The 285,445-nt window shown below is 48.4% G+C and overlaps 7 protein-coding genes across 28 annotated transcripts in view; 3 read left to right on the top strand and 4 right to left on the bottom strand.

Annotated features, from left to right (window-relative positions):
- FAM171A2 (family with sequence similarity 171 member A2) overlaps positions 1-2,084 on the bottom strand; it is a 7,686-nt gene extending 5,602 nt beyond the window's left edge. Inside the window, 2 exon segments of the mRNA XM_080565515.1 lie at positions 1-74; positions 1,926-2,084. The exon segment at positions 1-74 is cut by the window's left edge and continues 154 nt beyond it. Of these exon segments, the coding sequence (XP_080421641.1) occupies positions 1-74; positions 1,926-2,010 (159 nt within the window). The 5' untranslated portion in view covers positions 2,011-2,084.
- A 4-nt stretch (positions 2,085-2,088) lies between these two features.
- On the bottom strand, positions 2,089-11,082 carry ITGA2B (integrin subunit alpha 2b). 11 transcript variants are annotated; one of them, XM_080565502.1, is made up of 30 exons: positions 9,770-11,082; positions 9,562-9,692; positions 9,389-9,486; positions 9,154-9,319; positions 9,040-9,089; positions 8,742-8,787; positions 8,473-8,601; positions 8,349-8,396; positions 8,140-8,183; positions 7,962-8,021; positions 7,644-7,696; positions 7,336-7,544; positions 6,875-7,057; positions 6,750-6,795; positions 6,568-6,672; positions 6,411-6,466; positions 6,166-6,317; positions 5,919-6,044; positions 5,347-5,417; positions 5,102-5,249; positions 4,887-4,979; positions 4,723-4,802; positions 4,534-4,608; positions 4,356-4,458; positions 4,131-4,283; positions 3,946-4,056; positions 3,745-3,858; positions 3,423-3,530; positions 3,218-3,340; positions 2,090-2,984 (listed from the first exon to the last, which is right to left on the bottom strand). In XM_080565502.1, the coding sequence occupies exons 1-30, from the start codon at positions 9,934-9,936 to the stop codon at positions 2,895-2,897; spliced, it is 3,138 nt and encodes a 1,045-aa protein (XP_080421628.1). In that variant the 5' UTR covers positions 9,937-11,082; the 3' UTR covers positions 2,090-2,894. The 11 variants fall into 11 exon arrangements, with proteins under 11 accessions (XP_080421634.1, XP_080421635.1, XP_080421629.1 ...); XM_080565510.1 differs by having other exon boundaries at positions 9,154-9,692; XM_080565508.1 differs by having other exon boundaries at positions 2,089-2,984; positions 6,166-6,466; positions 9,154-9,692.
- Positions 11,083-12,304: 1,222 nt separating this feature from the next.
- Positions 12,305-67,354, bottom strand: GPATCH8 (G-patch domain containing 8). 6 transcript variants are annotated; one of them, XM_080565496.1, is made up of 10 exons: positions 67,208-67,262; positions 52,254-52,328; positions 46,303-46,320; positions 44,145-44,217; positions 34,004-34,048; positions 31,851-31,918; positions 31,307-31,393; positions 27,192-27,335; positions 17,871-18,001; positions 12,305-17,509 (listed from the first exon to the last, which is right to left on the bottom strand). In XM_080565496.1, exons 6-10 carry the CDS (start codon positions 31,875-31,877, stop codon positions 13,660-13,662), a joined length of 4,239 nt encoding a protein of 1,412 aa, XP_080421622.1. In that variant the 5' UTR covers positions 31,878-31,918; positions 34,004-34,048; positions 44,145-44,217; positions 46,303-46,320; positions 52,254-52,328; positions 67,208-67,262; the 3' UTR covers positions 12,305-13,659. The 6 variants fall into 6 exon arrangements, with proteins under 6 accessions (XP_080421622.1, XP_080421621.1, XP_080421620.1 ...); XM_080565495.1 differs by lacking the exon at positions 34,004-34,048; XM_080565494.1 differs by lacking the exons at positions 34,004-34,048; positions 46,303-46,320 and having other exon boundaries at positions 67,208-67,354.
- A 9,530-nt stretch (positions 67,355-76,884) lies between these two features.
- On the top strand, positions 76,885-79,336 carry FZD2 (frizzled class receptor 2). The gene has a single exon (XM_080565126.1). The coding sequence runs from the start codon at positions 76,921-76,923 to the stop codon at positions 78,592-78,594; it is 1,674 nt and encodes a 557-aa protein (XP_080421252.1). The 5' UTR covers positions 76,885-76,920; the 3' UTR covers positions 78,595-79,336.
- Positions 79,337-89,746: 10,410 nt separating this feature from the next.
- PSMD11 (proteasome 26S subunit, non-ATPase 11) lies at positions 89,747-110,905 on the top strand. Its single transcript, XM_080565095.1, has 14 exons — positions 89,747-89,904; positions 91,718-91,819; positions 97,027-97,151; positions 100,080-100,151; positions 100,531-100,588; positions 102,484-102,678; positions 103,329-103,473; positions 103,735-103,795; positions 105,396-105,458; positions 106,314-106,439; positions 107,022-107,057; positions 108,178-108,229; positions 109,212-109,354; positions 109,485-110,905. Exons 1-13 carry the CDS (start codon positions 89,814-89,816, stop codon positions 109,352-109,354), a joined length of 1,269 nt encoding a protein of 422 aa, XP_080421221.1. The 5' UTR covers positions 89,747-89,813; the 3' UTR covers positions 109,485-110,905.
- Positions 110,906-113,546: 2,641 nt separating this feature from the next.
- On the top strand, positions 113,547-116,067 carry CDK5R1 (cyclin dependent kinase 5 regulatory subunit 1). The gene has a single exon (XM_080565096.1). The coding sequence runs from the start codon at positions 113,634-113,636 to the stop codon at positions 114,525-114,527; it is 894 nt and encodes a 297-aa protein (XP_080421222.1). The 5' UTR covers positions 113,547-113,633; the 3' UTR covers positions 114,528-116,067.
- A 496-nt stretch (positions 116,068-116,563) lies between these two features.
- On the bottom strand, positions 116,564-274,755 carry MYO1D (myosin ID). 7 transcript variants are annotated; one of them, XR_013941524.1, is made up of 23 exons: positions 274,544-274,755; positions 238,774-238,982; positions 237,850-237,943; positions 236,930-237,095; positions 235,375-235,428; positions 234,358-234,453; positions 233,245-233,361; positions 231,847-232,050; positions 230,535-230,680; positions 230,329-230,443; positions 229,463-229,633; positions 224,651-224,721; positions 222,808-222,882; positions 221,093-221,225; positions 212,101-212,267; positions 207,594-207,801; positions 191,797-192,020; positions 190,467-190,611; positions 189,752-189,856; positions 179,097-179,210; positions 173,700-173,854; positions 143,985-168,449; positions 121,949-143,383 (listed from the first exon to the last, which is right to left on the bottom strand). XR_013941524.1 is itself a non-coding variant. In XM_080565089.1 (22 exons), exons 1-22 carry the CDS (start codon positions 274,636-274,638, stop codon positions 118,961-118,963), a joined length of 3,021 nt encoding a protein of 1,006 aa, XP_080421215.1. In that variant the 5' UTR covers positions 274,639-274,754; the 3' UTR covers positions 116,564-118,960. The 7 variants fall into 7 exon arrangements, 6 of the variants coding, with proteins under 6 accessions (XP_080421215.1, XP_080421216.1, XP_080421218.1 ...); XM_080565089.1 differs by lacking the exons at positions 121,949-143,383; positions 143,985-168,449 and adding an exon at positions 116,564-119,117 and having other exon boundaries at positions 274,544-274,754; XM_080565090.1 differs by lacking the exon at positions 121,949-143,383 and having other exon boundaries at positions 143,922-168,449.
- Between the last annotated feature and the right edge of the window lie 10,690 nt (positions 274,756-285,445).

The raw sequence follows: 285,445 nt of genomic DNA, 5'->3' as shown, positions 1-285,445 counted from the left end.
AAAAACCTCCAGGGTGGCCTGGGCCAGCGGGGCCAGAGCCCCGCTCTCATACACCTGCACCTTCAGCAGCACCTCTGTGGGGACACGCGGGGCGGGGGGGGGACGGGGACAGGACGTGGTGGGTGCAGGCACGACCCTGCCGGCGTGGCACGGGGTGGGGTGGCATCCTGGTGGGTGGTGGGCGGCGTCCTGCTTGGGGTGGTGGGAGCCACCCCAGTAAGGTCGCAGGTACCACCCCATGGGGTCAGGGGCACCACCCCAGCAGGGTGCTAGGACCCAGCCCAGCAAGGTGCTGGTGGACCCATCCCAGCAGGTCGTGGGCACCCTCCTGGCAGGGTGGTGAAACCCATCTCAGCCAGGTGCTTGACCCATCCCAAAGGGGCTCATGGGCAGCACCCCACGTGGGTGGTGGCCACCATCCCAGTAAGGCCACGGCTACCACCCCAGCAAGGTGCTGGCCACCATCCCGGCAGGTCCCCGGGCCCACTGATGTGGGGTGGCAGCCACCAACCCCGCAGGTCCCGGCCACCACAGGGTGACGGCCACCACCCCCTGCCCATTTCCGTGCCCACCCGATGCAGACAGCGGGGGGGTCTATTGCCCCTGCCACCGCGCTCCAGGGTCCCCAGGTGGCACGGGTGCGGGGCAGGGTGGGCACAGCCGGGGGGGGACCCGCTCTCCACGCCCCCCCCCCCCCCGTGCCGCCGGCCGCCTGCGCATGAGCCCGCAGCCCTTGGCAGCCCGCCCGGCTCGGGCGCTGTCGCCCAGGCAACGACCTCGTTCATCCCGCCCGCCCCGGGCGCTTTCGGGACCCCGTGTGCCCCCCCGGCAGCATCCTGCCCCCCGAAAGCCCCCGCGGCAGGGGGCAGCCGCCCCGCGCCCAGATGTTGCCCAGATGTGGGCGAGGGGAGGAATTCGCAGCAGCTGCTCCGGCGATGCGCCTGATGGAGTGTGGGGGGGGGGGGAATAAGCATGGGGGTCCAGCGGGGGGGTGCACAAATACCAGGGACAGCCGGCACCCGCGGGGCAGCAGGAATGTCCCCGCGGCCACGTGCCGGCCACCCGCAGCTGCCGGGGGACAGCTGGCACCAACGGCGTCCTCGGGAGCGGGGGGCCCACGTGTCCCCCCCAGCCGTGAGCATGGCAGCGTTGCCCACCCATGAAGGGGCCCCACCGGGTGGCACGGCCACACTGGTGCCCCCCCCCCCATTCCTCCCAGTATGGCCCCGCAGCCCCCAGCGCTCTCCCCACGCCAGTGCCAGGCCCCGTGCCCCCATCACCTCCCAGCCGGGGTGGCACGGGGATGGGCGCGGGTGATGCCGGCTGGGGGGGGGTCCGGGACACCACATCCTTCCCCCCAACCCCAACCCTTGCCAACCGTCTCAGCCCCACGGGCACCCCTCACCCTGGTGGGTGGGTTTGGGGTGCGGGGAGGGGTCACGGGGGGCCGCAGGGACCCCACGGTGGCACCCAGCGCCCCCAGCCCCACCCTGCCTACCGGAGGTGCCCGCTACGGGGCTCACCCCAACCCCTACCAAAAATACCCCCCCCCGCCCCTGGGACCCCCCCCCCACCATCACACACCCCCAGCACCGCCCAGAGCCACCCCCCCACCCCCCCCACCCCCACGGGTGCTACCAGCCCCCCCACCCCAACACTGCGCCCCCCCCCCCATGCACCCGGGGGGGTGCTCCCCCCCCCCCCCAAACACCCCACGACACCCCCGCAGGTGGGATGGGCGGACAGATGGGGGGGGGGGGCGGACAGACGGCCGGTGAGGAACGGACAGACGGACGAGGAGGGGGATGCTGGGGGGGGGGGGGGGGGGCAGGATGCTGGGGGGCGTGGGGGGAGGATAACGGGGGGGTGGGGGGGGGGGGGGCTGGCCCCGGCCCCGCCGCCGCGCACACAAAGGCCGCACTCACCGAGCGCCCCCGGCTCCGCCGCGCCCCGCGCCCCGCGGCCGGCCAGCAGCAGCAGCAGCAGCGGCAGGAGGCGGGGGGGCCGCATGGTGCCTCCGCGCCCTCACCCCGCCATGCCCGGCCCGGCACGGCCCGGCCCGGCCCGCCCCGCCCAGCCCGGCTCGGCTCGGCTCGGCTCGGCTCGGCTCAGCCGCGGGGACCGGGCTCCACCTGCCGGTGCCGCCGGGCACCGCCGCCCGCCCGCACCGGGTGGAGATGGGGAGGGGGAGACGGGCACGGGAGGGCGGCGGTGACTCGGGGCTGAAGAGAGAGGGGCCGGCTGCGACCCCCGGCACTGCCCCGAGCCCTAGTCCCGGACCCCGGGACCGCCACCGACCCCCGGTCCCGGCACCGACCCCCGGTCCCGGCACCGACCCCTAGTCCCGGTCCCCAGGACCGGCAGCGAGCCCCGGTCCCGGCACCGACCCCTAGTCCCATTCCCCAGGACCGGCAGCGAGCCCCGGTCCCGGCACGGCCCCCTGGTACCGGCACCAACCCCTGGTCCTGGCACCGAACCCCGTTACCGGCACCGGCCCCTAGTCCCACTCCCCGCGTCCCAGCACCGACCCCCGGTTCTGCACCAGCCCCTGGTCCCGACCCCCGTTACCGGCACCACTGCCCAGTCCCAGCAGCAGCATCCCAACCCTCTCCCAACCCCGGCACCCCCCAGTGACACCCATCCGCGCCACCCTTGGGCACCCCGGCACCCGCTGGGCGCCCCCTGTCCCCGTGCATGCCCACCGAGTGTCCCGTGTCCCCCCCAACGCCGCTGTGGCACCCCACGTCACCCCACGGGTGCTAGGATTTATTGTCCAGGGGCAGCGGGGTGGGGGTGACAAGCACCATGGGCACCCATGGGTGCTGAGGACATCGGGGCAGGGCCAGGGCTGTGGGGTGGGGGTGCAGAGGGTGCAGGGGACCCTGGGGTCCCCCCTAGCTCTGGGTGCCCCCCGTCTCCTGGGCCTGTCCCGGCTCCTGCGTGTCCTCCTCCATGGGTGGCCGGGTCCTCTTGAAAAAGCCAATCTGGAAGAGGGACATGGTGACACCCCCACCCTCGGGGACCCGCTCCCAGCATCGCCCCCACCCCATGCCCACAGCCCCCTCCCCAGGGCTCCCCATTTCTCCGGTCCCTTCTGTTGCCATTGGGGTCCCACCGCAATGGCGGGGTGTCACCGGGCCACCACCCTCCCCAGCTGTCCCCAGGGGTGCCCGGCAGCGCTGTGACGTGTGCCCCCCACACACACACACACGCTCACCTTCCACATGAGGAGGATGAGGAGGGTGAGGAGCAGGAGCCCCGCGAGGACGCCCAGCACCACCCACCACACCGGCACTTCCCGCTTGCCGTCGGGGCTGGCGCGCATCACCTCGGTGGCAGCCTGCAGAGGGACAGCGGGGTGCCACCACCGGGGCCACCGCTGGCACTGGCCGTCACTCCCCCCTTGACCGTGACAGCCGTACCTCGGCCTTGCCGGTGGGCAGGGCATGGGGCCGGACGCGGTAGGGCATGGCCGAGGTGTTGAAGAAGCCCCGTGACTGGATGAGGAATTGCTTCAAGAGGTGCTCCCGCTGGGGACAGACATGGGGACACACGGGGACGCATGGGGACACAGCAAGAGAGGTGCCAGTAGCCAAAGGGGCACCTGCGTCCCCACGCCTGGTGTCCCCATGGGTGCTTTCCACAGGTCCCTGGGATGTATGGGGACGCGGCACGGCTCCACGGGGACACCAGGGGGGCACGGTGCCACCCCAGCATGTCCTTGTCCCCCGCGGGTGCCACTACCTGCTGCAAGGTGTCCATCCAGAGCAGGGCGCGGACGCTCACCAGCACCCGCTGGTCCTTGGCCAGGCTGGGCGCCCAGCACATCACCTCCACACAGGTGGCATTGCCGCAGTCCTGCGGGCACAGCGGGTGTCACCCCTGCCCCTACGCTGTCCCCAAGGCCCCTGCGGGGCTGCAGTCCCACAGGGAGCACCCGCTCACCACGGGGATGGGCTTCTCCAGCGCCGTGGCCACCGGCTCGCCCGCCTCCCTGCGCTCCCGCCGGTGGGTGCCGTTGCGGGGTCCCACGCCTGTGGGTTGGGGCGTTTCCAGCTGGAAGGAGAAGGGGACACCCTCAGCCCCCCCAGCACCCACCAGATGGGTGCTGTCCCCCCCTTGTGTCCCACCTGCTTGGGATTGAGGTCGGGCGGCTGGGCGCAGCTGATGCCACCCTCGGTGCCCAGCTCCAGCAGGTAGAACAGGATGCGGCCATCGATCTCAGTGGGGACGTCGAGGCGCAGGGTGACGTTGGTGACGGTGGCCGGGCCCTTATTGTGGAGCTGGGGGAGGACAGTGAGGTGGCAGTGGGTGACACGTGGCCTCAGGTGGCACCCTTGGGTGCTGCGCCCTACCTGGTAGACGTGCTCCACGCGGATGCCATGGTCCTCCAGCCGGCGGCTGCCCTCCGCCCCATGCCAGCTCGTGGGCAGCACCATGGTGGTGGGCAGGGATTTCCTGGTGGCATTAGCAGGGTCAGTGTCACCCCCCCGGCACCCTGGTGTCCCCCTGCCATGTCCCACAGACCCTCACCCTCGCAGCTCCATGGCCGCCTGCGCCTCCACGGGCACCGCCACCGTCACCACCGCGCTGGTGGGGCTGTTCTTGCTGCGGGGACACGGGGGTGAGAGTGGGCAGGGTGACACTGCCCCCCCGACTGCCCCCCCCCAAGGTTTGGGGATGCGCTGAGCATGGGCACAAGCAGCCTGGCCACAGTGTCACCTCCTGAGCTGGAGCTGGAAGGTGATGGCATCGCCCACGTCCTCCAGCCCGGTCACGCTCAGCTCCATGTCCACAGTGATCTGCGGGGCAGGGAGGGTGACAGTGAGTGACGGTGGGTGGCAGTGGGTGGCAGTGGGTGGCAGCGGGTGACCCACAGCCCACACCTGGGCGCCTGCCTTCATGGGGTTGCCCAACTCGCAGAGCACCACGCGGCTCCCATTCTCCTTCCTGGGGATGCAGCTCAGCTTCTCCTGCCCCTGCGGTGGCACAGGGAGGAGCAACACGGCGGGGACATGGCACAGACCCTGCTGCAGGTGCCCCCCCTGCACCAAGGGCAGGGCTTGTCCGTGTCCCCCCCCCCCCCCCCCACGGCACCCACCTGGATGTTACTGAGGGCTTTCTGGTAGTAGGTGTCCTCTGGGAGCTGCACCCGCAGCTCGGCCTCGAAGGCACCTTCACCCGCGTTGGTGGCACGGGCGCGCAGGCACACCACGTTCTCGGCCCCGATCAGCAGGCGGGTGTCTGGCCTGGGGACCCGGCAGGGCTCAGCACCGGGGTAGGGGGGGGGACAGGGGTCAGGGGCTTGAACCCCCCCCCCCCATGGTGGCCCCGGCGTGTGCTCACGTGTGGGCGGCGAGGCTGAGGTCGGGGACGCAGACGTTGTCCTCCCCGCAGTCCTCCAGCACGATGTGGGTCTGGGCCGGGGCAGGGGGAGGTGGGGGCGGCGGCGGGGGGAGGTGGGGAGGGAGTGGGGACAGAGGGGGACAGCCCAGGGAGGGAGAGGGGACAATGGGGTGGGCATGGCGTATGTCCTAGGAAGGGAGCGGGGACAGCAGGGAGGAACAAGGAGGGGGGGGCATCCCAGGGAGGGAGTGGGGACAGGGTGGGGACAGGGGGGGACAACCTCAGGTTGGAGCAGGGACAGTGGGAGGGACAGAGGGCACATCCTGGGCAGGGACTGGCGACCACAAGGGGGACAGGGAGGACATCTCAGGGAGGCACTGGGGACAGCAGGGGTGACAGTGGGGACATCCCAGGGAGGTGCTGAGGACAGGGCCATGTCCCAGAGACAGACACAGGGAAAGGGTGGGGGCCGTGGGGCCGGAGCATAGCACAGCCCCAGCCTGACACCGGGGCTGTGCGCGCCCCGGGGGCTGCTGGTGGCTGTCCCCAGCGGTGTCCCCACCGGGCCCTACCTGCGCCTGCACCAGGGTGTCCCCGTACAGCACCAGCCCCAGCCCCTGGGCACCCGGTGACGAGGCCAGTGCCAGGCTGAGGCTGGTGACGATGGGGCTCAGCTTGTCCTTGAAGTCAGCCTTGTCCTGGGGACACCACCGTGCGATGGCACCCCAGGCACGGGGCAGGTGGTCCCCAACCCTCTTGGCCCAGGGTGCCGCTGTCCCCCTCCCCACGTGTGCCAGCCCAGTGGCACCGTCCCCATACCCGCAGGTAGGCGGTGAGGTTGTGGCAGAGCGGGGACGTCCCCATGGCCAGCACCAGCGTCCGGTGCCAGGATGCTTGGTGGCCCTGCAGCAGGAGCACCCTCCTGGACAGCTTTGGCTTCAGCCGGTCCAGCTGCAGCTCGGCATCAAGGCCTGGCGGAGGTGACAGCGGGTGACGGTGACACCGTGGAGGTGCCCGGTGCCACCCCCGGGGAGGGGGATGCCAGCCCTGTGCCGGGCACTTACGGATGCTCTGGGGGATGTTCTGGCCCATCACGCTGACACACAGCACCACGGGGAAGCTGCAAGGCGACAGCACCCATGGGTGCTCAGAGACCTGTCGCCATGGCGGTGTCCCTCATGGTGGTGTCCCCACTGGCGGTGTCCCCACCATGCTGCTCACCAGCTGACGTGGGTGTCGGAATCGGGCATGACACACGCCATCTTCTCAGGGTTCAGCCCACTGGGGACGCTCAGCTGTGCCCGGGCCACCACCACGGGCTGTCCCCTGCGGCGCCGGTGACAGCAGAGCTCAGGTGTCAAGGGACAGAGCCAGCAGCACCCAGCCCCGCACTGGGGACTCACCGGTACATGGCCACCTTGGCGGCTCCAAAAGCCCCAACCAGCAGATCTGTGGGCACAAGCGGGCTGTCGGTGGCAGGGTGGGTGGCACCACGGTGGCACGCGGGGGACACACGGTGACGCCGTACCCATGTAGCCGTTGCCGTCCAAGTCCGTGGCACCGCGCAGGGCGAAGCCGAAGGCAGCGGGGCCAGGGAAGGGGCTGTCGAGGCGCTGGGTGGGCACTGGCTCGAGCCCTTCCCTCTGCCCGCGGAAGATGAGGACCTGCCCACTGCCGCTGTCACCCCCAAACGGGGCGCCCACCGCCACATCTGTGGATGCAGGGGGCGTAAGCAGCCACTGGGTGCCACCGGGTGCGGGGAGTGTTGGGGTGTTGTGGGGTGGGGGCCAGGGGGCTGCAGGATGGCAGACAAGGGTGGGGTGGCACCGAGGTGGCACTGGAAGGGGGGTGCAGGGTGGCACCGGGAGCACTAGGACAGAGCGGGTGCTCCTGCCTCAGTGCCCCCAGCATCAAGGCGGGCACCAGGGGTGGCACACGTGTGTCCCCCCCCACCACCACACCTGTCCCCTGCCACCATCCCGCGCTTACCGCCGTAGCCGTCCTTGTCCAGGTCCCCCAGGCTGGCGATGGCGGAGGCGAAGCGGCCGTAGGGGTGGGTGCCCGTCAGGGTCTGGGGGGGCTTGGCAAAGGACCACTGCCCCCGCTGCAGGTACAGGTAGAGGCGGCCAACCTCGGAGAGCTTGCCCTCGGGACGCCGCTCCATGTAGAGCGGGGCGCCCACCAGAATGTCGTCCCGCCTGCACCCAGCACCAGGTCAGGATGCAGCCCCGTATGTCCCCCCCCTCCTCCCCACCTCACCCCCAATGGTTGGGGTGTTGCGCCCACAGGGGCCTCACCCATCCCCGTTGATGTCGGCCACGGCCACCGTGTGCCCGAAGTACGAAGCCACCTGGGAAAGGGGTGGGAGGGGATGGTACCTGGGTTGTGGGGTGCAGGTGGCCCCCTGACCAGTAGGGCAGAGCGGGGAGCATGGGGTGCTATGGGGTGGGTGGTTCAGGGGTGTTACTGGGGGCAGATGGAGGCTTTGGGGTGAGGGGAGCAAGTAGGGCAGGTGATGGGGTGATGGTGCAATGGAGCCGGGTGCAGCTATAGGGTGGTGGTGCCATGCAGCAGGGTGCAGCAGGTGCTATAGGGTGGTGGTGCAGTGGGGGTACCTGCTCGCTGGCGATGCCCTGCATCCGGCGCAGGCTCATCCCCTCACTGAAGATCTCCACCTGCTCAGAGCAGCATCAGGCCCCATCGCTGTCCCCATCCCTGGTGTCCCCCCGGGTGCCCAGTGCCCCACCGCAGGACATCCCTGTCCCCATGCAGCTGGGCACCAGCACTGCTCACCTCGCCTGTCGTGTTGCTTTTGTTGGGGACCCCCACCACGTACTCTGCAGGGGGAAGAACCCTGAGTGCCCCCACCGTGGAGAGACCCCTGGCACAGGCAGGGACATGGGGATGGACAGGGCTCTGGAGCTGGACCCGTGTCCCAAAGCAGCAGAGGGCACCCCGAGCACAGGGTGCACAGAACCCCAGTGCCGGTGGCCCTGCCTTACCTTTGGTTTTGGGATTGCCGTCGAACTCGCCCACGGCCACCGAGTACCCTGCGGGGAGATGGGCACCGGTGATCCCACCGTCTCCAGGATGAGTCGGGCAGGGCTGTCCCCACCCACTGCTTACCCCGGTACGCGTCCTCGTAGTCCACAGATGTCTGCTCTACCGTGGGGCGGCTGGGGCCCTCTATCCAAACCAGGGACTTGCCATGGAAGCGGGCGAGGATGGAATCCAAGTTGCCCAAATAGAGGAGCCCTGGGGACACCAGTGATGGGGGCGTCACTCTGCTCCCCAGCCCCCAAGCACAGCAGGTGGCACCTATAGGGGTGTCCCCATCCCGCCGTGCCCACCCAGGGGTGCTGGGGCAGGCTCACCCCCGGACAGGCAGCACTCACCCTTGAAGTAGTACCCGCCGGGGGCACCCAGCGCCAGCATGCCATCCTGCAGGAAGAGCCAGCTTCAGCACCCCCCTGGGACACCCCCAGCCCAGCATCCCTACACCCCCCTGCACAGGGGCTCCATCCTGCTCACAGCCTCCTGTGTCCCAGGAGCATCCCCCGAGAGCATTCTGAGAGGCGTCCCCACGAGCACCCCCAGGACCACCCCCAGGAGCATCCTTGGGAGCATCCCTGGGCACATCCCCACGAGCATCCCCGGTACCATCCCCGTGGCGCCCTGGGCTCCCCCTCTCACCGAGGTGACAGCCGCGCTGAAGCCCAACTCGCAGTAGCGCTGGTCAAGGACTGCGGGCACAGGGCAGCGTCAGGCCGGCCGGGGGGGCCCCTGCCGCCCCCTGCCCGCACTCACTGTATTCGTTCTCCTTGTAGACGGAGGCCATTTGGGTGCTGCGGCAGGGCGAGTACCAGACGAAGCGGCGCAGCCCCGCGGCTCCCATGAAGCAGGCACCCACTGGGGTGCGGAAAGCCTCGAGGTCCTCCTGGATGGCGTTCCAGTGCTGCAGCGGGGCGCAGGCCTGGGGATGGGGACAGGTGGGCGCCCGCCCCGCCAGCACCCACGGGTGCCCGCCCGCACGTGCACCCACCACCAGTGTGCCATGCCAGCTGGTCACGGAGGCCCCCAGCCACTGGTTGGACTTGTAGACATGGAGCCTCATGGAGCTACTGGTCTCTGTCTCATCCCCTGGAAGAACGGGCATGCCAGGATGGGCCCCGCGGTGGTGGCAGCACCCAGCATCGTCCCGCGGTGTGCACGCACCCGCAGTGTCAAACGGGACGGGGTCACACGGGGGGTCTTCAGGCGGCCAGGAGCAGAGGAAGACAGCGCCGGGCTCGACCACTCCGGGCTGCGAGGTGTTGGCGCGGGGAGCCCCCACCGCCACGCTCGTCCTGGGGCACACAGAGGAGCGGGTGTCAGGGCTCAGGGGCGAGCGGGGTCCATGCCCAGCTCCATACCCTCTCCCTACCTGTCCTTGGTCACGTAGAAATCCAGGGAGAAGCCAAAGTAGCTGCCAGGGGGCCCCTCGTACACTGTGGGCTGGGGGTGGAGCAGCTCCGGGCCAGAAGCCCAGCACAGCCCCCAGAGCAGCAGCAGGGCCCCCAGCGGGGCAGGAGCGCAGCAGGCAGCACCCATCGCCTCCTTGGCTCGCCCCAAAATGTGCCTGGTGCAGCCCAGAGCTTCCCTATCTGGAATTCCCCATCCCTGTTCTTATCTGGGGGGACGCAGCAGGAAGGGCCACCCCGCAGCTGGGCAGTTGGGACGGGGCTGGCCCTCCTTTGGGGCAGCGGCATCCGCCCGTCCCCGCTATCTCGGGGCTCAGGCGGCTGCGGAGGAAGCGCAGCGCCCACATCCTTCGGCCCCGAGCCCCCTCGGCCCCACACTTAACGCCTCCACAGCCGGATGGAGCAGAGATGGAGCAGGGGACACAGATGCCAGCAAAGCATCTCCCCTTGCCCAGCACCCAAAATGTCCCCGTGCCGCCCCAGGAGGGAAGCGCAGCCCGGATTTTTCCAGGGAGAGGGCTCCCGGGGATGGTGCCAGAGGGAGCCACGATGGGGGCTCTGTGCAGCTCCAGCCAGCAGCTGTGGGATTTTCACTGCTTTAACCCACCTGGTCTCCCCTGGCCCCCAACGGAGGCTGCTCCACACCGGGGGATGCTGCCCAGGCCGGCTGCAGTCAGCACCCAGAGCCAGGAGAAAGCCCCGCAGGATTGCTCCAAGGCAACTGCAGTTCTCTCCCCCAAAGTGCTTAATTTCCCCTTTCTTGCAACATTTGGGTGCTGTCGTTCGTCCAGGCCCCCAGCTCCAGGGGCAAGCAAGGAGGGAGGGACAAGGCAAGGGCAGCTCGCAGCCCTGGTGCAACCACCAGCAACGCCGGGGGCTTGGGGCAGGGGAAAGGGGAGCACCCCTCTCTTCTCTTCAGCCGAATCAGGACCTAGCAAGTTTCTGACACTCGGGCTTGCAAAGCCAGGGCAGAGCCACAAAAGCAGCAAGCCCCAGGGCTGGTCTTTGTGCTCTGCCACCAGCGCACCGAGTGGCGAGTACGGCACAGAGCCCCCAGCACAAAGACGGGCCCGTGGCAAGCTGCCACTCCAGCCCCAAAAGCACAAACCCCAGTCCCATCCCTGCCCCGCTGGGAGCAGGGGGGAGGCTCACAGCAGAAGGGGAGCGTGGAGCACCTGGGGGGTTGGGGGCTCCAATCCAAAATAACGGCCTTGGAGCAGCGCTAGGCAGGCAGAACCCAAGCACAGCAGGAGCACACGCTTGCAGCCAGGCTCGCCGTACCCTGCCCAGGGTGTCCCAGCGGCACGAGCTTTGCTCCAGGGGAAGATGAAGCAAGCAGCTAACGCTGGCATTGCACAACAACAGCCCCGTGCTACACTGTGAGCAGCAGCTTCAGGACATTTCACACGTTTTTCCACAAATCATTGGTTTATTAGAAAGGTTTTTTTCCCCTCATTTTACAGCATATATATATATTTATATATATCTTATGTGACAAAGTTAAATACAGTCTGTTTATGCTCGTTAAGTAATGATAGGTTAATTATTTTTAGCACTATTCCGGAAGTCAAAAACAAAAAAAACAAAAAACCCTGACTGCAGTGTGAAGGGTGCCAGAACACGCATATTGAATCTAGAAGCTAATGAAGCTCAGCACTGAAACATTAATACTGTATTCTGTTAATTATTTACAGAGAAATTGAGTCCCTTTTCTGACCGTTGTGATTCAGTCCAACCTGTCCAAACGCAAAGGCTCTTGTTTAAATAACGAGGAAGCTCAGAGTTTTCGATCCTTTCAGTCTGCCCCTGGGTCTCAGTTCTGTGCTTCTGGAGAGGAGGGAAGGAAGGAGCGGCACCGAGCAGCACCCGCTGCCGCCTGCTCCGAAACCGGGCCGCCAAAACCAACCACGGGGGCAGGGCCTGGAAGTGGAACCGGTTCACAGGCGTGCCCCAAACCTGCACTAACACCAGGAGAACCCAAACCCAAAATACCCAACCCAGGTCCCGGGGCCAGCAGCGCTTCGTGTTGGCCTCAGAGCCCCCGTGGTTGGTGTTACCCAGCGCCAGGGAGCGATGCAGGAAGGAACAGAAATCCCTCACGCCCCACCGGAGAGGTGTGGGCACGACAGATTAGTCACAAACCAAAGCACCTGGCCCTGTGCGTACAGTGGCGAACGGAGGTGGTTGAAAGGTTCTTCTGTCAGCAGAAGACGGTACGGATTGCACACCCGGTACAAACCTGGGGGGTAAGAAAAAAAAGGGGGGGGGGGGGGGGGAATTCTGCACTCTGTGGGAGACAACCCAAATTCCTGACACTCCTGAGACAGCCTCCAGTGTCAATTCCTATAAGTAGCTGCTTAGTAAGGACCAGGAGCATGCAGCAAGCCCCCGCTGCTTCCCCGAGTACACCGTTCCCAAAGCCAGCACCTTCCACGCGGCGCCGTTCATTAGCTGTTAGAGTCACCGGTGTCATCCACGCACCTCATGTATTCCGAGTCGCACGTTTTTCTTCTGCAAAACGCTAAATGAAGGTGGATTTTTTTTGTTGTTTTTTTTTTCTTTTTACATCTTATAGTACATAAAAACTTCAAAAATACATGAGCTTGATAAAATATACATGCTTAGTTCGTTTTGCATCTAGCTGAAACTATAAAGTTGAACCTTTACAAGTGTCTTATTTCACCTACGGCAAACATATTTACACAAAAGCCACCAGAACAAGTACCACTAAAAGAACTGGCTGTAAAAAATATTATTGCGGTATACTACAAATGTAACCTTTTTATATGAGCTACAAAAAGCAGCATCTTTGTTTACAGAGTTCAGTGCAATTCTTTACATTAAAAAAAATCCTATAAATTAATAAGGAAACCATCAGTATTACAGAGGAAAGAATACACTTTACATACTCCCATCACTCTCCCCAGTCCTCTGTATTGCTTCAATTCCTAAAGGGATTTTTCTTCTCTCTCAGCTGAGAGCCTCTTTTGCAACACCTCTAAAGATGGAAGTCAGAGCAGATTATTTTTTCCTTTCTTTCTCAGGAGAAGAGTGGTCAAAGCCTAGATTGAAATCACAAACTACCAATCTGAGAACCTCTCTCCAGTTCACAATGTACAGAAGGTGTCAAGGTGCAGTCCTCACACAGGAGAATGTTAATGCAGGATGGAGAAGGGTCAGAGCTCGGAGCACACACGCAGCTCCTCTGTTCGCTTCTGCTTCAAAATTAGATCTTATTTCCACCTTTGCTGCTTACACTAAGAAAAAAGAAACCTAAGTACGCAGCAGTAGGATGCCAGGAAACCTCCTGCAATGCCTGAAAACTGGTACTGGCCCAGACAAAACAAGAGGGGTGCTGCCCTTCCATCAGTCTCCTTGCCAGGATCTACAGCTGTCAGTTACTGAGTGTTTCATTGCTGATTACAAGCAGGATTCAATCATGCTGACTATTTTAATTAGATGACCTCATTAAAAGGATTTTAGAGACCTATTAGTGTGCACGAAATATCACTTATCACATACACAGCGGCAGGAGGATGACTAAGTGTAAGAATCCAGGGAAAAAAGCCTTTCCGAGTGCCTCGCCTGTCTGCGCTCGAGAAGACTCCTCCGGCAGAGCGCTGCAATGAACACGGTGGCGGCGGGGCCGCGACAGCCCCTGGCAGTGGCTGCACACAACGCTTGCGGACTGACCTGCCGCCCGCTGCTACCCAGCCCTCCAGCCACGCCTGGCTTCTTTGGCTGCTAAAGAGTGAAAGGAAATTCTCAGGCCTCACCTGCCAGCTAGATCAGCTTCAACCCCTTCCCAAAATGCAAAATATTCTCCTTCCTCCAAGGTTACTTCGCTCGTCCTTCATGTGCCGTGACTCGGGGGGTGCTGCAAGTCCTGACCTGAGAAAATGGGGTGCAGCAAGGGGTGAAGATGTAACGCTGTAGCGGCCGCAGCAGCGGCGGGTCTTGGGGCAAGAAGGGTCGGGTAAAGAGCGTGAGGAACCGGGTGAAAAGTAAAGGGGCCCGGATGGATGGCTGATGCCGGAATGATGTGGATGGGGTGGCTGGCTAGAAACGTAGCGGGGTGCCCCGGAATAATCGAGTGGGTCAGGTGGGATAACGAGATGGGTGTCAAGTGGGGCTGGGGTATATGATGAACCTGAGCAAGAGGCTGGGGATGGGGGTGGGGGTGGATGCCGATGGCGGCGGCAGCCGCGGCGGCGTGGTGCTGCAGGATGGCGTGCTGCACGGTGGTGATGGAGGTCGCGGATGCCGCCGCCGGCTGCTGGATGTGGATGGGCTGCAGGGCAGGCGCTGCTGGCGCCAGCGCGGTGGAGGCAGGAAAGGCCTTGACCTGCTTTGCGAGGAGCTGCTGCTGGATGTGCTGCTGAGCGGCCTGCTGCAGTTTGCTGTACTTCTCCATCTCTTCGGGTGTAAAAGTGATGGGCTGGCTCTCGAGTGGTGCCAGAGAGGAGTCTTCTCCTCCTTCTCGGTCTCCTTCGATGCTCGGCTCCCCGCTCTGAGGCACATAGCCGGGAAAATGCTCCACATCAGGGACCAAGGGCATCATACCGGCTTCCACAGGGACGGGCTGACTGCCCCCGTCCATGGGCTCCAAGGCGTCACCATCGCTTGGGTCCGAGAGGAAGTTGTGCTGCATGACCAGGTCCCCAGAACTAAAGCACTCGGGCAGCGCTGGTGCTTCGAGGGGAATGGACGGCATCTCCACAGCAGGTTCATCGCGTTTCTGCTCATCCAGAGGTTTGTCCTGCATAACCATCACCACTTCTTCCAGGAGAGACTGGCCAGCCAGCTGAGTCTCCTCCACGCCTTGGGAAGCATCCTCAGAGTCCGATAGCTCTTGCTCTTCGCCCCTCTCTAAGCCAGACTCTTCGTATCTTTTTGCATTTGGTTTTCGGATGGTTGGCAATTTCCCAATTAAAGGGAGAACTGGTTTGTTGCCTAATGAAGGAGGAAGCTTGGGGCCAAAGTAGCCCTGTGGAGGATCTTTGAGCTTTATGCCCACCTTGTTCGCCCCTGCTAGCATTTCATCAGTAACACAGGGCTTCTTCTCAACCTTCCTGGACTGGATCTTTTCCAGGAGAAGTTTCGCAGTCACGGAGTTTCTCTCTTCTGGACTGCAGTCACCTTCCGAGGCCCTCCCGGTGCCAGAGCTGCTGCTGCTGTTCTGGGAGAGAGAGCCAGACCCTTTGAGATCCTCACCTTTGCCGTCCTCCTTCTTCAAAGCTCCTTCATTTCTGCTTGTTCGGAAGTAGTGAGGAGACTGCGAGCGATAGATTTTGGACCTGATGAAGTCTCTTCTCCCTGACCGCCTCTCTTCAGGGCTCTCATGGCCTCGAGAGCCCTTTCGCGAGAGTGACCTCTGCGAGTGGCTTCTCGTACTGCGGCTGCGATCCCGGCTGTAGCTGCGACTTCGTTTCCAGCTGCGACCCGTCATGCTTCGGCTTCTCCTCTTGCTTCGACTGCGGCTACAGCTGCTGCTTCGTGTCCTGCCCCGACTCCGTGTTCTTGACCTTCCTCGAGGGTGGGTTCGGCTCCTGCTTCGACTCCTTGACCTGCTCCGACTCGAGCTGTAGTCGTCTTCGGAAGAGGAGTACTTGCGCCGCTTTGATCTGTGATTTGAGCTGTTGTAGTCAGAGTCATCCTCCGAGTCGTGGGACCTCTTTGAGTGGCACCTCGACCGGTCGCTGTAGTCGCTGTAGCTGTCATCCGAGTAACTCCTCCGGCGGCTGTACCTGCTCTGGTCTGAAGAAGCATCGGAACTGGTGGAGTAGGACCGTCGAGATGAGTGCCTCCGCCCTGACCTGGAGCGGCTCCTGGAGTGGTCGCTGCCGGAGTCGTAGTCATCGCTGTACTGCGAGGGAGATTTCTGCCGGGAGTGCTTCCTGTGGGAGCCCTCGTCGCTGTCGTAATCCCCGCTGCTCTGCCGGCTCCTGCGGCCGGACCTGCCCAGAGAGGGGCCAGCACACCGCCTCCTGGCAGCCGGCAGCTGCTGCAGGTCAGCCTTGTGTTTCTTGCTGCCATGGTCTTGGCAGGAGTTACCACTGTCCTCTTTCTTACAGCTACTTCCCTCTTCAGCAGACAGAGACTTCCTCTGCAACTCCTGAGAGCACCGCTTTTTCTTCTGGAAATGGCTACAGTCTTCAGACAGCTCAGTTTTCAGTGCCCGTTCCGATTCAGTAGAAAGAGAAGATTTGAGTTTTTTGTGTCTGTGTTTTTTCCGTTTCTTGGGTTTCTCTTCCCCCAGGTCAGTTTTTCGGCTCTTCTCGTCAGGTTCTTCCTTGTGTTTACGTTTGTGTTTGCTGGACTTTTTGTGCTTCTTTTTCTTTTTATGTTTATGGGATTTTCCAGATTTATTCTTACCAGTTACATTTTTACTACTGTCATCTCCCTCTACCTTACTCATGTTTGCCAAGTTAGACTCCTGCTTGCTCTGGGAGCCACAGGCAGACAGAGATTTACTTTCCATTTTCCCAGCAGAACTGTTAGCTATGCTTTCTGCCTCCTTGGGTTTGCTCATCTCTCCAGATTCTGGAGTCTGAACATTTTCTTTACAAAGGCCTCCTGGATCCTTGGATTTCTCTGCCCCTTTGCCTTTAGCATCTTTGTTGCGAGACAGCTTGAAATCAAAATACAGGGGATTACAACTGTATGAAACAGAAGGTTCTGCTTTGGTAAATATGAGCAGCTCTGAAGGCCACTGGAGAGTAGTGCTCTCATCTTTACTCAGAACTGGAAAAAAAGGTCCTGTTGGATGTTTTGGTCCTTCAGTGCCATCTTTACTGCTTGCGACAGGCTGAGTGACTTCCTTAGTAGTGTCTGGCTCTGGGAGATTGCTCTCTGTAAGATGCTTGCCCTCCTGCATACTTGCATTTTCTGGGACTTCTTTTAGCTCCGTTTTGCTCTGCTGAGCAGTAGTTTCAGTAGTACTCTGTTCCTTCTGCTGCACTGTGCTCTCAGCAGCCTTCTCTGCATGCTTGCCGGGTTTGGGTTTTGGAGAATTACCCTTTTTGACTTCATGTGTGGTTTTTTTATTCACATTTTCAGCTTCCATTTGTTCTGTAGACTTCATAAAAAGCAGGAATTGAAAATTAGGCTTTACTTTACAGTGGGCTGGGGGAATATAATGATAGTATTCTGGTTCAACTGCCATTGGTCCATCTTCTCGTCTCATCTTTTTTAGTTTAGATAACGTAGTGGCCAGAGAGCCGCTATCTTTGTCATGCTGGTCATCTTCATCCGTCTTGCCATCAGAATTATTTGTGCTTTCACCCTCACCAGACTTCTGCAGACTTCCTGCATCTGAGGACCCTCTCTCATCAGCTTTTCCTCCATCTGCAGAACTCGATTCTTCCACGTGGTCCTTGAAAACAGAAGCGATGGTCTCAAGCTTCACCGGAGTCTTCTTGGCAAATGAAAATGACACGCCTATCTTTTGCAGTGGAGTTCCCAAAGCGCTCTTAATGCCAAAACTGATTGCTTGTGCTGACTGGAGGGGCATTTGGCCTGGCATAAGGGTGCCACCAACTTGTCCGGTGTTAAGGAAACCTCTGTCCATTGTCATCTCTGAAGCTTGGCCAGACATTGTCTGGACAAAGGAACCGCTGTTGGCTGCAGAATCGTCATCATCTCCACCTTCCTCATCCACAGCCACGGTGGTGGTTCTGAACATGGGTCCGCTTCCAGGAGCGCTGTATGAACAAGGTAAGACAGAGAAAACAGCTGATGGCCATTTGTATACCTCTGCAGGCAGTTTCATACCTCATCTAAAACCTTTTACCCATTTCAAGTACGCTTGCATCCACAGATATGCATTAAAATAGCATTACACACCCGTTTGAAATTTTTAGCATTATCAAATAATGAAAGAAAATTATTGCTGGATAAAGCAATTTGGGAATGCTCTGGAATAGCGGTTCAGTGAATCCTCTTCTAAAAAACACAGCATGAGGCCAAACTTAAGCATGAAGCTTTTCCCTCAAAATTCATGCAGTCCCAAGCAGCACTCCTGCTCACGTGCTCCAGGGGTGCTCAGGGATCCCCCATGCTCACCATTCAGGCTGCCTTCTCTGTTCAGCCAGTTCATGAAGACGTCGGAGGGCTTTCTCCTGCTTCCTTTCATCTTTACGCGATCTCGAGGAGACGTTGCGAGCAAACTCCCTTTGCTTGAGATCTTTCAACCTCTGAGGCAAAAGAAAGCGGGGACGGATTAGATAAACGTGGTCGTGGTAAGTGTCCCAAAGAGTCTCTTTGCTGTAGCCCTGGGCGGTATGCTGTGAAGCCCCTCCCCAGTAACATTCATTGCACTAGGATGGAGTAGCAGCACCTCAGCTCAACAAAACAAATGGAGCACGCTGCCTTCCTCCCAGCAGCTAAATGGAAAGACAACTGTTGAACACTTTTGGCCCTGACTTCGAGTCTGTGTATGCATTTCCAGTCAATGCTACTGGTTTTCTTTAGCACGTACAGTAAAGCTGATTTCAAAGCAACAAGCAAATTCTGGAAGGGAAAAAGAAGACTGTTTACTCTGCTGCTCTTGCAGGGTGCAAATGTACATCACAAACAGTGCATGACAGAAGTCTTAATAGCATAGGCGAGAGAACAGAAAGGGATTAGCTAGTGCAAGAGTTACCTGGGTATTATATCTTACAAAAGCAATGTACAAATTACATTGGAGAAGGTGCCAAAAATCCCATGCAAATGATTCCAGTAAGCAAATAAATAATACAACATACACCACAAACAGTTACTTGCTTTCCTGACAGCAGTTCTGAGACAGCCTCTCAAGAAACAAAACACTCTAGAATGCAGTGAGGTCTTTTTGGGTTTAATACTTTTGAGGGCAGAAACGCTAAGTTCCCCAGAAACCTTATCATATCAGGAAGCAAACCTAAACCCAAGGAATTTCAAACATCGTCATGTCACTGAGGATTTCTAGATATACAATTCTAATAGCAAGTGAACATCATAGTCTTTGGAAAATTTTTGAAGGTCCTTGTCATAAAGCTCTAGGAAAAGGGGCTGCTGTTTTTCTTTTGAATACATGTGAAAATTCATAAAAGCCATTTTTTAGAGTGCTATACAGAAGTTAAAGAAAGCTGCAAAGAAAGACCTATACCATCCTAAGGGATTCAAATACCTTTATCTTTTCGCTTTGATGCACAATTTGAAACTCTTTCAAGAGGCCCAATTTCAGAAGCCATCACGTATCCAGCTTCTGAAGAAGATCCATGATTTTCAGGCATTTCATGAAGGGCCTGAAAGACTAATGGCACTCGAAGCAGTAGTCGCTTCAGAAAAATCATTGTGTAAGGCATGCGAATCACTGGTGAATTCTGAATATATCCTTCTGGCTTGCTGACTCTGCGCCCCTTTAATGGAGCAAAGTCACATACTGGTACACACAAAAGAGTAGATCTGAAAACTAACCCAAAGAGCAAATTGAAGAAATTTAATTGGCCCAATGTAAAGAGAACATTGCTTTGTGAAAAAGGGGAAGATTTTACAAGACAGAGGATTCTCTTACCTAGTCATATTTACTAAATGTGGTTGGGCTTTACCAAAATCAGAGGGGAGGACACACAAAAAATACAGCTATAGACACTAGTAGAAAGAAACTCACTCTTGTGATCTGGACTCCAAAATTAGAAGGGTTTGCTTTCAATACATCAGCTGAAAATGTCACATCACAAAGAAGAAAAGAAAGTAAAAATATAACGAGAGTGGAAGAGAAAAAAATACGAAGCAAGCATTACTACACAGCTCTCAGTGTGTCTGCCAGCTACTCTATGGAGCAGGAGCTGAGCTAGCGAAGCTACAGGACTGATTTTGGGGAGTCTGGAGCAAGAGGAGGGAATGCACGCACACACACACACACAGCAAAGATCCCACCTGGAGCAACGCAGCTACTTTCACCAGGACAAGTAAAGGGCTCAAGGATTTTGTGGTGTATGTTAAGCGTTGAATAGGAAATTTCTTTCCAGAGGGAGAAAAAAAATAACATACTAAGCAATGCTATCAGCTTTTTCATGCCAATTTAAAAAGCATATCTAAAATGCTCCAGGAAGTTAGAATCACCGACAGCTGACAAAACTATGTAACTGGGGTCTGATGCCAAGTCTCTGGATCACTCTTCCATTTGGAAAAAACACAACCCAGCTATTTCCAACAGAAACGAACTGTGACCTTTTGCTTTAAAGAGGAAGGTGCAACAGAGCACTCAGACACACTTCCATCCCCCAGACACAGCCTTAAGCATCTCCCCGCGAACCAAAACAGGCTCCAAGTCCATGGATGATGACGCAGCTGCCCACAGCGCAGTCCTGCCTTCATTCCAACAGATGACTGAAATGAAAGCAGAATTAAATGCCCGTTTCCTTACTTGCTGACCTTTGTGTGCCTCCGCCGGCCCAAGCCTCCCACCCTCTTACTGTGCAACACTTGTAAATCAGAAGTGATGAAGCAAGTGAACTCCAGATGCACTGCAGCTCCAAAATATGCAACATGTGGCAACAACTAGCTGTGCTAACCGACACATGCGACTGAGGATAACGACTAGCCATGTTTTCCAGAGCACTGAGAATTTATTACTCCCAGCTTGAACAAAAAGTTGGTCTGGTTTTAGCAAGCCGAGTTTCCAAAGGAACACGGGATCTCAAGGCTGAGTTTCTTTGTGTAGCACAGGGGCCACAAGGAAGAAGGGTCTTGCTGGGGAACTTCAGGATACAAAATCTCTGTGACCACACCACGCCACCTCCTTTGGACTGCAACGTGTAAGATGCCAAGCTCCGCTAGGCTGCATATCCTTGGCTGACCTCGAGTGGTGGATCTTTCACTAGAAATCATTTCTAAAGCAGAAACAAAGTTTGCAAGGAGCCAAACTCCGGCAAACCTGGCTGGACCGCGTGATGTTACAGAAAAGCGACCTGGGGTGGGGGAACAAGGGAGGACAGAAAAACAGAGGGCTGACCCGCAAAACCAGGTCACGACAGCATCCGTGCAGAAGTCTATGCTCACAGGCAGTGGATGAGCACTCAGCTATTAAAACGGCCAGAACTGTTCAAAATAACCTCACGCAGCAACCCTTACTTCACTAACTGTTCCCAATGCAGGTCTGAAAGCAGCAACGTATCCGTGCAAGGACCAGTGGCGAAGTGACAGCTGTGCTGGCCGTCCCTCCCCAGACATGACCGGGCGGAGCAGCGAGAAGCCTCACAAGCAGCTTCACAGCACCAAGGGGAACGTCGAAGCCATGCAGTGCTTTTCAGCGCACTCCAGCTCTCAGCCTTCTCAGAAAGCTATCTGAACGAAATCGAGGTTTAAGCCAGGCTTACACTAACAAAGTTCCCACCTAATCCTCGGGCAAGCATTCATCAGTCCCCCCAAACAGCCGCATTGTGTTTGGGCTGCCTCAAAGGCAGCTCAAAGGCTATGGGGCCACGAGCCTCGGCTGCCCCGAACACGTGGGCTCTTTTGGAGGAAAAACAACAGCAGCATGGCACTGCCACTCAGCCGACCCTCAGGGAGCTTCTCTCCACGAACTCAAGAGGAGGAACCTGAGAACCTATGTTCTTGGGGTGAAACCAGCCCTTTTAAGCCTTCCCACCGTGCCCAGCAAGACCCTGGTTTCTTCAGCGGGGTCGGGGCCACCAACCTGCCACGTCCTCTCTCAAGCCAAACGGATCCCTTCGTGCTACTACAGGATTTAAAAACTAGCAAGCATTTTTTCCTTGGTAGGCAGTGTGCTCTCTGAGGAAGCAGAATGCTTTTCTAAGCAGCAACGTGTTTTCAAACTGCAGTTTCCAACACGTTTCCAAAGTGACGGTGACCACGGAGCCAGGAGGTATTACTCTGTGACTTTATTACCTCCACTGGAAGAATGGCCACAGCGGGAAGCCCCGCGACCAGCACACGGGGACACAAATCACTAGGTGCTGAAATGAAGTTGATCTGAATTTCTGCACTCAAGGCGCAGCCAGAAGAGCAGAACTTCACTACCTCAAGCCCTCCTTCAGGCTGGTATTGCTCTTTATTAATAGATACCACCCACCCCAGCTTTCTAACAAAGGACGGTATTTTGAGCCTCATTTCTAACAAAAATCACTAAGAAGTCTAAGTTTCAATGGGAGTGCAATCAAGCTCTTAAAGAACAGGTTTTCTATAAAATCTGCAGCTACTTTAGTAATCTAGCACAGACAGCTACAGTAATGGATCATCTCCTGATCGCTGCATAGCTCAGGAGGGGTACAACTGGCATACAACACCATTACCTTACAGTTCTCTTCAAATCAGCTTAGAGAGGCTGCACCCCTGCATCAATTTAAAGCTCTAGAGACAGAGCATCACAGACATGTGAAGGTGGTTAAATAAGAGGGGAAGATCAGGATTCAGAAACTGCTGCAAAAGTAGGACGAGAGTAAAAACTTAGCATGCACTACGGTAATCCTGCCTGAGAATTTGCTCGCGTGAGATCGTACTGAGGCAGGACTTCCCCACTACGGAATTAAAGCGCCTTGCTTTTCAGGTTCACAGCCAACAGCAAATGGATTTTCTCAATTTAATTTCTTTGCATGACAAAGCCAGGCAATTTCACTGAACGGAGAGGCCTATTTAACAGGCGTTCTGTGCCTAAAATTGCAGAGCAGAAGGAGATGAAGCTATTCTCAGAAAAATACAGCACTCAGCTGCTTTACTAGACCTGGAGATCTGGGACTTCCAGGACAAACACCACATGCAAGAGGGGGGCACACCAGATTCACATGCAGTGAGATTCCTGCACTGGCTTGAAACAGGAGGCAGCCCACGTGACAGCGCAATCCCATTACAGAGCCTTCTCCTCCCCAGCTATTGTTCTCAAGTCTCTGCCAATCCCTTTTAAATAAAATAATAATGTACTTTTCATTATATGCCAGCAGATTCTTGGCTTTCTGAACTCTTGATGTATGCTTGATTCTTTGCCACAAAAGCTTCTGGGAGTGAACTACACCATTACTAAACATGAGCTCAAAGGATGGCAACCTTTGTTTCATCATTTCATGCAAGTGATAACACAATGCTTACTTTTGGTAATCAACATTCTTTGCACGATAATAAACGAAGTGAAGAGAGCAGAGGGGAAGTGGCAGGCATCTGCAGCTTTATTTCATCTTAATTTCTTCCCTGACAACTCCTCTCTTCCATTTATGAAAATATACCACAAGTTAATGGAACACAGATAACCCAGTGACACAGATCTGCTCACCCCTCAGGAAGGGAGCAGTGCTTGTAACCATGAAGCCCAAGCCCTGCACGCTGAAAATTTATTTTACTGAACACTCTCCACTTATGCCTAGAGTGCACATCCCCATTTCTTGAGGGCAAAGCATTTCTACAGTATACAGTAGAGAAGTCTCTCATATAACACCAAGTATCTTGGAGACATTCTCAACTCTTCTACATTCACGTTGTGCTTGAAGACACAAGATTTTGGAAAGCACAAGTACAATTCTTCCCAAACCAGAAAGTTCGGGGTTTGGTTTTAGAGTACTCATCAACCACAGCGGTGACTGAGTTGGTAATTTTATTGTGCTTTGACAGGGCTCTCCCCTTTGGCATTAGAAACAAAGATCCAGTTAATTAGGGCAGGAAGAGAACCACAGATCTATAGTTTCACTTCTTAGTTCCACCCCCTTTCTCAAAGAACCTCTTTAGGGAAATATATTCCCTTTGTCCCTTTATAAAGAGAATCTACGAAAGGCAGAGTTAATCATCTACACCTCCAAAATGCCACACATTTAGAAAAAATAAAATTAAAGCTACATAAAAGACTGTATTTCAATACTAGTTAGAGTTCTCACAGTTAACCTGGCAAAAGTTCACACGAACATGTTTTTCGCACTGAATTCAAAAGGTGAATGTCTTTATTCTGTAGGGTCAGTGACTCAGTGAACAGCTCAGCCCTTCATCAGGCATGCTAGCAGCAATAGACGGCTACAGTATAAACCATACATGAGATTCCGGATGTAAGCTCTCAGATGAAGTTAAAAGTAAAAGGAGACTGCAAATGCTACATTAGTTACTGCTAAGACAGTTCCAAGCACAGGAATTTAACAAACTGCTCTCTGCAGTGTGTGATACAGATGAGGTTTATTTGATATTCACTAATGCTGTGCACTACCTGGGTACAAGCCCAGGTAAGGCGACTTTTTTTCTTCTCCACCAAACTCTGGTATGAGGTATCCTATCTTGATGTTAAAACCAAATTAAGGGCCACGTCTGATGTAATGCCATAAAGATGCACTCCCACCAAGTCCAGAGTATTCGAGGACTGTGGAAGCTCTCAAGCACCTGGACATCACATATGCAGATCCACAGGAAAGAAGCGCAAAACCTAAAACGGCTCCATCCTCACTACCCAAGTTCCTTGCTAACTGCAGTTTTCTTTCTACACCTGCCTTCTTCCCACATTTCTCTGTTAATTAAAGGCAGTCACGACTGTGCAGCATCAGAGGCGGGGGTCCTTCGTAAGCTACCACTTAGCTCTAGCTGCCAGGGCTCAAGAGCTTATAGCTAAAAAAAAAAAATACCAATTAAAGATATCAGTAGCTTTCCAGGGCACAAGAAGTTATTACATCTATGGTAACAGCACTTTCCAAATGCTCACTGAACGAACTTTAGAGGTACTGAGGTTTTTTCTTCTTACAGCGCCATCTGTATGAACTTGAGTTGCTTTTAGTCCTCTGGCTTCCCCCTCAGAGTGAATACGTGAACCAGTGAATATGGTTCTTTAAAAACATTTGTACTATTCATTTCAAGAACTAACCTATTAAGAAAAGTCTAGAGAAGAACATTACATACCTCCAACACGACGTTTAAAATACAAGCCGGTGATTAGTGATAACAAATTTAAGATCATTTTTCCAATTAAGGTAATCTAGAAATACTGCCTTTTGGATAGAAACTTGGTGTTGATGTCGACTCAGACATAACGAAATGCCATGAAAACAGTGCAGTCAGGAAGTAAAAATAATAAAGCCTCCCCTTTAATTGTTTGGTGTGAATAAGTTGGTGGTTGGTCCAAAATTTATCCGGTAGGGATCAATACACTTACCTATCATCCCTGTTTCGCAATAATCCTGAGTTCCTTCCTGGAATACAAGACAGCGTCTTTATAACTCGGGAGAAGAAAGGGATCTGAGGATGGAACGTCTATTTACAGAGACAGTCTAATGTTCACTGAGCCACAGAAGGAACAAGGAGACACTTGAATGCCGTGGGTATGTGCAACTAAAAATACTTAAAAAGCAACAACGATCCTGTGGAAATCTCTTCAACAAGAGAAGGCAAACCTGAAGCTCTGACACCTCGAGAATTACTGCTGAGAAGACAAAATGTTGCAGAAGCAATACACACCAAACTGGTTTGCTTAATTGTCTAGGATGCTGTAATGTCTCATCTTTCCAGGAAAACCTACTGACTAGCCTACTTTTAAGAAAACTCTTTTTCTCAAAAAATTGTGTTAGCCTTTATGTAACCTTTCCCTCCTGTCCAAAGAGGCAAAACATGAAACATCAATGTGCAACGTTATGAAAAGATAGCTGTTACTTTGGAGACCACCTCACAATTCGGAATAGACTGTCAGAAATGGGCCTTATCTTGAGCGATAACGAACAACACCAGCAAGATAGTGTTACTTATGCAAATTTGAGATAGTGTTACTTATGCAAATTTACCTTCGTTGTTTCTAGGTAGCTTCAAGTTCACTTACTGAACACTGATCCAACAGGGTTACACACATTTCAGCACTACAAAATCGCTGAGCAAGCATTTTCCCCCCTAATAAAGCACGATTGCTTCTTTGTTTAAACCCCCGTGTAACTAGGAATTAATGCTGTGTGACTTATCAAGATTTTAAAGGCTCATTCTCTCCAAAGCCTGCCAGAAGTCGCTGCAAGGGACACAAAAATTGTCCAAGAGCATCAATTGCTTTACAAATGACCGTCTCTAACAACCTACCCCCAAAGCCCTTTCTATGGATGAGAAGATTATGCTACCCTGTGCAGTACCAAGACTTTTTCTTTCCTGCCATTCTTCTTGCACCCCTTCTGGTGACCATTTAAATAATCCAATCCACGAGGGGTGTCGTTTGTTTCTCTTTCCACGGTATCTGTAGAGGCTAGAACCTTACTAACCTCGTGTCGGTCCCCTAATTAACCACCCAATTGTTATGAGCAGGAGTAGCCATTATCACACTTTATCACCACACTGTAAGAATGTGCCACAAACAGGTCCTTCCACCTCCTAAACAGACGCGTGTAATAGCGGTCAAGTTTCAACAAACAAGTTGACGGAAAAATTTAGACAAAGTACACTGCTATCAGGTATCACAACTGTGCCACCAGCTCGGGCAAGACAGCCTGTTTTCCCCACACAAAGCACATGCTCTTAATCTACTAAACCACAATTCATCACAGGACTCAGACAGAAATTGCCCTACCATGAGATTTCCTATTAAGTCTCCCTCAGCAAATTTACTTTGAACTATCACATCCTGTACTCAACACATAAAAAATTCATATTCTGTAATGTTATATTCTCATTTTAAAAGCTGTTGCTTCACTTCCATTTTGCAAGACCTAGTACTCCGCAGCACATCCTTCAGAAGTTATCAGTGTTTTAATGATCGTATTGTTAGAATTTATAATTAACAATACCAAAAAGTCTCCTTTGAGCAATTTTATCCCTAGATGAGCACAACGTTGCTGTCTGTTTTAAATTTACATCTCATTTAGCAGCTTCAAATGGTCGAATAGATTAGGCTAACACATGAACTTTTATTATTTATTATGCCACACAAAGTATCACATAGATATTGCAGTACATCCTACCTTGGGACAAAAGCCAATTCCACAGATTCTGAATCGATCTTCTCATGAGCATTACAGAATTTGAAAACCGCCCCTCTTTTGCAATTCTTTTGACACAGCCCTTTATTTCCTAGTCTCTTCTCAGTAACTTGACAGAACACAGAATAAAGTTTTTAAAATGTCCACATGGCATATCATCAGACTCTGGAGTTGTATTACTATAAAAGCTGATGCAAACTGGGAGCCATCCATATCCACGTGTATTCTTCCCAGTTTAACAGCAGCCCATTCTTGCTTGAGGGTCATTAAAAACTGGGGCTTCTTGATGTAAACAATGGCTTTGCTGTACAGTGTTGTGGGTTTTTTGTTATGAATGGTGGGCATACGAATCTTAACCAGTGACACAAAACACCTATTCCTGGGGCTATGAGCATAATAAGCACACTGGGGAAATTCAAAGTATTAACCACAAACAAGACCGCTGCAATGAACAGAAAATTAACGAGCCATACTATCAACAACTTTTTACCTGCTTGTGAGCATGATCATAAGAGTTTATGTGGTTGTCAAACTCTTGATGCTTTTGATACTGCTTGTCACATAGTTCACAGTAGAAGTTTGCTCTGAGGTCTTCCAAAGCCTTGGCAATTGCCTTTTCTTTATCAACGTAATCCTGCAAAATTAAGAAAAAACAATTCTGTTAAAATTCCTGTAAAACAACCAGGAAGATTCATTCCTTTAAGGAAAAATAATCCTTACGAAAACCTCAACATACACTGATGATTAAAGTACCTTTTTTAAACCAGTAAGTCTTTAAACGTTAAAAAGTATGAAGAATAACTTGGCTGTGCTATCAACCCAGTCTTCATTCAGTCTCCTGACAGAACATAATCTTATCATTAGCGCAGGTATCTGTAAAAGGAGACTGCTCAAAAAGAGTTAGTACTGAGTACGGCACTAAGACAGTCCTCTTCCACCTGCAAGAAGTGAGCCTCCTGGATTGTCTGAGATTTAAAGGAAAATAAAAGAAGAGGTTCAAAGCCTCAAGCTAACATGTACACAAACTGGCAGCTGCCTGCTCACAAAAGGCAATGAACAAATCCACATCGAACCCATGGAAGATCGCTGCTTTTGGAACAGACTCTTAGAACTTTAACCACTGATAACTTCCTCCATTTTGAGTGCTAACAGACATCTGCTCCATCTCGACTTCTCTGTAATTCAATAGGGATGCACACAGACAGGCGGTTGGGAAAGCACCGCTCAGAAACCATTGACCCTAACTCACTTCAGTGTAATTTTACGGTCATTTTTATGTCAGCGAAATCTTCCCAGGAGCAACACCGTCCATTAAGCTGAGTTCAAACAGCGATTACACCAGGAACGGGCACAGGTAGTTGCCATTTAGGGAGGTCTTCCCCCCCATTTTGTTAAAGGCTGTACACACTACTTATTCCTTATATAATTCAACATGTTTCTAGGCACAAAACTAAACCTCTGAGGAAAAGGTGCCGCGTCTAGATTGGCAACGGTCACATCCTCCTCTTTTGCTATAAAGAGAAGTAGCAGCTTTCAGCTTGGCAGGGTCAAAAAGCTCTGGGACTCGCCCACGCGGCCGCCTGCTCGCTCGGTGCAAACCCCGGGCAAACCCTCAAACCGCTGCCGCGGCTCGAGTCCCGCTGCCTGAAACCCAGCCCCGGCTGCTCCGCGACCCCGTCCCCGCGGGGCAGCTGCACCGATGCAGACCGGGGCCAGCAGCCGGGGGCTCGAACGCACCCGATGCCGGGCGAGACGAACAGCAGGGTGAGCGGCTGCTGCCTCCAGCCGAGGCTCCGTTACAGCCCCGCCAGCAGAGCTAACAAGGCATCCGCACCCCGCACAGGAAGCTGGGGAAGGTTTACAAGTCAGAAGCACTTAACGCTGACTGTACTGAAAAAAGCTACAAGGGTTGTATCACAGAGTATGCTGTACTAACAGCAGCACACCCAGCACAGCTATTTACCTTACCCATTTCAATTGGAATAAAGAGAAGTGAATCAAGAAAAAAAAAAAACAGCCTTACATTTGGGAACAGGCATGTAACAGTTTAAGAGTTTGTCTTCAAAACCAACTTTTTATGGGAAACTTTCTTGCATAAGAAAAAGGAGGTAGTAAGCATTAAAAAAAACACATAGAAAGCATTCCTCTTTTGATTTGATAAGATTTTGTTCACGATAATGCGGTTAATCTCCCAGTTCTCACGTCAAAATTACTTTAATATTGCCAATCATGTTTTCTGTAATGCTAGATTCATGCGAAAAAATTCAGCATCCTGGGGAAAAAAATCTGAGAAATTCTACTGCTAGAAGTTTTTGGTTTTTTTTTCCATTTTAAAGCACTATCCAATCTTTAAATATAAATCTGTTTGAAGTTCCTGCTTCCATCCATTATGGGAGGCCCTTGCTTAGAAGGGAAAAAGGCATCTAGAGATTTGAGCCTGAGGCAGGTCCCCACGAAGACAGGAAAGGAAAACAGAGCAGCATGAGGTTCACAGAACAATGACATTTAAAGTTCTTCTGAAACTCCGAACAAGCTTCCTGCACCATGTGTATTTTTTTCAGAGAGCATCCTGTGGCTAAACAATGAAAACAGCCATTCGAATTATCAGCACCTATACAAGAGAAGGGAATTACAGAACATTTCTTGCTTCTTGGTTGCAGAGTTATCTGAAATTCCTTTGAGACTCACTGAATGGCTAATCACGATGCGGCCACAGTTGGCAATTGCATAACGGACTCCTGCGGAGCAATGAAAAATTTACACTTGCAGAGATTTTCACAGATTAATATGGAAATGCAACAGCCTAACGATGAAGCGCACTAATAAAAATACATCCGAGTTGGGAGAGATTGCTGCTGCTCCACGGAGCTCCTGAAAAAGATTTGTGCTGAATACTGGCAGGAAGGGAAAATGCTCTCAGAGAGCAATGCACATCCAACTGCATTTGGAAAGACAATTGCAAAAACTAAGAACTTTACCATAAATTGCATTGCAGACTTGAGGCAAACATCATTACACGCAATTCACACAAGAGCTCCTAATAACCCTCCGAAATGAAGCAATACTTTTTGCACCCTGCAGCTGCTGCCATCTGAAGGTCCCCAGCGCCGCAGCCAGGGGCTCACTGTGGGACGGGATCAGGCTTTGGGTCCAATGCTGCCCGTGAACGGCTCCGTCAGAACTAAATCTCATGTTGCAGTGGGCGAGCAGTACGCCACCCGGCATGGACAGCATTGAAAACAACAAAAGACGGCACAGCTTCAAGGAGAAAGCGCACCTGGACACGGAGGAACTGTTCAGCGCAGGCTATGTAAGCCCATTTAAGAGCACGCCTGCACTTTTAAAGCATGCCAGAAGATATCATTGATTTCATTCAGCTCCAAACTAATAATTAGTTTTATAAGTAATTACAATGGCTTTTATTTTTAAATGAACAAATATGCCAGCAATTCTCTTTGTAAAGGAGTTCTGCTTTGTAAAAGACACATTAAGGTCTCAACTTAAGGGGGGGGGAGAATCAAGAAGGGAAGAAACAAGTTTTCACAGCTGAATAAACCGCCTGCAGTATTAACTGTTCAACTGGAGAAATGAAATTTTAGATTTGCCATGGTTATGTTTAATTTTAATGGCACCGAAACTACTTTTCCACTATTCCTCGAAGAATTAAAATTTATGCAAAAATGACACTTTATTGTAATGTCTGCGGCTCTTCTTCAGTCCCGCTACTTCTGAAGTCTCAGGACAACTGAAGGAGCAGCCTTTCTCAAGGCTTCATGTACTTTCCAGGCTGCTAAGCGGAAGAGTGGATTAAAGGACTAGCAAAGACCACATCTCCACAGAGCGCCAAGTGCGAACTCAGTTACTGCTGATTCAAGTACGCTCCAACACGCCATGCTCAATGCCACCATGACGGCCCTTTTTTATCATTAAAAAGATAAGTCTTGGGTTTCCTTAAGTCTTACAGGTTTCATAAACCCTACGGAAACATGGAATATACGCGTATATATTTTTTAATGCAGCCTGAGAGGTTCTTCCAAAGAGATACAGCCTATCGATTTCTCAGAACTGGGGCCATGTCCTGTGTTTTCAGAGAACAGCACGTACACAACCACATCATAACATATTATTTGCTGCTTACTCAGTAACAACAGATCTACACCTTGGGTAGATCCTTGTGGGTCCCTCCCAACTCTCATATTCTATGATACCTCAGTTCCAGTTGGTAACTGTCCATCTGAAATTTGTGTCTGCAGACTCTGCACTGACAAAGTGGCATGTTCACCAGGGAACTTTGGCAGGCCTGGGTCTAGGGAAGGACACGTTCTGCTCACCCTAAAACTGTTATTTCCAGAGCAAAGCACACTGACAGAAAGCCTTGCTGCTAACCTGCAGCTCTTTAGCAGCGAAACAAAGACCAAGGTTAATTCTAGGAAGTGAATAACCCATTTGTTAAAATAAAAAGAATCTCAACACCAATAATAAACAAGAATAGGTAAGTCCTATTACTATTACCGCAGCCTAACAGTCAGAGCCGTATCCTACTAGAACAAGTCCCCTCCCACTGAGCCCCTGGGGACTTTGATGTTAGTGCCCCTATTTCAGTACCTTGTATTTCTGCCTCAGCTCCTCGGTGTCTTCTTTCTCCACCTCCAGTACACGCCTCCGCTCAGTGGCATCTTCGGCGTAGTCAAGCTTTAAAAAAAAAAGTAATTTGTCCCATAAATACTTTGCACTACTGAGACTGACAGAATGTGTAATTTAAAAGATGAGGTTTGAAACAGAATCTTTGCATATTGTACTTCTTTTTCCTTGTTTTGTCATCCCACAGTGCAACCCACGTGCAAAGCAGCTCGCTAATCCTTCCGAGCTGGTGGCTCCCAGCAGGCCCATCCACTGCCAGCAGCAGCCTTAGTTTTGCAGAAGTGAAATTCAAAAAGCTGAGGAGTTTAGGGTGCCATCCAGACCTCAGGTAACCAGTGGTAAACAGTGTGCATTTTGAGCAGAAATGTTTGCTTATTGTGTTGATTTAAGAGCAAGTTTTTCCTTCACCTTTGACGCACAAATTCTTACTTTTTAATTTCTTCCCTACAGACTCTCCGAGATCCAGGCAGTCAGTGAGAGGGGCCGTGCCGGAGCCGGGCAAGCTTACCTCCATCTCCATCCGCCCCATGCCCATGACATCGTACTTGACGACAATCGGGATGGGATCCGTCCTCCCTGTAACAGGAACACAGGCGGGTGGTCAGCAGCCGGTCCGTGTCCACAGCTCACTTGACACATTGGGTTTGGGTGGTTAGAGATCTTGCCTTGGAGTGCAGAGACCAGAAAGCTACAGTGAACCAAACACAAGCCATTCTCACAGCTTACAGCCAAACCTGCTTCTCGGCTCCAAACCGGCTCAAGTCTAACACACCTCTAGTCCTGACAAAAGCTATCCTCTGAACATTAACCGGTTGGGTAAAACGTACTCGTGGTTAATGTTCAACCATGGCAAGTCCTAGCACGTGGATGCTAACAGGACTTGAGCAATGAACCTTCTCAGTGCTTCCACACCACGCAATATGTGCTCCTAATCTTCTGATACAAGCAAAAAAAAAGCTATTAAACGTGTTTTGTTGCACTGCCACATCGAGAATTGACCATGACTTCCCTGTGAAAAGCGTGGAAGCCTCCCTCCCACCAGCTTTTGGCACTTCCCAAGAGGGAAGGATGCTAATCTGGCGGAGCGGTGCGTAAGCCAAGCTCCTTTCCCTCAAAAGGAGCGCCGCCAACCCAGGCCAGGTGGTCAGTGCCCTGCTTCCCAGCTCCTGCGGAGAGATGCTCCAGCACCTGCTGTGTCATCTGTAAGCTGTGAAAAGGACTAGTTGCGAAGAAAATTGACTTTGAACTAATCAAACTATGCTGGAGATTTATTGTTGGTTGTTTTTTTTTTTTTTGCTGTTGTTTAAACATATCTTTAATCCACTCATAACCAGCCAAACAAAGCAAAATGGGGCAGACAAGCACTTTACTACCACAGCTTTTTTAATTTGTATTTGTTTATTGAAATTTTACATCACAACTCGCGCTGTTTGTTGTGATGTAAGCCCACTGAAAAAGTACTTACCTTCTCTGGTGCATACCTTGAGTAAAAAAACAGAATGTTTACTTCCCTTAATATTGCTCTTGGTTTGGTGTAAACAACTGTTTTGTTATACACACATACAACATATATTATACCTTTGGGCTAAAAGATCTCCAGGTTTTAATCATGCCAAAAAAGTTACATCGCAATCCACATGCACAAAAGGCTGAAGTCTTTAAAACTGCCTCAGAAAATGCGTATGTGCATCAACTGCTCTCCTCTCAGCATTAGCTTTCTCTAACTTCTGCCAAAGCAGCAATCCATGGATTTCGGACTCCAGAGTCCTCAGCAACCTGCCTTGTCCAGGTTTTTTTTTTGTTTGTTTTTTTTTAAAAAAAACACTCTTAGAGGCACAGAAGTATGTATTTTTCTTTCAGAAAGAAATCCATTTAATGGTTTTATTTTCATTTCCATGCCCATACATTTGACGGCAGGCATATATTCACCAACTCCAAAAGCATTTGTCGAGTTGGTCCAAAATTGTACTTTGGTTTAAGCTTTCATTTGGGTATTTTAACATCGGTTTCCATTTGAAAATGTTTCTCTTATGCCCAATGGTATAATAAAGTAAGCAGTGACTGCAATTTTTAGCAAAAGGACCAAATTAAAGACAGGTTATAAAAATGACTTCCTAAGTGCAATATCACTTTCATAACGTCTCAGCCAGGGATTTACTGGTAAGTGGTAAACCCAAATGGAATGACTGGCAGCAAGTGCCAAGAATTTTTTTTTTCAAGCTTTTTTGTTTGTTTGTTTTAGTTTGGTTTGGTTTCTCCAGCAATAGAGATCTTTTGATGCAGCCTCATTGCCTTGGTAAACCCCTGCGTACAAACAATGCATCAGTACTTTTGCCTTCTAAGGCAGTCAAAGTTTTTCAAAATCTATTTGTAAATTGCAGTAGCAAGTGCTAGTGCCCATCGTGTTGGGGAAAATCAAGTTTGGACAGTATTAGAAATTTACATTTAAACTGATTTTGGCAGTTCTAACACAAACAGAAACATCCCTTTTTAGCAATACCCTTTAATGAACAAGGATCAGACAAGTGTGCATAAAGAAAGGAAAGGAAAGGAAAATGAAAGACCAAGCAGAAGGATGATGGCTACAACAGAGAAAGTAAGCCTAACATATTGGTGCACTGATGACAAAAGGAGTAATTCAGTCTGAAAATAAAAAATTACCACTGCTAAGTTTACCATCACCACAACAAGTCCAGGATCATAACGCTGTAAAAAAGAAACACCATTTGTTAGGCAGAAACCATTAGGGGCAGAAAATAGGCCGTTTGTAGTAGGCAGGTAGGATGGGTTAATATAATACGAGGCTTCTTCCTCACCCCTCCACCCCAGCACCATGCTTTGCCCTGTGGAATCAGGGAGTGGGTACATCTGAGCCGTTGCTGCTCGGTTTCACGGCTGCGTTTGCAACCTGACATTTGCAGGTGTTGGCAGAGGTTGAGCTCCTGGTGATGGCCCAATTTCAAGGATGCACTTTGGCACATTTAAGCAGGCAATTTAAAAAGAACCAAATCAGGACCTTCAGGCGATTACCAATATTTTTTTGTGTGTGGGGGGGGGGGGAAACAAGCTCTGTTTTAAGAGGGGAATATTTAACACAAAAGGCGATGCCTCCATTTTAGTCTTAACCATTATTTCCTTGCGGATGAAATAAGACAGCAGCCAGCCGGAGCCCAGCGTGACATCCAGCTGGCAAGTGCCAAGCTCGAGCACTCCGAGCACGTCTCCAGCACCGAAACAAGGGCTCCACACAGCAGGCCGGGGAAGCAGGACACGCTGCCAGGCACGGCGCTGGGTCACGGGGGCCTGGGGAGCCTCCTGCCGTGCCCTAGGAAAGCCACTGCGGCGGGCAGGAAAAAACACGTCGGTTGCCAAAGAGCCACCCCTAACCCCGCTGAATGCCAAGCAGGCTTGGGCAGAAGATGGAGAACAGCCAAAGGGGAAAATGGGGCTTTTAAGTTAAGCTCTAAGTTCTTCTTTTAAAGAACTCCCTCAAGGAAAAGGATCCAAAGGTTCTCCGCACTACAATGTGAGCTTTACCAGCACATAACCGTGGTTCTCGGAGGTTGCAGGGCTCCTGGCTTTAGGGTTCTCGCTGACCCTTCTCGGGTACACCAGCACTGCGAAGGGGAAAGCTGAGTTTGCAGGAAAGGCCAAGAACTGCAGCACTTCACACCAAACCAGGGCTGTGAGCACTGCCAGCCTGACAACGAACCCCTCCACACGGCAAATCATGCAGCTGTGTCCACACCCCTTCCCCTAAAAACCCCCCAAAAAGCCTCTGAAAAGTTACTTTCGTTCAGAACTAGGGCACAGGCTCTTTCCTTCACAGACTTGTCACGTTACAGTGCCACAACACCCCACCCAAGAGGGGGTTGCTGAATAAATGCTTCCACAAAGGGGAAACACTTCTGGGGGGGACAACAAAGCACAAACCTCAAGAGGGTTGAGAAAAAGCAGCGGCTTACATGAGAGCTGCACCTTAGAAAACAACCTGAGAGTAAAGGAAGCGGACTGCAGGAGCACCTCGCCGAGCTGCAGCAGGGACGGGCTCCTCCGAATCCACTCCTCTTGGATTGCACAAACTTACTGGGTATGAGCAAACAGTTTGCCAGCAGCTACAAACTAACAAGCCTCGGAGAAAGAGTTAATCCTAATGCTGCAGGATTTCAGCAAGAGTACGAGCCACCGAGTCACGCTCTGCTCTGAAGATCAGCATTTCACAGTTGCCAGCTGCAGGGTGCTTGCTCCTGTCTCTGGACACGGCGCGCAGATGCTGCTCCGCGCCTCCGAACAGGACGCTGCGCCAGATGGACCTGCCATCTGAGCCCGTCTCGAAATGTTGGCATTTTCAGTGCTAGCGCATAGTTTATCTTTTTTTTTAAACAGTCAAAACAGAAAACAGTTGTCGGCGATGATTTAGATTCAGAAGGATTCCTCCCTCCAGCAATCCCATGCACCCACAGTGGATATAAGGCCTTTCTGAAGGTCTGTTTAAAACCAGATATAAACGAGGTAATGCTCTGAGGAACAAGGACCCCTAAATTTATGCATGAATGTAATTTAACCTGGTCTATTTCATATTATCATTTACGCATAGCACACAAGTACCAAAAGTAACAGAACAGCCTTAATCCCGCTCCCTACCTTGACATCTGTTAAGGAATTCATCCCAGGTACACGCTCTGTGGGAAACAATCCTAGAGGGCTGACTGCTATCACAGGCTTCATCGGAGGAGAATTTCATGAACTGAGCATCTCGGAAGGACACACCGAGACGGGGTCACGTTGAGCACAGAGGATTTTTACTTATTTGCTATCTTTACGTTACAATTTCATACCGCACCATGACAGGAGACAGCTTTCCAGGAGGTTTTAATTCCTCTTGGAGAGCTGCTACTGCAGCGATGAGAAACGCGGCCGCCTGAAGACTGCATGGGGAAGTTTCAGGATGACACCAACTGGTTCTGATGGATATGGGTTAGCTGGGTTGCTTACCAGCAGTACGGACCCCACCGTGGGCTGTGAAAGGTAAAGAGGTGCCTGGAGCCGTAGCATCACAGAACAGCTGGGGTTGGAAGGGACCCTAAAGATCACCCAGTCCAACCCCACTGAGGTTCTCAGGCACCAACACCCACAGCAAAGCACCCACAGACGCAGGACGTGATCACCATTCAGCTACATTGCCTCTAGGAACATCTGGAACAGCGAGGAGTCATCCTGCTGGTGGATTAGTTTCGTTTTCTAAAACGAGGATTATGCAAACACTATAAACTTTCCTGTGTCTACTGCACATTTAGGTAATCATAGAGCTGTCACGTAAAACACTCAAACTCCTCATTCAGTACAACAAAAGGGAAGGGATGAGGAAATCCACTAATTTTTACTGGTCAACAAGCCCTGGCAGGCTCTGTGGTGCTCCTTGCTGGCTAAAAACAAAGCTACATTCTCAGCCTTATGCCGACTGCTACAAGAAGCAAACAAACAAGAGCAACCTTTTATGCTGGTCTCCTCTGGGAATGTGATATGTGAGCTCATCTTGTTTGTCTCAGATTTCTGGAAGGGGTCACAGACAACCAAGAGATTCAAGCGAAGTCGTCTGCCACCCTCAGCAACAGGGATCAAGTCCCGAGGAGGAGAAGCTGTTTTTCAAGCATGCAAAAACTGCGCTGTGAACTTCATCCTTACTAAGCAGGAGAAAAACAAATGAAAGCCAAGTTGCAAACACCCCAATCGCATCAGAAACTTCAAGTGAGCCCAAAACTTCTTAGACACACAAACCAAGGGTGACCCTTGCAGAAAACCAGGGGTCAGTGATTTCAGAGCTCGCTGAACTTCTGTAAGGGAAGACAGAATCTGGGTCAAAAAGCACCCCCAGTTTCCTAACGCAGTTGATGACTGGTATTAAGGAACAAGATGGACGATGTTACAGCATGAACATCAATCTCGATTGACCCAGAATATAAATCCAAGGCATGAGACGCTGTCTTACCTCATCGCGGTACGTGGAGAGGGCTGAGGAGCCCGTCTGGCCCAAGGGCACGCCGCAGGAGCGGGGACAGGTCGCGCACGGCCTTGGCTACTTGCCTCCCACCAACACATCTTTCGTGGTTTTATTAAAACTGTTCTAACACTGCACAAAGGGCAATAAAGCCTGACACCCTGCCAAGAGAAGGACGTCTCAGCGTCACAGTGACCTTGCGTCATTGACGGAATAACGATTTCATGGCCTACACGCGCTCAAACTACCCAAAACTTACAGCCTATGATTGAAGGAAGGACCTTGCACGTTGGAGAGCGAGCACGGGGGCAACTGCTTCGCGTGGAGCAGAGGGAGCCCTGCAAGCCCTTCCTTTAGGTCTGCGGTCTCGGGCATTTTCACACGGTGATGAAGATCGGCATGATGATAGCAGGCTTTCAAAGCCGCATTACCTATTTTCTGTTTTTTTTTAAAGCTAACTTTACATGAAAATACTCCTCTCTTAAAGCCATTGCAATGATTTATGCTGCAAACATGAGCACGGAAATGTTAGTCTATGCCAGAACTCAGGTTCCTCGTGAGGACACATTAAGATATAAGATAAGGCCATGTTTACATCTTTCTTGCGTAAGACTGCCAAATCATTCAATACTGAATGAATAATGGCACTGTTAAACATTCTTGTCTTTTTCTTCCATATTCTCTTGTATTTTTTACAAAGCTTCAAAACCCAGAAATAAATACAGAATTCCTCATTTCCTCGTGCTGTTTTTCTCGGATGCTCATTGTTCTGTGTTCCCAAAGCCTCACAAACATCTACTCTGTCTGCCTTTGTGAGATCAGAGGATTTAACGAATGGAAAAATACATTAATATATTGGCCATTTGGTGAACTGCTGACAGAGCCAGGATTCAAGACCACTGGAATTCAAGCCCTGAGCTTATTTCCCCAAGCCACAGCTGCCAAGCCATCACACTTGTGACTGATCTCAGCTGCCTGAGTGGTCAGAGCTCCACTTATCGCTCCCCACATGTCCAAAGAAAGCAGCACCCAGAACCAAAGCACGCCTCGCCAGTGGCCACCTAGCACACTGCTGGAAAAGTGACTCTTATCGAGCTTGGTCTCACGCATGAAATTATCACAGAGGCTGCCAGAAAAGGGATAACTCCTGCCTTAACCGCAAGTTCACCTGCGAGCTCCTCCTGCTCTCTGCACATCTTTTAGCATTTTTTAGGCAGATCTGTTCTTTCACTCTTGATGCTAAAAGGAAGGAAAACAAGAGCTTGTCTGAACACATTTAGTGAGAACATGCCAAATAAGAACTGCATTATGGTATAACCGATGGGAGGGGTGATGACTGTATTTATCATCACAGAATTTGCAAGTCATAGAACACAAATCCACTTGGTAGTTTGTTTTCAATGGAAGCCATGCAACAGTAATACAGTCAGGTGGGGAACTGAATTCCAGCACTTTCTAACAAATCTGCCTGACTTTGCTATGTATTTTAATGAATCTCGTTAGAAAATGTGCTCATGAAAGGATAAAACAAACTCAAAAGTTCTGTTATGCACACTTGTAACTGCTGCCTCCTGCACGTCACCAGTACAACGCACCACGAGCTTGCAGCACGCCGTGCCCGACAGGAACGGCACCACCCCGACACCCCGCAGAGGCTTGGTTTCAGAGATCGCTGGGGATCGCAGCTCTCCAGCAGGATTCAGGCAGCCCTTCAGAACAGTCGTGTCAAAAGAATGCCAAAGCTTTGCTAAAAACATAACCAAATTAAGAAGAAAACACTGCTAAATAGGAATCGGGGGTCAGGAGACATTTCTTTCCAGCCGAAGGCTACAGGTAAAGTCACTGCTCCTTCTACAGACCTGCCCCAGGGAGACCTCCCTTTTCCCAATGCACCTGCTGCTCCTGTTCTCTGGAAAACAGAGGTGACAGGCACTAGCGCAAAGCAGCATGCCAGACGCTGTGCCATCCACCTTTCAGCTTACCTTAGTTCACACCGAGTAACGTTTTCATCACAAGCAAGTGACGGACGGGCTGTCCTGGTCCCCCAAAGGCTACCACGAAGCAAACTTAAACAAGACTTCAAGGCTCGATTCTAGTTCTATGGGAACAACTCCGTATCATCCAAATGGTTCGATTCAGCAACAGAAGTACTTAAGAGTAGCTATGCTGTGACAAAAACATGTTATTTGTTGCCATAGCAAAATACTCAATTCTGACTCACCTCTCGGAGACACCACAAAAGACCAGGGTAACCCCGCTCTCTGTAAGAGCGTGAATGAAATCAACGCTCACGTGGATTACAAGCAAAGTAATTGCACACCGTATGCTGCATGCAGAGGAAAATGGTAACTGGAAGCTTAGCTTAACTGCGCCCTGTACAGGTGCTGGAGCAAGGCTGAGCGTCAGGGCTGCAGTCGAGCAAACATCTCCCTAAGAGAGGGCTCCAAAAAAAACCAAACTGAGGAATATGAGGGCTGCCCAGAAGCCGCTCACAGGCACCCAGCTGGGTATGAGCCAGCCGTACCCAGCCAAAGCCGGAGTCCCTCTGTACAGCCAGCACCAGCCAGACGAACCTTCCCAGCTAACGAGCCCTTCACACACCGCCACAACCAACAACAACAGGGGCAGCTGCAGGACGACCGCAGGAAGGGGAGGAGGGCTCTGAATTAACTCGCTGAAGCCAGACCTGGACATTAGCTTTCCATTACAATCTGCCTGCTTGCTCTTAGCCATCCTGGTGACATTTATCAGATATTCCCCCATGCACCCCGACAGCCCCAACCCCACCCCAGACAACCACCTACTTCCTCGGACGTGACTCCTCCGATGAGTTAGTTGAAGGATTCCAGAGAGCCAAATTAAAACACCTGCCAGCCTGAAAGGCTGGGTCGCTTCAGCGGGCACCCGTTATCCTCTCTTTCAGAACACATCAGATAGAGTTGCGTATTCCTGTCCTTCCTGGCAAAGCAAAGTGCCGATGGCCTTTGTCTTCCCTAAGGAGAGCTTTCATCTGCTCTGCTCCGTTTTCCCTAGTGAAATGAGACAACAACTACTTCTCTTGCAGCTATTCCTCCTAGAGGAGTTACCACCTATCAAACACACAATGACCAAGAGAACACAGATGTTTTCAAGCACAAAAAACTTTTTTAAAATACTACAGCAAAAATTTGGAAACAAGGGGAAGATATGAAAATATCTTTATAGGCTTCTCTTCAAAGGCACGATGAAAGTTATACTACTTCTGCATGTCAACCCTCCAATGCTTTTCATAATGCTCCAACTTCATATGAAATACTTATTCCAAGAGAAAGCACCAGAACACCTGAATTCAAGATCTTACTCAGCCCTTCTGACTCTCAGGTCACTTGTGATTTATTTAGCAGGCCCATTTAGCAGGGGGCTGCACACGACAGTCGGGCCCTGTTTTTGACCTACTGCTAGCTTCTTCACCAGGCCACAGATTTCTTGATTATCAATTACACGTCCCCATCCGAGAATGGGAAACGGTCTACAATTACCATCTTCTCATGTCAGAACAAAATCATCATACATCTTTCCCCAGACAAACAACAGCTCCCCAAGCCGCACGTTCCAGATGTAAAGTGATCCCTATCAACTGGCAGCCCCCGTTCTGCTTTCTCATATTCACTAGCCGTCAGCAAGTCGAAGCATCACTTCCAAATACAAGCTGCTGGCAGGGGGGAGAAAAATGCAAAATACATCAGGAGAAGAGATGAGCAGAGGGATGACTGCTGAATTCATTATGAGCCTCTCCAAACCATCATTCTCCCACTCAGAGAGCACTACCCTTGCCCGATATTCCACTCGATACAAATCGAAGATCAAGCAGCACGTTGGCGCGTTCCAGCTGGATCGCAGTCCCCCAGTACGCCAGCTACGTCAATGAGGACGGGGGTTTCTTGCTCTCTGGTCCGAGAGGCTCAGCTCCTCTGCCAGCACCACAAAGGCACCGCTATCACCGTTAGTGAGGGCTGCTGCCTTGAGGTGCTTCTCCTGGAGGTGCAAAACTACCCCGCTTGCTTCTGACATCGCACAGAGAACAAGCCAATCAGCCAGGCATCACCGTACTACAAGAACAGCAAGAGGCACCGCTAGCAACTGGCAAGTGTGAATTTTAGGGTATTCTGGCTACTTCCCAGAGAAGCAGCACCCTCGCTGCTAGATTACGTCCACAGTGGCTAGTTAGCACAAGGGAAGCCATCGCCATGGCACAGCCTGGTGGCACCAGGCCCTTGTTGAACAACTTGAGGGCCTTACAGAATTAGCAGGTATTGGTGGCTGCCCAGCATAACGTACCAGAACTTTCAGATTCACTGAAACTAAGGAGGGAGCCCCAGCACAGACAAACAGCTAGATTTAAAAGCTGCACAACGATGAAAATAAGCACACTGAACTCAACTTCCTGCTTAACTGACGTCAACTACGCGGGGGAAAAAGGTGAAGGTACTCCCAATTCAATACGTGTAAACCAAATGCAGTTTTGAGGGCTTGCTGCAAAGGTTTTCCGCAGCCAGCTACAGGAGGCCAGATAACACATCTGCAGCAAAACTTTACTTGAAGTGGTTCTGCTTCCGCTGTATCAAATCGCCCATGGGCTGTTCATAATTTGAGGCTCAAGCACAGCTCGAAACATGCAGGGTTCACGGCACAGAGGCTCTGCATTTTCTGTTCGCTCTCTTTAGAGATCTCTCTTGGACGTTTCTGAAGAAGGGAAAACCGTTTTGTTTTGTTCTTCTATTCTCAACGCACAACAAGCGACTTCGCTCTTCAAACTCCTAGAACAAGATTAAAATTGGATGCCAACGTTTCCCCCCTTGCACTTTGTATTTGGATTTTGGGACAATGATGTAATTAAGGTCACTGGATAATGAATTAAGCGCTCCCAGAGTGACCATCAGCAACACCAGAGGCTCTGGCTGCTGGCAGCCGAGGGGAGCGCCCTCGACAGCTCTGTGGCATCCAGCGCCCTGCCCTGCCCGAAGGTGAAGGCACCGCACGATCCCTGTACCCTCCGCAAAGCCTCCATCAGGAAAGCCTCAGCACGTGCTCGGGTCAGACTAGGCAGGCTGGTCTTGCTCCCGCGTTTCTCTTAAAATGCAGGAAATGCAGAAAGCCCCTCACGGACTGTACCAACAGCTTGCCTGCAGCTTCCACTCGGTTCAAATCGCGCGAGCTTCGATAATACATGAGACAGGGCACAGATTCAACGCTCCGAAACGCGCAGTGGGAAAAAGTCTTGGGCTGGACAAATATCAAAACGCAAATGCCTGAACCCTGCCATGGGCAGTCTTGGGTCTCAGCCTCGGAACACAGTGCCACCACCTCTCGCCCTGTGCAGTCATCTGCCACTTCCTTCACTAGGTCAGTGCCTGCGACAGGGCTCGCACGGTGCCCTCGGGGCCGTGCTTCCGAATCCGGCTGGGGCTGCGAGAGGGCTTTAGCTTCCTTCAAGCCTCCATGTTTCCACATTGGTGACACACAGAGCAATATGGGGCACCCAAAAGAGAAAACAGACCAAATTACACATCCAGTGAATGCCATGCCAAAGCGGAAGCCTAAGAGGTGATGACTGCAACCACGTCCTGAGCTTTGGCACCAGCACGGGGCAGAGAGGACCGTAAGAATGCCATGCATTAACCGGAGAATTTCACATGAAACCAGGTTAGAGGAAGCGAGAAGCATTAACCACCAGTGCAGTCCTGTCTGAGAAGTTAGAGCGCCTTAGCTCAAGAGATTAATATGCATTTCCAGAGCTCAGAACTCGTTACCTCTCCAACAGTCCTCCACAGCACAGACATTATGTCTCTAATGGGGTCACTGTAGGGGCAGGGAAGTCCAATTACAAGCTCCCAGGTCTTCAGACTAAGGCTATGGGAACAGGAGCAAGTTACTCTGAGGAATTCGGGGCGCGCTGAGGTTCAAACACTTCACAAGGTCTCGACAGGAGCAGCCTGGGCGCACAGTCCCACACCTGCGGTAACGCCGAGCGCCTTCCTGGAGGGGTCACAGGCAGACACACCAAGCACACAGGCAGCTGCTCCGGCGGTAGGAAGCTACCTGGGGCTTTCCTCACGGCAATCCAGCTGAGGGCAGCCCACCCACCCCGGGAACCGGGAGTTATTTGCTCGGTTCAAATCAGGCATCTCTGGTGCCCTAGGAAGAGTTCTGACATGGGGCAGAGCGAGGGCTGGGTGTGTTGGTTCCACTAGCACTACGGCGTCTTAGGGAGGTTTGCTGAGTCCCTAGCAAGGAGCCTGCAGGGTAAGAGAAGTAAGGAGACCCTTGGAAGCCCTCCGGAGGGACCAGAAACGAGCCTCTCCCATCCACGTGAGCCTCTGCCATCACTTTCAGCCGCCAGTGGGCCCTTTGCCTTGCCTTCTAATGGCTTCTGACACCGCTGTGAAACATGCAGACAGATCACTGTAACTGGTTTGTGCTTTTAGTTCTCTTTAATATCACAGCATCCAGCCAGCAGAGTATCACGAAGTTTCAGAAGCTGCACAACTACCTGTTAGTGAGTAGGCAGTTAAGTCACCTCCCTCCAGAAGGGCCCCACGCGGCGACCTTACGGGGACACACCACGCACGCGTCACGTCTAACCTGCACCGGTCGGGGAGGAGGCAGCTTCCGCTCGCAAATTGCTAAACATGAAACTCAACAGTGCATTTGTTTGGACATATTAATACTGGAAAGAAAACCTAATCTAGAAACAAAAAGCAGAAATAATTTTGTTAAAGACTGAAGCCGGTGTTGAATGTTTCAGACAGAAGCTGCTGGACTTACCCTGCAGTGACTTTCCCAATCCCTGGCCCAGCTTCCACCCATGTTTCTGGAGTAAGCGGTGTCCAATATTATCCTGACAGACAGAACAGAGAAAACAAACCAAAAATATTCCAATAATATATTCTTCCCTTCCCGCTGACATTTAAACATGTGATGAGCAAGAGATTTTCTACATATATATGCATGCAAAAAAATGCTACTGAAAAGGCAATATATGCCCAATAAAAGGGAAAGACAAATGTCAAAAATTGCTGGCTAGAATTTTTCCAGGGGGACGGGGTATCGGGGACGGTCACTTTCTGATGGTGTGCTGGGCAACTTTTGTGCATCATGTTTAAAATAAAAAATAATAATAAAAAAAAAAAGCAATGTGGGAGAAAATAAAGTGTACCAATAAAAATTGACAGTAAAAAGCATAAAATCAAGCTATTTATACAATCATATCCATCACCTAGACAGCACCACTTAAGATTTTTTTTTTGTAAAGAAAATCTACAATGTGTTTAGTCATTTTGTTTGTGTGTCAGGCTTTTATAATACTGAGTAAGTTGTAAGTGCAAGACTGCCCCACCACTAGAAACCAAAACACAATCATAGCAAAATCCAGGCTAGACTTGATTGGGTTTTTATATATGTATATATATATATATAAACTAGCATGCAGCCAATATTAAACTGAAAAAACAGTGAGGTTAGTAAAAAAAAAAAAAATAATAAAATCAATTAAATAAAATGAGCTCAAGCACAGACTGGGTGATGCATTTCACATGTAAACTAACAAAAATACTAAGATGTTAGAATGAAACAGGCCTAGCAATAAGTTAACAGCAAGGAACCATTAGTGCATGTAGGGGAAACAATAAGCATAATGTCTCATCTTCCTAAAAAAAAAGGCTATTTCAGAATAAGTTAAGTGGAAAAGTACTGAGGCAGCAATTAAGTGTCAGCTTTTAAATAAGGCTGGACAGGGCTCAGAGTGGCATTCATTATAGGGTGGGTTTTTTTCTTCTGTTTGTTTGGTTTGGTTTTTTGCAAGTTTTCTTCCTCCCAGTGACAAAATCCAGGAGTGCCAATGGCAGCCTCGTAACCCTCAAGCTGAGGGATCCGCTGTTCACTAGCGGTGAGCAACTGGCAACTCCTCACAGATGGGCTCTTGGGTAGGAACGTGCCCACCCTCTAATCTAAAAAAAAAAGGCAAGAAAGAAACCAGATATGTTTGTTGGTTCTTAATTGCCACTACACAAACCACAACTCAGGATGTCACAGAAATACCCCGAATCACAACGGGCTGTGAATCCATAATATTGAGTGGTACATGGAACCGTACAAAAAACGCTGCATGTTTCTGTAATTAAATAACCAAGTCATCAACAGAAATCAGAACAGCAGTGATTCCTTCCATTCAATCCCCACTGAAGAAAATGACCACACAGTTTGCAGAACTTTGGTGAATCAGCTTGAAAGACACAATCTTCCCAAAGATATTGGCTGCATGGAGACATTTTTCCTCAAAAAACATCCTATCGAGTATAAATTTCGTTTTTTTCCAATACACCAGTGAAGTGAGACATTTTGTCTCGCTGTATTTTCCAAGGCACCAGCGTACATCTTTCCTACTCGCCTGGCTCTCCCCCAGGACATAATTAGGGCTACATGAAAAAAAAAAAATCAAACAAGGAGTAAGGGAATGTCTGCTTGTAAAAGCTTAAATCAGTGTACGCAATAAAAGGAAAAACGAACAAACGTGTATTCCAATCACAAAGACCATGGAGATTACCGGGGTGGAAGTGTAGGCAAACTTACCTTGGGCCATACCTGCTGCAGACCGCTATCTAACGGCCCCAGGGACCGCGCGGTCCTTCCTGCAAAGAGGGCCCCAGTTCATAGGGCCTGCGGATAACGCACTAATTGTTCTACCATTAGCACGTCAACTGTAGCTGACAAAGGATTATTGAATCAGATTTTAAAAGCCGATGCTGACAAAAATGGCTGCGTTTTCAAAAAAGGACAAGGAGTACTTTGCGATCTTTTGCTAAGTGGAGATGAGACATTGTGCTGACTGTGTTGTGTTATGAATGCACTAAAATAAACAGACAGATGAAGCAGTATGCTATTTCCAAAAGCAGTGCAAGTGGAGTGAAAGCATTTCCATACGAACCTGGCTTTAAAAACTGGGCTGTCAAAAGAACAGTTAAATGTAACACAAAGTAAGAAACTGTCCAATCACTAATGGTAGTTTTTCTTTTGCTTTGTTTTCAATTCACTGCTTGCAAGTAATGTATTTATTAAAGAAGAGTGAAAGCATAAAATAAATTCAACAAGTCAAGACCAGCTGGGAGATTCAAGAGCGGTGTGTTGTGACTGACACAGTGAAGGGGTAAACAAATGTTAAAGGGAAAAAAGAAAAATTTAGAAGGGTTATACACATTAGCACCACTTTTACAAAACCACTCAAGAGGATGGTCGCAAGTTGTTTGACAAAAATTGGAATTAGGCCTGAACGTTATCGTGCCTCAGTTCCCAGGAAGGGGGCATTTCTCCCCGATCACTTCCATTTGTTTGCTTAAGCAGTGAAACTTGCTAATTTAAAAAAAAAATCACCGAATTTAAATGGAGCGCCTTTGTTTCACTGAACCAAGAGAACAACCCCGAGAGTTTCGTATTAACATTCAAGTTGGGACCTAGCCACTCGTCTGCTCATGACGATTTCTAACCACGTCCTACCTTTTTCCTGCATTTCAAAGCCCTATCACAGACCTCTCACAGCGGGAGGCTGGCAGCAACGCTCTTCAGTGTAAATGCTACCCTAAAAAATTCAATTCTGGAGGGCCAGAATTGCTAGGCTCGCATGTGAGACCTGTTTTGACAGCCTGGCGAGTAACTGGGGATACCAGGACCAAACTCTGACACGGGGCTGCAAGTGCTGCCACCGCTGGTTGCCTTTTTTTTTTTTTCCAATTACATTTTTAAGTGAAAGCTCTGTAAAAGCGTGGACTCTTTCCCATAGGAAAAAACCATCTCTCTTACACCAAGCCTCCTGCTGTTGTCAAGAACTGCCGTGCCTTTTGACTAGCCTAGCCTCGTGCTGCAGCAGTTTTCCTACAGAAAGCTGCCGTGGTTTGCAAAAACGCCCCCAGCTCCAGCAGGAAATCGGAGCAGAGCTGCCAGCCCTTGGTGCCTGCGCGCTCACTTCGGAGCTCATGTGCAGCAGCCGGGTGAACAAAGGAGCTCTTGCTTACTCCAAGCTTACTCCAGCCTTACTCCTGGCTCTCCAGCAGTAGCGCTGCACACCGCTAGCCCCGGATGGCAGGATGCTCAGCGTAAGGCCGAGTGCCTTGGCAGGCTCCCGATGCAACAATTTACACCTCCCTGCACTACTCTCAGCACACTGAAGCTCTTCAGCAGAGGCGATCGCTTCCATTTACAGATGGGGAACCTCGCGTGGCAGATTTAGTGCGACTTTTTCAAAGGCACGTCAGAAACGTGAAGGTCTACGCTTCACCAGACGCTCAGGGGAGTCGGCTAAGCTGCTCTGGAAAATCTTCTGCAAAGTGACCTTCTCAAACAGCTCAAACTGGCTTCCCCAGTTCCCCGTCCTGCGCCCTGACCAGGTGCCCTTGCTCACTTTTCCCAGCTATCAGCAATTCCTGAGCACCATACCCCCAGCACGAGTTTCTGACAAAGGTCCTGGCCAATAGGAAAAAAAAAAATGCGTATGATGAAAAGATGCGTACGAGAACTGAAAGGGTTTGATGATGTTGTATGTGGAGAGAATCTGCAACAGGTGGATCGAGCTGCGTTACGAATAAACCAACACCAGTTGTGCCCAGTACAGATTTTCCGTACGATGCCCACGCCACCCCGCGTGCTGCGTTCGCATTGTTCGGCTCGGCATCGGCAGGAACCATACGTCTCTTGAGTGGGTTGTAAGCTGTGCTGACTGTGTATTGAGGAATCTATAAGCAAGGATTGGATGCTACCGGGTGAACCCATGCAAACAAGAGGTTGAAAAGATTCCCAAAACAAAACCTATAGCTCACTACAGATGACACAATGAAGACTAGAGAGAAAAGCCAAATAGTAATGCTACACCATTCAGCTTCAAGAAGCACATTATTTATAGCGCTGTCCACATATGGCTACTGCTAAATGTCAAATCAGCAGCCTCATCAAATTACACTTTGGAACTAGTGGAGTCCACAGATCCGTACAGATATACAGTGCGACAAAACCCAACTTCAGCTCGTGCAGACGTCTACAACGGCCTGGGATCTTCGAGCGCCTAGCACCTGAAGTCTGAAACCCTGCGCAGGGCAAGGACCTCCTCGTGTGACTGAGCAGAATTAGAGAGAGGGAAAGGACGTTTGTTAGTGATGACGAGGACAAGCTACCAAGCTCCAGGATCAGTGGACGATACGCAGCCTCGCCTCCAACCTGCAACGATGACGGCTTGGTTCGACTCCCTGACACTCTGCATGTGGTCTGCGGGGGAAAGAGCTGCTGTCCTGGGGGGCTCTAAGGGTGTATCGCTATCTCCTACTTGATCTGTACTGCTGGGACAAAGAAAACCGTGAATTCACAGCAAGATTCAGTACACAAGTAAATTAACGTGAAGAAAATCTGGATTCTATGAAAGCTGCAATACTTTGTGACTTCCCGTTTGAAAAACCTGAACTCGGTGCACTTAAAATATTTTTAAACAAACGCATGCAGCTTCTTGAATCAAGGAAAGGCTAAGTGCTCTGATTTTCAAGGACACCAAACACCAGTGGTTCCACTGACATGACCAGCCAGTGTAAGTGCAGCATCTTTCAAGCCAGAAGAACAACAAAAGTTGTTACTTGCGGGGGAAAAATAAATATTCGTCTCTGCAGCTACGAAGAGTTCATTGATAGGAAATACTTTCTTCAATTTCGTAATGGAAAATAGCTGGCTTCTCACTTAGCCTACGTACATCCACTAGCTCGTGTCAGCTCTGTTTTCCATAAATATACTTTGGTTATAGTCGCATGTTTCAGTCCAGACATCTTTGGCCTAAACAAGCTGTACAAAGCAGGATTTCCACAGGAACAAAATCCTAGTGCGCTAATTGAGGACACATTTCAACATTGTAATGATCTGTAGACTCCCAAACCTATTTTTCCAGCCACCTTTGAGTTGCATGCTGTAGCAGTACAGTCAGCACCTCTCAACAGATAATGCTGCAGAGATGGATCTCACTTCAGCGGTGACAGTCAAACAAGTGCTTCCAGCGAAACCCTCTGCCCTGTGGGATTTCCAAATGCAAGCTGCCTTTAGAGAGCTTTCGTATTACTAAAGAGATGCGAGAAGCTGCAAGAAGCACGTTTAAGAGAATATATTTGATCCACTGTGATCTGTGGAGTAACTGAACTTTAAACTTTACCTGGGAAGTGCTTTGATCTGCTATTGTTTTGAACACCCTCCTTCGCACAAAGACATTTGTCATCTGAACTAGTTCCACAATGTGGAACAGGCTCTTACTCATTGCTAAGAGCAGATTCATTCCTTTGTAAAGGTCAGTTGAATTACTAACAGCGAGCTGGTTAAGAATTACGAAACAATTTGTGAATAAATGTTAATATTGCAAGTATTTAGATGTGTGGCATTCGCAGGTTATATACTTGTACTTACTCCTTCCCTCTCAATTTCAGTTCAAGCATGTTATGCACTTTTGGGTGGGCCAACAGCATGAAATACCTGAAGCCAGAAAAAGCAGCGTGAGCACCACTCTCCTAGTGAAAAATCTCGCAGGACAGGTACACCAGACTCTGACAAGGAAACCACTCCTTCTAATGTGTGCAATTTGCCAGTTTCAAAAGCACATGGGTCATTACTAGGGTGGGAGCAAAATTGTTGTCATTGATGGCAGGAAACCTGACAATTATTTGTGCTTCCCAGCGACAGGTTTTCTTTCAAGAATCAACAGTGTACTTAATGAAGATAATGAAGATTTTTAAAGCAACTGGTTTGTTTCTGATGGCACTTTTTAAAAACCAGGCTTGTTTACAAGTCAGGGAAAAAACAAGCCACTGTGCAGCAGTTGCAGCTTTTGAACTCTGGGACTAGCACATGAAGCCAGCTCCAGCACGCTCCAACACAGAGCACAGTGGATGTGACAATGCAGAACACACATTTCATCACTTCTGTGACTTTTTCCTAGAGTTCAGTGTCCCAGGCTAAGGGTTTTTCTCCTCAAATGCTTGTTTCTCTTAATAGATATTAAAAAAAAGGGGGGGGAGGATGTTAAAATAAGAACTTGAGGTTTTAACTTTTTCTTCTCTTAAGGGGTAAATCATTCTCCTCTCCATCAGATGTTTTTCAGATTTAACCATAAGGCTACACTGCGTCTATTAAAACCTACAATGAAGTTGGAGTAACAGTAATAATGCCACAATATTTGGATGGTGATACATGCATGAATGAGATACTAAAGCTGTAATTTAATTTCAGTTCTCTGCCACAGCTCAACATTAATCAAACTGCAACAAAAGATTACATTTGCAGGTGATCCAAGATTCACTGTGAGTCTGTGTGTTCGTTCAGACTTTACAGGCCTCAGTAGGCATCACTTCCTTCAGGATACCATAAAGATTTGATCTATGACCATTTCTATTCCCCTGTTTGAAAAAACATTTAGAAAGCAGATAACCAGGCTAGTCTGTAGGTAGTATTTTAATTATTTTGTAAATGCTAATTTCCAACACAGCACAGAGTAGGTAGGATACCCACAAGTATTTCTCATTATATCTACACAAGAAAACAAGCTTGGCATTTTAATTAAAATCCCCATGTCACAGCATAAGATTAAAGTATTCAGGAAAACATTGAATACAAATTCCCATCTCTGCAGCATTATCTCATGCGTCATCGATTACTGCCATGCCTAAATCTAGCATCATGCCAGCACATTAAGACAGTAGGTACTATATGCAGTGTTCACTGGACCAGAAGAACAGAAATAAGAAGGGGGAAAGGAAACCCTAGAGAAGAAATTAAAAAAGGCAGACCGTGCAATACAAACCAGATCATGGCTGCTTAGCTAATATGGGCCAACTGCTGCGGAAGAAAAATGTCGAACACCCCAAGTTGTGTAAATTTTTGTAAACATCTAAACACGCACACAAACACACACAACACCAACCTACACACGAATGAAAATATATATTCATCTTTTGCTAACACTGAGTTTCTTCTAAGTGCACGCTAACATGAAGAAACTTCAAAATTATTATCTGGGAAAAGAAATATTTGGGAAGTTCTAACTTTAACAAAAAACTAGTCTTAATCAGAACACTGCTGGGCAACCCTCCTTTGTTCCCTACCAGTTTTCCTCCTCTTGTACTGAAACTGCAAATGAATATTTAAATTGAAAGGCAAAAGCTAAGTGCCAAACTCGCGGGTGAAGTTTAGGCTGAACAAGATATCATGCCTGAGACTAGCAGAAGATGCTTTGCAGAGAGAAAAATGTAAAAGCTCCAAAAAGCTTAAAAAGGTGAAACTAAACAAAACTTAATTTTCCCCATCTTTTGACTGTACTCTCCATACCCAATTCAGAGTTGTTTTTTTAAAAAAAATGAAAAATGCTTTAAAGAAACTCACAGCACAGTTTCAGATTGATGGGGAAGGGCTGCTATACTAATGCTAATGCATCCATGTTTCCATACTGCCGGATGTCATCCTAACACTGTTCTTTAACACACTAGTACTAAACCGAAATTAAAAACTATAAAGGATCAAAATACATTTTACTACGGTCTTCCATTAGGTTCACATAAGAATTACACTGATTCTTCAACAAAACGCATAAAGAACAAAATAAGCGTCTACAAGTGAATGTATTATCGTAAATATGTTCTGAAATATCACAATGAACTAAAATTTAAGTTACCTAGAATTTCAGGAGAGCTACTTAAAGATTAAATCCCTGGCCCACTTAATCTTGGCATGCAATTCACCACAACCATTAACCCTGCACTGTCATTTTCAAAAAGGAGCCCGCTCCTAACCAATTTGACTGCATTCACATCAAGTACCATCCGACCACGGCCTAATTTTTGGTGGCTTGATGATGATAAGCATGTATCTTACCGATTCTATAGGCTTGTCTAGAGATGCTTGCTCTATCTCCAGGTGCCCTTCTTCATATTGATCAAAGTGATTGCCCTGTAAGAGAAGGAAACTGTTAGCTCTACAGCAGAACACAGTGCCCGCGGCGTCATTTCAAGATACAGGCTTGTGCTTGTATCTTGTGCATGTTAGATTTTATACTTGTTTTGCTGGCTAAATATAAACTCATTAAATACAGCCTCCATTCAGTATGTAGGCTATAGGAAAAATAAAGTCATTCTGAAACCCAACTGTACCAATTCAATGAGGATCACAAGTTACAGAAGTTGGTAAAATACCAAAAAATTAAGATGCCAACACTTTAGGGGGGCTGTTTATTTTCATTTTGTTTTGTTTTAAAGCCTATGAAACATTGACCACAAGCACCAGTGCTGGCCAAAACCACACAGAACAAGAAGCAGAAGGAACTGACCCCACCAGCTCCAGGAAGGCTTTTTGTGGGGGTGTTTTTTGTTTTGCGTGTTTGTTATTTGGTTCGTTTGGTTGTTGCTGTTCGTTGTGTTTTGTTTATTTGTGTTGTTGGTTTGTTTGGTTTGTTTCTTGCTTGGGATTTTTGGTTGGCTGGTTGTTTTTTAAAGTAAGAGCAAGGCTTTCCTTGCATCAGGAATCCAAACTGCCTGTAGCATATGTGTAACGTCACGCACCTCGAGTCAACCAAAACCCACAGCAGTACCGCAGGAAGCCCTCGCCGCGCCCCGGCACATGGCCATGGTCTGAAGCAGCCCCCTCCCCGCACCCCCAGCCGCACAGCGCCGGGTGAGCCCAAGCGACCGCCAACACCAGGAGCCGCTCGGTTCAGTGCCACGAAGCCAGCCTGCAGGCTGGATGCTTGGTCCAGAAGCACCAGGCGGGAGCATTCTGAGCACGGTACCTAAAGCCGCTACGCAGAAGTGGCAGCGGCCAAACAGATGAACACGTCTGAGGAAAGAGGACCGAGAGATGCACAGCACACTAATAAAGCGTGCAGATGCTCACAGGGCAAAGAAAAGGCTACAGGTAGCGATAAATCCAAGCCCCTCGCTTCTCTACGCTCCTGGATCAACTCCGTAAGATAGCTGCAGCCCGCGAGGTGTCTGCAGTCCTACAGAGTGGCCACGTGGATAGGAAAAGGAAGTAGGATTATTGTTATTGTGTGCCACACCTAGCTCCCACACACGCACACCACATGTGCTTCAGATCGCTGATTTCTGAGCGGGGCCACCCCAGGCCCCATCCTGCCGGGCCACGTGAGCGCAGCACAGCAGCGACGGCAGCCGGAGACCAGTGCCACGCGCCCGCTGCAGGGCAGAACCGAACCCCCCGTCCTTCCGAGGAGTCGAGCAGAGGGGCTCCCGAGCTGGGGAAGCAAATGGCAGCCGGTGTCCTGGAGAGCAGCCACCGGTGCTGGAACACCCTCAGCACAAGTGGCCATTTCAGGAAATCCACGTCTCTGGTGGAGCTTCTCAGAAGCCTCGAATTCCTGAAATCGCTAACGCTGTGAACCAGTTTCGGCCATTCGATACGTTCACGACGCATCACTAACAACCACCACAGCTAACACAGACCTTGGGGGGGGGGGGGGGAAAGAAGTTCCACTTGCTCACTGCGAGCTCGAAAACAAAGCGGAGAGGTGCCTGCTGGAGGGATCAGGCCCAGCAAGGGGCCGCTTCTGCAGCTTCCCAACCTCCCCTGGGCACTGCCCGGTGTCACGGCCCCATGCAGCCCCCGAAGGCTGTCACCGTCCCCTTCCCAGTGCCACCAGAACCCTCAGCCAGTACCAAACACGCGGGGATTTTTACTTGCATCCCAGCTCCGCAATTTCTTTGAGCAGGAACACCTCTCACCGCTGCCAAGAGAAACATGTTGTTGCTCTCCTCCTTTCCACCAACACCAACTTTTCCTTCTGCAAGAATTTTAATGAAAGCCAGCATGAGAAAGAGCAAATTACAGCCGTAATGGACTGCCTCTTGGAAGCTTACAAGCCAGGCAACAGCCTCCAAAAATCATCTGAAACTGGTGTTCCTAGCCAGTGATGCAAATCTGCAAGAGAGCATCCTGACAGAAACCTGCCGCCAAGAAAACGTGCCTTGACACCCGAAATTCTGCCCTATCCATCATCCGCGGGGCACAGACAGCCCACCCAGGCCACGCTCTGCACCCAGCGGTTCTTTCCCACGTCCCCAGAGCAGATTCGGGGTTTCACCTGCAGGCAGCAATCCGCTCCCACCCGACTACTTTTTCGGACAGCCTTTGAGAAGCAAGCTAAAGGCAAACCTACTGTGCACTTGCAGCATTTGAGCCGCGTACGACAAAAATCGGTAGCTTTTGGAGATGGGCACAACACAGCTGTACACAGCATACACGGACGTGTTGTGAAGTCAGCAAGCCCAGCCTCCCCAAAACAGCGCCCAAGAGAACAAAAGCAGTCAAGAGCATGTATGCTGCTGCTGAATTTGTGCTGTCGGCTGCTGCACGTTAGTAAAATTTCATGTACAAAAGCGAAATCCACAAAACATTTAGGTAACGAGCACCTAAAACACTCCCAGCAAAAGCCAAGGCATAGGCTTCTTTTCCCCCGTTGATTTCACGATGTGATTTTGCTGCCTGCAGATAGCTCAGAATATGCCAACTAAATTACCTGGAGCTGGCAAAATATTTCTGCCTACTCACCGTCTCCTTCTGTGCACTGCCTGCCAACACATTTAAATTATTTTTTAAAAAGGCAAGGGTCAATTCCACTCTGAAAGCACACCTTGCTGATTTGGGGCTTTACAACTCTATTTGTCTTCGATTAAAAAAAAAAAGTCTCCTCCCAGAAGCTACGCAGGAGACTGAACAGATCAGAGACAAATGCAAAGAAGCCAAAAAGCAACCAAAGCTGTTCCAAGTCCCAGGGATCTCACTATTATCTACTTTATATACCTGGGGATTTATATTATATATTTGTATACTTCCGGGGCTTTGTTACCGGTAATGGGAGTGGAGCTGGGCTGCCTGCTCTTACAAGTAGCAGCACTACAAACGCCTCGTGTGGAAGCAGGCAGGGTGCTTACCATCGCCCCGAACTCCTGGGTAACGCGAATTCCGTCGGCACACACTGCGCCGAGCCCCGGGGGGTGCCAACACCGCGCTCACTATATTAGGAAGTCGTCTGCTCCACGCCTGGCAATTTAAGCCACCACGGTAACAAAGTGTCCAAACCAAACCAAAAGCAATAGGCATCACGGAGAGCATTCTTTTTCAATACTTAAAGCAAACAAAGGAAAAATTTTCCTTCTGCCATCAAGTAGCTCACCCTGGAAAAAAAGCCAGGAGGTAATCCAGCAGTCGCGCCGAGGTCAAATCTATGAGCGTATTCATCATAACAGTGCCTAAGGAGCAAGCAGAGAAGGGGCTCCCGCTCCTGCTGCCACAATAAACCCTCGCTAAAGCGGTGCTGCCTGCCATCGCGTGATCAGAGGCCTTTCGGAGCCGGGACTCCGTGGGGCTGAGGCAGCACAGTTTGTCCCTTCGCTTCCTCGGCCCTGGAGCTGGCTCCGAAACAAGCTGGGGGGAATTCAATCTGTTGTCTTTGTTTTCCAGTTCCTCAACCTGGCACATCGAACGGATCCATTTCACATTTCTGTGCCGCTGTGTCTTAAGACAATGAATCAGAGGGAGACAAAATACTTTAACATTTAAATCTAACAATTAATTAAAACCTAAATGTTGAATCTGTTGAGAATAAACTACGTTTCTGGCACATGAGAACTGTAAGCACAGACCACATTTTAATATGAATTTAATCTGCATCTTCTGCAGATGTGAGCAATGCTTCTCTCTTCAGAAGAAACCTTTAAGCATAGAGAGTAATTCAATCCCCATCAAATGGACACCGGATCATCAAATAATGGCCACATTAAAAAAAAAAAAGAAAAACCACAGCGCTTGTTCAAAACCTAGTCCCAAATCATCTTTCCCATGTGACTGCCCCAGAGAGATGCTAAATCGTGGCCCTGCCAGCTGACGAGGCCCCTGCCTGCTCCAGCGGCGCGCTCCCCAGGGCTGAGTGCGGCACCCCCAGTTCCAGGGCTGTACCGGGGCCTCCTGGCCCGGGCGCTGTCAAACAAGACGTGCCGCACTGCTTTCGTTGCCTCCTCGCAGCTGCTAGCCCCGTCCTGAAAGAGCAGGGCAAGTAAGACAACGGGCTTCCACTCCAGCATCCTTCTGTGCTACCTGTAGCACTCCATCCCGCAGCGAAGGCTCCAGCCAGGTGCGTCACTACGATCACCCCAAAGTCCAACATATTTCACTGCCGGGATGAGGAGCAAGGGCAAGCCTTTAACGCCCGCGCACTCGCTCCACGCCGCACGCCAGCTGTTGGGCTTGCTGCGTTCGCCTCCGGGAGCCAAGATGCCCGCAGCCTGTGCTTCGTCTGGCGGCATCATCACAGCTCTGCAGCCACCGCCCGGTCGCTCGCAGCCCCGTGCCCTTCCCTTTCCCCTCCTCTCCCCGTTGGATCCGTGCACGAAGCTCTCAGCCAAGCCTTGTGTCTCGGAGCTCTCGCACGCTAAACTATCAAGTCCGGAGCACAGCTTTGGAAAATCAACCAGCAAAAGCTGCCTCTACGTGGGATTTTTGACCCTTATGCTCCCTTACTTGGGCAGCAAATACTTGGGCCTTCCAGCCCAGTAAGTCCCATTTTGTCCAAGACTAAAAGGTCACCGGGTTTTCTGAAACAATTCAAGTGAAATAGCCTGAAGGGAAGAGCACTGCTGCTCGTTTCTTTCCTCCAAGGTCCCAAACATTATACTTGCCAGGTCTGACTGCTACAATTTCAAATTTTAACAATGTAATCACACTTCCAACCCAAAGTATTTAGCGTCAAGAATTGTTGCCAATAAACAGCTCGATACAAGTGAAATTAATTTGGTGTTTTACGCCCACTTGTCAGGGTAAGCTGGGCATCCCCGAATTTACCCTGGCCCCTGTAAGCCAGCAGCTGGTCATCTCCAGGAGGCAGGCTCTCACGAAGGCTGGCAAAGACAAAGCATCTAAGGACACACAGGTCTTCCTAGGAAAGAAACTTCTTCTAAAAGCATCTTCACAGCTACAAGGCGGAAGAAAAACATGCTCTCCCCTCCCTTCTCACCCTGCTTCTGAAGGGTGGATCCAAAACCAGGCCAGACTTCCGAGCACTGCATTTTCTAAGTCACCTACAGCATCACCACCACGAGGAGAGGAGGATGAGTCACTCGGCTGCCTCAAGGCTATTAGACCTCCCTGGATATTAATTATCGGACTGCTCTTTACGATCTGTCCAAACACAGAGGATATTAAGATGTCAGCTTGCAGAGCGCATCCCATGCAGCACACGTTCCTGACGGGAATTAGTGGCTTCTTTTACAAACAGCTGTACGTTACCCATCTAGTAAGCGTGGCAGTCCACAGCTCGGCGGCTAGGCTGAACATTTCAACGCGGCACTCCAGCGGAGAGAGCAGCCGACGACAACAAAAGAGGAGCATAATGGAGATGTGCAAGCAATGGCTTTCTTTCAGAACGCTTTCGTTCAGCTGCCCTTCCAGTTACTGCTCAACAAGAGAGCTCAGTTACACCAACACTATTGCTAATGTAAAAGCAAATGATGCAAGCCACAAAACCCAACAGTAATCAGAGACAAAGAGCCTACGGTGTGAGCACCTGGGGGAAATCCTGCCTGCTCCAGACTCACACAGACAACTGCAAGCAGAGCTACATAGGTGAAGACTCCAGCTCACAACCACGCGTCCGTGCTAAGGGCGCTAACATCAGCGGTGACCAAGGAGGGAACGCGCAGGACGCAGTCGCTGAGATGTCAGAGCCGAAGCGATCTCTGTTTCCACGCTCACCTTCCTCCAGCTCAGGAGGGCGTACAGCAACACGCCCCTGTGACCGTGCACATAATCTAAAGAAAAGAACTTGGCAGAAAAGCCTCACTATACTCATCTTCGTTATTTCTTAAATGCACTGGAAAAGAGCACAGCGTGATCACGATTTTTAACTGCATTCAAAAAGAGCACAGCGTGTTCAAAAATTAAGTTTTCACACTGGTGGAACATCAGAAAGACTCAGAAAACAATATTCATAGTCCATTTGCTTTAGAAAATGGAATTTTAAAACACTAAAGCAAATTAGCACCACCTGTGCATATTCTATTTATCTAAGAATTTTCTCAGTAAACCTTAAATTCTCCAAATACTAAGTCAAACCACCAGAGTGGGTGTCGTTACCCAAAAATGCCACTTTAAAGTACTGAACCAAACACACTCCCACCTTCTGAAAGCTCTTGAGGCATTGTTTTAAAATAGCAGAGGAGACACTAGGAATGGCTAGGAAGAGCCGCTGGCACCCGCTGACAAGGCCATTTCGTAGCGCAGCTAGAGCCGGGGTGGACCGTGTTAGCTAGCTACGAGTCACAGCATTTTTTGCTCCACTCTCCAGGGTCCGCCTGCACAACTGGAAGCGCAGCTGACGTCTCCCGCAGCCGCCCTGGGTCAGGGCAGCGCAGACGGGAGGTTTCGGCAGCCGAGCCGGAGCAGCACCCGAACACGTCTGGGCAAACGCCAGCTCTCCGCTACCCTTGCTGCCTGCCTGCACGCAGCCGGTACCTTCCTGGGTAAAGAAAAAGCCTCAGTGAGCCCAGAAACAGCCATCCCATTACATCTAAAATTCTCACAAGGAGCTGGAACAGTTGGGAGGGGACAGGGCAGCCCAACTTCCAGCACCAGCTTCCAGGGACGGCCGGAGGCCAGCAGGCTGCCCACGTTCTGCCTCTCCGGCTGCGCTGCAGCGAGGCAGGGAATGGTGGAGCCGCGTGAAAGGACCTGACGGAGCAGCACCAGGCACTCTCGCCTAAACCAAAGGCTCCGCCAGCCTCTGTGTCGAGGAAAGCGCAACCTACAGAGGTCTCACATCGCGTTCTGCTTTGCCTCCAGCTCTTTTCTCATAAAAGCCTTCCTGGCCGGGTCGCCTGGTGCGGAGCCACCGACTTCGCGCAGCCCGAGCTCCGTGGGATGGGAGAAACCGACTGCGGGTACAGACGGAAGGAGAAAAGCCACGCGTGCCCAGGTCCGCCTGCACGGCCCTTCAGCCCGTGTGCATGGCTCCAGCACAGGGCAGCCTCCCCGCTGAGCCCAGCCAACGCAGAACTGAGGCGGGAGCTGCGAAAACCAAGTCAGGCACACCGTGGCTAATCAACTGTTTATAGCACGCAATCAAAACTTGATGGGTTTCTAATTTCTCCGCACCATCCATACTGCCGAATGTATGCTGACTGCAAATCTCGGGCGGTAATTCACGCTGCCCTTATAAGCTAAGCGGGACCCAATGACTCCACATGATGGAAAATCTCCAAAACGTAATTGATGCAGACAACCGTGGTGATGTTCAGAAATCCATCCAGAGAACTCAAAAACAACTCCTGCAAAGCGTAGCTTCGAAGTGTTTCTTGAATATTCATTATGCACCGTGAAGATGCATTCTGAAGGCCAATACACGCTTACGAAGACAACTCCATGCAACCCTTCGCTCGCATAGGAAGCTCTCTTGGACACTTCTAAAAGTCAAGCAGTTCCATAAAATTACAAGAAGCAGTGATACAAAAGCAACGTGGTACCTGGAAAGCCTTTGTTAATGTTTCCCAGAACAAAACCATTTTCTTTTCCCCTGTTGTTTCCTGAAGTGACTGCAAAGACTTCAAAAAAACTGAAGTGCTCCTTTTCCAGCAACGCAGAGCTAAAGCACTCACAAACAACAGCTCATGTTTTCACTGCCTTCGGCACATCGTAAGTCATTTCCCTAGTCCCCTTCCTGTAAATAAGCAACCTGAGTGTAGGTACGGACAGTGTACACCTTCACACCCTCAGAAATAGCTTCATATTTGCAGTCAACATCTTGTGAAAGCGGCAGCAAAACCACATTTTAGGCAAACACACAATTATTTTGAGAGTACTTCAAAAGAAAATCCTCTCGAGTCAATACAACAAAAGCAATCACTTACGATTTGGATATGAATTTAAATTGGCAACTTTTGAAAGAAGCACCTTGTAATTACACGTTGAGATGCTGAAGGTGCCTTTTGTTTAGCTACCTAAAAATTAATTTTGATGGCAAAATTCTGCTAAGTCCAAAAACACTGAAAGGACACCCGCCAGAGCACGTTCAGGACTACTGATAGAGCTTTAAGGTCACAGCTTTAAACCACAAAAACGTGCATATAAACACCTCGCTAGAGCGGTCCCATTTCAAGCATGTCCTACAGCTCAGAGATAAACAGCTCGTCCAAGGAGTGGAAGCCAGAGGCAGGTCCCTGCTTCGCTCTGCTTTGCAGACTTTGGCACTAACCAAGAACAAGTTAACGTCTTTCAGATTCCTTCTGCCGCCACCAATGCCAGCTCTAAATCTGCTCCTGCGCGCAAAGGATGCTGTTCGGCTCCTCGACGCTTCCAGCACCCGTACTGGGGAGCATCAGCACTGCTTTAACTCTCCCGGTTTTCTCTTAGCCTCTTCTTAACACAGCGATGCAGAAGGTGCTGCAGCTTCCAGCACCCACATCCTCATCACCATCAAGGACTTTCAAGCAAGAGAAAGGGAAAATGCCCCGATGGGTGCTAGTCATTTACTGTCTAGGGTCCGACTGGTTTACCGCCACGTGCTTGCAAGTATTTCTAGTGGCGTCTTTTAAAACAAAATAAATGGTGTTTGACTTGCTAAAGGACTGTTTCTACACCAGAACATCACAGGACAGCTCGCTCAGGAGCACGTGGGATGGACTCAAGCTCCCTCCACAAGGCTCGCTGCCATTCAGTGTTTTTATCAACGGCCAGCAGGGAAAACAGAGTAACCGTCAACAGAATCCGCAGCTCGTGAAGCCTGCCGAACAGCGAGCGACAACACGGACAACACGTTTGCACAGAGCAAACTGAGCTGCGTGCCAGCGACCTGGGTTGGGACCGAAAGGAACCCGCGCTGCTGGCGCCTGCTCTGCGCAGCGCCAAAAGGACAGAAACGCGACCCAAGGGCGGGTGAAAAGGAACGGCAAATAAAGTAGTAAAAAAGACGGTTATCTCCGCGTGTTACACAGACGGGAAGTGTTCTAGGCGCTGCCACGCAAGTCTTCCAGTCACACAGTGAAGGCTTTGGAAAACGCTGAGACGCAGGAAGCCGTAACAACGCAAAGGGAATAGTAAAATGTCCTGCGGTAACAGGAGTCAGAGATCCGGCTGTGACAGCTCTCAGAGCCTGGGGCTAAGACAGAATTGTTATACATGCCCTCACAGGAGGCATGGCACGAACAAATTTCGGCACAGGAGAGAAAGACGTAACAAGGAACAACAGATAAAAGCTGAAAACGGAAAAATCTGAAGGAAAAACAGAGGCAGGCACACCTCGCTTTGGAGTAACTCCTGGAAGAATCTCCAACGGAAAACATTCGCTGCTAACAGTTGTCTTCACAAGATACTGTAGCCAAGCACTCATTTCTGGACTCAAAATGGGGTCAAATGATGGAAATAGACAGGTAAGCAATACCCAGATACTTAGAGCTGACATCCTAACATCGACTTCTGGCTTTAAAACTCTGAACGGTTAAAATCTCAGAAGCATTAATTACTCCTAGAGCTGCCTGAAGATGGAAAGTACTAAGAATGACTGAGTTTAGAAGAGCACAACAGAAAGAGGCGTACCAACCGCGGCAATCTTGGCCAGGAAGTGCACCTGGGCTTTCTGATCAGGTCATGTCCTAAAGCTTGACGACCCCCATGCAGCAGGCACCTGGAGGCCGCTCAGGAGGGTTTTGCTGTGGGGCAGGGGAAGAGGGGGAGACTCACAAGAAGCTGCGATGGCTTAGACATGGTTCGTCAGGCAGAGAACAAAAGTTTCCTTTCCCACCTAGTTAGCCTTGGCCGCAAACAGAGAACGTCGCTGCACGAGAGAAGAAAAAAAGTGGCAAAAAATGTAGTAGGGAAAGGTGCAACCCAGGAAGCAGCAGGTCTACAGAGAATTAATTCACCCTGCAGCTTCCAAAACTTCATGCCCAAGTTCAGCTTTTCCTGTCATCTTCTAGAACTGGAAGCAATACTATTTGATCTACTTTTTTTTTTTTTACCCATTTTCCCCTCCTTTCCATGCTCACGTAAGCAGACAAAAATCAATTGCGGTCCTGATGCTCCCGCTTTGCCCACCCGAGGGGTCGGCGAGCCCTGCCAAGGGGGTAAGAGCAGAACTCGTCCTGTGCTGTAACGCTGGACATTTAACCATGGCCTAACGATAAATGAGATGAAAGATTAATTCTTAGGACAGAAAGCACGCCGTGGAAGAGGGCTACCTCTTGGCCTGCTCCCAGCTACATTTATCTAAGCCAAATTCGGGCACATGGATCTTGTGTCGCCCCAACTTGGGATATCACCTTCTGCAGTGACCCCGCTCCTATTCGTTCCACCATCCACCCACGTTATGTTTTCTCTCCTCCCAGACAGCACAAGGCGGCAAAAGAAAACGGCCCTATTCGTTTCCCTGCCGCGCAGAGAAAAGCCATTGACCGACTCCGTCCTACAACCCGCGAGCAGCCCCGGCCTGCTGAAGGCTACAAAAACCCAGCAGGTTTGCCTTAGGCAACGCGCGCGAAGCGAAGCTGAAGCTGCTGACAACCCGGAGGATCGCGGGACTCTGTGCTGCCGGCCCAGACGCCGGCGAGCCCAAGGCAAAGCTCAGCCCCGCTTCTCGCGTGCCTGACGGGCTGCCAAGTCGTGAAGCCCACGTCCGACTCGGGCAGCTCTTGGAGAGTTTGAGGAAAAAAACTTGCCTGTCTCCGTGGCGTAAGCGAGAGGAGGGGAACCGAGGTCCAGAGGGGCCACAATTCGAGCCGGGTTGGAGAACTTGGCATTGCTGCTTCACGGAAGCGTTCTGCCATGACACAGACTACACGAGGAACGAAGAAACCCAGAGACAGAACAGCCTGTGTTCCGTCTGGCTAATGATGCAAGGAAGTGCAGTGTACGTAGGAAGAGGAAATTATCGCACACATATACACATATGGCTCGTAATATTTCTGCTTCAACAATGCAAAGGAGAAAGAGATAGCAACAAAACATTTTCTCAACATCTGTGACTAACTGGGAGCTCCACTGGATTTCGGTGCCACACAGACATCCGTGGTATTCAGCCTTGGAGCTCCGTCTAGTTAATCTCCAGAAAAAAAAAACCTGCAATTACACAAAAATAACACTAAAAATATGTTTACTTATTGCAGCTGTCTCGTGTATTTAACGCTGCTTTCGGTAACGCTTTTTAAAACCCCCTGTTAGCACCGTCGACAGCCATCGCTCACAGTTACGGGAGCTACAGAGGTTGGCAAGCTCGGCCCCGCCGGGGGGAAGCCAGCCAGGCACGGAGACCGCGGAAGCTGACCAGTGACAGACCCCCCGCCGCAGGCAGGTCGCGCGACCTCCTAACCGAGGGAGCAAGCCCGGCAGTGACCCACCCAAAAAAACCCTTCGCGTTACAGGGAGGGGAGGGAGGTCGGGATTTGTTCGGGTAAGCCTTCAGACTTCTCTTTAGGCTTGGAAATGGTAAGTTAAGAAAGGAGGACGACGGGTAACATCCTTCCTCCTTCAGTAAATCGTTTCATGGCCTCAAGTCTCCCTAACAAGTTGCTGTGCTGCCCTGGCCAGGGAAAGATCAAGTATTTCTGCAGGGAGCAAAGCTCAGCGCATTTCACCGTGGCTGCCCTCGAGTTCAGCACCTGCAGAACACAGTCAAAGCACTGGGGCTTCCCCTTCGGTTTCTGTAGGGTCTGGGAGCACACAGCAAAAAAGGGAAGAGGATCTGCGCCCTCCGTGCAGCTTCTAAACCTACACAACACAGCCAAAGCAGGACTTGGCTGCCAGGCAGTCCTACCAAAAAAAAAACCAAAAAAAACAATGTACTAAAAAGCAAAGCTCCTAACCACCCCGCTGCAGCGAGATTTTCTGATGCCTCTTCCTGCTCCTTTGGCAATTTCAGCTCTCACACCACGCTCAGCTCTGACGTTCCTCCCACCCTGCCCCAGAGAGGACTCGGTAACTTGGGAGCGCACACTCCTCCTCCCACTCCGCACCACCACCTTTCTCCTTAAGGCTGTCTGACCTTACCCGTGTACTCACTGCTCTTTCCCAGCGTCCCTAACAACCCCTGACAGCGGGGCCATTCCCCCTGCCGCTTTCTTTACAGCCACCCCTATTGAACCCCCCCCCCCCCCCTCCTCCCTGTTTCTCCAATCCTCAGCTGACGCCCCTGCCCTACAGCCCGGCTCCCCTCACCACTCTCGGTGTGCTTCAGACCGTTAACGCCTTCTGCTTCTCCGCCGGTTTAGGCCCTTTCCCTCCCGAAGGGATTTCCCCCAGTGCTGTACGTTTCCATTCCTGCCTTCCCCCTAATCGCGCTGAGCTTCCTTTAGCCAGGCGCGCGGGAGGAAAGAACAGCAATCAGCAGCTCTCTCACCTTTAATCCACTTCTCTCGGCATCTCACAAGTGCAGAAACCTGAATATCACCTCCGCAAGCTCTGCGGTGCTAACCTCATCTCTCCCCTGCCCACATCAATGCTCAGCTCACAGCCTGGCCAAGCCAACCCTCCCAAACCCGGACTCTTCCTAGTTTCTCTGCAGCAAGAAGGCAGACAACATATAAAGAGAAAGCTGAAGCGCTGTTTGTTTCATCCAGCAGCTCTCTTCCTTCAGCCACATCGCTAATCCCAAGGCATCTGTCTTTCTTCCAAACAGCTAAAAGGTTCCTTTGACCCATACGCTTTACTCCCGACCTTTTGTTTCTCTCCCTCTCTCGAGGCTGCACACGTCCTTTTACTTCATCCAGATCACAAGATCACAAGCAGATCGCCCAAGAACGAGATCGGAGGGCCTCCTCTGCAGCCTCCGCCGCCGCCACCCCCCTCGCCATGCTGCAGCGATCCCTGCTCCAAGCCGGGTAATTTTAGAGCACCATCTCCCTTTTGTCGTGCCTGCTTCGGTCCCAGCAGGCGAGCAGTAACACGAGGTCGCGTTCGCAGCCACGCTCTGTCACATCACACAAAGTTCAGCTGCCGAAGCTTAGAATTAAAACTGCTCTAAATGGGGTGACAAAAAGCTTTCTTAACCCTGACAAAAGGTCCTTCAAAGGGAGCCTACGTACAAGTTTATGACTTCACACTAACAGGCAGAGAATCTTATTTGTGAGAGCAGTAATTGGGCATGCTGGTTTTGATCACCTACAAAGGCAGACGTATTTCTTCTTAGGCTTTGCAAGTGCTACGGCGCAGCTTTCACGGCAGGCCTGCAAACACTCAGCATAGCAGGTTATTTCCTTTACTCCACACCAGTGTTATCTCAAGTCACCTCGGTCTAAAAATGGAAAAAAAAGCCAGAAGTCATCTCCAAAAGCGATTTTGATGAAGAAAGAGGAAAAAACTAAGATCCAAAAATCCTTCCTCCGCCAGCATATTTCTGAGAAATGATTAGCCTGACCGAGCATCAGGGTTCCTTGCACAGACACCCGAGCTCCCACAAATCCAGTGCGACCTTGGCCAAGATATGCGGGCCCCCAGCCTCCCATCTGAGCAGCTCTTTTATAACTCATCGCTTTGACGTTCTGTCCTCCGCAAGCCTTAACCGACTCCAAATTGTTCTGTACTTGGTTTCTTCCCAGGGGACCGATTCCCCTTTTCCCTTGGAAGGAGCCTTAATGCACAAAATGTCTTCTCACTTACAAATTTTCAGAGAGAACACAGAAGTTACCCCACGACAAAAACAAACCCTACCTTTTATTTCAGCCTATGGGAAAAGCGTGGAAAGCCTGACATTTGGCGCGGATAGAGCCCTAATTAAAACTAGTGCCCTTTGCTAAAGTCAGAGGAAAACAGGGTTGGGACTGGGTTACTGTCTGCGAGCATGCTCAGCAGCTTTTAAGATTTCGGCATCAAGTAATGGAGCCCTGTTTCCTCCCTGACATCACTGCACGTTCTCCCTGCATGACCAGAGCAACGCAGTGACACAGTAACAGGTTTTGCTGCTACAATTACTTTTCGTGAAGGCAGGTTGACCACAAAGGTACAGAAACAAGAACAAGCAAAAGGCCCCCCCCGTGCACAGGCTGGGCGATACGGGATTACAGAACCTACCCGTTTCTTGGCTATATCCTACAAAGCCCCGCTTGCGTTAGCTTCCCGGGTACTCTCCTCCAAAACCAAACTATTACAAGAAATACGCTTTGAAATCGAAGATCCGGCCCGCTCCGCCTCCTGAAACACGAACTTCGCAGCCTAATCGGGCCATTTCGGTACTGATTATGAGACGTTTCTTTGTTTAACAAAGAAACCGTCCATTCAACCCCGTTTAACGGGAACCGTCCCAGGCTTAGGGCAGCGCCGGGGAGCCACACCGACGCCCCGCGGCCGAGGCGACCCGAGCGGCGCAGCCACTCGCCCCTCGCGCGTCCCCTCACGGCCTGCCCAGGGGAGCGGGCAGCCGAGGCGTCCCGACGGAACAGCGCAGCCGAGCTACCCCCGGACGCCGGGACGGGCTCCAGCCCTGCCTCCCAACGCCGCGGTCCCCACCGCCGCCCCCGCCCGGCGACCCGACCCCCCCTGCCCGGCCCGCGGACAAAAGGCACGGGCCGCCGCTGAGCCCCGCTCGGCGGGCAGCCGGCCCGGCCGCAGATCGGCCCCTTCCTTTTGTTCCCCTCCTAACCCCGCCGCTCCCCGGCCGCTGCCCGAGCGGGCCCCCTCAAGGCCGGGCCGGGGCCGGGGGCGGCCCCGGGGGTCCGGGCTCTGCCCGCCGCCGGCCCCGGGTCACCTTGGGGCGGCCCCCGGCGAGCACAAAGCCTCGACGGGGGGCAGCCGCGGCCCCCCCCCTACCCCCCGGTGTTCCCGGGGCCGCCCCCGCCCGTTACCTGGAAGTCCCGGTCCTCGTTGAAGCGGGAGAACCTGTCCGCCATTTTGCGCCGCCGCCCGCCCCGGCCCGGCCCGGCCCGGCCACCGCCTCCCCTCAGCGCCGCGGCCCTCGCCCCGCCCCCTGAGCGCCCCGCGCACGCGCCCCGCCGCGGGCGGGCACGGACGTCACGGCGCGGCCCCCTCGCGGAGCCGCCCCGCCGCGCCGCGCATGCGCCGCCGTCGCTCCGCCGAAGGCCGCAGGGAGGCTCCCGCCCTGCGCGTGCGCGGAGGCGGCAGACCCAAGGGGAGGGGGGGGGAACGGAGAGAGCGCGAGCCCGCCTTCAGCCTTCCCGCCCTCGCGACACGGGCCAATGGGACTGCGGCAATCTCTTGAGTGATAGCAGTGCGAGCCAATAGGAGCGCGGGCTTGTTTAACCGCTGCTGAGGGTGTCGTTGGATGGGGAGGGGGTGCGCGTGTTCCTTCAGAGGGGCGGCGGGGGGCGACCGCGAGGGGGGCACCGGTGCCCGGGCTGCCCCTGAGGGGTGCGCGGTGCCTGGGGCCGGCCTGAGGCGGCTTCTGGCAGCCAGAGCAAAGTGTGCGGTGCTCCGCGGTGCTGGGAGCCAGCCCTGAGGGGGGCCGCAGCGCCCAGGGCCAGGAGGAGCCGTGCCCCTCCGGCCTTCAGCCCGGCCCGCGGCAGGGAGCCGGGAGCCCAGCCGGCCGGGCTGCCCGGTGTCACGGCACGGGAGCAGCGCCTCGCGGTGCCGGGGGTTGCCAGCTCGCAGCCGAGGCCCCGCTTTTCCATCCCGTGACACAGCTGCGAGCGGCTGGCTGCGGGCATGGTGTGTGTGCCGCCGTGTCTGCAGCCCCCGGCAGCAGGAACGTCGGCTCCCATCTGTCTCCTTTCGTTCCGTTTCTGTCTCTCGCCACGGGTCCTGCCGCCCAGATCCTGCTTGCATGCTGCCCTCTGCTGCCCTGTCACAGAATCACAGAATCATCTAGGTTGGAAGAGACCTCCAGGGTCACCCAGTCCAACCTCTGACCTAACACTAACAAGTCCTCCACTAAACCACATCACTAAGCTCTACATCTAAACGTCTTTTAAAGACCTCCAGGGATGGTGACTCAGCCACTTCCCTGGGCAGCCCATTCCAATGCCTAACAACCCTTTCAGTGAAGAAGTTCTTCCTAATATCCAACCTAAACCTCCCCTGCCACAACTTTCGCCCATTCCCCCTCGACCTGTCACCAGGCACGTGGGAGAACAGACCAACCCCCACCTCCCTACAGCCTCCTTTAAGGTACCTACAGAGAGTGATAAGGTCGCCCCGGAGCCTCCTCTGCTTGTCGAGGAAGGCTGTTCAGAAACGGGCCTCAGCAGGCTGTACCACGCCACGTTACCCGTCCGTGAGGCGAGTGCCCCTGGCGACGAGCCCTGCACAGCGTTCTGCAGGGCCTCACCTGCCGGCCGTGGCTCGGGTGCAGGGGGGTCTGAAGTGGTGGCTGCGTGGGTAGCTCCAAAGTGCTCTGCGCCGGGCTTGTGAGAGAGCTGGCTTCATCTGTTAGTGCCGGGCAGTCCGGGCTGTGCTGCCAGGACTCCCGCCTGGAGCTCCCTCAGACACTTGCCGGGAGGGATGCCATTCTCATCCCCCTGCAGCCACCCTACAGAAATCCCCCCAGGAAATTCTCCGATTCCTGACTCTTCCCCACCTCTGCCAGAGGGTGGGACCAGTCCGCCCCGTGTTTGTGCTGCTGGCAGCAGCGCTGAAGCAGTCTGCTGCCCTGTCTGTAGGCCTTGTGGTCAAGAGCTGGGCCCTCCGCACCGCCTGGTGTCTGTGAGGGCTTTTGCCAATCAGCAGAAAACTTTGGACCCTGTCCCCAGCCATCCCAATTTGTTCTGCCTGGGTGCCGAGCAGGACAGGGCACTGCTGCACAGCTTTGCCCCCCTCATCCTCCTCCCAAAACCCCTTTGGGTACCCTCAGGCGAGTTTCCCAATGCCAGGACCAGCAGCGGCCCTCAGTAAACCCGCGCTCTGCAAACATCACCCCCAAACAGAGGCAGGGACGCAGCCCCTCGGAGCTGGCGCCTTGCGGAGTGACCACACCGCCTGCTGGGGGGGGGCGGAGGGGACTGGGGTGCGAGGTGACAGCAGTGATGCCACGGAAATGGGGCCAGACTAACAAGGCAGGGAGGGGACTTCTAACACCTGTTTTTCTGCTACCCCTGCTGACAAGGCTGGGCCTGACCCTGCCCTCGTGCATTTCTCGTCGCTGTGCGGAAATCCAGCTGAAGCTGTGCCTGTCCGCGCTCTGCTCCCCAAAATGCCGCGGTGCCAGGGCTCACCCCTCTCCTCCTGCATCAGGTCCGTGTCCAGGCCCCTTCCCAGGGAAGCCGCCTGGGCAAATCCCTGCTGCAGCCGTGGCACGTGGCGGCGTGGGCAGATGGAGCTGGGGAAGCTGCTGCGTGCCATCCCTGCAGGCAGGGATTTTTGGAGAGGAGCCTCCAGGCGGCTTTTCTCATCTCCCTCTGGGCGGGGAGCTGCGCCCTGCGTCAGCATCATCCGTGCTGCGTGGGGACAGCATCACGGAACGGCCGGGGCTGGAAGGGACCCCTGGGGATCACCTGGTCCAACCCCCTGCCGAGCAGGATCACCTGGAGCACCTTGCAGAGGATGGCACCCAGGCGGGTTTTGAATAAAGATCTCTTTTGAATATCTCCGGAGAAGGAGACTGCACAACCTCTCTGGGCAGCCTGTCCCAGTGCTCTGTCACTCTCCCAGTAAAGAAATGCCCCCTCATATTGAGCTGGAACCTCCTGTGCTTCGGTTTGTGCCTGTTGCCTCTCGTCCTGTTGCTGGGCACAACAGAAAAGAGACCGGCTCCATCCCCTCAACACCCTCCCCTCAGATATTTATACACGTTGATGAGGTCTCCCCTCAGTCTTCTCTTTTCCAGGCTAAACAGGCCCAGCTCTCTCAGCCTGTCCCCGTACGACAGGTGCTCCACTCCTCTCATCATCTCCGTAGCCCTCCCCTGGACTCGCTCCAGTAGCTCCACGTCCGTCTGGTGCTGGGAAGCCCAGAACTGGGCACAGGACTCCAGGTGTGGCCTCGGCAGGGCCGAGCAGCTGGGCAGCATCACCTCCCTTGAGCTGCTGGCAACACTTCCGAATGCAGCCCAGCATCCCCTCGGCCTTCCTGGCCACGAGGGCACGTTGCTGCCTCCCTGCCCGCCGGCCCGCTGTCCGCCGGGACCGCCAGGTCGCTCTCTGCAGAGCTGCTCTCCGCCGGGTCGCCCCCCCAGCCCGTACCGGTGCCCGGGGCCATTCCTCCCTCGGTTTTGGGGTCATTCCTCCCAGACGCTCTCCGCCCACCGAGGGCCTCCGCCGGTGTCCCCGGGGTGGAGGCGGCGGGGAGCGGCAGGAGGGAGCTGGGAGCTGCCACCCCCGGCACTGTCCCCAGCGGTCCCTGTCCTGCACAGGGCCCCGGCAGCACCCGCCTCACGGCTCCTTGGGTGCTTGCTGCTCCCCCGGCCTCCGGGCGTCACGGCTGCGTTTCGGGGCGGGGGGCTCTGCCTCCCCCTGCCCTTTGGGACCTGACCGGCCCCATCCCACCCGCACCGAGCGGGGCTCGGACACGCGTGTCCCGCGGCCTCCCCACCCGTGGGGCCTTGGAGGGGGGGCTCCCTGCGCCCTGCTCGGCCCCCACGAGAGGGAGCTGCTGCTCCAGGCAGGGCTGCGCCGTGGGCAGCGGGACCCTCGCCGTGGGCCCCCCGCCGCACCGTGGGCCCCCCGGGCCGCTCCCCGGCAGGAGGGGGCCACGCAGAACAGCCCCCCACGCACTTGGGGTCAGGGACGTGCGAGGCCTGGGGAGACGGAGCTCCCACATGCGCCTTTGTGGTCAGGGACGGGCGGCAGCCCCGCAGTTCGGGGCGCAGCGCCGGGGAGACGGGGCCCCACGATCCGGGGTGGCTCTGAGGACCTGGGGGACACGGCTGTGGGGCTGGGTCCCTTCTGGTGGCTTAGTCCCGTGTCAGCGTGCCCCCCCCCTCCCTCTTGCTGGGTTCATGGTTATTTTTGTAAGGCGGGAGGGGGGGGGATACTTGGCCCTGCCTGCTTGGACTTTGGGGTGAGGGGGGATCTGGCACCCCAGGGTGCCCCCACCCAGGGGCTGGGTGCCCTCTGCGACGCTGCTCGAGGCACCAGCCTGGCCCTGGTCCCCCACCGCGTGGGTCAGCAGGGGACACCGGTGGCTCCTGTCCCTCCCCAGCCTGGCCTTTCACCGTGCCTCAGTTTCCCTCAGCGCCAAAGGGTTGGTCAGGGCCCGGCTGCGGCAACGGGGAACTGCGGCAGGGGCTGAGCCCGCCTTGGGGTGCCAGCCCCGGGAGCGCTCCCGTCCCCGGGGGTGAGCTCCCTGCCCATGTGCTCCGCGCACACGCGTGTGTGAGCGCGTGGGGACACGCGAGACACCGCCGGCGCCGCCTTTGCCTGCGTGCCTGGGAGGTGGCAGCGCGCGCGTGCAGCACGCACCTACACGTGTGGGTGCACGTGTGCGTGTGTGGGTGCACGTGTGCGTGTGTGGGTGCACGTGTGCGTGTGTGCGAGCAGGGGGAGGCCGGAGCTGCTGCCTGGGAGCGCGGGAGGCCCCTTCCTGCAGGGCCGGGCCAGGCGCAAGGGGCTGGAGGAGGAGGCCCAACGGAGGCCGCCTGGGCCCCCTCTGCTCTTGTAAAGCAGCTTTGTGCGGGGCTGGGCCCCGAGCTGCCGGCCGGGCAGGGAACAGAGCCCGGGGGGGGCTGGGGAAGAACAGCCCCCCCCCCAGCTGTCCCCCACACCCCGTGCCCAGCGGGGACGTGTCCAGCCGGGATGTGTGCCCCACAGGGATGTGTGTGCCCCATGGGGACGTGTGTGTGTCCCCAGGGACAAATCTGTGGGGTGGTTCAGTATCTTCGCTGGGCACGGGGACAGCTCAGTGTCACGGTCTCCTCCCTGGGGACTCCCCCGACCCGGTGGGGACAGTTGGGGTGGCTGTGAGACGCCAGGGGGCCAGCCTACAGGGTGACTTGGGGTGGTGCTGGCACAGCTGGGGACAGGCAGGGCAGGGGACCCTGAGGGACACCCTTTGCCCATGGCATGTGCTCCTCGTGGCCGCTTGCCCCCCATCTGTCCCTCACTGTCCCCAGGAAGGGGTTTACAGCCCCTGGCACCCCTGGCCCCCGCCGCGGGGTCACAGAGCGTGTAGCTCTGTCAAGGGACAAGTATAAATAGCAGCCAGCACTGTCACCTCCTGTCACATGCCCACTGCTGGCAGGGTCCCCCCCCGGCATCTGCCAGAGGCACAGCTGTTCCCGGGACAAGGAGGGACGGCCACGCCATCGGGGCGCCCCGTCCCCTCCATGCACCCCTGCAGTGGGCACCCCACCCCGGCTGCCACCAGGGCCACCCCCAGGAAGGGACCACGGCATGGGGGGCACACAGCCGGGACATCGCTCGCTGCCTCGGGAATGCAGGGGACACATCCCGACCCAGCCCCGGGCTCCCCATGGGCACCCCATGGGCACGTCTCCCTGCCAGCACCAGGGGCTTCCCTCCTTGGGGGCCAGCAGGACGTTTCTGACCCCAAACCACAGAAAAAAGGGGAAACGTTGGAGTTGGCGGGGAGTTGCAAAGCCTCCCGGCAGCCCCCGCCTCGTGCCGCCCACTTTCACGAGCAAAAATTGTCACCGCTCGACCTGCCGCTCTAAAAATACCACGTCCTGACAGCGACAGCTGCGGGACCAGGCGGCGAATGCCTTGGGGACCCGCCGGGGGTGGCCGCTGCCCACGCGTCCCCATCCCGGCCCGCGTGTCCCCTTCCTCCTCGCGGTGCTCCCGGTGCCCATTTCGGGGGGCCCCGAGCACCCTGCCCCGCCAGGCCCGGCCCGCTGCCCCCTTCTCCCTGCCGGCCCGCGGCACCGTGCCCGCTCTGCCCCGCGTGCCCGTCCTCCGGCACGGAGCCGGCCCCGGCACGCCGCGGCGGCTGTGCCTCGTGCTGCCCCCCCGGCCCTCCCCGAAGCCCCTAATCCATCTCTCGCAGCAGGAGATGCCTAAGCTGCCTTTTCATGCCGGCTCCTCCGCGCGCGAGCTCGCCGCGCTTTCAATACCGGGCGCTGGCAGGAGATGTGTCAGACAAGCTCGAGGGATCCCTCCCCTGCCAGCAAGGTCAAGGTGTGCGTAAGCTAGCTTCCCCGCGCGGCACGGCCCGCGGACGGGGCACGGCGGGGCCAGGGGCCGCAGCGGGGCCGGGGGAGGCCGAGCCCCAGCCCTCCCCGCTCTGCACGGCCACGGTCGGGGGCAGCCGTCGGCCTCCTTGGCCCAGCCCAGGGACCCCACCGAGGCCACGGGGTGCCCAGCGCCCACCGGGCTGTCATGGGGCACCTCGCAGGGGAGCACCCCCCAGCCCCTTGCCAGTGCTGGTCGCAGACCCCACCAGCATGCGGAGACGCTGCAGAGCGTTAGACCAGTGCAAACCAGTGCGGACCAGTGCAAACCAGCCCCCGAGACCCGCTGCCCTCCCTACCACACAAGATAGAGCGGAAGCACGGAGCAGCAAAGCTGCACGGGGGCGTACATCCGTACACGTGTGTGTGCCAACACGCATGCACACAGCCAGAAGCACACGTACATGCATGTGCATGCAGACACACACGTGCTTGGGCATGCAGACACATGCCTGTGCGTGCAGGCACACGTGTGCGTGCAGACACACGCCTGTGCATGCAGACACACACGCGCACGCAGACGCGTGTGCAAACACGCCAGCAGCCGTTTCACACGCGCACCCCCAACGCTCCCACCCCCAGCACCCCTGGAGCCCCCCTGGTCATGCCTCCCCATTCCCACACGCTCTCCCCTCCCACCAGGGCATCACGCGTGTGTGCACGCTTGTACACGCGTGTATGTGCACGTGTGCATGCTTGTACACGCGTGTGTGTGCGCCACTCCCGCAGGGGGTGCGGGCAGCCCCCGGTGCCCATGCTGGGGCCCCCTCTGTTCCCTTGGTGACAGCCCCCGGCCTCCGCTGGCACCTTGAGCCCGCAGCCAGCCAGGCCTTTTGTGGCTGGTTTTAATTAGCGGCTCTTAAGTGTGAAACAAAGCCGAGGGCAGGGGCCGGGGGGGGGGGGGGGGGGGAGCGGTGAGGGGGGGCTTCCTCTGAGCCGTCGGGGACCCCTGGGGCCACCCGCGGCAGGTCCCTGTCCTGCCGTCCCCCAGCATAGCCGCTCCGCGCCCCGCTTTCTGCATCGCCCTCCTCCGTGCCCTTCCCCAGGGCTGGAGGGGGAACCTGGGCTTGGCAGGGTCTGATTCCCCCCCCCCCCCCCCAAAAAAAAAACCAACAACAACAACAACAAGAGTGGGTCTCCCTCGTGGGCTGGGCGCTGCTCGTGGGGCTGCCCGAGCTCCCCGGTGGCTTCCTGCTGTGTCCCCAGTCCGTGGGCCTGCCGGCACCCCGATGTGCTGGGGGTGTCCTGAGGACTGGGGGGGGGGGGGGGGGGCAGGGACTGTGCCAGGCTCCAGCAGGGCCACCAGAGCCACCGGGTGCGGCCTCTCCCAACCTGGTGGCACCCACGGGCCACCCCCTGGGGCCCTCGGGGTGCTGGGGGCAGGGGCAGGCAGCTCTGGGTGCCCCCAGCACCCCCAGCGCTGCACTGGGACGAGGCTGGAGCGGGGCAGCGCGAGTCCCTGCGAGGGGACACGGCGAGCAGGAGGGACCTCCCGCGGTGTTCCCTGGCCTCAGTGTCCCCAGGAGGGCTCAGCACCCTCGCCGTGTCCCCAAGCGTCCCCAGGGCCCAGAGGTGCTGGGAACCCCCCTGTCCTGAGCCACCAGCACGCAGGAGAAGGGGGGACGCCATGGGACAGCCCCCGGCTGGGCGCAGCGTTCCCCCACACACCCCGTCAGAAGCCAAAATCCTGAACTTTTAGGAAGCCAAAATCTGGAACTTGTAGGAAGCCAAAATCCTGAACTTTTAGGAAGCCAAAATCCCGAACTTTTAGGAAGCCAAAATCCTGAACTTTTAGGAAGCCAAAATCCCGAACTTTTAGGAAGCCAAAATCCTGAACTTTTAGGAAGCCAAAATCCCGAACTTTTAGGAAGCCAGGATCCACGTGGCCGCGCAGACAACTCCGCGCCCCCACCGTCCCCCGCCGGGGACGAAGCGTGGCGGTGGGGTACGCCGGGGGTGCCACCACCGGGCCCCATTCCCGTACCTCTGAGGGGAGCCGGGGCCACCCCACAAACCGGGACGGGCCCGAGTGACCCGGCGGGAGGCCAGGATCCGGCTCCGCTCGCGCCCCCCGCAGCCGGCGCCTCGCCAGCCCCCGCAGGACGGGGCCTGGTGCTGGGTGCCCGCCAGGCTCCGGGGGTCCCCGAGCCATCCCCGGGTGCCGGGGGACCCCGAGCCGTTTCGCCCCTCGGTGCCACCGCCACGGCTGGGGACAAGGGGACGTGGGACCCCCGGCAGGACAGACTGGGGGGGGGGGGTCCCTGACACCCCGGCACCCCGCAGCCGGGAGGGAGCCGGGAGGGCTGGCGGGGCGCGCGTCCCCCGCGGCTTTGATTTATTTTATTTTATTTTATTTTATTTGACTTTTTTTTTTTTTTCTGGAGCCCTCCCCCCCCCCCCCGCCCTTCCCCCTCGGCCGGGAGCCGCGCAATGGTTTCAATTACGCTCTGAAAAGCAGTGGGGCCCACTTTTCAAGGCAGCCGGGCTTCTCCTGCTCACAACAAAAGCTTGAGTTACAGGAAAGGGAGAGGGAGGGAGGGAGGCAGGGAGGGAGCGAGACGAGAAAGCCCCGCTCCGGAGGACGGGGACGAGGCCGGCGCTGGGAGGCCGCGGGCCGCCCGCTGGCCCCTGCCGGACCCGGGGGCCGAGACGGCCGGGGGGGGCCTCCCCCCCCCTCCCCCCCACCCCCGCCTGCCCCCCGCCTGCCCCCCGTCCCCCTCCCGCCGCCCCGTTTTGGGGGTGTCCCGTCCCCCCCCGGGGCTCCGCGGGGGCCGAGGGGCCCGATCCTGTCCCGCTGCCCCCCGGGGGGCCCCGAGCGGCGCTCGGTGCGTGCGGGGGGGGGGCTGGGGGGGGGACACACGCGGGGACGGGACACCCCCAGGGAAGGGAAATTCCGCCCCCCCCAAATCCTCTTTGCACCCCCAAAAGGCAGCCCCCCCCCCCCCCCCCCCCCCGCGGGAGGGGGCTCGGGGCTCTGGGGGGGGGGGGGGAAGTTTCGGAGCGCGGAAAAGTTTTGGGCGGGGGGGGGTGGGGTGGGGAGGGGGGGGGCGGGGAGGGGCCCGGTGCCCCCCGGTGCCGGGTGGGGGGGGGTGGGGGGGCGGGGCGAGGGGCGGGGCTTCGGCGGCGTTTGAATGTGATTGGCGGGGCGGGGGGCGGGGCGGGGGGGGCCGCTCCTCCCGGCGGGCCCGCGGCGCTGCCCCGCACAAAGGCGGCGGGAGGGGAGCGGGGAGCGGCCGCTGCGCTCCGCTGCCCCCCCCCGAGCGGCTCCGGGACCCCGGCGGCGGCAGCCCCCCCCTCCCCCCCCCCCCGCCTCGTCCCGTCCCGGGAGCGCCCCTCCGGGACCAGCACACACCGGGCGGGCTCCCCCCCCCCTTCCCCCTCCCCGCCCCGGACCCCCCCCCCCCTTTACCCTTTTACCCTTCCCCTCCCCAGTGCCGGGACCCCCCCCCCCCCCCCCCAGCCCCCCCGATCCCCGGCACCATGCGGGGTCCCCCCGGCACGGCGCTGCCCGCCCTGCTGGGGCTGCTGCTGGGGCTGAGCGCGCCCGGCCGGGGCCAGCTGCACGGCGAGAAGGGCATCTCCATCCCCGACCACGGCTTCTGCCAGCCCATCTCCATCCCGCTCTGCACCGACATCGCCTACAACCAGACCATCATGCCCAACCTGCTGGGCCACACCAACCAGGAGGACGCGGGGCTGGAGGTGCACCAGTTCTACCCGCTGGTCAAGGTGCAGTGCTCGCTGGAGCTCAAGTTCTTCCTCTGCTCCATGTACGCGCCCGTCTGCACGGTGCTGGAGCAGGCCATCCCGCCCTGCCGCTCCATCTGCGAGCGCGCCCGCCAGGGCTGCGAGGCCCTGATGAACAAATTCGGATTCCAGTGGCCTGAGCGGCTGCGCTGCGAGAACTTCCCCCGGCACGGGGCCGAGCAGATCTGCGTGGGGCAGAACCACTCGGAGGACGGCGGCTCACCGGCGCTGCTCACCAGCGCCACGCCGCCGGCCGGCCAGGGCACGCCGGGCGCCCCCCGCTACGCCACCCTCGACCACCCCTTCCACTGCCCGCGGGCGCTGAAGGTGCCCAGCTACCTCAACTACAAGTTCCTGGGCGAGAAGGACTGCGCGGCGCCCTGCGAGCCCGCCCGCCCCGACGGCCACATGTTCTTCAACGAGGACGAGATCCGCTTCGCCCGCATCTGGATCCTCATCTGGTCCGTGCTGTGCTGCGCCTCCACCTTCTTCACCGTCACCACCTACCTGGTGGACATGCAGCGCTTCCGCTACCCCGAGCGGCCCATCATCTTCCTCTCGGGCTGCTACACCATGGTGTCGGTGGCCTACATCGCCGGCTTCGTGCTGGAGGAGCGGGTGGTCTGCAACGAGCGCTTCCAGGAGGACGGCTACCGCACGGTGGTGCAGGGCACCAAGAAGGAGGGCTGCACCATCCTCTTCATGATGCTCTACTTCTTCAGCATGGCCAGCTCCATCTGGTGGGTCATCCTCTCCCTCACCTGGTTCCTGGCCGCCGGCATGAAGTGGGGCCACGAGGCCATCGAGGCCAACTCGCAGTACTTCCACCTGGCCGCCTGGGCCGTGCCGGCCGTCAAGACCATCACCATCCTGGCCATGGGGCAGATCGACGGGGACCTGCTGAGCGGCGTCTGCTTCGTGGGGCTCAACAACATCGACCCGCTGCGGGGCTTCGTGCTGGCCCCGCTCTTCGTCTACCTCTTCATCGGCACCTCCTTCCTGCTGGCTGGCTTCGTCTCCCTCTTCCGCATCCGCACCATCATGAAGCACGGCGGCACCAAAACCGAGAAGCTCGAGCGGCTGATGGTGCGCATCGGCGTCTTCAGCGTCCTCTACACCGTGCCGGCCACCATCGTCATCGCCTGCTACTTCTACGAGCAGGCGTTCCGCGAGCACTGGGAGCGCAGCTGGATCAGCCAGAACTGCAAGAGCCTGGCCATCCCCTGCCCGCTCCACTTCACGCCCCGCATGAGCCCGGACTTCACCGTCTACATGATCAAGTACCTCATGACTCTCATCGTGGGCATCACCTCGGGCTTTTGGATATGGTCGGGCAAAACCCTGCACTCGTGGAGGAAGTTCTACACGCGGCTCACCAACAGCAAGCAGGGCGAGACGACGGTGTGACCGCGGCCCGCCGCTCGCCCGGGGCTCCGTTTTATTGGGGGTATTTTTATTTTTTAGATTTATTAACGTCTAAGGGGTGTCTCTCTCTCTCTTTGATTTTTTTTTTTTGTAATTAAACCTGTAAATAGCATTTGTAAATTTAATTATATATTTCTATTTAAAACACACAAAAAAGAGGAAAAAAGGAGGAAAAACAAAACAGGAAAAAAACAAACAAACAAACAACCGAACTGCCGAGAGCGCGAAGAGGCTGGGCCGGGAGCGGCGCCTCGTCCTCCCTCTCTCCCCCTTCTTTTTGCTACCGAGGGTTTGGGGTTTTTTCCTGCCTTCCCTCCCCTCTCTGCGCCTTGGCAGCGGCCGGGCGGCGGAGCCGCAGCGGCGGATCTGCTGTTTGTCTTGGCCGGGGGCGGCCGCTTGCCGTTGAACTTCCATAAAAGCCTGATCTGTGGCGGCTCTCCCCCGGCGGGGCGAGCTGGGGCGTCGCGGATACGTGGAAAATGGAGTGGGGGCAAAAAAAAAAAAAATCTCGTTTGTTTTTTTTTTTTTTTCACTCGCTGTTTGGAAACTTACCAAGAAAGGTTTGGGGATTTTTTTTTTCAGTTATTTTTTATCCCCCACCTCCCCTCGCTGTTCCCCCCCTCGGCCACCCCCCGCTTCGCCGGGTACAGACGTTTCCTTCCCAACTCCTTTTTAAAGCCGCGTCCTTTGCAAATACAGACGAGTAAAACAATCCGCTGACTTACTCCTAAAGGCTATTTTTTTATTCCCCAAATCAACAGTTGGGGGGTCGCCCATGGGTGCTGCTGGGAGGGGTGGCAGGAGGGTGTAAGGGACCAGGGACCCCCCCAGGGTTGATTTTTGTGCCCTGCGGGTGAAGCAGCATCTCCCTCCAGCTGCAAACAAAGAGCTTTTGCAGAAGAAAAAAAAAAAAAACAAAAAACTATTTCACAAAAACCAGAGGATTTCCCCGCTGCAGGGCACGCTTGCAGCAACGGGCTGGGAGCGCGGTCGGGCGCCTCTCCCCCGAAGGAAATAGCTCACATTTTCTGCAGGATTAGGTTTTTAGGCTGTGCCACGGGGAGCTTGAAAACACGTGGAAAAGTCCACGTCCCGGCACTGCGGCTGGCCCCGGGTCGGTTCCGTGCGATTTGGGCTGAAAAGGCGAAAATGAGGGATTTGGAGTCTTGTCCCGCAGCATCGCTGGCGGCGGCGGGGCACAGAGCGCTCGGATTTACATTAAAAAACAAACCCAACCTTTCCCAAACGGAGAAAGTTTGGTGTTTGGGGGCGTCCCGCGGTCTCCCCCAAACCAGCCCCAGCGCCTTGAGGCGGCTTCGCCCCCCTGCGCCTTCGGGGACACTTCTGGGTCTGCCAAGAAAAGCTTTGCGAGCCAAGTTTCTCTCGCTCCTTCCTCAGAAAAGCATCAGCCCAGGCGCTCTCCGAACACCACAAATCCTGTACACCCCAAATCCCGCGTGCCCCCAAAATTAAAAAACAAAAAACAAAAAAGGAAAAAAAAATCGATTTGGGGCAGCTGCGGGCGAGAGCCGAAAGGGTTAAGGCAGCGCCTCGCGCGTCTCCAGTGCACATTTTGGAAAGGAAAAACTCTTTGGATCCGGTTTAATTTTCCAGCGATGAGCTGGGGGGGAGAGCAGGGGGGAAACGTCTCCAGGTCTTTTTTTTTTTTTTTGAATTATTATTATTTTATTTTTTTCCCCCTCCGCAGTTCGGAGCAGCAGGCTGGGCTGGCCAGGGCCCTCTGGAAATGGGAATTTAAGCGGGGCCGAGTTCTTATTTCCGCGGCTGCGTCGGGGGACAAAACCCCGCAGGGCCGGGCATCCCGTCGCCCCAAACCTCCGCACCCCGTGGGCTCGGGGCTTTTAACACCCCGCGCGTGCGTCCTCGAGGCGGGGGGAAATCACGGGGCGAGGGCTCCTAAAGGGAACCAGATGGGAGCGGGACCCCCCCAGCCCCCCCCGGGGCCGCATCCAGCCCGGGTGCGGCAGCTGGTTCTTGTTATTTGCTCGGAGGAAGGCATCCGAGCCCTGCTCCGACCAAGACGGATCACACCCAGCTCCGCATCCCTTTGTGCTTTTTGGGATTTTTTTTTCTTTTTTTTTTTTTTTCGGAGGCGAAACTGCAGTGCGCGAATCGCCAGGGGACGGAGCGGGGGGAATGTAAACTCTGCGGCCAGGAATGCAGGATCTGGCCTTTCTTAAAGCCTCCCGTGCCCCTGCTCAGCAAAACCCAGCCGGCAGCTCGCAGCCCGCACCGGGGGTGCCCCTGGGAGGTCTGCATCCCTCCCCCCCCGGGGTCCCCCAGCATTTTGGGGGCACTGGGGTTTGAACCAAATGGGGGAGTTTGGCCGTATCCTTCCCCACCTGTGGGGCTGAGCCTGGGGTCTATTAGGGAGCTTTTTTTGGGGGGGGGGGGATTTGGGGAGTGTGAGTGGAGCAGGGAGGGAGCTGGAGGGTGTGAGCAAAGCCCCCTGTATCCCCTCACTGTCCCCTGGTGCATCATCCCGGGTCCAGCCTTGGGGACAGGCCACCCCAAGGACAGATGTCCCTAGGGATGGGTCACCCCGGGTCCAGGACACCCCAGCTCCAGGTCACCCCGGGTCCAGGACCCCAGTGATGGGTCGCCCTAGGGATGGGTCACCCCAGGCCCTCCCAACCCTGGGTCACCGCGGGACGAGCTTGCCCCAGGTGTCCCGGTCACCCTGGGGACAGGTCACCCCTAGGGCTGGGAGACACCCCCCCCCCAGCTGGTGACAAAGCTGGGACATGGGACACTGGGTGCAACCCCTGCCAGCGCCCACGGGGGCCAAGCCCGGGGGTCCCCGCTGGGATTTTGGGGTGCTCGGCCGTGCCGACGCCATCCTCCTCTCCCTCTTCCAAGCAAAGTGAAGAGGCTGGGCCAAGGGGGGGCTTTGATGTCCGCTAATGAGCCCCGCTCTGTTTTCACAGCTGTCCCAGCGCAGCAGAAGTCAATTAAAGCCCCCCCCACCCCCACCCGCTGAGCACCCACCGCTCGTCCCACCGGTGACGTCGTTGTGTAGGTGACACCGGAGCTTTGGTGACCTCCCCAAAGCCTCGCTCAGGTTTTTGGTCCTTGGTGACATGGGGATGGCCCCCACAGCATCCTCCCAGCCCCAGCAAGGAAGAACTGGGGAAAGAACTGGTCGGACTGGGAGATGTGTAGGTCAGGGATGTCCTGGGGGCTGCTGCCCCCTGACCCATGAGGTCCCCTGGCCCACGGGTTCCTCTACCTCGCAGCCGTGAAGTCTCCTGTCCCCGTCCCATGGGCTGTCCCATGCCCAGCCCCATGAGCAACCCTGTCCTCACAGCCTATGTCTCCTCTGTCCCCTGCCCCATGGAAGCCCCCACCCCTTGTCCCTGCCCCATGGCGACCAGTCCCAGCAGCTCAGCCACAGGTGACAGTCCCCTTGGGGCAGGGGGGTCCATCTCCCCCAAACCCCCCGCCCTGCGTCCCGCGTCTCCTGCAGTGATGTGCAGGGGTGGCCGAGGGTCAGGGAGGTGGTGGGGACCAGCAGCTGGTGACAACAAGGGACAGCTTGTCGTGACATGTCACATGTCCCCACCGATCATTCCTATCAGCCCTCGGTGGTGTCCCAGTGCTTTGGTGGGGACACTGGTGGCTGTCATGCACCCCCAGGTATTAGGGACCTCCCTAATGAGGGTTGGGACACCATCCCACAGGGACACCGTCCCCATCCCACTGCCCTGCCTGAACAAAGAGGGACCGGTGGGAGCGCGACCCTAGCTCCTGCAGGGTGTAGGGCAGGAGGGCACGGGGCTGCCTCCACCCCAACACCCTCCTGGAGACCCTGGGATGAGGCGGTGCGACGCATGGTCTCCTTCCCTGCGCCTTGCCTTGAGGACTTGGGACAAACAGACGTGGTGCCCCTTCTCCATCCCAACAGCCCTCCTGAAGAAGGTGGGATGGATGGAAAAGGGATGGATGGACATGGGATAGATGGAACTGGGATGGAGGGACATGGGTTGGGTGGGCATGGGATGGATGGACAGGGGATGGATGGAAACGGGATGGAGGGACATGGGTTAGGTGGATGTGGGGTGGATGGACGTGGGATGGACGGACACAGATGAGTGGACATGGGATGGGCAGACACGACACGGGATGGGTGGACATGGGTGGGTGGATAAGACAGCCAACCTCCACCCCGAACCCCATCTGGAGAACGTGGGATGGATGCACTGGGGTGGGTGAACATGGGATGAGTGTACACGGGATGGGAGGTCATAGGGTGCACGGACACGGGACGGCTGGACACAGGACGGCGGCACAGCACCCCACCTCCCTCCCCACACCCACTGGGGCCGTGCTGCCCCCTCCTGCTCCAGGACCCCCGTCCCCCTCCTCGCCGCCCCCCGGAGCCCCCACCTCCCACTCCCCGGGGTGGCTGCGGCCGCGCGGGCTGTTCCGGCGCAGCTGTCCCGCGGGGAGGAGGGCGCGGGGGCCGGGGCAGGAATTCGGCCTGGCCTGGGCAGCGAGCGGCGGCTCCGGAGACAGAGCCGCCTCTGAATGCGGGGAATGTTTTTGCAGCTGGAGTCGATTAGGGGAGGGCTCCGCGGCTTTATTAATCCCAGCGTTATTGCTCAAGAGGCGCGGGAGGGCGGGTGTGCGGGGGGGGGGGGGGGGGGAGGCGCTTGGGTGTGCGAGGGGGTGTGCAAGGGGGTGCGTGCAAGGGGGAGAGCGTGTGCAAGGACGGGGTGCGAGGGGGCGCGGGTGGGTGGAAAAGAGGGCATGTGTGTGCAGGTGAGTGTGCAAAGGGGAGTGTGCACACAAGGGGAAGGCACTTGGAGGTGCAAGATGGGGTGTGTGCAAAGGGGAGCATGTGTGCAAAGGGTTGTGTGTGCGCGAGAGGGTCATGTGTGTTAAAGGGCATTTGTGCAATGAAGACCACGTGTGTGTGCAAGGGGATCGTGGGTTAAAGGGTGTGTGTGCAATGAAGAGCATGTATGTGTGAGCAGGGCACGTGTGCAACAAAGAGCATGTGTGTTCAAGGGGATCATACATGTTAAAGGGTGTGTGTGCAACGAAGAGCACGTGTGTGTGCAAGGGGGCACACGGAGTGTGTGCCTGAAGGAGAACATGTCCTGCATGCGTGCAGAGTGGTGTGTGCATTCAAAGGAGGATGGGGTGTGTGAGCACACAGATGTGGGGGGGGGAGCACGTGCACACACATGTGCAAGGAGGGGACACGCCACAGACGTGCTTGTGAGCAGGGGTGCAGACGTGTGCTCACCAGAGCAGACGGGGGCCCACACCAGCGAGCAGGCGCCTGGCATGGGGGGTGTGAACAGACCAGTAGGGCCCATACGTGTGCACATATGTACATGCACACTTACGCACGAGCACACACCGTGCACACACACCCCTGAGTGTACACGGACACATTTATGCCCACACGTGCTCAGATGTGCACACGCACATGCATGTACGGCGTGATGCTGCAGGCACGTCTGCGTGCAAGCTTGCATACATGCCTGAACACATCTGTACACACGTGAACAGGCACACACACATGCACGCACACATATGCACGTGTAAGCACACGCACACACGTGGGGGTTGTGCCCGGGAGGGAGGCTCCCCCCATGGAGGTTTCCCCACCATAGAGGCTCCCCCCATGGCGGAGGCTCCCCGCGAGGGAGGCTCCCCCCACGAGGGAGGTCTCTGGCGGTGGCCATTCCTCCACCACGGAGGATTTCCCCACCACGGAGGTTGCCCCGCAGCAGAGGTTCCCCGCAGTGGAGGTTTCCCTGCAGTTGAGGCGCCCCGTGGGGGAGGCCTCCCCTGTGTTGGAGGATTCCCCGGACGGGAGGTGCCCCTATGACAGAGGTTTCCGTGCCCCTATGACAGAGGTTTCCCCCACAGAAGAGGTTTAACTAAAATGGAGGTTCCCCTGATGATGGAGGCTCTCCACAATGAAGCTTTCCCCACAATGAAGGCTCACCCTGTGACGGAGTTTTTCCCCCTGATGGAGGCTTACCTCGTGATGGAGGTTCCCCCTCCGTGGAGGATCCCCCATGACGGAGGATCCCTCTCCGTGGAGGTTCCCCCATGATGGAGGTTTCCCCCATGAGGGTTTCCCCGATGACAGAGCTCCTCCAAAACAATTTCCCCCACAGCGGATGTTCACCCAACCGTGGACTTTTTCCCCGTGATGGAGACTTCCCCACAGCGGAGGCTCCTCACCACGGAGGCTTCCCTGATGACAGAGCTTCTCCCAGATGAAGTTCCCCCCGGTCTGGAGGTCCCCAAACGCCAGCGGTTCCCCAGCACCCTCGGGGCAGGGGTCGAGGCCCGTCAAGCCCTGGCGCAGCGGTGGCCGGCCGCCATCTCACCCGGCCCCGTCCAGCTGCAGCAGGAGGACGCGAGGCTAAAAATACCCGGGGAGCCGCTGCGCCGGGACCGAGCCAAGCCAAGCTAATGAAAGCAGCGTGTCCCCGCGGAGCCGTGGTGCTTCGGCCCCGTCCCCGTCCCCGCGGGTGTCCCCTCGCCCTGACACCCCTGCGGCTGGGGGACGGCCGCGAGGGGTGGGGACGTGGGCATGGGGGGACGGGGGGACTGGGGACGGGGACGTGGCCACGGGGCTGCTCCAGGAGGGGCTCGGGAGGGGCTGGCTGGTGGAGAAGGGGGGTGCGGTGGGATGGCGGCGGGAGGAGGCCCTGGGCTGGAGGCCACCGCGGCCTTCATGGCCTCCCGGGGCCCTGGAGGTGGTGGAGGAGGACGCGCGGAGGCGCAGCCGGACGCTGCTGCGGGCCTGGGTCGGGGCAGGAGCTGCTCGGCCAGGGGTGAAGCTGCGGGCTCTGGGAGGCTTGGGGCAGAAAGCTGGGATTTGGGCAAAAGGGAAACGGCGGGGGGGGATGGGGCGGGGGAGGCTGGGGCAGCTCCTGCCCCCGGCCTGTGCTGGCCTGTGGGGCTGCTCCCTGCTCCTTCTTTTTTCTTTTTCTTTTTCTTTTTCTTTTTCTTTTTCTTTTTCTTTTTTCTTTTTCTTTTTCTTTTTCTTTTTCTTTTCCTTTTCCTTTTCCTTTTCCTTTTCCTTTTCCTTTTCCTTTTCCTTTTCCTTTTCCTTTTCCTTTTCCTTTTCCTTTTCCTTTTCCTTTTCCTTTTCCTTTTCATTTTTCCCTTTCCCTTTCCTTTCCCTTTCCCTTTCCCTTTCCTTTTCCTTTTCCTTTTCCTTTTCCTTTTCCTTTTCCTTTCCTTTTCCTTTTCCTTTTCCTTTTCCTTTTCCTTTTCCTTTTCCTTTTCCTTTTCCTTTTCCTTTTCCTTTTCCTTTTCCTTTTCCTTTTCCTTTTCCTTTTCTTTCTTTTTCTTTTTTTTCTTCTTTTTCTTTCTCTTTCCTTCTTTTTCTTTCTCTTTTTCTCTTTTTTCTCCCTTTTTCTCCCTTTTTCTTTTTGTTTTTCTTCTTTTCCTTTTCCTTTTCCTTTTTTTCCTTTTTCTTTCCTTTTCTTTCTCTTTTTCCTTCTCTGTTTTTCTTTTTTTCTATTTTTCTTCTTTCTTTTCTTTCTCTTTTTTTCTTTTTTTTCTTTTTCCCTTTTCCCTTTTTTCCCTTTTCCCTTTTTTCCCTTTTCCCTTTTTTCCCTTTTCCATTTTTTTCCCTTTTCCCTTCCCTTCCCTTTTCCCTTCCCTTTCCTTTTCCCTTCTCCCTTCCCTTCTCCCTTCCCTTCTCCCTTCTCCCTTCTCCCTTCTCCCTTCTCCCTTCTCCCTTCTCCCTTCCCTTCCCTTCCCTTCCCTTCCCTTCCCTTCCCTTCCCTTCCCTTCCCTTCCCTTCCCTTCCCTTCCCTTCCCTTCCCTTCCCTTCCCTTCCCTTCCCTTCCCTTCCCTTCCCTTCCCTTCCCTTCCCTTCCCTTCCCTTCCCTTCCCTTCCCTTCCCTTCCCTTCCCTTCCCTTCCCTTCCCTTCCCTTCCCTTCCCTTCCCTCCCTCTTTTTTCCCTCTTCCTCCATCTCATTTTTCTTCTTCCTTCTTTTTCCTCCTCCCTCCCCTCTCCCTCCTCCCTCCCTCTCCCTTTGCCCCCCAGCACAGCCCCCAGCCTGCAGCCCCGCAGGCCAGGGGCACGCTGGGGTCAGGACACTCCAGGCCCACACCGCACCGCGCACACTCGTGCACCAATCCACACGTGTGCGCCGCACGTTTCAGCACATTCACTGCACGTGGGCCTGCGCATGCATGTGCAAATCAGACACGTGTGCATGCATACATGCACACACACCATGGTGTGCATTTGCATGCACATGCGCAGCCCCCACGTGCACACCGCCAGCTGCACATGCAAAGCCCACCTGTGTGCATGCACACACCGTGCACACACCGTGCACACATCATGCACACACTCGTGTGCACACACCACACACGTGTGCACACACCACACACGTGTGCACACACCAAACACCGTGTTCCACGTGCACTCACACACACTCCCTCATCCTGGGTGCACCCCAAGGGGGCCAGGGAGCAGGGGCAGGGGGACAAAGGGAGCAGCGGGGACACACACGAGGCCGTGCTGATGGTGTCCCCCGACCAGACCCAGGGGCGTCCCCACAGCACGGCCCTCTCGGGCCTGCGTTCACTCTGGTCCCTACTGACCCACAGGACGCTCTCAGAGTGCATTCACACCGGGGGCTGGTGAGGGAGGAGGGAGAATGTGAGCAGCAGAGAAGGAAAATGCGAGTGTTTACCCTGCAGTTAAATATTTATTTGAGCCAGCAGCTGGCTGGGAGCTCAGGCAGGCACTTCCAAAAACAAAAATTGGGGAAAAAAGGTGAAAAGAACAGAGAAGTTAAGGGGTGGAAGGTGTTAGGGGTGGCAAAGGAGCGGGGCCCCTGCCTGGAGTCCAGCACCCCGAATCACTTATTTGCAGCACCGTAAGGAAGTGGGTGCCTGGGTGCTGCCCACCCCTCCCACCCCCCCCACCCCCCCACAGCTCTGTGTCCCCCCCCACGGCCGTGTCACCCGAGCCACTCCGGAGGCTGGTGTCACCCACACGGCTCACCCCTGGTTGCTGCGTGGCTCTCCCCCTCTTTGCTTTTGCTCAAAAAGCACCCAAACCAAGGCTGCCTGGTGCTTCAGGTTGAACAAAATGTGCCATGAACCCAAAACAGCACTTTTTAAAAGAAATATCATTACTGTTATTACAGAGGTTGAAGCGTGGGGCTGCGGTCGCCTCTCGCAGTGCTCACGGCTCCGTGCCTTTGCCTGCACCACCCTCTGGTGCCGGCAGCCTTGGGCTGGCTGCAGGGTGCTCATCGCAACGGCTGTAGTCCCAAAACCCACGTTTGGGGTTTTTTGGGAGCTACGCCCGCTAATTAAATCCAGGGCGATCCCAGCTGAAGTGCTCCATGTCAGCAATGAAGCAGCAAACCCTTCCCGCGGGTTGCACAAGGACAAAGGGATTTTTTCATATGGTGAGCAAACGGACGGGTCCGTGGCTAGATGGATGCAGATGGGTTTGGGATGCCCGGTGCTCCCGGCCATGGGATGAGATCCCAGAGCTTTGGTGGACTTACAGCATCCCCCAGAACACTGCTGGAGACATCAAGCAGCGGGTGATCAATCAGAATGGGGTTTCCTCTTATGGATTATAGGTTATGAGTTATGGATTATGAGTTATAGGTTATGGGTTATGAGTAATGGGTTACAGGTTATGGGTTATAGGTTACAAGTTGTGGGTTATGAGTTATGGGTTATAGGTTATAAGTTATGGATTATCAGTTATAGGTTATGGGTAATGGGTTATGGGTTACAGGTTATGGGTTATAGGTTACGAGTTGTGGGTTATGAGTTATAGGTTATGAGTTATGGATTATCAGTTATAGGTTATTGGTTGTATGTTATGAGTTGCGGGTTTTAAGTTATGGTTTATGGGTAATGAGCTATACGTTATGGGTTCAGCCCCTTTTTGGGGGTTACAATACAGCAATCCTGGGCTCATTTCACCCCACACCACTCCTGGGTGCTCCCTGGGTCCCCAGAATGGCTGCGGGGTGGGGGCTGCCCATGGTGGGAGTCACTGTCCCTGGGGGGCTCTGTGGGCACCAGGCAGGGCAGCGGATAGGGACAGAGGCAGGGGTGGGGGTGGCCAGTTTTGGGGCCATGCACAACCGATTCGAGGGTGTCGCCAACAGGGCGGCCGTGGTGGGGTCCCCATTGGAAAGTACCCACTTCCCATGCTCTTTAGAGGTGAGAAGTCCCCAGGGGCAGGGTGATGGCCTTCCCCTCACAGCATAGTTTGGGGCAGAAGGGACCTTAAAGGTTCCCTGGGCAGGGACCTCCCCCACCAGCCCAGGCTGCCCCCAGCCCCATCCAGCCTGGCCTTGGGCACCGCCAGGGATGGGGCACCCACAGCTCCTCTGGGCGGCCTCGGCCAGGGCCTCACTGCCCTCAGAGTGAAGAGTTTCTCCCTGATATCTCTTTGCAATCTCCCCTCTTTCATTTTTAAGCCATTCTCCTTCATCCTGTCATGGCACCCCAACGAAGAGTCCCTCCCCAGCTTTCCTGCAGCCCCTTCAGGCCCTGGCAGGCCCCTGTGAGCTCTCCCCGGGGCCTTCCCTTCCCCAGGCCGAACCCCCCCAGCTCTCAGCCCGGCCCCACAGTGGAGCAGCTCCCCCCCTGAGCCCCTGAGCCTCTGAACCCCTGAACCTCTGAGCCCCTGAGCCTCTGAACCCTGAACCCCTGAGCCTCTGGGCCTCTGAACCTTGAACCCCTGAGCCTCTGAGCCCCTGAACCTTGAACCTCTGAGCCCCTGAGCCTCTGAGCCCCTGAGCCTCTGAGCCCCTGAGCCCTGAACCCCTGAACCTTGAACCTCTGAACCCCTGAACCTCTGGGCCCCTGAGCCCTGGAGCCTCTGAACCTTGAACCCCTGAGCCTCTGAGCCCCTGAACCTTGAACCTCTGAGCCCCTGAGCCTCTGAACCCTTGAACCTCTGAGCCCTGAACCCCTGAACCTCTGGGCCCCTGAGCCCTGGAGCCTCTAAGCCTCTGAACCTTGAACCCCTGAGCCCCCGAGCCGCTGGGCCTCCAGCCCCCCCCGCCCCAGCCCCCCTCGCACCCCCTCCCTCCCAGGACTACACCTCCCATCATGCCACGGGGCGGGAAAGGAGGCGGGGGGGAGGCGTGCCCGCGGGGCGGCCGCTTCCGGGCCCGGCGGCGAGGCGCAGTGAGGGAGCCGTAAGATGGCGGCGGCGGCGGTGCTGGAGTTCCAGCGCGCTCAGTCCCTGCTCTCCACCGACCGCGAGGCCTCCATCGGCATCCTGCACTCCATAGGTGAGGCCGCCGCCCGCCGCCGCCTCCTCCCGCCGGCCCCGGCCGCCCTCCGCCGCCCTCCGCCGCCCGCCGCCGCCGCCTGCTGACTCACCGTGCGGCGCCAGGCCCGGCCCCGGCCGCCCCCCGTTGCCCGGAGCCCCCCCCGGGCCTGGAGGCCCCGGCCCCGGCGGGAGGCGCGGCGGGGGGCGGCCGGCCCCGGGGTGCCACCTGTGGAGCCGGCGGGCGGCAAGGGGCGGTGGGGGGGGGGGGGCCGGCACCCCGGGGCGCCGCTGCCCGCCGGGTGTGGGGTCGGGGTGCGGGGGCCGCGGGGGCCGGGAGCCCCGCCGGGGGCGGCTGTGGCCGTTGGTGCCGGTAGGGCTGCCGGAGCGGCGCTTTTAAAGGCGGAAAGTTTGGGGGAGGCTTCGGCCGTGCGGGGCTGGGGCTGTCAGCCGGCGCGGAGGCAGGTGCTGCCCGCGGGGCCGGGCCGGGCCGGGAGCGGTGCTGAGCGGGGCTCCGAGCCGGGAGGGCTCGGGGATGCCTGGAGCAGGGGTGCGAGGGAGCGACCCTCCGCTCGCTTAACGTGCGCGCCGCCAAAAAGGTGCCGTGAGCTGCTGTCACCCTCCTGCGCCCGGCGAGTAAATGGCTCCTAGCGCCCGTGTTAGACCTTGGCGTTCGGAGCGCTCCGCGGCCTCTGAAAGTTGCTCGTCCCTCTCGGTGCTTCTCTGGTTAATTAGTAGGGGGTGCGCTCAGGGCTGTCGGCGTGCCTGCAACTTTCCGTCCGGTCCGGCGCAGCGGGAAGAGCTCGTGGTGCCCGTGGCTGGGAGTCGGAGCTGTCCAGAGAGCGCTGCCTCGAGACGTCCCTGCTTGAGAGACATTTCTTTGCTTTTGGTGCTGCACGTACTGAGTTCCGGGCACGGAAAGCCGTGGTCCCTGCTGGGACAGCGCAGAGGATTTCAGTTCCCTCTGTAGTGCTAGGTGACAGCCGTGTGGCAGCAAAGACTTTAGCTTTATTTGTTCACGTAGAAGCTGAGCTCGTTCACCTGCGCAGGTGATGCTGGAGGTGAACATTTACGCAGCAGCAGACCGCAGAGTATGTTGTGAGCGGGGTGTATTGTTTTGTGGATAAATTATACGAAACTGATGTTGTGCAAATAGAGGCTTGGTGTTGCTGTATCACAGCTGACCCTTTTGTGTACCTCAGAGCCACAGTTACTCACGTTGGCACCCAGCGTCGTTCGGTTTATCAGGGTTTCGTGTGGGAGAGAATATTGACTCTTGCAGTGGGTGGTAAAAGCAGCGATGGTAGCACCTCCCTGCTAGTGAGCAAAGAGGGCAAACGCACTCTGTGGATCCAGAGTTGTTGTTGTGCTGTGTTTCGAGCAAGGGATCCTCACAACTTGATGCATAAAGCGGCAGCATCGTAAATCCTGATACCGGAATACCCCGTTGGAAATCCTGTTAAATTTCTTTTATTTGGTTTTGTGGCTTCAGTGGGAAGAGGGTCTGTTGTGTGGTGGTGTTCTTTTGAAATGAAACTTCAACAGCTGGACGAGCTTAGTGGGACTACTTCAAAACTTAGACAACATTCACATTGGAGAAAGCAGTCGTGTCTATCAGCTGGACTAAAGTCTTGGTGAAGTATAGATCAACTGCTGTTTGTAAGCGCTGCATGTAAGCTTTCCACGTAATCTGCTTTCCAGATCTGGTATCCCAAGCTGAATTCGCTGTTGCCTGTTACAACAGTTACTTTCTTGGTGCCTTTCCAAGAGAAGACCGGCAATGATTATCTTCTAACTGAAACGGCATTAAAGGTAACTTTTCTGCTTTTTTCTAGTGAAGCGCGATGTCCAGGAAAATGATGAAGAAGCGGTGCAAGTCAAAGAGCAGAGCATCCTGGAACTGGGATCACTGTTGGCCAAGACCGGGCAGGCAGAAGGTGAGCCTGAAATAAGTAACTGAGGTATCGGGTGAGAGGAATGTACGTGGAAATGAATGCAGTCCACGCAGGTAACGGGACAGAAGTAAAAGCAGATTTAGGCAGGAGATGTTACGTCTGGTGAGAGGACAGAAACTTAAAAAAAAATAAGTAGATAAACAGCATAAAATATTAATCTCATGCTTCAAGGCCCAGTGTTCTGAAAGATTGCTGATGCATTGGAAAGTTTAGTTCATGACCTTTTGGCATGAGGCCGCTTTAGTATAAGTAGCTAAAGTTTTGTTCAGTTGTCATGTATGCAGCGAGACGTTTCTCTGGATTTGTTTTTAAACATCTCAGAGCCTTGTTCCGAATTGGAAATATTGTCCAAAAAACCTCCTTTCTCACCAGCAGCTTCTTTCTCAATTGATTTATCTGCTGAAACATTACATCAGAAAATGCTTGGCCAGCTCCGCACAAGAGCAAGACTTGACAGTCCTCCTATTGTGACCGCGTGAAAGGACAGAAGTGGAGAAAAGTTCTCTGTTCGGTGACTTTTGAGTAGGACCTCTTCGTGTCTTCTGTGTCCTGGAAAGCTTATGGCGGTGTCTGTGCTACTTGGCACTCAGCAGTTTTATTTTGTTTCTTTTGCTGAGGAATGGTCTTGCCTTTCTGGAGCATCTTTCACCTCAAGTGTTTTAGGAGCTGATACGCCACATCCGTACAAAGAGCGTTCTGTCTACAGCAGACAGTTGGCCATGGTATGGCCCTGCGCTGTTCTAAGTATGCCTGACAATAAATCAGAACGTGAAGTGAAGCGTGCGTGCCTTTAACAAACCGAAACAAACTGGATGGGGAAAACAGGCCAGCAGAACCTTTAACCAAACTGAAATTCAGCTGGGACGCCAAACCTAGTGTTGGAGCGGTTCACAGAAAGCAGTGTAAGGTCTTGGATAACAGCTGGTCAAAGATTGCAGCTTTGTGTTTATTCTGAAACTCACGCTGTGTGTCCTACTCTCCAGTCTTTGTAAACGTATATTTTGACTTGGTCATTTAGCTGATCAACCCACGTCTGCATGTGTTGGAGCATTCTGGACACTGATCCCTGGGTGATCTGCAATTGAACAGCGCTTGGGACAAAGTAGATGATTTGTGCTTAGGGCTGGAAGCAAAGGTGCTGTGTGTCTCACCTGGCTGTAGATGTCCACGTCCGATTTCCTAGTGTGGGCTGCCTTTATAGTCAGTGGAGGAGAGAGAGGCTGTTCCAGCACACAATTCATCTCATCCTGCAGTAAGAATTTAGAACAGGAGAAATGCTGTAGAAGTGCCCATTCCTCTCACTGAATAGTACAGGACCTCAGGTCGCTCAGCTCGAGTGCAGGTGTCCATGCTGTACAGGAGTCCTGTGCACTCTGATGTTTGCTTCTGTAAAGGTAACGAGGCATGGCTTTGCTCCTGCTCCAAGGGAGATGTGTATTCTTGGGCTAAAAAGGGAGGAAATCACCAAAAGAGTGTCTCTAGGTAAATGATCTGATGTGCAGATCATTTTGATGTGCAGAGGTTTGCAGAAGCCTGAGAAAAGTTCTTTTAGGTGCCTGATGGCCTCCTTACTGGGCAGGATTTGGGACATTTTTGAGTTGAAGCTTGACTCTTACACAAGCATGAAGAACTTCATTCCATCCTCAGGGGATGGATAGCCAAAAGATTTTTAAGGGGAAGGCTAAGCGATTGAAAATGACAATGTTAATTTATCAAAACCATTTTTTTTCAGAAGGAAATGGAGTTGGCAGCATTAAGAAGCCAGTTGTGTATACGTAGATCAGCGTGAGATCACCACGTTGTGCTTTCTGGAGCTTTGTGGTGAAGCTGAGGGACAAAGAAAGGAGGTGGCGCAGCAGCGTAGAAGTGTGCTAGACCTGTGGGAAAGACACTGGCACCTTCCCTTCCTGTCTGCTTCCTGGGGTGTAGCGTGCTGGTAGGAGAGACAGGCAGGCAGGGTCAGCAACACCTTCCCCAGGTACAACTGTTCACAAGGATGCTGGCAACAAGCAGGCTCAGATCTTTATGTTGAGCAGGAGTGAATCTGGTGCTGCCTAGCCTAACGAGGGCATTCGTGAGAATGCAGTTTCTGGCACGAATAAAATAGATCTCGTTGTGAATCTCGCTGCCTACGTTTTAGTTTTAGCTGGTGGGATTTCTTTGGTGGGTTCTAGGTATAGCTCGGTGGCTACTTCCAAGTGATAACCAGGAGCCGGACTCGACGATCCTTATGGGTCCCTTCCAACTCGTGATATTCTTTGATTCTATGAACTTCCAGAGGTGAAAGGCTCTGGGAGTTGCAGCCTGTGGAAAAAAATCAGCAGTTTGGTTGGTAGGGTTTGGAAATTGTAACTGCCCTGCCACTGTCTGGCTGAGAGCGTAAAGCAAATCTGTAGTTTTTAGAGGACTAATCTCTGGTGAACTACGGCCTTTGTGTTGTTTTTTTTAAAAAACAACAAATTACCGCCTTTATCTGCTTGATAGAGATTGAGGATTCAACTGAAGGATTAATCGCTTCTTTTAAACAGGTCCAGATTTTATAGCATTGCTTAAAACTGTGGGACTGGAATAACTCTCAGATCAGGAATTGAGGTGCATGGCATGTTAGCTTTGTGGAAGGCTGAAAATCAGAATTCATTTTCCAGGGCTGCTGCTCATCAATTCTCTAGAGCTGTCAATCACACCCCTTTTGCCAACCATTGCGTTCATTTAAAAAAGAAAAATCCTAAAAATAGTTGACAGTTGCATTGTTGGGGAAGAGAAGTTTCTGTGGGAACTTTCAGCTTGCGTGCCTGAATGGGGTCTGCAAAATGTGTGGATTTCCTAGCTGTTGGCTTAGAATCTGTTGTCTAGTGAATTCCCGAGCAGCTGTTGAGAGAGTCAATAGGAAGGTAAGTACTGCAGTATATTTCCTGTGGTTTTCCCTTCTTTTCTTCTGAAGTTCCTTTCCTTTGCCGAAGTGCGTTCAGCACTAAAACGAGCATAATCCCATCGGTCCTGAGACGCTGGCGTGGGGCAGCGGTGCGCAGTGTGGGGAACGGTGCCTCGCCGTAGCTGAGAGTCGATGGACCTCGGGGGGAGCCTGGCTGCCGTGATGGGGAAGACTGAAAAGTTCTTAGTTACGGAGCTAGCGGATAAGGATGCAGTGCTGTGACCGGTTCAGCGCTGTGTTTTCCAGTGCTCGTGGTAGTTGCGCTGGGGAAGAGCACGGGAACCTGCTCCTAGGCAACTCCAGCTCTGGCGCCGCTCCTCTCCCAAGCCCAGCGGGCTGATCGGGAGCCCACCTCTCAGCTCCCAGCAAGAGGAGGGACGTTTGGGAGCAGCTCTGTGCCAAAGCGATGTATTTAGTGTGCTGTGACGTTGGAAGCTGCTGCCTGTTGCTGTCGTGGCAGTTCGTTCACTGTTACATGAAGCAGTTGGTGAAGAATGTTTAACTTTTCTTTGACTTAAAATGATTAGGGTTTACACGCGTGAGTGGTATTGCAGGTTGAATGGCTCGTGGTGTAACGTGTGTCCTCAGGATGAAGTGGGGTGGTTAAAATTACAGCCTGTCATGGGGCAGTAGGTAGAGTGTTCCTTGTTGAGTAAAATCCGAGTGCTGATTAAAACTGTCTGTCAGTGGGACTTAATCTTACCGAAGTAGCAGCACCTTGGTTCTAGAAAAACCTGCCCATTCGTTTTTAAACATAAAGTAAAAAATTTTTATGAAATCTTAGACGTGGCAGTCAGTGTCTTTTTTTGTTTGCTTGTTCTACAAAATGTGATTCATTATAGAAAGGGTCATGATTTCTTACGCTGCTGTTTGGAAAATAAGGCTCATGTGAGAATAGAGAATTATAAGTTTCATTTGTTTTAAAACTGCACTTCCAGGTATGTAAAAACATCAGTACATCCCCATGAGCAACTGGGATGGAACACTGAGTTCCGTCTCTTAACAGGGTAAGAAATGCAATTTTATTAGGTTTGATTAAACTTTTAAATAGTTTGGAAAAATAAAAATTAAAAAAACATTACCGAGATGTTCTTATAGCCTAATTCTTTTGCATTAATGCTAAATAAAATATGAACACCTTATTGTCAGCCATTTTTATTAGAATCTTTCAAAACTGAAATTCTGTTGATGCTCCTCCAATGGCCTAGTTGAAGTAAAATTATGCTAGTCTAGTTTTGATTCTGATACCAATTTGGTATAGGGTATATGGAGGGTTTCTGATGCATTTATTACAAGTTTTGTTTATTTTTTTTTACTATGAAATCTCGTAAAGAATCAGTCTTGACGTCTGGGTGAGACTTGAAATTAGAGGCTGTGATTCCAGCACGCAGCCCCACGACTTCGTGAGTCAGCACTGAACCATGCACTGGCATGGTGCTGCGCTGCTGCAAGTGTCATCTTCCGTGTAAATAGTCATCAGTCTGACCTGTCACGACGGGCCGCGTGGTGTTTATCACAGGAGGAGACTTCCAGCTTGTGCTGTGCAATTCCGACACGTAACTCCCTTCTGCTTCCCGGAGCGCTGCGTCCTGAAACTGCTGTGACACTGACTGCCCCTTCCCTTTGCGCTCTAGGAATGATGTTTTTAGTGTATTTCACCATAAAGAAAGACTTTTCCTTTCTTAGCTTGAGACTAGCTGTATAACTATATGCTGGACTGGAGACTAGGAGAACAGAAAGCTAGTTAAGCCAGCTGAGATCTAATTAGGTAATGTGGGTAGTCAAAGTGTTAACTGTCCTTTTTTCAGCAGTGGAGTGTATCTGACTTGCTAGGGTTCTCTAAGTATGGCAGAGGAAAACTTCAAACTGTGAGTCAATAAAAACATACTTAAACTATAAACTCCATTGCCCATTTTATAGAAAAATCTCAAAGCATTTAACAGGCGCTTACATTTTTAAAACGTGCCTGAGGCACCTACAAATGGTGTTATAATTGGGCGAACTGAAGTAACGGGAAACGTATGCTGTGTGGGTAAGACCAGAACCCAGCGGTCACCCTTGCCAGTCCCCTTGTTTACTGCGGGGCATTCCTTCAGGTGACGTTTATCACTCTTTTCCTGTAAGTGATGTTGAGAGACTGCTATAAAGTGCTTGGTATAATAAATACTGCCGTGTATAGGCATGTCAAGTATTCCAACTGCAGTGTAACTTCTGGCTGTGTGGTTGTATTTCATGACTTGGTTTTTCCTGTTCGCAGAGCTGGGAGGACTTCTGAAGTATGTCCGACCCTTCTTGAACTCCATCAGCAAAGCAAAAGCAGCCCGCTTAGTCCGATCCCTGCTCGATTTGTTCCTTGATATGGAGGCAGCAACGGGACAGGAGGTGAGATTTAAATTTCAGCAATAATCTGTTCCTCAAAAGCCTTCAGCATCATTACCTGACCTACTTTATTTCACACTGAAGAATTATTCATGTCAGGAAACCTTCATTTAATGCATTTGGATATATTCTATTAATAAAACATTAGATAATTCAGTTCACTTATAACCATGCTTGTGTGCAAGCCTTGTCTTGGTGGGGTCTAACTCTCACCCTGAGAATTTTTCAAAAATTTGTGTAGTTTGAAATTAGCTTTACATCTAATAAAGCATTAGTAATATTCTGTAATGGGATTAGTGTTTGGGATGTGAGAGGTGAGATGTGCTATACATGTCCCAGGGAGCTCAGTCTAGTGGAAAACTGGGGCAGTGTGTGATGGCACGGAGCTAGAGAAGGGAGTGTTCAAGGTCTGTTCATGAGTAGGTGGGATTAGAAGATGGCATTACTTAGCATCTTTCAGCTGGAGCCATGAAGTTGCAATGTATGGGGACACAGCGTGGTGGTTGTTTCATTCTACAGAGAGCTTCTGAGGCGTAGGAGTTACTCCTGAAGTGGGAGTGGAAAGCCTTTTGGAGCGACCAAGCGTAAACTACTTCCAGTGAAGGAACTTTTCCACTAGGAAACCCGTGGAGTGTAAGATAGGCCACAGTTAGGATTTACTTCATTCCCTGTAGGTCCCTGGAATTTGTTTTTTTTTCTGTTGTCCAGTTGACTTGTTGGTTAGAGGGAATGGGAGAAGGACAGGAGCAACGTGTAAATGAGGAGGAGCCACTTACAGGTGCTGTTAACCTGCAGTACTGTAGGGCTGTACCGTGGCTGACCCACCAGAGCAGGTAGACGGAAAGGGAGCTAGAAAGGAGGTAAGCAGTGTGTTAAGGACACAGCCCACGTACCACTGTGCACGCAGCGACTGACGGGTTACAGTCTTGAAGAGGATCTGCCGCGTTACGAGGCAGATGGCATTCTTCTAACCATGTCACAGAAGTATCATCCTGGAGTTCAGGTAACACAGCAAATGTTCTTCATAAGCTGCTCAGTTCTTGTGGCTTGTGTGTACTGTAAACAGTGCCTGACAGAATCTTTGCCTCTCTTCTTTAACAGAAAAGGTTAAGGGGGAGCAGTGTAGGATGTGCAGGTAAGGAGAGAACCCCTTAACGGGTTGGGGAAAAATGAGTGGCTTCAGACTTTTTTCTGAAGGTAACTTGAGGTAAATATTTGAATGCAGTCCCAAAAGGTGGCATATTATGGGAGGAGAAGAACTTGGAGTAATAAAGATGGAGACAGTTAGCCAAAACAGTCCCTTTCACACACATTCTGAAGCCAAACCCAAAACCCTAAGGAATTGTAACACCGAACCTGTGAGGTTCTTGCTGTGGTATTCCTGAATACGTTTAATACCTCAGAAATGTTCGGAGGGATATTTGCTTCCCCAGTGTAAAGCATATTAAGAAGACTCCCAAACTCCCAAGAGTCCAGTAAAGCAGTGAAATCAGAGACTTCTACTCCTAATGCTCAAGCAATCACTGTGCAATAAATTGCAATTTCATAATGGCTTTTCATAAGCTGTCCTCATTTAATAAGAAGTGACAAGGAGCTGACAAGTCCTGCAGTGTAGTACAGCTACAGAGCTGCTCCAGAAAGAACTGTGATCCAGAGGCTTTGGAAAAAGGCATTTCTGAACCTGGCACTGCAATATTAATTATTATGTATAATGGCCCAGTACTACATTGGCACCCTCTTCTAGTTAGGGCAGAAAGAAACTGCTTTATGCATGGCAGGAATCTCATCAATCTTAAAAAAGAAGCCAGTAGGTTGCTTTACTCTGCTTTGAAGCAATAGATAAAACATCCAGTGTCACTTACTGACTGATTCCTGGCACCTAACTTGTTTGTAAACAGTGGAGCCCAGGCATCTCTGCTGCTTTATACTACTGAAGGACACCCATGGTCTGACGTATTTAAGCCCTAAAACACATACACTTCATTTTCCTCTTTATTTGTAGAGCAATTGAAAATGCAGTTCTCTTTGTTGTCAAATGAAATAGTGCAAAACAGGACTGGAAAAGACCTCGAAGCCTTTTAGGCCATCCCTTGCCTAAGGCAGAATCAGTTCTCACGTACCCAGATGTTGTTTCGAACAAACCCCCCAGACATTTAAGAAATCCCTCCTAGGATTTCAGCAGCAATTCTAACTGGTGGAACTTGGGAAGCCAAATCTTTATTTTCATATTCCAGTGTGGGAGGGTTGTCCCTGGTGGTCAGAAAAAATTACTGGAAGCGAAATGCATTAGAAAAGCCATGAAAGAAGGTGGTCTGCTGTGTGTTTGTTTGTTACAATTAAAGCTTAGACTAAACCTTAGTTTGCCTTCTGAATTTTACTTTCTCTTGCAGTACTGCTGTAAGTTATATAATACAGTGAACAGAGTTGCAAGGTGCAGGAAGTTAGTCTAGCAAGTAGAATACGAAAATATTTAAAGTAAACTCTAGCCATTCTACCTCATTTTGTGTAACATTTCTGACAGCTTAAATTCTGCTGTTAACACGATGCAGCCTGAGGCTAAAGAATATTGTGTGTGGTTACCAGCGAGTACTTGTTTAATAGAGGTGCTTAGCATTGTGCTACTGAACTGCAGTTCTCGTCAAACTACACCTTACCTGGGTAATACTGAAGGCGTGGTTCATCAAGACACTTGGGGTAGGCATTAGTGATGAAGGCTGTTATCTAATCTCCAGGTTCATTTTAAAATAAAGCTATTTTGAGATTTAGCAATGCTGCTCTTGAGACTGGAATGACTTACTCCCTTAACCTACGTTGTGGAGATTTAGGCTGCGTTGTATTTCTGTGTTGCTTTGTAGGAAATGATTGAGCCATACTGCTGTTTTAAAGAGGGGCAGCAGAAGGCTTGACAAATTTCTTTCTGCTCCCTTTAAGGTTGACCTGTGTTTAGAGTGTATTGAATGGGCCAAATCAGAGAAGAGGACTTTCCTACGCCAGGCTCTGGAGGTATGTTACATTGTGCATCCCAAACGTGTGTAATAGCATTTTCCCTCTTTTTCCCTCTATCAGATTTAATAACAGTAAAAGTAGAGAAATTCTAGCGTGTTGTCCAGATCTTTGTATGTGCAGTAGAAGGCCAATAGTGATTATACTGAATGCTAGTGACTCATCTCAGTATTCAAGTAGACAGGATTTTACCCACCGTATTTAGTTCTAGCCAGTTGTCCAGATGGTAGATCTTGCAGAATTGGATCATGTGATGTAATGAATACAAACTAAGCTAGTGAATTTTGTGCAGATAAGAATATAAAACTTAATTTTACCAAATAAACCTGTACTACCTTTCTCTGGCTTTCCTCACAGCAGTTCCTTTTCTGTTCTCCAGGCGAGGCTGGTCTCTCTGTACTTCGATACCAAGAGGTACCAAGAAGCACTGCAGCTAGGTGAGTTTCCCACTAGGTGGCAGTGGTAGTTCTCTGCTTTGAAATTAGTCTAGAGGCTGTCAAGGGAAAGGACCAATTACGTCATGTTCTTTGATAAGTTTTGTAGGACTCAGACGTTAATTTCCTCAGTGCTGTACCAGGTCTGCCATTTTTCACTATAGTGTGGCAGTAAAAGCTTCAAGACACCTCTTCATTGACATCATATGTTCATTTCAAATAATTCTGGAAGCAAAGGGGAATTGTATCCAGTTGAAGCCATCAGGTTTGTCTCCTGCTGTAACATACGTAGTATAGTGCTGTGGTCAGAAAGCAGCTTTCTTTGGCTCACTCAAAAGCTGCCTCAATAAAAATAGTAGTAATGCCAGGAAATGGCAAACCTCTGAGGATGCAATTAGACAAGTTCTTGTGAAGCAGTGTAAAGGCTTTAAGAATTTGCTTCTACACCACCTGAGATATGGTAATTAACCATGTGAACTCTCCTGCTCTGCTGCAAAGCAGAGTAAAGCAGGTCATCTTACACAGCCCAACTCCCTTTGGTGCTTTACAAATGCTCATTTTGCAAATGACTGCAGTGATGTGAGAAGAGGTTTAAGCTGGCTAAAGGGTATTTGTACAGAGCGCTCTACCAGCTCAGTGTGCGGGTATGAGCAGGGATGAGAGATGACTGCACTGACATGAACAGAAGTGCTCACCTGGGCAGCTGTGATGTTTCATCAGGGACCCATAAGTTCTTAAACAGCGTGGCAGCAAGAGCATGTGTCATGTCCAGAGTCACCCGGGTGGCTTGTATCCGATCAGAATATAAAGCTATCTTAAGTGCTCTGATACATGGAATTCAATATCAAGTTAGAATTAGTTTGCATGTGGATGTGTAATGACCTCAGGTTTAAGCTCATCAGAGTTCACACGCCAAAGCTATGCTTAATTAACTTAATCACTTGAGTGATGGTGGTACAGCTTAGGGAGTTGAGAAGGCCTTTATGTATAGGGCATCCTCTCTGAACACTCCACCAAGATAGCAGTGTTTTGGGCTAGCATTTCTTTGTGGCTGGCCAAGAAGACATGATTATGTCTGCAGCGGAGCGGAGTAGACGCAATAAAGAGCCCCTACATCGTGTTTCTAGAGAGACACTGTTCTTTTCCACCTCGCCGTATGTTTAAGCAATGTTTTTCAGCTTCTAAGTGCAGCAAATGAGGATAAAATTCTTGTCTCTGCTTGCCCTAAGTTGGCTGTTTGGCTTGTAGGGGGAGAAGAAAGGGGGAAACTTTCCTCTAAGGTTAGCTCTTGCTGTCCTCACAAGGCTTTAATGTGACAGTTTATCTAGGTGTTTCTTAGGCTACCCATTCCTACCTCCTTAATTTGATCTGTAGCTGTCTTGTGCTTAAAACATTCCTTCCTCATCCCGTATTCTTAGGATTTGCTTGAAAGTCCCCAGCTCTCACCCTAGGGGAATGATGCAGGAACGGGCAGTACTTCTGGTTTGATTGGAGCTCTGAATGTGAGTGGTAAATCGTACTGTCATCTGGGGAAGGTGTAACAGAGTGACAATTTGAACTGCACAACATGTCCTTGACTTTCTGTTGAGTGTCTGCTGCTGGTGATGAGGTGGCAGAGGCACCCTGTCCACATGCCCAGCTATTCTCACTGCCCTCTTCTACCTCTAGCACAGAACTGGTTCATTCTTCTCCAACACTGGATTGATGCTCAACTGCTATTATTTCCTTTCCTTTGTTTCTTCTTGGAAGAACAGGTTGTGTAAGCCTAACCTCCCTTCCTCAACGCCAGTACTGCCTATGGGGGAAGAAGGGTGTCATCTGGAGGGAGCTGGTTTGTGTAGTCACTGGTAGCAGATGTGAAGCAGCTTACAAAGGTTCTTGTTCTTCCCCACTGCTAGGCTCCCAGCTTCTTCGGGAATTGAAAAAGATGGACGACAAGGCATTGCTGGTAGAAGTGCAGCTGTTAGAAAGCAAGACTTACCATGCCCTGAGCAATCTGCCAAAAGCAAGAGCAGCTTTAACCTCTGCACGGACTACAGCCAACGCAATCTACTGTCCACCTAAACTGCAAGCAGCGTTAGACATGCAGTCAGGTAAAGCCCTTCAGGAGAAGGGGAGAGTCTGGGACTTGTCACGGTGCATCAGTTGACTGATACTTGCTCTCTCCTGAGTGAATCATAGAATGGGACCTCAAGATACTCAGTAGTCTGCCCAGCTGCCTCAAGGCAGGATTAGCTATAATTACATCGTTCCTGACATATGTTTATTCGTCCTGTTCTTGAAAGCTTCCAGTGGTGGAGGGTCCATAAACTCATTAGGCAGTACAGCATCACACCTTGTTAATGTAAGTGTAACATTGTTCCTGGTCACATTTGCAGGCACTTACCTGAAGTGCCCCAGACTTGTCTGTTGTAACTAAAACTCCTTTGTCTGTCAACAATGTCTAGAAAATCAGATAAACAATGGGGGCAAATGAAAGTTCCAAAGGGAAACAATAAGGGGGTGTTGACCATATTTAGCTACATCCACAACTTTGGTGGTGGTTCTTTATGAGTTTGCTACCCACTGTCCTCAAGAGAGGACATGGATGTTCCTACAGAAATGAGGTAAATGGCAGCACAGAAGAGAAAGGCTTCCTTTTACTGAAGTGCCAGATGAAGCACTGGACAAGCAAATCATTCTGTCTTCGTCCAGTTACATTTAGAATTAACTCTGATGCTTGCCTGTTTGTTCCTCTCAACAGGTATTATCCACGCAGCAGAAGAGAAGGACTGGAAAACAGCCTATTCATATTTTTATGAGGCGTTTGAGGGATATGATTCAATTGACAACCCAAAAGCCATCACCGCCCTGAAATACATGTTGCTGTGCAAAATTATGCTTAACATGTACGTGGCAAATGGTTCTGCAAAGAATGCTTCCTACATTTAAATGGGAAAGGCTTTTTGTATATAAGACTACAGTAATGAAAGAACTAAATCAGACAGACTCGGCTGTTTGTCTTTGTTTATAAACTATTCACTGGTTCTGATATAACATTATTTGAACTTTAGTAATTTGTTATGAATTGGGAAACTTTGAGGCACATGGAAATTTAAGCTGGCCATGTTGTTGAACAGATACTCTCTTCCCTTCCTTCCCCTCTGTAGCCCAGAAGATGTGCAGGCATTAGTGAGTGGAAAGCTTGCTCTGCGGTATGCGGGAAGACAGGTAGAGAAACTTAATCCTTTCTATCTTCCTATTGTCTCTGAGAATATTGTGTTACTGTGTCAGATCTTTTCATACCAAAATATCCTACGCTTCTGAGTATCCTGAACAAGATCCAGAACTGATTAAATTACCATAAATCAATTGACTTCAAAGGGAACACAGTGATTTTTCACCACCTGAAAATCTGACCCTCTCACTTCATTTTCTCTGTTTTTCTCCTCCCTGTTTTCTTCATGAAGTTCTAAATGCCTGGTGGTGTACGGTACTCATCTGAACCCTCATCAGCTGCTGCAGCCATGAATCTGATGTATTTAAATACGAGCTGTTCATTGTTTTTACTTGTGTTGTAGCAAGTCCTAAAAATCCATTCATAGCAGTGAGGCTGAGCAGCTTGAGACCTAGATGACTGTAAGGTGGAAGGCAGGCAGCTGGGGAGTTGTTAAATCAACTGTTTATTCTAACGTTAACTTGCCAGCCTGTGAATGCCACCCCCGTATTAAATCCAGGGATGCTTATGTTAAGCACAGGGCCAAGAGCCAGGCGTGCCAGGGTCTGAGCCAAGCTTACGTACTGATGCCCTCAGTGGCTTTGGTCTGCCAGCTATTTGCTTTGACACAGGAGCTAATACCCACCTACCTCACAAAGGATTGGGGAAGCTATTTAGTAGAGGAGGATGAGGTCAGTGAGCATAGGTGCATAGAAAAGAGTCGGAAGTAGGGATATCCCTGTGTTATCCCTGCTGGATCACAAAGGGCAGCTGTGGCCCTGCTTCATCCTCTTCCCCCTGGTGACAGCTGAGTTGGAGGCTTCTTTTCAGAGCACCGAGGGCTCTTCCTCTCCATGGAGGAAATTTCAGCTGTTCCCTGCACCGTCCTCCTGAGACAACAGTGACCACAAGTTTGTGCAGCAGCTGTGGAAGCTGAGCTTAGGGAGCAGAGGAAAAGTGGACAGACAGCCTTGGGGGCAATTCACTGGGAGAGATGATAACAGAAGCGTGGGCCTCATGTACCGCAGCCACTGGGCTGACCTGTTTCTAGTGCGCTTGTGTCTCTCACCACTTGGAAGCTATTGTTCCAGTGGGGTTACTATTCTATTTAATATCAGTATGGTAGGTTGGTTGTGGCCGAGTCTTTTGCTTTGTTTCTGCAAGTGCTGGGTAGACAAGAAACGGTTTTCCAGTGCTGTTGGTGATAGGGTGTTGGTAGCAGAGGCAGTGCTGAAGGGGAGAAACAGCTTAAGGGCTGAAAATGGCCCCATTTGTTAAGCAAGTGTGCAGTTTCCTTAACAATTGTATCGACGTTGCTCTCAACCTGCAACCTGATAGGACCTGCAGCTGGTATTCTCAAACCTTGCAAAACTTGAGTTCTTTGCTGCCATGAAGCTGATTTCATGCTGTGTCCTGCAGCTGTTCTGCAAGTTCTCCTTTTTAGCAGCTGTTCTTACTCTTCCTACGTGGAAGTAAAAGTGACATGGCTTTGTAGCAAAAGGAACATTCCCTCTTTGCTTCTTAAGCACGTCCTCGGTGTACTGCACAGTTGGCCTAATAGCACTGAGAGGAGAGTCTGGAAAAATAACCTTCTCTCATTTTCTTTCTTTGCAGACAGAAGCATTAAAATGTGTGGCACAGGCCAGTAAGAACCGATCGCTGGCAGATTTTGAAAAGGTGAGTCAGGAGAAAGAAAATGGGAAATGGCTAGCCAAAGCATTCAGAAGTAACTGAGTGGAAAGTTGCAGGAGCTGCCACATCCCGCAGCAGGAAGCTGTAACAACAAATGTTTGTAGAAGGCAAATACTTTAGGCAAATATTTTAGGCTAGACATCAGGGAGAGGTTCTTCACCGAGAGGGTGGTTGCACACTGGAACAGGCTCCCCAGTGAAGTAGTCACTGCACCAAGCCTGTCTGAATTTAAGAAGAGATTGGACTGTGCACTTAATCACGTGGTCTAAACTTTTGGGCAGACCTGTGCGGTGCCAGGAGTTGGACTTGATGATCCTTATGGGTCCCTTCCAACTCGGGATATTCTATGATTCTATGATACTCCGTAATACTCAACTGGTTTATTTTTTGCAGCATGGGGAGTAGTCGTCTGCTTGAAACTAGATTTTTCTGGTTTTGAAGAGCCAACTCAGAACCAGTTTCCTGTAGTTCTGGTGCTGTTCACTGGGATGTGTACCTTCCTAAAAGTTTTCCTGGGTGTTCAGCAAGGACATTACAAAGAGAAAGGGGGGGATTCCTATGCCAGGGAATAATCCTATCATGCTGATTCCTGAGTGTCAACCAGAGATTTTTCTGACTTGCTAAGCTCCAGTGGTGTAAAGATGAAAGATGCTTGCTGCAAGGTGCTTGAAAGACTGTTAGGCTGTGGTGATCTCCTGGCCTTCCAGCTAAATTACAGGATTAGATTAGCCACTGATACTGTGCTGGGCAGGGAGGGGAGGCTATTTTATACTCGGAGGATGTGGAGGACAGGAGGCCTGTCACTACCTGAGTGATCTGTTTCCACTGTGTCTTCTTCAGGCTCTGACAGACTATAAGGTGGAGCTCAGGGACGACCCCATCATAAACACTCATTTGGCTAAACTCTATGATAACTTATTGGAACAGAATCTGATCAGAGTCATCGAACCCTTCTCCCGAGTACAGGTAAATGTTTCCATCAAGCACACCAAAATGCTGGCACTTCTGTCCCCTTCTGTTGGCGTTTAACTGGATGAACGACTTGTTTCCATGCAGAATGCTTTTTACTCATTGCTGCTCAGCACATCCACAGCTCAAGAACTCATCAGGTTCAGCTGAAAGATGATGAGGAAAGGGTTGAGGGGAATTTTGGAAACCATATTCCAGAATCGTTGTACTTTCCACCTATTTCATTTATATACGGTGAAATGTGGACCTGCTTTTACCATTGAAGGGAACAGTGTTTGGCTATTAAGGGCTCTTTCAGAGTGTGCGTAAAGCTGCAGTGATCTTGGAGAAGAAATGAGTTATTTCACGTTTCACAGTGAAGTGGCTCTAGGTGTCTGGCTCATAGCTAGTCAATCTTCAGGTGCAATTAGATATGAAATCTGAAGGACATGAAGCTGCAAAACAGAGAAAAACGTTGTAGATTGTAGGCCAGAGCGTTTACAGACCCTTGAACTGTTGTGTAGATAAGCCCCATACCGCAGTGTTGTGTGTCAAAGGTACAGCTAAAGATTTATTTAACTCTATTAATCTCTCTTATAGATTGAACACATATCCAGCCTTATCAAGCTCTCAAAGGTAAGAACATTACTAGAAATCAGTGACATGTCTTAAGAGGGCAAAGGAATTGAGGTCAAATGGCATTTGCCACCAGGAAATAAACATAGGCTATTAAACCCAACAGGTCAGCTCCATAGCAGTTACCTGCAAATATCGCTCTTGGGGATTTAACTTTAATGTGGACAGTTCCCGTGGGTTTCATTCTGTGTGTTACCATTTACTTTTTATTGGAGACAGATCTTCCTCTGCAGTAGTAACAGCTCATGTCATGATCAGCTCAGTCTTCCCAGTTGAACTGCATTTAATCTTCACGAGCATGCCCAGAGGAATGTGTTTAGACCCTTAAGATGTAGGATCCAGCTAATCAGTGATTGAAATTTCATTATACATGCGTATGTCACACTTCCCATTGCAATAACTGCTTTAAAGACAATCCCAGCCAGCTTAAATCTTAGGAAAATCCACTGTAGTCTCCAGCCAGTTGCATCCCAAAGTGCTTTTGTTCTGTAGTATGACTTTTAAGATCAGAGGTCTTAACTGTCGTGAGCTCCAGCCTTCCAGGTTGTTCCATCAGCTGTCTTCCTTTTTCGCCCGTGCAGGTCTTTTCTAGTCTAGCTCTTGGTGTTCAGCGCATGCCTAGTAATGAGAGTAAAAGCTGGACTGCAGCTGGTTCTTAACTACAGCTGTGTGTCCCCTGTCCAAAGAGTGCAAGAGGAAGAGCCGCCTCCTGTGGGGCCATGCCTCGCTCTGAGCAGGAGATTGTCTCAGTACTGAATGGCTTAGCTGAAGCTTGGCCAATACTTGACTAAATATTTGGTGAACCAAGCTAGAATGCCCCTAATGGTAATGCCTGTATGAGGACAGATGCACCGTCTTTAGTGGAACAAAAGGGCAAGACGTCTTGGTGCTCTCACCATTAAAAGCTACTGCTTAATTTCCTATGCCACCTAAAGCATATGGCAGTACCAAAGCAGCGTGCAAGGAGAGATCTGTCCTGACATCACGTTCTGTGGTAAAATAGCTGCTTTCAAACAGTGCTTGTATCCTCCTAGGGATGTTGAGTGTGGACTAGTAAAAATCATATTTCTTTATAAAGTTCTGGGAGACTTTTATTATTTTTTTTTTGCTTCAATTTCAGGCTGATGTAGAAAGGAAACTGTCACAAATGATCTTGGACAAGAAATTTCATGGTGAGTCTCTGCATCCTTCAGTCCTGACTGCCTTGACACCCATGGCCAGGTCACGTATTAAAGCTTTGGGTAGTCTCCTCTTCATCACCGTGCCTTTGAACTTGGAGTGCTCTGCTCTGCTTCTGACAGCAGGCATGCAGGTTAACAGGCACTGTGGGAAGAGTACATACTGGTGGATTCTCTGTTACTCTGTTGTCATTAAGGTTATTCTATTGCTCCTTTCTTCTGCCTTAATTAATCTTGAGGGTTAATTTCTCACAAATCAGAAACCACACTTTAGTCCTTGCTTCCTGCAGCTGCATCCAGGGACAGTTACGAGATCCACTGGTGGGCTGCGTAGCAAATATGCGCTGTTCTGCCTTGGAGCTTACTGGCATATGTGGTCACCTTTCCCCGCTGATGGTTTGGGTTTGTCTGGGACCACAGGGAGCTGCTTTTCCAATTCACCCTCAGGGAAGAAGCTCTGTTCTTGTTTACATTGTCCCTGGTGTTGATTTAGAAAGCCCTCTTGATCTGGCTGAGCAAGATGAATGGGAACTGGCTAAAAGAGGCACATTGCTTAGAGAGAAGCTCAAAAACAGCAGAACTCAGCTGCAGTGCCCATCTGGCACCTGGAAATAGTTTAATTATAAAATGGCTTCTTTGCCTTGCACCAGTGTCTGTCGTGCTGAGGCATCCTGCAGGGCACAAGGGCCTCGAGGAGGAAGGTAGCAGTCAGGGAGCGTGCAGTCCTGAGCATCTCCTCGGTGTGATTTTGGGCCCTTCTCCGGGCTGTTTCTTTCTGGGTAAGCTACCACTAATGCAGTCTGGGCAAAATCGGTCAGCTAATCTAACACAGCACATCAGCCCCTTCCAGACCTGGTGCAGCTGACTGGAAGTCTGTTGGGTAGATCCCTGAATGCCCGTTGTCTGGAAGATGAGATCTGACAAACAACGTGATCCATCGAGCGTTACAGTGGTAACCGCAGCTTTGTGTCCGCAGGCATCCTTGACCAAGGCGAAGGAGTCCTGATCATCTTTGATGAACCCCCAGTAGACAAAACTTATGAAGCTGCCCTCGAGACTATTCAGAATATGAGTAAAGTAGTGGATTCGCTCTACAACAAAGCCAAGAAGCTAACATAGGTGAGTGGGCGCAGGAGCCAGAGGTCGCAGCTGCTCTGGACCTGCCGCTTCTCCTAGGCCAAGGTGCGTTTGTGTCCTCGAGGCTTGTTTTCTTTCCTCCCGATTGACGTGGCTCTGTTTTCTTTTGCAGAGTTGAATTTGCTAGCTGTCATTTGGAGAGTGTGTGTGACAGGAGAGTGAAACCTTTGGGAAAATGTTAGGAGACTTTTTTCTTTGTTCTACTTTTCGCTCGGAAAGTTTTTAAACTTCCTCATCCGGTGCATCTTGTATTCCATACGATGCGTGTTCCAGTTTCCATGTAATCTTTACTGGCCGAACTTTGTATCTGGGGGGGGAATATTGTTTAAACAAAGAGGGTATTCTAAATAAAAGGAAAAAGGCTTACACTACCTAAACATGTGCTTTCCACTTCCTGAGGGATGTCAGAGAGTTAACCAGGGACAAAGTTTTGTTACCGATAGGTGCCCAAAACAGTTTGTTTCATCTCTCCCTCTACTCTGAAACCCGAGACTTACTGACGGTGTATAAGCAGCCAAGTTTATTCCATTTGTACTGAACCAAAAAACCCGAAATGTACAGACTGCTGGTTTATTTTTAAATCTTAAGTAAGGCCTCAGATCCCCTCAAAAGCAGCTCCACAATGATTTTCCTGAAGGCTTTCGCACCTGAGGAACCTGCTTCAGAATTGTCATTGTGCTGTGCTGGCCCAGACTGACCTCGTGCAGCCAAAAACTGAGAAGCTGCTGCCACTGTCGAGACCATTAGGCCAGTTTCTAATAAAGGGAACAGCGCAGGTTTCCCCGGGAGGCCTGCATTGCATGCTCTTGTTTTAAAATAGACTAGATTTTAAATGTTTTAACTCTTCCCCCCACCTGCATTGGTAGGAAGAACAGGTGAGCAGGCGTTCCCCGAGAACGCGCCTCCCCGCGGAGCCGAGCCCAGGCCGGTGTCCAGCGGGTTGGCGAGCCGCTGCCCGGGCGCTGATCGGGCTGGCGATGTTTACCTCTGCTGTGGAGCGTTTCTTTTCAGCATCCAATGTGAGACAGCTTGGCCCTTGTGGAATGACCTAGCGCAGCTCTTGCTGGGGAGCTTCCTCGTTACTGTTCCCAAGTAATATATGTGGGGGGTGGAGCACAGTGTATTCCAGCATGTTTCATTTTATGGTGAGATTACTAGCTAGGTTTTAATGCCATTTGGGCAGTGTAAGCTTCTGCATCTCTGTCCTGCTAATCTTTATTTTTCCTTTCCCCTCTGTCTCCCTTTCTCTTTCCCTTTCCACGTTTTCTTACTAAATTTATATTTTGTAAAAGGATTCTGTTTTATCAGGAAATATTTTGCCTTCACACTGAATCTTAGACTGGCTGATTTTTCTGCTTTCTGTTCACATTTTAATCTCTCCACCATTTTTTTTAAACTTTCCATCTCATCCAGTCAGTCACTGTTTGGGTTTTTGGCACCATCAATATCAAATGTACAAACGGTTCTTGCTAACCAACACCAGGTATATCTGATGTTCAGATGAGTTCCAATAAAATAATTTTTTTTTCAAAATCTGTCTCCTGTCTTCAGCTGTTGAGGCAGATGAAGTGCATGTCTGGTGCAATTGCTCTTTTCGCTTAGGGAAGGGTGGCTTGCAACGCAAGCTGTGCATCTGTCCAGAGCTTATAAAAGCATCTTCAGTGATTTCTGAGACAGAGTGGGACAGGGGCCTGTGTTTTAAGCAGCATCACTAAAGTTTTATGGAATGTTACCTGTTCTTGCAAGTTTGAGTTTTACCAAATGACGTGATTTTTTTTATTACTATTGAGGTGAAAAATCAATTACATCTGACCTCTTGCACCTTGAAAAAGCTCTGATGCTGTGTTATTGGAGAGAGTCAAACTGTGTGTAACAGTGCAGTAGGTTCATGTTAAGGCTAGAGAAGATCTTAAGACTTAGTCGAACTGATACAAAATCCTGGTTTTCACGTGTGAAGCTCGTGCTTCCATCCCTGACACTGCCTGGTGGAATGGATGCAGGTCTGCATCGGCCAGGAAAGAAACCTGGCTTTTACGTGAAGGCCTCAAGTGCTGGGAAGAGTCAGCAAACCACGGGGTGAGCTGGCTGGCAGAGGGTTCAGAGCCACTTTTCCAGTCAGGTGCGTGACGCCCCAGTGCTGGTGCCTGCTCTGTTTTCCTTGGGTTCCAGCACAGGCTCTGTCTGCCTTGTCCGGGGCCCTCCCGGCTCCCTGCTGGTGGCTGCGGTCAGGCTGCCTCGGCCTCTCTCAGGTGAAGGAAGCTGGGTGTCTTCAATTTCTCCCTGTAAAACGTTTTGGAGCCCTTCTTCAGCTCCCACACTTGGGACGGGGCGCTGGCACGCTGCTTTCCCCCCCAGGGGCTCGATGCCAGCTGTGGCCTTGGACCGTGCAGTGTCAGGATGCTCCCCCTGGTCCCACAGCCGACGTGCCTCGTGCTGCAGGACTGGTGCTCCAGGGCAGGAAAACGCAAAGGACCTAACTCCTGTTCTTGCCTAAGGCATGGGGGGAATGCGTTCCTGGATTCCTTGGTAGGTTTTTTTTTTGAACTATAAATATCTCATAAGGTATTTCCCAAAAGCTGCTCTGGCCAGTTCACTGTAATGCCGCTGAAGTGGCGTTTTCCCCTGGGGGTTCTTAGCTGTGGATGTGATTTGCTGATTTAGGTTGCTGATTGTAGGTGAATGAGGGGAAATTCATTCGTGGAGCCTGCGTGTGCGGCGATTACGTGCACAAACAAGGTGCTGAGGTGAAAGAAAGAGCAGGAAAAGGTGGAGATCTTGCATGTGCCCTCAGCGAGGGCGGTGTCCAGCTCTGGCCATCATCTCTTAAAGGGTGAGGGAAGACCAACGAGGTCCTGACCCAGCAGCTAGCGAGCAGCCAGGAGCATGGCAAGGGGCTCAGGGCGTGTGGCTGTGGGGCCGCTGTCCCGATGGCACACTCATCATTCCAGCTCTCCGAGGGAAGCTGGGCGTTGCTAGGCATCTGCACACCTGCCTTCCATGTCCAACCCTATTAAAATGGGGGCCAAATGAGCTCAACAGTTAGGCCTTGGTAAACCCTTTTAGCTTAGCCTTCACAGGCTTAACTTAAAAACCAGGCTTTCACACGAAGGTGTGTTTCGTGCTGCAGGGGTCCGGGTTACATTTTTAACAGCCAGGGGCCTGTCCTGGTAAGAGCGGCGCCCCCGGGGCTGGCCCTGCACAGCCCCTCTCTGCTCGTGCTGCAGGAGGCCTGTGCAGCTGGTTGTGGGGATGAGAGGGCACGAGGCCGCCAAGAGCCGGCAGCAGCAGCGGGGGACGCGTGGCTTTCCCGGTGCGTGGGGCCAGGCCTTTCCTCGTGGATTTCCTCGTGCCAGGGCAGAGGTGGGGTGCGTGGGGCCTGGCTGCAGCCGGGTGGCTCCGTGCAGCGCTCTCCGGGCTGGGGGCTCGCTGCTGGCGCAGCTTTTCGAGCCCTGCCCGGCATTTTGAGCTTCTGCACAGGGATCCCAGGTGTGACCCTTGCGCTGCGAGCTGCGGCCCTCGAGCTCCACGTGCTGGGAAAAACCCACGGCGCTGGGGGCAGGGGGGGGGAGGAGAGCAGCGGGGGTGCTCCGGGCCGTGCTGCGCGTCCGGGCCCCGCTCGCTCGGCAGCACCCAGCAGCGGCGGGGCCGGGGCCTCGACCTCGTGGTTTTTTTTTTCGTGCCCTCAACCCCGGGCGCGGGGCTCGGGGGCCCCTAACCCCGCCCCCGTCCCTCCCGGGGCTGCCCCGCCGGCGGGACCGGGCGGCAGCGCGGTGACAGCGGCTGCGCTGCCCCGGCACCGCCTGCGGGCGTCGCTGCGGGGCCGGGCCCGAGCCGCGCCCGGTGCTGGCGGCGGCGTCACCGGGCTGCCGCTGCCCCGTGCCCGTCCCCCCGGGGCTCCCCCCCCTTATCCCGGGGTCCCCCCGGGGCTCCCACCCCGGTCCCCTCCCGTTCTCCCCCCCCGGCCGCACGTGGCGCGGCGGCGCCGAGGGGGCGTGGCCGGAGGCGTGGCCTCTGGGCGCGGTGGGCGGGGCCTCCCCGCCCCTTTTCCCGCCGGCGCGGCGGGCGCACGTGGCGGCGCGGGCGCGGGGCGGGGCGGCGGGGGCGCGCACTGCGCCGGCGGGAGCGCGCGCGGCGGCGGGGCGGGGCGAGGCGCGGCGCTGAGCGGCGGCGGCGGCGGCGGAGCGGGCAGCGAGCGCGGGGCCGCGCCGGGGCCGGGGCCGGGGCCGGGGCGGGCGGCGGGCCCCGCCGGGCGGCCGGCGCCATGGGCACGGTGCTGTCGCTGTCGCCGAGCTACCGGAAGGCCCCGCTGTTCGAGGAGGGGGCGGCCACGGTGGGGCACTACACGGCGGTGCAGAACAGCAAGAACGCGAAGGAGAAGGGCCTGAAGCGGCACTCGCTCATCTCCGTGCTGCCCTGGAAGCGCATCGCCGCCGTCTCGGCCAAGAAGAAGAGCTCCAAGAAGGTGCAGCCCAACGGCGGCTACCAGAGCAACGTCACCCACCTGAACAACGAGAACCTGAAGAAGTCGCTCTCCTGCGCCAACCTCGCCACCTTCGCCCCGCCGCCCCCCGCCGCCGCCGCCGCCGCCGCCGCCCTCGCCTCGGCGCAGAAAGCCCCCGCGGCCGCGCCCGCCGCCGCCGCCACCCCGCGCCGCGTCGTGGTGCAGGCGTCCACCAGCGAGCTGCTGCGCTGCCTGGGCGAGTTCCTGTGCCGCCGCTGCTACCGGCTGAAGCACCTCTCGCCCACCGACCCCGTGCTCTGGCTGCGCTCCGTGGACCGCTCGCTGCTGCTGCAGGGCTGGCAGGACCAGGGCTTCATCACGCCGGCCAACGTGGTCTTCCTCTACATGCTGTGCCGGGACGTCATCTCGGCCGAGGTGGCCAGCGACCACGAACTGCAGGCAGTGCTGCTCACCTGCCTGTACCTCTCCTACTCCTACATGGGCAACGAGATCTCCTACCCGCTCAAGCCCTTCCTGGTGGAGAGCTGTAAGGAGGCCTTCTGGGACCGCTGCCTCTCCATCATCGACCTCATGAGCCCCAAGATGCTGCAGGTCAACGCCGACCCGCACTTCTTCACGCAGGTCTTCGCCGACCTCAAGAAGGAGAGCGGCGCCGAGGAGAAGGGCCGCCTGCTCATCGGCCTCGACCGGTGAGCGCCGCCGCCGCCTCGCCCCCGGGGCTGCCCCCCCCGACCCTCCCCCGACCCGGGACCGGGGGCCCCCCCCCACCCCGACCTCCTCCCCAGCCCAGCAAAGCGGCGGCGGAGCGGAGACCTCGCCCCCCCCTCCCCTTCTCCATCACCCCCCTCCCCAATATTCCCGTCCTCCGGGGCTGGCTCAGCGCGGCTGCAGCGGAACCGGGCGGGGGAGGGGGGGGAAAAAGGCAAAAGAACGAAAAAAAAAAGGAAAAAAAAAAACCAGCCCTGAGGCTTGCGGCGGGGGGGGCGGGGGGCGCCCGGGGGGAGCGGGGCAGCTCCGGTCTGGCCCGGCCCCGGCGACAGCGCGGCCGAGACAAAGAGCAGGTAGGGGGGGGAAATGGGATTAAAAAAAAAAACACACAAAAAAAAAAAAAAGGAAAAAGGGCAAAAAAAGCGACCCCTGCGGGCCCCGCCGGCTGCGGGGGGGCGGCCGCCAGCGGGAGCCCGGCTCCGGTGCGGGAGCTGCGGGCGCGGATGGGATCGGAACGGATCGAAATGGATCGGATCGGAACGGATCGGATCGGATCCGAAAGGAACGGATCGGAACGGAACGAAGCTGTGAAGGGCCGGGCCGGGCCGAGCTGCCCGGCCCCGGGCTGGCCCCCGCCCCTCCCGCCCCGTTATTTATTTTCTTTGAAAAGACTCGGATTTCTGAGTGGGTCTGGGGTAGGGAAATAACTGCTACTGTATCATTACATCAATGTGAAATGTATTGTTCCCATCGTGCACTGATCATGAGTATTGTGTAAGGATCTACTTGAGTGTGCAAGCAAGGAAAGAAATCTACATGCTGCTATATGAATACTTTTAGAACAAAAATACTAACCTACGGGGGAAAAAAAAGGAGAAACCCTTCTTTATTCTTTCATTGTTGCTTTTACAGTGGTATTGCGCATGCAAACAGAAGCATTTTGTGTCTTCAAAAAAAAAAAAACAAAAGGGAAAAAAAAACACAAAAAAATCAAAAGAAAACCTTACAAGAGATGGCTGTAAAAATTACACCCATGCACAAAGACCCGACACCACCCCGATACCGCAGTCTTGAGCCGGTATTCCCTTATCAGGCCTGGGGACTGATAAGTTTTTTTCTTTTTTTTTTTTTTTCTTCGTGTGCACAGTTCTAGTTTAGTTCTGGTCCATCGGTCGTTAAACATGCAAGCGAGAGGGAGGAATGACGTGCCATTTCTTTTTCTTTTTCACTTGAAACTCTTCATCGCTGTACATTGGAACCTGCTAATTATACATGTGTACGTATGTTTTTTTAGTGCAATCTCTTCTGTAGATCTTTGTTGACCAAATTGGTGGGTATTGTTACTTATTAATTTATATTTGTCTCATTTTGTATGTATGTGTATAGTGCGTTTGTAAGTATGTGTGGTTTATAACCTGACAGACTGTGTCATGGGGCTCAGTGTGCCTGTAATTTAATCCCCTCCCCTTATTTTTATTTATTTTTGTACTGTGCTGATTAAATAAAATGCACTGACCATCCATTACACGGCAGCGTTTCGTGGCGGAGTCTTTTCTGCAGCGACCCGTGCGGGTCAGACGCCTTCCGTGCCCGCGTCGCAGCGCTGGAAAATTGGATTTGCCTTGACGAAGGAGGGGTTTAATGCATCAGCTGCGCCCGCGCCTTAATCGCGTTAATGGCACCGGGGTCACCCCGCCGCCGGTGGCTTCGGTGCGCGGTGCGGGCTGAGCGAGGAGTGGGGCTGTCCCGACGCGGCTGCCAGCAGAGCAGGCGTTCTGGGGGCGAGGGGACAGGCGCAGGACGGTGAGAGGAGACAACGGCGCCGCCGGCAGCAAAACTGGACTGAGCCGGGAGCTGGAAGGTGCCGAAGGTTCCCCATCGCAGCACGGCTGCCCCGCGAAGGTGAACCGCGGGTTCTGAGCGCGCCGAAAGGGGGCCTGGAAACTCCACTGCCCTTCCGTGCGTCAGGAGCATCGTCTTCCCCGCAACGCCTCGCTGGTCAGAAACGGGCACCACAAGAGTGGGATGCAACTAATTGGTCTTTTTATTTATGACAGTGAATTATGTAAACAAAAACCCAGGTCAATGATAGTAGGTTTTTCTGCTTTTTTACACATTAAAATATCAACTACTTTAAAAAAAAAAAGTTCATTGCATTATCGCCCGAGGCTGAAAAATCAAAATTCAATTTAGAAATAGTTAATTTATGGAGAAAAACCAGGAATATATATATTTTATATATTTATATATATATATATAAAACCAGAGCAGGAACAGATAATATATTTTATAAAGACATTTTTCATCTCATACAATATTGCCATCTCATCTCATAGCATCAGAAATTTCCTACACACGCAATTTATTGCTGTCCATCATGATTCAGTACAACCATTTCGTTGGAGGGATAGTGTATAAAAGTGCTGATTAAAACTCCTGCCACTACCTTGCCTACGGATTAGTGTCACTAGGGAGGCTTTGGGACCATTAGATACAAAAAGCGAGAAGTGCAAATAGAAAGGCACAGCAATGGCGAGGACTTTCCTGCTGGTGCTTCCTCGGGATGAGGGCAAGCGCGCTCTCCTCCCGCCCAGGTGTGGGATGGCTTCAGCTGTGGCGCTGCTGCTGCCGTGGGGCACAAACTGGGATTAGGTGGCCAAGGGGCCGTGGGGGGCCCTGGGTGGTCGCACTCGGCAGGGGGCATGGGGCACAGAGCAGGGGGCACAGGGCAGGGGCATGGGGCAGGGTCGGGAGCTGGCACGTCGCCGCCAGCCTCCCAACAGCCGCAGAGCTGTGGGGCAGCCTTTGAAGGGTGCCTGGTGCTTGCCGGCTCCTGGAGGGGCCTCTGGAGGCCACGGGGCAGCCCTCACGTGCGGGGCGCTGCGTCCCCGAGCAGCTCCCCATGAGCAAGCACCAGTGGCTGGGATGTGGCTCTGGGCTTCTGGGCTCTGGTCCCATCAACCTCAGGTCTCTGGCAGTGGTTGGGGAAAAAGGCTGCCCCTGCTCCCCAAGGCCACGGCATGGCTTTTTAAGCATTTTATTTAGGGTTTGTTAGGTGCTTCTGATTCCTAAAATCCCAGAGCTCAGTTGCACCTATGGGGTGTCACCACATGTGCCCCTGGCCATGGTCGCGTCCCACGGGCTGCAAATCCTGACCTGACCAGCAGCGCCAGGACCTGGTCTACGGGATCCCAACAGCCCCACAGCCGCCTCCACTCAAATACCACCTCTGCAGCCTGAGCTACAGCTCGCTGGCCTTAAATAAAAAGCTTGGTGGTGTACCTGGCACAGAGGAGAGCTGGTGAAACCACGGCCCTAGGTAAACACACAACACCAGGAGCGAGGTTAGCCAAGCTCTGTGCATCAGCTAAAGGTGATGCTGGCCGAAAAGCCAAGGTGATGGCAATGGGGCCACTGACACCCAACTGGGAAACCTGTAGGAAGGGTCCAGCCTTGCAGCCGGGTCTGTGCTCCTGCCCTGCCAGAGGCAGTGTCTCCATAGTGCAAAGCGGGGCAGCGCTGGGCTGGGTCCATGGGCCCCTAGGCCCCCGCAGAGACCCGGACAGTGCTTCCTAACAGCCCTCCCCAAAGCTCATCACTGGGGATACTGAAAAGCCATGGGATCATATAAAAACTCTGCAAGGCCGCTGGGTCCAAATGGGAACCCACTTTGGTCACTGGAGAGGGTAATTAAGGCAAAAACAATGCAGATAGATTAAAAAACCCAACACCTCTGCACTGTGAATCCCACTCTCCCGTTGCGCTGGGCTACCCGGCTCCCACCAACTTGCCTCTGTGCTCCTGAACGCCAGCAGGGAAGCTGCGAGCCGCGAGCTGCGTGTCCCCGACCAGCCCGACCCCGTGCGTGCCAGCGGGGCCGGGAGAGCGCGGGGCGGCTCCGCGGCAGGGACGCCGGCCCTCCTCTCCAAAGGGGGCTCCGTCTCCATCAGGATGTGGTGCCCGATCGCCAGACTCCCTTCCTGAGCCGGTTTCTTTGGTTCCTCCGGTGGAGGCTGCACAATATTGCAAAATGACAGACAAACACAGAAGGGAACAGGGGAGAGGGCTGAAGAATCAACGTGGGAAAGGGAGGAAAGGGCTAAGTACCTATAAATGCTTTTTTGGAATAATTCAGATGCACTTTCCTGATATTCTGGCCTGTTTTGTAAGGTGGTTACAGGCCACATCGACTGTTTTAAGCCTTCATTGCATGTGGTAGTAAAACCCTTTCCTGAATGTGGGTTTGCTAAACCTCTAGCTGTAGAGATCTTTTTGGGCGCATGACTGTGTCACAGCTGAGCAGCTCTAAATTATTCCCCTTGAAAGGTCCAAGGCGCAGGGAGGGAGACCAAAGCCCCGGTCTGTCTTTCCTCCGCTCTCTCCCCGGGCTCACTGCGCTGGCGCTGGCGGAGTGGATGCTAATTCCCTGGCACGCAGAGGACGAAACCGGAACGATGCTTGGTGAAATCCGGCTGGGATTGGTTAATCTTCGTTTCCACAGAGACGGTGCATTTCCGCCCGTGCAGGCTGCACTGCACCGGGTTGGTGACGCTGACTTGCAGCGCGCGCTTCTCGCTGCAAGGCAAAGGGAGAGGAAGCGTCAGGGAGGGCCGGGCCGTGTTTTCGGGTCAGGACGCGTCCTGCGGCAAGCAGAGCAGGAAGCGTAAAGCCAAGGAAACCCCCGGCCTCTGGGCCTCGGCCGAGACCCTGCCTGCCCCTCGGCAGAGGGTCCCCCACGAGGGGCTTCCAGCAGCGGGCCCAGCGCCGCCGGGGGGATTCTGCTTCATGGCCGAAGCAAAGGCCGGGCTGCAGAAGGCCTGGGGTCTGCTGCCAGCTCTGCCACCCACTCGCTGAACGACCTTGCGCAAAATCACTCCCGTCTCTAAAATTAGAAAAACGGCAAGGACATCCCTCGTTCTGAGCTTGCAGATTAAAAATACAGCTTAATGTAGCTAAAGGGAGCACAGGTGGTTATTTCTTTTTCTAACGTGCTGAGGGAATTCCTCGACAGACCGACGGACAGACAGACAGACTGACCCGGCAGCCCCTAGGGTCAGAGCGCCCTGCTCAGAGGCAGGGACAGGACTGTGTCACTGCAAACCATTCCCAGTTGTTTTAACCCTTTAACCCAGCTTTGGTACTAAAAATGAATAAAATAAATTATCCCACAGGAAAAAAAAAAAGAAAAGAAAGAAAACAACCCTGGTTCCCCAGACAGGAAACTGGCACAGAGAGGAAGGGTTCGGTGGTAAATCCAAACCCTCCAACCAGCCATGGCTGGCTTGGAGCTGAACTCCCAGTGCTCATATGCAGCTGCGCTGGGGTCACCTCATCCCACTGAGAAGTTTCAGCTCACACAGGACAGGGAAGATGCTCCCGGGTGCAGGGAGAGCTTGTTCCTGCACCAGAACCCTCGCTGGACTCTGGGGAAGGAAACAGGGCTCTGAATGCACATCTGAGAGCCGTCTGCACGTGCTGGGCCACGGAGCCAGCCGTGCCAAGGGATGCTCACGACCAGGCAGACCCTGCAATGCCCATGGAGCTGCCAGGGCCATCAAGGCCACCGCGAGAGCTCCCTCACTGCCTCCAGGCAATTCACCTTCTGCCGCCATCCCCTCTGCACCAGAAGGGAGCAGGTGCCACGGAGCAGGAGAGTGAAGCAGCAGAGAAACACCCACGATGGACCTGTCCCTATGAGCCCCTGCTGGCCTCAGGAAGCAGGAGAAACCCAGGAATTTGGTCTCCAGGAGAGCCTCCTGCAACTTCACCCGTGCTTCAGATCCTGCCGAACTTCCAGCAGCTCCTAGCACAGTATTTAGGGCTCTGAAGACTCAGCAGCATCGACTCCACCGCCTCTTGCCCTGCTCTGCATACAGTACGGAGGATGCGCTGGGTTTCTGTTCTGCGTATCGGCTGCGCTTAGCTCGCAGACACGAGGGCTTGCCTTGCTTTAGCTGCTACAGTATTTTCAGTGATGCAGCGTAAGCCCTTTGTACTGCACAGGCTTCGTTTCCACACCGCTAACGCAGACTGGTCAAGACGCATCACACCCAAAAAGCAGCACTTTTATGCAGTTCACCACTCACAAAAAAACTGAGCGGTTGTTTTGTTTGGAGAGGTGCTGGCAGGGCAGCAGCACACAAAGCCCTCACGTTGTCCCAGGTATTTAATACTTATTTACTCTTGCCGCAGCGAGTTGAGGCTAAAATCCCTACTTAGTTTGCTATTTTTACCATGTCTTAGCAGAACGAGCCATACACACAGGAGGGCCTCTTGGAGATTCCTGCCATCGTGTGCTCGGCAGGCAGGGTTAGCATGAAGCGTCTGTAGCAGGGCTAAGTGCTGAGGACTCCTCTCTCCTCTCCTGCAGCCCTCACCAAACCGCAGGTAAGAAGATGGAGGTTCTGCAGCCATGAATAGTTCCAACTCTGTTGACCCTTCTGCACAGCAATAAGCCAGCCCTTCATGTGAGAACAGGTTTCATCCTCAAAACATTTTGTCGGGGAGCAGAACAGCCCTTGAATGGCACCCAAAGAACCCTTTGCAAGTCCAGCGAAGGATCACAAACCCTGTCCTTGGTCTTCCCCAACAGTGATGCAATGCTGAACCCTGCCACCAGCTCCACAAGCAGCTCAACGTACTGGGACCTTGCGTCCCTTGGATGCTGCTCCTGTGCTTGGTCAATCCCAACAAGGATGAGGTTGGAAGCAATGTCAGCCTGGTTCCCAGTCCATCAGTCACATTCGCATCGCACCTCTTGGTGCAGTGGCAAAAAGAGGAGATGGCAGATGCTGGCTGTCCTGGAGTGAGATGGCTCATAAGTGGCCAAAAGGGAAAGAACAGCTGTCAGCATCAGCCAGTAAACTGGGGTAAAAGACCTCCCAAAGCTCAGTGGCACAACTTGATTTTAGTAGGTAGCACAACTGGGAAGATGCTTCCCAAGTTCCTGCAGAATTTGGGTCACGAAGGGATAGGAAGAGTCTGAGATGGAGGTGGTCCAGTTACAATCCTGAAAGGCCAACGAAGCATTTCGAGGGCAACACATGGTGAAAACACCCTGTGGGGAGCCATCGGCGCTCTGCAGGTCAAACTGAGCAAGAAAGTGATGGCAGCAAAGGCAGAGACAAGTCTCACCTCCGCACAGTTTGGTGAAAGGACTGAGTTCTCACTGCATAATCCTGTCCCACTGTTGTCCTTCGCTCTTCCACCTCTCCACCTCAGTAAGACAAATCACAGTCAGAAAAAGGGGTTGTTACGGTGAAATTAAGGTGGAAGAATGCTTGAACTATTAAATTTCAAGCTTGGAAACACAAAACTGGTCTTTGTCTCACCATCCCTGCTGTAATTCCGTAAGCATTTCCACGGTTGCTCATATTTGAGGAACATTTCCGAATTTACAAATTACATGCGAGTCATCTTATGGCCTTCTGACAATTTAAAGGAACTCCTGGAGTTTGCAATGAAGACGGAATATTTTGCCATCTCCAGGTTGGTGGGCAGAACTGAACGGGGTGTTTATCGCCAGCCCCCCGCTGAAGACACGGTCACCATGCAGGGAGTTAAGTGACAAGCCCACGGTGATGGAACGCAGTGCCAGAGTGAAGAGCTAAACCCAAATCCTCTGACTCTCAAGAGTTGTCTTTTAACCCCACACCCTCTCCAGCCTGTGGAGGAGCACAGGACGCGTGTATGAGCTTTAGCCCTGCGGCCGGTCCCTTCCTGCAGCCTGTGCACACAGATCTACCTGATTCAAAGCTCCTGCCTTGGGGTCAGGCGCGGTTTCTTACCAAGAACAGCTTCAAAGCCAGCCCCCACAACCAACACGCAGCCACTGTTGGGATGCTGTGTTCTCAGTTCAGGAGAAGCCCCCTGACCTCATCCTTCTGCTTCCACCCCCGCCGCTGCCCGTGGAGGTGCTGGTTCTGCCCGCAGCACATCGGCCCTGCAGAGCCCCCCAGGGCTGCCTCCAGCCCCCTCCGCCTGCACAACAGAGGCTGTTCCAGGCATTGGCCTCTATCTTAATAAGTCCTTAATGGGCTTCCAAGATGCTCCTGGCATCTCTCTTGCACAGGCACACATTTAGGAGACCAGGCACACAACGTCAGGGCTAATAGAGTCGTAGATCCCGAGCACAGCCCTGCCTCTGAGCGCAGCCCCATCTGAGCTGGTTTATGGCAGGTTTGGCTGCTCACCAAGCCTGGACGTAACCCGAAAGCTGACGGAAGTAAAGTCAATTAGGACAAAATGATGGATGCTGCTGCTAGGCAGCTTCTGGGAAATAAAATTACTTATTTTTAACAACTATTCCATTAGAAGAGGCAGCGAGATGCAAGTGCTGGCTGAGAGCCTGCTGGGGAAGAAATGTGAGCCCCCCAGCACCCAGGCAAGAAACTGCCTGAGAGGGTGCAAAGTACAAACAGAGAGCGCTTGTGGGAGTCAGGATCTGGCCCAGCAAGGAACCGCGTGGTCATAACAGCTTTAGCACCACGTGAAGGCCTCGGTGGTTTGCGACCACACAGGTCTTTTCGTACAATGGTACTGCTGGGTGGAAGTGGCCTCTCCCGCGACATGCTGCTCTCAGCTCGTTGCACGCAGGGGCCTCGCTCTGCTACGGGGATTTACGGCTCAGCGAGCCCCGCAGGACGCACGACTTCTCTCCCTTCCCCTGCGCCGAACCATCCTCGCACGCAAACTGCCTTTATCAGATTACTGCCTCTTATCTGTGCTCCAGTCCATCGCCCTGCACTTGTTAGAGACGCCGTCGATGAACGGTTGGGGCAGTTGCTGCGTGAGAGCAGGCGCGCGGGTTAAGCACCGCCGGCGTCGCACGGAGAGCCGCGTACGCGAGCAGCCACATCCTGCAGCCAGCGTGGCGTCAGGCGTCCAGTGGGAGCCGGTGAGACACCTGGGCAAACGCCGGCAAAAGGGAAACCAGCAGAGAAGGGATGACTCAGAGTGGAAGCAGACTACTGGCCCATGAAATATGAGAGTTTTGACTGAGCATTTAATCTAGGACCTCAGGGAAAACACAAGCCAAGTAGCGCATAAATGGCCACAGACATCTGTCAACATTGTTGATAATACAAAAGCATCTTGTCTCCAGTAAGTGGTGGGGAGCAAAACGAATGGAGAGAAAGAGTGGAGAAAGATCAGAGGGAGTTTCTGCAAAGACAGCGGGCAGGAAGTTAAATAAATGTATTGTTAAATAAATGTTAAACACACAGGATGCTTAAGAGCAAACACAGATGACTTGGAACATTTTGCAAGAACTGTAATAGGCACGGAAACGGAGCGAAGCAGTAGGCCATGCGATGCCCTTCACTTAGCCGTGAATGCGAGCGGTGCCGGGCCGTCAGCGTGGGGGCCCGGGGGGAAGCGGCAGAAGGGGCAGGCGATACGGCCTGCGGGGGGCACGGAGGCAGCTGGGGCAATCGTGGAGTGTGGAAGAAATTCTTTTTAGGAATCAAAATTTGGGCAGAAGATGGAAAACAGAGTAAAGGGAGCATCCGATTTTCGTGGCAGGCATTTAAATGAGGCGAATGAAGCATGCTGTGCAGTGTGAAATGAGGGCTCGGCAGCAATAAACCGAATGTGATGTATTCCGGAGGGGATTTTTTAAATGGGCAAATCTTTCTGGAACTTAGAGCAAGGCGTCTCCTCTGGAAAGAGTCATCACTGTGACTACTGGGCTAAGGCTTCAAGACAACACGTGGCTGCAAACAAGCTGTTGGGGAGCATTAGGAGCAGGATGGCAAATACTGAGCAGCTGTAACACCTGATGTAAGTCAGCGCTGCAGGCTCATCTGGCTACCGGGTGCAGCGTTTGAGGCGGTCAGAGATGAAGAAATACAAAGGCTCACAGATGAAGGGAGGCTATAAAAAAGTAACCAAAAAAAGCAGCAGCTATATTCTGCATGAAGAAGATATGTAAGAAGCGGTGATTAAAAACTAGAGAGGGCTAAAAAAAAACAGGCAGCTCTCAAGTCTCTGTTTCTACTAAAGTCCCTACTTCCAACAAAAGCCAGAAAGCCAAACAGTATGTTTGATAATTTCGAGGTGGGTTCAAATACATTCCCAGGCAATGTGTTGCTGCTGTGGGTCACAGCAGCTGTGCCACTCACTGCTACTGCGTGGCACAGAGGGGAGAAGAGATGAGCAGGATCTAAAACGAGATTGGACACAACATTTACATATCTGAGTTACAACAGGTGTCATTTGTGGAAAAGATAAGTGTCTTCTGCAGGAGGGCTTATAGCGTGCTGCCTGTGCAGGCTGCGTATCTGGCAGGGAGGGACGGGGTGTATCTCCTCTGAGCACTTGTGGCTTGCTGCAGCTTGCAGGACAATGATACTGGGTATTTGGGCTCGAGGGAGTTGGGTGGTCGGAGAAGCTGTAACACCACAATGGCTTCAACGGTACAAAAATAGGAACAACTGGTCTCGGCACGTACAGACGTGGAACCGGCACCGAGACCAGACGCGTGTTTTGTATCTCCCCCTGTGTTGGCTGAGTCGCCCCGTGCACAGGACCAGCACGGTGGGCACCACGTGCATACAGCCCTGGGGACGTCTCGCTGCAGGGGCAGACACGTCCCACGCAGAGCCTGCGGCGTGCTCTGACACGCTGCGTCCGCTTGCTCCCTCTCGGGGGGGTCGTCAATGTGAAGTGTGCACGGCTTCAAAGCCCCGGGTCCCACTTCCAGAAGAGATTTACACACTCGGAGCATAAATTTCCCTAAGTAAGACTTGGATGATGCTGACAGCATCGGCCCTGTGACTCCTTGGCACGCTTCATCCTTCTGTGCTCTGCTCGAATTCCCACCGCTGGGACCTGCCATCCGAGGCAGAAACACCTTTTCCCATCCAGCTCTCATTAAAATACACTGGCTCACGTAGCTATGGGAGGTTAAAAGCTGTGATTTACTGACTTGTGTACCCGAGAAAATAATTTAATGTCCTCTTTGCCTCCTTACACTGCACGCTGGGCTGTATGAGTGCTGGCAGTGAGAATAAAGGAAATCTCTTCTCCATGCTGCCAAAGGGGCTTGCGGTTTTTGGAGCGCCCCCAGACCAAGTCAGCAGGCTCCACTCTTCATCCCACTGGCTTGGTGCCCCAAGGGGAGAAGCCCAGGGTACGGGGATGAGCTGGGACCCATTTTTGGGTGCGTATCACTCCTCCCTGCTCGGAGCTCAAGAGCAGCCGGAGGAGCGGGGGACACGTGAGCACAGCGGGCAGCGTGCCACCCGTTCGCTGCTCGCCCTGCGTTCCTTGCACGTGCACGGCAGGGCCGTGACAACTGCCTGAACCACAAAGGGTTTTCACAACCTGCCTTGTGAAACAGTCCGAGGTCTCACGCAGTCAGAGCCAAGCATGAGACAGCCAGGGCGCTGTTTTCTCACGTGGGTTCTTGCTTTTAGGGACCCAGCACTGTTTGTGTGGTTGGGCTTTTCTGAGCAAGGTGGCCTTGGCTGGGATTTGACACTGACACAGGTCAAAGCGATGGAGGAGAGAGAATACAGAGAGGACAGACACAAATAAAGGAGATCTCAAGTCAGGATCAAAAGGCAGATTTCCATAGCCAAAGGTCAGAACAAGTCCTGCAGGCATGTTAATGCCACCAAAGGTCAGCTGAGTTAAATGTGGCTCTAGCTGGCCATTTCTCAGTAATTTTTCAAAATTATCTGCAGTCAGATGATACTCGATACCCTGTTTTTTTTTTCAGCCTTCAAAACTAACAAATGTTTGTGGCTTATTTCTAATGCACTTCTGTACCACGTGGTCTGTGTCCAGGCAAATCACATCGGAAGCTGGAAGACGTGCCTTTTCAAAGGCAATTTTTAATCCATGAGAGAATGACCAGGCTCGAAACTGCAGTCCCTACGGTGCCACTGACAGCGCTGTCACTACCCTTGAACAGTGGCTTTAAATCTTCTCTGGCTCAGACTTGCCCATGTGTCATTTTCCTCTGCAGCTCATGCTGACATCTATTTACCAATGTAAACCACAGAGCCACTTGCCTGAAGTTTTGGGAACCGTACAGTACCACATATTACAACATCAGACTTGAATTGCGTCAGCAACTCTATTCTTGCCATTTTAATAAGAAACAAGATTTGTTAATATCTAAAAAAAATGAATATTCTCAAGGGAGAGCGTTACATATGTCCAATGCCACATAGCAAGGCAGAAGCAAAGACTGCTATAAATACTCTGGTCTGCTGGCATCCAACCAGTGCACTGTCTCGTTCCTTTTATTCATGTCTAAACCATAAAAACTGCTCTCCTAAGAAGACAGCAGCTGCCATAACACGGATGTGCTTTTTTCGAGACGCGTCTGTGGCAGATCCAGGTATATTGCTTCCCGTCTGGCTGTCGGTAGTGCCTGAGGAACAAACCTAGTCCATTAAATGATTCACTCTCTCATTCTTAAAATGCATTTATTCCTACTTGAACCCAAGGTCAGGCGGTCCCAGAGCAGCACAGGCGAGCTGCAGTTCGTTCTTTATTTATGTAGTAACTCGGGCATTCATGCATCCATTCCAACTAGCCAGAGAAAGCTTTCCGGAAAGCATCAAGCTGTAAAATATTTCGGTCTCTTCCAGCAAAGCCAGCTGATTCTCCTGCTCCTGGGCAAAGAAGAGTCCCCACGGTGATCGGGGGCTGCTCTCCATGCAGGGCTGCACAATTATGGTCCATGAGCGTGATGTCCCAGCCCAACAGCCAGCCTTACTACCCAGGAGGATGGCACCCAACGTGTACATTTTACATTGGGAAAGCCCCGAAAAGTGTTTTTGAGACAGCACTTTGGCTGCAAGTGGAAGGCACGGTGGGTCCAACCACCTCCTTTTCTTCATCCCTGGAAAATTTGATGAAGCAATGTCAACTTAACTACCCTGTATCAGGTGAAATTCAAGGAAGGGATCGATTCGTGGCAGACTCTGGCTTCATTCAACCAGCAGCATGACTGCTGCGTCCCATGTGAGCGTGGTGATGGGGGAGATGCACGTCAGGAACGTGAGCTCTCCTGCAAACCATGCCCTGACCTTGGCACCTGCTCCTTCTGGTGCTTCCCGAATTCTGCTCCTATCGAAGCTGAAAAATTCACATGTGCACTTCAAAAGGAGAAGGCTCTGTCTTTTTTCTCTTCTTGTGTCTTCAGCATTCAAAGCCCGATGTAATTTATCCCTTACAAAGCATTCGCTAAAGCTGGCCAATGGTTTTCTGGTTGAAAAATGCATTCACTAAGTAGGGTATTTCCTGGGAAATCTCATCAACAAAGCAGCTTTCAAAAAAAAAAAAAAAGCAAGCAGCTCATGCAGTGTGTTAAATATTTTATTTTCTCAAGCAGGCAAAGTGAATGATTTCAGAGCCCTGTGTGGGTGTGGAAAATACCCATTTCCAGTGGGTAATGGAAAAGGTGGCTCCCAGCCACCACGGGATTGCCACCAAAGTGCCCAGCTGCCAGGGGCCATGCACAAAGACAGGGGTTGCTGACCTAGCACCCTAACAGGAGACACCCCAGCATGTTGCACTGCTGCCTTGATCACTCGGGGTCACAAGGACATGCCTGCTCCAAAATCCACAGAGCCCTACTCCTTCTCCCTCGGCCCCTGTGTGCAGTTCAGCACTGCAGGACTTAAATTCACCCCAGAATTCAGTGTATTTTGTGCTCTCTCTGAAGCTAAAAATTATAAATTTTACATGAATTCTCCTGCACGCTAAAGACTGGCAATAAGCTGCTGTGTTGCAAGATAAGGTGAAAGAAAGTAAAAAGAGAGGGGAGAGCTGCTGATACATCTGGGGTCTGCAGCATCCCTCTCGCAGGAGGAAGGTGCCCGAGTCGTCTCCATCTCTCCACATACCCTTGAGTTTGCAGCAGTAACAGGAGTGTCTTTTGGGGCTAATGCATCTGTACCTGCCTTGGTAAGGAGTGGAAACCAGCTCTGGTGCATAATTACGGAATGGGTGTTCTACTTAGGTAGTAAACAACCTTTAGGAGCGCGTTACGTCCTCGCAGCCTCGCTCCTCCCTGCCCACACGCGGCAGGCACAGACGGCTCCGCGTGCTCTGCAGTTCCGGTTATGTTCAGCTTGCCTTTGGATGCACACGGAGCTGAGTTTCCAAGGCTGATGGTTACCTGCGTTACAGTCGGGCTACAACACGAGGATGTCTTTTACCACTTCAGTTCATCTACTCAAACCAGCCCGGTTCTTAAACCCAGCAGCTTTCCCTTGGTGCAGCACAAACGTACCAACTGCAGCTTCTTCTGAAGTCTCCTTTTAGCCACATTTTCTCAGCTATTCTGAGGCCTGGCAAAGCTTTTGAGAGTCAGCTCTCATCCAGCTTTCTACTTTAGTAGCATCAAACCTGGCCACAAGACGCTTGAGCGTTACATATTTTATGAAAAAGCACTGTGCCAAAAATATGATTCAAAGTCCTTGGCTATAGACAGGGTAAAAGCACATCAACTCGTTCACGAGGTTACGCCAAGAATCCTGCATTACAAATGCACCGGCACATAAATAAAAGACGACCACTTAGGAAGATGAACGCAGACCGGCTTCCCGTTTTTGACATCACGGGCCTCGATCTCTGCAAAGGCTGAGAAGCAGCAGAGGCGCTTTGCTCCGTTCTCTTCCCACCGCTGGTCCTCACCACCGCCCAGCCAGCTGCGGGGCTCCTCGGCTCATCACAGAGGCACCCGTTTGCCACGTCCCTCCCAAGAGGAGGCTCTTGGCTGCTTTAGCAGATGCCGATAACATTCTGCAGCCTGATTTTTTGAAGGTTAAGGAACCTATGTGGCTACAGAGAAATTTGGAAAAAAGAGAAAAAAGCTTCAAAGGCGATCTAGCATGTTTCAGTCAGCTGGAATGCATCGGGCACCTCCTGAAAGAATTTGAGGTGAAGGATTTGATGATGAAGATGATAAATGTAGGATTCTTCAGCTGCTTACCACTCAAATTTACAAGGGGACAACGATTTCCTTGTGTCAAACAGCGGTCAAACAGTTGAAGGCAAGCTGAGTGCATTATGTTGGAAAGCCACGCTGCAGCGAAGTGCTGCTGTCGCCCTGTCAGCACAGGCACAACGCACAGCCAGGCCGACGGAGGAGCAGCTCTGCTTCCCCCACCGGCACGTGCAGGGCTGTAATTCAAACAGACGCTTCTGAAATCGGCAGGTAGATGTCTGCAGCCACAAAATAGTGGAAGCTGCCGCTCGGCCTCAAAGAGATCACACACAATTATTGTGAAAAAAAACAAGTGAGGAGGCTTCGGAAGTTCTCTCCTCCTTCTGGGTTTCCTTATTCTTTGGGACCGACCCGTGCAGGTGAGGCTGCTGGGCAGCCACTAAGGTATCGGTGGGCGCTTTGCTTGGGCGAAGCCACCCGTGCAGTTTGCCGGTACCGGCTCCGACTTCACCCCTGTGATGACACTGGAGCCGCTGGCGGGGAGCGGAGCCCTGAATGGGGCCAGGGAGCAGGGCTGCGTCACCGCACCGCGCTGAGCCCGCGGCTGTCACGGTGCGATGCCCCGGCACAGCCGCCCCCGAAGCCCTGGCACCGCTCCTGCCCTGCAGCCCGAGCCACCGCGTGGCCAAATGCAACGGCCCCGTTGTGTCCCGAGCACATCGGGCTCCTCGAAGCTGGGAGTTGGGTGGGAGGTGGGAGGGCCCCGCCGTCCCGGGGAGCACCCACGGCCTTGTGCGGGCAGAGCTCCCACAGCGCCCTTCGGCCGGCGCGTGTGCCGGCACAGAGGGGGTGATGGAGAATGGCTGCTTTTAGCACCACGGCTCCCGGTCGCTATAGCAACCTGGATATTAATCATCCCATCGGATGCTTCGCTCCTGCCAGCCAACCAGGGGCTGGAGCAGAGCACCGAGAGCTGGTTTCATTTACTGCCTCCTGCGACTGCTGCTCCGTGCACCCTATATAACCCCTGCAGAAGCTAATTCTGCATGAATTCCCCTTCCTACGCCGCCCTTTCATGAGGCTGTTTTGAAGTTCCCTGGGGATAGTCCTGCTCGCCCGCAGCTGCCGTGGCAGAAGCTGGTGCAGAGGATGCTTGGGTGTCACCAGGACCCGCCTCGTGCAGGATGAGGGGACAGCACGCTGAGATGCTGGTGGCGTCCTGGGACCACTCTGCCCGGCAGCAAAGCTGAACCAAGGCTAACCCCGAAGGAGATTTCTGACGCTGAAGCCCATACCTTGGCCGTGGGCATAACCTTGCTCCATCAACAAGGGCTGCTTCTCCTCCTCAGCTCCTCTGACCTGGGACAGCTGTGCTCAATCCTGTCTCTCTATTTCCAGATCTGATCTGAAAACCTCAATTGTTCGCCCTTGCTTATATCGCTTAATAGAAAAAAAGAGAAATTAGCTAAAGCTTCAGGGGATACAAGAACGCCACAAAAAAGAGATGTTATTGTGCTGTGCTCTATTGCAGCTTTTCTCCCAAGGAGAAGCAGCATTCCTGTTCACCCTGCCTGTGCGAAGCAAGATTTTATCACATAGCATCTGATGAAAGGTCACAGTTTTACAGCCAACCAGCTCTGCACGAGAACATTTTCCCCAGTGGTTCGGGCAGGCAGCATCACGGCTACTCAGCCCTCAGGTCCTTTCCAAAAGCTCAATGTGAATTTTTATCGAAGGCGAGTGCGCAGGGGTGGGGTGCGCTCAGGTCACCATGCCCGATGTCGGGCAGGCGAGGAAGCCTCCCCTCCCCTCCCCTCCCCGGATCCACAGCGCCACGTCCAGCCGAATCCTTCCTCGCTTAATGACAGGCTTTTAGCCTCTTGTGGAGGAGTCTGGCTGAGGTCTCCCTGCTGTTAAAAATGCCTCTCTGTACAGCCAAAACAAGAAGCATTTAAACATAGTGATTTATTATTATTTTTTTTAGCACTGTCCCCCTTGGGAGCTGTTCGATTGGGACCGGCGCGGCAGCGAGGGCACTGCAGGCAGTGGGGTATTTTCTGCAAACACCCAACCGTGCCAGGTGGCTCCCGAAACAAAGGTGGCTTAAAACCAGTACCAGACCCTGCCAAACAAGGCAGGGAAGAATCATTAGCCAGCAGATGACAGACAGGAAGGGGCAAGGTAAGCAACGAGTCAGAGTGACTCAGGGCACGGACCTCCTGATTGCTCCATCGCATTCGGGTTTTAGTTTTTGCAGCAATTGCAACTTCCCTGCTATTTCCTGGGGGCAACAGCACACCCAGGACCTTTATGAGGAGCCTGAGGAGATAATGCAAGTAGGCACTGCTCAAAAAGGGATTTTAAATACAAGGCAAGCTCAGAAGGTCAGAGTGAAACTCAGGAGCAGATCGTACCAAGGGTGGTGCTACTGAAACAAAAGAAGATGCTACAAGCATGGGGTCCCAGGAACAAGAACGCAGGTGATGGAGCACGTCGGTGCATTCGTCTTTTTGGTTCCCACCTCCCCACATGCTAACAGCAGGGTCCCGGAGGCTGACAGTATTTTAGGGATGATGTTTGATCAGGTTTACAGCCGTCCTTAGGACGTCGGGGGCTGGCGCATCTTGCCTGCACCGAACTTCCCCACTAATGCTACTTTTTAAGTTCTTGAGAAAACTCAGCCCGTTTCTCAGCATGGAAAGGCTAAAAGATGGGGACGGCCGGCCACGACCCAGAGGAGAATTCGGGTTACAGAAAAGAGAGTAACAGGCAATCGTGAGGTGGGCAAGTTGAGGAGGAAGTGGAGGATTTCATCAACATCAGGAAGGAAGAAAGAAGACGGCCTGGCCTCGCACGGACAGTGCCGGGCTGGGAACAGCCCCGGCTTCACCTCCCGCGGCATGGCGGAGGCTGCTTCTGCCAACTCCTGCACCTTTAAAACCGAGCAGCACAAAATTGTCCATGTGGGAAAGCCAGCCACGGCACTGAGATCACCTCTGCACCCACACTGCAGCATCCCACTGAAATATTCTGTGCCCGATCACAATTCAGGCGTGATAAAGTCGTTGCTGTTACAGAGGAAAGCATCGGGGTGAATCAGGTTTTAAGATGTGAAGTCTGGGGAGAGCAAATGATGAGGTTGATTTCGTAAGAAAGATTTTCCTTCGATCATGAAACTTAAAAGTCACAAAACAAAGCCCTTCCAGTAGTGCACACTAGCATGGAGGTATTTAAAAAGAGGAATATAATTTTGGCCTCCTGGTGTCCTCTCCGAGGACCAGCCGCGGTCAGATTAGCCTAAACCAATGTGACAGCCGACCTGCCAGGAGGTTGGTATCAGCCACAGGCACTCCCCAGGAAAAAGCAGCGAGCTGAAAAATGTAACCCTATGACTAATGATTAAAGGCAGCCTACTTCTCTACGTTTCAAGCCAGATGACTCCTAAGAGCAGCAAGCTTTCACCACGTTTCCTTAGTATTATGGATTGGCAATGTCCTGCAAAGCATCAAGAACGCTTCTTAAAACCAGGACTTAAGGTGTACAGGGAAATTGATTTTTGTGATAGCAAAATGACGGGCAGGGTTTTTAAGTGGACCTTGTATTCAGAGAGGTGGGCAGCCAACTCACTTCTATTATTTCAGGAACGTTTGCCAAGATGTTCCAGAGAAGCCTTGGTATCACTTCTGCTGAGTAAAAGGCTCGGAGGCTGCAATCCCAGAATAAAAAAGCTGGCACTTCTGCTCCACTTTGTTCTTTTTTCTTTATTCACTGATACATTAGCACAATTCACATAGGCATGACAAAAAGGTAGCTTGCTGTGAAGAGAGACAACTACGTCTTATTGAAATAACTGACCTATTTCTGCTTTTCCTTTCCCTAACTTATTCAACGAGAAGTTTGGAGTTACAGAAATAGCTGCAATAACTGTTGAATCATGGGAAAATGCTCTTCCTTGTTTTAAAGGAAGCCTTAAAAACAGGTGCATAAGCAAAAAGACTTTTGCTTACAGACATGAAAAGTTCGGAAGGGAACACACACTGCCAGACCGTCTCAGGAAGGGGTGATTCCCACTATATTCAGCATTCACATTTTCATTGCAACACCACCTGTTTTTCATTTCAGGGTGTTACGTGACTCCTCAGGAGGACAACACCTATGCGTGCACAACACAGACATATACACTCAAACGTCTGTCATCGGTTACCCAACCCGGAAACACAGCAAAATCCTGCTGTCTAAAAATCCAGCTTCCTGCTCAGTAGGGCGAGCTCTGTTTTGGAATCACGGTCTGTATCAATTTTACAGCAATATTACTGCCCCATTAGATGATCCTGGGAGCACATCGCACAGCTGATGGGAGGGCGAGGCCCAGGGAAGGTGCAAGGGATGCTTCAGCCCGAAGGAGAGGAGCGCTGTGGAGGGCAGAGAGGGGCTGCAGGAGCGCTCGCGACCAGCCAGCGAAGCCGCCGGCGCGCTCCGTCTCGCTGGAATAAAAACGGGTCTGTTCCAGAGCAGGCTCGGGATGCGAGCTTTAGAGCCGAGACACGTTACTAGGCACAGTAAAATGCTTTTAATTACTGTCTGGCACAGCTCGCGTTCTCAGCTGCAAAAGAATTGATCCTTCTTCCTATCTTTCCATGCAGCGTAGGGTACGGTTTTCACTTAAGTGCTATTTCTGTAGATGTGCCTCTTTCCTTCCCACCCCCGACCTGCTGCTTCTTGCAGATCGGAGCCGATGCCAGGGGCTGCAGTTCCTGGCAGTGCTGTTACACCACCGCCCCGCAGGCAGCCCTCTCCCCGGGCAGGCCCTGCGATGCACCACCATGGTGCAGGAAACCAGACCTGGCGGCCTACGGGGTCTGTGCGGCCTTGGGCTCCGACAGAAATCTCTCTGAGTACAGGCAGGTTTGGCAAAAGGGAGTCGTTCTACGAATAAGACACCATCACATTTCCTTGGCTTTGCAGTCTAACGGGGGATACTAATCACTTCTTGGGCCTATGGCAAGCGTGAAGAATAACTGAAATTCCCATGACAATACTGAATGCTATTTTGGAGGTACCAAACGGTGCTACACTCACCGTGATCACATCCATCATTTAGCAGGCAGAATTATCCGTATTTCATGCCTCAGTATTTCAGAGCCCATGCTAGGAGAAATCGGCAGATTTACACATGGCACTGAAAAATTTGCTACATCAACCAAATGACTGCAAAGCTAAAGCCATTAACAAATCAAGTATCTACAGCTCAAGCATTCAGTATTAATTTACTTTGCTGCAGTCATTCCAGCTGAGCAAAATATCTTCCTCCACCCCAGTTTCTAATCAGCTTCCATCCTCCTCTGGGCTTACCAGAGTTAAATCTCTCACATTGCTCTCTGTGATAAATTGAAAAATTGAGCTGCAAATGGGGAAAAATGAATTGCAAAGCAAATGCTTCCACTAGTAATAGATTAACTCTTTGTTCCAAGGCTATCACATCATTTCAAGAGGCTTCCTATATGTTTTCTCAAGAGCCATTGCAGTGACAAGATAAGATGCCACCACTGTGAAATAATCTCTGGGAAAAGAACCATCCCCCCAGTCTCGAAGGTATGCCTGTGTGTGAGCTGGCTGTAGACCTCAATGGCAGAATTACCAAAATGGCAAATTAACCTCTCATCTTAATATTAAACCTGCACGAGGACCCTCTTGCACTCGTCTTAACCTTTTAAGTACTTTGCACTAACACCACGAACAAGGAATATTCTCCAATGCAATTTAAAACCCGCATCTGAGGATCTTGGTTTTTGCAACAAACTTTTGTTTGCAAGCTACAGAGGTAGCTGATAAGAGTTTAGAGCAAATAAGACAAAAATCATCTTTTTGCGAAATAGATCTGTTCTTGGTCTCGTGAGTCTCTCTTCCTGCCTGCAGCTGAGCAAAGCAGTCTTCTTCCCCTCTGCAGTCCCAGAGCTTCTTCTTTCCAGCTTCAGCAGCCCTAAGCACCAAACACGCTAACAGGAGAACAGCTGACTACATCCAGGCATCCTTTAATTCAGCTTAGGAGCTACAAATATGGAGATAAGTCAGAACAACACGGCGGTTCAGATCTCTTCTTAAACTAGGATGTGGGCACCGGACCACAAAGCGTGGAAACCAAAATCCCAACATGAAAAGCCAGAGGATCAATGGGAGTGAGCACGGGTGGGATCCCTCAGGGAAAAGCGCCAACGCTCTTCCCAACCTTGTCTGTCCTGGCCCAAATGGCTCCTGTACGGCATTCAGCGCATCGCCTGCCTTCATGCTTAGCCGAGGGCTCTGCATCAAACCATTTCTGTATCACTGGGTGTGCTTCCAGAGACTGCGAGTAGGTTGGGCGATCAGAAGAGTCCGCCTGACCTTGAGCTCAACAAAAGCCCTCCTTAAGTCATGCACGTTTCTCTGGGGCTAAAATCCTGCCACAGACGTTGAGAGCCGACAGGCTTATTCGGATCACTCAGAAAGAGAGGTCACAGCAAACCTGCTGCTGCCAAGTTCAGCGTGGCGTTGCATGACGCGTAGCACGAGCTACTTAGTGAGCCAGTCTGCAAAAACCTGCCTGAAAATGACCTGTCAGCTTATAAATCCACTTCTGTGCTTTTGTGATAGCCCTGCTTATACGCAGTGAGGTCAAGCTCCCCGTGCCAAGTAGCAGGTCCTGATGCTGGAAGGAGATAAAGGCTCCTTTCAGACCCGTGTTTCCCAAAGGTGCCATGCACTTGACTCTCTTTCAGGTGTACGCATCTTCACATGACACATATTGAGGGAAAAGCTAGCTACCTTTAAATTGCTGCACATAATTACCTCTGAATTCCTGCAGTACAAGAGAAACAGCTGGAATGACTGGCTGCATGTGTAAACGCTTGTGACCAGGAGAAAGCAAGCCGCTGACAGGTAATTAAATGCTCCTGAGCTGGTGTAAACACCTAGGTCACTAATTGGAGCTGCTTCTTACTCTTTAGCTTTTTGCTTCTTTCCCTCCCACAAGGAACTGAGCTGCTGCCAGCAAAAGGTCAGCTCAACGCAGGCTTATTAGTCTGGAGTTCTGTCCTTAAAAGCAAAACCTTTGCTGTGGTTTTTCAAATCCTCCCTGATCTCCTCTGAGCTCTGGGGACCCGCACCCCCCGAACTGAGAGGTGCTGTGGCAAGCAGGGGAGGCGAGAGGCAGCCCGTGGGACCACACGGCTGGGACAGGGGCAGGACCCAAGTCTCAGGACCCGAAGGTGCTGCCTGGGGACGACCGGGTTCCCAGTAAGCGAGGCTGCAGTCAGCCCCCGACAGCCCACCAGCTTTCAAAGCTGGATTTTTTGGTATGTTATTGAAATTGAAACCAAGTTCTGATTTTGACTTCGTCAAGGCGGTCACTGCTGCATGCAGAGGCTCAAGCTGCCCTCACAGAGGAGTCCTACAAATACGACCCAATCCAGGGCCCTTGCTTTTGTGGAAGTACTTCTGGTGAACACAAGCAGGGGCTATGAAAACCCGCCTGGTGAGCACAATGCCCTGTGACACCAAACCCATCCAACAGTAACAAGCGCTTCAGTATTTTCATGCCAACCAGCCACACATCCAACTGCTGAGAATTATTACGATTAAGCATTTGTAGACGTGTGAGGGAAAAGCTTACCGTGCCGATTTTGCCCTGTTCCTTGGATAACCACTGCCTAATTACCACATTTTCCCTTACACAGACAAACTGTATAACTGAACCCTAAACACTCTAGATCTGCTACAGAGATAACTTCCACTTGAGATAAAGGAGCAAGTGGTACCAGAAGATGATTAACAGCCTAACACGGAAAGTTATCTGGCAACAGCACGACCAGTGACCTACAAATGTCCACTGTACAGGGGCCCAGCAGTCCAAGGCTAGTAGGAACAGCTGCTAACAACCGCATATCGAAGCACATTTAAGAGGTGTATTACATTTCAAAGGCATTCTGGATGAAATTGGGCTGCACAAGCCCCCTTCTGTAACCTCCAGAGATGGCATGATGCTAGCGGCAGCCTGCACGACACAGATAGAAAGCACTCACAGAAACGGGGAGAAGGAAAGGCGAGTTACCTTGGTACCCCAGAGCTCTGGCCAGAAGGTAGGCTCTGAGGCTCCTGAAATCCAGCTGAGTGCATCTGAGTGAGGACCAAAAGGTATTTGAGGGAAGCCTTGTTTCTAGGAATACCTATTACATTTCACTACCTTCCCTTTCCTCTGGTCCTGCTGAGTTGGCACATGGATCGTTTGTGGTGCTTTTGCACTCCGGGCTGGTCACCTTCCACCCTTTATATTCCCCAAAGAAACATTTGACAGCCAGGCACGCAGCTTCTTCCCGCTTCTGCAAAAATACACACCAACAGAAGGCAGGACAAGGAAATATAACTTGTTCAGAGCCACAAACGAACACAAAACCCTTAACATACACCGCAAAAAGAGAAGCCAGATACCTTTTAGAACAGAAAACTTTGGAGCTGGCAGGGTGTTAGTGTGGAGCAGCACAAAGCACTACACCTAAGTTGCAGCAGAGTGCCTGAAGCTGTCACACAGTGCTCTGCTTATACGGACCTTGAGGTCCACTGTAGCTCCCACTGCCCTTTAACAGCATCTCAGAAGTACGGCGAGGATGCAATTAGTTTGTGCTGGCCTCCCAGTCACTATTTTCACTGCTGAAAGCGTCAGCGTGCTCTTCCTGTTACACCGGGAGCCAGCTTTATGCTCTCTCCTCAAAACCCCCACCCTGCCATGCTGACCACGTGCTCCCGGTCGAGTCTGGCAGGACAACCGGAGTCCCACAGACGTTCAACTGGGAACAGCAGGACAAACTGCAGGTCTGCCAGCATCGCCCCTCCACCAGCAAGCAGCTGCTCTGCATCCTCTTTTGCAGAGGAAACCGCAACCCAAACCCAGCTCACTATAGACTCGCATCGCCACATGCTCCGAAGTCAGCTGCCTCTCATCTTTGAAGAATTATGCTACTTGGGTATGTTTTTCCTATGGGGAAAGCCCTACAGAAATGTGATAGTAACACCTGCTACCACTTCTGACTGTATTACGAACAGGTCACTTCTTTCCAGCTTTAGTTTGAGAAGGAAAAGCCAAAGGGCAAGTGACGGGCTGCGGTGTGGCCACAAACGTAACAATGGCTCCAAAGGGGATTTTCCAAAAACTTCCAGTTTAGTTTCTCTATGCAAAGGTCAGAGCAGGAAGGAAAAACCCTCTGGTGATCCTGGACTTGTGACAAACCTGAAACCCTTAACAGCACAGTCCTGCATGGTGTCTGTGCTGCCCTGTTCTCTCAGAGCTGCCAGCAAGCCAGAGACATCTCGCCAGCCCTTTTCATGCATTTTTCATTCACTGGCTACAGGTTATTTTTCCAGCTCAAGAGGACCGAGTGGTTTCTGCCGCCCATCAATACCGTTCAGCTGCCCAGAAACGCTGTTATCGATGTGGCCATGGCTGGATGTGCACATTGCTCCCGCCGCGCCCCCAGCCTCCGGCTGACCCAGAAAGCAGGGGTACAGCAGCCAGCTCTGCTCCCGGGGACCGAGCTCAGCCCGTCGCTGTCTGTTCTTCCAGCACTGGCCCCGGACAAACGGACTCAACAAATAGTTTAGGATGGAGGGGCTCGCTGCAGGTCACCTGCACTGTGCCCCCCATTCAGAGCAGGGCCAACTGGAAAATTAGATCCAACCTCAGGACTAGGCAGCAAGCAAATCCTGCTACAGCTGACAGTTTGGGGAGGATGCTCAGGGCCAACTGCCCACGAACTGCTATGGTCAGCCCTGGCTGAAAGCACCGAGGAAGAGGACACCTTGTGGAAAGAAGCCGTTCTCTAACAGCTGCCACTTCACAACTCTCATGGACAAGATGTTTAGCCTACTACAGATGAATTAAAGATTTTCCTCGAGGCTTCTGAAAAGCCACGTCAACAGCTTACAAGCTCCACAAACGTTAGAGTCAGGATCGGGCAGAAAATCTTTAAAAGCAATATCCCACCCCGCATGGGATAGAGGCGCAGCCAGCTACAGGGAGAGCACCTCCTGCGTCTCCAGACCTGGCACTGGTGAGCAAATAAAAAGCGGCAGCCTGGAAAATGGGAACAGTTGATGGATTCACTGCTGCGAGGAGGCAGCAACCACGATGCTCTCCAGAGACAGGTATGTGCCAGGGTGTGCGTCTCCGGAACAGAGCGCGCAGAGGCAAGGTCACCGTGTGCTTGGCAAAGAGGGACACCCAACCTGGTGAAAAGGGACACCCAACTTGGCAAAAGGGACACCCAACTAGTTCCAGCCCTGGGGACAGAGCCTTCAGCTTCAGAAAGCCTGGAGAAGGACGGATTGCTGGCTTCTCCCCGCCTGTGAAACTCTAGCCCGGGGGCTGATCACTCAAATGGAGACTCCTTCCTTTCCTTCATGCCTTTCTCTCCTCTTTTCATCTGCATGATCCAAAGGAGATGAAAAACAAAGAGGATGAGCTGTCTGCTGCCTGGTTGCGCAAGGACGCAGACAAAAGGGAGAAGAGGGTGCTGTGCTATTTAAAGCTGCCTCCTCCTCAACTCCTAGGGGTGGAATTTTACCTCTCTAGTGTTGGCTGCTTTGTAGGAGGGATTTAAAGACTACTTATACAAAAATGATCATTAAAACCTAAATTAAACCTATGCTTATTCAATATTTTACATTTCAATTGTTCTCAAAATCCAGAAAAACACATCCAATTTGCCACAGAGATTTACTGCCATTTTTCTACCGTTTTACTAAAACAAAATCAAAATGCTGGTTTTTAAAATTATAAGGATGCAAAAAGCTCCTTTGACAATAAGCTTGCAGCACGATTCCTTAACTACACAGCATCTAAAGTGACTTCAAATTAAAAGAATTTTGAAGCACTGTGATTAGTTTGATTACTAAATCAACAACTTGATTTAGTAAAATCACTGGCAGCTCACAAAGTATTAACAAAAACAATTAACAAGTGTTGGCAGTTTTCAAGTTATATTTACAAACTAAATTCAGACTCTAGTAAATGCAGACAGCTGAAATCCCACCTTCTGTAATGCTTTTAACCTTTCAATCTTTAAACTGGTAAAACAGAAAACAGCACTTAAAATAGCCAGCATATACTTTCAAGGTTAATGCTGGTCACCTGGGCCAAACCGCAGAACGCACTGATGAGAGATGGAAAGGAAATCATGAAGTCAGAAATGCTATCACACAGAAGCCAGTCTGTGTTAGGTCCCAAGAGCAGTGCTGCCTTTGCTGAACTCATTGCTTTGCCAGGTGCTTTGGTAAATTGAGTCCAGACAAACACTGTTCAACAAGTTTCCATTTTTTAGGTCAAAAGCGGCTTTTAAGACCCCAAAACAGAGTGTTCCAGCCCATCCCCTTGTGCCATTAGACACGAGCAATGAACACTTGGATGACTAGATTTGAAAACTGAGGGCACAAGCCACAGCAGGGAAACAGCACATCAGAAATTAAGATAGCTTTAACAAAGCACAACTGGTTCAGCACTTGCTCTGGTTAAATTTAATGAGTCATTGGGTCTTGGTAATGTGGAGGCAATACAGCGAGTTCCTCCTTATATAATCTTAAATGTAAACAGATTCTGTGAATAAGCATTTTCAAGTAATAAATGGGCTTCTTGTTAACAAAGTGTCAAGTAAGAAGTTGCTGCAGCAATGGTGATGGATGGTTAATGTCTCCTCTGGCTGCTGAAGGAGGACACAGAGCCATGTCAGCTTTTCCCTTTGTACAATTTTCACCCATCCACTTTGCGAGGCAATCCCAGGTGTGTATTTTTACTGCAGAATTAACGTTGATGCTTTGCACTGGAATCTGCGACAGCTTCGCCCGTCTGTGGGCGCTCGCCACAAAACCACAGCTGTGATACCAGGGGAGATCCTGCAGCCTCCTCGGCGCTCCCAGGGATGCATCCTGTAGCTTTCCTGGGCAGCAGCAAATCTACCTGCCCCACTTCTTTCCTCCTGAGTCGCTGGGGGTCTCGTCCGTGCCTCTGCACACCGGGAGCTGCGAGAAGGCTGTTGGCATGCCGGTGGCTCCGCTTTGTGCGCTGAGCCAGGAGGCTGCCAGCTCGCGTGGCAGCTCGGTTCAGCTCTGCTCGCTGATCAGAGGTGTGCAAAGAGATGGGGGCTGCGGAAGGGGCGATGCCCAAAGCCAAATTAACCTTCCTCGGGTGACAAAAGTGACAGCCAGCTGCGGTGCTACTGCCCCAGCTGGGGCTCCCCACTCATGCTCCCCGCTCAGCGCCGCCGCCTTCAACAGCTGCAGCAGCTGTTTAACCTACGCATAAAGCTATCCTCAAAACCAAGATCTATTCTGAAAAGGGATAATATGGACTATGTGGTTTAACAGCAGCTTGATTTAGTTCAGGTACCTTCCTTACCAAGTTAAAATGAAATAAGGCACGAAGCAAAGTAGGTGTCTGTGCAAGGTTTGGCACTGCTTAGGGTAACCTGTTTTCAAGTTCAGTGACAGGATGCTCACATAAAGATCATCTCTTACAAGAAGAGAGAATGCAGTTGTTGGCTACCCTGCAAAAGGAGCCGAGGGCAGCCAAAAGCCATGAGGGCTTTGGTGGTGGGATGCTGGGGAGGGCGGGCAGGCGCCGCACACTTTGCATCCTCAAAACCACTCACACGCACAAGAGGAAAACCAAAGGACAATTTTTCTGGGTTTTATCCCAGCCATGTGCCCCAGACTTCTCTTTTTTTGCATGCCAAGGCCACCTCCCGACCTGTCCTTCCCAGCACTGCCACAAACACGAACCTGCAGCCGAGCCACGCAGCCACTGCACGCTGGCTGTACGCCCTGCGCCCTCGACAGCCCCAAGGGGCAAGCAGCTTTTGAGACAGCGCCAGTATCGCACACTCCTTTGGAAAGCCAAAAATCTGCTAAACAGTGGATTGATAAGAAAAATATTCGGAAATGTGGATATTGTGATTTAAGGAGAAGTAGACATTTTTGGTGCCTGGATGCTGGCAAATTCTCCTTTCATATGAGATCTGCTGTCCCCTGGAAATGCACACCAGCTAGTTTGTTGGCATTGTCAGGGCCAGGCTTCTTTGTGTTCAGCAGCAGCCAGCATAAAAAACTCATTGTTCGCGAGTGCCACCCTGGTGTCACTAAAACAAGCACTGCTTTGCTCACTCTGCCTTGGCTGGCCCGTTTTTTCCCCACCATCTCCTTTCCCACCAAGTCTGCGGACTGTCAGTGAATTGACAGGGCCCAAGCTGGACCTCAGTCCAAATTCAGATGAATAAACCTTGATCTCTGTCAAAGGGCGTTGGAAATGTAATATTTCCGGGGGAAGTTCCATGTTTCTGACTGTTCTCTTGAACAACGGTCCCACTACTGCACAGTGCCTGTTTGGCCTGACGCAAGGGAAATTTTTTGCTGCTTTTTTACCTTGATGCCAAACTCTTCGTAGAGAGCTGGTGGTGGAGCAGGTGGGAGCAGAGGCTTCTGCTGAGCCCCTTGGAAGAGCCCTGGGCGATGGCAGCTGCAGGCACTGCAGCAGTTAACTGCATAGCGAGGAGACAGCTCTTCAGCTGAAGTGACAGCTCTGATGCCAAGGTTATCTCAGTGGTTTATCAGGAGAGAGAGCAACGGAGCCACAAACATGACAAATATGCAGATTGCTGGTCTCCTGGGACCGGTCCTACCTACAGCCTCTTCCCTGCCTTGGTCTGCTGCTCCGGAGTCAGGCCATCTCCTGAAAGCTTCAAAGATCTTTCCTTTGTCTCCGGCTCTCAGCACACCAACAGGGAGATCTTATCTGAACGACCTGTAAAAGCTCCTTCTGAGGTTTAGCCCCAAGGTTCAACAGGGAGATTATCACCGCTTCAGGTCTGTCTGGCGCGGTCTTCATCTTCCATCTGACCTTTGGGCAGCACAGCACCTGGTGCAGATAGTGACATCAGAAGGTTTTGACACTGAAGGACTGAGAAATGAAACAGAAACATCTAATTTCAGGCATGACCAAGGCTGCTGCTCTTTCTGCAAGACTTAGTGTCAAAGTTTCTACCACGGCCCCCCAAAATTACACCAAATATTACATATACAGAAATGGTTTTGTCAGTATTCAGAGATAATCAAGCCAGCTCTGAAACCTATCTTCTTTAAACCAGTAGAATGACATTATCAAGTGGTAACTGCTGCCTCTTCCTCTGCATTTTAAATCGTTCTTGTAGCCCTTTTGAGAAAACATTTCCGGCATTTCATTTCCTACGTTAAATTACGGACGGCAGCTCTGGGTACCACCACTCTAAGTAACGCCTCATTGCTGCGAGTAAATTCTTGGCGTTAGAAATCCTGCTTGTCATAAATATAAACAATTTCCCTGATTACTGTCAGGAGACTTTTTTTTTTTTCCTTTGCATCCTAAAGTTCTGGGAGCATAATGCAATACAGGTGGATTGGCAGGTCGAGATCACAGACCTAAATGACCTGCCACTGATTTTCTCCCTAAAGGATTACCAGGGACTTCCCAAATCACACACCTTCACAGAACTCTCTCTCTCAGGCTATCAGGCTGGATACTGCCTTTAGCTTCTCCCAGTTTTGTTGGCTGCATCACTTCGGTTGCATGGTGGTGCACAGCATGTCGTTTCAAGCAGCTGGGGTGCAGTTCTGCTTCACCTCCTTTGGCAACCCTGGAGAGCACTTTAGGATTAAAGAGCCCCTGAGAGATTCTCTCTAGGGGCCACAAGCCCAGATTTGAGCAGATTTAAAGTTTCCAAAGAAATCAGCCTTTGAATGAGTCAGGAACCTTTACACGGGTTTCTTAGGGCATTATCTGTGCTTTAGCTTTTGAGGAGTAAAAGCTTCAGTTGAGGAAGTTCATCGAGACCAAGAAAACTGAAAGTTTTCTGCTTGGAAGATGGTAAGCTTTTGGGGATTTTGTTTTCCACTGTGACCTTGGTGTCTGTAGTCTCTGAATCACCTCAGTACCCCGAACGTAACGCCAACCTTAGCTGCGAGACACGAGCAGCGTGCTTCAACCCTATGGCTACGGCAAGCAACACACCCCAGGAGCTGCCTTTCTGTTTTCTTCCATTTTTCTGTAGAGAAGAAATCTGATTTAAAAAATAAAAATAAAAATAAAAAAAATCAACACTTCCAAGGAAAGGAATTCAGCTTAAAATCAGTATTGTGAAAGCTCAGTCCTGAAGCAGCCCAGGAGTCCGCAGCAGCAACTCTGGAGGAAAGGTGTCTGGAGAGGATTTATTGACATGCAGCTTCACGGCCAAGCTTACAGCAAGCATTTCTCCAACACGGACGTTTCGCAGGTGGCCCCAACACATTCCTTTTTTCAGGGACAGGACACCGAAGGAATAACTCACAGAAGAAACACCAAAAGTCTAATATTGAAGTATTAGCATATACCTTGAAAAAGCAGCAGCAAAAAGAACAGAAAGTCCCCAAACCCCACGCTATTCATGGCAGCAGTTTTCTTTTCCTCTTTACTCCTGGTTTTCTGGGAAGTTTCTGAACCACAAAAGCTGCACTGACTGCGCTGTCAGGAACAGCACGCCGAGCTCACAGCTCTACCTGGAAGCCTTGCTCTATTTTGATTCATATTATCCCAGAGATATCACTTGGTTATCTGAGAAATTGGAACATACAAAGACTCAGGAGAGAATGAACCACTTCCTAGATATGCCTTTCCTAACAGTAGAGGATTATAAAAGGGAATTCTACGTTATCCCACATTTTTGCTTGGGTTACACCAATTTTGATGCTGACAATTAATGTTTATCGTATTAAATGCAGAGAAGCTAATGCCATGTTATGCTTCAGTTCAAACAACTGGCTCAAATTTCGGGAGCCAAGGTTGTTCTATCAGTGTCAACCACGTCGGCTGCAGCTCCCTGGGGAATTACCATGAGGCTATCAGCAATCGCCAACATGGGTTTATGTTTCACAACGGAAAGGGAAAAGAAAACATCAGACCTTGATCCAAGCTATGGGCAAAGCTGACACTGCCAAATCAAATTCAACTTGGGTATCCTGCATGTACTTTTACATGAAACGTGAAACACAGCTTGTTTTTCTTTCCAGCAGAAATTAAAAAACAACAGTATAAAATAAATATCAGTCTTTTCCTACCTGTTTGACTGAAATTAGCTCGGAGCACCATACTTCCTGAAGCCCTACATGTAGGATTTTGGGGAAGGGGAGGGTATTAACACACTGCCTTAGGGAAGTTCCAGATCCTCTGTTTTGACCAGCTGGCCTTGAGTTGACATGGACAAATGGGCACCCAGTCATTCGCACATATTCTTGCAAGATATTGCTAAGCAAATGCCTAAATGCCCAAGGTAAAATAATCTACTTTGCATTCTTAATCTCTACTCTACTTAAAACAGCCCTTGGCAGGCAACCAAACAGATTTTGGCCATCACTAATAACAACCTTGATCAAATCTTGGGGGTTTACTCTGAGGTGCCACTTTGTGCTAAAATGGGATGACTCACATTTTTTTCAGGCATGGGGTAAGCCCCTGCAGCTCATCCCATGTCGCGTACCTCTTCCACGCCAGGAAGGATGCTCTCTAAACCAGCTGGAATGCACAGGTGCAGTCCTACCAAAATGCCTACCAAAATCTTTTCTTTTTTTTTTTTTTTTTTTGAAAACCATCCAACGCCTGGCACAACAATTATACGGAGAGAACACAGTGAGGGGGCAGAGGAGAACTTGACCACTGTCCAAAAAAAGGAGGGTGGAAAAAGAAAAAGAAAAAAGTGAATGTAGCATAAGCTCAGGCAGCACAGGAGACTTCGCTGGGGAAGCAGCGTCCAACCAAGACCTTCCAGAAAGGCTGCTGTGGCTATTGCTTTAGGCAGCCCCGTCCGACCGGCGCTACCTGTACTGTGCCCTGCCACCATGACACGTGACGGGCTCGGGCTTGCAACTGCAAGTGTTTCAAAGCAGAGTCATGATGCATCTGAAGTGCATCACTTCTCTTCTGACAAACACGCCACCTGCTTTCATCTCAGCACGTAGTTTTACTTGCCCGTCAAATCAAACACGCTACGTTAATTGCAGGGACAGAGACAAGCATCTAGGAAAAACACGGTCCTTTGCCAGGCTGGGAGAACATAGGTGTATGTGTCGTTGGACGGAAAATCATGCAGGCAGACATGGTAACACGAGCAGTAGGAAAAAAATGACAGGACAATAAAAACATGATAGGGACTATATTAAAATATAGTTCAGTTTACACCAAAGCAGCAACTTCCCCTTAGCTGATGCATTAACTGAACATAAATGCGAACAGAGCTCACATTTATTTCTCATCTCAAGCTTCCAGTGATGCGATACAAAGGAAGCCAGTGAACACTCTGTTTTTCCACACAAGATTATTACAAAGAATGAGATGCAACGGAGGCAACACAGGAAATAAAACACTTCCACCGCACAGCCTATAATACAGGCAATAAAAGGAGGAATACTCCCGTTGCAGGCTGCTGCTCCCAGTGCTGCTGTGTGCCACGGTGCTGCAGGGGGCTGCTACAAGCCCACCCCGCGGTGACACGTCATTAAAGCCCTCTGACATTCAACAAGCAGGCACATTCAAACGTGCAGAAGCTAAACTTTTTGAATGAAATTCTTTTTAGTCTTAGGCCTGAGATTGAGTTCTGAAGTGAAATAACTCAATTAAATAGACTTCAAAGTATTTATCCTGTCTTAGCCTAAATCACTGCTTTAATAATAGGTTTGTTTGCCAAGACTTTAATAGCTTCAGCAAAAATATCTAAAATGTACAAGATGATATATGTTCTTGTACAAGCCTTAAAAAATCCAACCCACCTTCTAATAATAAACTGTTTCAGGCTTTCATTTGCTAAATTGTATGTGTACTTTGGAGAGAGGTTGTCTTGAACCTGCTGCATAATGAAAGATTTCAATAAATCTTGTCAAACCAGACAAACAAAACAAAATTTTAATTTTACTTTTAAATTGCAGTTGAGAGCTCCAGTAGACGTATTTTTTGGTGACTGCCACACAACTAAGGTGGGGGAGTTTGCTTATTTTTAACAAGACAGTGGCATTGCCTCCATGTGTTAAAGCATTCAGTTGTGAGGTGCGCTGTAAAAATTTAACCTTTATATACGCAGGAAGAGATTTGTCTCCTCTGCTTTAGCTCTGGTCAGTAGGGGAGAGAAAATATTACAGGAGGGAAAGGGAGAGAACTATTACAGTAATTGGAAATGACACCTTAACCCCTCTGGTAAGGCTCTGCAGGGAGAATCATTCTGTGCATGCTGTATCGTGGTGCTGAGCAGTCGTACAGCCGAGGCTAAAGCTTGGCAATACCGTCTGCGAAGCAAGATGACTTTGGTTTTTATATCACTCTCTATGAAAGAAACATCCAAATTAATTCACGGTATTTCTGAGAAATAGGCTTTTTGGTGCTATTCCTCCATTTCTGTATGGTCTGAAGAGCCTCCACCAACTTGCCGCAGCTGCATATGATGAGGGGGAGTTTTTGGAGCACTGAGTAATTTTCATGTTAAGGGTTTCTCTTCAGCACGCCGTGCTGAAACACACTGTGCTAAAAATAAAAGAAGATGCCCTCCCTGCCAGCCCACGAGAAGGCAGGCGGGCACCTCCGCAGCCCTCCTCCTCCTCCTTCTCCTCCTTTTTCTCCTCCTCCCGAACAAGCTGCAGGAAGCCTGATGGCAGTCTCTGTGCCGCGAGAGGGGCTGCAGCCACCCCCCGGCTGCCTCCCACCACCAACCGGGGCTTCGTCAGCCCCCCGCCACTGTGCAGCCGTTCCCATATTATTATGATTATGATTATTTTTAGGACGCAGAACCGAACTCCTCAAGTCCCCATCGCGGTGCCGGCCACAGAGATGCTGCTGTAGCTATGGCAACGTCCCCCGCTCCGGGGACCGCCGGCCCCATACGCGCTGTCACCCCAAGTCGAGCGGGGCCAGCCCGTGCTGCCACACAAAGAAATGCCATTTTCCCCCCAAACTGGGGGGCCCGTGGGCACATCTGTACTCCTCGCCACTGCTTTCCCCCTGCCCGTCCCTCCCTGCTGGCTCTGGTCCAGCTGTTTCCTAGAAAGGCCAGATCGCAAGCCGGCCCCGGCTGTGCGGCGGGGACACCTCGCAAGGCATGGCCTCTCCTCGGCCTCTCCCCATCCCAGAGGCCGTGCAGACGATGCAGGAGGATGCTGCCTCCTGCACAAGGGAGATTCAGAGGGCACCAAAGGCGTGCAGCAGCCGCCCGACCCCGCCGGCTGTTTGGAATACTGTATTCACTTCTGAGGTTTAACCCGCATCATCTGAGCTCTCGTGTTTGCAGATTAAATGAGGCTGGTTACAGCATCGTTCTACGACACGGAGATAAAAAGAAAAAACACAGCTTGGATTTGTGTTTACACTTAAGGGTACCTTAATTCATAATCATCTAAATTAAACCGAGTGCGCTGATGACTGCAGTAGAATGCATTGGACATACCAACGCGACACCGCAGACAGGGCTCAGGCAGCAAGGACGAGCGCTGTTGCAATGCTCATGCTGAGCAGGAGGCAGAGGCAGAGGCAGGCTGCTCGCAGGGCTGCACCAGCTCCTTCCCGAGCACCGGCACAGCCGAGCTGCTGCCTCCACGCTGAGCTGAGTCAAGGCTGCGAAAGATAATTCAATCCAAAATATTAAGAGCAAATCCCATATGTAAGTTCTGATAACCGGTTGTAATAGGCTGCACCGTTACAAAGACAAGATGTAACTAATATTATGCGGCTTTGCAGATAAAGATCTTTGTCAGTTAAGATTATTAATAGTGTTCAAGTAAATGCTAGCATCTTGTTGACTAGATCTTAAGAGTTTGTGATAGTATCATCTCCGGTGTTGGGATCAGTTAAGTTACCGATGCCATATGAGGAGGAAGTGAAACATTTGCATAAACTAAAATTTTTTATACTTTAATGTGCAAGGATATGAAACTGCAGCACGCCCCCACCGTCACCTTCCTTACCAAGGAAACATCCTCTGTGCTGTATCATTTCTATTTGTGCTCTAAATCACCATGCCTGAGTCATGGCAGAACAGAACAGCCTTTCTTTGCAAAAATATATTTTCCCAACACATGCAGTTACAGAATGTGCTCTGCTCCACAAGCTCCCGGAGTATTTTTAATGATGCTAAAAAAAATTAAGAGTTACAATTAAGATGCCCGCAATCATAACTCTTACTTTCTGTGCTACAGTCAGACCTTGACCTCTAATTCCTGCTCTCTAGAGCTAAGCTGACAACATGTAGCAAAACCAAACACAGGATGTGGACACTGTCAGCAGCCTGAAATGAAAACAACACACCACAAGTTTGTCAGATATTTCTCTTTAAAAGCGAATTTGAAAATCTGACACGGCGCAGCTTCAACATGCTGCTTTTCACATGCTGGTGAAAGCCCTTTCCAAGGCAAACACGGGAGCTGAAAGGCAGCCTGTCAGCAAGGGCAGCGTGTCTCACGCTGACAAACAGCCCCGGCTCCCTGGCTTGTTCTGCACGCAGCTTTTTTTGGCACTCCTTCACTAAACACTCATGGGGCCAACCTTGCAGCAAAGCATTGCTCCCAGCGTCTGCAGAAACGCTGCAGGCCGTTATGCTGGAGAATGCTGGCTGCTGTCCTGAAACTCCCCAATATATTTGTGCCTCTCTTCCAGAGGCAGAGGATGCTCTTAAAATGAATATTTAAACATCTTGAAAGCAAGTGTTTGGTTCTTGGGTCAGTCTGTACTACCTTGCTTGCTGTTCCAGCAACAGATGGAGAGAGCATCCTTTTTCTGATCCAGAGGCCTAATGCCATCAGCCACACGATGCAATAGCACACAAACGGCAGTACTTGAGAGCAGCTCCTTTTTCTAGCCTTATTTATTTTGATATTGCTTTCCTGATCTTGCTCTTTAGGACAGAAGCAGCATCTTGCCTGTGCCCCAGTTCAGGATCTCACTCGGTCGCGTGAAACCCAAGGCTGCCAAATTCAATTCCTTGATTTAGCTGTCCTTCTGAGAGGCTTTCCTGAGCTGCTGCTCCTCTGACAGGCTGTGCTGCTGACTCTTTTCCAAGCTTGCTGAAGAACCTGAGGATTTTAGGATATTAGGGTTTCTCTCCATATCTACTTTGTTTCCTCAGATAAAAGGTTTTCCACTAATTTTGTCTCCCCTCCCTACTCTCATTCATACAGTTTCTTGCTTTATATGAAGACCACATAACACAAAAGAAAAGGAATAAATTTAGCTTGTAAGGTTGCCATATTTTTTTCTATGTTTATCACTGCTGTATTTAATTGCCTGCATCACAAGGATCAAAGACAGATGAAGTGGGAAATTCAGTAGGTAGCAAACAAGCGCCAATATAATTTGATGGCTGACTTTCTGCTTGCTGCTTTACGCTCATTAACCCAATTCCTTTGAACTCAAGTAGGAGATGCAGTTAACACATCATTGGCAACCAACCTCCAGGGATGCTGAGAGGGATAAGAATCCCAGGCGAATTGGAGAGAGACGAGCTGGTGATGTCAGAATTTCCCAGCCTACACTCAGGTGAGCAAAGCAAAAATTCGTGAACGTTGACCGATACCTGTCTGCCGACAAGGCTGTCGACACAGGGAGCCATGCACGAGCCCTGTGTCCCAGGCACTTTCCCTCCTGTCTCTTCTTTCCTTAGAAATGAGCTTGCGAATTTAATTAATGGATTTACTGATATTCCATCTCATTAGCTATATAGGGTAAGATCAGCACCATCTCGTTCAGAAATATTTTAAGAACTTAAGTGGCCTTACTGCTCCACATATCAGATTGAACACAGAGAGCCACGGCCAGGCACAGCACGCTGTGGTTGTGAATAAAATTCCTCCTATAGCGCTGTCCTCAAGCACGCCCGATGTGAATGGGGTGAGTAACAGTGCACATAGATGAACCAAGCTGATGGTAAAACTGTCCTGCATCTTAGCAACAGAAATGGAATCAGATGGTGATCTTTACGTTCAAGACAGGCAAGTATCTGTCTTGTTACTTCCCCCAGTGTCACAGGATGAAAGCTGATTGCAGCTCACTTGATAAGATGAGCGGTCTCAGGGATGCCAGGGGCGAAGGGGCACCTAGGGAGCATGTGGCTGGAAAAGCCTTTCGTCTTTCAACCGTTCTGCAGTAAAAGCTCTTATTGCCCTTTTTGAAATTCATTGCTTGGAAAATCAGCAGACACTACTATGCATAATCACACGTTCATACCTGCGGTCTGAAAACAACCAAATCTCTTCCAAGTCATTGTTACCATCAACAGCAACAACACCCGCTGACACCAGCATGCAGAAGGTGTTTCAGCTGACACAGCCAAAGCAATCAAATTCATTAGCAGCAAGGATGCCTCAGAAGCTGCAGAAAGGGCAGCTACACATCAGGGATCTAATTTGCTTCTTTCCTCACCTTCATTTCATCACCTACCACCACTTCATTGGCTTGTTACCTTTGTTTAATAATTTATATAGCCCCTGCTTAAACATTCTGGTGTGCTCTGCTTATGGGAATCTGTGAATACGTGACTTGGGACTTTATGCATATTTAGGGATATTCCAGCTGGGCAAGCACCTTGAAAAAGCAGTTCTGAGGCTGCTGGAAAGGAAACAAGAGGATGACAGCTTCAGATGAAACAACGAAACAAAGCCCATTAGCCCTCTTTCAACAGCGTCTGGGTAAAAAGCACGGCACGCCTCAAATGAGATGGGGCGGATGCGTCATCCCAGGTAGAGCTATGGTTGAAGATCCTTCACCGGCTGGTGACACGATGAAACCCACCTGCATTCACAACCTGTCTAGACACAAAGGAACTCCATTTTAATTAAAGCTATTTAACTAACCCCGTGCAAACCCCGCAGAGGCATTCAGTTCAGCAAGGCTCAGACTAAATACAAACTTTCCCAGGAATAGCTGTCAGCCTGAGCTGGGAAGATGCATGAAGTGACTGACACAGCACTGAAAGAATTATTTTTGTATACACACAGCTGTACTGACACAGCTTTTTTGGCATGGGGGAGTGAAATGAGATGTTCAAGACAGTTGTCCTTATAGATAAAGGACCCAGAGCACTCAGAGCTGGTCGCTGTCCCCCTTCACCACGGCATGCAAATCCTTCACTGAACAGACTCTAGCCTTTCCTCTCCCCTGACATTCATACCTGCTTCCTCTCAGCCATCTAAAATCCTAGCCTGGGTGCCCAGGTCCCCAGCTCAGGTCAGACCACGTGCTCCGTGAAACGGAGACGAGCACGCTGTGAGTGAGGGTATGTACGAAGGAGACACAAAAACAGGCAGCAACCCAAAGCCTCATCGCCCAGAATTCAGTTTGACCCAGCCCAATTCACCGTGAGGTCACCCAGGTAAGAGCGAAGGAAGAAGGGCTCGCAGGGCTCGCTCAGGCAGCTACAATTAGGCTGGTAGACGATGAGGCTGGAAGCGGTGCTTTGGGGCAGAGATTCTGCTTGGGAGGAAGCTGACATTTTTTAAGTGTGGAGGAAAGTAAAGGACTTTCCCCTGAAAGTTTACAGTTAAAAAAACCCCTCTTGGTAAAAATTACAAAGCTGTTGTATACTTAACCTTTTCCTTTCCAAACTCATCTCTGCTGACGTTTGATATTTGAGAGTGAAAGAGGAAATACAGTTCTGTTTTTTCAAAAGCAGCGCACATCTCAGCCCGGTTACCTCCGCTGGCACAATCACGCCGCCTGTCCATCTGTCAGTCCCCACTCTGCCCCAAGGCTGACAGACAGAAGACTAATACACAAGCTAAGTGAAAAATTAACTGCCAGAGATATCCAAAATAAATACCTCGCTGATGGAAAGGCAAGCCAAACTCAGCCTTTCCACATCCCTTTTGCTGGCTGCAGTCAAGTGAGCGCCTGCAGCTCTCTGGCACTTGCCCTGGCGATGCTGTGGGAGGACAGACAAAGAGGAGGAAGCAGCTGATGTGCCAGCAGTGGTGGTACTTCAGACAAAGAGGATCTGGTCCTTGGGCAACCTCGTTTTATCTGCTCCACTGCTGCTAGAGAGGCCACTGAGAGCGATGGGTGCTTCTGTTAAAAAGCACAGCTTCCAGAGGGAAAACACTAATGCAACGTTAACTTGTAATGTGCCTTTTTCAGGCTTATGTCCTATAAATCCTTCTCTCCTTACTGTTCACAAACGACCTCTGCCCCAGGACTGAAGCTGGTTTGGTTCTGGGTTAATAAGCTCAAAGGTTAGAAGTTAATCCAAGACCAAGCATCCACCAGTGCTCCCAGCATGACTGAGCACCCCAGTCTACCTCCTGGCTCACTCGGCTGGCTGCTGGGGTTCAGCATATCCCCATCTGGGGGCTGTCCCAGAGCAGCTCGGTAACCTCCCCTCCCCTGCAAAAACAACAAGGTAAAACATGGACAGATCAAAGTGCAGAAATTGTGCAAGAGCAGTCAATGATCTTGGGTTTTGCGGCAGGAGCTCTTGCGCCCAGGCTAGGCAAGTGCAAGCGTTCAGACCCTGGTGCCAACTACCTTAGTAAGCTATGCGACTTCCACAAATACTTTTACATTCCTCCTTGGACAAAGGCTTGAAGCTGATTTGCACACACAGGAAGAAAAATGCTGGTTGCACTCTAACACTGCACTGGACAGAGCATTGCTGACCAGTATTTCTTAAGAATTTCTTTCCAATCTGCAATAAAATTTACATCAAGCTAAATTTGGCTGAATTCTTTAACCAAACCCAAAGCTTATCAGGGAACAATCTCCTGCAAACAGAGCATCCCTTAGAAGCTAGGTTGAGAGACAGACAGCTTTTATCTCCAAGTCTTCCAAAATAGAAACCGTCCTAAAAAACAGGTCAGTGCTGGCCATCCTGCCGTCTCAGCCACTGTATTTAGCAATACAAGCATACAACAAAGTGAACACACTGCTATTAGCTATACTACAAGATGCGTGATCGTAACTGACATGCAGTTTGCATGAGCAGCCAACCCTCCAGAAGGAATCCGGAGTCCCAGGGAGTTTACGAACACTGAGCGATCAGCACCAACTCCCTGTGGGTTCGGTACCAGTCACTAATTTTGCTATCTTTCTCAATACAAATAGGATCAAAGCACACCTCTAATCCCAGGGACAGGATCAATGGTCCAAATGCAAGCCCAGCAGCAAAGCCCCCTGGCTTTCAGGTGCACCCACTGACCACCAGCAGCTCAAGCACCTGCATTTACAGCTACCTGGCCCTGAAGAGGAAATGCTGGAGGCATACAGGAACACCCGGCATCAAAACATCTTCAAGGCCACACATCTCTGGCCGCTTTACAAGTGGCTCCATCCCCCATCCTCCCTCTGGTACACATTGTTGTGCTAAAGTACTGCACGCTGAGCAAAGACCAGCAAGGTCGCTAAGAGAAGCAGACCTGGTGTTTGTAACGTGCTCATGGAGAAAAAACGGCTCAGGCCTGGCAGTCACAGCTGAAAGAGGTGGTAATAGAATTTTGGGTGTAACCTCAAAGTAATTAATCACACTGGATACTTCACATTTTATAAAAACACATGCCTCTGCACGTCCCTAAGCTGGCACTTCAGCACATCCTGCTCCTGCACACATGGGGGCTTCACAGTGCCCTTCAATCCCCACCTCTCCCTGCCCCAGTTCCCCCACAGGTCCCAGTGGCTGGGTGCTGCTGGCAGCCCGTGGAGTGGATTTTCCTGCTGGGTTGCGACCAGCAGCAGACTGCCGGGGTGGCAGCTTCCACGCAAGCACCTCTTTTCAGTTTCATACACATGTGAAAAGCAAAGCTGAAGCCCCCAGTACAGAGAGGAGTCATCAGCACTGATCACTCCATCATTTGCAGTGCAATTACTCAGCCACTCAACCCACAGCTGCAGGAGCTGTCTTCACACCGGTGGGAGATCCTGACACGTTATTCCCTGTCAGGCATGACGTGACACATCCCCAGCATCCACTGTTTGCAATAGCGTATGCTAGCGCAGCGTGCGGTGAGGCTGAGCACTTCAGGCCCACTAAGGTATCAGGACTGGACTCGCCAAAGCTTTCTGCTCAGCGAACTCCCTCCAAGCTGATTTTTCTGCCGTGGTCTGAGCTCAGCCACATACACCCTCCTCCTTTGTCTTACCATTCATGGTTTCTCCTAGCTGATTTGCAAGATACAGTACCAGTGGAACTGCAGGCAAGGCACAAGAAGACTCTTAACATTCAAAAGTCTTCATGTAAATCCTGATTGTAAAGCAAATTAATTCCAGTCTGAGCCAAACTCAACCCCGACCAGCAGCTGGGCAAACACATATGCCTCCAAACTGCAAGCATACAACTTAAGCAAATGTAGCTGATGAATGCTTTGGGTAATCGCGTCCTTACCCCATTTCCCCCAAAGTAGTATCAGTTAAAACCAGTGGAGACATTTCCTGCTCAGATTTCAAGATGAATGGTGGAGTTAATTTCCTAGCACAGACACCTACTGCTACTTCAGAGACCTTGGGGTACATCCCTTGCCCCAAGGTGCCACTGCAGAAAAGCAGAAGTCTAAGGTCCTGTGTCCGACCACCAACTCCGTGCAGGTTCCTGACACACCGCCAGGCATTCAAAGACAGCACTGAACACCTGTGCTTGGGCAAATGAATTCCACTCCCGTCTACTAGTTCAATCTACTTCAAAGCCCCATTTAATGCTTGAGTCAAGGCACGAAAACACGTGCTGCGGTGATCTCCACCTTATGTTGGCTAATTCCGGAAAATGTAAGATCCTTTCTTGTATCACCCCCAAACTGACACTCTCAGCAAAGCACAACGGAACACCTGCTGGCTGTTGATGTGACATATCTATGATGATTAAGTGTTTTACTCACCAGTGTTTCCCTCTTCAAAAGTTCCTGGGATGAAGTGTGACTGTGTGGATTTGGATGCTAACACCAAGCCCCCCAGTGCCAGGGTGCCTAACCCGCATGTGGCCAGCAAGTTAGCAAGTCCAGGGCCACTGGGTTCAGGCACTAAAGATACTTCTGTTGCCCTTTCCTACGTTAAAAAAAAAAAAAAAATCCATTCAGATGCTGTAATGTCCTGTACATGGCTCTAGGGCACCCTGAAAGCATCTTTTGCGCTTTCATTGAGACCGTGAAGTATGAGTGCAGGAATGCACTACAGCCTGCTCTCCTAAATAAATACTCCTAAATAAACCCTGTCCCTGCCTCTCGCACCCAGATTTGCATTTCCGTGCTTCCCCTCACCACACCGTGAAACTTCTTTTTCCTGTTGGGCTGAGCAAGCAGCAAGGCAGCAGCTCCCACCAGGATGGAGGGCAGCCGAAACATCTCTGCGCAGCAAAAGGCAGGAGATCAGAGTTTGTCTCTTTAATCAAAATGAGTGATCGTCATGAAACTTACAGAGAATGATCTTTGCTACCTCTCTTCCTCACTGTCAAATCTGAGGATGCAGCAGCCACATAAAACCATGTTTCCCTGGGAAACCAAGCTAAAAATAGCCGGGCTGGCTGGCTCTGGAGACTGGTCTGGAGTTTTTAAAATTGCAGTTAGAACAAGATATTACCCTGGGTTCAGTATCCGGATTACTGATGCGGAATGCTAAAGATCCCAGCGTGAAGCCTTGCTGTCCCACCTAACACGGGGTCACGCTGAAGAAGGCCGACCTTCTTCCTGAGCACGGTGAGGAGCTCGCTCGGCCTTCGCGGGGCCGTGGGGGAACCAGGCCTGTGGCAGGCGGCCTCTGGTCTGGGCTCCCTGGTTTGGAAATACCTTCAGCCTGGGCTCAGCTTCCAGCACACAGACAGCACAGAAGTGAAAGCTGAAGCCAGCCACAAGCCCCCTAACCCGGCCCAAATCCACAGTGACCGAGCGCAGCTCCGGGGGCATCAGCTGAGGTCCTGTGGGATCCACCTTGGCTGGTGTGACCATCCTCTGGCCAGCACCTTCACGAGATCGTGGTGATTGTGGTCTGTGGGACAGGGGTTGGGGGCTGCTGGGGGCCGAGGAGTATGACGGGAGGCTTGAGTGCTTCTGGCTGCTCTGTGCTTTTCCATCACAAAGATGCCAATGAAACATCGCACGCTGTCAAAGTGATCTATGCAAACGTGAATACGACGTATTTCTGTTAGAAGGAACGGTCCCCCCGAGGCCCAACTGCAAACCAAGGATTTCTGGAAGGGAGATGACACCCAGCAGGGCACAGGGCAAGGATGAAGCCATCTCTACAAATCATCCCTGGCCTGCCCCAAGAGAGCGCCCCGCAGCTATCCAGATGGGGTGCCAGAGAAGGAAGAACACTTTTCTCTTTGCCAGTATCAGCTCGTCATCTGAGTTCACACAAGGAAAAGCAAGAAGGGGAAAAACAATCCTTTGTGCATTTAATTCAGAATCTAATTACCTTGTATAAATTAGTTAGCCAAGGTTTCCACCTAAGATTTAACATGTAATAGCCTATGAATCACATCTCTGTTACATGATATATTGTGCCATTTATATGTAAAAATGCTTTATGCAAGGCACCCTGTGGACTAGGGATATTAATTTATACCACAGGCTCTGGAAGATTAAGTGAAATTAAAGAAGATAAGGAGATAAGACACTTCTGCTGATCAATGCGTCTTAATGAGGAACATGCTCTATGTGCATTTTAAGGTGAAATCAGCCATCAGAGTCTGTACAGCCGTAAGGTCAGTTGTCCTATATGAAGGCGGTATACATTAAAAGCTCACTGATTGCAACAAAGATTTTCCTATCAACAACATTGAAGCTGTTTCCCTCTGCATGTTTTGTCTGCTGCTCGTACTATATGCTTTTAAATACTCTGTTTAATCTGCCCAGATTAACTCCTGTGGACACAGACCCAGGCAAACACTATCCCTCTCTCTGCAGTCTTGATTTTCCTTCTCCCAGTGAGCCACGTCTCGTGGCAAGAACTTTTCCGGCGGCTATTCCGCTCAATCCCTATTTAGTTCCTGCCAGTTTACGAGCGCCACATATAAGAGTGACAAGGATCATCACGCCGTGCCTGAAAACAGGCACATGCACCCCAATTTCCCTAACGAGGCAGTGGCACCCACTCCAAAGGCTTTTAGCTCACTTTATAAAGAGCACTAATCACGCAGAAGTTATTCCACCCAAAGGACAGTGCACAACAGCCACAGGCAGGGGCTGACTAAGAAGTTGCACTGAGGGATGAGGTTCCTCCTCCTGAATCAGCAGTCTGCATCTCCAACAGCATGAAACTGTTTTCGTGTTTATGCTGTCCCTACCAGCTCCTCCTCACTACTTAAAAGAGAACAAAACATTACTTACAGTCTAATTTTAAGCTAGTGCCCTGGAGCCAGAAACTGAATTAATTTCCATAGATACTGAGTGGTTTTACCAGTATAGTGGAGCTAATTACCTCCTCTCCCCCCATCTCCATTATTACTGTCACCTCCTGTAGGGACAGCACAGAAGCAACGTCCTAGCCGTATGAATGCAGCACGCAGCAGTGACCCAGAACTGTCTGGGAGAAGATGGTAAATGCTCCCTTAGCATCTCATACATGCCAGACATGAAAACACATGAAAATAAACCCTAATGGAAAAGACTCTCAAACTTCTGGACTCAAGAAGTTGGAGAAAACAAACTTCTTGCAGTCCAAATAATTCTTATTTTATTGTGTGTGCCTAAAGACAACGCGGCTTAGCTCCAATAATGCAAAGGTGCCAGGTGCCAACAAATGCAGAAGCCACCCAGTGGTAACTTCACGTTGTGTTTTTATGCATCTGCTTAGAAATTCCCTTTTGATTAGAGATAAGGGAATTTAGACTGGCATGAAAACATGACATGCCAGTTATAAAAACTGAACTCACTAGAAAGGAGTGCTTTAGGTGGGATTCCTTGTACACGTGTTTCAATAGATGTCCGTATCATCCTGTTGATATCCTTTGTAATGGTAGGATCAATTTATCCATAGCATGTATGCATTCAATTGCGAGCATCCAAAAAAGACAGTTTAATCACAGTATCCACACAGACATGAGCACACGCTAAGGTAACTGTGTTCCTTCTAGCAACACTGGCCTGATGTGTGGGTGAGCAAATACCCAGAAGCATGCAAGCCTTCCTCTAAAAGAATGTGTACAGAGGAACAACTAGGAAAAAGAAAACTTGAGAGGTGCAGTATGCACCATGCTGGTGTCATTTCAACTTTCTACCCTGGACTGCAAACCTGAATACAATAGCCCCATGAAATACACCGGAGTGAATATAAAGCATTTAGTGAACAATCACCTCTGTTGGATCATTTTCACCAGAAAAAATGATGCTCAACACAGGCCTTTAACAGCACTGCTTAGACTCTCCAGGATAGAAGCTAGAAGCCTAATTTTCCTCAAAAATGAAAAGATTAAGGCATCCTGTGATTTAATGGCATCTCTTCAAACAACAACACTGCCTGCAATCAGAACACAAAGGCTTCTGAGCAGGGAGACCAAAGATGGGAACAATACATCACAAGTAAAAAAAAAAAAATCTAAATGATGCAACAAAAACATTTCTTTTCATAAACTACTGTTAAACAAATGAGGGCCCATATTTCGCATTCATTATCATTCTGCTAGCAATTCCTTGGAGATTGCAAGCTAGCCAGCATTTTAGTGCACACACTAAAAGAGATGAGGAAAGAGGATTTTAAGTAGGTCAGCAGTAAATATGATCAAGATGGATCTTTTTTTGTTGGTTTTGTTTGCTGTCAGCCACTGGAGTCCTTATTTGAGAGAAACGCTAGTGCTGGGAGTAAACAGTTCTCAGAGGAGCAAGATGGGCATCACGTTTAGAAGAAAATGTGTGCCTGTTACCTTTCTGAAACCAACTTTTTACCTCTGCCATGGGCAAAGCTTGTGACATGAGCTTGCTAGCAGAGCTGTATGCAGAGCATCGCTAGGACTCGCCAGGCACAGCAGCTGCTTGCTCTGCCTTGTGGAAATGGGTATGTAGAGGTCTACTGATGAGGAATATGGGAAAATGTAGCTTGGGATTCTATGCCAAGGGGATTTTAATGTAATTGCAGCATTATCTTCTTCTCTTTCTAATTCCCTTTCCCACCCTTGGATTTCTTGAGCTAGGGAAATCAACCTCAAAACACCCCCCCTGCCTTGCTGAATAGTGTGTTTGGAGAAAAACAAAACAAAACAAAACAATGAGGAAGGTTTGGGAAGAAAAGAAAACCAAATGGTCCCTTTGTTCCACGAGGTCTGGGGATCACTGTGTGCTTGCGTAAGGGTGGGACAGAGGAGGGATGGGACAAGGAGAGGCAGGATGCCCGGGAGAGCAGCTGCCTCCTACCATGCCTCTCTGCTGCTGCGCTGGGAAGCCAAGGCCAGCCGCAAATGGAGGGATGTGCCAAGCCCAGAAGAATAGCTTCACCGTGTGGATAGAGGCCCAAACTGCAGCGGATGCTCAAACCCCAGAAGAAGGACGACAAGCCATCATCTGCCATTTCCTGAAAGCCTTCATGGCAGAGGGCTCTGTGCTGCTCTCGCGCTGGAATCCAGGTGCAGCGCACTGGCTCCAAGATATTTTTCTCCTGCTGTGTGCGGCACAGGACCCCGCTGGTTTCAGAGCAGGAACAGCCCCGCAAGCTGCTCAGGTCCTGTGTTTGTGCAGCGCTTTCCCCTCTGGCACTGAGCACTGCCAGTCTGCAGGGGCTGAGTGGCACTGGTGCCATTCAGCAGGAGAGGGAGCTTGGAGAGGGCAGAGAAAAGGAAAAATACGACTAACAGCTTACACCAGTGCAAGACGCTCCCAAATATTCAATAAAAACTGGATTGTGGTTGCATGAACAGGAAGAAGAGACTAGTTTGGTTTCATTTTCAGATGCGCAGGAGACATGTAATGCTATTTCAAATTGCAGTTTACATCCCACTCAGCTCTGCCTTAACAAAACAAACTAGCACGTTGTTTCTAAAGCTTAATTGTTTAGTAGTGTGAGAGCAGACGGTGCTAGCTTTCTCAAGGTCCTCAGGGATGTGAGCAGAGATGGACATTGCAGAAAATGACTCTCCAATATAGTGGCTTAGAAAGTTTTGGCATTTCAGGAGTTTCCTGGTCCTGGCTGAGTACCTGGCTGTTCACCATGCCCATTGCGCACTTGTAGCAACTTCCACCTCATCTTTCCTCATCAGTGGAAAAAAAAAAAAAAAAGCCAATGAAAACAGAAACCTGTCCACCTTAGAGGCAGAGTGCAACATCAGATGCGATCAGAAGGTGGAAGCAGTAGGTGCTGTTTGGGCTTTCCCCGATTTGTTTTTGTCTCATTTACCTTTCGGCACTGAAGCAGCCAAATGAAGTCCCTGACGAAAACCAGCCGTAACAGAAGAGTGTACGCACCCCCTTCATCCCCAGCTAAAGCTGCAGACTGCAGAGAGGGCAGGTCTTTGGAAGCAAAACCTCTCCTCCTGCCTAGCGGTACGCGGGCACACAGGTAACGAGCCCATCATATCAAGTGCATTTTGCCAACTATTTATCAAACCACTGAGTGTCATTTGAAGAAAACGGCTCACTGTTTTTCTCTCCGTAATAGCTGTCCACTGAAGGCTGCGGAGATGCCAAAGGCATGTATAATCGCAGCCGCTCCCATTTAGCTCCCAGGAAAAGGCAGGTTGAGCCGAAGCACCCGAAGGACACTGCGGAGCCTCGTCAGCAGGCAGCTACGGCGCGATTTGGCTCTAGCAGGGCAGCAGGGTAAGCACTGGAGCCCCTGACCGAAGCTTTAAATAACGGAATGGTTACGGCAGACATTCCTTGCAGCAGTTCAAACACCACCATTTGGGTTTGAACTCATTTAGTTCTTCCAAAGAAAAGCAGCTGTTGTGCTGTGATCATCTGCAGTCTCTCCCCACATACATCTCTCAGAGTACTTGATGTTCTGCCTCAAAAAAAAAAACCAACAGGTTTTAAGGCAAAACAGTGTATCACTTTGATCATTTCCAGGCTTCAGAGCTCTAACTATGATGTGCCCCATTAGTCTGGTGCCAGCAGCACATTTTAAGGCTAGATTCTTTAAGGTGACATTTTATAACGTGGATTTTGTTTCAAGCATCCCTAAGTGCTACGACTGCCCCCCCTGCAGCATGGTGCAGAAATCGGGGACAATACAGCTCATTTCAGTGTTGTCCTCTGGAGCCCGTGATACACAAAGGCACAATCCAGCAACCACATCTGGGGACAGAAATGCCTGAGCTCCAGCTAAGCGATGGGTTCAGAGCCACCAGACAGAGATTTATCAGCTCTCCTGGGATGTGCAGCATCCCCCACAGAGGGGCTCCTGGGGATTCATGCCCTGCAGGTCCTGCACATGAGCTCCTGAGGACTTTGCATGCTTCGAAGGTGCCACCCAACCCAAACAAGCACACTGATACGCAGCACATGTGTGATTCCACTGGAAGTTGATGAAGAGCAATGGAAAGCCACAGTAACACGCGCTGCTGAAGGAGAAACCCTTTGCGCAGCCCTACACTTTGTTCTGCTCCCTGTGGGGTGCCAGAGATAGCACCTTAGAAAGGAAGAAAGTATGCCTTCTAAGAGAGAAAGCCAGATGTTTTTTTCTCAGGGCCTGTCCTCAGCACTGCTGTATAACACACCAAAGCACTGCATCGCCAAGGGACAAGCCCTCTAGGGCACGATCTGGTCACCCAAGGCCATCTTCCCCAGAGTACAGGCACCTGCTGGGATGCAAGAGCCCTCGGAGCAAGAGACACCATCCATCGGTCCTTCCCCGCATGAGAGATCACCCATCAGCATGGCTACAGGCACCGGAGGTTCTGGCACTGGGTACAAAATGCAGAATGGGGATTCCACACCAGCTCTCTCCTTTCCTGTATTTCTTTAGCCTTCCTACTTAATTTAGCATCAAAACATACTATTTGGACAGTAAATTATTACATGTAACGACCGAGCGACAGACAGGATCAAACAGTTTCATTCTTATAAGGAAATTTACCTGGGATCATTCTTGACACCTCTCTTTTGAAAAGCAGAGGAAAAAAGCAGTGTTCAAGCAATGGCAAATCAAAACTGATTTAGGGATCTGAAGGACTGAAATGAAGCCAAGACATTAAAACTAACCGCAGAATTTATCATAACTACAGTTATGCAAATCTTTTTGATATTACATAAAAACCAACACAGCATTATTTTTAGGAATTTGGCACACTAGACTAGAGCCATGGACAAAACACGCGAGCACATATTTCTCTCAGATATTAGACTAAGAAACACAGCAGCGGAATTACAAGCTGCAAAGGGAAAATTTATAAGGAGAGCAATACACCAAGCGTAATATATTAAGTAGATATACTTCAATTTTATACTGCGAATTTGATCCCACAGACTGTACTGTCTTTTTCCAGCCTGCTTTTTAACATGAGCTGTAAAACTTCAGCTCAGATGTTAAGTCCTGAATTCACTGTAAAAGGAAAAAATAAAAGCTGTAAAGTTTGTCAAGAATCAAAAGGTTATTCTTTGGGGGTTAGTTTGTTGTTGGCAAAGTCAGGTTAGTACAGCCACATTAAATTACTAATTTATTTGACCTTATCTTTAGGAGAAATTGTTGGGACCCAGTATTTTATCAAATTTTAGTCTCCATTTAAAAATTAAGTTCCTTAGACATTTTCAAAAATATCAAGTACCAAGCTGGGTTTCTTTACCACATCCAGATTTTATCGGACAGATGCTTCACACTTTCTAGAGAACAAAACAAAACCAACCTTCTACCCATAAATATGTAGTTATGCACAAAAGTCACTAATTACTTTTGAAAGCAGTCTCAGAAACAGGGCACCTTTTTGAGAATAATTCAAATACTGAGTTCACAAGATGAAGTGCTCTGGGTGATAGATAAATAGAAAGAAAGCAAGCTTAAGGGAGAAATTTTTGGCTCTGCCAAAGATGCTGTAAAATGGGAAACTGGAAGGAAAATTTCATTAATATGTACTGTTACAATACTTTATTTTATACAAGAATGTGAAAAAGAACAGAAATTATTCTGATGAAGTTTATCAAATATCTAAAGACTTCAAGAGAAAATGCACATATTACCCCTTTGTTTCAAACATTAAACTAGGAAGTCTATTTTAATATTTTTCCACTCCTTTAAAAATATGAAACCCTTGAAAACAATTTTTTGTCCTTACCCTCACAAAAATATCTTTTTTGATATTTAGCAGATCTCTCAGAAGTTGAAGGCGTGCAGTTAAAAGGCAAAGCTGTCCAGAAGCTTGGGTCTAGATTTGCTGCTCCACAGAGCTGATGAACTCAGCACCTTTAATCAGAAGTATTGAGACTACACAGAGGAAAACTACCCCGTAAGTGACTCACTGTAAACAGACGGCGAACACATCAACTTATGCTAATATTTAAGCATCACCTATGAGACATTTTTAGTCTCCAAAGGCTTGTAACTAGCAGCTCCTGGATGCTGGCAACCGCAACATGGCCGGCCAGCAGCAGCATCCCACCTAACGGGGAGGAAACAGGTTAAACATTTGGCCGAGATGTCACAGCGAGTGGAAGAGCAGGCACAGGGATGTGAGTGAGTTCTGTGTTTAGACCAAAAATACATCTGTATTCATTTTGAGTCCAAATCTGCATTTTTTGAAAACAGATAAGTAAAACACGCTCGGTCTAGTTACAGCAGACTACAAACTACAAGGGGAGTGTAGAAGATTACTTCTCTAGTAGCTTGTTTTCAAACGTAGTGTTCCTTTGCTTAAGCATGAGGCAGATGGCATGAGTTACAACCCCTCCCCAAATAAAACAAAAATATAAAAGTTTTATATGCCTGAGATTTGTGGAGCGGGGAGGTTCCCAGCACGCAGGCCGGCGGATGCCAGGACAGCTGCTCGGGGCAGATGGGTCCTTTGACAGCTTGATAATACGGACTTGCTGGTGAAACTAAGCCCTGGTAGGGACAGCCAACGTGGGGCCATCTGTTTACTGGAGAGGAAAGGCTCTTGGAACAGCAGGTAGCCAATGCTTTGGTTGAGAATTAAACCAACAGCAAGATCATCAGTATTTACAACCTTTACTTGTGCAGCTACATACATACAGCTGGCAGCGCAACTCTTCCACGTCAGGCTGCTCCCGTGCAACGCTCTAGCGCCGCGCTCAGCTTTGAGATGTGACCTGGGATTTTTGCACGGTGTGCACCACCAATGGCTTTTTAGAAGATGCTTTCTGCTTATGTCTGTTTGTTAACCCCGGGCAAGGTAATGGTTTGCTTCAAACTTTCAGAGTCTTGGATGAACGCCAAGCGCTGTAGTTTAAGACTGAAAATAATAATATGGTCAGAAAGTGTACAAATTGATACACTGGACACAGCAGAAAACCCATAAGGAACTTTTTTTTTGATAAGATGAAACATTCCCATTCACCTGTTCACATAATGATACCTTCTCTGGGGAAAATCCACAGCACGCGGCATCAAAAAGGAAGTTCAGTTGGGAAGGCTGGTGCGCTAGCTGGAGAATGCAGAAACTCCACATCGCTGCACCACGATTACTGCTCAGCTGTGATTTCTTTAATCATTTCTATATTCTGATCATCAATTTCTCAAGGACAGTAGGGAACTGGACAGAGCCCCATAAAAGGGCAGAGAAAATGTTAACTGCTCTGAAATATTAAAATATTCACATTTAGAAGCATGAGGGCTTCTATAACACCTAGACAGCAGGAAGAGCAGGAGGAGGATGGGTTTGAATTTTTCTATTCTAGGACATGCAAAACATGTAACAGCTTCTGATAATCTAAATGTGTTTTGTTTTTTTTTTTTTTTTTTCCCCAGAACACAAATAATCCTTCCAGTTTCACCCTCCTGCCATAGACAGTCCAAGAAGAAAAAGGATTCATCTGTTTTAACCCAGTGCATCCACCAGCTGGGGATGAGGAATGAACTGGGCACCTCAAATAACACTTTGAAAAGGCTAATAAGAGAAAACATCATTAGTTAACGACACATCAAACTGGGGCTGGAGAGGAACTGTAGGTCACTGAGGAACTGTTTTTATTGGAATTATGGTTACAGCAAAAAAATGGTTCTAAATTTTTGAAGTAATCAATGATTATTTATTTCATGTGCCCTGAAGAACACTTCCTCAATAATCTCTACACAAAACTACTTCAGAAAACACCAAGCACCCAAACACTGAAATTCCATCTCCTTCAAAGAACATCAAGCTCCAATAACTTCTGTCTACCAAGATCTCCGTCCACCCCAGGAGGACCCCGAACTCCTGCCTGGAGCTTTAGCATCTAGGTGCTCTTTACAAAACGGACAGTATCAGTTACCTTCTACCGACATCTGTGTGCAGCTTGAATGTGTTTCAGCCACAGTGGTGTTCTCTTTCCAGTGAATTTCAGAGAGAATTTGTGTTGACAATGGGAGTAGGACTTGGGAAAGAAAAGCTGACCAGTAAAACTCTTCACACTCAATGGAATATCATAAAATATAATAAATTGCTACTATTACGTTATCAGACAAAAGAATTGACTTTTAGATTTAGAGGTCAAGTACGCAAATAAAGGACTCAAAATTTTGCAGCAAAGATTAAACTCAGCCTCTTGAGAGCCCAATCCCCTCTCCAGCGCTCACTTTATTCTCAACATAAATCCAGGACTGCAGGAGACAAAGTTATTTGCACTGTGCCAGGAACGTATTGAGAAGTATAACAAAAGGCTACTTTTTCCACCAGGATGTGAGATAGGGAAAGCTTCCCTGGTCAGGGGGTTCAGGACCCACGTCAGAGACAGTGAATGAGCTCTGCTCCAGCAACAGCATCAGGAAGATGAGTTTTAAGAAAGGAAACAATCCTCTTCTGACTGCCTTAATGAGTTCCCTTCTAGCACGGCAGTTCTCTAGATAAGCTCGGTAGCATCAATAGCTGAAGAAAACTTTCCCAAATAATACAAAATTTAAAAAGAGAACATTAAGAGTTCATCATGGTGCTAGAACTCCTCCTATTCATGCCCTGAAGTCACCAAAAGCAACAAATCTTTCATCTATACAATGTATTTTCCAAAGAAAAACTGTCATTTCTTAATCCCAGTTACAATTGTGTGGTTAACAAACCTGCACAGGAATTACCAGAGGTGATTATGAAGATCGTAAATTAGCCAAAGGCAAACCTTAGCTAAATCCTAGAAAAAATTTCTAAGCCACAAAGACAAGGTTAGAGAAATTAAGCTTTTATTATTTTTTTTTTCATTTTATGTATTTTATTGAATAAGGAAATTGTTTTTCCTTTTGCCACCACCCTGCTGCAGGGTTGAGTACCTGGTGCTTAGAAGCTGACAGCTAACTGCAGGCTAGGGCTCCTCCCAGACAACAGCAGCGTTTTACTAGAAGTTATGAATAGAAATCCTGTATAAAAACAAAGCTATTTATGCTCCACTCAAGCACTGAAAAAAAATGTTACAGAAGAATCTGATATGAATAAAGTCTAGCCCTTTGTCAGGATTCAGCCGATGACAACAATGGTGTCAGCCACTGGCACGGCTGAATCAGAACTAAACATGGGTTAGTTGGCAGTGGTGACAAAGGACAAATCGCATTAAATAGCAATTTAGAAGCAGTTTGTTTCCAGCCCGGTTTTCTGAAGCAGCGCTCAACTCCTTTTGATCTTGCCTAGCCTACGAGAACCCCCCAGTATAGATGGAAACTTCCAGTTAAAGAGCGCTCATCACGAGCCCGGCTGCCGGCGCTGCTGACACCCATTGTCAGCAAGAGATAATTTTCATAGCATTCACAAAGCTTAAGTGACAGATTAATTTGATACCAGCAGTTGTAACACCCTTCCTTTGTGCGGAGGTTTTCTGCCTGATGAGGGACGGTTATTTCCTTGGAGTAAGGATGGCTGGTTAAGAGCACGCTATCACCCATGGATTTTCAAACACCAGTTCGGACTCCTCTTCCTTCCCTTCGGTCCCAAAGAAACAAGAGTTTTCATCGGCATTGTCTCTTTGAGGTGGTCACCAACTATAGAAAAAAATGCTTCTGTCTTAACTCACATGTAAATCTAAGTCTCAGCAGTTAATAAGGTTTCTACAAGAGAAAGGCAAACAGTTTTTAAACAAAGGGAAAATGTTAAGCTGATTAAAGTCAACGGAGTTTCCTTATGAAAGAGCATCTTTATGATAAATCAAAGTGTTTTAAACCTCTTGCGTGACACCTAGGCCTGAGCTGGAAGGTCTGTTTCTTCATAGTGGAGGAAATAAAAAATATTGAAGTGATTTTAAACAGACTGGGCTCTCCTGCTTAATGATTTGTGTTCCAGATTGTGCTCATAACTGGGCTGAGGACTGATTTTCCTAAATAAGCAAAATAAAATCATGTTGATTTTTTTTTAACGGACAGCATCAAAAATGTATAAAATGCTCATCCTTACTCCTGCACAATGGATTGAAAATGTGCATTTACAGACTGCTTCTTTCCATCTACCTAGCAAACACTCATGCTATTAACAAAAATCACCCAGGAGGCAGCACTCTCAGAGCTTAACCTTAAACACTGCTATTAAGATAACAGCAAATTTAAAAATCTTCCACTTAAATGTGTTTGCAGAAGGCTTTGTTTGCCACAACTTGATTTGTTAAAAAGAACAAAATTCAGAAAAAAAACACATTTGTGAGTTCTCCTGTTCCAAATATATTTAATCCCCCCAAATTGCCTGCAATTCTGGACAGGCTTTATTCTGACACTCAATTTACGTAGTTCAGGGGGATTAGGGGCATCCTGCACTCATCCAAAGTTTGAAGCAATTCCAGTGTTAACAAATATTTATGGCTGGAGCTTTGAACACTAGAAAAGCAGTCAGAAGTGCACTTTTCTTCTCATTTTCTATCTTCACAACTACTCCATTTCAATGCAGCTGTTTCAAGAACTTCCAGGTACAGCCAGATCACAACTATTAGCTGCTTTCTAACACATCAAGCAAGGCCATTACCTAATATAGTCTCAAGAACCACTCTGGGAAATATTTTAAAGCACAGCCAGTCTACACAGAGTGGATATATATTAACCAGAGTGGCTGCGTTGGAGGTGTGCGTGGAACCTTGCAAAAAGCACAACCACTGCAGCCCTCTGCTCCCCAGTGCAATGCGATGCTGCTTCTCCCCCTTCCACCTCCCTGGTCTGCCTAGGCAGCAAACTCTTGCACCAGGATCTGTTTGTTTACAGTGTTTAGCATAATAAAGCTGTAATCCCAGATACGTCCCCTACATGCCACCATGCTGCTGAGGGCAGGCAAAGAAAGAGGCTTTTTGCAAGGATGCGCTGCCCTATGCAGATCTTGCTTAATTAGGAAGCCTGGGGAAACCACACACCTTACACCTAACATGTTGGTATTTCAGTTTATTTTGAAAGGCTGATGAGACAGATTTTGTCCGTATTTAAAATATATATATATATATGTATGTATACACACACTCACACATACTCCTGCATTACATACATACAATATACACATATGTGCCACTAAGTCAAATAACCAAGCCTCTCTGCTTCCACAATCAAACAAACCGCTACCATCTCATATAACATCACGAAATGCACAGATGGAGCAAAATTACTATACTGAATGCATGTGAAAGGGAAAGCTGAGAAACATAATCTTCCTAAAGACACCTTCGTGCCAGGCCAAAAAGAGCCCTGTGTGCAAGAAGAACAGGATAACTGACTCTAATGAAACCTACAGCCCGTCGCCTTTAGCCTGACATCCGTTTTTATGAATTACTGTATGGTCAATAGTGTAACAGTGCCAAGGCAATTGGCTCTAAGGCATACCTGTTTAAGAACCCAGAACTAAAGAAAATTAATCCAGTGAGCACTGATGATTAAAATTGGCTGACAGGTCTCAAAGTGAAATGGAAAATAAAAAATTATCCTTAGGCAAGTGATTTTCTGCTGGAGTTCTGCAGGAATTGCTTTTTACTGTTCTTTTAACTCCTCCTTCCCTTCAGCAATCCTGGAAGAAAACCAGTGGCTGTGGCTGCAGACAATGCAGGGATTAGGGGAACAGAAACACTGGAGAGAGCTGGCCACTGATACCCATGCAGCTTAGATCAATATGCATGTTGAACAGAAAATACCATGTGTGTTTAAACCAGACATAAACAAAAAATTCTTTGAGTGTACTGCAGAATGGAGCACAATGCCTGGAAACAAAGGATGGGTCTCGGTCACCTTTGGTGATGACATCTGAGCTGCCTTTGCCATCACGGGTGTTCAGCTGGCGACGCTTCCACACTTCAGGAGGAACCAGACAGGAGCTGACAGAGGCAGTGTGAGACCCACCAGAGGATGAGAAGGAATTAGTGCTGTGAAAACAGGCTAGAAACAGGTCTTCTCTGGCAAAGTACAGCTCCAAAGTACATCCAGAAAGAGTCCTCAGCACACTGGACTTGACCCGCTGGAGAAGTCTTCTAAAGGCTTAAAGACCCTGAAGCAACTTCGATGTAAAAGATGGAGAAGATAAGTCCTTTCCTGGCTGATAGCCCTCACCCTTTTACATCCACTCTCACTCCTGGAAAAGCTTCTCAGGTCCCTTTTTCCTGAACACGAGCTCCAGCACTTGATGGTACACTGTGGCCATAGCATTAACATTTCAGCCAGCTCTGCCATTATTTCTGTTGGGAATTGAGTTAGCTAAATAATTGCTTTGTTTAAAAAAAATAACAGCTGCCAAATTACAAACATGACTCAAACACCCATTAGCTCGACTACATTCAGTTCCCTAACACCTTAACCAGCAGAGTTGCTGCTCCAAAATTGTATAGCTCATAGAAGCTTCATGTTAGTTTTACACTAAAAAGCTTATTCATTTGTGACCACATCCTGAAAGTGTGAAAACTACCACTAGGAATCAAACAAAGCATCTGAATGAGAAGGTTCAGACATCCTTAGCACAGGTGTCACCACCGGTCTCCTCCTAGTCCTGCCTGTACGTTAGTACACATTGTCAGAGTTGTAACGATTTTATCACACAAGTATTTAAAACATTGTTATGTATTACATGGAACCACGGGTACCTGTGCAACCTCACCCTTGCTAAAACCTCCTAATGGAGATGTCAGGACTGGGACCAGGACGGCTGGAAACTACTTTGTACGTTTGCAGAGGACCTTATGTGAGACCCCGCTGCCACCCAAGGAAGCCGCCCTGCACATCACAGGTGTAGCACCGCTCTGAAGTCACATCCAGGGTCACGCAGCCACCCGACTTTCACAGGGTTCTACTGCTGGATCCACTTTGTCACAGCAAGCACCTCCTGACAGGCAGGACAGGGAAACCTGACACTTGCCATGAGGCAGACAGCGACTCTCGGCTAATCCTGTTTAATGAGGAATTCCCAAAGTGCCTCTCGAGCAATGGGTCAGCTAATCCCATTCACAGACAGGATTTTTTTACACTTAGAAAATTGAAACTGGCTGAAAACAAGAATTTTCCTCTTTTATTTTGATTTACAGATATTGCTTTGATGAGGAAAACCATGACATTTGGATATTTGGCAAATGAGCTGTTCCTGTACATTATCCTTAAACCTGTAACCTCGACCAGACATCTGAGAAAAAGTGACTTTCAGACACTTCCATTTAACCAGCTGTGCCGAGAGTTCATTTCTGATACTGTAGTAAGTGAAGACTAAACAGCATATAAGAGTACTGTCTGTAATAAAATGGCAGTTAACTAATTAGATGGATAAAAACTAAAACCAATTCTTTTTAAAAATAAAAATGTCATTGTTAAATCTGTATAAGAAATTGAAAATCAATAGTTTATACCCCTATATGAAAGGCTCAGTATTTTAGACCAGTCCCCACAATGGTCTCAGCATGACAAAAGGCTGGGGTGCTTTGTTGTAATGGCTAGGGAAAAGGAACAGCAAAACAGGGAAGTCTGAACACTGAGAATATAGGATCTGGGGTGCAATCAACAGTTTCACAGCTCTTCCCAACATTACAGACTTGTTAAGGCACTGAAGAGCATCAGCTGGAGATTTCACCTGCGTTCAAAACACATCAGACATGAAAGAAATCCAGCTACTTCGCAGGACTCCTGAAAGGAAGCGTGCTGCTTTACAAGACATATTCCCATAACCTCCTGAGCCTCCATGAGTAGCTACATTTGAAAATTAAACTATATTGAGGTAAACACAAAAAAAAAAAGAGAATGCTTTCTGTTGCTTTTCAGCGCTGAATTTCTCAAAGCAAGTTATGCCAATGCTTAGAATTAATTTCGGATGAACTTGGCACCTATCTCCAGCAGTACTGACACAAGTGGCTCAATCAGCATGCTCTTCTCGAGTTCATGTAAAAAATTACCCAGGCACCTAATATAACAAATTCACTCACTGTCCTGCCACCTGCAGCTCCAAATGAGTATTTACCTATAAAGACTCCTTCTTGTCTATCATAAATGAAGCACGATATTATGAATGGCAAAACCCAAATGCTGCATGTGATGCTGATCAGTATTGATTCTCATGAGAATCTGTTCTGGAGGAGCAAGAGAAGAACTCTGAAGGTTTGTCCAATTGTCAGACCATTTCTCTACAGAGTTAATTTTATGTGATTGTCTGCAATGCAATGACTGCTGTGCAGCTTTTCTGTGCAATCCCAAACCTGCTGTATACTCTAAAGGTGATTATTGCTAGTTCAGCTGTACCTCTAAGAAGCTCAATGCAAGATAACCATTTAAGTGTTTAGTCTACCACTAAAAAAGATTTTACACAGTGATTTGCAAGTGAGACAATTTGCAGGGATTCAGAGACAACATTTTACAGCTCAAGCACTAAATGATCTACTGACACTAGTGGCAGGGAAAACAATTTGAGAAAGGAATAGCTGTATCCTAATTTTACATATGAAGAGCTTGACCTTAAAACGTGTTTATGAGACATTGTGACACACTCAGAATGCATCTTCAGTGATGTGTGTCCCCAAACATCTATGTTCTAATAAGCACAGATAGGGAAGGAAGAAGGGGCAAGCGAAGTGTGGTAGCTAAAAAGTATGTCCCAAAAATACAGGGAAAAATGCTGCTCTGGTATCCTAGTCATACAGCGAAGTAACACAGATAAAATTCAAGACTGACATCAAAATGACTTCACAGCAAGTTTCTGATTTGGCATGCTAGACTGAGTTTTCAGCACAATCCAAACAACACTGACCTCTTGAAGTGGCTCGTCAGGACTCCCACCAGCTCTCCAATCCTGTTGTCATTAGATGGCTCTTTACTGAAGAGACAGACAATGAGATCCTTGTTGTCCTTCGTGTGGAAGACCACGAGCTGGTCCTTTCCATTGGAGACGCTCAATCCTATCAACTGTGAAGAGGAAGCAAGAGCAACGTCATACACTTTGATATATTTTTTGCCAAGGGCCAGACCAGCTCTTTCCACCCCACTATGCCATGTTGCCTCTCAAGTTCTACCTCTACCAGCGAGAGCAGTGCCTGGAGAATGGCAACGTGCAAGCTCACCATACCGCTCCCACAAGCCGAAGTACAAAAGTGAAACAATAGGTTTGGTGGTGTTTTTTTTGAGGGGCCGGGAGGTAGCCGATGGTCCCAGCTAAAATGCAGGGAAATTCTGCCGCCTAGGCTGTGTCCTCTGGAGCTGCTCCTGCTAGCAGCGGCGCGGTCCTGCAGTGCCCGTCTGCACTTCCAGTGCCATGTGCCGCTCGCCAGAGTGCACCAGGAAGGACGAGGCTCCCCCAGATCTCACCCCGGATGATACCACATCACTCAGGGGCAGATCCACAAGCTTGTTTTCTTTTCTTTTCAAGGGAAGCCAACAATAACCATCAGTCTGGCCAACAACCATCTCCTCTGCTCAAATCCACAGACACAGCTCCGGGAATGTAATGATATGCAGACAACACAGGAACAAAATCTACTGAAAGCCCAAACATTCTGATGAAGAATATAAGTTGCAAACCCCACAAAGCCGTGTTGATTCCAGTATTTAGTCATGGATTAATGTCTTGCTGTTCTGACAAAATAAAAAGAGATTTTTTCTTTTTGGTCTGCTAAGTAACTGCTACTTGGTACATTAAAGGCTTTGTCCTTGACATCTCCCAAAGCAAAAGCAGGAAAAATTTCTGAGTGGCAGTCTAGGTACACAGGCTATTCAGGTGAATATTTAAATTAAAAAAAAATGCATCTATGCTAGGGAGACAAAATATAAGGAGGCAAAAAGAAAAATCAAGAGGCAAGTACATTTACAAACTGGTGCTAGAGGGAGAGAGGAAAAAGAATGATTAATACAAACAGATACTAGAACAGACATTCCTTGTCCACCAAAGGACTACCCAACTCTTTTGAGTCATCCAGGGACAGGCAGAGGGAAGCCACATTCTCCTAAAAGCAAGAGGCATTGCTACACTGTTTTACTGAAATCAAAATCTCATCATCCTCTTTTTAAAGAAAAAAAAAAAGAGCCTTCTATGTATCCCCACGGCCTGTGTTGGAAAGCATATTAGCACAGATCGAGTTGGAGCCTATGCAGTACTTTCAGAAGCATGAATCTCTCAGAAACAGCCTAAATCCATATGCTTGGTTTAGTAGGCACCGTGTATTATTTCCAAGAAACCTGTTACAGCTCCGGATGTCTACCACATACCAGACAGCAGCGTCATCCCTGAAAAGCACGCCACAGCCAGCATGCAGAAGTGTGGTGTGTGCCCTATTTTCTGGATGAAACACTACACAAGTTGAGAGTCGCTCACATTTTGCTGGCTTATTATTGCAGCACAACAGACGACAGTTATTGCTGATATTCTAGGCACTGAGCAGAGACCTCCTGCTACCAGTTGCACATACCCAACACAGGTGGAGTTTATTCCCTGCCATTCACAGTATTTTAAGGTTATGAAATACTTTCAAAACAAGCTACTCTTCATGCACACACATTAACAGTTGCCTGGGTTTACTGTGTCCCTTAAAATTAATTTGCATGCTTAGATAACATCCTGGGAGCACAATATCACCGCTGGGACTACTGCCATCAAGGTTTTAAATGTGTACCGAGTATGAAAGATGAACAAGTTGAAATCTCTGAATTTGAAAAGCCTATTTAAACATTAATTATTCAAAAGAACTGTGTTAGAAGTCCACGAGCCCTTCAAAATGTTCCTATTTTGCCCCTCCTCACAAGACTATCTGAACAAATAAAAATAATACAAAAGAAATAATTTTAGAGAAGGTGCTTATCTCAGTATTTACAAGCACTAATATTAGCCCTGCTTGCAGATCAGAAAAAAATTCTCAGCAGCCACAGAATTTCCTTTATTATATTCTCCACTGTACTGGGAAAGGCAGTGGTAAGATCCTTTCTGCTGCTCAGTCATCTTCTAATTCCTTATTGACGTTATCTGTTTCTTTTTTTCTCCAGGTAAGAATAAAAAGATAATTGTACAGTGGTACTTCTGAAGCAACTGCCGGAACAGTTGCACACAAAAAATCCCCCAAAGTAGCAGCTCAATCCAGTGAAACAGTCAGGCTTGAAAGGAAAGTTATTGCTTTGTAATCACTTGCACAAAATTACAGATTCCTTACACAGGGTATGAAATAAGAATGCAGAACCTGAAATCCAAGCAGGCATACATTAAGGGCTATGCTTAAACCATTTACAAGTAAACATAGCTAAAGGAGATGGGAAACTATAGCGCGATTCCTTCAGCCGAAAACAAGTTTATGGTAGGAACAGACATCAGCTGACTGTCTCCGATGAGATTTCCATGGAAACACCATCCCTAAGGATGTTGCCGTGTTGATAGGGTGCTTCAGAAATGCTGATGGCAAGCTGCACAGCTAACAGGCAGATGAATTTCAGCTGGGTTCACCCTTACATGTTAGAAGGGCAATCCATCTTCCCCAGCGAGCGTGCACCTTTCTGGTGGGACATACCTGATAATCCGATAAACACCAAGACCAGCGTATTTATTACCCTTTCGCTTCTCAGAAGTATTCATATCAGTTCAAACAATTGTTCTTTCTACGAAAGGGAACAAATATCCGCATCACGGACGGCCACTTACAGCACCTCCCTGCGCACTGCCATGGGGCTCCCACACAGGCAGAGATCGGGCGTGCAGAAAAACAAGGGAGCGCACGCGAGGCAGCAGGCAACACGTATGCAAATCACTCCGTAACACAACACAAAACACAACCAGAAAAGGGAAAAGCTATTGGATTACAGCACTGATCATTAGCAGGAGTTCAGCTTGAAAAATCCTAGTGAAAAAAACATGTGTTTCACATACTATATAGAAACCAAATACATTTCCAAACTCTCTTCTTCCTGCTGCTCAGAGAGGAGTCGGCAGCAAATCAGTAGGATCAGTGGACGTGCCCTGTCACCACGATGCCACCCCTATCCCTGTGCCCACAGATTTTCTTGTGTTCCCAAGGACCACGGTGGAGCGGAAGCAGGTGAAAGGAGGACCTCTGGCCAACAGAGCAGAAATACATGACTACAGCATTTACCAAAGATTGTTTTCATCAGACAAACTTCCAGGCTGGAATAAGACTGGCACCTGTGTGAGTCACTGAGGGGTTTTTTGGACCCATTCCTCCCATAGGAAGTAACCCAGGAGCTCTTGGTGATTGTTCAGGTAAAGGCAACTGCAGTCAAAAAGCCTAGGGGTAGGCTGGAAAAGGGAATAATTGCAGATCTACAAATAAAGCTGATTCCTATCTATAGAAATTCAAATATTGTCACAAGAGACCTATACGCACAGAACATTTAAGTGCTTTGCTGCTCCAGGAGATGCACAGGCAGCCCATGCTACAGCCAAGTTGCCACTCACCCTGTGTGAATGGATCCTCCATTTCAGACATACATGTCTTGTGAAAAAACAGTAATTACTAACATTTCTAAGTAACAGACTTTCTACAAGCAACCTACAAATTTCATCCACATTGCTAGGAAGACAATGAACTCCATCCCAGCCAGACCCAGGACAATGGTTTGTTAAGTGTCTGGCTCCTTTTGCAGTGCATTTGTGTTCCAGCTTCTTTGGAGTTAGGAACAGGAAGCTGATGTTTCCAAACGCACTGTACTGCATCCTTCTTTATTTTTTTTTAATGCATTAAGGATCTCAGAGGAAAATGTTCAGGCTACCAGTAGCAACAGAAAAGATCTTCCCAGAGTGACCTGGTCTTACTCTGTTACTTGAACGTACAGCTCCACCTTTAAACCCATCTGCATTACAGACATACAGGGAAAGCAGGGATTTTTCTATAGCTGAGATAAATACAGCTTTACCTATAATTACTCATGTAGCAAGTGAATTGCGCTAGCCTAACTATTTTGTATAAGGTAACAGCTTAGAAAACTAACAGTGAGAAACTGCGACAGACAGAATTCTACCTTGTCTACCTGAGCTCACCTTGATTCTTTGAAAAAAAAATCCACCCACCTTGAAAGAGCAGTCTGCTGTAGATTTTAACAAGTCTGTTTGCACAAGCAAGAGTTAGTCATTTAGCGTTGTCTGCTGACAATTTCATTTTGCACAATTAAGAGACAACGTCAGTAGAACAGAACATCAACTTAGGAAAATGACCTGCAGCTGCTAAATACATGGCAGTAATATCTTTTCAAAACAAGAGACACTGTCACGGTCACACTGCTTTGCTAAAACAGATTCTCTTGTTAGGGAAAATAAGTAAGGCAGGCGAGCAGTTACTCCACATACTGCAGTGGGCAATCAGTGTGCAGCTTTGGTGGGTAACCACCAAGGACGTTAGAAGAGGTCCAATAAAACCAACATTAAGGATGCAATCTGAGCTAATCATTCCATCCACATTTGCAGATTAGGTTTTACTGTTACCGTAATCCCTTCTTTAGTCTTTCAGCAATGTGGGGCCTGAGGATTTATTATTTCTTCAAATGCAAACGTCCTAACAAATTTGCTCACGACATTTGCAAGCAACCCAGCCAGGTTCTGTAGGTTTAAGATAATCACAGTGGTGTTACCTCAGGCTGAGGAAAACAAACAAGCAGTTGAATCCACACTCCAGGATGCTGAAGAGCTAAAAATGAGCTTTTCTCCCATCCCCCTTCCTATCAGTGATAATCTGCTTCTTTGTGACTGGCAGCTAAACTCTGCTACCCTGAAGGACAGATACCTCACTACAATTCTGAACTTAGCTTTGATAAAATTTACATTAAACATGAATAAATATATATATATATAAAAAATCAAACAACACGAAGGATCAAACAAACCCCAAGAGACAGAGAAATTGTGTCTTAAGCCACTGTGAAATGCTAGCCCTCTTATGTGGCCAAGATCTTGCAGCACACAGCAAATAAATAACAAAATAGAACAAACAGAAGAAAGTGCAATAAGCAGTTTGGTTTTTAGCTTTTATTTTATGCACCAAAATTAAAAGCTAACATGAGCCATCAGTGCTGTAGATAATTGTACTTAAGTGTTTTAAAGCTATTAAATACATAAAAAATGTAAACCAAGGTCTTCTTCCATTCTGTAGATCAGAAAATAGAGCTAAACAGCCCATGACTAAGACAGCCTGAGATGAGCTTCTCCAGGCCTTGTACTTACATTATAGAGGGGGATGGTCTTCATCACTTTGTACTGCTTCATAGGGTCCATCTTATAAAGGTGTCGATCAGTAATGAAGATTGCTCGGTCCTCCACCTTACTAAAGCGATTGACCTGTAAAGCAGCAATTTTCAGTCACAGTGATCAATGCAAAACGATGCAGAATAAAAAGTCTGCAGCAGTAGACATGCAAAACTCACATAGATCTTCAACAGGTTTACTTGAAGGAGTGAAAAAGGAAGGTCGACCCCATAATCATATTTTATAAATAGAGAAACGGGCATTCTCAGAGAAGCAACATTCCTAGAGTCATCCAGCAGGGCTGGGACAACCATGGCCTAAACCAAGGACAGATGCTTTCCACTAGCAATTTTTAACCTATGTCCCTGTCCACTGAGCAGACCCCAAAGCCAGGCAGACAGCTTTTGTTCCTACATTATGTATGTGCCTTTGTCCCCTCAAAAGAACAATGCCGAACACATGTCCCCTACAGAGCTAAAAGGGTGTCACCAGGGTGTGTGCCAGTCCAGACCTGACGTATTTGAAAGCAGATGCCTTGGCCCATCCTAAATCTGAGCACGTCCCATTTCCCTCTTTTAAAACATTTGTGCTCTCAGCGTAGCCAAGCAACTAGCCCAAGAAGTGGAAAACCTGGACGAGCATCCTTCCCTAACATGTGTTAGCCCAGTAAGGGCACGCTCCTCCAGTTCTGCTGAAGTTGTGCCACTCTGCAAAAGGAACTGAAGACTGAATAGAGAAGGAGGAGCCTGGAAGAGCCAGGTCTGCATGCAGGGACCTGGTGCAACCACCTGGTGGAAGAAAGGCAAAGGTAGTTCTTGGCAAGCACAAGACCCAAGCTGCAATGCCTGCAGGCTGCAAAGGGTATTGAACACAAGCCTCTCCCTTGCTAAGCAAGAAATCCATTCCCCTTTCCAGGGGGTCTAACCCCAAACCCCAAGCTAACTCTGGTGCCCATCAGCCCTACCAACTCGGTAACCTGACAAAAATCTGCCCTTTCTGTGAACTTAGTGAGGGAAGGGCCGCACAAGCACCAGAGCAAGGGAAAGGCGCAGTGATGCTCTGGGTGATGATGAACAGGCAGAACGCAGGGCGAGCCACAAGATCAGCTCGGCTGTGCCAGACCCTGGCTGTCAGTAGCAGATTTTTCTATTGAGGTGGACATCACTCATCTGGTATTTTAACTTGACCTTGCATTCTGTTAAGGACATGGCATTCACGGCAGTGATGTCTAGGTATCGCCGGTGAGTTCAAGACCCTCAAAAGAACTTCTTTAAATTGGGCTAGCTGCCCAGCTATGCTCTCTGCTGCTGTTCTGGGAATACAGAGAGCAAAGCTACAGCAAGCAGCAAACTTCTAATGCAGACAGGAAAGCATGCAGAGGCACGTGTACCTCTAAGGTTAACTGACCACCAAGGAAGATGCTGCTGTTGTTAAATGCTTATACTGTTCTAATGTTGTTTTGAACTGGACTCTGGTCTCCTGATTCACTCCTACAAGATAAACAAGGAAAATCAGACTACTTCAAACAACTTCAGTGCTGGCCTCCAGAAAGAGACAAACTTATTTTCATCTTTACATGGCTGTACTCTCTGACAAAGGTAGGAACTAGACTTCTCAGAGAAGTATGGCAAAAGGACAAGAGGCAACGGGCAGAAGGTGCAGCAGCAGAAAGTCCTGTGGGACATATGGGAAAAAATCTCACTGGAAGGGTGGCAGCTCTGGTGCAGGGCTCACAGAGGCTGTGCCATCTTCTTCCTTGGGGATTTACAAAGCTCAGCTGACGAAGAGCCTAAGCAACCTCATCTACTTGAAGCTAGACCTGCTCTGAGCAGGAGGTCGGACCACAGACTCCAGAGGTCCCTTCCCACCTCGATCGTTCTACGATCTCATCAGCCTGTAGGCTACCAAGAACATAGATTTCACAGTATCTGAAGTATTCTGACAGTTTCAAGTAGTTCAGCAAATGCATCTTAGTGTTGCCATTGGGAAGCATTAATATCTTAATATCGCCACTGGGCTCCACAGCTGTAAATTTAAGACCAATTATAGATACGGCTATAATTCAGTGAAGAACCATCAATTGCCCGCTGAGGCAAACTGCTGTATTACCACCTGTAATCTCATCGTCAGTCAACAGCAGCAGAGATTATTTATACATATGTGTCCCAACCCTCATGCAATAATCTTAGGCATAGTCAAGAAGATGGCTCACTTCAGTTTGTACTCAAAATACTATCCACCTGGGATACTGCTTGCATAATCAGACACTCAGAAGAAAGGGGCAATAAAAGCCAACACTAGCAGCTCCACTGACAGTGCACAGGGAAAAGAAGCTCTATCTTATAGTATTCTTATATTTTAGTTCACGTGGACCAACCCTAAAACTTTTTTTTTTTATATACCAATTATATTCAACATTTCTGATAAAGTAAAAAAATAACTATGGGAAGACAGAAATGCATGAGCTCGCAGCCGTTCTGGAAGAACCAAGTGCAGTTGAAAACAGTCAAGTACACAGCCCCATGTCCCAGTATTTTGTTCCAGTTCACACATCCTGTTTCTACATAAGAGTAAAAAGAAAAAAAAAGATTATTTAAGCATCAGCTAATGATGCAAAGTAATAGACACAGCCAAGCACCAAGAAATGTAATTATATCATTTCTCTTAATTCTAGACATTCTGATGTTCTGAATTCATGTATATTGTAGGCTATCAATCAGGTCTCCAGCAACAGCATCCCTGATCAATTATATCACCAAAAATGCTGTCAAATGCCACATAAGCCATAAGCACCTCTGGAAAATTATTGTAAAGACGTGCAACTGTTTATTAAGAATGCACTCATTCAAAGGCTACAAGATACTAAATGTTGTACCTTCACAACAACATCTGATCTGGGGAAAATACAGGAAGACTGACACTAGTCAACTACCGTTAAATATCTCGTGCAGTTGATGTGATTTTTTTACAGAAAAAGAAGTAGGAAGATCACATTCCCACAGGAAAGAAAATTATATTCTCTCCAGAGCAGTGTTTTATACCCTGGGATCATGGCTTGAGTCACATCTCCTGTCTATACACAGATCATTTAAATCCCTCCCATCCTCCTGCAGCTCATCACAAATATTATTCTAGGCTGCTGCTGATGTTAGGCTCTAGCAAGCAGGGTTTTCAGAGAGGAAACATGTGTTTCTCTAACATTACAATTAATTCGTCAAGCAAATACTACACAAAAGGAGAATACTTGATGCAATCTAGACTTTCACAGGCCCACTCCCAAGAGGCTAGGTACTAAACAGTCACCAAGTAAAGTCTTTGCAGAAGCAAGTGAGAAAGTAGGGCAGAAAGCAGAAAATACTTTTCACCAAGGCAAAACCAGAGTTATCGGTGTATCGCAGTCACAGAGATATTTATTAATCAAGTGAGAAGTGTAAACAAGGGTGAGACGTGATGAGGCACATGAACATAAATACGATTTTCCTAGGTGAAATCAGGAGACAACTGGAGACCTTAAATATGCTCCACCAACAGGCAGCAGAGTGGCAAAGTTCAGAGCAGATAAAAGCAAAAAATGCAAATCAGAGAGCTACATGACAGCTTTAAATTAACCACACCAACTCAGAAAAAGTAACTGAAGAAAAAAGTAACTGATTTTAGACAGCTTTGGATAGATCTTGGCACAAACATGTGAGGCAGCTGAAAACAAGGAAGGAGTTCGCATGCAGTAAAGACAAGCATGGGGAATAATGTCCTGGTTGCCAGGCTCTTACTTGGGATAACGGTGACACACTGGGGTGGAGAAGGCAAAGGAGAATATAATGGTTCAGAGAAGGTAAAGAAAATAGGTAAGAGCCTGGAAAATCTCACAAGCAGAGATGCTGAATAACTGGAATTATGTTAGGAAGCAACGGATGGGAGAAAAAAAAATACAGTGAAACATGGAATGGCATGAAGAAAGAAGGTTAGGAGCGTGTGGTGCTGCTTGCGTGGTTCTTTGAGCAGAGCAATGCAGCCTCCTCCAGCCGTGCTTGGGATGTGCAGCTCATTGGACACTACTCTCCATGGCTTGGGAAGCCAAGGCTTCCCTAGAATCGTAGAATCATGAAAATTCAATGTTTGCAATGGAAGACACCTCCAAGATCATCTGATCCAGCCACCCCCTACCACCAATGTCACCCACTAAACTTCTGGGAAAGAACCACTCCCACAAGCCCTGAGAATTGGCAACAGATTTCTTTATTGCCGGGACATCCTGCAGGTAAGCCTGCGCGATGTCCGTGGTGTTTGGCGGCTCCAAGCTAATGCTTGGCATGGAGCCTGAGCGACGACAGGTAGGGAGCCGGCCGGGCACTCCTGCGACGCTGTCGGTGCTCTCGGATGGCAGAGAGCAGAGACATACCGCGGGAGTCCCAGGTCTGTTCTGGCGCAGGTGGATCCACTTCCATTTCTTCCTCCACATCTTCTCGTGGATTCAGCTCCATGGGCTCCACGGTGCTTGGAAGAAGGATAAGCCAGTCCTTGCCTGGGACAGCCCAAACGCGATGCCTTCCATTCGGAATGTTTTCCGGCCAGGGTGCCGAACCAGGGGGTCGACCAGTTCCACCCCTAGGACCCATGCCACTCTCGGCTTGATTTTCACGCACGGGTTCGATGCTGCCGTCTGTTTTACGGCCGTGCCTGGGTCCCACACTGCGTTGCCGACTGTGGGCACGCCTCTGCTCCGCGCGGCTCTCTGCCTGGTGCTCCTGCCTCGGCACCGCTCCACCGCTGCGCCACTGGTAATGCCCAGGCCCCCTGTCGCTGGGTGGATGAGGGGGCGGCCTGTTCCCCGCGTCGTTGCGGTACCAGTGGTACCGCTTAAATGTGTCTATGGGCTGTGCGCCAGAGGTCTCTCGAGCACTGGTGTCTCTCGTGCTGCTGGCGCTATACCTCCGCCCATGACACCTCTCCATGTTAGCTGCCCTCTTTCTTGGTGATTCTTCGGACGGCATAGCTGTCCTCGCGCACCAAGGAGGGCCGCTTCTCGCCTTGCTGCTCCTAGTCTCCTTCCTGCCGCGTACGCTGGCTATCGGAGGACCTAGCTGCTGAGCGAGTGGTGGCCAGCTGCAGGGGGGCCTGTTTTATAGGGCCCGCAGCAAAGGCGGGGCAGGGGTGGCCACTGTGACCTCAGCAAGGCTCTGTGATGGAGTGGTCCATGCGTGTCCAAAGGCGGCTGTGTTGGGACTGGCCTGGAAGATGCTCTCACATGGACAAGGAGGAGGGTTGGAGGGCTGAGGGCCCCTTTCCTGGGGCTGGCTCCCCCGGGCCACTTGGCTTGCCAGAGAGAAAGGCTGCCCCTTGACCACAGGGGCCGTCCTGCACCTCCCATCCTGTGCCCTGGCTTTATTTTTAGCACTGTTTTTTAGGCAATTTCATTCTTTTCTTTACAGAAAAGAACAGAAGCAAGGTGCATCTTCAGCCCTAATTCCCATGTGCGCTTTGCGCTCTGAGTGAAGAATTTCTTCCTCACATCAGATCTGATCTCAATCTCCCCTCCATTTGTTCAGAGCCATTATTCCTTGTTCCCTGGCTACACTCCCTGATAGAGTCCCTCTCCAGCTTTCTTTTAGGCCACTTTTATGGGTTAGGTTTGGTGGCAAAACTGCAGGACCGTGCAAATTGCAGCCTGATAAGACCCTGTTCCACATGACGTTTTCCAGCTCAGGCTCTAGCCTCTCATCAGTGTAACACAGAATCACAGAAACATTAAGGTTGGAAAACACCTCCAAGACCACCTGGTCCAGCCCCCCCCCCAATGTCACCCACTAAACCATGTCCCCAAGCACCACGTCCAACCTTTCCTTGAACGGTGACTCCACCACTTCCCTGGGCAACCCATCCCAATGCCTGACCGCTCTCTCTGAGAAGAAATGTCTCTGCCCTTAAAGCATGTTCTGATTCTGCAAGGCAATATAACATTACAGCAGTTTTCCCAGAGTGTTTCAGACTCTTCCTTGTGTCTACCCACCGTTTGTAGCATTCACACTGAACAGTAAGTTCAGCTGAACAGTTAAAGAGACACACCAAAGGGGACGAACAGCAGCTTATCTCACACGAGAAGCAAATTCTCGCTGCTGAGGAATTCATGTCCTTTTCGGCTCTTTCCAAGCAATTGCTTTGCTTCAGGTGCCTCATGCATCTATGGCATATTTATGTAAATAATACATGCTGTGTTTTTAGAAGTAACCTGTCACATTGGGAAGCATGTACAGAAGAGATTCAGAGAAATGCCAGCACAATTGCAAATGCCACTATTCTTTTGATTTTGTAGGAGTAGAGACAGGCCTTATGTTCTCAGATACTGATTATACCCTCTCAGAGAACAGCCCTTCCTCGCATTGTGTTCTCTGCACCTTCTGGGCTTTTTTTATTTATATCTTTGTTGATCCCTATGTGAATCAGTCCTAATTTAGCTTCCTGCCTAGCTTATAGGGAAAAATGAAGGTCCAACCCTCAGCCAATAGCAGAAAAACCTTCAAATGAGCTTTCCAGGTCTCTGCCACTGCAGGGTGAGAGGCACCAGGCTTTGGAGATGGTCCTCTCGAGGGAGCATGGTGCCACAAATGACAAGGGAGAAAAATGGGAAAAAAAGCCTTATTCTAAAAAAGAAATTGTTGTTTCCTAGGTGATAAAACAAAATCTGGTGGTGTGCATGAAATATGCATTTAGTTTCCCAAGGCAAAAATCTTGAAAATTTCCTCTGAAAAATAAAGAGCATCATAATGCTCAGTAAAGATGTATTTTTCCACAGGCAGAAATGACCTGCTTCTACCTATACCTACTGCGAGAAAGCAAACACATGCACATCCCATCAGCGAGACGTCAAAGTCTCTTCACAGGCATTCTATAAAAAGAACTAGAAAACCTTCGGTCCAAACAGATTCGCTTGCTGTTATTCATCTCAAGCTGTTGAAATTAAGACCCCATACACTCAAGCTAAAGAAAACTTTAACAGCAGTTTTCAATACTTCAAGAGCAGCTCCCTGGCTGTTGCAAGTTGCTATTACTTTCTTGACTTCACTAGAGCAACGTCAATCAGCTAACAAAAAGTCTGTTTCAAAGAAGTTAACGGTTAGCAAATATCTTACAATCCACAGCAGATATGTTCTATATGTAAACTTTTTTACATACATGAACTCCAGACTTGTGTCTGTTCAATTTGCCCAGTACTTATCCTCTTAATGTCATTTCTTTTCAAAGAAAGAAGTGTATTAGACTGCAATTATCTGAAAAATTTAAGGATCAGACACCTAATATTGCTGTTGAAAGACAAGAACTGCTTTACGCATGGTGGAAGGAAGGTATGGCACCTTATTCAAAGGCATAAAGGAAGTCTGATGTGGCTCCAGAAATAAAACATTTATCTCAACTCAAAGTGCTCTCTCGTTACAGTAACACCTTTCTGCCTGACACAAGGACCAGCAGAAACAGCACATTTTGCTCAAGAATCCCCAAATAGGCTGAATCATGAAAATATACCACCAATGAACTTGAGTAACCCTGTTCTGTGGACTGACGCTTTGTTGAATAGCATTATTCAAGCAATGAAATCACCTGATAAGTAATTACATTTTCATTTCTGTAACACATTTTTCAGTCCCCTGCTAAAGCTTGTGAGAGCCAAGTTTCAGCTGAGAAACAAACAGTAACAGTCAATTTGCAAATCCACAACAAACCAGGTTTAGCATAAGAAATTTGACAAACTTCACTGCAGTGAAAATAGCTCCCTTTCAAATGTTCAGACCATCAATACAGCTTGACCGTGCTAACATCAAATGCCACACTTGTGCAAGTAACGTGGTATTACATGGGCAATTTAAAAAAGGATAAAAAGGATAAAGCTAACAAGAAGCAATTTCATGTTTTTATTTCATTTATTTTTTTTTTAAAAAAAGAAATTCCCCCTGCCCAATAGCACTGACTACAGTACTTTTTGGGTAAAGAAGCCGAATGTTATTTTTGACAAAAAACACCTTAGTTTTAAAAAGACAGCTCAAAATGTAAATTCTTTTATGTGACACAGTGAAAGACAGGCTAACACTGTTTTCAGGGAAAAGACTGTGTTCATCTAGTCAAAGAATGAAGTTGCTTACAGGCTTTACAGCAATTTTCACTCTTGCTTAGTCTGCAACTCTAAGGTTCAGATTTAATTTCGACTCTGTAAAGAAGTACATTGGTTGGAAAGTAAAATGATAAATCTTGAAACGTCAAATCTTTGTCTTGTTAGCTTTCAAAGTTCACTATTGTTTGTTTCTCTCCTTTGTTCACTTCAAGCTTGCTTGGACATTTCTTGTCCATATATGAGGGAAGACAAGCAGTTCACTCAAAAAGTTATTACATCCAAGCATGGATTTGAAAGGGGTCATTTGCTTTTGAGTTTAAACCCAGAGATGCACTGAAATTGCCAGGCTTACATACGTCATTAAAGATCCCAGATGCGGGCTTGTCCTCAACAGTAATGCTGGAGTGATTTTATCCATTTGTTTGGGAAGAGGTGCTTCCTACTAGTTTCTTCAAGGCCATCATTTCACTACATTTAGCTGTTTTTTCTAAGACAGATCTTTAAGGATGAAGACCAGAAAAGCATTAATGACTTTGAAGGCTCAGGCACAGCTGGGTTTGGAGGAGCAGCCAATCCCACGTGCCAGCCAGCTGCCATCCTCTGCTGGCACCTGCAGGTTCGCCTGTCCTACCTGAGCCATTCGTAGCCTCCTGCCATGCTTGTGTGTGTTTCCACTGCTGATGACTTCAAAAGCCAGGCAAAGATGTCCCTAACTAACCAGGCAAAGGAAGGATGAAGCCTGACCTCTCTGATATACGAGAGTGACCAACGATTTAACCTTTAAAATGATCAAAAAAGTTGCAAGATAATTTAAAAGCCTCAAGACCGCAAGTCTATAACCTCGCAGTCTCTGTGGTGTTTCCCTATTTCAACTGAGCTACTTTTTTTAAAGCACCCATGATAAGCTAAAGCTTTCTTTGCCTCTGCAAGCACTGAAATTTCAGGTAGAAACCTACTTTATGATGGGCAACATCTTCTCTGTCTCCAGACTGCTTTTATTATTATCAATAAAGTGGTAGGACACCAATGCAACAAACCCCAGCAGAAAATGCTTTTTCCAACACGGTAAATGCAGTAAAAGAAAGTATAGAAACAAGGCCTGTTTGCATTCTAAAAGATTTCTTCATGCACCATAAACAAAAAGGAACTGCTCAGATGCTTGCCTAAAGGTAAGAGTTCTGTGCTTGCAATTACTGAACAGAATAAGGTATGGATTTGTGTTTCAAATATCTGCTTTTACCTATTCCTGTGCAGGATATTGTCCTTTAAAGCTGAATCAGGAGCAAGTGAGAGAAACAGAAGGATTTAAAAGATTAAAAGTTGCGTAACAGTGAGCAATGTATGTATACCCACTGTGGGAGTTTAATATTATACACACACCAAGTAATTCCCCTCACCGTCTCTCCATTCTTATTCAAAATGACAACTCGTACAGTCACTTCGTTAAGAACTGAATATTGTATTTTTACAATTATTCCAGTTTAGCTAGAAACAGCAATAATTTGGTTCTAGTTTATTAAATGAATTACAATAGGAATTCCTTTGTTTTCAGCCTAAGGTGAAAAAAGCCAGGGTGAAATTCTTCTGTATTTCTTTCTCTGTCACACAGATTCCAGACAAACTGCTGCCAAGATTGTAAAGATGAGGTTCAGATTCAGACTCACCCAATCCTCCTTTAATCCTAACAACATAAACCAATATTCACTCAAACCATTCATTTAATCAGCAAACCACACTCTTAAAGCGAACACGTTAAAAGCAATGGACTACTCCACTGAAATAGTTTTAGCAATAAGAGATTTCTATTTTTATATACAGAAATCACTTACTGTTGTATAAATAATATAAATCACTACCACTTGCAAAGAAGTTTTGTTATAAAGTGAGATTTCTCACTGCAAAATTAATTTTGTGTTAGTGTTAAATATAATATTTGCAGAATCATAAAGATCACACACATGCTGTACTTCTGGGAAGTGAAGACCAACTACAATAGCACATTTTTGGAAATAAAAAGTGTATACAAATAAAAAGCTCCTGAAAAACACTTGAATATCAGTAGCCCTGCCATTGAATGTTTTTGTCTTTGTTAAAGTCAAAGTATCTTATCCTGACAGACATTTAAAAACAGCATAATATAGATCATTCTAAACTACCCATAAAAAAATTATGCAAGCACATTATTCTAATTAGTTTTTAAAACCTTTCAATCAATTTAAGGAAAAGAAAAAGAACCAACTTTCTGCTATGGAAAAAGTCAGACCCAAGCCAGTTACACAGAATTTATTCATTCCTCTGAAATGAAGAGGCCAGAGAAGCCCCTCAGAAAAAGCATCCTTTGGTGCAATAGGTTCAGAATTACGTATCCATCAAAAATCACTGATACTATTCCTTAAAATAGGACTGCTTTCAACTGCCACCTGTTGAAATATCTCCAGCATTACCTCTCCTCACCCTTTGCTTCACAAAATTTCAGCTGCAAGAATTTCCCCACCCAGCTCACGTGTCTGCAGACCACGCGCACGCTGGTTACCTTGCGGACATGACACGAGAAGAGGACGTTCATGTACTTGTCTTTCCGTTTCAGCTCAGTGGCAACAGGGATGAAGGAGCCCGTGGTCTGAGGGTCATCTGGTCTCTGAAAGAGCAAACAGGCACACAATTCTTCTTGCTTACTAAAGAAAGTAATTGCATTACGTCATGCCAGGCCTGGCAGAACCACAGCTGCACCACCGAGTCTGAAGGCTTCGGCCAGTCCCTGCCTCACTGAAGAGCAGCAGAGCATCTGGAGTTTTATGTGCTTTCTGAGAAAACCTTAACAAAACAAAATGCTTGAAGGAAGGATGGAGTAAAAGAAGCATTGCAACTTGCCTAGATAGAATTTCTTTGTTCCTTTTCATTTAATGCTATTTCTTAACATCCCATTTTATCTAGAATTTCTGCTTTATACTTACTTCTTTCTTTCCTAGGCTTGGGCATTTGAAGTGTCAGCTAATGGCACTACTCAGTATCACTTAATGTTGTTTGGGATGCTCACTCAAACTAGGCTTTGTATTCAGAAAATTTAACTTGTACTACAGTAGAAATCAAAGACCATCTGGAATCCACAGAAAAATCGTGAAACTACTCTCCCTTCCAATACCCACTTTTTCAAATTTCATATCACTTTTCTACCCTTTAAGTGTTCTGAGCCGCAGCCGTTGCAGCAGTCCCCTTCTATTTGCATTGGTTACTTCATTTGGACTCACCAGTGCGATGTAATTCCCCTCCCATGCTCTTTGTAGCCCAAGATCAGCTCTGTGACCCTTCAGCACTTCCATGGCAGCAACCTTTGCCCTCAGTTGAGGTAGGTCTTTTGATGGGATGCTCCGGATGAGTTCACCTGCTCTCCACCTGCCACAGAAAGCCTGAGTCAGGTCCACAGTCTGTACTGTGCACTATGAGCACTAATTTTGTCAGGTCAGCAAACAAGGACAAGCTTAGACTACAAATGGCAAGGAAAAAAAAGAAGTCCTTCCATTGAATCCCTTCATAAAATACTTAGGTTTCCAGCTTTAGATGACGTAGCACCTTTGATTCCTGACAACTTTTGCTGGTACACTTTCCCCTCCCTCCCTCTAGTGCCCAGAAGTAAACTACCAGCACATCTGTTTGCAATAAAGTTTTTGCAAGCCATTTTTTTGGCTTGTTTACAACATCATTCTCCTTTAATAACAGAATTTGGCCCTACGATTGAAACCTAACCAACTGTAACATGAAACAGGACAGGACAGGACAGACCAGCAATTACTCTACACCATACTCCAGCCTTCAACAACACCAGTTCCCTAGGACTATGGCTGTGAAAAGTCTTTAGTAACTAAAATTTTGTGGTTATAATAACTGAGCTTATTCAGAAAGCAGGATGCCCACCCAGATAGGTTGTGGATGGTTTTCAAGAGACATCTGAGAAAAAAAAAAAAAAAAAGTTGACCCAATCTGGTGCTGGTGGTAACACTGCATCAAGCAGATGGCTCAACTAGAGATCTCTAGATGTCCCATTCAACCAACATTTCTCTTGTTCACTGACTTTCAGAAGTTATCATTTTTCAAACTGGAATTGTAACTGCTTTATACCCCTCTTGTCTACAATACCAGAATTGCCAGAGGAAAAAGGTTTTAGATATCAGAAGGTTGTAATAAATGTATAAAACACCTTTTCTGCATATGGTGAAGAGTGAAACACTGCTTAATCTATTGCAGAAAAAATGACTTCTTAATGACTTCTTAAAAAATGACTTGATGGAGTCTAGAAGATTCCTTTTCTCTTTCCCCCAGCCTAACACCAGCTGCTCTTTTCTTTCAAAACTTATCAGAAAGGCCAAGAGAGGGGCTGAGGAAGAAAATACAATGTCCATCCTGAGTAAATCTCTGAAACAGAATAATTATTTGCATGGTCAAGAGTACCAGAAGCCACTAATACCTTCATCTTTGATTCCCAGTTCATGTTCTCTATTCATTTTTCCAACTTTTATGGAACAAGTAGTAATTGTTCAGTCCTCTGGGTTAGACTGAAAACACTAAAAGTTTTATTTGTACCTATGGTAAATCATCTGGAGTGCCTCTTCAAATCGGTGCAGCACTTTTGGTGGAGTGGGCCATTGCACATGCTTGCCATAATCCTTCATTGACCTCACATTGTGAAAGCGTTGGGCAACTTCATGGATGTAGGCCTTCACTTTGTAGCGGCGGTAATACTTGAGTATCGTCAGGGCAGCCTTTGTCCTCTTATAGCGAAGACGAGCCAAAGTGCCCCTCCAAACCTAAGAGTCAGTGGAGAAGACAGTTTTAGCAATAAAAAGGAAACATTTCTCTCTTTACTCTTCTATACTGCTAAAATCCATAAATACCTAAAATCATAAATTTTAAAGAAAGGGACTCTTCTACGCCAATAGGATCCAATTAGAAAAACATCACCAAACAGACACTGTGCTTACCTGCCTACTTAGAAACAATTCTAACTCTGTTTAAATGCTAGAATGGGAAAGATTGCTTTGAAAATAGTTTGGGAGACCAGCCGTGTACTGAAAAGCAAGCAATTCTCCAACATAAGTAACATCCTCCAAAGCTCACTTCCAAAGTCGCTGCCATGTTCGCCCCCAAACGTGGAGCCCAGGTCTGCCAGCACTACTGCAAGCATTGCCCTGGCCTGGAGAGCACTGCAAGCAGAAAACGTGCCACGGTCTGGACTTCTCCTTTGGACCCACCAGGTAGAGGCACGCTGCGAGGTGGGTGCCATGACCGTACCTTGCTACCGACTCCTAGCCTGCTTGGCTCCAAGACCCCACTTGCCCTGCCCAACAAAGCCCAGCCAGGCAGGGCAAGCTGTGTTGGTTTTACCCTGTAACCAGAGAAATGCGTTATTCACCCGAGTGCTGCCAAGCTCACGTGCACATCCCTGAGGAATTCATGAACAGCTGTACTTTGCTTCTAATATAATCCACCAAGATGAAGGTTGTATTTTTGTTTCCTTGTAGAATTAAACTGGAAGGATAATGAGCCTCCCGCATACGAAGAGTGCTTCACTACTCGCTATGGGCCCTGCTGGAGAGTTTATTTCTCTCTTGAGAAACATCCCATAGCACCATTGATGCATATCAAGCCTTCTATTTACAGAAGAATTAATTAATTACCTGAGGCAATTTCCAACATGATATTCTCTTTATAAAGCTGATGTCAAAGGTTCTCTTGACAGCTTTACTGATAATCCTGAAATTTAGCTGAGAAAAAACATAAGCAGCAAGAGGTAAAAAGCAGATGTGAGGGGGGGGGCTCTTCTCTGCATGCTCACAATTCAAAGAGGAAGTAGAAACTTTGGGGTCCAAACCCTCAAAAGCAGAGGACTCTCATTCCAACCTCTTTCAGAGCAACCCCTCCTCATTCTGCTCTGGCCTCACTGCCCTTGCATAGGATCTGTCTTCACAACAGGTACGATAGATCCTCACGGCTCTGGCAGAGCCTGGAAAGCTGATTTAGCGCCCACTCCCTCACTGGTGCATTTGATGCTCTCTGAAGCACATTTGTGTTCCAGCACATGAAAACTGAGTCAAGACCCTACATAGCATTGCCCAAACATCCGATGGTAACACTGAGACATTCCATCCCTTGCATTTCAGTGTGTCAAACCAACTGCAAGTGTGCAACCTTCAACACTGGAAAGAACTGGACTGAAGGAAATGAAGCATGCAACGAACAGAACAAGTCAGCACATATAAGGTGACCCAAGGCACCACGCTCCTTATCAGACCCCAGACACCAGTGCCAGGAGCCACTCCCCTAAGGAAGATGTGGGCATCATTTCAGCGCTCGAGGCGAAGAGCTGGGAAGGCGATGCATGACACGAGAGAGCAAAAGGAGAGGTAAGAGCAGGAAGCACAAAAATCAGTCCCTGTAACAACAGCAAAAAAAACCAGCACAATGTTTTATTGACCAGCCAAATAAATCTGGCAGTAAGACAAAGAGCAAGTTCAACAATGAACAGTGTGGACTGGTACTGAAAATCTCAACACTGAGTGCATCTAGGAGAGTGGCAAAACAGTACCTAATATTTTCCTTATTTATGCTTTGAAATCATTAGACAGAGTGAGGGAAAGCAACAACCTCTGCATAAAATATGTTGTTCTTAGTAGTCCCTTTTAGTGTACAATTAAAATTGTAGTTTTTGTTCTACACAGCTTGAATATCACAAACAAGAACATTACTATTTAAAAAGCAACAGAGATCCTGAGAAGCTCAGGGCTTCCTGGAGCCACAAGTTCAAACTGACTTGCGCAGGGCCTGCATTTTACCCAAAACATCAAAGGCTGATTTAAACCTAGGATTTCCATGGCTGAGCTCATATCAGATTCAGAAACGGCATGAATTTGACAGAATCAGCAACTAGGATAAAATAACTGAACGACCAATGAGCATTAAAGTAATATTTCCTTTTTTTTTGATTGACTGAGGCATTTAAGCATAGACTGAAGTGTCACAAAATGTTCCTGCAAAGTATATACAGACAGCAGACAAGATAAACTGGAAAAAACAACAACCACCAACTTCTTAATTTTTAAGTTCGTAAGAATAGAAATGAAAAACAATGGGTTCTGGGTCACAGCTAATCAGCCTTCTGAACTTCATAAAGGATCACAAGAAAAGAACATACAAAGTAAATTTGCATAAGCTGGTAAGGACTTTGCAGAGTTCCACTTCTGTCATTTTTTCTCCAAAACATTTTGATTTGGTTTTAGATACAGAACAATGTCTTAATTTTGCTTCCTTGTGCTGAGGTAGGCATGCTCTTGAGGAAAGACTCTCTTGCTGTGGTTATTTTTTACACCAGCCAGACATCCGTGGAACAAAGGCACTGTAACAGATTGCCCCGATGTTGTATCAGCTGCATCGCTCCAGAAATTGGCTTCACAGCAAGAAGTGTCACAATTGCTACAAACACTAACCTTCCAAATCCAATTATCCAGCCGAGGCATGCCCCTTGGCTACACGTAAGCAGTAAACTATTAATGAAAAGCATGTCCTCAAATCAAGTTGTCATAACTGGAAAACCTCACTCCTAGTAAGGACCTTCCTAATAGCCACAATGGCAGCCCCTCCCAAAAATAAGGAGAAAGCCAAAGATAGGAACAAACTTCTTCCAGGAAATGGGATACAGAATATATATATATATATGTATTTAATTAATTGTTTTTCTGGCTTGGCATTTTTCTTTTAACCACCGGGCTCATTTCTACTTAAGGCAGCCCATCGGTAATGCCGAAGTGCCAACACAAGCAGAGTGCCTGATGGCCTAAGTGGTCTCTTCCAGAAACACAGACCCTTCAAATCTACAAGCAAGCAGGCCATGGAAGCAAAGTCCTTGTTCAGCAGCCACTTTGTGTGCTCAGCATTGTGTAATTGTGAGCAATGGGTCAAACCACGTGCAAATCCAACCAGGGTGCTGGAGTGCTTCCTGCTAGCACATACCCTCCTGAGGCTTGAATAACAACACGCTGTACCATCTCAATTCTTTTCTCTCTTCCCTCCAGTTCATTACTCAAAAGCATTAAGCACTGTAAAATTAAAAAAAATAATAAATTCAATTTTCCAGGGCTAAGTTTATCGTGCCGTTTGATAGATATTATGCACAGATTCTCATGTTGCGAACGCTTCATTTCTGTTACATGCTGGAGGACAATGGTAAAGTCGTGGCCAAATATGTGGATCAAGGTGCCAACAACCCAACAGAAAGATCTCTGCAGCCAGGATTCAGCTTCTTTCTTTCCAGCCCTCTGTACCCAAGATATTGTCCAAGTCATATTCATATGTACTACAGAAAGGATTCAAAAAAGGACATGCATCACCTTTCTGAAATTTCCAACCAGTGAGCAGCTCTCAGCTTGAACTTAAAGCAAAGCTGCACACCAGCAAGCAGGTATTTTCAGTGCTCGTGTTTAGCAAATCTTGCAAGGATAGGGTAACCAAGTCTGAGAATCACAGTGTGCAGTATCACCCCTCCTACAGGCAAGAATAAAATGATACTTTGCCATCTTTCTGTGGCTTTAACTTCTCGTTAACCTGGCTTCCCATAAAAAGGAGACTAAAGATCACCCTGTCCCTGGCTGACCTCCTGGGATTGCCCTGCTGTCTTCTGACTCTCTAGCCAGCTTCAGCCAAATCTGACAGAGGAACAGGAGACCAAAAGTGGCAAGTCCATACATCTTTCAGGAAAAGTCAACAGCAGGGTAGAGGGAGCCTCAAATTAGAGTGACATTGTTGGAAATGCTTCAGAACAAGCTCAAGAGCCATCTGCTTTGTCCGATCTCCAAATCCCAACTAGCACACGCAAAGCTCCTAGCCAGGCACAACCACATGAGATTGCAAACCAAGCCAAACTGGTAGAGGATACGAGAAGGATCTGGCAGTATTTCAGGGGGCAGAGGATGGTGGAGATGTGTGAAGGACATGAGGGATGGAGTGGAGGATATGATGAGGAGGATGGGAGAGTACTGGCTGCTATCACAAGAAGAAAACTGTGATTGTCATCACGGTGGGTTGTCAGCAGTATGGGACAAACCCACAGGAAGCCAGGCTCACAGAAAAGGCTGATGACAGTTTTCAAAGTGAGAAACTGAAGAGCAGACCCAAAAGAAACCAATTTTGTTGTCAATTAGTGCAGTGCCTAGTGACCAAGCAAGAGCAATTGGGCAGGAAAGAGATTATCCTCTATAAGAAGAGGTGTCCAAGGAGACAAGGCAGAAGTTGGATACAGGAAGGGGAATAACCAGCAGTCAGTGTTAGCTCCAAAATGGAAAGGAAAAGAGTATCTAAGCTCCCCCTCCCTACCCCTTCACCCATCCACTCCCCACGCTTCACTTCTCTTTCACTATCTCTGCCATCTATGCTTGTCCTCCTAAAGGCCAGGCAAAGACAAATTAATAGGGAAAGTGAAATTATGACTATAGCCTAGGAGGTTGGAAAATAAAGTCTGAACAACGCAAGAAATTCCGTCAGAATTCTTGAACATTAAAGGGTATTTATTTCTGTGGCTGCTTCCAGTGAAATGCCCCTCCCCTCCACTGCCCCTCCACTCCCCCTCGTGAGGAAGCTGTAGGCCGCAATGAGCTCTCCCCTCAGCCTCCTTTTTACCAGGCTGAACAGGCCCAGTGACCTCAGCTGCTCCTCATATGTCTTCCCCTCTAGGCCCTTCACCATCTTAGTAGCCCTTCTCTGGCCACTCTCCAACAGTTTTACATCCTTTTTGTACTGTGGTGCCCAGAACTGCACACGGTGCTCGAGGTGAGGCCAAACCAGCACAGAGCAGAGCAGGACAATCACTTTCCTCAACTGACTAGCGATGCTGTGCTTGATGCACCCCAGGATACGGTTGGCCCTCCTGGCTGCCAGGGCACACTGCTGGCTCATATTCAGCTTGCTGTCAACCACAACCCCCAGATCCCTCTCTGCGGGGCTGCTCCCCAGCGTCTCGTCACCCAGTCTGTACGTATAGCCAGGGTTGTCCCGTCCCAGGTGCAGGACCAGGCACTTGCTCTTGTTAAACTTCACATTGCTGGTGATTGCCCAGCTCTCCAATCTGTCCAGATCTCTCTTCAAGGCCTTTCCACCCTTGAAAGAGTCAACAGCTCCTCCCAGTTCCTTGCTGCTTTCCTTTGCCACAGTCCCTTACACCCCTTCAGTTACAACCAGGGAGGCAGAAGTGTTCAGTGGTCATGAAAAACACCAGACCAGGAAATCTTCCTGCACAGCCCTGGGTTCCTGGTGATCCCATCGTCACCCTCCTCCCAGTGCTGCAGCTCCTTTGGTAGCTTTGGAAAGCAGGACTTGCACAAAAAGAAACTGAGCATTCATCCAAACCAAGAGTTGTATCTTATCTTATGGGAAGTGCTGAAGTCATTTCTGAAGTATGTTTAATTCACATGGTTTTGATTAAAATTTAATAAAATTAAAATGAATGAAAAAGGAGATATGGACATACCTTTAAAAGCAGCTTATAAACTTCCTGCATTTACACCAAAGTTTCTAAGATTAAATAAAGCTACTACAGATTAAGACCATCATCTTAGCAGAAAAAATGATGCATCAAACCAAGTATGATAGGCTCATCTGCAGATTGCAGACTGCTTTCAGGCTCAGAATTTTCCATTAAAAAAAAAAAAAGAAAGAAAACAATCAAATAGGCCATGCAGAGCACAGGAAAAACCATCAGACCAGACAGGGTGCGTCCAGAATGCTGAGAATGCCTCACTTATAGTTCTTCCATGGAAAAAAGGATAATCTAGATTTGACCTAGGCGCTGCCATCTCTGCAAATATAGGAAAAAAAACACACAGCATTCAATCTAAACACACGAGCAACCAAATAAATGCCCAGAATTCAGAAACTAAACCAAGCTTGTCTAAATTAAACACTGGTGTTATATTTTGGAGCAGTGTTGCAACTAACTAAACCTTGGAAAACTATTTCATGCTTGCTGTAACACAGCACACCTCCTCCCACTGGGCCTCCTTCGCACTAGCCTGAACTGTTTCGTGATCAATATTTCATGCTGCCCTAGCACAAGCTGCCCTCCAGGCATCCAAACTGAAAAGAATAAAACAAAACCTAGCTAGAAATTCACACAGACACGAACCTTTCTGCACAGCTTTAAAGGATCTCAAACAGGAAAGGTTATTAAATATTTAAGTCAATAGTGCAGCACAGACCCTGCATGCAGTTCTGCCACAAGGTCCTCTGAGGCATGGCAGTTTGAATAAATGCTCAAATCAGAAGCAAGCTTTAATTATACTATTCCTGATTGCTTTTGAAAGGGGTCATCTCCTTGCAGAGCACAGATATGATGGAATGGCTAATATACACACCCAGCACCCACCGGGTACTTGCGCGCACCACAATTTGTGATCTGCATTTTCACGATGCAAGTAAATTCAGATCCCATAGGAGGTTTGAGGCAAATGTTTTTAAATCAAAGCCTCCCCATTCTCATAGATCACATTACAGAGCATATAAACAGCAAGTGGGAAGAGCTGCTTAATTTACTAAATGCTATTTTCTCTTTTCACATGAGTCAGCTGAACAATGCTCATTCTATTGCACCGCTTAATAGAAACAATATCCCACTAGGTAGAAAAGAGAGAAGGGTCACACTCAGATTAATTAGATTGTACTAACAGGACTGTGTCCAGCAATAAATATAAAAAATATCAAAGGAACAGCGTTATAAGCAAGTAGCACATGTGAGACATGCATACAGATGAAACGAGGAGCACTGACAGCAGGTTTGGGTTTCTTTTGCAGCTCAGCAATGCTGCTCAGCAACGACTCCAGCAAATGCCACGCTGCTGTGCCCACCTTCCTTCCAGGCCCAGCCTGAACCCCAGGCTGTGGTGGTTCTTCAGCCTGAAAGCTTCCAGAAGCCTCCTTGCCATTCTACTTGTAAGGGCTTGCTGTGTCTACCTGGTGTCCTTTGCAGTGGTCCTGCCGTGGTGACAAAGCACACCCTGTTACTCCTTAATTGTGCTCTCCTGCCTCTGGTAGTGACCAGGGAAGGAAAATGTTGGGAGAGCAGAGATCTTTTCTAAGAACAAAAACTGCCAAAGTTTTTGCCAAAGTCCTGTGTTAGTGAAGCACAGAAGCTTGCAATCACCAGGAAAATGTTGCTGTCATTAGATGACAGCAGCAACCTTCTCTTGTCCCTTCAAGGTAGAGTTTTTCACACTGATGATAGCAAAATAGAGGTCATTTAATGACTTTTCATGATTTTTTGGGGTAAGAACTTCAGGAGCAGCCAAAAGCACAGAACCTCTAAACATGGAGAAGTTAAGTTAGAACACCTTTCTGTGGGAAAAGATGACTGAGGGGATGTAACAGATGTGCACAGGACCACGGGACAAGCTATTCACTCACCCCATCAGTGCAGCAGTTAGTGGATATGCAGTGAAACTGTGAGATGCAAGGACCAGAAGAAAGCAAGACAGCTCTCCCCATGCGATGGTTAGCTGAGCTTGCCAAAGACAACTACAAAACCCAAAAGCTGGTGGCACTTGTTTGACGACAAGTTCAGGGAAGAGAAATCCACTGTGTGTTATTAAATTCAAAGCAAACGCATTCAGCTTAGGTCATTCCAAGTCCAAATGGCTGAAAGTACTGGGAAAGCATTAAGGAGAGGTACAACAAACACTATAGCCCGGATACTGTCCTCCCGAGGCATCTGCTTGCAGTCCCTCTTGGAGACATGACTGTACTCCAGAGGGACTTTTACTCTGATGCCACACAGCAGCTGCTACGGTTTAAAACCTACATCTATTTAGTGAAGCGGCTGAGAATTATGCTCTATGTTTCTGAGATTGTTACAGCACTGCTCTGTTAACAAGCCTTCCCAGAACAAAGAGCAGACACAGGCAAAATGGAGCCATACAGACCTAGCAAATTTGACTTACCTTTGTCTAAAGGACAGGAATGCCATTAAAACGTGCATCTCTGCTAGGGAGGACAGTATTAATCGTGGTGAAAAGAATAATTCCAGAAACACTTCAGTAAACACAGCTCAATCACCATATGCTCATTTTTGCCCCAAAGTCCCATAACCAATGTGAATAGCTCACCACCTATCCCCATGAAAATGCAGTAAACTCCCTCAGACAGACCGTGATTTATACTGCAGTGTCCTATTAGGGAAGAAGATATACACAGAAATTGTGCATCTTTACCTTATTACAGGCACAGTTCACATGATACCGGTATTTTTACTACTGTTAAATTAAGATATTTTCTAAGTTCAGTTTACTAAATGCTATTTGGGCTTGCTTGCACTTTAATCGAGTACACCACACTGGCACTATTTTTATAGTTCAAACAAGGCTTAAAGACACGTTGAGGTGCAGATCAGCACCTTGTCAAAAATAAAAAGTTGAGGCACAACAGAAAATGACTCCCTTCCATGAAAACAACCAGGAAGCATCAGTGGCAATGGCTGCAGAACCTGCTCTTCCAAATTTGTGATATACATAAATGAGCATGAAAAAAGAAAAAAAAAGAAAAAAAAAACAACAACGAAAAACCACGAAAGGGCAGGGTTAGAAAGTGAAATGCTCAATTTGCAAGATCGGGACCATAATATATTTGCTTAATAAACAAAGGACTGCAGAGGTGTTTGCTCAAAGAAATTCATTTAAAAGGAAAGAAAAAGCCCCGTCTGAGTGAGACTGGTATTCCAGAGGGCCACAGAGAGCCAGCATCCCCCACCTCCTCTGATCCATCATTGCAATCAAGATCTTTCTTAAAGTCCTCCTGACCCGGTAAAGTAAAACCCGAAAAAGCATGCTGGAGGCAGCAGTCGGAAGCATTCACACCTAAGTGCAGACTGCAGCTGGCTTTGCAGCAGTCATTAGCAGTCCTTTAGGAGAACATACAAGCAGCGCTGCACACAGCAGAAGACCAAGATCAAGGGTTTACAGAATGGCGCAGCTACCTGCTCTGCAGCTGGGCGCTGTGCTTCTCGTTAAGCTCACTGAAGCAGTTCGTGCACTCACCAATGTGTTCTCTGTGATGCTGGCAATACACTCAGGGAAGGCTTTTTATTTATTTATTTTTTATTTTACTCCCCCCCGCCCCATGCAGGGAAATTTGGAAGTTGTATGGTGACCCTAGCGGCCATGAAGCTCAAGGTCTCAAAGCTTAGGCAGCTGCCCAATGATCCATATGTTGCTGGGCCGTATTTTTAAATACTGATGCACATACCCAATATCCTCTCTTCTTCTCCCTTGCTAAACGATAAATGGATATTTACATTTATTTAGATTAAAGCAGGTTTTTTTCACAGCATTTCCTGGGCAAGGAAAGAGATGGTAAGCAAGTATTCAGGTGCCCCACTGCACCTGCTGCTGACAGGGTAGGATCCTGTAACTCTTCCCCTCTCTGCTTTCCCCAGCAGGCATGCCCCTGACCTCATTTTTTGCCAGCACAGATGTTCATCTGAAGGACAGTGAGCTGGTTGTGGAGCTCAACAACCGACAGAAAACAGTCCCTTGACATTTTTTTGTGTGTGTTTTTTTTGGGGGGGGGTGGGGGTAGGGTTTTCTTTTTCACTTTGTTTTTGTGATTTTTTTTTTGTTTTGCTTTGTTCTATTTTTTTGAGTCTGAGATGCCTCCATGCATCCACTGGTTGCAGACAAGCGACGTAGTGCGAGGGAGGCGCAGAGCATGGGAGAAGCGGTCGGATCAGCCAGCTAAGAGATCAGCTTGGCCGTACTGGCACATGGCACTGTCAGCACAGCAGAGACACCCAGTCCTTCATCTTGGTCCTTCACAGCACCCGTGTGCTCCTCCTCTGGACGCAGATAGAGCATCTCCTTTCACAGCTTCTCCCTGCCAAAGCCTCTCTAGATCAAAGTCCCCAACCACGGCACAAATCCACAGGTATATACCTATTTCCACTTACATTCAAAACTTCACTCACACTTTCCCTCAAGATGGTAAATGCTGAGTCTGGATGGCAAATGCGCTACATCACCTTTTATTTGGGTCACTGCACAGAAGCCCTCATCAGATTACCCCTGCTGATCCATAATCTGACGTGAAAATGCCTTCTTTGTCGAGTGAAAGCTTCCCTTTGTGGTTAACGTTTCCTAGCAAACTGTGCTTCAAGGACTCATGGGGATGGAGAAGAAAGGGAAGGTGTGACACTAAATTCCAGCAAATCAGCCACGGCTCCTTCCTGCTGCTCCGCACCGATGGGAGCTGCAGGGATGGGGCCGGGGGTGCCCGCAGCGATGCGGCCGTCCCGCTGCACGGCCTCCCCGGCGTGCTCACATCCTCGGCACGCAGCAGAGCCAGGAGCCTCCTGCCAGCTGCGTTTTCCTCCTGCTTCAAGAGGGCAGCCGTGCACAAGGATTTGTGTCCGGGTAGGTGCTGGGCTGTAGCGCAAGAACAATTCTCGCTTCCTCTGCATTAAGCAGTAAAGATTTAGTGAAGTGATTATCATATGCAGCTGTACTGGCCTGATAAAATTACACCGAAATAGTGCACTAAATTATATTGACAAGATACATCATCTTTGCATACTGCACGTGCTGGCTGGCTGGGCTCTCTTCTTGAACAAAGCACTGTTTTACAAAGCTAATGAATATGTGGGAACGTTTCCAAGGGCAGAAAAGCAACCGAGTTTTATGGCAGCTTTTTTTTTTTATTTTTATATTTTTATTATTAACATTAAAGCTGCCCCATTTGCATTCATGAAGACAATCATAGATGGCAAGACCACAGGTATAGTAAATAAACTCAAATGCGCCACATAAAAAGAATTGATGTTTGCACCTAGTGCTTCTAAAATGACCATCCAAGTTGACTCGGACAGCAATGACTCTCCTGCCATATGGGTTTTCTGATACCGGACTGCTCTCACTCGCTAAAATCTGCTGGAGCCAGCAAGTTGCCACAGCTAAATCACATCACATCTGCTTCCTGACTTGGCCTGAAATAAAATTATAGCCTGGAATCCCACTAACATTTTATTACAGAAGAAAAAGGGGAGTTAAAGATAAAGCTTAAGGAGAAGACATTCAGAAGACATACAACAAAAGAAAGCAAAATTATCTACTTAAACTGGAAGGCTGTTTTAATTCAATTTAACCAAACTCATAAGAAGCAAATTCTTATCATTATTAAACAAAGGAACCAGCATTATTTTAAGGGTTAAGGGTTACTTACATGATGAAGCTCTTAAGATAATTACAGAATCTTTCTGAAAGCCTTAGGTTTTATATGGGAGCAATAAACCACATAATATATATAATTAGAAATGAAGATGTACATTTAAAACAACCAAGAAACAGAATTGCTATCAGCAGATTCTTCTTTCATTTAAAATCCTTCCTACGCAAAGAAAAACGTTATTGGACCCCAGCCTGTGATCGGCTGCTTTTAAAGCTACGCCTTACATTTCCCCTCAGCTTTTATCACACAAGTGCTTATTGTCACAACACCACATTTTAGCTACAGTTGTCTTTTCCTTTGCTAAATTCAAATTTGAGTAGCTCCAACACAACAGAAAACTCTATGCATATTTTTAATCAAGTTCATCTCTTTCTTTCTTTTCAGATTTAATCTTGTGATTCTCAGAATTATCACAGCTTGCCTTACTCAGCCTTTGATGCTTATAGGCAAAAATAAAGTAGGGAAAAAAACATCAAGAATTAAATTTTTGCGTGAGTTTTTCATGAACCACTGAAAGCAAGTTGCAAACAAAAAACTAAGATACAGGCAAGATTGCCTTGATGTTTTCAGAGCATCAGGAAGGCCTCTTATATCCTCCGATTTTGTTTGTTATTGTGTTGATTGCTCCTTTTTCAGCACTGCCAGTCTGCAACTGCCCCATCTACTGGTAGCAGAACACGGCTGTTGCAATAACAAGAGTGATTTGATAGAGCAGAGAATGAAATCTAACAATAAGACAAATACAGAAAATGGAAAAGATCATTTTCCAGCCAGATTTCACACTGTACCATTACATACCTATAAACATCAACCCAACACCTGCTCTTTCGTGGATGAGCTGTTTAGCAAGCTGTTACTGATTTCATTGGAGATTCTTGTCTTTAGTTTCAAGCTCCAGGACTCTAAACAGCTCTCCATCACGGCGCAAGCACTTTACCACATGGTTGAAGAACATCCAGGAAGCGTAAGCAGAAAGACAGGTGAACCACAGCAGCTTTAAGCTGCAGAAAGGAGCTACGGACCTCCAGTTTTCTTTTCAGTACAAACTTTTCAGTACTTTTAGCACTTCAGAAGGACCCTATCTTTTCCCTGCAAATCTTCACTGGGCAAATTAGAATCTCACTAGAGAAAAAAACAAGATGGTGACTCCACCTGTCCTATTCCAGTATTTTGGGCAGAACAGAAATATACCTCCATAGAGAGTCTTGTCTTAGTCCTGCTGTACTCAGGGAGAGGAAAAAGAAGGGGAGGAAGGATTGTGGGCCATTGGTCAACGTCCACCAGGAATTTACCTTTTGTCACTCTGTTGATTGTCCCAACAAGAGAAAACCCAGAAGCGCTACAGTTCTGCTATACATAACCAGCATGCCTGATGCTATACAACACCACTACAGCAAAATCCCTCACTGAGCCAGAGCTGACCCATTACTCCTCATGGGGTATTTACCTCCTAGAAATCTTTAGCCCTCCAAAGTTGCTGAAGCCAGCCAGATGACAGCCCAGACTATATAGATAGCATTGAAGTTTGCACCTAGAGAAAACACAAAACGCACAAAACCAGACATGTTGCTGTCAAAACTGCGCCTCTTGCTGTTCAGCAGATTTTATCTGAAGGCAGAGCTTCAGGGCTCACCTTGCAGTGAGACATCATCTGTTTCACAGCACAGATTGGTCTTTTAAATTATTCTTCAGTAACTGCATCTTTCAATTTCAAAAAAAGGTCACCTCTCAATTCCTCAGATGTTTAGTATGAAAACTCAGGTCACTTGGGAGCAAGGTGTCCCCCCTGCAGCTTTATTCAACAAGAAAGACATTAGCCTGCCTCATATCACCATGGGAAGAAAGACAGACTCCAGATCAGTGGCATGACCCAGAGAACTCACTGAATGCTCCAAATAACACCAATGTGCTTGCAAAAGCAGCTGCAGACAGGGGAACTCCTCCCAAGAAACCACAGTGAGCACAGCCGAAGAGCAGTCAAACAATCCAGAAAAATCTAACAGAGGTGTATGAAAAGGGCTTAAAGGTCACACAGATCAGCCCCATTTCAGTCCAAAAGGAAAGCAAGAAAAAGTGTGCTGCCTTTTCAAGGAAAGACACCTGGAAGAACATGACGAGCAGTCCAAGAAAGCTGTTGTGAAGCTCATCAGCAGGGCAAGGAGAACACTGCTTAAAAAAAAAAAAAGAAACAAAACACTGACTCACAAAGCTCAGAAGCAGGCAGGTCCCTTGTCATTTAAGCAGTCTGAACTTTGCATTTCCAGAAAAACTAATCACATATACATATACAAAACTTACAAAATTCCTTACTGAAGATACACCATGCAATCTGGCACAACAAATACCAACACAGATGCAACCCAGGACTTACAATTTTCTCCTTCATACTGGTCGACCTGTTTTGCCTTCCAGAAGGTATATCAGAACAAGCACATTGTTAACGCAACAAACCTGAGAGTTTCACAAAACTATTAGAGACTGTAGGTGATAACTTTTTACCTTCAGAGTCTTACTCTTTACCAAAAGTGACACAGCCCATCAGGTTTAGAAAGTCTGTGCAAACTTAACTGCATAGCTTTAGAGCAGGCTTTTTCTATGTGAAGTTTTTATGCCCGTCTATCAGCAGTTTCTATTTCTGACAGGCAAAAGGGGTTTCAGAAGGCATTTAAGAAACATGTTAAAACCGTGAGCTTACCAGCAACCCCTGTTAGCTAGGACAAAGTCATTTCTACCATCTCTGTGGCTATAGAAGTCAGCAATCATTGCTCTTTTGCCAGACGGATCACACTCGTACAGAACACAGTTCTGAGTAAGTACTAAAACCAGCTCTTGTACTTATTTCCCCCTCCAGCGTATGTTGCTTTTGAGGTTACAAAGTCAGCTTCAATGTGTTGTGGACCCAAAAACCACCTAAATGATTCAGGAGTTTGCCAAGTCACAACAATTCCCATTGTTTAAAAGAATATCTTCATAAGCAAAGTCTGAAAATGCATTTGCCCTGCAGTCACAGAATGTAAAATTATTTATCCTAAGGGTAATGCCAGAAAGAGCCTGAGCTCAATCCCACGTTCAGAGGAGGGAGAAACATGCAGAGGTCGTCTTGCACAGTGCCTTAGGTGTCTTACCCTTTGTAATGCTAAGGGCCTTCTGTTAGCAATTCTGTAGACTGACTTTCACCCTGCTACCCTTTCACCCAAGCTGCTGGGGCAGTGTTTTCCAGAGCCTCTGCAGCAAATGTTTCCCTTGTTCTTGTGATGTAATTCTCTGGGCTTGCATCTGCAAACCCCAATATTGCTGTTATAGCAGGTTCTCATGGGAAGAAATTGCCACCAATGTACGAATCAGTCCTTTTCCCCTCAGTTTCTATCCCTTGGCTATATTTTTTGATTTACACTGGGAGACTCAATGACATGTATGCACAAAGCTTAAAAAACCAATATGCACGAGCATCTGCCCTGATCATTTTCTGCTCAGTTAGCAGTAACATGATTGTCAGAAAAAAACAATAGGAAGTTTGAGCTGGTCCTGATGAAAAATATGTAATTATTATGGGAAAAATATGATAAGGGACCATGTGCTACAAGGACACTGACAGAGGATGCTCATTTGGGGATCCTGTCACTTCTCTTCCTACCTGGCCACAGGGGAGAGTTTTCCCCGTCCTTTTTCTCCCTCTCCCTCTCCCTGCTTTTCTCCACCCCTGTAAGTTTTATCATTAGAGCTGATGTATGCCATCAGCTATGGATCCACTAATAAACTTTTATGCACATAAACCTGTTTCAACGTCCTTTATGTAACATTCCTCAACATTTATCCACAAAAGTTCCTTTAAGTGTCTAAGCAGCCTACTTTTACTGAGTAAAAAGTTAGTTCTTTTTTTTAAACAGTATCCAACAATGTTACCAGTTCTCCTGATCACAGTGTATCATACCACAACAAGATTTTAATGCAGCTACACAGTGTTACTGAAAGAGCTTTACAAAAAAAAAAAAAAAAAGAAGCAGTATTCAAACTGCAGCATTCTACAATTTGTACAGACTTGTCACTTTTGTGAGCTCACTTGCAAGGGGAGCAAAGGTGTTTTAAGGAAGGTGAATTGAGTTTTTTAATGCAGTAAAACTAAGCTTTACCTTCTGCAGGAAGAGGACAATCCTCACGAGCATCTTGGCATGCAGTTCCTCCAAGGTGAACAGTGTTCGAGGTGTACGGATAAATATCTTGGTCTTCCCATAAGCAACGTCATGCTGAAATCCATGACTCTCTATGAGCTTCTTCACAGCATCTTTGTCTGAAGGGAGGTCATGGTTTGGCCAAGTGAATTCTGAGATCATCTTGTACCTGGAATTACAAGGTACAATTTACAAATGTACGCTTGCCATCTATGTTCTCAAAAAGGCCAACCTTCAGCATATTTTAGAAATAATTCCAATAAAATTATTTGATTAGAGGTAGAAGAGCTTCAGACATTTTGTGTAAGAGATGTGACCCTCAAAACCCAAAGTACATGGAAAGGGAATGTAAGAGGTATGATTTTGAGCCATTGAAATTATTGCGAGGAGCTCACTTCATCAACACAGAACTGATGAGACACGACAAACCTCACCACTGTCTTCCTGAAGATTTGGCAGTTCCATTACTCACACCCTCTGCATTTGACTTTTTTTTTTTTAATTATTAATTTTCAAGGAAGAAAAGCTTTGGTTTGCTCACATTCTACATCAGAAACCAACTGTAATCAACTACTCAGTCAGACAACCTAGATTTTAAAATTCTGCAAATAATGTTCCTGTTCATTTTTGTAGCCATTTCTAACACACTTCATTATTTACCAAAGCAGCAGACAGTTGACTGCCACGGTTTGTGCAGACAACACTACTGCCTGTAATCACTGTTCAACCACTCACTCTAGTCCTTCCTTCCCAAACCCCTTTTCACAGTAAGAGAGAGAATGCAGATTGGAACTAAGACAACCATGAATCAAATACAAAAATAATTTCAAAATACCTGCGCTTTGTAAGATTTACTATCCTTGCAAAGTGCTGATTGTGTGAACAGACATTTGTAAAAAGCAACAATGAATTTTCTGCATATAATTTATGGACATAATCAAAAATGCAATAGACATTTTCACTGTTATATTACCCACATTCATGTCCTAAATAAAACATGCATGCAGCAATCTTAACCACTTCTCTATTTAAAAGCCCATGATGCAAGTCAGCCATCAATCTCAATATCTTAGACATTCAGAATTCTCAGCTACTCTTAAACGGCCCCGACAACAAACCTTTTTACAAGGGGGCTGGGTGCACTAAAGGACTTGCTAAACGGACTAAAATAAGCCTGAATGGAAATACCACACCGTCGCTTTCATTCATCAAATTAGCCTTTCTGAATAAGCTTTTGAAGAGGGCAAAAAATGGAGGTGTGCACAGCATCTAAGCAGGGCACGCTATCAGCGTGAGGGCTGCAGCACACAGAACAGAGATCAATGATAAATAAAACAGGCATATAAAAAACCTCAGACTCACAACAGAAGATTCTGCGTTTATACTTGGCTGGCAAAAGCATTCCCTCTCTCAAAAGCACGTGCACACAGGACATAAATATTTCACACTGGTTTCTCTTTCCTGTTCTCATCAGGACAACATTCCTACAATAACTAATTCCCTGGGAAAATCTTCCACCTCAAAACACTTGCATTAGGAAAAAAAAAGAAAAAAAAGACAATCGGGATGGCACTGCTAACCCACACTTTATTAAACAGGTCTGCTCAGCTGATGGGGCCAGAAGAAACAGGGAGAGATGTCAGGGAACTGGAAACATGCCCAGCCAAAGGAAAAAAAATAAATTCTCTTCCTACTTCACAACAGAAATAGGGCTGTCTCATTTAAAGACATCCCAAGACAACGGGACCGTGAGCAGGGGGACCTGCGGTGGAGTTCAGCGAGGCGCTTTTGTTCCTGCCAGGCCTGCGCAGCGCCGCCAGCCTCTTCCCCTCAGCGCGGCCTGGCTGCCGCGGCAAGGCAAAGTCCCGACCTCGCTGCTAATTATAGCGAGGCAGAACCCAGAATAAAGCTGCTCACTGACACCACAACCCTTCCCCTCTCCTTATGCCTAAAGATCTTGACAGCTTTCAAGGTTACTTTTACAGTAAACATCCATTTCTCCTTCCCTGCTTAGCTGCAGAAACAGCCGGCACGGCACGCACAAGGCTGCTACTAGAGTTTAGGATTCACACGCAGCTCTCCTAAAAACAAGATGTTTGTGAGCCACTCGACTACAAAGCTTTGCTGAAACGTATTTAGTCTGTACGTGAAGCAGGGTCATTCTCTTCTCCCACCACTGTGCAGTTGATGGATATCTGGGTGTTGTTTTCACGCTATGTGTAACACTGCCGGCAAGCAGGCACGTGGATGCCTTAATGGTCCGAGTGCTGGGCTGCACTCGCATGTAGCCATGCCCACAGATTCTTCCCCTACCCCACACAAACCCCATTCTGAAACCCACTCAGCATTTTTTGACAATAAATATAGACTAAAGAAAAAAAAAAATCACTGCTGTTTAAGACAGGTGGTCCTGGTGTGCATTTCACACAATTAGATGCAGTTACCAAGTGACAGCACATCTCTTGGTGCAGCCAAAAAATATGGAGATCTTACTTTCTACAAATTGGCAGGGGCAGACTAGTTTGCACAGAGCTCAACTAAGAATTCTCTTAATTTCAAGGAAATGTTGGAAAGGACGTTCTTTAATGGTCTCAATTGTGCTTCACGTCATTTCCTTCTGGTAGTATCAGCTACCTTGTGGTATTTTAGAGCTAAATAGCAACACACACTTTTATTATGAAAAGGAAAGTTTTTAATATTTTTTTTATATACATGTACATACATACATATATATCAATAGACACACACATGCAGATATATCTATCTGTATCTCCTGTCCCCTCTCAGAGGAATCAGCAAAACATAACATAGGTATTGTTTTGGGCTCATAAAACGCGAAAACTTCAAGATTTGTAGGACTGAACTTTTATAAATGTAGGCAAACAGATGACTATGTTATGCCCTAAAATCTCCTCTTACTCTAGATCTGTCTTCAAACGAGCCCCACTTGCAGGGCAAGAAATCAGAGCTAAAGGGCTTGGAGTCTCCCCCATGCTCTGTCTCCCGGTAAGTCTGTTAAAAAGGAAAGGAACAGAAATCCCTTGTGATCCCTGTTCAAAAGCCATTCCAAAAATGTGCAGCTTGTACACAAGTCATATCCCCTAGCCCTTTTAAGACGGGCAAGTCTCACTCAAAAAGAAGGAACAAAGAATTTTGCCTCAACAAAAGCAAAACAAAAACTACATCCAGGCCAGAAGGCTTTTTTGTTGTTGTTGTTTTTTGTTTTTTAAATTTAGAAAAGTCAATGTAGACTGGACTCAGAGCAATACTGTGGTATGCAAATACAATGTCTGATATCTTATGCTTTAGATGTTTAATCCTACTCCAGGGTTCAGCAGAACAAATGTTGCAGTGGCCTGAAAGCTGTACCAGTTGCCATGTGCTAATTTGGTTTACTGGCTGTAAACAGCACTTCTGGTTTTAAGCTTACAGGAGCTCATCAAACGTTCTTTAAAAGCAAAGCAGCTGTTTATATTAATAGTCATTACACAAATCTAAAGAGTAAATTGTAATAAATTCTACACGTGAGGGCAGAAGCAAGCACTAACCACTGCATAATGTTTAAGAGAACTGATAAACAAGACTGCAGGCTGTGTTTGATAAGCCATGCCCTTTCGTTCTACGTCAGGTATCGTGAAACGCCCAGGCAAATCTCCACTGTGAATAGCAAAAGATCTTTCAAGAGCACTTTGTTTCCAACATGCAACATCCCACCTGTCTAGTTTTTTTTTTTTCTTTTTTCCTTCTCTCAGGGACTTTTCCTCACTTAATTCAACAAAAGTAAAAATCAATTCAATATCTTAAGAGGATGGATCCTTAGTACCCGTATTAATTTAATGAAGCTATAAGACAAATTACAATCTAAAACATTTCATTTGTCACAAGTCTGTTAGGAATAAAGAGGCCAAGGAGTATCAAAACATGTTTTAATGTGGTCATGTTATTATCTGTTTTTCAGACTTCCAGTTTTTAAGTCCAGAGGTTTCCTCCTGCACATGCATAATGTCACTGTGCACCATTAAGCACTTCCCAAGAAACACAACGTCTGTCTCTTTCACTGCAACAATTAGACAATATTCAGAGAGAAAACAGAAGTTAATTAGTTCTGGGTTTAGGGTTATGCTCTGGGGAAGAACCTCATTACACATTCCTTCTGAAGAGACTAATACAGCAAATGAATTTTAGCACAAGGAAGCTGAGCCTGAGTGCCAAGTACACACCTCTAAACACATCTGCTGCCACAAAATGAGACAGCATCCAGTGTCCTTGTTAGACCTGTGTTTTATTGTATCCAATGTCAGATATTAAAACAAACACACACTACCACCCCATGTGCTCGAAAGTGAGGATCACAAGCCCAGAGGACTTGAGACTTACTGTCCACTCATGGGGAGACAGCCAAATAGGTCCAGCACCCGAGCTGCCTTGCAATGAGCTGAAGCGAGTCGCTTGCCAGCTCCCTCCTTACCTGTGCAGAAACTTCTCGTATGTTTGGCGGTAGGCAAATCCTGCTCGGCGCACTCTCACGTTTTCCAGAAGGCCAAGGTATTCAACCTGATGCCTGCAACGTTCCTCGTCAAAAAGCTGTGGTGACTTCTTATCGTTGGGCTTAATGCAACGGACATAATAGGGTTCCTAATGGGACAAATCAAACCGAGTTTCATTCAGAAAGAAAGAGTCTATAAAAATAAAACAGCTTCTACATGAAAACCTTAAAACGTCAGTCCACCGTACTCATCTGAATGAGGTTTGGTTGTTTAACAGGAATTACGAGGTTAGAACAGAAATGACAAGTGGCACACAACATGTTCCTCCCCTTAGCACACTGCAACAAGATCTGTTACAGGACTGTGTTACTCATTCGAGCTCTATTGTCCTTTGCTATATGTCAGAACCAGTTTCACATCCTTCTTCTCTACAGACTTTGATGATAACAAAACCCGTCTTCACAAAAAATACAGCAAACGGTCTCATTCATTGTCCTGATAGTCAGATAAGGCTTTTCCAATACCAACATATAAAAGCAGCATGGATTACTCTACAATTTTTAAACTATGCTTCATGCAACTCCTACAAAGCTTGTAGCAACATGCTTGAATGATGGCAGTCACTGAACACTGCTCTGTGCAGGGCAAAAACTGGTTCCCTTCAGGCTGGCTCAGCATCACAAGCACATCACAGCACCAACGCGAGCCAGCAGCATGCACATTCTTCTCTTTGCACCACCCTGGAGCTGCACAGGGCAGACAACAGCAAACAGGACACGGGGGCACTGCTCCATCCACTCCTGCCTTGTGCTGGCTGGGCTGACCCAAGCCAGCTCAGGTGAGGGTCCCACAAGGCTGCACGGCTTCCACTGCCGGTCAGCCTGCCCTCACCAGATATGCTCCATATGCAATCCCACAAGGTGGGTTTTTTTTATGTTTACTTTCATATTTTATGAGGTTAAAGGCAACTTTCAGTTAGGCCAATATAGTCTATAACTAGCACCAGCAACGCCTGTAAAGGGTGACAGTAGTTCTTTAAAACTAATCTGCTTTAACCACTGTGGGGTTTGAAGTTGATTCATTTCTTCCTCTTCATTGCTATCCCACTTCTAACTTTACAGGGAGAGAAAAGGCAGTTAATAAGCATCATAAAAGCTCAAAGTGCCCACCCTTGTTTTTCAAGGTAAAATTGCATTCTTACAACCTCAATATATACTATTTTTACAGTAGCCCTTGCAAAAGGACTGGCATATTCTGCAGGCTGGCAGAGCCTCCTGCACAGCAATCTCATCATTAGCTGAGGAGAGAAGTCAGATGAGGATCCCAGTCAGCTCTTTCAGCTCAGAAGGTCACAGTGTGTCTGGAGACGTGCTTCGGAGGATGTGTTGAAGATGCACCTCAACTGGAGTTTTTCAAAAAATCTGTTTATAACAACACTAACATTATGATAAAGGGAGATAAGCAGCCTCTCTGAAACCTTAACATTAGAAAATTCAACTTTCATAATCACAACTGATAATTAAGGGTTTCAGCAGTTTGCCCCTGGACTTGATGAAACATCTGGCTGTACAACCACCTATAAAACTGTGCTCTGAGAAACCACAGGCCCTTTCCCCAAGGGCTCTCCACAAGAGTCTGTTCTGTTCCAGTACTACCTGCTGGTTTCAACAGAGATCTGAATGAAGAAGTACAGTGTGTTTACTAAACCTGTAGGTAATATAAAGATTCAGTGTGCATGGACAGAACTCACAATTTTAACAAATGGTGCGGGAAAAAAAAGGGATGAATTTAACGTGGACAAATGCAAAGTTCCATGTTTATGTAGAACATGAGTCAAGTTCACGCTTTTCTAACAAAGTGGTACAGAAAGGGCAAAACTGTAAGACAAAAAATACATCAGATTTCTACTTATCTGAACATTGCATTCAGTTTCAGGCACTGAAGTTCAAATGAGATGCAAGTGGACCTGAGTCAGTTCAGAGGAGAACAACAAAGATCAGAAATCCAGAAAACGTGATCCAGAGAAAATACAGTTTTAGTCTACAGGGACTGAAAAGCCACATAACCGCCCCGATGGGCAGCACTTAACATACCTTACATACATAATGTACCTAAAGGGTAGATAAGAGAAGAAGTAAATATTCTGTTTTTATGACAAAAATCACCAGCTTTAAATACAATATATAAAAAATCAAGTTGGACATCGGGAGAACAAGGGATGGGAACAGAATGCCTGCAGAAAGGAAGGGAACCCCCATCACTGGAGGGGAACAGACTGAACAAGCATCTGCATGGAGAAGAGTGAGGCAGAGGTGTCCTCAATCAGGAGGTGAATTACACGCATTCCCAAGGTTCCCTCTAGTCCTATTTTCTATCATGTGTCTATGATTTAGCCCTGTTTTCTATGATTTTAGGTCACTCTCCTAAACTCAGGATAACATGAATGGCCCCAAATTGCTATTTTCCCTTCAGTGATGTTAAAGAAAGAGGATCATCCCTGAATAGTGCTAGTGCTGGCTAGTGCTGGCATAAATTGGAGGTACACAGCACTGACACACGCATGGAGGTTTCACACACTAATGAATACGAATAAGCTGAATATGAGTAATGAACAGGCTGAGACATAGAGGCCTTGGAAAAGCAGAGCCTTGTATCCTCAAAACTGATACGAGCCAGTGATCTTTTGGGGAAGGTGTTGGACTGGAACATTTCCCTGCTTTCCTAAGTTTGTGACACAGCACCAAGCTGCACCTTTCTCCTGTAGGACTGTCCTTGGGGTAGGAACATACTGGTGGGGAGCTGCACTGAGGATAGGGAGCACAAACTAAGCCAGCCACACATACCACACATACGTGTGCTGGCAGCATCCCTGCTCTGCCTGTCCTTCATGCAGAAGCCCAGGAGCGGGCACGGGGAGCGAGCAGGTAAACAGCAGGACGTGAAGTTGCTGCTGTGGGCCAGTTGTAGACTCGTGGGATCGTTTAGGTTGGAAAAGACCCTCAGGATTATTACATCTCCTTTCTCCTCTACTGACTTCACCTCTCCATGTGATGTGCTTCAGGGATAGCTTTTTCACAGTCTGGTTTGGCTCCCTTCCGTACTGGGGAGATGAGGCAAACCTGCATGCAGTGGAGAAAACTGCCCTGCTGCCAAATAGCTGGCCAAGCCCCTGGGAGGGCAGTGCTCTCTTCATCCTGCTCTTCTTTTCAAAGCTCCAGAGAGCAGCAGGCTCAAAAAAGGAAGCAGCATTGAGGACAGAGCATACACAGGATCTTTAAGGTCCCTTCCAACCCAAAGCATTCTGTGCCCCCAGACAGCCATGGGACAGATCTGTTCCGTGTGAGGTCTTCTCCCGAGCTCACCGCCACACTAAGTACTTTCTTCTGCGGCAGTAATTCAACACAACCTGTTCCTATTCTATTTGCTCTCCTTTCTTCATGGACAGGATAGTGAAACAAAAGGTGCTGGTAAAATTTAAAGAGTTTTAAGAGATTTATGCATGAACTTTTTAAGCTTTCTCCTGAAAATTCTCTCCGCACTGAAGGTAACAAGGTTTACAGGGTCTTTATTCACTCGACAGTCTCCTACCAGCTCTAAGAACGTGCAGTCTGCGTGGGTGACAATTTTTACTTCAGTTGTAGAACTCGGCTGTGCCATGGGAACACGGCTGTCAGCAGCACTCTTCACACTCTCTCAGACATCATGTGTCAACCTATGAAGGTAGAAGCAACCCCATCTGAACTTCAAATCAGTGTTGAAGTAGAAGGTTTGATGTGGTCATGGCAGCTATTACTGGTGAGGAGTAGGAGTTTGCTGGACCTGAAGCCTGCGATTTGTAATCCCTGTATTGTAAGGTCTCAGTTGTATGGCAAGAAACAAAGACAAGGTCATTTATCTGCTAGAACGAGTCCTCTAATGAACTGGAAATAAGCTACTTAGGAAAACTGCAGGATATGCAGAGAACTTCCTGAATTACAGCTGAACTTAGAAGCTATGAAGAAGTCTGCAATTGTGAAGATGAATGGGCTGCAATTCTCCCCATCTCCTCCCGCTAATACACGGAGCTTGGGCCACTTCTCCATCCACACGTTAGTCACCCAGACTGTCACACAGAGAGACCTATCCTTGTGTTAGTAACAGGGTCGCTAACATCAGAACGATGCTTGGCCGTGCCACATCTGCCCTCAATACTGTTGTGTTGCAATTGATGTCAAGATGAATATAAATTTTCTGATGAGATTGATATCACAGATATTTATTACACATTCAATCCACTGAATTGCAGCATCTTGAGAACACGGTAATTAAGAGTGTGAAGTCAAGAAAAATGCATCTCTCTTCTCTGCCTCAAGGGAAGTGGTGCCAGTTGTTCATTACAGACATTATAGCGTCCAGTTCACAGTTATTTGTTATTGCTACATAAACCCCCTTCACCACTGCAGATTTGTCTGCTTGGGTTGTCATTCACGTCTTTGTCATTCGAAAATGCAACAAACCTCCGTACAAGAAGTCTACACTTCATGACTTCAAGCCCAGTACAAAGGGGAGTGAGTGACTCTATCTGCATTTGATACAAAAGGCAGAAGTCGAGATGCTGCTTTCCTTTTGGAAAACAGGAATAGGAAGTTCCTGTACAGACAGGAGATCATCTATCAGTGCAATTACAGTGTAATTAAAGCCTCTCAGCAACGACAGCTACCAGGGTAAATTCTAAAGTAGATTATTCCATGCTTACAATCCCACCAGCTTCAGCTCTTCAGGGGGATAATTATGCAGCTCCCATTATTGCACCATGAGGCTGTCAAGCCCGGAGCTGCATTTTATAAATGGAAGAACTGAAATACAGAAGCACAAAGGCTCCTGTTCTGAATGCCGTTTAGGTGCCTATTTGCAATTGATTTTTTTTTTTTAATGAAGTGAAGCGATTTTTAGATTTTTAAGTATTAAAAAGAAAACAATTCAGTTTATAGTTTTTGCACCCTAACCAAACTCCTCCTTGAGAGATTTCTATTCCATAGTTTATAGCTCATTAGGTGAAAGAAGGGATAGGACACATCCAGTACAAATTTGTCAGTTCTATGTCCAATCAGTCACAGTGATGACATTATAACTTACTAGAGATGAAGCCTGTCAAACTGATAGGAGAGGTATGGGTGAAGGAAAAAAATCAGACAAAAGGAGTTACAGAGAAGGAAAAAAAGAAAAGAAAAGAAAAAATATAAAAAGATAAATGCCCAGAGAGAGTTCCAAAGAATCTCATCATTTACAGTCATGTCAGCCAAAGGACTTCCAGCATCAGTATTTAAAAGAAAAAGAAGAGCCACCCACAGCAATCCATCACAGAAAGACCAGATTCTCAAGAGAACAGTATGGGCAGTAAAATATGTGCTTGAGAAATGTTACATGGCAACACGGCAACTCTATAAAGCTAGAGCATTACATATATATAGAAACAAACAAATAAGAAAAGCTCTTTGTTCTACCTATCACAGGTTTCTGCCCAAAAGACTCAGTGTATGTCTGGAGGATTACAGTATTGTTAAGATACCAGCAGTGATAACCACCACTTCAACTCAGCATCCTCCAAAACCATAGTTTTTGAGACTGCATACTTGTAGGGAAATGTGTAGATATAAGCTAAAGTTAAGTTCATATTTGTGAACAGCTCTTGCAGTGTTTTAAGGCCACTTTCGGAAGGACGTGACACTAATCACCGTACCTTCTGCCCCTTCCTCTCTGGGATCACAGAACTCTGCTTCATCACCGGACCCCAGTGTTAAAGCAGAATACCAACAAAACGGAATTTTAAAAGTAAAGTTAAATAACCAACTCCCCTGTAGGTATTGATTGCATTTACAGAATTTAAGATTTGCTTCTGTTATTATTGTTATTATTCCTGCTCACCAAATTAGCATTTTTGGAGGCTATTACCCCAAATGACAGGTTCAAAGATACTGTTGACACTGCTGAAAACACTGCAGCTTTTCTGGAAAGCCAAATGAGTACCAACGGACTGCCAATCTGTTCAAGGACTGTAGAAACACTCCTCATAAACATGGTTTGAATTAGTTTAGGGAGAAAGATTAACCAAGCAAGAACAGCCCAGTTGGACTGTGAGGCTGGGATGAGGAAAGCAGCACTGACTGCGCTTCCGCACCGCGCGCGCTCTGGTAGCGTTAGTGAATCACCGGACTGCAACAAAAAACAAGCCTGTCTTCATCTCGGTTTTTGAGAAACAGTTGAGAAAAGAATGAACTGATATTACCTCTCCCTATGGAACCTTATTCCTCTGTCAGCTGTAGGCCACAGCAGCTAACGCTACTTGCGCAACACTTTTCAGAGAGCTGTTTTCACCAGCTGTTACCACAGGCTTCCCAAAAACCATCCTGCAGGGCCCAAACCGCAGTCAGGGATGCCGAAGTTGTCATTGTTGATCCCCAGAAGCGCAACTCTGGTCCCAAGCTAAGCATGGGAAAAATGAGTAACACGACCCAAGGGAAGAAGCTGCGGTACCCGAAATCACAGTGAGTGGCGTTGCCTGAAAGAGATCGCGGTTTCACCAGCCCAGGAACAACAACTGCTCACCCGCCCACCATCCCCAGCAGCAGCAGCAGGAGAGCTGAGACAAGTACCCGAACCGTCAATGACTCAGAGGCAGGGTATCCCGTTTATTTGTACTGCATAACCAGCATCTAGCAGAACATGGTCTGAATGCCTAGAGTTCTTAGCTCACTAATAACATGCACATGGTATTAACTGCCCAGAAAGCCACCTCGAAGAGATCCTCAGGCCATAACAGCCAAACAGCAGCACCATCTCTTTGCACTCTGTTTTACCGTTGGAAGTACACAATGATTGTCTTCAAGACCCTTATCTAAGCAGCCTCTGGTTTTCAGAGTACACCAGAATTTACATCCTTTAAAGAAACATAAGCTTGATCTCAGGATGAGTCTCCAAATTTTCTTCCGACCCCCCACACAAGATGTATGACAGCCAAGCTCTCCATTAAAAACAGCTAAAGCCCAAACACATAACTTAGTTTGCAAACTTAAGTACCTACAAACTCTGCTCTGCAGGGAGCATTAGCCATGTAAACTTTTAAACAGCAAACTCCAAAGTGCAAACTTCACCCACTTTGTTCCAGCCCTCCATCAGGCTAAAGGTTGGCCATAAACCACCACACAATTATGACAGCCCTTGACTTCTTGCTGCTTGGCAAGAGCCCTTGTTAAGCCCTGACAAACACTGTCTGTTTAATGACAGTCCTCCCCTTAATGGGATCCAAAACCCTCTGGGAAATACAACACACTGTGACAATTTTCTCCATTGCTATTAAAGAGAAAATAAGCAAAAAACATCATCTTAAACACATGTTTCTCAATAAAAAGTTAGTAGAGGTATAGAATGCAAAGAAAATATTTGTCTCTAAGTCTCTAACTCTTAATATTCTCCCCAAGAGGAAAGAGAAATCCAAGCCCATGGTATGGCTGGCTACAGCTCTAAGGTAAATGGCAAGTCAGGCTGAGAAGGAAATCTGCCCCATCTCCCTTCCATCGGAGTCACAGCCACCTTCTCCAGCCCAGCACTGTACAATTTGCCATCCAGGAAAGCTCCAGCAGTGGGGTAGGAGCACTCGCCTTCTGCTGATGGTGCCTGCCTACAGCACTGCCTGGCCTTAGGCTGGGCTAACACAGGCATCTTCTTGGTGGCCCTCCATCGTACGCTCACTAGGGAAAGCTACAGGGCTTTATTCCTTGGTCGGGAAGGTCAGCTACCGCCTCTCAAATCACTGTTGGTTGGACTTGCACACCCTCCTGCAGCCTTACTACCGAAGATTAAATCCAACCCAGAAATAGAATTTAAAAATATAGAGCAAACATGTTTTCATCTCCTAATTTTGGAAAACATGAACCAACATACTATTATTTGTAATATTTCCAGTACAGAGAGCTCTCTCTTCCTGCGCCCAGCCAGTACTGTATGACAGTGCTGTGACCAGTATAGCACCTATTAGGACTTTGTTACTCATGTGCCTGCCATGCCAACAAAAAACTGAAATAGTTTTCTTCCCTTCCCTGGGTCTTCTATCAAGGATTGTCTTCCTATAAAGGTTTTCCTAGCCTTAACATATCTGTGGACATGTTTCCCTTCCTGATCTTGGGCCACTAACATTTCTCTTGCTACAACAATTCCTAAGAAGATAGTCAGAACATCATCCTTTATTGCTTAGTTATTCTAACAGGTAACATATACCATTACTGTGGGCTCACTGCTCCTCTCGTGTGGACCACGTACCCCTTCCACACCACCTCCAGGAGTCCAGCAAGGTGACCCAGAAGCAGGAACACCCAAACTCCTCTTATTGATCTGCATGAGGGATCTGCTCATGCCATTCTGTCCCCCAGCTGCGCTGCATTCAAACAGCCTCCTTCAGAGTTCATGCCCTTACCTATCTTTCTCCACACAGAGAAGTGCTGGCCAAAGCAATATTTTACTAATAATTAATTTTTTTTTAGTGGAAAGTAAAAGGTTTCACTTCTCAGCCTCTCACACAGCAAAGGAAAGAAGGAAATCACACAGGTCTGTCTGTGTTTTCAAGGCAGTCACTTGGCATTGAAAGACAGAAAGAGAAAATCTCTGCATCGTGAAACTACATCCTCTGAACACTCTGCCAGAAGAGCTTTATTATTTATTTGATATAATAATTATTACCCAAGAGAGACTGGCTTTACTACAAGTGAAGGGTACGCTGGTCACACACTGAACAAAAATTCACCTTCTTTATGCAGGGATGGCAGCTAACTATCCCAAGAGATCTTCACAGCTGCCCATTGCTACAATCAAAGCTCATCTGCCACCGATCAGCTTGGCTCTCTGACAGATTACAATGATAGGAAGGTGACAGTCTCTCCATAGACGAGCTACACCCTACTAATCAGAAGATGGAGTCAATTTCGAAACTGAAGTATTTACCTTTGATGCCAGGTTGTCCACTAGTGCAATCATGGAGTTCTTAAAAAGGGTAGCAGCTGTCAAAGGTCGCTTGGTTACCTCAGTGATGCTCAGTTTACCTTCAGGCCACATCATCTTCAGCACAGGATTAGAGCTAAAAGACAGCTGCATTAATTGCACAGTCTAACAGAAGGGCAATAAGTGTTCCATTAAATTTAAAATTCAACTGCTCATTTTTGTCCAGATCTCTTTGCCATTTAAGTCAAACCAACTTAACATTCTTGGAGAAAACATCTTGTGCTTTTGAACAATATACAGTTCAAGCTTATAACTGAATGTTCCAGAAAAATGACAAGTTCATTCTCCTCTTAAGATAAAGATGTGCAGTAATGGGATAGTAAAAATCCTGCAGAAGTGATCTATCAAAAGCAGAGTCTGCCTTACTGACACAAACATAAAGAATTTAATCAAGATAGAAAAGAGCAAGATCATATCCTACAGCATCCTCCCCTAAAACAGAATATTTGATATCACGCTGTATTTCTGCACCATTCTTGATATATAAATTAATTCATATATTTTAGCCTACATTTTCTTGAAGGGTTGAAGGTGAGATAAAATGGCCAGGATGGATGGCAAGAGATCTGGAATAGACAAAAGCTGAAAGCAGTTACAGCAATCTAATGGCCAATCTATCACATGTTTTAATATGCCATAAGTGGTCTTTGTGAACAGTCTTTACCAGAGATTTAACTGAAAACAGAGACTAAATTTAATAAAATGTCCGTACAGCAAATATTCTGCAGGTTTTGAGTTAATGTGAAGTCCTGAAAACACAAACAGCAAGACTCTTCAAAAGAGTACACTGAGTAAACACGACAGGACTGTAAACTAAGTTAATAGTTGTACTAGGTTTTAAACCAAGCAAACACAATTGTCGAAGCAGTTGTAGGCTACTTTACGCTGTCTTCCACCTCTGAACAAAGTCTCTGGAAGGTTGAGATAAGCCACAATTACAAAAGAATTAAAACATTTAATGCCAGCCATCAAGGAGAACAGCTTTCCGAGCACCTTAATATAAAAATATGTTTTGAAAATTTCAAATGTGCTTGTCAAAAGCAACTTTTACTTGCCTAATTAGTATTTATAGCAAGTGACTACATGGTTTAATTTTGTCATGTCATAGCACATACGAAAAGGATTGAAATCTTTTTCCTCTTTTTTCCCACCACCCCAAGTCTTTCTTTCAAAACAGGAGCTTGTAATTGGGGCCAACGTATCGTTGTTGACCAAGTTCTACTCAGTATCTTTAGCAATGGTTAAAGACAGATCAGTATTAGCACATCTGCAACTGGTCCGAAAACCTTCTTAATGACAAAACAAACAGCACAGGTAATCTCTGTGCAGTTATCTTGATTGCACAATGAGTTGGGTTCAAATACTTCAAATTTCATTAAATTAAAGGTTAAATCAAAGGAAAAAAAATAAAACACAAGACAAGATACACAGAATAATAACTTTATCCTAAAACTAAACTAACAGCCTTCGGATCATGGTAAATATACAAACATCAAATGTCAGAGCAATGTGTTTATTGCAACAGCTAACAAATGCACTGCACACACTGTAAAGATAGCATCAGTGAAAATATTAGTTTCTTCTAGCATCCACCCTTACAGAGTAGGATTTTGACAGATCAGATTCTAAATTCACCTCATTAATATTTTTATTCCTACCTGTTGTACATGAGGCGCTTGAAGTCTTGAAATAAAGTGTCCTTGTTTTTGTCAATAAATCCAGTGACTGAGTAACTAAAAAAAAGGGAAACAGTTAATTGCAAAGTTCTTCCCAGAGCTGCTGGTATCACTGTGAAATCAGTATCCTCGCACTCCTACAGACACAGCAGATGCTAATCAGAAATCCAGCTCTGTTTTCCAACCTATCACTAATGTGCTGCATGAGCGCTGTCTGAGACTTGGATCTTTCTGCCCGGCTTTCCAGCTCCAGCATGGCAACAACACGTAATTAGTTTTTAGACAGCTGTTTGCACCATGTAGATGAAGAGCATGATGGCTGGGACATATAACAAGACTAGGGCGAGTTGCAGATTGCCCAAATTCAAGAGTTACGCTCATGACTTCCGCCTTTGAATTCAAAGCATGTGTTTGTATGAAATCCTACAGACCTAAGTTTTGCTTTGCCACCTATCTAGTCAATCCTTTTCTTGGTGTCAAAGAAGATCCTCTAGCGGGACACTGTCTCAAATCAGGAACAGGCTATAACCAGTGACAAGGGAACTCTGTTGGAAATCAATATAGAAATTGTGGACTTTCCTCTCTCTATAACCATGGAAATACTCCCCCAAAAGGCTACTGTTAGACTTCTGAATTTCATCTCTTCTCCAAGGCTCAAGACAGACAGTACTCTGTCCTCAAAGATAATCCAAAGAGGCCAAAATCTCTCCATTCAGCAACTCCCTCTCAGCTGCCTCCTTGTACCACTGAGCTTCAGATTACCCCAGGAAACCAGCACCTAAATTGCAAACACTGGGATCTGGAGCATGACAACAAATCCCCAAAACCTTATTGCTCTGTGTAACGTAGTTCAGGCTCAAATACTACCTGCAAACATTTCCACATTTCAGTGTTGTTTTTTTTTTTAAAAGGAAATTTGTTCACTGGGCGCTGGCAGTGCAGAAGGTTCAACCACTAATATATAGCCTTGTATTTTTTTTCCTCCTTGGCAAAGTGTTTTGGAATCAGCAACGTATATCAGCAATCACTCGGCACAGACTCCAGAACAAAGTCTGTCTTCACTGAATGAGATCCAATACACACTGGCTACCTTTATAAAATGAAAGTAAATTTAATCCCAAGTCAAAAGGTTAAAAAAAAATCCTTAATTGTTAAAATCCTAAATGATTTCCACATTAACCTCCCTTTAAGTTCTGCTAGCACAAGGAGTTGCACAAATTCTTAGCCATTCCATCATTTCAGTGATGCTCCAGACAACAGCTTTCCTAGTGAGGTTTCTAACATACGGGCATCTTTCACTTCTACTTAATTTTCCTTCTTACTACTCTCAGATACTGCAGCCGTTTCTGTAGAGTTCAGGTACAAAAAACTTTTCAACCTGAGTGGGAAAGGCTCCTTGCACTGATACTTATTTTAACTTAGCACTACCCTGCATATTTTGAGTGAGCTCAAACTGATTTTAGAATTTAAAGCCAGAGAGTTAGATAATCATACTAAACAGATGTCTAAACAAGATTTTATTAGCTCTGTATAGCTTTCTTGTATAAACAGTGCTAGCTTTTTTCCCCCCCGAAACATTGTTCTCCCCTTCACCTCCCCACCTCATATTCTCCTTTTGTTTCAATTCCAAGAAGAAAATCATATTCTATACAGCAAGTAACTAGCATAATATTTAATTGATAAGCAATTGCTGCACTCTGTAATTCTGTATGACAGCTATTCTGGTCCATACCAGAAGCAGCATTAAATCAGAATATCATACCACTTCAAAGCTGGCTAGAAGACAAAAATAGAAGGTGCATCTTTATTTCTGAAAGAAACTTACATCACATCTCCAGCGTAGTGCTTGATTCGAAAGTCTCTGTCAAACTCCAGGGTTTTGTCAGTTGCACAAAGCTAAAACAAATTTTACATACATTAAAATCTCACCATTGGATTTTTAAGTTTCACAGAAAAGTAATGTGCCTTGGAAACAGAAATGGAAACTGTAGTTATTCCACTTTATATGCACATGTGTGGACCTGAAATCCAGTTGTAACACTGCTTTATAACATTTTTTCATGGATGTGTTATTAAAGCATATATTTGTACAAAATCAAATTGTAGAACCTACAGTTTTATTAACAAATTGAAACTACCTCAAAAATACCATTAAGCAAAAAGAGCATTTGTGCATACAGAGAACCATTGCACCTAAGATTTCTTCATGGCCTTTTTTAAGTCTTCCTTTGTACATTTTTTTCCATTGCAATGTCCCTCCTCAGCAAATAAATGAAGAAATCAGAATATGACAATTATGATAGCAATGCTTGTTCTGTCCCACTACCAGCACTCACTGTAGCTCATCGAACACCTCCCAGACAGTGACCAGCCCCACAGATCCATCCAGAGTGGAGAGAGCTACAACCCTCAATTCCCATCTCAGACTTCACATTCAATTTTTCACTGCAACAAAGACATCAAATGCCCATGTGGCAGCCACTCAGCAGCAGCGGCCAGAGATTTCTTTGCAGGAAGCATGGGCACCATGAAGACTATGAGCAAGTATCTATCCAAAAGTCTTAGGAAGTCTATCCACCCAAAGTCTTAGGAAAACAAATGAGGAAATTAGCATGGTCAAACTGCAGGATAGAGGAGTTTATTAGAAACATGAAGATATCCTCCAAAAAGCTTTACCTGTGTCTAAGAATAGAAAATAGATTGGCTTAAAGAGATTAGATGTAAAATAAATAAATAGAAGCTTAAACAAACAAACAAACAAACAACACAAGAAGGAAAGCAAAAAGTTTGCATAATAAGATACATGAAGGTTACAAAGGTATAAGAAGTCCAGCACAGCAGGAGCAGGAAGCATGCCAGCATCTGCAGAGCTGACAAATGACTACAGAGTAGAAGGAACACAGAGAAAATGAGGAAGAGGCCAAACCAGGAAAATGAAGTAATTTTTCTTTCTGCAGCTGTGCTTACCAGCAAGGGGCTAGGGAGGATCTAATGCTTTTTTCAGCCACCCAAAACATACATCTCAAACCAACATGTCAATAGAAGAGGTATAAGATGAGCAAAACCACAATGAAATGAAGTAACTCTTGCTGCCAGATGGGACACACTCATCTGCGTAAGCTTCTCGCTTAAAACTCTTCCAGCATGGGAGATACTGGAAGGGGGCTTAACGCAATGCTAGTTCTCATACTGAGTCTTTCTCTCTACAAACTTTGTGTCTACTGGGCAAATCGGCAGAAATTATTAAAAAGAACAGCAAGTGTACTGATACATCTGATAGCCTGCTTGGATTTCTAGGAGCCCTTTCTCAAGGTTCCTTATTAACAACTCAAAGAATTCAAGTTTCTGTGCAGGACAGGAAGAAAGGGGCCTCACACAAATAATTGTTGGAAAGATGGGAAATGGCATAACAGCAAACGGTCGGCTCCTGCAGTTTATCAGGGAGTCCTGCAGAGGCCTGTACTACCATCTGCAGTGCCAACAGCATCTTAAATGAGCCAGGATCTGAGGGTAACAGGCAGGTGATCAAGACTGTTGATACTTCTTAATTATTCAGGGAAGTAAAGACACTGGCTGGCTGTGAAGAACTGCAGGAAGACATGAGATTCCAGAGGAATGGCACAAAAGAGCAAATGAAATTCACTTATTTCAGAGACATCCACAGAGAAAAGCCAAAGCTCACAGTAAGTCACAAACCTAAAACTATTAACTCAACAAGTACTTTAAACACCCTCCATCTCAAAAAGGACACCGGAGACCTGGAAGAGGCTTGACAATGGGCGAACTCCATCAAAAGCACTGACTGCTACAGGAGGCAGGGCCAAAGGAACTAAGCCTCTTCAGGTCAGGAAAGGAATGTCAGAAAACACGGAGAAGATGTACTGGAAGATAACAGTGAGCAACGTTTTGCTGTTTTAGAACTAGGAGGAAACAAATGTAACCTAAAAGGGAAAATGGATGGGAAGGAAGGAGCTCTTCAAACAAGTATCTACGCTGTGGAACACCTTGTCAATTAAAAAAGAAACAAAAACCAAACCCCAAAAAACTATCAAGGGCACTAGCCCTGATTCAGAAGGACAGCAGATGGCTGGAAATTGGGACCGTATCAAGTTATCACTACGTTTGTCCCATATTCTTCTCTCAGTTAGACCTTCACTGTTCCCTAGCATCTTGGCAGATACTGGATCAGGCGGACTAGAACGGGTCTTCTCATATTCTTACCTCCACAATCAGTTTCTTGAGATTGACACCCATCAGAACTTTCCACTAATGGACAATTTAGGAATTCATATACTGTTCATCACTGCACTCAACACTTTGAAATTACAAGATCAATTGAAAAAACATCAGAATTTAAAGAGGATGAGAAAATGAACCTTTGATGTTGAGAAGTACAATCAGAATAGCTAATATTTACACATCTAGACTAGCATTGGACAATTCAGAGAAGAATAACCCATGCTCTAAGAACATAAATTTGGCCACAAATATTCACAGTGGAAATATTTACCAGTCTTCTTCCTGGTTTGTTTGGCTTTCACCAGGACAACCAAGCAGACAGCAGCAGATCAGGCATGCAGTGCACAAACTAGGACACTACTATTTAGGGCACAGCAGCCCCTTAGAGCTTATCCACATGGAGCCAGTGTGCAAGATGCTCTACAGGGGAGCAGTGAAGCATTAACTCGGGCTGCAAGATGGGAGCAGTTCCCATAACATATCAGCACATGTACTTTAACTCTTTAGGAAAAGCTTTGATCTACACTCAACTTTATAGTATCTGGACAGATCTACCGCAGTCTACGAAAGCAGATTATGAAGTGAAATCAAGTCCTTTGTTTTAATACAACTAGAAGAGGCTAGCTTAGAGGGCTCAGATTTCTTACAGCAGTTCTAGATGGGATAAGGGCTCACTGAGCAAGATATCTGAGATAATCTAAAGGACATCTGCAAAGACATGAGAGGGGGGAAAGATAATTATGATGCTGAGAATTTTATGGGTCAATTTTTTCAAGGCTATATTGATTTAAACTAGAAATTAGCAAGCCAGGAAGATACATCGTACCCTCCATAAACATTTAAAACAGTATTCCTCATTTCCCTTCAACTCTGTGCAGTTTTCTGACAATGCCACCCCCTACTGAGGAATACTGCAGTTGGAGATATATATATATACACACATGCACTTTTTTTTTTTGTTTGTTTCCCACACTGTGAAGGGACTTGTGAAGGTAAGGACTCAAGCAGATTCTTTTTTTTTTATATATATTTTCATTTTATAACCTGCCACATGCTTTATGAAATTAATTCCTCTTTCCCCACTGTATCCATGCAGTACCTACTCTCTCTGTGATGGAACCACTCCACCTTAGCAGATATAGTACCAATGACGGAACAGAAACTGAAGTCCTCTACCAGCTTACACCTAGTAACTAGACAGCTACAGAACTGGACCACTTCCCACACTACCCCACCGCAGAGGATTTAAGAATCCATTCCCCCAGGCTTCACTGTTCACAACCGTTAGCACTACTAAAGCAAGCAATTTGCATTAAAATATAGACACCTGGACTAGGTTTCATGAAAACGCTTGATCTCATGTGAGTCTACTCACAACGTGTTATGGCTAACACATCTGCTGCTTAAGCACATAAAATCTAGGCTAACACAGAAAGCAAGATTCTCCCTCAGCTAAAATGCATGTGGCAGACGAGATGACAGGTGTGCCGCAGCTAAAGAGCACTTAAGGAAAACCACATCTGGAAGAAAAACTGGTTATTTTATTTTCTTCCTATCCTGTGCTCAAACAAGCCACAGCCAGATCTATTGTTTATATTCAGCCTCCCTGGAGGCAGTCTTTAGCACGTATCTTATACAACGATGCTAATTTTATATTTCTGACCTACATAAAACAGTATGCAGGGGTGGGAGGGAGAAGGGGGGAACCAGCATTCTGAATGACATACTCCAAACAACGTTTCTCAGCAGACAGACATCAACAAATTAAAATGTATTTCATAAATGAAATTTGGTGTGAAGGATTCTCAAATTAATCAGGCTGGTGACCATGTTTTTGTTATGCTGCCAAGTGAGGAATAAAGCCTTTTAATTCGTACATTGTACCAAAAACAAAGCAAGTCAAGTGGCCTGGAAGATCATAGGTACAACTGGAGATGAACGTGTTTTGTAGCCAATGACGATGAAAAAACAACCCACAGTGCCGTAATAAAGCAGAAGTGTGAATAATTTCACTGTCACTATGTATTACAGCAGCCTGGGAAGAAAGCCACGTGAGCCAAAACCGTGCCTCAATTGGTTACAGATGACATCATGATATGTCAAGGCACAAGCTCTTGCTTCTTTTATGCTCCGAATAAAATTGATCTCACATTGGACATACTTGAGCTCCCTCTACCGGATATAAAGCCATAGGAGGTGCCTTACCCAAACCCAGACCAGATGGCCTATTTGTGTAGTTAAGAGCTGCGGTTGCTCTTAGGCATTTAATTTCATACTCTATGGCAACAGTTTGAACCTCAGACACTCTTCAAATCTTTTTCCTTATTCTGTTAGGTCTAAATAATGGAAAAAGCATCACATAGGATAAGAAACCAGTTCTGAGGATACAGAAGAGTACCTTTCTGCTGGAGAAGTGTGCGTGCTTCCCTAGCTTGTTATTAAGAGCCTCAAGGAACATCTCATCTGTAACTTTTCCAACATTCATGCAGGCATCATCCAGAATGGCAATGATCCCTTTGTGCTGCTGCTCTACCAGGTCGACAATGACCTGATTGTTAAAGTAATCAATCTGAAAAAAAAAACCACAAATGAACAGGTGTATTTGTGACTTTGGCTAGTAAAAGAGAAGTGCACCAGTGTTAGTCACCGATTGAACTGCACCATTTGTCTGACAGAAGGATCAGACACCAATCATAGGTGAAAACATCAGCTTTCAGTATGCAGATTGCTAACTCAAAACTAAGTAGGCTATTCTTCTGCCACTAAAGAGAGGTGGTGATCTTCACATGCCTCACATTAATCTTGGGGCCTCTCCTAAAAATCAACTGCTACATAATGCACTTTAAAATGTTTTTTAAAGTTTAACTGCATACAGTCAAAGTGGTAAAAACTGGGCATCCAATCCTTTGCATTATGAAAGGAATCTGAACAGAATGCCCAGAATTTTTCTACCTGAATATCTACAACTACACAAAATACATAAGCGTTCAGATTAGGAACTCAGCCACAGAGATGCTATGAGAAATTTGAACACAGATCTGGAATCAATTGTTTTCCAAAACCATAAAAATAGGTTGCAAGATAATAGGTTAGCTTTTTCCACAGTCTGATTTCCAGACAGCAAGCCTGATAGTACAACTGGCATGGACACAGATGTCCTATTGACTTGAACAGGAGCTTACTCGTGGACCAACTTTAGATGTGTGACCTAAGCTGCTCCACTGACCTCAAACCAACCTCTCCCTCCCCTGCCAAATCACTCACATGCTTCCAAGGAATTCCCTCTCGCTGGTACTCTTCCTGCTCCTGCTTCAGAACTAGCTGAATAAAGAGCTGCTGTAGCTTTTCATTGCAGTAATTAATGCAAAATTGCTCAAAACTGCAAAAACATAGGGAAAAAAAAAGGTGGTGAGTTTTCTCACTTGGGAAAGGGAGAAGGCACAGCACTGTGCTTTAACAGTATGTCTCACCTGTTGTTGTCAAATATTTCGAAGCCATAAATATCCAGGACACCAATGACTGTGTTTTTGCCATGTATTGTAGTGTCATAGTTCTTTACTTCGATCACATCATTGATGTGCGTCACAATCCAACAAAAGAGGCGCTCGTATATAGCCTGCCAGGAAACAAACACTGAGCAATTTTGCCTGCATCTGTCTCTGTTCTCTGTTCATATGGTGCCACAAAGTTTAATTCAAGATGCTGCCCAAACTAACAAAAACCACAGATAAACTTCTGTTAAAATTGAACAATCATTGATAAGAAGAAAATATTCTATAAAATTATTTCTTTCTTTCAAATCCCATTTAGCTGAAGTCTAAATCTTGGAAAGGTCACTAATTATGGAGGTTACCCCATTTGATTCCAGTCTGCTTTTCAGCTGGCTAATAACTTCCACACCTGTGAACTATTTAACAATACTGAAAAATAAGTCAGAGTTCAGTTATAGAAACCTAACAACTGAACACTAGCAGTAAAATGTTCCCCTACACCTTGTAAAAGGAAAATGTTTTGTAGATATAAGTATCTTCAAAGTCTACATGTTCAAAATGTACTCCAAAGCTGTGCAAACATTCATCTTTGTGGAAAAAAAAGTCAATAATCAAGGACCTTCAAAACCTCATCCATTCTTTCCTTATCATTTTATTTCTTAACAAAGGAAGGACAATTGTTACTCCTTTTGCTATCAGTATCCCACCTTTCCATAAAAAGGATAGCACGGTGTTTCCAATTTAAGTTCTAGATGTTACTCTTCTACCCTCTACCCTTTGAATTTAACTGCTAAGGAAGTCAAGAACCATATTTTCCAAAATATTTAGTCCTATACAGTGTATTCCTTTTGCAGATGCCAGCAAGCTAATCTTGCAGCTCCCTCCCCTCTTTCGCCTACCAGAAAAGCATGGCTGGTTGTGATCACAAGCTGTGTCACAGCCAGGGAAGGGTAGAGATGGTGCTGCTCTGCAGTCCCCCTATTGCTGCACTCTGGGTGAGTGCAGCTATACAACACAGGAGCACACAGAGTCAGAGAAAAAATCAGCATGAGGTAGAGACTTCCCCTGTCTGAGCAAGCACTATGCTCATTGATCCACCCAGGAAACCTACTGGGACGTGAGCATTGGAAAACGCAGTTACAAAGACAATTCATTAGTGAGGGTCCTCCTCAGGCGTCATCACTCTGTGCTGCACCAAGCACAACTCTACCAAAAGGCAAAAGCGAAAGCAAAGTGTCTGAGTTACTGTCACATATAAAATCAGATGCAGAGAAAGGAAATTTAAACTCACTTTTGCAAAGGCGTCTCTGCCGTAGGTGGCTTCTTGTTCAGTATGCTGTTTGTCAATGACATCCCGACCTGTAGCTACAGTTCGGAACAAAAGAGCCTTCTCCACCATCTCAGATTTTGTTGACAGCAAGTCTGCAATGATTGACACAACCTTGCTATTTTCTATTAGAGGCGTATCACCATCCACAGAAAACTTCAAGTTCCCCTGCAATAATCAGCAAGAAATTAATTTCTCAATATTTTTTTAAATATAATTTTAGTACGTCCCAAGTCCATCCACATCCCATCTGCTATTTGAGGCCTGCATATCCACATAACCACAAACATCCAAAATCAGTGGAAGCAACAAAGCCTGACTCAAAGGAATGCATTCCTGCTCAGTGTTCAGCTGAGCTTTTGGAAAACAAAAATAACATCAAAGACTTCTGGAAATCTAATCAAACACTGTTTCAAGATTCAGAGTCTAGTAATAGCAAACGGCATTAAATACACAAATTCCAAATGCAGCAGCTCATCTTCACTACAGTTCACTACAAAAACACTAAGCTGCAGTTCTTATTGCAAAGCTGTTGCCCACAAAGGTTCGGAGAACGTTCTGGGGAAGCTGACAAATCAACACTGCTAGCAGTATTGGAGTGATAACATACCACAATGGCACTGTTGCTCAATACCTGTGATGACAGAATTCGGCAGCAACACCACCGTATTACCTGCGAGTAGTCTCACAGCCTGCCAGCATGGCCTGACTCTGCTCTGCCTCCACCCCACTTCCCAGCACTGGGGCAGGACTGCGCCAAAGAGGAGAAAATTGAAAAAAAGCTGCAGTTTTCTTTGCCACCTTCTCTCTGCTTGCCTACGGTGTTTCTCTTCTCAAGGAGGGGCAAGAACTGAGCTACAGGAACGCTGCACAGGGAAGAAAATTCTGTGGGTCGCAGGAAAATATGAGTGAAGGAAGGATTTCCTCGGTATCGGAATACAGAGAATTAGGAGGTCTGTTGTATCCTGCTGTGCTCAAGCTGCTACCAAAGTGAAGTACCATCCCTCCAGCATAGTCACAGTGGTGATGGAGAGAGAGCACGAGGGTAGAAGGATAGCAAGGTGAGAGCTTCCTACCCACTCACTGCCAAAACCCCAACAATTTCTACTCATATTTACAGATCCACATGCTTTGTGGTATGGCTGTTTTGGGATCTGGAATATGCAGGAATAAATGTGATCTTTCATCATTACTGCAGTGTCTTATTTCATCAAGGAATTTCACTCAAACTGGAAGCTGTAAACTGCATATACTTTTCCAGCCAACAGATCTGCAGTGAGAAAATTAGATCTGCAGGAAGTACAAGTGTGCTGCTTGACTTCTGAAGAGCAGCCTACCCAAACCTGCGGGCAGAGAACTTACCAAGTGAAGAATGGCTGCCACAATTTTGTAGACAGTCTGAATCTCCTCTTGCTTGAAGCCTATCACTTTCATGGCATCAGCTACAGCTTTGAACTCTGCACCATCATTGATGGAACACTGAGGGGAAAAAGATGTTTGGAACATGATGTGCTTAATGGTAGTGAGAAAGCAAAGACTTTGCATGCCCATGGGCAAGATGTGTGCTTCACTATTTTTCAGATGCAAGAAACTGCCACAAGATTTCTGCCTGATCCTAATCAGTCATTGTCCACTTGTATGCTGAACCCAGCAGTGAGATAGAGAAATCCATCACAGAACATTTTAATAGCTCAATACTTTCCCAGTGGAATGCTGTGAGCAAAAGCTGCACAGCACTAACAGCAAAGTTCTGGTCAACATCTTTCTCAAGGTAAGCCTGTGTCCCCTCCCTTCCTGATCATCTGGTTACTTTTCACTGCAGATTTCTAGAGAAACTGATAAAGGCCTCTGAGTAGGTCTGCAGGTTTGTACGCCAAAGGGCATCTCAAGAAAGCAATTAGGAAATCAGGGAGCCTTTTGTCTGGACCCTGCTTCCTAGGGATGACACTAGGGACCACTCCCTACGTATTTAAAGTGTTCAGAATTAAAGTGTTCTTGTTTCCTAAAAACCTTATTGTTCTGTTCCCTTCTTTCCTGCTCAGAGGCCCCTCTGAGGGTACATCAGATATGAAGAATGAACGCTTCAGTAACTTAAATGGTCCTACTGTACAAAAAAGACACAAGAAATCTTTTTTTTTTTTTTTAAACAGAGCAGCTTCTTCAGTTACCATTACAAAGCACTAAAAGTCTGTCATTGCTAACAGGTCAAGTATCTCTGGCTGCATTTATTAACAAAAGTGATATTTCCTACAACATTTTTTATAATCAGAAACAAGTGGAGTATGCACAACTACATGTGCACTTGCCTCCTAGGTCCAGAAGCTCCATTAAAAATAGCACACTGGTGTTATCTTTTAATATTTATCCCATAAATATTGGTCTCCACTTCTACTTGCTCTGTAGTACTTGAAACATTTCAAGAAGTACATAAAATTTTAAAACAAGTTACCTGTAACTCACTGACAACACCCTCACCTTTAGCTGTGCTCCAGGAGAGATGTAGCTGTATGCAGATGCATCCTTCTGAAGATGTAGAGAACGTAACATCTGGTCAGAACCCCCCTGGAGGAGCTGTACAAAGAGTAAGAAAAGGTGAATCAAAATAAAGAAAATCCTTCCTTCTTCATAGTAAATCAATCATTTTTATACTAAATAAATTCTCATTCACCTGCTTGCCAAGCAAAACCATAAAAACACGAAGTTACTGCTATGCTAGAATCAGCTACGGTACCTGGAGCCACAAGCACATATTCAAAATACATGGTCTGCACTGTTCTAGGGCTCTGCCTAAGTGACTGACCTTTTGAATGGTACAGCTGCCTAGAAAACAAGTCTGAACTTCATAGACCGGACGTGTACACCTGCGACACATCACCGATGTGCCCTGGCAAGCACATTTATGTTTTCTGCTATACGCTGAGACCTTCCAATGGGAAACACAACATTTGTGAGAAAGGTGCTAACATGCTATCATGGACTACCGAGCACATAAATAAAAAATAAACCTACGGTTTTCTCACAACGCAAGGGAGAATAAAGGTTATACTAATAGGCTGGCCATTTCCCCCAAAGGACGCACAAGGGAATCACCATAAAATATGGAAGACATTAAAAAAAAGAACCCAAAGAAAAAAAGAAAGTGAACTCGGTGTCATAAAATTACTTCCATATGAACTCAAGGCCTCAAGAGAAAATAGAGGAATTAGACTTATTACAAATAAAACAGTGAGTCAAAGTCCAATATTCTACCATACTTGCTTAGTTAGCCTCCTTTTAAGTTTACAAATGCGTTAATATGGGACTGGAGGGTAGAGAAAACAAGCTCTTTCCCCAAAACAGGCCTCTTCAAAAAACTAAAGAAACTACGATCACCCAAGATGTAACAGCAAGGGAATCCTTTGCAAAACGCATGAGAGGGTGAAAACTTTGTCTTTTGCCTATCTGTCTGGGAAACATGAAAAAAGTAACTTGCTTCGACAAAGGAATACCAACCTGGTAAAAAGAATGAAAGCTTCGTTCTCCTGGCTGTTGTACAATCACACGAGACTGCGGGGGAAAAAAATACAGGATAGGTATTTCTGGATAAGGATGCCTTGCTTCCCAAACACCTCCCCTTAGAAACCAAAGAATCGGTTCACCACTGCTAGAACACCTCCAAACTAACCTCATTTTACATTAAGTTTATAATGAACATTACTAATTAGGCATGATCACGGTGTCTGAAGTCTATAATCAAAAAGACCAGCCTGTGAAACAGCTGTAACATGCTACTTCCAATCAGAAAGCCCATGTGGCAACTGCAGAATTGCTTTCATGGAAGAGTCAAATAAAACATCATTTTAGTTCAAGAGTTATTTAATTGCTGGAAGTAAAAACAGGACCAATTGACTACAAACAAATGCCCCACAGCCATAGCTAGGGCCTTACAATAACCGCTTCTACAACCCGAAGACGGGCTGACCAACAGCACCCAGCCTGTGCCGAATCTAACTCCCTACCCTAACACACAGACATTGTTTTAGGAAGCAATCAATAGCTCCATCTTCAAAGTGTTCATTCCAAATTCACGTAAAATAGCAAAAGAAAAACTGTTAATTGCAGCAGAAATTCAGTCAACAAGAAACATACCCTTATTTCACACTACAAGTTCAAACAATGGAGCGTGAGGTGTGAGTTCGTTCTGCAAAGTCGCTGTCTATTGAATAATTGTGTTTGTACCCAAACCTCAACCGCTTTCAAATTGGAAACAAATTTAACTTGATAGAAGTCAAGAATATTAAATAAATGATCAAGACTTAGGTCACTGCAGCTGCAGCCCCATCTCATTTTTGCATGAAAGTATCATGTCTTTTTTTTTTTTTTTCAAATAAAATAAAATATTTGTTCTGGAAATAGACTTCAGGGAAATAATGGCAGAAGTAAAAAAGAAAACAAACAAAAAAGCAAGTTAGCAGATGTGGTCAAACATACAAATTAAAGCCAGACGTGCGTCTCACACATCATGAGAACTGTTAATAGACCCAGCCCCATTTCTTTACAGGGTTTTACATATTCCAGTGTTCTCAGCCACCACTTAATGACGTGAAAAAGATTATGCTTAGGATCATTTGTAACATATAAAAGCATAGTTGCTAAATTATCACGCAAGGCTCAATGTGGGAACTTACAATAAGAATAAGATCTCAGTGTGGGAACTTATAAGGAGGGAGTTTTACAGATGTTAAATTCATCTCAGCTTTTATTTGGGATGCAAAACATATAGACCTATATGCACACAAGCTTCTAAGTAACACTAGTCTCTTAGATGGTGAACTCTGAAAGCGGTGCTGTTAAAGTACTTCTGCAACAGGGCAGTGCTTGTGCTTCAGCAGCGTTTCACTCTTATTAGTTCTTGGAGAGAAATTAAACTTTAGATTTAACGATATTCTGTGCCCTCATACATCACATATGGACGTACCACGTTTGAAAGGAAAACACTGTATTGGCAAAACACATTTTACTGAAGTAACTACACAGAAGCCTTTGACTAAAACTGAATTTGGCTTACCTTTTCAAGCAAGTAATTATTGATATGCCCACCTATTGGATCGCCTTTAAAATCAAAGTTGATATCCATGTATTTTCCAAACCTGCTGGAATTGTCGTTACGGTTTGTTTTGGCATTGCCAAAGGCCTCTAATACACAATTAGATTTCAGCAATATGTTCTTCACTCTGGATAAATGGAAAAGGGAACAGGATGAGTCCAGACTCATGTATTCAGCCACAGAATTTTTTTCACAGGCATTTTTAGAGAAGATTTTAGTAACAACAGAGATACTCTTTGATGGCATATCTAGATGTGTAAAACATTAGCAATCCTGAGGGACATCAGCTGGAAGCTTTTGGTAATGTTCCTTAGAGCTGAGCGAATGGGAACCAAAGGCTCCACTGAAAACAGCATCAATCAAAATGCAGTTCCTTTACATGCATAAGTTTTGAAAACAACTTTTTGACTTCTTTTGCAAATAATTAGCTTTTTTTTTTTCAAGGTAGGTATTAAATCTGTTTCAGCAGAAAGCCATATTCTTTGCTGCAAAAATTTTTACCCTAAGACTGATAGGCACGTGTTGCGACTCGGGAACATGCAAACTTGAAAGGTCATGGAACATGCTGCTTGTGCTCGACATAATACACTAACGCACACATATTTCAGGCAAAGTGACACAGAAAACGTGATTTCTAGATGCTGTTTTTATTTTGAAAGTTTGAAGGCTTGAGTTCCCCCTAACTTTTCTATGCGATTTTAGTAATCAATTTAGTAGTCAGCAATCAATATTGCAAAATTCCCACAGTAAAAGTTTTATCTGAAGAAAACAGGTAAATGATGTAGTAATTGCATGCTGATTTGGCAAGAGACCATCAAATAAAATGGCATTATACAGTCTACTAGAGACAAAGCAACTTCACTTTTCTACAAAGCCCTTACCTTTCTACCTCAGCTCTCTGACCAGGGTTGGTAATGGCTGCTATGTACTGCATAATATATTTACTGGCCTCAGTCTTCCCAGCCCCACTTTCACCTAAGGGCATAAATACAGAAAAAGTCATAACAGAGCAAAACAGCAAAGCAAATCACTGACCAGCATCCTAATTCTACCACGCTAGTGTCTTTTTAAAGCTCAAAGTATGCACAAATAAGCTTGCATTTTCTGAATGTAGCCATAACCCTGCCTGACTGTTACTGCTATGCTGACTTAGAAGCGGTTATGATGTAGGATTTCACAGGTCGGTAAAAGGCCTAGCACACAGAGGATCAAAAGGAATATTGTTAGAGGAGAAAGACTGGCATGCAGAGGCTCTGATTGCAGCAGAGCTGTGAACTGCAGTACAAGAGGCTACTGTTCAGCACCCCATCTCGGGTCTTGGGCCCTTCAGAGCTTCGAAAGCACGGGGACATCAAGGAGATGAAGTGCCAGGATCCAGATAGCGACCGTTCATGGCACAACCACTGCTCCCACTGTTAGCACCGGGACAAGCAAACAGCTCAGCCATCAAAACAGAGAACAAAACATTGATCAGTCAGCTAAGGGACAAAAATCAGCATTTCTCCAAGCTGCTGGAGACACAGGAACCCCATTCTCACTGATCATCATTCACACAGGCACAGCAAGCAGAGGCCTTACCTTCAAGTTACATTTTACATGCACAGATTAAGCTAATGACTGACACCAGCTCTTGAATCAGATAAGAAATAATTGTTGAGGTCTCCACACACAGATTCAAATGCAAATAAGCAGTTTTAAGATTAATGAAGTTTTCTAAAACGCTATCACATTAGACAAATCCTTCTTCTGCCTAAAATTTCACAAAGATCAAGTGTTCATCAGAAAGACAAGCTCTTTCAGCTTACCTGATATTACAATACAGGTGTCTTTTGATCGCCTCTTCATCGCTTTGTAAGCCGCATCAGCAATTGCAAAGAGGTGAGGAGGCCTCTCATACAATTCCCTTCCTTTGTACTGCTCGATCATGTCACGCCCGTAGATGTTCAAGTTTTTGTAAGGATTCATGGAAACGACCACTTCCCCAATAAACGTATAAATACGTCCTTTTTCAAACCTACCCAGGATGAGACAAAAGGGAGAAAGGATTAGTTAAATGTAGAACTTCAGAAGGTTTTCCAAGTAGCCCATTTCATCGTTATGAACTCTTTAATTCATCATTGTATTGAAACTCTTATAAAAAAAAAAACCAAAAAACTTGAATAAGGTCATTATCTGTGATCAGTGGGGCCCAGAGAGTGTATGAGCACATCACATCAGGTCTCTAAGTAAAAAAGACTACGAATGAGGATTAGCTTCAAATCTTACCATGTACAAAGGAAATTACTCCTGCTATTTCAGTTATGGATGCATGACGGATCAGATTACTGCGGTACAAACGCTGACTTTATTTTTGAGGACAGCAAACCTCTGGTTTGCCAATGCAATCAAGCCTGCTTTCAGCATCACTAGGTATTTCTGTTTCCATTAGTACGCTACCAGAAACAAATGGTTTTAATGAATTCTTTAGTGAGATTTACATTAATATAATTTACTGCTTCTACACCTGATGATAAGCGAAGATGAGTTTGTGATGAGCGATGCGTTTATATGTTTCACAAAGTGGATTTAAAGGCAAATTCTTTATTTACATTCAGACTTGTCCAGATTAGCAGAGGTTTTGAAACCCCTCACTCAGAGCTCTAATAACATTTGCAAGAGAGTAAACAAAGATACAAGCCAAGAAACAAATTACAGCCTTTCAACTTCAGCAATTAGCTTCCACTCATCCTTTTCACTACAATGGGCTTTTATCACTACTGTTAGATCAAAAGTGAAAGCTTTGAAGGAACCTGTGAAAACAATCCTAAATTACAGCTTTCCTAAAGTCTACTAGCTCATTAGTTTTCTTTCTGGAAACAGGATAGGAAAAAAATAAAATTTGAATCATTTTGGAAGAAAAAAAAAAAAGAGGTCTGTTTAAGTTAAAAGCTGTTTCCAAAGAAATCACGATTTTATCAAAGTGTTTTCTAGCAGATGAGCACACAAGGAATTTCAGATTAACAGCTGAAGAATTCACACAATATTTGCTGTAGGAGAAAAGACGACAGCAGATTTATAGATCAATCAAACCACGGCATCTCTATAAGTACCTGTGTGCATCCTGCATTTAAATCTTACAGCATTAGATGGCACCATAACACCTCTACAGGCTACAAGAAGAGCCTTCCTAACGCTTCATGGACTACAGCATAAATTCTAGCAATATTGAATTTATTACCACCCCCACGTGGTGACAGGCATGACATTTTCTACTGTTCATCTGAGAATTTTCTGCAGCATCTTGGAAGTGTTAGTTTTTAGCAGGTGTAATAAAACTCAAGAAATGCAATCCAGCAACCAGCATTCCCCTTTCTGAAAGCAATTCTGCCTCTAACTCCAGAAATAAATCACTGCAAAGACACAGGAACTGCAAAAGGTCCTTTTGTTCCTGCATTCAGTTTTGACTGGAGGTAGTCCTAATGTGCATTTCCCAAAACTTTAATTGGCTTGAAATGCAAAGATATCTTATATTTTTGATATATATGCTACTTGAAAGCTACCAAAAGTGTTTTAGAAAAGATAATGCCCGTAACAATTAGTGATACTAACTGCGATGCAGCAGCTCTTTCCTAACTATTGCAACAAAACCAATGGATAACACACAAGCGATTTGACAGAGGCTATGATGCCAAGCAACTGGTATGCAAGCGTGGAATGAAATACTGAATCTCAGCCTATTTTTAAAAGTCCAGCTTATCCCCTCAAGGGAATAAACAAGAAGGGAAGCCACAGGTACACAGGAAGCCTCAGTCCTTGTCGCTTGCCACCCCTAATTTTAATTCTCTGAAGTACGAAGCCGCTGGGAATCGTGCTGTTGGGAAGACACCAAAGGCTCAGAAGACACATGTGGGTGCAGCGAGATCTCACACCAGGCTGCTCAGCTTCTGCCCTCCCAACAGCAGGAGGGCACGAGGGGCTCTGCATACACATAGGAAAGGTTTAAAAAGAAAAACCACACCGCTGCTTGTTGAGGAGATCAAATCACACGGGGACATACATATGTAGCGGAAACCACCACAAGGTCACCAAAAACTGCAGTCTACCCCATCTCTTCGGAGGCAGGCTGTCCGCAGCAGGCGAGCTGCCCAGAGAACACGCATACCACGTCCCAAAAGTCGCTGCACAGTGGGCACGTAACCACCCCAGAAGGCACCACTCAGTGATAAAAAGACAGACACCATGGCTTCAGGAGGAGGTTTTAAGCCGTACCAGAGAAGCATGGCCAGAGGATTCATGGCAAGCACAGAAAGCATAAGGCTGCTCCTTCTAGCTGCTGAGAAAAAAAAATAAAGCACATTCCTACAGAAGCATCGTGCCAAGTCATCACCCAGTACCCAATACTCTGACCTCTTCCTAAAGCAATGAATTATGTACACTTGCAGTAGCAGAGCACAGTTTAAGTTTCTTCCCTCGGCAGTTCCCTGTTCCTGGCTGCTTCAGAAGCAGAGCCCCCAGATTTGTGCTTGCCAAGGGTGTGCAGCGGGAGGCTGGGAGCAGGCGCCTGGAGAAAGCCTGGCACGTGGGGCAGCTGGTGTGCTGCCTGTCTGCGGCCACCACCTCAGCTTTAAGGCAAGGTTTAAGAGGTTTTTTTAGACCCTGATGAGTTGTATCTTCAGCCTCCGTGGCAAGAAGCAGACAGAGGAGGTGGAGGAGGAGGAGGGGAAGGTTCCCTCTCCAGGCTGGCAAAGGGGCATCTCGCAGTAAGCGTGGCTTTGAGGATACAGACTTTGTCAACATCTCACATTCCCATTTACTTCCCTATCCATCTTCATTTCTCAGCACGGAGTTAAAATTCCAGAGCTGTGCTTAGATGTTCCTAAAACGAACGGCTGCTCCTCACCCCTCGCTGCTGATAAAGCCTCTTTTCATCAGACGGCGTAGTCCGGCGCTGCGGCGGGCCAAAAACAGCAGTGGCTGTTTTCCTAGCTGCATTGCTTTGGTGTGAGATTCTTGGTTTTCCTCGCCCGAGAAGAACTCATGAAAACCTAAGAAAACAACTAACGACTGCAAGGCAAACGGGGAGGTGTAAGTTGTGTTAAAGTCGCTATTCTGCTGCAAGGCGAGGTCACGCAACTGGAGTAGGAATGAGGTCTGGGAAATGCTCAGCGATCCCGGCAGGCATCCACCGAGGAAAGCTCATCGCCACACAGAGTGCCCTGACCACTTTGGTGCCTGCATAAAACGCCCAGGAGCAGGGTTTTGTTATTAAAAGCCAGCCATGGTGTGTTTAAAAGGAACGCCTCTCCTTATTCCCTCCATCAAACCCCATTTTGTAATTTTGTATGCACCACAAAAATCATGAATGTGCTGCAAGGTCGAGGAGATTGTTATGGGGAAATAACAATTGTATTCCTTCCAGTAATTTCTCTATCACCGTCTTCTGAATTTTCCACTTATTACTCTGGCATCTGAAAACTAGCTCAGCAGCCAAAAGGAAAGGCAGAGCCTGCGTGTTATTTTGGTGAAGTATGTCAGCTCTTTCACGAGAAGTTTTTACACTAGTTTTTATTACCTCGTTAAAACATCGATTGATGGTGAGAAAATATAAACCAGTAGGTCACAGAATATAAATCTTCTAAAGGGACAGAAGTGATTGTTTAGGAAAGAAGAGGGCCAAGGAAAGAATAGGACTCTTGCTTTGTTTTGTGGCTTTTATTTTCAGGGAAAGGAGTTGAAAACAAAAATGCTTAAGTCCAGACATAAGCGAAACAACCTGACATCACTTACTGATTCTTTAAATTTTAATGGAAAACACGAAGTACCAAATAAAATTTTAAATACTTTTGCTATGCAAATATGCATCTTTTCAGAAACAGTTACATATCACATGTTCACACCTAACTGCCATTGGACAATAGACTGCAGAAATCAGAAGGCTGAAGCAGGAATCTTCGCCACCAGAGAGCACTCACATTTAGGATTTCTCCCACCTGACAAACACTCCAGTCAAAAATAAAACTGTTCTTACCGAGGAAATGATGCAACTTCAAATGCACTCAGTACAAATAAAGAAAAGAGTTAGTTGGCAAGACTTGGAACCAATACTCCAAAACAACATCTGCAGAACGCAGACCATTAAACAAAGGCACCCTACCAGGCAATCACCACTCCAAACGCTGCAATTCAAATTATAAAGGCATTCCGTAATTAATCATTTACTTGGTCACTCCTCTGTACCGCCAGATAAACAGAAACTTGATGGGATCGCAGACAGCCAGCATCATTCTACGGGCTCATTGCTATTTCTAGAATTCAGCATACATTCTGAGATAACCTGTGCCAGGAGCAGGGGGATCAGTTTGCAGTGAGATCACAGGCTGGGCTTCACTGGGGTGTGAAACTGCTCCTCAGAAACACATTTTGCCAGTCTTTCCCTCCATCTGCCTAATACTCAAGCAGAGCAACTGCTGGAAAAATCACGTCAAGTCTCCAACCATCTCGTTTTGCACCGCTTTAAGGCAGCTGAGTGTAGATACCAGTTTTATGGATCACTTTCTTCTGGGAAAAGACCTTCTATCACGTGGAACTCCCTTCCCTCCTGAGCACGGACCGACATAACAACCTGCTCTGCATCCCTGCAGCCACACGAAAGCTTCTCCCACTTTAGCAGGTGCTCACTACACCTCCCTGGTCTTGCCTCGTCCAGCTGCTGGATGACACCGATGCTGCAGAAGCAGAACGTCTTCACAACAAGAGGTCACAACTTGGCCAGCATCTAACAACCGGTCTTTGGTTTATCTATGCTGCAGTGGCCCAGGATAAAGGAAACATTAACAGAAAAAGCAAAAGCAAATAATCCAGAGATACAGGAGGGATACAGGTGCCTCAGCCTGTGCTAGAGTCAATAGCCGATGTAGTAACAGTGATGGTTTAAAGAACAAAGGCTGAGGGTTTCAAATGATTATTTCCGACTTATTAACTCCAAAGCATAAATCAAATCAAAATATTTGGTGCAAGTACTCTTTCTTCCTTGCTCCTTTGCGCATGGGAAGAAGACCAACGTAGAAGCTGCAGAGGTGCTGGCACACAGAAGAGGGACAATTCCTTCTCCTGTTACAAACTCCCCGTGATTTGGGTTTACCCCCTGCAAAGGGGAGGGTCACAGCTCTTAGCTATCATTTACCACCACACACGTACATTAAAATTCCATTTTGGCAGGCTTTGACTCCATTCTCTGTGCAAATACACACAAAGTCATTAATTAAAACTTGTGTTCATGAAGGGATGTACATGCATAGTCAAGGATGGGCCTTTAGGATGTTTTCATTAAGGAAGGGAATTTAAGTAGGCTTCTGGCAGTGAAATTGTGTTTACCTGGATTTAAATGCAAGAATGCATAGCCAGTTGCACTGACACAAAGGCACAACTATTCTTCTCATGCTCGAGGAAGTAAAATGACTTTGCTTGAGCACACTTCACCCTGTGTGTGTCAGACAATTGCCTTTTACATGTGATACCAGGTCTCTCTACTGAGCATTCAATGCTACTTAAAGACTTTGTCTCAGGTAAGTCTCAAAATAAACCCAGCTGTCAAGCAGGAAAGAATTACTTTCAAGTGTTTCAGTAAACTGTTCATAAATTGTATTCTAGCAGATCATCCTCATCAGAAGAGGACTCAGATAAACAAGATTTGTGCTGGCAGAAGTATAGCTAGAATATTTTATTGCAGTTGAGAAAACAGACCAAAAAACTGTCTGGTCAGTATTACCTCCCTGTTCTTGGAAAACAAACCAAGTCTGTCACAGTGCTGAATATGCATGTCTGCTCTGTATAAATCTACCCCATGAGCCAGAAGAAATTGAATATAAGCTTATTTAATGGGCAGGTGAAATTTTTGCTTGCAGTTGTCCCGCGTGGAATCAGTTTTGTACATGTTGCCAGTTTCACAAAATAGGAAATGCCATTCACTGTGCATCCTGCACCACTCCTTTCCTGTAGGGGAGGGAGCAGAAAGGGCAGGGTGAGGAATACTTCATTCATCTGCAATTTTCACAGTCGGCTTCGGAAATAACATTAAAGAGCCCTTTGTAACAACGTAACTTTTTCAAAGAAAATAGTAAACTATGACTGACCACATTATCCCCAGCAAACCAACATTTAAGCAAACTGTAAGTTGGCAGGGCTGGTTCAGCGCCAGCACAGCTGACCCCTGCATCATCTCCGCAGCTCTGCAAACCCAGAAGGCAAGGTCAGGGGAAAGGAAAATGGATGGTGGACGCTAAGTGGGTTCTACCGAATGCTGAATGAAGACAAACTATGAAATGTGGCTGGCTAGCTAGAAACTGGAATAATATTAAAATCCCTCTCCTTATATACGAAGTTAAAATACTAACCTTGCACTGAGAAGATGCCAAACCACTAAACATAGGAGTCACTGAACTTTCATTTCTATTTGCGTCAATGGACAGAATGAGCTGTCTCTCCAACAGCAGGGAAGTACTGCGTGCTCCTGGTACGCATCTAGAAGCACAGCAGAAGGCACAAGCAGACCTGAAGTAGGTAACAGGAGAAAAGGGAATTCTTTGAAAAGCTTCCAGGGACAACATAACACTTTGTGGTTTTTCTTTCCAGTCCACACCTGAGAAAGATGCTACTGAATACAGGTAGAGGAAAGAAAATTGTTCCCGATTTCTCTGCATGTAGCACCAGAACACACTGACTTTCCATATGAAAAGTCTGGCTGCAACACTGCAAAATCCTAATGCAGTAATCATATTACTCTGCTTTGAGCCTGAGGTTGCCCTGAATGACCTCCCGAGGCCGAATTATCCTATGATCCTGTATCTAACCAGGAAAGAGAAGTAACAGGCCTGGAATAGCAACAAACAAAAGACTGCCATCAACCCATAATCTCTAATAATCTGTCAAAAACTTGGAAGAGCGTTCCAAGAGAAGACTAGTGGGTCCTACTGGATATTGCAGAACTTGTTTTATGAATGTGCTCAGAAAGTTTGGCTTCTTGCACTGACCAGCAAATGACTTCATGATCCTTTATATGTTCCTTCCACTCTGTTACAGCATTGATAGATCTTAAAAATGACACATTCACTTCCTCCTCTTTCCAAACCCTTGGCCATTTTAGCTGTAACCTGCCACACCACGATTATCTAAGCCTTCAGCTTTGGGAATTCAGCTTTGTTCATTGGATTAGGCACCACTGTGTTAAATAATACACTACCTTCAAATGTATCACTGGACAAAATTGCAGCACAAAAAGGTAAAACACAGACTAATGACTGGTGCCCAGAAAGATTTGCATCATGTGGAAGATACAGACCAATAAGCCCTCTGGTTCAGTGATGCATGAGTCCTGCAATGGTAGGTTTGCCCGAACATTGTCCGCACAAGGACTAGCTTATGCTTCTGAATAACAATTTTTTTTTCAAGGGATGCCAAAGGAACTATAAAATCCTGCAACACAATAAGAAATGGCAGAAAATCAAAGACCATGGTTGATACTGGAAAGGCTTCTCCAATAACTTCAGGGAACAAAACCCACTCATTTTGCTGCTGCTGACCCTGATGAAGCAGCATCATTGTACAAAGAACCATAACCTGAAGTCACATCATCTACAGGACTGATGAAAACTTTCAATAAGTGATATTCATATATTGAAATATATGATATACATATAATACACTTTAACACCTTCCCAACTTTCTGTATATGCTGCACAAGTAACAGGACTTTGCAACGAAGTCTAACTGCACCCCCCCACACTTCATTCCACCATCCTAGGTGCCAAGGTACAATCACAATATTTCACAAATTTTCTTTGTAGATGCTTGGAGACTCCTTTTCCAGTCAGCTGGCCACGAGCTGCTGATGTTCAGATGCTTCATTGTTCTGTTGTAAAGAAATATTCTGCATCTGTTAAACTCGTGCCCAGTGCCGATCTGTGAATGCTGCTGGAGTCTCCTGAATACAGCATTGTTTTGGTGCAGCACTCAAAAAACCAATGTCATCTCGCAGTGGTAAGATACCATACGCCACCTGCCAGCGCTCCAAAAGGCTTGCTTAGTCCTCTGGTAACAAAATAAAAGTTAGATGCACAATTTATACTAACACAAGCCATGCAAATCATGTGAAAATAATACTACAAAATATGAAAATAACACACACGACTCACATTTCTGCATGGTTAGGGATCTTTTACAGTTATTACAGTGACCTGCACCATCTCCCCGAAACGCAAATATTGCGTATGTAGTGCTTAAACAGAAGGACTGTTTGTTTTTTGGTCATGAAACCAGGCAGACTTCTTTAAGCACTTATGTATTTCACAGCATAATGTGCCTTAACACAGATCTTGTGGTTTTGGCTCGCAAACTGTCCTAGCAGCACATTAGATTACCAACTAAGGGCTTCGGCAGACAAACTGCTGAGTCTCAAAGCAGCAGATTAAGATATTCCACCTACAGCTGCCCATCCAGCTCCACTGCCAAAGGCTCCCTTCTGCCACGTCTGCTGAAGGGGCAGCAGTGGACAGCCCTCACCTCGGCCACCCCGGGTCAGATCGTCACCGACACTGTTTGCTTAGGGACTGATACCACCAACTTCAGCCTGCTGATGAGAAGAGAGAGCCATGGAGGGGACACGAGCTTCTCAGATCACAAAGCAAATACTTTTCACCACGATCTGTCCATTAGCTGTTCAGGTTGAAGGAAAGGACTTTCAGCCCTGCTTTCCTTGAAAGCATGTCCAGTCAGTAAGAGCATCCCAGTTTTTGTTTGTAGATTTGGCACAGGTCTGTTGTGTTATTTTTTCTTGTACTTTGTTTTGTATTGGAAAAGTTTCACGTTGCCTAATGGCAATCCGGATCAGAACTGCAGTGAAATCTCCTTTTCGCCACCCTTCTCCCAGCCTCTCCCTCAGCAGCGGCTGCCCCAGAAGGGGCAACTTCAGAAAGGGAAGAAGAGAAGGAACCAGTTTGAACTCGTCAAACATCCTTGTGGATATGGCAGTACGACAGGCCAGATAAGCAAATGGATTTGCACAAGTTAAGTATTTCACTTTACATTCTTTGAATGAAAAAACATCTGAGAAGTAGGAGTGCTGCAGTGTTGTTACTTACGCATTCATCATTCAAAGCAAAAGGAGTGAATTTCTAAATGCCAGCTGTATCGAGTTGTTAAACAATGGTGTTTCAAAGAAAACATTAGCAATATGGAAAAGGACTTAAATGGTTTGATTATTAAAACAGATTACTTGATTTATATGCTACTTTTTTGCTGTTTGTTTTAAGTTATCACCAGAGAGATTATGTTAATTTACTTCCTTGGGATTTTACATCTATTTTCTGTCCAGATAGCTCCCACACTGGAGCTGAAAACAATTCTAACAGTATTGTGAGACAACACAAATACCACACAATTAATATGCAAATAACCTGTAAAATATCTACAACACATCTTCCACAAGCCAAGACTACTTTGACCACACTGTCAGTTTTTAGCTCTGGGACAATGGAACTCAGAGCCCTGTGGGATGATTTAAAACAGGATCTTTTCAGAAAATGCATCAGCCTAAGAATTCAGGCCCCCTCCTGCTTCTGTTAAGCGTCTTTTGTTAGGTAATGAGCATTCGTTATCCACCAACACCAGAAGTCAGCACAGTGCAACATTGTTTACCAAAAAGTTTATAGACAAAATTTTCAGCAACTAATAATTTACTAAGAGCACAATTTGAGCCTAGGGTGGTGGTCAAGTGCACGCTCTCAGCTTTGACAGATCTATTTACGCACTCAAAAACAGCAGCATATAGCATGATTGCACAGCTGCCTATTTCCTGGATTATCACGTTAATTTTTGACACATGTAACAAAGTAGTTGGCCCAGTTTTAAGCAGGCTGTTATACGAAATGACCTCCACAGGTCTCACTCAAAGAAAATTGCTCTTTGGCTATAAAACGCACATAAGTAGCTTCAAATATCGGCTGAAAGTAAATGTTATTTCTGATTATAATAGCACAGGTTTTCAAATTAAGTTTGCTATCAGCCTTATTTAAATTAATATTTTTTTAGAAATCAATTTAATTAAGTGTTCAGAGCTATGATCTATCCTCCTCCAAATGCAGCAATGTTTTTCTTTTCTTCCTGTGAGCAATCAGCTGCTAAGCCCTTGCAGAACAGCAACATACTGCAATAAAGCACAAAGAAAAACACTCAGAAAAGAGCCTTCATTTCTCTGGCCATCACAAACTGTCAAACACTTTAAACCTTAAAAAAAAAAAAGAAATATATACACACACATATATATATGAAATCTTCATCTATTGGATGGATAAATTCTTTCATGTTATTTTTCTATATCTGTTAAATTCAAGATTTAGAGATTATCCTTTCCACATTCACCTCATTGTCTCTTCTGCCACAGGGATATCTCATCAATCTCACTTGTACATTTGGAATAATATAGATCTTACCAGATTAGTAATAGTTAGAAACCCAGAAATGTTCGTTTATCAACTCCCACTTAGTAATCATCTTCCAGCAGGCAATAACAAGCAGGGGAAATAGATCCACTGCCAGTTTACCAAGGACTTATGAAAGCAATGGAACATCTCAAGCTTCTCAAACTGTTTTGCTTTGTTACTTGGAAAGCTTCAGCAATCCGCACATTTAAGATGCCTACTAGCTCTCCATAGTTGAAGACAATTACTGCCAACCAATATATATCAGTACACACACATCATGACTTCAGTTCTGTAAAACCCATACAAATTGCATGCCTATCTGATGGGAAAAAGAAGCAGAGATGAAATCCTCACCCCAAAGTGGCCTTGTGTTATCTAACTAAATTCTGTTTGGATCTGGCTCAAGCATAGCACTGCTCTCCACGTTTATTAAATAAAGAATTTAAACCCACAACACTTGCAACTTTCATTTTGAATGTTTGCTATACTGTGATGCAACAGTCCGTGCTACAATGGTGTGCGTGTACGCATGAACACGCACACACACACCAAGTACAGCATTTTTATGGTTGTTAAATGTACATAAAAACTGCTAAGGTTAACGTTTACATAAGGCTCCTCCTAGCAAATATTGCACAGATGCCTCTAGCTGGCTTCTAACCAAATCTATTAATAAAATGAGCATTTACAAAACTGAGTAAGAAAACACATCTCTAGCTTTTGGATACGCTGAAATGGTTTGATGGACTTGCAGATAAAGACAGGGTTCAAGCGTTTCGTTCACAGCACTTTCATGCAGTGCCAACAAAATTACTACAAATCCTGGTTTTGTCAAAAGGACAGTGGAATGCATTTATGAAATGGCTCTTTTCCTCCTGAATATATTCAAGAGAAACTTACAGGAAAAGGAATAAAGCTTAGTTATTTCCTGTTCGCATCTTTGTCCTTTGAGTAAGAGAACAAAGGAATTTGACACCTCGTATCTATACTCATCTTGAGCACCCATTCTTCGGCCTTTTAACTGGAGTCCAGACTGTCATTAGCAGTTAAGGAAATAGTCCTACATACAGAAAAATCAGAAGCTTTGATAAGTTGCTGCTAAAGTGCACAGGTTATTAATGCTGATAAGCAATCACCAAGGAATAAGGTCGGTTGTTAACACCGTATCTTCACTTCTCTCAAAGTCCCATGCTACGTTAGATAAAAAACAGGTAATTACATCTTCTACTTCTCCCTCATGCTAGCTAGCTTTATCTTTTGAAGCTACTTGCTTGTGTAGTGAAATTTCTGTCTAAAGGAGTTCCAGCTCAGCAGTGAAAACACCAATGGATCAGCCAAACGAGCTGTGCTCAGAGCAGGCAAAAACTCTCCTAAAATCTGCAGTAACCTGATACGAGAAAAATCCTTTCCATAGTTCAAATCTGTTGATGTGACCTCAAGCAGGACAGACCAGAGATCCAAGATGGTTCAACACCATTTGAAGTGGCAGTTCACCCTGGAAATATCACATCTGGGTGCGATTCTCGAGAAGAGAACAATAGATACCCACGAGCCAAAGACCTGTGCCAGTATGAGATTCCTGCATGGCCTCCGCACACACTAAGCGGAAGTCCTAAAACAGAGGATTGATACATTAAAATAAAGTGAAAAAAAACCAAAAAACTGCACAGATGTTCAGCAATGACAGCTGATGGTTTCCCCTCTGCCAGTTAGAGCTGCTTTACCAGCATTATTCATCAAATTCTTTCTCTTTCTTGCTTTGGGTCAGGGTGGAAAGAAGAGGGGAGAGGAGAAAGTCCGGAGGGAAAGAAGATCAAAGTGCAACTCCATCACCTCAGGTTTGTGGAGTTGTTTTCACTTTTAAGTTAAAAAAGTCAAACTATTTACTGTCGTTCCACAAGTCACTAGCAACTCTTTATCACAATAACCATCTCTATTTCTTCTAATGTATTGTATTTTAAATAGAGAGAGACAAAACTGCTTATAGTATTTAAAACAGAAGCCTGATAACATTTTGAGTAGTCCTACTAACATTTCCTTGCTTTTACTGACTGTATCTCCCTCCTCCCATGGCATCCACGAGCCTCCTGCGTATCTTCTAGAAGCTCACTGAACTGCTGGCTGGTATCATGCAGCACATGCAGCGTCCTCTAACTCTCCCCTGCCTCCGATCCATGACCTTGCAATTTACAGCACATTATTCATCTGTAAATGAAGGGCTCAGCGTTTTGCGGAACTGCATTTCGCCCATGAGGTGATCCAGGCATCTTCAGCAGGAGAATCGCCTCCCCGATTTGTACCCTCGCAGACGTTACGAACCTTGCTGTTACAGAAAGGCGACCTCTGCAACATCTTCATCATCCTCGTGATGCGCTCCGGGGAGACGCCTGTTCCGCAGGCCGGCCGGCTGGTACTGAGCAGCTCACAAGCGCAGGGCCCACGCTAGCTCCTGGGCACGCAGAGGTACCGTGGGCCTGGGACAGGGATCCTTTCCTGTGGGTCTTTGCACGTACACACTCGAGAGCTCTCTAACAGATCAAGACAGCCAGCTGAGCCCATACCATGGCTGCCTGCACTGGGCACCGTAACGTAAGCCAGGTTACAATTTTTAATTTCTGAATAGCCTGCAGGACAGTGCCAGCTTGCCAAGAAGTGTAAGGAGCACTTCCAGCCTGCCAGTCCCACATCTGGGTTAACTGGCACGCTGCCACAAGGCTTCACCCAGTCACATACAGTCAGATATATCATGCCCACAATTTCATCAACTGCATTGTCACTGGAAACCTGGTGAGTGAAGAGCGCCTAACAGCACTGGCTCCAGGACAGCATGAGCAGTGCAGACACAGGGATTCACCTCCCATGGGAGCGTGGCAGCAATGGGCAGAAGCTGGCTGCTGTGGGGGAAGCACCGACACGGCTCCCCACCACCAGAGCAGCCTGGGGGCTCTCTACTGACAACACAAAGCACCATTTCAGTTTCTAGCAAACGTGTATCATCATAGAATCACAGCATGGTTTGGAGTGGAAGGGACCTTAAAGCCCATCCAGTGCCTCCACCTGCCATGGGCAGGGCGCCCTGCCCCCAGCCCAGGCTGCCCCCAGCCCCATCCAGCCTGGCCTTGGGCACCACCAGGGATGGGGCACCCACAGCTCCTCTGGGCAGCCTCGGCCAGGGCCTCACTGCCCTCAGAGGGCAGAATTTCTCCCTAATATCTCATCTCAATCTCCCCTCTTTCAGTTTAAAGCCGTTCCCCCTTGTCCTGTCACCGCACCCTGACAAAGAGTCCCTCTCAAACGTTCCTGCAGCCCCCTTCAGGCCCTGGCAGGCCCCTGTGAGCTCTCCCCGGGGCCTTCCCTTCCCCAGGCCGAACCCCCCCAGCTCTCAGCCCGGCCCCACAGCGGAGCCGCCCCAGCCTCCGAGCATCCTCGCAGCCTCCCCCGGACCCTCTCCAACAGCTCTGTGTCCTGCTGGTGCTGGGGGCCCAGAGCTGAACGCAGGGCTCCAGGGGGGGTCTCACCTTTGATCTTTGTAGTTCCCTTCCAACTTGGACACTCTGTGATTCACGAGAAATATACACACAACATTAAACGCTACTTCTACAAACTAGGGAGACTTCCTTGAATTTGGGATTTTTTTCAAAGGCGCGCAAACAGGTGGTCCTTTCTTTTTCTTAAGGGAAGCCTCTGGAAGGTAAACTAACACAATCACTACTACGATAGGCTTCACACAACACTCAACAACTGCTAACATACAAACTAACACACAGCACACACCAATAAGGTATGTTTAAAAACTGCATTGAAGCATGCGACTTGTTGTTTAAACACCAGCTCTTGCAGCACCTCTATTCCTCCACAGCACTGACAGCTTCGTAAACATGTAATTATCACACAAAGGCTAAGAAGGGCACACGTGATATTTTCACCACATACTAATCAGCTGTAAGCAGTGTATAACAAAACAAAGGTATCTGAAGGTAGTGTTGCAAAAGCTGCTAAGCTGTACCACCACATCAGCCAAGCGGTGGTACCCATTTTCAAATTACAGCTTGTTAGATGACAATTACTTCAATACTCCTGCAACTATTGAGACTTATCTTCATTGTTTGCTCAGAAATAACACTCAGTTGTACAAGCACACTGCTGTTTGACAAATTTCTGCAACCATTAAAATGACCCAGAGAAATAATAAAAATTTTGCATGACATCAGTTCCTCTCATACAAACTGAAAGGACTGGCAAAATACCTAGATTAAAGAACACTTATTAAATCAATGTAGTAGCCTATCAATCTAGTAGCCTATGTTAGTAGATTGCAAGCCTTTATGAGCCACTGCTCATTTACAACGGCACCTTTCTTACTGCTTCATGAAACCTGGAACTGGTTCATGGCCCCCTCATGTTCCTCTCCCTCCCTCCCTCCCATCGTATCCATCCCTAATAAAAAAGGACAGGGGAAACAAAAAAGCTAGATACGACCATCTTCACGCCACAACTACAAGCAACAGAGACAGAAGTCCGGCTAGGCTTTGATTTTCAGCCCTGGTCAGCCACAAGTCAGGCAGGTGGTCTTCATTAGCACTCCCATCATTAAAACCCCCCAGCAAGTTCACAGGAATGAGATAACCCACGCAGACGGACTTGGGCTCAAAACAGCCGAGCAAGCAGTTGTTTGTATACACGCCATTAACCGGCCACCAGCCGAGTGCAGCCAGCACATGCAGATCTATAGCAGCAAGGGCGATTCAGGAGCAAAACGAGCTGCAACGCGAGCAAAGACAGTTTATTAGCTGTGACCATGGAACCAGCCAGACAAGCAAGCAGGATTTTTGGCAGCGCTGCTTACTGGGGGATCAAGGTATTATTTCAGCTATTGACAGATTATTCAGTGAGGCATCCAAACAAAAGTCTGTTTCAAAGAAAAAGGTCTGACATTATAGAAAGACAGATGCTGCCAGGCGCTCCCAGGCAGAACTGCAATTACAGACACTGCCTTCTTCACAGCTGGCGCTCAATCTATAATCATAATAAAAAGTAGGACATTAAAAGAACAAGCATCCTGTGCAGATCCGTAGGAAACGAATACAATAAAACCAGCTGTGAAATAGCTCCAGTACCTGTGGACCACGAAACCCTCCAGCTTATGAAGACCCCTACCTTTCTGCACAGCAACATAAGCTGGAGCCAGGCCTGCACTTTCAGTACAGCTGGCATAACTTTGGAAATCAGCCCCACAGCCAGTACACCCAAGGCTTGGTTCATCCCTGCAGTGCCTGATAAATCTGTAGCAAGTATATGGCAAGCATTTTGCCCATACACTGCTAATCCGACCTATGCCAAGAATACAGTTGATGCAGCCTCACAAAGTAACATTAAAACTTCAGATGGGAATAAATCCTTTTAGCAAGTTAATTCCTCCACCGCTGACACTGTCTTAGGGCTGAGAAGTTGGGTGAAGAGTTGATACAAATCATAATATGAGTTAAAAGGAGAAAAAGGAAGTAAGATTCCAAAACAGGATTAAACACTAATGTGAAACTCCAAGATGCATTCACTAACACAGTCAAAAGTCTTAGCTGTTCCTGATACAATCTAGCTCTTGTCAAGCTTTGCTTTCCCAGAATCTGAGTGTGCAAGGAAGGGGTCAAGAAGGAGCCGATGAAGAGCTGCTTTCCAGAACCTTCCCTGACACTGCACTAAGGCACAGTTTCTCCAAAACTTAAAATGTGTCCAGGATCTTGAGAAATCCTGCAGTGTACTTCAGGGAACACGGAACGCTTCCCATGCCAGACGTTCTCTCCCACCTCTGGCTCCAGCTTACAGCAACGAGCAGAGTGCAGGTCCTGAGCCACCACCTCTTGCAGTGCCAGCACGTCGCCGCTCTGCCCGGGGACCCTCTCACCGAGCGCTGCTCTGCTAGAGCCTCTCTGAAAGCTGTCAAGTGCACAGCATTTTCTGCGTGACGTTCCGGAGGCCACTAAGAAGGCAATTTGCCTTCAGCAAACAAACGTTTAAAATTTTGATTCTATCTAAGCCCCCCCTCCCAATAACATCAAATAGTTTAAGGATTCCCTAAATGGAAATGCAACTAATACAAGGCTTAAAGGTCATCGCAGAGGAAAACTGTATGCAACAAGAAACACCCAGTTAATTCCACGCACATTATTCCTTGACTCCATTGAGGGAGGGAGGGGAAGGATTAAAAAAAAAGGTGGGGGGAAGAAAACAGTCGAGGAAAATGAAGTTGCTGGTCAAAGGAAATTTAAGGAGGTTCTTCTCAATTCTTTTCAGTATCAGGAAAAAGGATTTAAAACCAGCTCAGCTGTGGCTGCTGAGCAGGCAGTCCTGGACCTCTTGATTCTCCGTGCCCATCCCTGAGGATGGGTTTGACGCCTGCTCCTCCTGGGTGAAGGCACACGGTATTGCTCCCAGGCCACACGCTGCACAGCGCGCTCCGTGCCGACATCGAGTTGCACCTCTTGGAGTCCTTCTTCAAGGGCAAGACGCACAGGAGCTGCAAGCTGCAGCCAAAGCACTTCGGATAATGTGAAAGCAGAAAGCTTTTCTGACTGCTTTCTGATTTTCCTGAGTGTTGGCGCTCAGGACAAACACCAAAGTGACTGGAAGGGAATGCAGTTATTGTGATACAGTAAATAAGGAAACTCGCATTTATAAACACACCTCACCTCTGTCAGTTCTCTACGTACTGACACTTGGAGTGCTACTGCCACATCAGAGACCACAGCAAGCTTTAAATTGCTTCCTTGTTAGAATCATTGCTTTGGGGCCAAATAATTATGTCTTATATAGTACTGCCTCTATCCAAATTAACAGAACCTTTGGGAAGAAATCAATGTGCTTAAGAGTTGCTTTAAGATATTAAGTAAATGTAATGAACTCTTTAATCCATACCAATCTCTCAGCTGTTTCAGATGTGTGATATGCCTTTATATATATAAAGTAAAAGCATCTGCCGGCTGCTTATTTGCACTGCAAACTACAACTATCATATGTGGCTGTGAAATGTGACTTTGAAAAATCACGTGGCCTAGATGTTTAGTATTTTTAAGCTCCCATGATAGCCTTCATTTACTATAGGTAAAAAGTAAATCATCTTTTCACAAAGCTCAAATATTCTTCCCTCGAATTACTCAAAACAAGTACCTTACGGTCAACATCAAGACAGTACAACTGATGAGTTTAAGCATACACAAGCCAAAAGGAAACCAAATTACTAAGGAAAATGAAATTACATCCTGCTAGACTAATAGCTCGTCTGTTTGCAGAAAGATCAAACACAGACTATCATTTTGTACAAGGAAAACACTTATTCTGACACACAGAGCCATTGGTGGCTGTGTAGTTCTGTCTGCTGACCACTTTTCCTGTCAGAACAGCTTTATAAGAAAACAGCACACATGTCAACATTTCTGCTAGTTAAGGCATTAAGAACACAGGACAACCACGACTCAAACCAGTGCTGTCACTGAGAGCGCAGCTTGCATTTGTCTTGCATCTCAGGCAGTAGCAGCATTACATAAACATTCAGCAGCCGTTTTTCGTCCTCCTACCTAACCACTGCAGTAAAAGAGAGGCTGAAAGTTTTCAAGAGCACACAAAGTTTGGGTTCAGGTAAGTGCTTTCTGCACTAAACAGAGCCTCAGTAAAATAAACAAGCTTCCATTAAATTTATGGATGCACCAATAAATTGCTGGCCAAAAATGAGAGACTAGAAAAGCAAAATACTGGTATTCTACTCCTGAAGTCCAAACTAAATTTCTGTTCACATTCAAAACAAAACTGAACAGCAGAAACATGGAGAATGCGGAGCTTTTGAATCAAAAATAATTCATGTCTCAAATGCTGCTAAAATTATCACACTAATTGTCCCGTACCGCTCACTTCCCAAAAAGCCTTTAAACATGGGTTAGTGCCTCACTACATCTAAAAAGCTCAGATCTTCATCCAGAACACTACTAAAGAAATCTCTCAGATGAGCCCAGTCACTTTTCCACCTTCAGTAAGATTACTGCAAGAACATTTGAGAAATTCAGTTTGGCAAACTGATGCACCACTTTATCCTGCACAGCCTTATTTACTGCAGTGAGGTTACAGCATCTATCCTGAGTTATTTGCAATGCGGGACCATATTTCTTGAGAAATTAAACTCGGGGGTAAAGCTATAGCTGTCAACACGTCAGTTCAGAGGGATATTTTATTTCTTATCCGTAACTACGTGCATTGCATTCTCTGAAGCAAGAAGCACCGGTTCTTCCAACGTTTAATGAGGGCCTGAATAAACGTCAGTTCCACATTCCCACATGGATGGCAAACAACTAGGGAGAGATACAAAAAAAAAAAAGAAGCTTTCAGTACTGGAGCTCTTGCTGCAGTAAAAGTTTGAGACAGGAGATGGTATGAGAAAGTGTTATGGTAGATAAAATCTGATTTTAACTCCTCAGATTAACAGTTCACTCCATGGCAGCAAAGACTTTCTCAGTCTCTCTCCACCTGCCAAAATAAATTTACTGCCATTTAAGGCTGTTAAAATTTTTCCCTGATTAATCACTGCTTCTCGGCAACATCTGCCCCAGCCGGGTGTTTTGCTGGCGCTGGTCAGCCCGTGCAGCACGTTACACGAGCACGGCCGTGCCGATGGCCTGGCGCACCGTCAGCCGCGGGGAGCTGCGCAGCGGGGGCTTTGCAGGGTGGAGCGTGTGTGATAACAATAACAGGGCTGAAAAGCACAGGCCCCCCGCACGACACAGCCAGCCCAGATCCTGTGGCGCTCGGCAGGCAGCATGCTGCTAAAATCGCTTCCCTCTCCGAGGAGTTATGCCCGTTTCGACAGAAGGGATGGAAATGGAGAGGAATGGGCCCATTTAGGCCTCCTGTGGGTCACCCTACTGCTGGAGCCATGAGGGAGCACTAAAGCATCGATAACAAATCGCCTTTTAGGAAGTAACAGCCGTAATGTCTCGTGGTAATTCTGTAAATTATAGAAGCCCCAGAAGAAGCTGAAAGGCTATTTTCTTCCTGGAAATACAAAGATCACACCTTTATTTAGACTCTATTGTTTAGCCTTAGTTATTTAATCCGTAAGTGTAGACAGTTGCCTCCCATTTAACCTTTTCATTAACCTTAAAGGCAGCTCTTGTTTGAACACCCTCCGATGCACATGCAGCAAAGACAGCTGCTCCTGGCCCCAAACACCTCGCAAACCACTTATAAAGGACAAGAGAGCCCAGAGGACAAAGATTTAAGCAGCAAGGTGCTGGGAGAGGGAAAAATAGGAAAGACTGCCTCGAGCAGACAAAAAGCTGTAACTACAAATCTTTTAGCTTCCTCCATTCCGGTTACATGCTCCCGTTCATCACACCAGCACTAACAACTTCCACACAAGACCCAGGTGCAACACCGCTGTCGGTCATGAATTTTCTGGCAGGAAGCTCCTGCTTTGCACCAGGAATTAGGAACTTGGACCGTCCCATGGGGTGTTTCAGTAGATGGTGCTCCCAAAAGAGTATTCAATTCTAGTAGCAGGGCTACTGTTTCCTGTGAGTAATCAAACCAGCTGCTTGCTCTCTGAGGAATCCACATCACACAACTTCCAGATCAAAACTGTGCCCCCAGTTCTCTCATGCGCCATGCCATCAGCTGCGTGCCAGGCCACCAACACAAAACCAGGTCCTTGCTGCAGCCGTGGTTTTGCAACGGCGAAACTAGCATTGAAACGGAGATAACCCAGGGACTGTCTAGGAAATTAAAAACCGGCACTGGTGTGGCACACGCTAATTACCCACCAGTACTCCCACAGGCTGCTGCACGCAGGACGACTCTGAGGTCTACAGAAACCAGCCAACAGGTAGAGTCAATGGCAGGAATAACAAGTTATTGCTTTCTGAAAGATGACCTTGGGCAATTTCCACTCCCAGTTATAAAACCAAGGCAGATGGGAGGGCAGGGTAGCCGCAGCAACACTAATGGAGCCGTGCTCCAAATTCACTTGGGGCGTTTGTCTCTCTTTAGGTGTTAGAATGGAGGAAGAGAAAGAAACCTCATGAATACAGGCTACCAGTTAATGTTCAGTGGCTGTTGGGCAAAATATTAGGTAGCCTAAACAACACACACTGTAATGGCATGTCCTATATTTTTGCTATACATGGATCCTGGTAAATATGACTCATCTCTGGAGAAAATCCCAAACTGCTCTATTAGCACAGTCATCTCTGTGCATATAAAGGAAGGAACTAAGTGCACAACAACAACAAAAAAAAGCCACCTCTGTGTTAACAGATGTTGTCCAAATTTGTCAGGGAATTGCCAGCTGGACAACTGTAAAGCAAATATTAAGGTCACAAGACAATTTTGTATATGGAATAAGAGGCACAATATCATACACTATCTTCGAATGTATGATCTAATGAAGATTTCATGAGAGCCCAAAATACACACAGTCAGGATTTGGTAAGAAAGCAAGTCAAACTGAGACAAGCAGACGCTATCTACTTAATAGGAAGGTGATTTATTATTGCTATTTTGACTTCTCTCTGATATAACTTAAGGGAAACCTAGCAAGAAAAACCCAAGCCACATGCAGAATGGCTATTTATGCTCTGCAACCATGAAATCCAAAAACAAAAGAGTGACAAACTGCAGTGGGATCCAGAAGCACCAGAAATGATTAACAGCATGCATAATTACAGAACACAACAGCAAAGCAAACACTTCGCACCAGGGTAACACAAGCGATGCTTCTGTGGCTTCCCGGGAGTCAAGTGCTGGCTAAACAGCAAGGCCCTCGAGAACATTTCTGAAGACTGACATGTAAGATAGCTGCACCAGAAAGAAAGCACGACACAAACATACTCGAAAAGGAGCGTTTCAGCCCTCCACGAGCTCTCTGATGGGCCACGCTGGGGTGCAGGGAGCCAGGCATTGGGAATCAGAGTGGGGAGGGATGGAAGGATATACGTCTGTCTGTCTGTCAGCCCAGCGAGCCCCAGTGTCACCTTGTGCCACCCATTCCCATCCTGGAAAGCTTGGGACTCCGAGCTGAGAAACAACAGAATCTTTGACAAGACAAAGGTTCGTTTCCAGCAAAACTGGTTTTCTTGACCCAAGCACCCAGGCGTTAGGGACATCCCTTCTGAAAGCATGACATTGAAGTTCCTGGGAAAGTAACTTCTGACATTTCCAGCTCGAGAAAATCCTTCTGTTGCTGACACCTCCTCTGCATTCACACAACCTTTCAGTAAGAGTCAAAACCACTGCACTCCTCCACTCCGAGCACAAGACGCAACTTCAGAGGCAAAACCCCTGGTGCAAAAACTCTGCAGCAGCACAAGTTAATACAGCAACCGGACAACCCCGGGGGTACTGACAGCAGTACTGAGGAGGGAGGTAAACACAAGGCCAGATCACAGACAGAAATAATGTTCAGCGCTGCCACTTGAGATTTATTTTACGGGTCTCACAATAACTATTGTTTTTCTTAAAATATATCCCAGAGTAAAATTAATAAAACCGTCTTCACTCTTAATAAGGGACATTTTCAGCTTTCATCGCTGCGAAGAGAAGTCTGAAAACAACCACAGCATATCCCGACGGCTCAACTGACAGAAAGCAGAAAACGAAATCTGCATGGTTGAATTTGTCAGTGCTGCTCACTCACCACTTCCACACAGCAAGTGTCCTTACTGATAGATGGAAGGTTTGTGCATGATATGGGAGAGGATGTTGAGTTTTGGTTGGTTTTGTTATTATTGTTTTTTTTTTTTTGTAAATTTTTTTTTCCTCCTCAGATTGTAAAAATGGGGGCTATCTGGCAATCACAGCACTGGAGAGCACAGATAGTACCAAGGCCCAGATCAAAACAAGAAAGAAATTGCTATCGACAGCAACAGGAATTTTCAGTTTGCAAAATATCTATCGCACTCTATTACTCAGAGAATGACAAAACAAAACAGCATTACAAGCTCCCACTATCCAATTGAACACCAAGGGGTGACCAGATGGGTGGGCACAATTGTGTAATTTTCCTACACACTGTTACACAGCAAATTACTTGGGATCTGGCCATTAGTGCTATCAGCTTCTAAATCAAATGCCTCATTAAGATAAACAGAGGCTGCTCACTTATCTTAAACTGTTTTGGGCTAAGACATGCCAATACGTCTACATATGAGAGGCTGGAGGGTTGGATTGCCGTGTTTTTGTTTGTTTGTTTTTCCTGCAAGCTTTCCCAGATTGGCTATGAGACTTATAATGCTCATCAAGAGAATGAAGAATTTGGCACTCAAGGGGTAAAATGCTGTGGTGATGAACAGAAGATCTGAGACTGGTGTGTGGGAATTACTACTGGAGCAAGATACCTGACATAAAAGACATGCATAAGTATGGAAGAGCCTTCAAAAAAGTTAACAGAAGTGTCCTCACAAAAACAGCCCTGGCTCCTTAAATGTTTGAACTCTCCAAAGTCTTCCCACATCCCTAGCACAACATCAAATGCACCTACTGACCGAGACAGCCCTTCTGTAAGAACCTGTTAATTTATTCCATCCCGCAATTCACATCAGCTTAATGGTATACAGTAGTAAATGTAACCCTAGCAAACTTTTTTCCTTTAATTTAGCCAAAGCACTAAAAAAAAAAAAAGAGCCAAAATTCACAGTATTTAACTTATGTTATTTTTTTTTTTCAGATAAAAGGACAATGCAGGGAAACCAGAGTGTTAAAATGTTGAATCAGATGGACTTTAACCATCTAAAAGATTATGACCCAATTCAACAACTTCCCTGACTCAACTACAATGAGCTGAACTACAGCTACTACTGAACTACGATTTCATCTACAGTCTATTTGCTCCACAATGTACTTTTACAGCTCCCAAGCTAGTTCATACGATAAAACAAGCAAAATTATTCTGATCTGTCTATTTGCACAGGGTCGAGTCACTAATCTTAGTAAGGATCATCCCAGTGGAGCAGCTGAATTATCAGTTACGAATGAGCTGCAGGAAGTACTCCCAGGAAGACACCAAGATCTAGACTAAAGAGTTTCCCCCCAAATTCAGTGATGCAAAAATTCGTGTTGACCACCAACACTACTGATTGCCTACAGTACAGCACCAGAGCCTCAAAACAGTGTGATCACATCAGAGAAGTCCTGGAAAGAGGGAAGATCTATCCACTCGAAGACAGCCACGCCAGTTGTTCCTTCGTGCAGCGAGCACCAGGTGCCATCTTGACTCCTAAATGGGAGGGTCAAAGATTCAGAAACCAGAGAGAAAAGCAAAAACTAAAAAAAAAAACAGACACTCTTGAAGCGAATGAAAACATTGAAGTTTACATTACTATAAGGTACTCTTCCTTGCATGATGGGGGATGATACAAACCATATTTTAGAAGACGGTATCTACCCTCAAGTCTTCTTGGCTTTCACACTCCTACCTCCAGAGCAGCCGTCCAGGTCCAGCGGGGCACCAAGCGCACCGCCCCAGGCCCCCCCACTGCTGCCCCCTGAGCGGGGCGATGGTCCCGAAGGAGAGAGTAGCAGCTGAAAAGTTTCAGTGAAAAACAAGACTCAATTTTGACAATAAGCAGCCCCCCGTAAGACTCCAAAAATGTAAGCCCTTAATGGAAAACATGTTTTCTATCAAGCGATTGGAAAAATTAAGCAAAAAATTTGTAATTATTTCAGAATTGTCCAACTTGACTACAGTCTCCTATCAAGTCTGGCTTGCACAGTCTTACACCGGGCTTATAAAGGTTTTCACATATCTACTTTTTCTTGGCGTTTCCTCAAAGTGGTTTAAGCTCAGTATAACTAATAAAGACTCTGAGAATTAGCTGCCAGAGACTGGAGATGTCTAGCTTAGGAATGTCTGCATCCCTGAAAGCCAGGATGCAGTACAGCCCAAAAAAAAAAGTTAAAAAAAAAAAAAAGGAGGGGGGAGAGACAAGATTTCTATTGTTTGTTTTGCTAGAGACATAAATGCTACATTTAATAGGAAAAAGGGAAATGAATATACTCCTTTTTATATACCGATTTCTGCACGTATGCACAAACATTAGTGTTCTCGTCACTTAGAAGAGGTCAGTACATAAACCACATAAAGCAACGTTACTTTCTTACTGCGACACAGATGAAACTCAAAAAAGGAAACACTTTATTATCAAGAGGCATTGTCCACAAAGTTATACATCTAACCCTCAGTCTTATTTTAGAAAGTCTCCCTGGTAATTTGCCTGTGCTTTTGAAAAGCAAGTAATATGTTTTGAATTATAAGAGGTTACAGGGACATTTTTGTGGTAAATTTGGACTTTCATTTGCAAAAAAACCTTCAGTGCTACAGAAATCCTTTCGGAAATAACATTTTTTTGTCATTGCTAAGCACTTTTCAACAAAGTTTAATAGCTACTGTTCCAAGGAGCTGTTTACATCCAGCTTTAAAAGAATACCGGGGTACTTCTCTCCTCGCAAACAAAAGGAAAAGCAGCATAGCTTCTTTCCAGTATTTTGAGAAGCAAACAGAAGAGATACGCACTCTGCATTACGCAGGAGCAACAATCTTCTGAGAAGGCTCACTTGGAGTCCTGGTGCTCAGACTCTGATGTTCTGGGCTTTTTCTAGAGCCGTAAATTACACTCAGAGCTCTTCAAGTCTTCTTTCATTAGTTCCCCTGCTCTTTACACCCAGGATTAAGAAGGAACACATCAGCTATCAAGGAGAACAGGAAAATACTATTTCTAGCCTCAGAAGTTTACAAACTAGATATCCCAGCTGCTTTATAAACAGTGCATGGGAAGAAGACCTCAAGGAAAGGTAGTCAGATTTTTCCTTTGAAGGTGAAACTTGCTTTAAAATTCATTCTTTTAAACAAAATAACCTATTTACTTCAAGTTTAGCAGTAGAAATAGAAGAGAAAGTTTTACTGTAAACATCTAAAAGATGCTAAGCCACATGAAAGCTTCATTGTGCTCTTGATAACCATGATGTAAAAGCCTTTACAGCCACCAGTTTCTGCTGACTGTTCTGCCAGACTTCACCATCTCAACATACTGTAGAGGAGCTCTCCCAAAAGAAAGCTTTGCTGTTCATACAGTGGCACATTTTTTTTGTTGTTTTAGTTTGTTCTTCCTCGCTATTCATTGTGAGACAGCCTTTGCTGCCACCCAGTAAGCTGTTAAAATATGCGTTCCCTGTGCTCGATTGTCTTGCTTCCTGGACGGAATGATGCAGCGAATTGCTCAAGCCACCTTCAGTTTCCAGTTTCCCTACTGTGGCTTTGTCCTAGCCACCATAAATAAAACAGGGCAATGATGAAGGCACTGATGACTCTGATGCTTACAGTGGAAGACAGGTATTAAATGGGAATCTTTTCAGAAAGTTTCAGCTAACTCCCCAAAGTATAATTCGCCTGAGGGGTAGCAACGCGTGCCTGGTCTGCATCACAGATTAAGAATCTTTTCATCAGGAGCCTCATTTCAAAAGACTCATTCAAAGGACATCAGAAGTTTCAGCGAAAGACCACATAGTCGGCTTGATCTAAATAACCAAGACTGCATGTGTGGAGAGACAAGCACAGAAGTACAACCTTAAAACATTAAGCTTCGGAGACGGAGTTACCCTGAGCTAAACATTCACGACTTGGAGCACATCACATTGCACAAGCCAGAGTCCTGCCACAAAGCTGCTCGCTCCAAAACTTTTGTTCCACAGGAAGATGCAGCAAGAACTTCAGGCTTCCCAAATGAAGCCACAGCAACCTTGAATGGGAACAGATCACGATAGTTCGGTAAACCCTTCGTTACCTGACCAACTTCAGACACGATAGCATCAGACAAGGCTCTGTCCAAGCCAAAGAGAACACAAACTCCCCCGGGCACAGATCCCATATGGAACCAGGAAACTACTTGAACAGATCAACACGATAATCAGCGGTTACAGCATACCAAACCTCCTACCACGACAAAGTTTGTGCAGCCTTCATAAATTAGACATTTAAGGAGGGGGCATTATCTTTGCTGAAATTTATATGGTTCTTCTCCTGTGCCAAAAGGAGCAAGGGAAAAGTACAAAAACGCTTGTCAGACAGTTTTCAGGCAGACCTATTAATGGTTCCGTACTGTGGGAGAAACTGATAAACAGTGGAAGGAGATAAACTGTGCTTCTGAGGTCGAACAGGAAAGAGGCAAAGAGATAGGTGAAGCAGATAAAACAGGAAGCAAAAACAATCTCTGTGGATGCACTTTGAACGAGCATGTGAGGGAAAGGGGGGGCTGCCAAGGCCTGAGAGGCCAAGCAAGCGCAACATCAGCACGAAGGTGACTCTAAGCAAGAGATCCAGCTGTGCGCACAGCCTGGACTCAGACCCGATACACAATGCAGGGAACAACCCACAACTTTGAGCAGAGGGGGTTGATCAGGTGGAGCAGGCAGAACCAGTGCGCTGCTGTCCAGACGAGCGCGCTCAGCCTCGGGGGCAGACCTCGGCCAGGAAGATCATGGTGGGGCCGGGGAGGACGCCTCGGCCATCAGCAGTGCCGAGAACACACCAACGGCCTCTTCAGCAAGGGGGGCGGATGGGCAGGGGCTACATCTGTACAAAGGCACCGATGGCGAGAGAGAGGAGCATCGGGGATGGCCCAGGGGATACCACGGCTATAGAGACACAGCCAGGAAATCAGCAGGAGGAGTAACGAAGGGGCATGCAGCACGGCGCTTTTCAGAGGGATGGTGAGAGTACTGATGCTCTGGAGTACAGCAAGAAACATCCAAGGATGAGAAATGATACGAGGGCACATAAGCAACTATCTACAGACCACAAAACTGGTTTAATGCCACGTTTTCACCAGACAACACGTTTTTCTGGGAAGAATGCTCTTCATCAGACAGGATCATACACTTGCTGCTTGCTGAAGTTTCACGTCCCTCGGGGCTGCCAGGTCAAAGCAGGCAAATGGCAGCCGCAGGGCAGACCACTGCCAACTTCTAAATCCAGAATGGATGGCCAGCAGCACCACAGCAAGCAGGAACCGCGTGGTGCAAAATGCTTCGGCAGACAGGTAAATGGGACGTAACGCAACAGTGGTGAGACACGAGCATTCCAATGCTGTTCAGGGAGAAAATTCAAAGTCCGCACAGAAAACCGCTCTGAAATCAGAGAGCAAAATGGAAAGTGCCGTCACTGTCACCAGGTAAAGCAGTAAGAGTGGTTGTGCCCCGGCACCGGTCACACTTCTACAGACGAGACTGCAAAGTGGAACACTGCGAGAACATTGATGACAATGAGGGTGGGTCCCCTGGCTTATCATTAGCTACTGTTTTATTTAAAAGGTCTTCACATGATCCCCCCTTCTCCCTGACTCAGCTTCTCACTGCTGGGTTCTGACAGCATCTGTCCAGGAGTTGGATCCTTGTGGGTCCCTTCCAACAAGGGATATTCTAAGATCCATCTAAATGACTACTTACAAACAGAACTGGTCCTCTGTCCTGTCACAGCCTTCAGCAGTTTGGCCCCAGGCAGACCAGGTGAGAATGCTAGCTGAAATAAATCTAAGGAATTCAAAAAACTCATTCCTAGCAAACAGAGAGAGGATCAAATTAATGGTTTAGGTCAGAAGAAAAGAAGCCTTTTCAACAGCTTAAAATCTAATGCCCCTTTTTCAATCCCAAAGACAGAACAGCCTCACATCCAAGGTGTTCTTTTAACACTTGGAAGCCTCACAATGAAAACTTATTTCCCCTCCATGGTCTGTTTAACAGAGACAGAAATATCGGTACGTGAACACGGCAACGTGAGCTGAGGTCTCATCAGATCTAACTGAAAAGCCATGAAAGGAACAGCCATCTTCCAGAAATTGTGCCTCGGTTTCTGAGAGCTGGAAACGAGTATTTGGTACAAAGCGAGGCACAGCTCCCTTATTTAACACTCGCAGACAAACCTGGGTGCAGCCATCTGTTCCCCCCCCCTTTCAAAATCCTTTCATTCCACAGTGAGATGCAATCCTGACTGAGGGACTGAGAAACAAGAGTGATGATGCAACCACCAAGTATGTAGCAAGATCTGCAACTATAAAAGGAATTCGAGTAAATATGACTAAAGGGGAAATGCTCAGGTAGTTTAAAAGCTTGCTCAGCCCGAAAGGAATGCAAGGGGTTGGTGGAGCAGCAGATCAGCGAAACCAGCAGAAGAAGCAGAATTTTGAGGAGAAGTCAATATAAAGGACTCTTGACTAAAGGGCACCACGAGACTCATTGGAAATATTAGCTAAGACTTGCTGTAAAAACTTGGCAGATCTTAAAGCCAGATCTTTAGCTAGTGTAACTCAGAAGGCAATAATAAATGACTTCAGCTAAGATGACACAGGCTACACATGCCATCTCAAACATATGCAAGTAGAATGCTGTACTTATTTTGACATTACAGCACCACAAACAGACACCCTGCCCACTCTGATGATCTTTAGGATCCATATTACTTCATCAGACTACGAAATAATTGCAGGGAAGAGGCAAGGATGAAAGTAAAAAAGGTTGCTGAGGAAATCCTAAATCAGCAGCTGAGTTTCTGTTGATATACTTCTTATAAACAATTTTTTGGCAGCTATTTACACAAAGAGATGTAAAAAAGGAACATGCCCTATTCAGATAACACAAAATTTGCTTACAACTGGATCTGTAGGGCTTTCTCTCCACACCTGAAGCCACTCCCCAGCTTGCTACCTCCCGTCACGTTTTGTCACCCGTGCTGTGGCAAGTGTCATAAACACAGCTCGGTGGCAGCTGGCAGGCCGGGACCAGCAGGTCTGCTGCACAGCATCACCAGCATGAGAATTTAAAACTGTAAGGTATCGTGGAGGACTAATCTCATTCATAAATCTGCCCTCGTATATTATTCATTATTATACCTCACCCACACCGCCTACTGTAACTTCTCACTCCGAGAACAGAAGGCGTTCATAACAGACGTGCAGAAGGCTCAGTAGAACTCTACAAATTAAGCACGTACAGAGGCAAAACAAAGGCTGCCCTGGGCACCCCGCGCACTGCTTCATTCACACAGGCGCCGTCCGCTGGCTGGTCCTCGCTCCGGACACCGGAAAGCTCACCCTGACGCTCCTTTCTGCTACTTGCATCCTTCGGCTTTGCTTTTTAAGTGAGATGGATGGCCCTTCCCGTTTGCAAAGATCAAGCTGGAACACGTCCAAGCTCGTAAGTCAAGTTTTGACGGACTAAGGGGAATTTTCATTCCGATCATTCCAAATCCTGACACAAGACAGCTCCCTGCAAACCGAGTAATTCTAAGGAGGCCCAGGAAAGCCGGCATGGCTTCGCTGCCAGATGCCCGAGCAGCGCCGCGGTGGCAGAGAGGAGGCTTCCCAGCAGCTTTTTAATTCAACACCACCCAAACAATTCAAATATTCATATCTCATTGAGAATGACAAAATTAAAATGGCTTAAAGGCATGGAAAGCTTGTTCATTACACATGAATATTTCATTACCAAAAACATAAATGAAACCAAGCATTCACGTAATATTTTCTCTGCCAGGATTAAAGATACTTTACTACATAGTGCAAAGCCAAATCTCCCCCACCACAGCTTCAACCAAAAATGTGGATGTTTAAGACAGCCCTCAAAAAATAAGAAAGCCAACGTCAAAAGGTCAGTAGAATACAGAGAGTGCCCAGTCACTCCAACACTTTACAGTAAGATTAAGTAAGAAAGGGCAATATGCAGATGAAGAATCACATGATACCGATGATCAATATCCCCACTGAGAAAGAACTGTTCCTAACAAGTGACGAAGTCTGTATGTTTTCAACACCATCTTCAGCTTCTTGTATCCAAGAGGAGAGAGATGCAAACCCAGGAGGCTGACAGCTTTCCACATCAGGGTCATTCAGAACCCAAAACGGATCACTTTTAAGGCCATTGGATACTATGCAAGAAGTAGGTGCCTTCTGGGGAGAGAGCCCCCAAAGGTATAACCTATGCACGACTTCCTCAAGAAAATCCATCCAAATATATCTCTTCGGCATTCAAAGCTTAATTCCTTGTTTCACTTTGCTACAGTTGTCTTTTTAGGGGACTGCAGCCTTACCTTTGCTTTCGCAGAACAGAGCCGGGGAGACATGTTCGACGTGAAGGTGTAAAAGACTCATTTTTAAAGCCATTCAAGACATGCGTCATTGACTGGGGCTCACAGTTCGTCACTGAACTTGCCTCTTTTACAAGAAATGACCCAAATGAAAGTCAAGAAGAATCCCACTGCCCTTCCACATACCCTTGCACGATGTTTTAGTGTGCAGATGTGGCCATACACAGGCCAAACCAACACCACTTTCTAGATAATTGTACTTGCCACTGTCACAGGTACGTGTCCCTCTCTGCAGCAAACAAATCCTCACAGGACCAGATTTTTCTTACAGAGTCTCGATACCAAAAATATCGATCATAACCAGCATTATCTGTCTTTTAAATGTATCTGCAATCAACAAGAATTCAAAACTGCTGTCTTAATTTAGGATAACTTTGAAAAGGCTGGGGTTTGCATTGTAAGCAATAGTTCTGTAAACAGAAAACCCACACTTCTGCATGTCTTTTAATTAAATGCAGAGCCATATTTTTATTAAGTGTTGTGAATTCTGACCTCCTATAGCAACATGTGCAAGGAGACAACCATAAGAGCAAAAAAATTACAAAAAACACTTTCTTCAGCACATCCTCAAACATGGGAGCTCAGATGACCAGGAACTATTTGAAGAGCAAGTACAGCATTTTGCATATTCATTTTGCATATGGTTTTGTGCTGGAACTAGCTAAAAGGAGGGAAACAAATCTTTTTACAGTCATTACACCGTACCACATTCTTTCACGGTCTTCCTTTCACACATCCTTGAATTCTTTAATAATCACGACAAAGATCCATTCTGTTCCCAGGAGGGGATTTGCACAACGCCTACAGGAACATGCAGCTTGCTCGGATCACAACAGCTGAGTCGAGATGCACCTGCTGGTGAACCAGGCGGGAGAACAGGCAGCCCTGGAGCACGCAGATGACACGGGACTACCCTGAAGGCCGCCCTGTAGCTCCGGGACAACAGACCCCTGAATCCAGTGCCTCGCGGCCAGGCCTCGCGGCTCGAGTCCACTCACCTCGTGCTGTGCTCCCCCAGGTGCGGTGAGAAGCGAGCCTGGAGTCCCTCCTGGAGTCCCTCCTGGAGTCCCTCCTGGAGTCCCTCCTGGAGTCCCTCCTGGAGTCCCTCCTGGAGTCACCGCTGAGATCGCAGAGCAGATCATTCAAGAAATCGAGCTGCCCCTTCTCATGTCTGGACAGCATTTTTAAAGCTCTGAGTTTTGATTTGTTTGTCGAGGTAAATGCTAATTCTACAGGACAGCACAATGAATGTGCTTTGCAGGATAATACAAGAGACCACGTATAACATAAAACATTTCATGCTTGTGACAACGTGGCCCTCTTACTTACAAGGAAGCATATTGGAAGTGATGATCTTCGAGTCAGAGAAACAAACTCTGCAACCCCTCACTTTTTTCATCACACTAGAACGGAAACTTCAAGCGATGAAAGTTTACATCCCAAGTTTCATTTATGCCACAATTTCTGCAAATTGCTGGAAACTCCCACGAGACCACTGCCCCTCTCCACCTGCCGTGAGCCAGTCGCAGTCACTGCGAGCACCCCGAGCCACCCCGGCACAGGCACTCGGCAGGACAGCAGCACATCAGCGCCGCAGTGCCGGCAAGCCGAGGCCTGGGAGCTCGGCCACGTTGCCAGGCTCCCTGTTTCAAGGGGTCTTTCAATGAACCACACCTCCTCTGACAGAAATCGAGATACCAAACACTGCAGCAGCCAACTTGTTCCCGGCTGCCCACGAAGAACCGGTCGTAAATAACGCTGAGTATCTGCTGAAGTGCAAACTGCTCAGATATGGCCGTTTATAGTACTTTATAGTTGCTCATTAACTGGTTGCAAGTATCTGTTAAAGCTTTGGAGGTTTTCTAGAGAGAGACAAAGCTATTCACTAAGTCCACACTGGCTATTCCTATACTCCTGCATTATTTTTTAATTATTTTGATGACTAATCATCACAACCACGCGCCGGTTAGAAGCCCACTCAGAACTAAGGAATTCAAGGATCGGACGACTTTTATTTACAATTATGGTGTAACACCCAAGGACTGCTTGAGAGCCCACACGAAACTGCCAGTTCAGTAACTGGTTGTAAGACATAGCCACGAAAAAATAGCTAAGAATATGAAATCCTCACTGAATCACAAGACGACTCTATAAATAACAGGGCACAAAGTGCAGTGGTTGGGAACCAAAGTATAAATCCTCCTTGAGCCCACCCACCTACCGATGGTGCCTCTCACTTCTACAAGCAAAGCAGACAGCCACACTAATCCAGCTCATTTCAACAGTACTAAATTCAAATATTACATAGTAATGAAAAGGACAACTTAATCATTTCTCTTTTGCCCACTAGAGAGGTCCTTGGGGAAAAATCCTTGCATGCACCGAGACTGGTATGACTTCAATTCCACCCACATCTGGGCTCACTTGGGAACTAAATCCAGCACAACCCCTCTTGGGTCAGCCGGTGACCCTGGACAAAAATAGCTCCAGCAAAAAGCTGGATTTATGGAATAGGGCGGAGCCCGTCCGAGCGTAGCCACGAAGTTAATGACAGAGAAGCAACAATTTCCCCATTCTATTCCATGCACTGCAAGCACAAAGGCAACTCATGCCATCTACACAGCGTGACAAAAGCAACGTGACATCAGCCCCTGAGCAGGTCTGAATCTCGGCACTAATTTGGGTCTGACACAATTTAAAACATATCATCAGCAACTGCTAATTACCACCTCCAGAGCAGCAAACAAAAGAAGCTGATGCTGCCTGAGAAGGATGATAAAACCAGGGGCACGGGCAGGTCAGCAGGTAGGGCCAGAACTCTAAGCACAGTGTCAAACAGGGCTCAGCAGAGTTTAACAAGTTTACTAAAAAGCCACACTTTCGGTAAATTCAGACTAGCTTTTCCAAATGTCTCAGCACAGACAAACCTAAAGTCAGGAGGCAACAGTACCAAGGTAAGAAAAATGAACATTATTTTTAACAAAAGATTATTGAATCTACACTGCCTGCACAGATACAAGACAACCTCGAAGTGCGGGCAGAACTGTGCCTGCAAGTTGCAGATTGCACATGCTGCAGCAATTCACGTGTTCTTGTGCAAAAGCAGCAGGCGTTTAAATTGGCGTCACAGGGAAGAACCTGCTTTTGAGTACCAGCGAACAAGGTACGGGCATTAAAATGATGCATTACGGTATATCAGATTTAATTTCTATACCTCAGGGATGTCGAGCCAAAATCCTGAGGCAGGATCAGCATGCAACAGGACAGGAAAATCTACGTACCGAATGTAAGGATTTAGAATCACCAGCTCGTTCTCATTCTCTTCCATACAAACTTAAAATGACTACCTGTGCAGGTAGTCAAATCAATCAAATTAAATAATTTGATTCCTAAATGGAACTAACTTCCTACGTTGATTTTTAATTTATCTAGCAGTCCTTCTGTTTCCAATACCACTCTTAGATTTCTATTACACATTAACCAAAGAATAAAAACCCCAAGAACAAACTGTTACATGCAAGTTTCCTGCTAATTACAACGACTTTGTTTGGAAGCCTTCTGTAACACAATTAGTGCGTCACGGCATGCACGAATAAGAGGCAAATTTAAGCTTTTAGAGGCACCACAACATTTATTTCAATCTGACATCTCCTTATGTTCAAAGTCCAACTTGTTCATAACATATTTTCATTACTGTTTAAATATAGATGTCCTCCCCACCCAAAGAAAGATCCAACACGCAGGAGGAAGGAGAGCAACAAGCTCGCTGGCTGCCACTTGTTACTACGTGAGGCACTGCTGGGGTCCCAGCCCCAGCCTCGCACACCTCTGCCCTGCAGCACAGGCTGCAGCGCTCAGTGGCGGTGCCGTCAGACCTGAAAGGTGACAGATTTCAGAGGCCACGGCACAACAGCCCGAAGGAGCCCGGTTCTCCCCTTCCCCATCCGCGTTACGGCAGCTGGGGAAGCTTACACCAGCATTCGTCCCTTGGCACTTGCCAGGGCTGCCCTGCGGTGCTTCCAGCGGCCCGCCACGTCGTTAATTCGGCCTGCTGTCAGCAGCTCCCCGCGGCACGCAGGTGGCGGGCGACGAAGGGCGCTTTCGCCGTGGTCAGAGACACCCGGGCAAAACCTGGGGGCGGCAGCCACCAAGTCACGGTCCCGTCCCCAAGGCGTCTCTTGGCAAACGCCAAATCCTTGCACAAGAAGGGGCAAAAGAGTTTATCAGGAAAAGCTGGCATGAATCTTTTATAATGGAAAGTGAAAGACAGCCGCAGACGGTGGGTCCCCGCGAGCTGTCCTCGCTATCAGCGCTGCCCGGGATTTGATCAGACCTCGACACTGAGAGGGGAAGCGGGAATTAAAGCAGAGACCTGCCCGCAGCCCATCGCGCTCAGGAGGGAAATAAAAGCATCGTAAAGATCACGAAACGTTAACGTGATGAGCACGCGGCGACCGGTTTTATAGCTCCTGTAGGAGCGGAGCAACCTTGGACTCGGTGACTTTTATCGCCGCTTGCCTCCTCGCAGCTCTGTGCACCTGTCGGTGGGCGCCGGGTCCCTGCTGGGGAGCGGGTGTGAGGGGGGCACGGTGGGGGAAAGGGAGAGGGCAGGGGGGAGCAGCCGGAGACCCCGGCCCCGGGGCTCCCCCTTACTCCCCTCAGGTGCCCCCGAGCTCCGCAGCAGCAGAAAGCCCCCGCCTGGAGCTGCCTTTGCCCCCCCAGCCGCTCCCGAACGCCTCCCGGCAGGGCTCGGAGCCACCTGAGCCGCAGCCTCCCCCCGGCTGCGCGGCCGGTTCAGCTCACCGAGCCGGCGCTGCCCCCCCCACCGCACCGCACCCCCCCGTCACACCACGGCGCTTCCCCGGCCAAACCCCGGGCGTGCGGGGGGGGCCGGGACCCCTCACCTGCCCCCCCGAAACACAGCCCGCGGGGCCGCACGCTGCCGGCACTCACCGCAGGCGGAGGTTGGCCATGAACTCGGGCATGGTGACGGCGTCCAGCAGCACGAAGTCGGCCTTGCCGAACTCCAGGCTCTCCTGCTCCGCCATGGTGGCGGTGTGGGGAGGGGAGGGATGGCGAAGGGACCGGGGGGGGGCGGTGAGAGGCCGCCGGGCTCTCGCCGCGCTGCCCCGGGGGAGGCCGGGGGGAGGCGGCCCCACCGCAGGTGAGGCGGGGCCGCGGGGCCCGGGGCCGCCTCCCCGCACCGGCGACTCGAGGGGCGACGGCGCCCCCTGGTGGGGCGAGAGGGGCTCAGCCCGCAGCCGGGCACAGCCCGCAGCCCCTGGCACCGACCCGGCCGCCCCCCCTCCAAGGAGGCAGCCTCGGGGTAATTAGGTCAGCGGTGCTGATTAGGGGAATGAGGGAGGGGACCTGAGAGCAAACTGGAAGCGATGTTTTGGGGAAGAAATGATGGGGTTTGGGATATACGACGGTAGGGCAGGAGGTTGAGCGTGCAGGTGGCTGGCACTGTCACCGTTGCCATCCCCATAATCCAGAGGCCCCATCCCTGCCCACATAACCATCCCTGTTCCTGTCCCTGTCCCCAGACAGGGTCAGCTTCAGTCACTTTATCTTCACAGAATCATAGAAAAATTAAGGTTGGAAGAGATCTCCAAGATCATCTGGTCCAACCATGCCCCTACCACCAATGTCATCCACTAAACCATGTCCCTAAGCACCACGTCCAACCTTTCCTTCAACACCCCCAGGGACGGTGACTGCACCACTTCCCTGGGCAACCCGTCCCAATGCCTGACTGCTCTTTCTGAGAAGAAATGTCTCCTAATTGTTTTAGTTGTTGAAGACTACTGCTCTTTGTTCAATTCTTTGTTTTAATTGTTGAAGAGTAGGGGCATGATGTTTCCATTTTCCACTCACCAGGGACATTGCCCAACTGCCAGGACTTTTCAGCTATGCTAGAGAGAGGCTTGGCGACTACATCTGACTGACTTCCCTCAGGACCCTGGGATTCATGTCATCAGGTCCCATAGACTTGTACCTGCTGAGATTCATCACGTGGTGTCGAACCTGCTCTTCGCTTGCAGAGGCTGGGACTTTGCTCCCCCAGCCTCCATCTACGGGTTCAGGGAATGAAAGATCGGGAAGCCCGTCTACCAGTGCAGACGGAGGCAAGCACCCAGCCTTCTCCATGTCTCTCGTTACCGATTACTCAGATATAGAAACTCACTCCTAATAGAAGAAATTAGCCACCTATAATTGCTCACACACTACCATTTTCACACCTCAGTCTGTTTTCACAAATGGTAAAGGTGCATGGTGGCCCTCGGGACTCCTCCTCTCACCCCAGCGCAGCAGCCCAAAGGAAGCTGGGTCCTCTCTTGTGCTCTTCCTCGAGGCTCTGCGTAGAAGGGATGCCACCTCTCGCACAATGGCCACAGGATGGGAAAGAAGCACTCACACAAGCCCTGAGAATTGGCAACAGATCTCTTTATTGCTGGGACATCTGCAGGTAAGCCTGCGCGATGTCCGTGGTGTTTGGCGGCTCCAAGCTAATGCTTGGCATGGAGCCTGAGCGACGACAGGTAGGGAGCCGGCCGAGCACTCCTGCGACGCTGTCGGTGCTCTCGGATGGCAGAGAGCAGAGACATACCGCGGGAGTCCCAGGTCTGTTCTGGCGCAGGTGGATCCACTTCCATTTCTTCCTCCACATCTTCTCGTGGATTCAGCTCCATGGGCTCCACGGTGCTTGGAAGAAGGATAAGCCAGTCCTTGCCTGGGACAGCCCAAACGCGATGCCTTCCATTCGGAATGTTTTCCGGCCAGGGTGCCGAACCAGGGGGTCGACCAGTTCCACCCCTAGGACCCATGCCACTCTCGGCTTGATTTTCACGCACGGGTTCGATGCTGCCGTCTGTTTTACGGCCGTGCCTGGGTCCCACACTGCGTTGCCGACTATGGGCACACCTCTGCTCCGCGCGGCTCTCTGCCTGATGCTCCTGCCTCGGCACCGCTCCACCGCTGCGCCACTGGTAATGCCCAGGCCCCCTGTCGCTGGGTGGATGAGGGGGCGGCCTGTTCCCCGCGTCGTTGCGGTACCAGTGGTACCGCTTAAATGTGTCTATGGGCTGTGCGCCAGAGGTCTCTCGAGCACTGGTGTCTCTCGTGCTGCTGGCGCTATACCTCCGCCCATGACACTTCTCCATGTTAGCTGCCCTCTTTCTTGGTGATTCTTCGGACGGCATAGCTGTCCTCGCGCACCAAGGAGGGCCGCTTCTCGCCTTGCCGCTCCTAGTCTCCTTCCTGCCGCGTACGCTGGCTATCGGAGGACCTAGCTGCTGAGCGAGTGGTGGCCAGCTGCAGGGGGGCCTGTTTTATAGGGCCCGCAGCAAAGGTGGGGCAGTGGTGGCCACTGTGACCTCAGCAAGGCTCTGTGATGGAGTGGCCCGTGCGAGGCCAAAGGCGGCTGTGTTGGGACTAGCCTGGAAGATGCCCTCACATGGACAAGGAGGAGGGTTGGGGGGCTGAGGGCCCCTTTCCTGGGGCTGGCTCCCCCGGGCCACTTGGCTTGCCAGAGAGAAAGGCTGCCCCTTGACCACAGGGACCGTCCTGCACCTCCCATCCTGTGCCCTGGCTTTGTTCCTCATATTCCACATGATGTTTTCCAGCTCAGGCTCTAGCCTCTCATCAGTGTAACACAGAATCACAGAAACATTAAGGTTGGAAAACACCTCCAAGACCGTCTGGTCCAACCATCCCCCTACCACCCATGTCACCCACTAACCAATGTCTCCAAGCACCACGTCCAACCTTTCCTTGAACACCCCCAGGGACGGTGACTGCACCACCTCCCTGGGCAACCCGTCCCAATGCCTGACTGCTCTTTCTGAGAAGAAATGTCTCCTAATCTCCAACCTGAACCTCCCCTGGTGCAACTTGAGGCCATTCCCTCTAGTCCAAACACCTCACGACGGCACCCTTTCCTCTCCTGGGATGTTTATTCCTGGCAGGAGGTGTAGATCCTGCATCCCGAGGCCCAACCTCGCCCCGACGTTTCCATTTCCCCTCGCTTTTCCCCTCAGCCCCTGCACGACAGAGAGCAGGGGCCGCCACCCCCTGCTCCCCTCCCGCTTCACCGTCCTCTTCTCCTCATAACCCCCCTGCTTTCGAAACAGAGAGTCCTTCTGTTACAAATAAGGACCCGAAGCATGGGGTGAATCAAGTGACTTCCCAAAAATCTTCTGGACAGTCTGCTTTGGGGCAAGAGGGAAGCACGCTCTGCTGATCCCATGGCAGCAGCAGTTTCTTACGTATGGGCAGCCTCTGGCACACATTCGCCCCGAGCCCCCTAGGTTTTGTTTCTTCCACAGTTGCACACTTTGTTCTCAATTTCGTCCTCCCCGCCATGACACATTAATGGGGAAGCATCCAGATGTAAAGCCTGGATTCAGAAATGGGAAGAATTGATTTATGCATGGAAGGGGAGCACCCTGTTGAAGCTACACCACGTGGACATCCTTTAAGAGCCCTCTCTGGGCTCTGTCAGCCCAGAAAGCAGCTTTGGTAGAAGTGGATGTCTGAACCCCACACTTACTGGTACTAAAAGGGCTTTTTGGAGGCTTTAGGAGTTTTTGACGATGTTGTCTATTTTTCTTTTAACTATGCTGGTGATAGAAACTGAGACAGACTGAAGAAATGGAAGGGTTAAACACAGAACAGTTTTTTTGTTTGTTTGTTTGTCAATCCAAAATTAACAGAGAAAGACTTCTGTCCTTCCAAAACACAGGCTCGCAGGGAAGGCTGCAGCTCTCACAGTTCACTGCTGAAAAATGAACTCATGCCATTTGTGTTGCCTTTGCTTAGGATGGTGGTGGCCTTTCCAAAAGCATGATCTGAAACCAACCCAAGTCTCTCATCTGCAAAACACAGCTGTGGTTTTACAGCTCAGGCTGGAGACTTTCAAGCAGAGTATCCTAAATTAGGCAGCAAACAGCTTTAGAAAAACAAGCAACAGGGCTGCTTCACACTCCAGCGTAGCGGAGTTTGAAAGAACGGGTAAAAGGCATTAAAAATAGCTTGCTTTTGTCCCACATGTGATGAGGGACAAGCACGCTTCCCCTCACCAGGGTGCTGCAAGGCACTGAACTGAAAACCATCCCCGGAGCACATCCCTGCGCTTGAGCAGGAAAACAGCCAAGGAATCAAAGCTGTCTGCCAGTTTGTCTTCAGACATTCAACTGCAGAACGAAAGCGGGACAGGACTGGGGCTGTGGAGCTGGGGTGAGCCGGGGTGGGAGACAACTGGTGGCATTGTGCCTGCTGCAAGCACCAGCAAAGAGCTGTGCCATGTCCTGCAGATTGCTGGGGACAGCAAAAGGCTCGCTGCTATCTGGCCTGGGCCAAAGAGGGGGTGCCAGGAGCAGGTGGGGCAGCCACTTCTCCCATCACCACGGTGTCCAGAGGAGCAGCCACCGTGGCTCCAACATCCCGGTATGCCAGGGCAGCAGCCCTGAAATCCACCCAGGTGGCTCTGGACACACCAAAACCACATCTCTGGAACCCACCAGAGATGAGACACAAATTCCCCTGAAAGCTGGCTTATCCTGAGATCCAAGGATTAAACTGGGGGCAAAATCAATCACTTAAATGCAGAGATTTCTATGTAGGATGTTCTCTGGTGCCTCAACTGGTCATCTGCTTTGTCTCCTTTTAAACATGAGTTTTGCTCTTGGTAAATTATATAGATACTTCATTTCTTTTTTCTTAGTTTCCTCTGATATTTCTTCTTCTATTTCATTACTCACGCCACTTTCCTCCTTCACTACTGGTAAATGGCTGCCATGGCTCTCGCCAGCATTAACCATTTGTGAGTTGGTAACATATGCAGTTACCTCTTCTCTATTTTTTTTAAAAAGGGAAGCAAAAAAGAAAATTACACATCACATCAAAAATTTCCAGTCTATCATGGATACACAATAATGTTATGCTCTCTAGTCAAAGAGGAGGATGTTAAACTGTAAACAAAACTAAATATTGAGTTCCCAGGCTTTTTGTAATCATATAAAGTGAATACTGTGCTCTCTCTTATGGACTTTTCCGGGAGACATTATGAAGACAGAAATGAGCCGTACCAAGTCTCTAACAAGATTATTGCACAAATACTTGGCAATTTATACTGAGAGAACATTTTTTATATGGGTGTTTATTAGCATTCGCTTTCAGGATACAGTGTGACAGAAGATATCCTGTAACAGAAGGCAGGAAAGGCAGAGTCCATAATGCTTTTGCTTCTAACCAGGGGAAATTTCCCCCTTCCCAAATTTCCTCCTGAGCATCCTTCTGAGGACGTTTGTCTGTCTGGGGGGAGAGGGTGGAGGAGCATGAGGACTGCCAGGGTTACAGGGCTGCCTTGTTCCTTAGTAGAATTTGACATTTTTATTTTCTCCTACAGTTCCTGAAGAAGAAGGAACTTGCCCTATGGTAAAAGGTTCACTATGAGCCACTTCGTGTCTGCATATATGCTTGTGATTCCCCAACCTAACGAGAGATGGGAATCCAGCCAAAAGCACCAGACTCATCAGAACAGAAGGGAAACATCTTGTGATGTTCACCAGGCATGACTGTAGCCGCATCTGAAGCATACTGGGCAAAAATACCACCCCTCTTTGCCGAGAGATGCAATGTGGAGACTGACCTAGCCCTTACAAGCACAAAAGTGATGGAAACCCAGGCTGACCATTGCAACGCAGAGCTTCTGTACCCTAACTTCATGGCACTTTGTCGGGGTGCTTGTACACCTTAATCACCGTTACCTCCATTGTATTGCATCCAAATGGTTTTCACTGAAAATCTTCAGAAGAAAACAAAAGGAAGAGGTTTTGAGCCTTAAGATCATTGGGAAAGCCCAGCCTGCTCCCTGGTCCCTCCATGATGTTCCCAGGGAGGCTCTCCATCCTCTGGCCACCCTGCCCATGGGCCTGAGGCAGCATGGTGTAGCAGTGCTTCCCCTGCAACTGGATTTTCACTTTGATGGGAATGAAAATCTCATCCGAAAATCTGCACCTGGAAAGGATGAACTGATTCAAGGCTGACCGCAGTTAAACAACCACCTGAATCTGTGAGATGGTTGAGAACAGAAGTAGAAAAGCAGAGAAAACAGAGCTGGAGCAGTGCTTTGATGAACTGTCAAATCCCCCTGCTCTGGCACAGGATAAGTTCAGCTTAAACCCTTTCTGATGGATGTTTGTCTAATTCTTCTTTTTTTTTTTTTTTCTCTCAGAAACTTCCACTAATGGAGACTTGACGTCAGGCAATCTGTTCTGGCGCATTGCTGTATTTACATTTCATCAGTCCCCAAATGTCTAACTAAAGCTCTCTCACCGCAGTTTCATCCCATGACTTCTCATCCTCTCCAGACAGACACAGAGAAGAGTTTATTCCCTTCCTCTTTGTGGCTGCCTTTTATTTATTGGAGGGCTGTTATCATAGGAGTACAGGAAATGCAGCTGCTGAAAGGGAGTTTGGAGGTCAGCTACTCCACAGCTGTTTCATCTTCCCCCAGCCTTCAGTCCCCTGGACCAAACAACCCAATTACTTCATTCTTACTCTGTGGATCATACTTTTTAGACTTCCGCTAATCCTTGCTGCTAGCAAGTAAGGGATTTCTTCACTAGACCGGTTGTAAGGAAGGAGCAATCCCCTGGTCCCAGGAGGTGAGGGAAGCCCTGCGGGGTCACTTGGTGTCAGCTGTATTTGTTTGGTGGGCTCGCCGTGGGAGTCAGCAAGGATCTGCTGGGGACTGCAATCCCGCCTGTCATCGTGTGAGCGCTGCAAGAGCACAGGGCTAGGAGAGAAGCCAGCAGCACGGCAAGCAAAGGCAGCAAAGCAGGAGTTTTGGAAGGGCTGACCACCTTTTTCTAGTCTTCAGAAATAAAAAGGGATACCCCAAATAAATATCCAGCTCCATCAGAACGTCTTGTCCCTGTTGATGTGACCTATAAGTTCCCGAACTTGGTTTCTTTAATGGAAATTTGTGATACGTTGGGCCTTTGCCCATCAGCTCTCTCTGTGCAGATGTCTCAGGCAATATAAAGCAGAGCACCTTCACCCGGAGCCACAGCCGCTTTCCCTGCTCTCCTCTTTGTGAAGGGAGACGGTGCCAGGTTGTGTGGTTCCTTGAGTCAGGGCCACTTGTCCAAGAAAAACATAGCTCTGATTTACCTAATTAGAAAATAATAAAAATAAATAAATAAATAAATAAATAAATAAGACATTGAAGGCTAATTACAATGTCCCTGTATTGCTTTCTCCCTGGAAGGTAGCCTGGGTCAAAGGGACACAGTTTCCCAGTGGGAATTCTGCATATGGGTAAGTTTCCAGATGCAGTGAAATGCCTAAGAAGGTGCCTCATAGATACCTGGCCTCCTGATGCCAAGAGAATGTTGAAAATCTGAGTAGGTATTTCCCTCTTTCTCAAAATCTTAAAAATCCCTGTATCTTAAGAAAAAAAAAAAAAAAAAAGAAAGAAAAAAAAAACACCTGGCATGGTGACTTCAGCTGCACAGTATCAGCATAACTCAACATGACAATCATCCATTCATCATCAGACTTTGTACCGTTCTAGGAAAAAGGACTCCTGAGGGCATGAGCTTTCCCAATCAGCCATAAAATTGTTGCAACCATTAATAAGCTTCCTCCCAGCTCCTGCAAGTGCGGCAGCCATGAGCCCGGAGCTCTCCTGGCTATGGGAGAGCAGTCCGAGGCACGAGTCAAGCATGGCCAAGCATGGCAGAGCCTGCTAGCAATTACCTTCAGGGCCTCTGAGCTCCAGTTCCTGGGAAAGCTATGACGACTACGCAGAAGGAACAAAAATACCCCAGAACCAAGCAGTAGAGGCTGGGTGTAGCTTAGCAGAGATTCAAAATAAATACACAGCCAAGACAGGTCCTGGATGGGCACCTTGGTGGTTTCCAAGTAGGTATGCATGAAAGAGTTTTTTTCCCTGGGCCATGACTTGATGTCTGGCTACCTGAACTTGTGACCAGCAAATCTGTGATGGGCTTGGACAGAGAAGAATCTTCTGGATTGAAACATGTGAAATGACTGAAGTGCACATTGCAGACTCATGTCAAGCTTTTCATCCACCAGCACCCCCAGGTCCTGCTCTCAGCCCACTCATCTCCCAGTCCGTACTGGTGCAGGGTGCCCTGAGCCGGGGCAGGACTTTGCACTTGGCCTTGTTGAACTGCGTGAGGTTCACAGAGGAGTATTCAAGGGGGCCAGGGGAGCATGTTACATGGTCGATAGCCCCAAATCCTCAGTAAAAGAGCCAGAGGACTCTTACACAACCCACTCCTTGGCATCAGCTCTCTCTGCCACCCAGTGATGCCTGTAGGGGTACAAATCACAGAAAGCCTCAGTACAGACCTTCCGGGGTGTAACACCCAGGAGCCGAGCGGCTGAACAAATCCTGATTTCACCCAGACCCTCGCTTGGCTACCCTGCCCTGGCAGCGGGAGGGTGGAGGCCCAGCGGGCCCAGAGAGTGGCCGTGTCCGGGCCGGAGGACACGCACTAGGTGGAGCCATTCCATCGGGAAACTGGGCGGCCGAGCTGACAGCACCAGCGCAGCCCCAGCCCAGGCAGCCCAGGCCCTAGGAAGGGGACTAAACCTGGGACAGGCCCGGGGGAAAGGGCACCGTGGCCACCCTGCAGCTCAGGGGATGGAGGTGCCGGAGGCCGGGAGGGCCGGATGTGAACGAGCAGAAAGCGGTTACGAGGGTCACCTCTAAGTCTGCGTGGCTCAGAAGAGCAAATGAAGGGCATACGTATAGGATGGCGGCTTTACTGTGCAAGTGCAATGTAGGAGGATAAGGAGATGGGGACCTGGAGGACGGGGATGAGGGACCAAGGGGAGCTGGGAGCTCCCGCTGGCAGAGCTCCCCTGGGGCACCAGGAGCAGGTCCCGCATGCTGCACCCGGCGCGACTGCAGCTCAGAACCAGCCGGAGCCCTGGCAGCTCCCATGGGAAGGAGGGAGGGGGGCTTCTTCAGTCTGGCAGAGAAGAGAAAAGTGCAAGCCAGGAGCTGCTGGCCGACCTGGGCATACTGGGACTGGAAACAGCACACATTTTTAACAGGGAAGGTAATTAACTGTTGGAGTCACTTGTTAAGGTATTGGCAGGCACAGTCACTGACATCCTGAAATGGGGTTGGACAGGTTTTTCTTAAACAGAAGTTAATTCAGGGCAGTCCTGCATCACCCAGATGACTTTAGAGTTTTGGGTTTAAACACCAGGTTCAGTGTGGCTGGTTGTGTTAGGCAGTCACAGCTGAATGCCCCCGCAGGCACTCTGCCTGAAAGCACCGCGTCCTGCAGTGCTGACAGGCTGGGCAAATGCCGTGTGCCCTTACGGCATCCTTCAGCGATGGGGTCCTCTTGTCCCTTCCCAGTCCCGCTGTGGTGCAGGCACGTGAGATCCTTACCGAGTGACAGGAGAGGCAGCCCGTAGGTGTCTCACAGCACTCGCCTGATCCTGCTTACCACGAGCTACTCCTAATGCCATGACAGTAACTCCTGGACACAACCACTCAGGCCTGGATTAGATCCTAGATCACATAGCAATTTCTTGAGGATAAGAAGACTTTGCAGAGGGATCTGGATAGGTTTGATCAATGGGCCAAGTCCAATTGCATGACATTAAATGAGGCTAAACACCGGGTGCTGCATTTGGGTCACAGCAACCCCATGCAGCTGTACAGGCTTGGGGAAGAGGGGCTGGAAAGGTGCCCAGCAGGAAAGAAACTGGGGATGCTGGTCAGCAGCCGGCTGAATGTGAGCCAGCAGCGTGCCCAGGTGGCCAAGAAGGCCAACAGCATCCTGGCCTGTATCAGAAATAGCATGGCCAGCAGGACCAGGGAAGTGATTGTCCCTCTGTGCTTGGCTCTAGTGAGGACCCCCTCGAGTACTGTGTTCAGTTTGGGGGTCCCACACTACAAGAAGGACATCAAGGTGCTTGAGCGCGTGCAGGAAAGAGCAACGAAGCTGCTGAAGGGACTGGAAAACAAGAGTTATGAGCAGTGGCTGAGGGAACTGGGGCTGTTTAGTCTGGAGAGCAGGAGGCTGAGGCCTCATCGCTCTCTCCAGCTACCTGACGGAGGTTGTAGCGAGGTGGGTGTTGGTCTCTTTTCTCAGGTGACAAGAGGAAATAGTGTCAAGCTGCTCCAGGAGAGGTTTCAGTTTGAAATTCGGAAGGATTTCTTTATGGAGACAGTGATCAAACATTGGAATGGGCTGCCCACGGTGGAGGCCCCAGCCCCAGAGGTATTTAGGGTGTGTGGATATGGCACTAAGGGAGATGTTTTAGTGATGGGACCTGGCAGGTCAGGTTGATGGTTGGATTTGGTGATCTTGAAGGTCTTTTCCAACCTCAATGAGTCTACAATTCTGTGATTCTATTGCAGTCTTCTCTTGTTTTTCACACGAGGCACCACACAGATGCTGTCTTTACACTGGCCGTGGTGTGGGACTGCGTCAAGTGTGTGGGACTTCACAGGGCTGGGAACAGCCACTTCCACTCCCAGTAAGCAGGCAAGTAAGCCCTTACCACTCCTTGGTAAGAGATGTGGGAGAACAAAAATAAACTGATGTTTTGGGGGTGAGAGTTTCTGCAGCAGATGCATTACCCCTGCCTGGGGTGTTTCCAGTTAACAGCTTATTTGTGAGTGTGAACATCAAAAGTGCCACTCAGCGAGGTGAACTGCAGCTCCTCTCTCCAACACCCAGCGTCAGTGCCAAGAGGCTGCACCTTGCCAAGTGTTTACAGTAATCCTTGGCAGGTAGCCGGGATTTCAACAAAGACATCTGCTAATCCACTGAGCGGAGCTTTCAGGAAAGAGAA

Source organism: Anser brachyrhynchus (assembly GCF_964034855.1).
Source record: "Anser brachyrhynchus genome assembly, chromosome: 22".
NCBI classification, from domain to species: domain Eukaryota; kingdom Metazoa; phylum Chordata; class Aves; order Anseriformes; family Anatidae; genus Anser; species Anser brachyrhynchus.
Note: the sequence above shows the minus strand (reverse complement) of the source record. Positions and strands in the feature narration are given on the sequence as shown.

Coding starts and splice junctions, on each gene's coding strand:
- ITGA2B (XM_080565500.1), bottom strand. CDS start 9,936: ATGGGTGCTGCCTGCTGCGCTCCTGCCCCGCTGGGGGCCCTGCTGCTG. Junction 5,250..5,346: donor CTCAGCCTCGCCGCCCACAC/GTGAGCACACGC, acceptor CCGGGTCCCCAG/GCCAGACACCCGCCTGCTGA. Junction 2,985..3,217: donor TCATCCTCCTCATGTGGAAG/GTGAGCGTGTGT, acceptor TCCCTCTTCCAG/ATTGGCTTTTTCAAGAGGAC.
- GPATCH8 (XM_080565494.1), bottom strand. CDS start 67,252: ATGGCGGACAGGTTCTCCCGCTTCAACGAGGACCGGGACTTCCAG. Junction 52,329..67,207: donor ACGAGGACCGGGACTTCCAG/GTAACGGGCGGG, acceptor CTTCTCTTACAG/GGCAATCACTTTGATCAATA. Junction 44,218..52,253: donor TAGACAAGCCTATAGAATCG/GTAAGATACATG, acceptor TCTGTCTGTCAG/GATAATATTGGACACCGCTT.
- FZD2 (XM_080565126.1), top strand. CDS start 76,921: ATGCGGGGTCCCCCCGGCACGGCGCTGCCCGCCCTGCTGGGGCTGCTG.
- PSMD11 (XM_080565095.1), top strand. CDS start 89,814: ATGGCGGCGGCGGCGGTGCTGGAGTTCCAGCGCGCTCAGTCCCTGCTC. Junction 89,905..91,717: donor CGGCATCCTGCACTCCATAG/GTGAGGCCGCCG, acceptor GCTTTTTTCTAG/TGAAGCGCGATGTCCAGGAA. Junction 102,679..103,328: donor AGCGTTAGACATGCAGTCAG/GTAAAGCCCTTC, acceptor TCCTCTCAACAG/GTATTATCCACGCAGCAGAA.
- CDK5R1 (XM_080565096.1), top strand. CDS start 113,634: ATGGGCACGGTGCTGTCGCTGTCGCCGAGCTACCGGAAGGCCCCGCTG.
- MYO1D (XM_080565089.1), bottom strand. CDS start 274,638: ATGGCGGAGCAGGAGAGCCTGGAGTTCGGCAAGGCCGACTTCGTGCTG. Junction 192,021..207,593: donor TTGTCCTCTTCCTGCAGAAG/GTAAAGCTTAGT, acceptor ACTGACTCTTAG/GTTTGGAGGGGCACTTTGGC. Junction 179,211..189,751: donor TCTCGTGTCATGTCCGCAAG/GTAACCAGCGTG, acceptor GCTGCTTTACAG/GTCAATCGCTTTAGTAAGGT.